At 33.5% G+C, this 282292-nt stretch overlaps 25 protein-coding genes, 1 long non-coding RNA gene, 8 other non-coding genes and 10 pseudogenes across 39 annotated transcripts; 25 read left to right on the forward strand and 19 right to left on the reverse strand.

The window, feature by feature from the left end:
• Nucleotides 1–449: 449 nt before the first annotated feature.
• LOC120218364 lies at nucleotides 450–1473 on the forward strand. Of its 2 annotated transcripts, XM_039215320.1 has the most exons (3): nucleotides 450–629; nucleotides 681–889; nucleotides 995–1473. In XM_039215320.1, the coding sequence occupies exons 1-3, from the start codon at nucleotides 459–461 to the stop codon at nucleotides 1329–1331; spliced, it is 717 nt and encodes a 238-aa protein (XP_039071251.1). In that variant the 5' UTR covers nucleotides 450–458; the 3' UTR covers nucleotides 1332–1473. The 2 variants fall into 2 exon arrangements, with proteins under 2 accessions (XP_039071251.1, XP_039071250.1); XM_039215319.1 differs by having other exon boundaries at nucleotides 681–1473.
• A 16884-nt stretch (nucleotides 1474–18357) lies between these two features.
• On the reverse strand, nucleotides 18358–27729 carry LOC120218621 (dof zinc finger protein DOF1.6-like). Its single transcript, XM_039215553.1, has 2 exons — nucleotides 27723–27729; nucleotides 18358–19266 (listed from the first exon to the last, which is right to left on the reverse strand). Exon 2 carries the CDS (start codon nucleotides 19253–19255, stop codon nucleotides 18533–18535), a length of 723 nt encoding a protein of 240 aa, XP_039071484.1. The 5' UTR covers nucleotides 19256–19266; nucleotides 27723–27729; the 3' UTR covers nucleotides 18358–18532.
• LOC120218424 (B3 domain-containing protein Os03g0619600-like) lies at nucleotides 22946–29451 on the forward strand. The gene is made up of 9 exons (XM_039215360.1): nucleotides 22946–23078; nucleotides 23549–23663; nucleotides 26197–26338; nucleotides 26454–26714; nucleotides 26761–26932; nucleotides 27312–27484; nucleotides 27949–28435; nucleotides 28709–28839; nucleotides 29167–29451. The coding sequence occupies exons 1-9, from the start codon at nucleotides 22946–22948 to the stop codon at nucleotides 29425–29427; spliced, it is 1875 nt and encodes a 624-aa protein (XP_039071291.1). The 3' UTR covers nucleotides 29428–29451.
• Nucleotides 29452–32813: 3362 nt separating this feature from the next.
• On the forward strand, nucleotides 32814–41874 carry LOC120218437 (annotated as a pseudogene).
• Nucleotides 41875–43443: 1569 nt separating this feature from the next.
• On the reverse strand, nucleotides 43444–44890 carry LOC120218643 (protein JINGUBANG-like). Its single transcript, XM_039215572.1, has one exon. It carries the CDS (start codon nucleotides 44650–44652, stop codon nucleotides 43453–43455), a length of 1200 nt encoding a protein of 399 aa, XP_039071503.1. The 5' UTR covers nucleotides 44653–44890; the 3' UTR covers nucleotides 43444–43452.
• Nucleotides 44891–62447: 17557 nt separating this feature from the next.
• Nucleotides 62448–64243, reverse strand: LOC120218622 (allene oxide synthase 1, chloroplastic-like). The gene has a single exon (XM_039215554.1). It carries the CDS (start codon nucleotides 64151–64153, stop codon nucleotides 62579–62581), a length of 1575 nt encoding a protein of 524 aa, XP_039071485.1. The 5' UTR covers nucleotides 64154–64243; the 3' UTR covers nucleotides 62448–62578.
• A 3508-nt stretch (nucleotides 64244–67751) lies between these two features.
• Nucleotides 67752–68454, reverse strand: LOC120218349 (probable calcium-binding protein CML41). Its single transcript, XM_039215312.1, has one exon. It carries the CDS (start codon nucleotides 68407–68409, stop codon nucleotides 67843–67845), a length of 567 nt encoding a protein of 188 aa, XP_039071243.1. The 5' UTR covers nucleotides 68410–68454; the 3' UTR covers nucleotides 67752–67842.
• A 3182-nt stretch (nucleotides 68455–71636) lies between these two features.
• On the forward strand, nucleotides 71637–72607 carry LOC120218655 (elongation of fatty acids protein 3-like). Its single transcript, XM_039215580.1, has one exon. The coding sequence runs from the start codon at nucleotides 71693–71695 to the stop codon at nucleotides 72605–72607; it is 915 nt and encodes a 304-aa protein (XP_039071511.1). The 5' UTR covers nucleotides 71637–71692.
• A 4176-nt stretch (nucleotides 72608–76783) lies between these two features.
• Nucleotides 76784–79467, reverse strand: LOC120218623. 2 transcript variants are annotated; one of them, XM_039215556.1, is made up of 7 exons: nucleotides 79338–79467; nucleotides 79033–79242; nucleotides 78082–78208; nucleotides 77517–77656; nucleotides 77326–77385; nucleotides 77175–77243; nucleotides 76784–77090 (listed from the first exon to the last, which is right to left on the reverse strand). In XM_039215556.1, exons 1-7 carry the CDS (start codon nucleotides 79353–79355, stop codon nucleotides 77019–77021), a joined length of 696 nt encoding a protein of 231 aa, XP_039071487.1. In that variant the 5' UTR covers nucleotides 79356–79467; the 3' UTR covers nucleotides 76784–77018. The 2 variants fall into 2 exon arrangements, with proteins under 2 accessions (XP_039071487.1, XP_039071486.1); XM_039215555.1 differs by having other exon boundaries at nucleotides 76785–77090; nucleotides 77326–77388; nucleotides 79338–79466.
• Nucleotides 79468–83350: 3883 nt separating this feature from the next.
• On the reverse strand, nucleotides 83351–85549 carry LOC120218624. 2 transcript variants are annotated; one of them, XR_005525248.1, is made up of 4 exons: nucleotides 85449–85549; nucleotides 84793–84912; nucleotides 84285–84357; nucleotides 83351–83555 (listed from the first exon to the last, which is right to left on the reverse strand). XR_005525248.1 is itself a non-coding variant. In XM_039215557.1 (3 exons), exons 2-3 carry the CDS (start codon nucleotides 84875–84877, stop codon nucleotides 84281–84283), a joined length of 162 nt encoding a protein of 53 aa, XP_039071488.1. In that variant the 5' UTR covers nucleotides 84878–84919; nucleotides 85487–85540. The 2 variants fall into 2 exon arrangements, 1 of the variants encoding a protein (XP_039071488.1); XM_039215557.1 differs by lacking the exon at nucleotides 83351–83555 and having other exon boundaries at nucleotides 84281–84357; nucleotides 84793–84919; nucleotides 85487–85540.
• Nucleotides 85550–86528: 979 nt separating this feature from the next.
• On the forward strand, nucleotides 86529–89536 carry LOC120218627 (COP9 signalosome complex subunit 4). The gene is made up of 14 exons (XM_039215558.1): nucleotides 86529–86658; nucleotides 86728–86879; nucleotides 87253–87356; nucleotides 87456–87516; nucleotides 87668–87760; nucleotides 87848–87948; nucleotides 88217–88325; nucleotides 88408–88452; nucleotides 88589–88657; nucleotides 88746–88837; nucleotides 88926–88968; nucleotides 89095–89154; nucleotides 89310–89369; nucleotides 89462–89536. Exons 1-14 carry the CDS (start codon nucleotides 86529–86531, stop codon nucleotides 89534–89536), a joined length of 1194 nt encoding a protein of 397 aa, XP_039071489.1.
• A 1876-nt stretch (nucleotides 89537–91412) lies between these two features.
• LOC120218430 (outer envelope pore protein 24B, chloroplastic-like) lies at nucleotides 91413–92987 on the reverse strand. Its single transcript, XM_039215363.1, has 4 exons — nucleotides 92697–92987; nucleotides 92457–92624; nucleotides 92197–92385; nucleotides 91413–91508 (listed from the first exon to the last, which is right to left on the reverse strand). Exons 1-4 carry the CDS (start codon nucleotides 92982–92984, stop codon nucleotides 91428–91430), a joined length of 726 nt encoding a protein of 241 aa, XP_039071294.1. The 5' UTR covers nucleotides 92985–92987; the 3' UTR covers nucleotides 91413–91427.
• A 5598-nt stretch (nucleotides 92988–98585) lies between these two features.
• LOC120218370 lies at nucleotides 98586–101285 on the forward strand. The gene is made up of 3 exons (XR_005525236.1): nucleotides 98586–98767; nucleotides 100867–100945; nucleotides 101034–101285. It is a non-coding gene; the product is annotated as an uncharacterized LOC120218370 (long non-coding RNA).
• LOC120218660 lies at nucleotides 98885–98971 on the forward strand. Its single transcript, XR_005525254.1, has one exon. It is a non-coding gene; the product is annotated as a small nucleolar RNA R16 (small nucleolar RNA).
• Nucleotides 99017–99101, forward strand: LOC120218667. Its single transcript, XR_005525260.1, has one exon. It is a non-coding gene; the product is annotated as a small nucleolar RNA R16 (small nucleolar RNA).
• Nucleotides 101286–103401: 2116 nt separating the features above from the next.
• Nucleotides 103402–103473, reverse strand: TRNAE-UUC. Its single transcript has one exon. It is a non-coding gene; the product is annotated as a tRNA-Glu (tRNA).
• Nucleotides 103474–107095: 3622 nt separating this feature from the next.
• Nucleotides 107096–108617, forward strand: LOC120218628 (putative S-adenosyl-L-methionine-dependent methyltransferase MSMEG_0095/MSMEI_0092). Its single transcript, XM_039215559.1, has 2 exons — nucleotides 107096–107507; nucleotides 107816–108617. The coding sequence occupies exons 1-2, from the start codon at nucleotides 107126–107128 to the stop codon at nucleotides 108460–108462; spliced, it is 1029 nt and encodes a 342-aa protein (XP_039071490.1). The 5' UTR covers nucleotides 107096–107125; the 3' UTR covers nucleotides 108463–108617.
• A 2073-nt stretch (nucleotides 108618–110690) lies between these two features.
• Nucleotides 110691–114350, forward strand: LOC120218631 (7-methyl-GTP pyrophosphatase-like). Its single transcript, XM_039215562.1, has 9 exons — nucleotides 110691–110800; nucleotides 110927–110998; nucleotides 111089–111163; nucleotides 111769–111849; nucleotides 112404–112473; nucleotides 112548–112639; nucleotides 113500–113541; nucleotides 113627–113707; nucleotides 114141–114350. The coding sequence occupies exons 1-9, from the start codon at nucleotides 110774–110776 to the stop codon at nucleotides 114210–114212; spliced, it is 612 nt and encodes a 203-aa protein (XP_039071493.1). The 5' UTR covers nucleotides 110691–110773; the 3' UTR covers nucleotides 114213–114350.
• A 654-nt stretch (nucleotides 114351–115004) lies between these two features.
• On the forward strand, nucleotides 115005–116984 carry LOC120218629 (3-ketoacyl-CoA synthase 4-like). The gene has a single exon (XM_039215560.1). The coding sequence runs from the start codon at nucleotides 115205–115207 to the stop codon at nucleotides 116750–116752; it is 1548 nt and encodes a 515-aa protein (XP_039071491.1). The 5' UTR covers nucleotides 115005–115204; the 3' UTR covers nucleotides 116753–116984.
• Nucleotides 116985–117240: 256 nt separating this feature from the next.
• On the reverse strand, nucleotides 117241–120528 carry LOC120218630 (sugar transporter ERD6-like 6). The gene is made up of 18 exons (XM_039215561.1): nucleotides 120297–120528; nucleotides 120148–120210; nucleotides 119989–120078; nucleotides 119827–119886; nucleotides 119687–119752; nucleotides 119535–119600; nucleotides 119365–119440; nucleotides 119194–119258; nucleotides 119003–119095; nucleotides 118817–118897; nucleotides 118652–118736; nucleotides 118498–118544; nucleotides 118318–118380; nucleotides 118151–118210; nucleotides 117943–118008; nucleotides 117803–117862; nucleotides 117563–117677; nucleotides 117241–117389 (listed from the first exon to the last, which is right to left on the reverse strand). Exons 1-18 carry the CDS (start codon nucleotides 120489–120491, stop codon nucleotides 117277–117279), a joined length of 1464 nt encoding a protein of 487 aa, XP_039071492.1. The 5' UTR covers nucleotides 120492–120528; the 3' UTR covers nucleotides 117241–117276.
• Nucleotides 120529–125108: 4580 nt separating this feature from the next.
• Nucleotides 125109–129772, reverse strand: LOC120218633 (annotated as a pseudogene).
• A 2426-nt stretch (nucleotides 129773–132198) lies between these two features.
• On the forward strand, nucleotides 132199–135075 carry LOC120218632 (mitogen-activated protein kinase homolog NTF3). Of its 3 annotated transcripts, none has more exons than XM_039215564.1 (3): nucleotides 132199–132541; nucleotides 132719–133172; nucleotides 134022–135075. In XM_039215564.1, exons 2-3 carry the CDS (start codon nucleotides 132750–132752, stop codon nucleotides 134715–134717), a joined length of 1119 nt encoding a protein of 372 aa, XP_039071495.1. In that variant the 5' UTR covers nucleotides 132199–132541; nucleotides 132719–132749; the 3' UTR covers nucleotides 134718–135075. The 3 variants fall into 3 exon arrangements, with proteins under 3 accessions (XP_039071495.1, XP_039071496.1, XP_039071494.1); XM_039215565.1 differs by having other exon boundaries at nucleotides 132747–133172; XM_039215563.1 differs by having other exon boundaries at nucleotides 132200–132541; nucleotides 132743–133172.
• A 1024-nt stretch (nucleotides 135076–136099) lies between these two features.
• Nucleotides 136100–139585, reverse strand: LOC120218425 (annotated as a pseudogene).
• LOC120218634 lies at nucleotides 139399–142807 on the forward strand (annotated as a pseudogene).
• A 4366-nt stretch (nucleotides 142808–147173) lies between these two features.
• LOC120218438 (dehydration-responsive element-binding protein 2D-like) lies at nucleotides 147174–147840 on the forward strand. The gene has a single exon (XM_039215367.1). The coding sequence runs from the start codon at nucleotides 147178–147180 to the stop codon at nucleotides 147826–147828; it is 651 nt and encodes a 216-aa protein (XP_039071298.1). The 5' UTR covers nucleotides 147174–147177; the 3' UTR covers nucleotides 147829–147840.
• Nucleotides 147841–152187: 4347 nt separating this feature from the next.
• Nucleotides 152188–153828, forward strand: LOC120218636 (cysteine protease RD19A-like). The gene is made up of 4 exons (XM_039215566.1): nucleotides 152188–152728; nucleotides 152818–152937; nucleotides 153174–153420; nucleotides 153504–153828. Exons 1-4 carry the CDS (start codon nucleotides 152237–152239, stop codon nucleotides 153779–153781), a joined length of 1137 nt encoding a protein of 378 aa, XP_039071497.1. The 5' UTR covers nucleotides 152188–152236; the 3' UTR covers nucleotides 153782–153828.
• Nucleotides 153829–168791: 14963 nt separating this feature from the next.
• Nucleotides 168792–169667, reverse strand: LOC120218439 (annotated as a pseudogene).
• Nucleotides 169668–171787: 2120 nt separating this feature from the next.
• LOC120218426 (uncharacterized membrane protein C6F6.13c-like) lies at nucleotides 171788–181363 on the reverse strand. The gene is made up of 7 exons (XM_039215362.1): nucleotides 180971–181363; nucleotides 178437–179649; nucleotides 178153–178305; nucleotides 173210–173307; nucleotides 172979–173070; nucleotides 172469–172562; nucleotides 171788–171823 (listed from the first exon to the last, which is right to left on the reverse strand). The coding sequence occupies exons 2-7, from the start codon at nucleotides 178582–178584 to the stop codon at nucleotides 171788–171790; spliced, it is 621 nt and encodes a 206-aa protein (XP_039071293.1). The 5' UTR covers nucleotides 178585–179649; nucleotides 180971–181363.
• Nucleotides 181364–181481: 118 nt separating this feature from the next.
• Nucleotides 181482–189461, reverse strand: LOC120218427 (annotated as a pseudogene).
• A 3216-nt stretch (nucleotides 189462–192677) lies between these two features.
• Nucleotides 192678–196344, forward strand: LOC120218639 (annotated as a pseudogene).
• A 327-nt stretch (nucleotides 196345–196671) lies between these two features.
• Nucleotides 196672–197519, forward strand: LOC120218638. Its single transcript, XM_039215568.1, has 2 exons — nucleotides 196672–197098; nucleotides 197426–197519. Exons 1-2 carry the CDS (start codon nucleotides 196811–196813, stop codon nucleotides 197468–197470), a joined length of 333 nt encoding a protein of 110 aa, XP_039071499.1. The 5' UTR covers nucleotides 196672–196810; the 3' UTR covers nucleotides 197471–197519.
• A 2224-nt stretch (nucleotides 197520–199743) lies between these two features.
• On the forward strand, nucleotides 199744–202236 carry LOC120218637. Its single transcript, XM_039215567.1, has 5 exons — nucleotides 199744–199939; nucleotides 200399–200549; nucleotides 200679–200787; nucleotides 200894–200975; nucleotides 201457–202236. Exons 1-4 carry the CDS (start codon nucleotides 199829–199831, stop codon nucleotides 200940–200942), a joined length of 420 nt encoding a protein of 139 aa, XP_039071498.1. The 5' UTR covers nucleotides 199744–199828; the 3' UTR covers nucleotides 200943–200975; nucleotides 201457–202236.
• Nucleotides 202237–203488: 1252 nt separating this feature from the next.
• On the forward strand, nucleotides 203489–203591 carry LOC120218662. Its single transcript, XR_005525256.1, has one exon. It is a non-coding gene; the product is annotated as a small nucleolar RNA Z161/Z228 (small nucleolar RNA).
• A 2480-nt stretch (nucleotides 203592–206071) lies between these two features.
• Nucleotides 206072–206144, forward strand: TRNAE-CUC. Its single transcript has one exon. It is a non-coding gene; the product is annotated as a tRNA-Glu (tRNA).
• Nucleotides 206145–211095: 4951 nt separating this feature from the next.
• On the forward strand, nucleotides 211096–213466 carry LOC120218428 (annotated as a pseudogene).
• Nucleotides 213467–218360: 4894 nt separating this feature from the next.
• On the forward strand, nucleotides 218361–219542 carry LOC120218429 (annotated as a pseudogene).
• A 1638-nt stretch (nucleotides 219543–221180) lies between these two features.
• LOC120218640 (receptor protein kinase CLAVATA1-like) lies at nucleotides 221181–224332 on the reverse strand. The gene is made up of 2 exons (XM_039215569.1): nucleotides 221676–224332; nucleotides 221181–221582 (listed from the first exon to the last, which is right to left on the reverse strand). The coding sequence occupies exons 1-2, from the start codon at nucleotides 224266–224268 to the stop codon at nucleotides 221236–221238; spliced, it is 2940 nt and encodes a 979-aa protein (XP_039071500.1). The 5' UTR covers nucleotides 224269–224332; the 3' UTR covers nucleotides 221181–221235.
• A 10047-nt stretch (nucleotides 224333–234379) lies between these two features.
• On the reverse strand, nucleotides 234380–239506 carry LOC120218641 (synaptotagmin-2-like). The gene is made up of 12 exons (XM_039215570.1): nucleotides 239346–239506; nucleotides 238616–238714; nucleotides 238475–238525; nucleotides 238247–238370; nucleotides 237752–237870; nucleotides 237457–237558; nucleotides 236365–236439; nucleotides 236145–236221; nucleotides 235817–236063; nucleotides 235286–235636; nucleotides 234814–234945; nucleotides 234380–234679 (listed from the first exon to the last, which is right to left on the reverse strand). Exons 1-12 carry the CDS (start codon nucleotides 239454–239456, stop codon nucleotides 234551–234553), a joined length of 1617 nt encoding a protein of 538 aa, XP_039071501.1. The 5' UTR covers nucleotides 239457–239506; the 3' UTR covers nucleotides 234380–234550.
• A 12624-nt stretch (nucleotides 239507–252130) lies between these two features.
• LOC120218360 lies at nucleotides 252131–253006 on the forward strand. Its single transcript, XM_039215317.1, has one exon. It carries the CDS (start codon nucleotides 252179–252181, stop codon nucleotides 252851–252853), a length of 675 nt encoding a protein of 224 aa, XP_039071248.1. The 5' UTR covers nucleotides 252131–252178; the 3' UTR covers nucleotides 252854–253006.
• An 8472-nt stretch (nucleotides 253007–261478) lies between these two features.
• Nucleotides 261479–261900, forward strand: LOC120218356 (annotated as a pseudogene).
• Nucleotides 261901–268519: 6619 nt separating this feature from the next.
• On the forward strand, nucleotides 268520–269567 carry LOC120218642 (glutathione S-transferase F8, chloroplastic-like). Its single transcript, XM_039215571.1, has 3 exons — nucleotides 268520–268733; nucleotides 268815–268863; nucleotides 268936–269567. Exons 1-3 carry the CDS (start codon nucleotides 268581–268583, stop codon nucleotides 269391–269393), a joined length of 660 nt encoding a protein of 219 aa, XP_039071502.1. The 5' UTR covers nucleotides 268520–268580; the 3' UTR covers nucleotides 269394–269567.
• Nucleotides 269568–269977: 410 nt separating this feature from the next.
• LOC120218665 lies at nucleotides 269978–270128 on the reverse strand. The gene has a single exon (XR_005525258.1). It is a non-coding gene; the product is annotated as a U4 spliceosomal RNA (small nuclear RNA).
• Nucleotides 270129–275302: 5174 nt separating this feature from the next.
• On the reverse strand, nucleotides 275303–275451 carry LOC120218666. The gene has a single exon (XR_005525259.1). It is a non-coding gene; the product is annotated as a U4 spliceosomal RNA (small nuclear RNA).
• A 5492-nt stretch (nucleotides 275452–280943) lies between these two features.
• On the reverse strand, nucleotides 280944–281093 carry LOC120218664. Its single transcript, XR_005525257.1, has one exon. It is a non-coding gene; the product is annotated as a U4 spliceosomal RNA (small nuclear RNA).
• Nucleotides 281094–282292: the final 1199 nt, after the last annotated feature.

The following is a 282292-nucleotide window of genomic DNA, read 5'->3' on the forward strand; positions in this document are numbered from 1 at the left end:
ATTATTTAAAAACTGGTACGAAAAAATGACATTTTAGGTAGCGTCTAATATTAACATTTCCGGTAAAAAAATAATGTTTTAGGTAATGCTTTATCGGAAATGTTAAAAAATAATAATATTTATGGTAGCACATCCGTATATTAAAGTTGTTGCACCTGATAGATCCAAAACTCCATGAATCAGTTAATTTGTAGTTTGTAAGCACATGTTTGTTACTTACAATACTATAATTCAGAAAGGAGGAAAATAATTTACAAATTCAATCTTAAAAAACATAAAGCAATTTCCTTGGCTTCCACATCTTGTTGTATAGCTGAATCTTGTTCACACCATTGTTCTACTGCCCCAGCTGTCTCTCTTTGGTTCTTTTTCTTTCTCATTCTCAGCTCTTCTTTTATATTTTAAAGCCCTTCAATCTGCTTCGTAATCATATAGAGCTACCGATTGTGAAGTGAAAGATGGCAATGGGGATATCAAGCTCGCCTGTTACGGATTTTGATTTCAGCAGTGCTCCATCATCTCCTGTGTGGACTTCTCCTTGTACGCCAAGACGATTGGGCGATTGTTTCATCAGTGCCCCGTCGAGTCCCACGCAGTTGTTCAATCAATATGATGGGGAGAGCAGCATGAGAAGCAATCGTTTGGCGATTCCTTTCGATTGGGAAGAGAAACCAGGTACACCAAAGTCACCAAGAACAACGACGAGAAACCATGGTGATGATGAAGGAGATGGTTTCACTTTTGATTTCAGTGTTGACTTGGAGAAAACATCTCGGCCAGCTGAAGAACTCTTCGATGGTGGTAAAATCAAGCCATTGAAGCCTCCACCTCGGTTAAAGGTCGATGATTTTAACCAGAAAAGCCCGCGTTTCTTGTCGCCGAAATCGCCATTTTCTCAAGGCAAAAAACTCATCCGTGAAGCTTTTTCACCCAGAAAACAAAAGGTTGATCTTGACCGAGACCCTTTCGCAACTGCCATAGAAACCAGTCGAAACAATCGAGAGCATGGAAGAGGTAGAGAAAAGGTTCAAGATTTCACATTAAGGAATTCAAGCCGTCGAGCTACAAGATCGCTTTCTCCTTACAGAGTCTCCGAGTATCGATGGGAAGAAGAAGAGAGAAAAAAGAAACATGAACCCACAACTTCCTCAAAAGGGTCTTCCAGAAAATGGAGATTAAGAGATTTGCTGTTGTTTCGAAACGCTTCCGAGGGACGTGCAAGTGATAAGGATCCATTAAGGAAGTATTCAGCGAGTTTTTTCAAGAAACCTGAAGAGAACAAGAATTCAGGTGCATGTAGAAGAAAAGTGTCGGTTCATGAGCTACATTAAACAACGAAAATAGCAGTATCTGAGAACATGAAGAAGAAGAAAACTTTCTTTCCATACAAACAGGGTATTCTGGGAAGACTAGTAGCGTTCAATCCCCTTTCCAACGAATTCGGAAAATAATCTGTCAATCATCTCAAAATTAAGTCATTTCATATTTTTTTGCTGTAAAGATTATCCGTTTTGTTGTTCCCGTAAAGGTGCAGAATTCATACGAGGAATTAGATTGTTCATGTTAGTTTAAAACTGTGCTGGTATTCATCACTAGTGCGAAATTATTTATGTATTGATATTTCTGTTTAATTTTAAAAATGTATCTGTGTCTATATTTATGAAGATTATGAAAGATTACCTGACACTATGAAAAAAATAATATAATTCTTGAAATATAATATTTTCAGAGATTTTTAGAGATATCAATCATCTTTTTATCATTGAGATAGGTTGGTTCGTATTATTTTAAGATTCCTTCTAAAAATATAATTCTTGAAATATAATGTTATCTTATACATTGTTTAAATATATTAAATATTAAAACATATTTAAATTATATATATATAACTCTATTTAATTATTAAACTAATATATTAAAATAAAATTATTTAATAAATTTACCTTAATTTATCAGCTATATAGTCAGAAAATGTACAACAAATTGACTAATACGAAGAAAACTATCATTTCAATGATAAGTTTGTCCAAAATAACATAAATTGTCGAATACATAAGAAATAAGTAACACTAAAATTTTCGGAATCTATTATTTGGTTTTCATATACAATATTTTCCTTAATTTTCAAAATGTACTATTTAAAGGATATAAAACAATTACTATATTTTATATTACATTAGAAAATTATATTAGAGATTACAAGTCTATTCCGTGTATAATTCTCGTATCTTTCTTTATTTGGTATAAGACGCTTAACCGTCCCTGAATGACGACCATTAGTCCCAAGTCCCAACTACCAATAAGTTATTATTAAATTTTTTTTAAATAATTACAAGATAATATATATTTATAATTTTTTCAATCGTTAATAAAACGTCTTATATACATAACTGTTTAAACTTAAAATTTCAATAAAAATAACACTCGTCATCCATCGTGACTTAGATGACAATGAAAATGTCAAGTTCCAGAAGTGGGAAATCATTGCATCGACGGTAGACAGATGTCTTAATGCTAACCCACTGACCAAAATTAATATATCAATCGGAAAGAAGAAATAAAATAGGCAGAAAATTAGCCATGAGTTCCTCGCTTAATAAAAGGTGGCAATGTACAATCGATGTGTCGATCCGATACAACATAGAGGACACGCGATGCATGTTGATGATGAGGAGATGATGCATGCAATATGAAAGCATTAAGCAAGCTTCACTTCAATCAGATTCGTGTCGGCAAGGGTTGTTGATTTAGGTAGTTTACATAAATACGAGCAGCACCGGCATCTATTTTTGGAATTTGACTTCTGCCCAATATCACTGCATTCATGCCTAGAGGACCCGAACCCCTGGCATGTGTCACGCGAACGATTGATAGCCAACAAAAATATATCTGAATGAATGCCTTTCTATGAAATTGAAAACAAGTATCCCCTTATTAGCAGTCGTATTAGAGATCAGTGTTCGATTGAGTCGAGTAAAACAAATTTAAGTTATTCAAGTCAGTGAATCTTATTTTATAATTCCAAATTGAAAATTTTAAATCGAGTAAGTTTATAAAATTTCAACTCGAAGTCAATCTGAGTTGAGTTTTTTCAAGTCAAGTCAAATAAAAAAAATCAATTTTTTAAGTCGAGGAGAATTTTTTACAGAATAAATGATTTATCATAGTTATTGATAGTCCTTCAAATTTAGATAGAGAATAACAGCAAATTAAAAAACAGTCATTGAATGATATTAAAATTGTTTGTCTAAGAAGATAAAAGAAAAAACGAGTGAGTTCAATTCTTTTTTTCAATCTTGATCAACAAATATTATAATGGCTCTTGGAGTTACAATAAGCGTAATATTATTATGATTATCTGTAGATTAGCAAGTTAAGTAGATATGATAAGTTGACAATAAATTTGATTATGTTAGATTATGTGCATCTTTCAAAGGTCATTTTAATGAGTCATGGCTTATCGAGAGATGTTGGACATTTGAGGTCCTTCTTTTAGAGACGTACTCTTCACGTCTTTAGAGTTCTCAAGGCATAGAAAGGGTGGAGATTTAGAGATATTTCTTGATTGAGGAAGGATTTTTCGGAATAGGGGTGTTTATTGTTCGATTTTAATAGAATTATTTAGTCAAATTGAAGTTTAGTTTAGTTAATCGGTTGGGGTAATTAGATATTAGATCAATTAACAGTTAATTTTTTAAAATTTTTAATTTTTTTATTAATTCGATTAGAAATTGTTTAATTAATCAAAAAATTAAATATTTAATATTAACTAAATATTTCGGATAATTAGATGTTAAGCAAACACAACATATCAGTTATGATGGAACGCGAACGTTTAGATCAGTTTTTGAGGAGAGTAACTAAAACCACACCCTCCGAAACTGCTTGAGCATTTGTGCAGAAGAATGAGAGATGTTCAATTGTTTCTTCTGCCCCCCGTACAAAAGTGGTGAAGTTCCGCCTTATCTTTGTTAAGCCATACCGATCTTCAACTTTCCAATAGGCCAAAGACAGGTTTCAAAACCATTGACCACACACACACACAAATGAAATTATTCAAAACCCGTAAGCCATAATATCAAACCTAAGATTGTTTTTCTGCTCAAAGTCTATAAATCGTTGTAATCTACAAAGGTCCAAATGTTGACAAGGTCTTGAAAGGATTTAGTTGAGAGTTTGACAGAGAATGAGAAGAGAGCATTTCAATTATGTGCAAGGTTTTCTTTTATTTTTGAGTTGTTATGTATCTTAAATCGACTTTGGATCATTAACAACGTTGTTAATTGGAAAAGTGAAATTTTAACAACTGTAGACGGTTCATTTTTTCTTATTTGGGTGGAGAGCTGTAATTAGTGATTACCCTAAAGAAAAAAAGAGAAAAACAGTGGTGAATTAAGGAAGATGATGAATAGTGATAAACTCAGGGAGAGAGCTCGACTAACTTCTTAATCTTGCATGAGAGTTTATATATTGATCTTTTAGGGTCAAACTTGGAGTTATAACAGAATAAATAAATATAACATGTTTATCGTTAGATTTAACTTTGAAAGATTTAGTGGACTTGTCAGTAAAAACATCAAAAGATTATAAAGAACTTGAAACTATAGATCTCTGAAAACTACAGTCATCGGAAGAGTGATCATAGAATTGTGCACTCTCACAAGTCTCTAATAAGATACAGCAACTCTTAAAAGGGGTTGAGGCCTTGTAAAGGATGAATGGGCTCGAATGATGTGGAGCTTCAAAGGTTTTAATATTCTATGTGGGTCTGTCTCCCTCTTAATAGGGAAGGAACTCGTATTCTTTCCCAAGTCTTTCTGGACTGGACTCCCTCTTCCGGCTAATTTTGCTTATCCATGTATCATGTGGGTTCTACTAATAAGACCTGGTACAATTTAACTCCAATTGGGTTCTTCTAAATACTAATAGACCCGACAAGAAGCTAAGTAGTTTAAATTTTTAACCTCTCTAATTACGTTGAAAAAAATATAAATTAGGTTCTACTTTTTTCTTTTTATAAATTATATATATTAAATCATGTAATCGACTTTGATCAATAATTTTAAAATTTTAATCATTTTTTTATCATGTGATACATTCAAGTTTTGTCGCATGACATTTGTATTATTTTAAGTATTATTTTATAAAAGATCATTAAATTTTTTAAAAATTATAACAAAATATTTTATAAATTATAAAATATTTACGACATAAACCCTAAATCTTACCATAAACCATAAATAATTAAACCCTAAATCATACAACACTAAAATCATAAACCTTAAATTCTAAACTTTAAATCTCAAGATACTAACCGCTAAACCTTAAAACCTAGACCCTAGACCCTAGACCCTAACATCTTAAACACTACACCATAAAACTTACACTCTAAAATCATGAACCCTAAACTCTATATCTTAGGCCCTAAAACCCTAATCAACGACCCTAAAAATATAAACCATAAGACTCTAACCCTAAAACCTTGAACCCTTAAATTTCAAATCATAAACCCTAAAACCATTCCCCTTCTATTGTCTCGATTGAGCCTCGACTCGATAAAGTATAAAGAGGTTTTTAATGAGGTTCTATTTACCTTTCAAAAAACTAAAAACACTAAGCCATAAAATCTAAAACACTAAATCTTAAACCTTAGACCCTAAATATTAAAATATGAACATTAAAACCTTAAACCCTAAAACATAAACCATAAACCATAAAACTTTAAATCCTAAATTATAAACCCTAAACCTCAAACTTGAATAACTCAAATTTTTTAATAGTTAGTGGATTGATTTTTCGAATTCCAGTCGAGTTCTTCAATTATGCATGATATATGTATATCACATATGCAAAAATATGAAGAAATATATATGTATGTCGTATATTATTATAAAAAAATATTTAAATTGGAAGCAAATAGTATCATAATATTATAAGAATTTATAATAAATTTAAACATAAAATCAAACAACTCGACTCGAATTTCATAAACTCGACTTAACTAAAAAATAAAGTTTAAGTTATAAAATAAGACTTTTCAACTCAAATAACTTAAATTTTTTTAACTTGACTCGACTTGACTCAATTAAATAGTCACTCTTAAATACAATAACATATATTAAACCAAACGATTTATGATTTTAATATTTTGTCCATATTTCTACATCCTTGAAAGATGTAAATGTGAATTTACCCATAACAATCCTGGCTGGATATGTACATATTTTAAAATTTAAAATTTTAATTAATTAATTATTTTATTTATATTATTCATTTTAATTAATTACATAACTAAATCGATCAAAACTATAATTTATATTTCTTTTTAATGAAATAGTAAGTATACAAGCATTTGTAGGTATATGCAGTTTTGCAAGTATGATGGCTTTGATATCAATCAGTCGTATCAATGTACAACTTAAAGGCTGCTTAAACACCCTCTCATTCTTCACGGCTTTTCACCCGTATAAACGCCCTTAGTGATGGCATTTCATTCTCCAGTCCACCTCAAATGTCTTCTCGATGGAGCTATATTTCTGCAAGTCCAAATGACAGCGAAAGCAGAGGGTGCCCCATGGATTCATAATTGTGGGGTTATTATTACTAGCAGTGTCCCTAACGTGGACTGCTCAAACATTTATTTTGTCAAGCATATTGATGGAAATGAAAGGACTGTAATTATCATGTTCACATCATCATTATGAATGAAAACCAAAATTGACTGCAATCAAAACACTGTGTTTATCATCATGTAAGGTGCCCCATCAATTACGGGACAACATGTTCGGAACTCGCGTGCAGGCATAGTGACTTAAGTTTTCATTGTCACTGTCCTTCCTCTGCAGGATGTATAAGAAAGATAATCTAATATAAAGTTGAGAAAATATGTAATTAAAAATATTAATTTTATTTTAATATTTTGGTGAAGTATAACTTAAATATTAATTTCGTTATTTAAAATAATAATTTTTAATGTTTTCGGATGCAACCAAAAATATTATGCCTCTCTGTACATTGGGATGTTTAAGGTAAGATAACATAATATAAAGTTAAAGAAATATGCAACTAAAAATATTAATTTTATTTTAACATTTTTGGTGGAACTCAATCTAAAATATTAATTTCGTTACGTAAAATATTAATCTTTTTGATGTTTCTGATTATAACCGGAAATGGTATTTCCCCATAACATTTCCGGTTACATCCGAAAACATTAAAAAATTAATATATTAGGTAACGAAATTAACATTTTAAGTAATATTCTACCAAAAATATTAAAAAAATATTAATATTTTCGATTACACTTTTCCTTAGTCTTATATTAAACCTCCGTACAACGTAACTATCCTTTGCAGTGAAGCTTTACTTAACATGAATAAACAAATTAGAAGGGAACAGAAATCACTATGTTAATTGGTGGCCTAATGACTTAGATGATTAATAAATATATAAAGGAATCAATTATTTTATTCATTCAAAATACTATAAAAATATATCAAAACTTAAACTAATAACCTTATGCATCAACTAAAACAGAAATACTGTCAAAATCTATCTTAATATTCGTCTAAATAGTCATTTTTATTTTTAATACTTTAATTTTTAATTTTTAATTTTTAATTAAAAATTCGACCAACTCTTATTAATTTGAATCTACTATTATTTATTAAACATATTTTTAATTGAAAATATAATAATATTTTTATATTTTAAGTTATCTGAAACTTATATAGACACAATGGCAATATAATTTTTCATATCATTTAAGTTATAAGACAAGACAAGTATATTCAAATTTTTTTATAACCAAATTATTTTAAAGTTGTTCATATTTATGATTTAATGCTATCCTATCTATTTAGGGATATAAACATGTCAAACATAATATATAGTCACTTTAATATGTAATTCACATTTTAATCAAATAATATAGGCATAGAAGCATGCTTTCACAACGGAAGTGTTTGAAACGTTCCATTTAGCTCAAGCATCATATGGTAACACTATCAACCTATCATATATTGTACATAATGTATACATGTAATATATGGACACAATGACAAATTAAGCATATTCATATAGTCAAGTATATTATAAAAAATCATAATTTATTTCGAAATTATAAAAATATTTTTTAAATTATAGTTTTAATCAAATATAGTATAAATAATAAAATTCTAAGTAATTTGGTTCATAATTTTATTTTATTTTTTAAAATTTTTTTATTTGTTTTAAGTATATTTTTGATCAAATTTAAATAAATATGATCCTCAATCACTTTTCTTTGATAAATCTGGGGTAAATACAAGGTAGTATTTGTTCAAATACTTTTAATCATTAAACAATGAACGCTCATACTTTTGACATTTCAGTGCTCAAACCCGAAACCTCAAATGATAACAATAAATCTCTTAACCATTGAGGTCGCTTGATTCGTGCATCCTCAATTATTTTAGAATTCATGTGCAACTTCAATTTCTTTTTTGACCAAAGTATTCCCTAATTTTCATGTCATATTTTGATTTTACCATTTCATAGTTAAGTGTACCTTAAAAAGAGGAAAAAAAACTTTTTTCATTTTTAAATTAAATATTATAGATTACAAATAAATATTTATATTACCAGATATATGATTTTTAAAATCAATTTTATTAACTAAGTTACATAATAAATCATGGTTAATCGTATGCAATTTACAAAATTAATTTACTATATTTTAAATATTTCGACTAAATTAATGTATGATTCTATAATTATTTATAAGTTTATTTTCAAAGATAAATATTTTTATAAAATATATACTTTAATTATTATATTTATTTATAATTTTCAATTTTTTAAATTTAAATATTACAATATATTAATGATTGCTTGTTCATTTATAAATTTGAGTTCCATTTTTCAAATTTTGAATTGAATCTAGCTTAGGTTCGGACCGAATTAGTTTTAGATTCGAATAAAATTTGTAAACTCTAATTTTTTCAGACTCGAAAGCTTTTGAGCTCAAATTTTGTAAATTCAAATTTCTTTTCATTTAACTCAAACTCAAATTAACATAGACTTTGGACAGTTGCCCGATTTGCTAGCTCTAATGGTGGGGGTTAGCAACAATCCCTGCATAGACATGAACAGAAAATGATGGATCCAGCTTCAGAAAGTTGCATCATTTTTCCCATTTCAGGAGTGCACGAATTAACTGCATTTCAGTCCGGCGAAATGATTCGGCGATTTGACTAAAATGACATATATTTAATGAATATTTATCTTTTTAGTACATTTTAATATATATTTCTCAAAGTAGCACCCTTTCGGTTGAGCTGGCGAAAGGCGCGTCCCCGGGGACGCGCTTTACCTGTGTTTTCGCTGAGTTGGATGCCACATGTGGAAGGCGCATCCCCGGGGACGCGCCTTTCGCCAGCTCGACTGCCACGTATTTGTTTAATAATAAATATTTTATTTTATTATTATAAAATTAGTAATATGTTATGTAAAGTGTTTCGATTATAATGTAAGAATTATCAAATGTATTTTGTTAATGTGTGTTAAAGGTGGAGTGAATTATCTACATTAATATGATAGAACAATATATGAAAACCACTTTTGATTTTATTGTAGTTATAGGAAAATGTATGAAATTATAATATAACCATATGATTATATTATTATTTTTGATTTTGATTATCGATCTATTAATTTTATCAGTTAATTATTTAAATGTTATCAATCTAGTCATCTCTTATCAATATTTTCGATCAATATTTAACGAAAATATTGATGCATAAGTTAATAAATTAGTATAATTACATATTTAATCTTCAAGACTTACATATTTTATGAAATTAGTCTTATAGAAAATTTAATTTAATAAATTTAATCCTCCAATCAGAACATAAAATGTGTCATCGTATACATAATTTTTTTAATAACTTTTAACTTGTTTAATTTAATATTTTTCTCTACTTAGAAGGTGGAATTATTATTATATTTTAAAAAAATTTATAACTAATAATATTAATCATTATATTAAATAAATATATTAAAATATTTATGTATTTAAAAGTTAAAAAAATTATTTTAGGTATACATACATTGACAAATTATATAATGCAATAACATTAAATTATTAGAAACAAAAACATTCATTTAAATACAATATTAATTACATAAGAGTTAACGGTTATATGATGATAATAGAGCTGGACATTTTTTTCTATTGTGCCCAATGTTTTTACAATCCCCACATCGTTTTTGTTCTGTTGACTTCTCTCGAATATCCATATCACAATGTATTCTAGTAGATTTTAGACGACCTGAGTCCCTCAGTAGCAATGGATCTGGTACAATTGTAAGCCAAGTTTGAATCTCATTTTGGTCTCTTTCGTTTCCTATGGGCGGAAACTCAAATTCATATACCTTGAATACTTGTGAAAGTTGGTATACGGGATCAACATAATTTTTGTAGTCCAAATGCGAATGTGAGCAAGCTGCAATGACATGAGAGCATATATATTTGAGTGCTTGAAAGAAACCACAATCGCACCACCTCTCTTGAAGATTAACTCTGAAAGAGTTAGCTCCAATCCCTTGCAGCGGACGTGGCATTTCGGTTACACGAAACAATTCACGGGTGCGAGAAAAATTTGTAACTAACATCCCATTTGATGCAGCCACTTTTTTCTGTAAATCAACTACTAGTCTTGGGTGGTAAATATGGCCGTTTTGCATCCAAGTAAGAGCTTGTCCACCGAGCTTTGCAAAGAGTTGACCCAAACGAAAAATAATCGTTTTAACCAACGCCGTGACTGGTAAATGACGCGCCCCCTTTAAGGTTGAATTTATTGCTTCAGCCAAGTTTGTTGTCATATGACCATAGCGATACCCCCTGTCATATGCATTTGTCCACATTTCTTTGCTGATGTCCATAATGTACTCGTACCCCTTCTTATTTTTGCCAAACAGCTCTTTTAGCATCGACTCAAACCTTTGAGGTAAGAGTTCGTAACATAAGCCGTTAGGAATATGTAATAATTAATATGAGGTATAAATAAGTAATAAGAAATTGATAGAAAAATTGAGAAAAAGTAACATACCCATCCGCACGACTAACTGACGTTCATCGTTCTTCTTGTATTTTCCGTAATAGTTTGCAGCAATATGACGGACACAATAACGATGTTGAACATGTGGAGGTATATACATTGTACCCAAAGAGTCCATTGCTGCTTTTATCCCGACTCCTCGGTCTGAAATAATGCATACTCGTTCCCTGGTGACAACATGTAAACGTAAATTTTTAAGGAAAAAAGCCCAAGACTCAGTGTCTTATCCTTGAACGAGGGCAAACGCAACAGGAATAATATTGTGGTTTCCATCTTGGACCACAGCCAATAATAAAACTTGCTTTGTATTTCCCATACAAGAAAGTACCATCAATTTGGACAACTGGTTTACAGTACTTGACTGCATTAATACACTGAGGGTAAGTCCAAAAGACACGGTAAAATTAGTAGCGATCGCGAACCATTCGATCATTCACGTAATGATGTTGAGTTTCGAACTCAATAATTGTCCCGGGATTAAGTCTTTGCACAACATGAAACCAATTGTGCAGCTCGTTGTAAGAGGAATCCCATTCGCCATGAAGTTTGCAAATGGCATTCTGTTTTGCCAACCACGCTTTTTTATATGAGACAGTGTACCCATATTGTGACTATATAGCAGAAATCAACACTGCAACAGCTATATGAGAGCTTTGCTTCAAAATGGGCATGATTGCTTGGCAAATAATGTTGGAGTCCAAGTTGGGATGATCCTGGTTTATACCTGTTGCACAACATGTATGAGGACCGTTGTATCTGGTTAGTTCCCATAAGTTGTTCTTCCTCTTCCTCTTTGATACACGGACCATCCATTGACATCCGTTGTCACGTTGGACGCAGTAGCATACATATTTCTCCGTGTTAGATCGATCAACTCGGGACTTAACTGAGTTACGAATATTGTAACTCTTTATTGCCATCATTGCTTCCTCCTTCAATGCGAACTCCATTCCAATATGTAAATTACCGTCATTGACTAATGATTGAAGTCCATAGTTGCCAACATCATGAAGATCTGGAAATTCAGGCTCATACATTTCATCATAATCAGCCTCATACATATGTGCAGGAAGTTCGGCTGGTGTTGTATTTATCGGAACGTCATCATCGTCATCATCAGAATGTACGTTAAACTGTGGTGAGTCAGGGTCAACGAATAATCCCGTTTCAACACCATCTGCACCTGGCTCCCGAAGAGGTTCTTCTGGTGGAGATGAGGGTTCCTCCGATAATCCAATGTTGAGGTCAAATAAGTTCCCACTTGCGTGCCATCCCCTTGAACTTGAGGCCATTGTATCATGTGGGATATGAATAGACTGCCGTCTCGTTGGCATTTCCATATGTAAGTCGAAAACATTGGCAGATGAATGTCTGCCCCTTGAAGTAGAAGAGATGTTGCCATATGGATTATTAGTGAAGCCACATGGGTTGAGATCATAAGCAGTTGCAGATGAATGCCTTCCTATTGAACTTGATGGCATGGTATCTGGCGTTGGATACGCCATTAATGATGTGAAATCATTACAGATCAGTTGTATCGGGCTATCAACTTGATCAGCTTGATATGCAATGCCAAAGTGAGATGAATATGAGAGACCACGAGTTGCACGAACCTCAATAAAAGTGGCATACATTTCAATAAGAGATTGTGAACTCCCCATATGAGCATCAATCATCATAGAAACATCATCATCATTTGAAAGTTGAAATGATGTATACGTGAGCGGAAAAAGTTCAGTAGGAAATCTGTACTGAAGTGAAGATAGTCTTCTCTGGCCTGTTACACGAATCCTTAACGAAATTTTTGTGATTAACTCCTCAGTTGTGATGTTTCTCTTCAAGGTTAAGGGGATATAATGATCTGACTCAAAAACAACCCCCTCTTCAGCTTCCTTAATTTCTCCATCATACAAAACAACAGCAGAAAGACGACTCATTTTCAGAGAATTTGAGAATTTAGAGTTTGGGAATTTGAAAGCTTGTGAACTGAAGTTTGTTTTGAAAGTTTATAATACGTTGCATATAATAGTGTCTATAATCGGAGTACTATTCACATGAAGGCGCGTTCCTGGGGACGCGCCTTCCATTATTTTGTCAGAGAATATATTATCATTGCCCTATTATGTCACTCATGTCCCTCGGGGACACTATTCATATCAGTACCTATTATTTCTCAGGGGACTTGAAGGCGCATTCCCGGGGGGGGGGGCCTTCCATTATTTTGTCAGATAATATGTTATCATTGCCCTATTATGTCACTCATGTCCCTCGGGGACACTATTCATATCAGTACCTATTATTTCTCAGGGGACTTGAAGGCGCGTTCCCGGGGGTGCGCCTTCCATTATTTTGTCAGATAATATGTTATCATTGCCCTATTATGTCACTCATGTCCCTCGGGGACACTATTTATATCAGTGCATATTATTTCTAAGGGGACTTGAAGGCGCGTTCCCGGGGGCGCGCCTTCCATTATTTTTTCAGAGAATATGTTATCATTACCCTATTATGTCACTCATGTCCCTCGGGGACACTATTCATATCAGTACCTATTATTTCTCAGGGGACTTGAAGGCGCATTCCCGGGGGCGCGCCTTCCATTATTTTTTCAGAGAATATGTTATCATTGCCCTATTATGTAACTCATGTCCCTCGGGGACACCATTCATATCAGTACCTATTATTTCTCAGGGGACTTGAATGCGCGTTCCCGGGGGCGCGCCTTCCATTATTTTGTCAGATAATATGTTATCATTGCCCTATTATGTCACTCATGTCCCTCGGGGACACTAGATGGATTGTGAAATCAGGTAAATTATAACCAAAATTTAACTTCTTTTAAAAGTTCAGCAAGTTAAGAATAAATTATACATATAGATTAATTTAAGTTCATAACTTAAATTAAAACGTTATGTGAAGTTTGAATAAATTAGATAAATGTTATGGATAATTAAATAATGTGAAGTGATAAGTTGATTGTGACATTGAAATTGTATGGAATGAGCATCGAGATGTTTTTACGAATAATTGTGAAGTGATAAGTTGATTTTAATGTATACATTTTAATATATATGTTAATGATAAAATCATATGTATGAATAAATTTAATTTCAATTTAAGTATTGTGAACTATAATTGGAATATAACTTTTAATTTCGAATACAATTGGAATATTAAGTTGAAATTTAATGTTAAATTTCGAATACTATAATTTATATTTAAATTTTAAATTTCGAATAATATTATTTTTATTTTTATTTTAAATTTAAATTTAAATTTCGAATAATATAATTTGTATTTTAAAAACATTTATCAAACATTTAATGTTAAATGTGAATAAAACATAACATTAAAAATATGTATGTAACAACCATGAAACATTTAAATAACATAACCAAATTACATAAAATTATGAAATATAACTATTTAAATAACATTAAAATACAACTGGATCACCGATGTCGTCTTCTCGAATGAGTTCCACATGCGGTGGTTGTCTATTTCGTGGAGGATTTCTTCGTGGAACTTGTTCTTCAGTCTCCTCATCTTCACTATCATCATCAGCATCATTTTCTTCATTTGATGTAGATGACGCTGAAGGGGCTGAAGGGCCTGTATAAAATAACGACCCTAGAGGAGTGCTAGTAACAATCCCACCGCTCCCCTGGAACTGTGAAAAGTGTGGAAACATTGGCATCGATGTCTGTGATCCAGATGGAGATTGAGGTGTCTGCGGAGAAGCACCACCAGCCAAATAAGATGCATATGAACCATATGCTGGATCATTAAACATAGTCGTATATGCACCTCCATATGGTATAAAACCCTGCGGGCTAGGCATGTAACCTGGCGGGCTAGGAATGTAACCCTGCGGGCTCGGAATGTAACCCTGCGGAGATGTCATATGAACTGGTGGGCTTGGCATATGAAATGGAGGGCTGGGCATGTTCCCTTGCGGCATCGACGGATAAGGATGTTGTGGTGGGACTGATGTAGAACCGGTAGCGCCTTCTCTCCGTCCACGCGTCGGGGGACGATGAGATTGAGATGGTTGACGTCTTTATCGGCGCCTAGGAATGTTAACCCATCGTGCTTCCGCCGAAAGTAGAAACGGCTTCCTATTTTCATTAAACCAGTCCATATAGTTATCTGTATCCATATGACCAGTTTCAGCGTAATATTGTCGAGGGGCCAACAGTGTATTTCGGTTCTCCCAAAGCGCAATCTAATCTCTGTGTCTCACCACCCAGTTAACATCTTTCTTTCCTCGTCTATCTATGTTATGCACGTCGTCTAAATTTCTAGGTGCTCTAGGAATATATTGCGTACAACCATACTGACGGAGCACACGATCAACTCGATGCCACTCAATAATAGCATAACATATAAGAGGTATAACCGATATTCATACCTCTAATGACCCACTAAGGTGGGGTGGGATGCAAGCTTTCACTTCATCGCTCGCATAAGGTATGCACTGAAACTGAAATATAAATATACAATTCAAATAAATAAAATATTCTAATTATATCTAGCATTTTAAATTAAAATATTAATAATTAAACAAATTTAAAAACATACCTCAGACCCAGCTTTCGTATCAATAAGTATACGAATTTCCTCTAACCCAGTAGGTATACTTTTATGGTCCTTTCTTTTCATCGACCACCTATGAAATATAATATAAACTAAATATCACCCTATTTAATTAAAAATATTTAAATCAAAATTTAGTTCGAAAATTAGCTCAACAATAAGGGGAATACGTATGGTTCATTCCCGATCGGGCATAAGAAAGGCATGCGGAACCACACCCATGATTGTAGAAGCATGAGACATCCACCGATAGCATTTTTCTTATAATTCGTCGCCCGACACATTTCTCGAAAGAGAAATGCCAAAACTGCAGCGTCCCAACTATATCTTCCAGCTTCATCAAAATCTATCAGATGCCGCAACCACATACAATGCACCTGGTTGCGAGATTTTTCGGTCATCAATATTCCTCCAATTATTCGTAGAATATATGCCCGAGCACATGCCTTTGCTTGATCCTCTGAAGCATTTTCATTTAAAACCTCAAAATTAGCTTTCAACTAAGATAAAGCTATTCTACCTCCATTAAACTCTGGCGGAGCAGCTCCAAGATAATCAATGAACATTGACAGCCAATCACCATCCATCATACCACACATCATATTTCCGTCGACGGGAAGCCCCAGATGCATAGAGACATCCTCCAATGTAATTGTGGCCTCTCCACATGGAAGGTGAAAGGTGTGTACCTTGGGCCTCCACCTCTCAATCAGTGCAGAAATTAGGACAGGTTCGAGTTTGCAACCGCCAATAATTGTTGCAATATACCCGAACCCGGCAGAAGCCAAATATGACAAAATACGATCTGGTGTCGGTATACATGAATTTTTAATAAAAGTCTCTAAAATACGATCAGTATCCTAAATAATATACATTATAAAAAATAAAAATTAATATAAATTCATAATAGCTTTAAAATAAAAATAAATTTAAATATTAACATCAATTATAAAAAATATTATCATATCGCTAAAATGTCTGGAGATATGATCAATATCCAATCGCAACAGCATTTCGTTTTCCATTATAACTGTAGACAAAACAATATAATTAGCACAAAAAAATAATAATTCTAAATAAATAATAATTATATATTTTTTAATAAAAAAAATATTTACATAAATATATTAATATAAATATAATAACTATTTTAAAAAATACTAACATAAAAATAAATTTCTTACCACTAATAACAAATTTAAAACTCAAATAGTTGGAGAATTTGAGTTATATAAGAGAGGAGAATATGATTTTGGTGTGAAGAATTAGGGAGGGTTGAGGGGATTTATATAGGGGAAGAGGAGGGATAGTTAGAGAAAATGGATGGGGGTATTTATGACATTTAATGGATGGGGGTATTTATGACATTTAATGGAAGGCGCGTCCCCGGGGATGCGCATTCCACATGTGGAAGTCGAGTCAGGAAAGGCGCGTCCCCGGGGATGCGCCTTCCACACGTGGCATCCAACTCAGCGAAAACACGGGTAAAGCGCGTCCTCGGGGACGCGCGTTTCGCCAGCTCAGTCGAAAGGGTACCACTTCGAAAAATATATATTAAACAATACTAAAAAAATAAATAATCGTTAAATATGTCTCAATTTGATCAAATTGCCAAATGATTCAAGGCTATAACTCAGTAGTTGACCTCCCCCTCTTCATCGTTATTATCATTGATATATAGGTAGACTTATAATTATATGAGTACGAAGTTGGCAACACCAAATGCACCGTCTGATAATCTAAAACAGAGACATTAATCCGTAACATGTATTCATAAACTATTATCCACCGACCTAATCATGTGTCTATCCCTTCCTCATCGAGTAAACATGGTCCCACGGCTTCGTTTTTCTTGTCCTTATTTGCGAACCCTGTAGCAGTAAAACAGCTGTGCTACACTCCTCACATGCTAAGCATACTGGTTTCTTAAATCTTAAAATTACAGGGATAACTATTACAACTATGTGCTGTTCGGTTCGATATTACGTGTTTAAGAAAAAGGTATAGCTTGTCTGGATGGAATTTTGATCGAAGTCTGTCCAAGGAGAAGAAAGGTTCAAACTTTAAAAAGTAGGAAAAAACCATTGTGGGGACATGAAAGCAATTGCCTTTTCCATTAAGAACAAATACGAAAAACAAGATGTTCTAAAACGGTCCATTTGTTGGTGGAATGTCACTTAGAGGCGACAAATTCCAAGATTTTCTCTCTCTCGAGGCATCTTTCTAAATTCCAGGGGAATCCAGGTCCACCGGCTGCAATCCTTCCATTGTGAAATTTGCTATTAGATTTTACTCATGGGTACCAATAAATTGTATTGCCAATTCACTATTCATCTCTATTAACTTGAACAGAGAATTATAGTTAATATAAAGACAATCATAATTTTTTGATAATTTGAAGCAGTCGTAGAGTAGCTGGTAACTGAAACCTGGAGGCATACGTATCACTCGAGTATTCTGTTGCACAGTATTGAATGGAAACCCCAAACCCAACCTTTGTCCTTACACTGAGACAGAGAAAAACAAGAAAAAGAAATGATCTTTTACTAGGACAAAATGCATTAAAACCAATGAACATTCGTTGCTATAATAAGCTCAAGGAAAACAAACTGTCGTTTATCATTCATTTCATTCCCAATATTGATCAAAGACACCACAGGTTTACAGAGTCGTCGTCCCCAAAAAACGACACTCTTAAGAAACACTGAAACCATCTCTATTGTATTATTAATCATCTCTCTCTCTCTCTATACCCACCAAAGAAACTTCACAATAAAACGATAAACCCACTAAACAGTAACAAGCAAACTGGAAAACAAACACATGAAATGCCTTTTTCATTTCAGACCTTTCCCTCGTGCAGAAATTGCAAGGCCTGGCCAAGCGAAGCAATCCTCATCAACTAGCCCTCCGCCGCCTTCAACATTGCTTGTGGCTTGCCATGTATTACACCCGGTGGTTCCACCAACAGCATCACCTGGTTCATCGCCATCGCCGCCACTATAACCACCGAGATAACCACTATTGGTATATCCCCAAACCCCATCGAATCCATAACCAGCCCCAAGCCCGTATCCACCTAGTGTTAGGTACCCTTCTCCTTGGGAGTTCAAGAACGAAGTGAAGCCTCCATTCACGGTAAGATCCACAGTTTCATTCAAATTAACGTCGGCCAAGCCCACTTCCGGTTTAGCTCCGGCCGCCGAAACGGCGTTGTTAACAGCCATATGGACAGACTCGGCTTCGTGGTTCACGTTCGAGGAAGACGAAGTTGCGACGGAGGGAGATGGCCCGGAAGAGCTCCGGGAACGCTTGGAAGCCTTGCGGGTGCCACCACCGACGGGAACGTTACGGAGGGTGCCACCCTGAGTCCAGTAACGGCGGCACGACTTGCAGAAGTAGCGAGGCTGGGAGAGGTTGTAGTTGTTGTAGTAGCAGAACTTGGTGCTGGTCGAATCACACCTAGGGCAGGGCAGCGGGTCGGTGAGTTTGACAGCTGGGTGCGACCCCATGGTCCCCGGGATCCGAACCGAACGCCTGTCGCCGGAATCAGCAGGCATATTTTTGTCAGCTTAAGGTTTGGTGGAAGTGGAGAATGCGGGTTAAATGTGAATTTTTTTAGAGCAGGGGAAGAGACAAAGGAGAGAGAAAAGAGAAGATTTTGAAAGGAAGGAGATGTGTTTGGAAGTTGGAGAAGAGACAATATCCGAGGATTTTGTTAATGTTGGGAGAGAGAGCGATAGGCAAAGGCCTCAATAAATAAATAAATAATGCCTTTTTCACATCCAAACAAATTATAAGGCGGTGTACGATATTTATAGCCACTCTCAAAGGTAATTAAATTAGAAATTGTTCCTTCTTAATTGTTTTCCCTTTTATAGGGTAAATTTAATATTTAAATTATTTTTATTTTATTTTAATATTAAATTTTTTTTAAATTATAATTAATATTTAATTTATATTTCAATTTGGTACTCCACTGTTAAAAAATTAAAAAAATATTGATGTGATACTTTTAATTTTTTAACGATGACATGATATTATGTTATGGTTATCGCAATTAAGTTTTTAAAGACGGTGTGTCAAAATAAAACTTAAATTAAACGTTGCGTATGATATTGAAATAAAATAAAATTTAGATACCAAAATAGAATAAAAATAATAGTTTAAGTATTAAACATGTAATTTATCTATAGTTATATATTATTCATGTTTTTTATAATGTATTGATAATAATATTAATTGAATCAAATTTGATAATTTTTTTGATTTATTCTAATTAAATTTATTAGACTATGTTTAAGGATAGACATAAAATTTATATAAAATATTTAAAGTTTTATATTTAATAAAATGATAATAACATAAGTTAATATAAAATAACAATAATAGTAATTAGTAAGAAAAATATATAACAAATATATTTTACATCTACAACTAAGATAAGCCCACATTATATAAATCCCCTGATATAAGGAAACTACATTCATTCTCATTTGAGAGAGTAATACACCTACGAACATTATTATATTATCTCTTTGTCACTTTGTTTTATGTTGTTTGTTCTTTTTGCTTTGTTGCCTCTCTTGGTGACTAGAGTATTCATATTGGTGTTTAAGCTTTCATATCCATCGAAGCCTTGAGGGCTTGTTCGTGGCCTTTGGTGAGCTTAGGTTCTTACAAGACATGATTTTAGGCTAATTTAAACGCATAACCGACCAAGAAACATCCAAAAATGTTTATAAAGTCACAAGTCCCGTTAAATCAAAATTCTAAGAGCATATGATCACTCTGTGGTCGTAGTAGAAATAAGAATAGTAAAAAAGACAAACAAATCGGTTAAGAAGATAATATCTATTTGACTTTTGAGTTTTTGTTAACACTTAACAAAGTTCTAAAATTGTTGTCGTCTTTCTCAATTAAAGGCTCCATCTGTTTTAATTGAACTTTTAAGTGTCATATTTCTTATTACGTGGAATCTTCTAGGTAAATTTTATTTGCAAGCATTTATATGTCGTCAATACAAAACTAATTATAACCATCTCTCGAATTTAGATCATTACAAACCTCAAGTAACTTCATCATATCGTCATACTTATCTCATTCATTTGAGAATCAATAATAGAGATAAGTATACCAACAAAATAATGATGCTCAAATGAGATGACATATTGTTGAAACCAAGGCCTCTCTTTGTCACCTTTATATCGAACATTCATATCGACGATCTCTATATTATTTTTATTCCAAAACGATCTCATCCTTCTTTTATAAACCTTTGTATAAGTTGTTTTTTGCATTAGTATATTATTTTTATTCCAAAAGGATCTCATCCTTCTTTTATAAAGCATTTAGTATATCTTGATAATTACATTTCAAAGTTTGATTAAGATCAATAGCGATTCTAAAAAAATCTATTAAGATATGCAAGATAATACAAACTTAAAAGATGTCATCACATCATAAACATTTGTCTTCTTCGCTTCTCTGGTTCGAGTCTCCATCACTTATGATGTTCTTGAGAATAGAACAAGTGGTGTATCATCCTAAAATTCAGGTTGATATAAATGAGTAGTTGAATCAGATAATCGGATTAAGTTTCGAGAAAATAGTTTTAAAAAATTTAATTAGTATTATTACTGAGTTGAAATTACCAAATTTCTGGCTTAACTATGAAATTAAAGTAAATATAAGCCTAATGTTGAAAATCCAACTTAATTCAATTTACAATTCATCCCCAATTTTCAATTTAAAAAATCTAAGGATCATTTTGCAAGGTATCATTTACTTAAGCAACAAATGTTAAAACAACTTTACGAGTTAAAAAGACAACTTAGAACAAGTTTCCATGATTTCAACCCTAAAGGATCTATGTTTTCACAGGAGAGATTGATCTTTTAGAAAATGGATCATCGATCTTTTTCATTCAAGTTTTTAAGTGATCGATTATTTTTCCTAAGAGATCAATTTTTTTTTTGGAAAATGAAAAAAAAGTTGATTATGCATAATTGAGTTGTAAATACAACTCCTAATTGCTTATATAATATATGAACTTACTTGAAACACAAAAAAACATGCCAAATCACAACTAAATCATGTTTCATATCACCCAATTAGCAATCAAGCATGCTTTACGAACCAAAAATATATAATTGGACTTTATGGTCACTTTTAGGCATTACAAACACTTTAGGCAACTAAGGTCATTTACCAAATCAAACATACTTGACATACCATATTCCACTCAAGAAACCTATCCAAATCATCACTACACGTAGCCACAAAAATTTGACATAATTTAATCTATAACATGCTTGAAAGCACATTCTAATAATAATAAAAAATTAACACCATGCATCATCAAATCAAACTGCAAACAATCCAAACCAAAAATTTTTATCCATAAGCTATCCAAAATCCAAATTAAAAAGTCTAAAAATATATAATAAGCATTATGGTTTTTCTAAGGACGTTGGAGTAGATGAGGAAGCCTGCTTTAGAAATCTTAACTATGTGCTTTGTAAGACTGTGAGGACAATTATGAGAGCCTAGCTTACCTCGCCTGCTCCTCCTCCTTCAATTGTACTACAAGAGTCCCCAAGAGAGTGACTCCATAGGTATAAGACATTTGATTTCCATGGTGCGAGTGACAACAATTTGAAAATAACTGATTAGTGGTTGAGGGAGAATCTAAGAACCTTGAGACATTTGTATCTTACTCTCGAGGGCAATATTGAGTGCGTCACTATCTGACTTAAAGGTAATGTTATAAATTGGTAAAAGACAACAGAGATGACTCTATATGCTAAATAGTGACTTGAAAGTACTTGAGAGATTTTTATAAAAAAAAATACATTTGAGAGGATAACATGGATGATCTAAGGATGTATTTCTGGCAATTAGTCTAGAGCACCCGATCAATTTATAAGAATAAGAGAGAATTCCTGTGTTTGAGTCGTTACGCCCTAGAGTTAGTGGCGATAGAGGAGCTTAGGTGTAGGAGGTTTCAAAAGGGACTATATATCAATATAACCGCCTATGACATTCTCTGAGTTGACACGAAAAATTAAGACAGTAAAAAGAGTTTAGAGTATAAGATCGAGACTGGTAAAAGAGCTTCACCCCATAACAAGAGAGTTTCTGACACTATAAGACAATCTTTGACACTAGCATAGTCACAAATATCAATATACATATCCCGTAGAAAGCCATTGACCTCTACTTGGATGATGAACTTTGGAGGATCAACCATGGCTTCGAATTTGTCCGAGTACGAGTTTTGTGGGCAAAGACACCATAAGGAATGCCACCGTAAGATCCGAGCTTACTTTGAGTGTGGAGCTATTGGCCACATAAGAAAATCATTACCTGCACGTACGAAGGGTAAGTATTATGAGTGTTCAAAATTATTTGACCCGATTAACTTGACTTGCTGATCCGTTGATCCAGACTTTAAAAAATCAAGTAATTTTTTAAAAAATTTACTCGATCGAGCTAGATTCCCGACCAACGATTTTTCCCGAGTAGTTGGGCTGGGTCTAGGCTAAATTTTTTTATAATCGAGTGCCCGACCCGACCCAATAGTTTTAATATATATTAATTTTAAATTATATTTTTATTTTAGATTCTTTAATATTTGTACCTTTAAAGTAAATTTAAACCTCTTAGTTCTTTCTGGTTATCTGCCTACGACCCCCGCACTTAGCCTATTAGCCGGATTTATCGGTTACCGCTATCTCTCTCCTCTGATTCATCTTTGTATATTTATTTGTTTTTGTATATTTATTGTTTACTCAACTTGTATTTTCTATATTTTAAAAAAAAATCAATATGTTTATCCATATTCTTACTAGACAAGTATACATATTGGTTTGGGGGAAACAAGCATGAACTCATCTCGTTCTGCCGACCTGACATTGACCGAGTCCTTAACCCTGTCCTTGTCTCTTTGGAGAGGTACAGGTTGAGGTTTGCATATGGCGGGTGAAGAGTGGTGGTCACTGTAAATAGCCAGGCACGCGTGCGGCACCAGCGTCTACCACCAGTCATATTACTTGGCCCCCAAAGATTCTCTCTCTCCCACCTCTTGTCTCTATCAGCTGCTTCTGGATAAATACTTTTGTGTGAATGGAATTTCCCTTGGGTGTTTCAGACCTGTTTTTGACTCAGAGACTATCACCAAAACCAATGGTACAACATGTCGAAGGCTCACATTAGGAAAGACTTATAATGTAGTATATGTTAATAATTTTATTAACATAATATATAATGTATGTGTATTTTGTAAACATATAAATGTAATTATTTGAACCTATAGAATAATATTTTTTTATCACTAAAGTTAATTATTTTGAATAAGGATAAATTATGTATTTAACTTTATCGTTTATTGCAAGATGTATGTTGTAATGTTGATATCGAACTGTACTGTTGTGCTGTGAAGACGAGTATGAACTCTTTATCTAACAGAACTCTATGTAAACATATGCACTACAATACCCTCACCTTCACCCTTCAACATTGCTATCCAAGAATTTTCACCAATGGCCTATTATACTTTTTATCTAACACCACCTCCCCGACCATGGACAACACTACTATAAACTTGATAAACACTACCACAACCACTTCGAACAAAATGTTGATAGAATGACCACCACATGGTATCTAGATTATGGTATCACTCACACAAATAACTTAATAAATGTTCGATTCATCATTTCTTATCACGATTTAGGAATGATCATCTATGTTGCACTAATACAAATGCAGGGATGGATACAAGAATGTGAAGCGACAATTTTTAAAATTACAAGATACATGTGCAGTGAGATCATGATAAATATAAATAAATTATAAAATTTTAAAAATATATAAAAAAGTTATAAATATTATTGAAGTTTATAAATAAATTTTCAAAACCACCTATTAGACATATATCCAATTTTCTGCTTGTAATATTTTTGTTAAAATGAACATATTTTGAGTTTTCGACGTTCGATTGAGGTGTTTCGAGATGCACTAGAAAGGTAAGTGAAATACGGTTCATATGAAAGAAGACATCAAAATCCAAAAATGTCCAAATCTCATCTGAAAAATCATCGTAAGTCAACAGATATTCCAAATTTTAAAATCAACTTCAATTTCTTATTCAAAATCATATTTTGGGTACACGCGTGAAGAGCAAACGTTATCCCTAATACGTCCTTGGGAAATATTTTCGATGTACTAAACTAATTCTAATCGTACTCCTTCAACATGGGACATCCTCGATACATTCCTAAACTATATCCATCTCATACTCATCTCGAAGACATACTAGAGAGTTGAAACAACATTGGGTTATGGTACCCGTGCAGCATAGATGATCATTATTGATAATGATACTTCCTTGTCTAATTCACATACTGAACACTCTTTTTGTTTTTAAATCACCACATAAACTCCCATTTTTGGATCATCCATTGCATGTGTCGAATATTTCTAAAATCGTCATGTTTGTTTCTCATTTTTCCAAGGACAGTTCAGTGTATTTTGAGTAGAATGTTACATGTGTCGAATAATACTTGTTTTCTTAAGGATGTGAAGTCTGGTGACATGTTGATTTAAGGAGTAGAACAAGATGATTTATACTACTTCCTTAATTTTAACTTCAGACTATAATATATGACGTTGCCTTACAAACTAAAATCAAATTCTAAAGTAAAATTGTTTGTTCTGCCTCTTCAAACTCAATATTTTTTTATACTCAATTACATCCAAAGAATTCTCATTCGGGAAGAATAAATAGAAGAAAATAGCTTATCTCTCAAGCTTATTTTAGGAGTCGAGGATAAAATAATTCATGAAAAATTGAGTTTGAAAAAAGAAATAGTTTACCTCTAGTATAAGATGTAATTTTAAAGTCTTTTTTTTAGGTAAATGATAAATTAAAATATCTACACATATTTGATAGATTTTTTTTACAATTTTATATAGTTTTAATAAATGCTTTATATTATAGATTGTTTTTAAATGAAAGAGAAATGAGAAATTAAATATATATATATATATATATATATTTCAAAATTATATACAATATATTATATTTTCTTTATAATGAATAGTATATACTTTTAATTTTTATATAAGTTTTTAATAATTTTTTATATTTGTACGAACCAAGTAATCTTAGTAAAGAAATTATTATTATTTCTTGAGGTCCCGGATTAAGCATCAAGAGATGTGAGAGCATTCGATGTCAAATGGTTGAGAAATATATTTGAACATAATATTAATTTATATTTATCTCAAACTTATAAAAAAAATATTAATTTTTTATATTTTATTTTTTTAAAATTCTAGTTAAAAATTATTTTTTTTAAAATATTAAATCCGTATCTTGAATGTTCAAAATTCGGGTCCGAATTTAATATCCGAGTCAACATTGTTGGATTTTATTTTTATTTTGCTTTCTTCTTCAGACTGCTCAATTTTGTTGTTTTTACTCTTACGATTCCAGCCTTTCAGTGTTTTATTTTGACTTACTGAGTGAAAAGCAGTTTCAAAAAAGCAAATCAAAGGCAGCTGCAACAGCGATGTTGAAACCCAGGCGACCACATTTTCTCGACGTCTTCTCCTCTACTTCGAGTGCCAACAGCCTGGTATTTTACTCTTCATCCTCCATGCAAAAATTAGGGTTTAGTGAAAGTATTGTTATTAATCCATTTTAGATTAGCTAATTATATATTTACTTGTTTGATGGTGATATTTTAACAGAAAATTCCTGTGGGGTTTAGGAGAAACTTGGAGGGAAAATTTTCTGGGTCAGTTTTGTTAAAAGGACCAAGTGGGTATAGTTGGGTTGTTGAATTATTTCAAAAGAATGATGACTTGTTCTTTGATAAAGGGTGGGCTGATTTCGTTGGAGATCATTGCCTAGGATGTGGTGATTTTTTGGTTTTTAGGTATGATGGTGAGTTGGTTTTGATGTCAAAGTGTTCGATCAAAGCAAATGCGAGAAAGAAGTTGCTTTTCATTGTAAATGCATTCAAGGTGGTAACGAGTTTAATGGAATCGTGGGCAGAAGAGATATAGGGAGGATGGAGGCGTTTCATTGGATCAAGATTGTGAAGAATTGTTAAAGAGAATTACAGAGAGCTCGTTCCAATCCGATGGGGATAAAGAACATTGTGGAGATGAGCTGGTTCTTGCAACTAAAAGTTGTCAAGGATTAACTTCCTACGATGAAAATCATGGTAAGGAAATGAACCTCTCTCATTCTTTGGGATTTATATGTGAAACATTGTTTTATCATTGGATTGAGAGTGTTTGTATGTGTTAATGAATTTTGTTGCTTTTCATCTAGTAATTCTTTTATGAAGGAGTAGCCATGACAGTCAGTCAGCAACAAAAACTTGTTTTAGTAATCGCTACGCCACATAAAAACTCTGGTATCAATATAACTGGAGTGTTGTTGAGGTCTCATCATTTTATGTTAGTCTTGGTACCACTTATTTCATGACTTTGTAATTTTGCTTGCATGTATGGACAGTCAATCCGTTTCATGTTGGAACTTCAATGATGATTTAGATCTCATGAATCCCTCTTGATAAAGATACCCATCTCTTGAAACAGATGAAACCATCCTGAGAACTGGCAAAGAAGATGACTTGAATCTACATGGTAGTTGCTGTATTCAAATAGTAGGAGAATTTGAAGAGAGAAAGGTGGCTCAATCTTTTAATTCACGTTTCCCCTTTTTTGTTAGAATTATGAAAAGATTCAACGTCAGTGGCTCATATACATTGGTAAGTCGTTTCTTCTCACATTTTTCACTCCGGATCTTTTGCTTAGGACATTGTTCGCACATGCCTTTATATTGTGTATCCTGCTATATGGCATCAGTTTAGAGTTTTAAATCGTTCTGCATGCTAGAAACTTGTCTTAATATCAATACTTCTGAAGTTGGTGCTTTCGAACAAGTTTCTTAACCTACTGATGATCATGGTTTTACCTCTGGCTATAGTTGGAAACAACTTCCTCTACTTATAAGGGGGAAAACAAATAGATATAATAACTTCCCTCGTGTACTTGTTCCAAAATCAAGGACTGGACAACCTTTTTAATGATTACATTTTTGCTTATGTGGTGGAAATTCTTCTAGCCATTACCCAGTATCTTGAATCAACTAGTTAAGATTTTTAGATATCTTATTTAGACATAATGAAACCTGCTTATGTATTCAACTGCCTTTTTATTCTTTGTGACCCAGAATATTCCATATCAGTTTGCGATGGAACATCTCCCAAAGTGCAAGACTGAGATTGTGCTTCGGAATCTGAAAGGATCTTGTTGGACTGTGAATTCTGTGCCTACAACAAGAGTGCATACCAATCATACTTTATGTGGTGGATGGTTGAGCTTTGTCCGTAGTAATGAGATAAAGGTCGGAGACATTTGTATTTTTGAATTTGTGTGCAAATTTGAATTCCATGTGCATATTCTTCGGGTTGGAAAGGAAGACCTGGACCGGCAAAGTGGAGTAGCTGTTGCTAATGTGTTAATTGACAGTTCTGATTCTACTTTACTGAAAGATTTAGTAAAAAATGCTTCAAAGGTCCACTCAAAATTAGAAAAAGTTCAAATGTGTGATAACAAAGGGTCTAAGATACTTAACAAAAAGAAATATGGTAAGGCAGCAAAAAGATCTGCAAGTGTTGTACTCTGCTCTTTGTCAAGGTCATGCAATGAAAGGCAAGGTAACGTTTCTAATTGTTCTGAACTTGATGTATATGCAATATTATGCTTATTAATAGAGGGATAGTGCTGCTCACTGATGATGAGTGTTACTTGTATCTCATTGAGGAAAGTTTAGTGTTTCTCTAAGCTTCCAGGGATATTATCTATGTTTATTGGATCATGGCTAGCCGGTATTAATTATGTTATTGTAATCCTTGGAATAGCTGTAGAATATTGATTGACTAGACTTATTGGTAAAACTGCATTCTCACTTGGTTTGGCTTCTAAAACAAAAGCTGCAGTTGGTGGTTCGAGAACAATGTTGGCAATCGATGAAGAAAAAGCATCTAGTTCTTTTGCTTCTGGCTTTCCTAATTTTGTAAGAATTATGAAAAAGTTCAATGTCAACGGTTCATATACTCTGGTGAGCAATTTACTTCTCATTTCCCTCTCTTCAGAAATTTGACTGAAGCGTGATCTCTTCTATAACTAATTTGATGAATCCATAGGTGTGTCTTTGCTCAACAATGATAAGCCCAAATCAAGAAATAATTAAGATACATATAAAGAATTGGCAGTTTTCTATGCTGAATATTAACAACAAAGTAAAATAGTTCTTTATAACTCTTGGAAATTGTTTTAATTGTTAGTAATTACTGTCAGTTATTGTTGCAGAAATATATAGGAGGCATAGTATCTTTGGGATTCTCTATTATCAGTTTTCATTTACTACCTGGATCATATGATGCAGAAAATACCATATAAGTTTTCAAAGGCGCATCTTCCCTACTGCAAAACACAAGTAGTGCTTCGTAATTTGCAAGGCAAATGTTGGACTGTAAATTCTTTACCAGATTCAAAAGGTCGAACCGTGCATACCTTCTGTGGAGGATGGATGGCCTTTGTTCGTGATAATGACATAAAGATGGGTGACATCTGTGTATTTGAACTTGTCAACTTCTGTGAAATGCTTGTGCATATATCTGGGCCAGGAAGAAAAGTGTTAGATTAAAAGCACGCTTCTTTGTAAGGCAAAACAAAACTTTAACCTCCAGGTGACAATATATATTGAAGCACCCTTTTATCCTTTGCTTCTCTCTCTATCATTTGTCACTTTTGTCATGTGATTCTGAGTATGTGAAAGGAAAGGGTTTTAAAGAGTCTGGTTGCTTTAGGAACACTTTCTAAGAATTGGAATCTGTTATCAATATTACCTGCCGGTAAGTCTAAAATTAATCAGATAGTAGATACTTGATCTAATTGTTCTTATTATTACAGACCTGCGGTAATTCTCTTTTGCCTACTTTGAGATGCAATTTCTGTGGACCTTTAGCAATCTAGCGTCGTTTACCAATGTCGTTCGGAGGGGAAAATCATTTTTGAAACTCATTAACAGGATTTATAGAATGTGCTTGTCTAATTTGGATGGAGTGAGAGGAATAATAGTGTATGCTATGGCTGCTGAATCTCATCCATTGATAGTGAAGAAAATTGCAGCAGTCATTCAGGATTTGATTATATGATGTCCTGAGATGCATTTTCTGCTTGAGGAAACGAGTCATCCCGCAGTTAACTCATTTTCTGAATTTTGTGGCCATTGTTTCTTGGTCTAACTTTTTGTGGAGCTTGTACGGCCCTTACACTTAACCTTTCGTACGGCTTGTACGGCCTTTTCTTTTGTTGCGTCCTTTCTGTCTCATTGATTCCTCTCCTCTTTTCGTTTTCACTCCTTAGGCTCAATTCCAAACTGCATTAAACTCATCATATCCTTCCTATACACAGAGAGGTGGGACGGCAGCTCTTATTATTTTCCCTCTTAGATGCCCACTATTTTTTAAAATATTACACCGTACTCGATTGAATTTTGGATACCTTTATGTGTTAATTATTGTGACATATTCGAAGGTTAAAGATGATATTATTAAAGAAATACATGCAGTTGTTCTCGTTGGATAATCCTATGTAATATGGAATAAAACCTAAAGCATGTGATAACATAAAGACAGGTTGACCAGATATTATTACTCCATTGCAAACTTACTAATTCATTAATCCAAGAAGGAATCAACAAAACATAAATATTTCATAATGAAATAAAATCAAATAAACAGAAAATGCCAAAATGTTTCTCATTTCCCACACCTTAGAGACTTAGTATCTGTTTAATATCAACATAATTTTTGAGAAATCTTCGACCACTAGAATTAAAATAATATTTAATTTAATTATCAATTAGAATTTGATTCAATATCTAATGATATTTTTAGAAGATAACGATAAATATATTAATCGCACAATAAAATAAACATTAAGATTTTACGTGAAAAATCTTTTAAGAAAAAAAAACAGCAAAAGAGAATTTTTTTTATTAATGTCGAAAGTAGTTGAATACAAGATGATTTGAAAAAAAAACTTGACTTTTAACCCTAACTCATAATATCTATCTATAGGGATATATATTTGATTACAAAGAAAACTTATTTAGTAGAAATCTAATCGAAGTATGTTTTCTACATAAAACAAAGAGAAACTTCCAACTTCCAATCAAACTAGGTTTTTGACTTTTTACAATTATCTCTTAATTAATACATTCATTAATGTGAGTCAAATCAAGTTTGGGTCAAATTCTAACAATCACCACCCTGACACGAATTTGTTGCAACACCTAAACTCAATAAAATATCAATTCTTCACATCAACGAACAAGTTCTACATCTCGAGAACATATTCTCAGCATCTTCCATGAAGCCCCTCAAAAAGGTATTCTTCAACAATGATTGTTAACTGAATCCAGTCCTATCCAAAGCTTGGATGTATGAAGTAAATTAGTCTTCACATCGATAAGGTCATCATCAATGCCAACTTTTTCGACAATTATATCATCACGAGTAATATCATGCACAACACGATTCTAATCTTCAATGAAATTCTATTATTAACCACCTATAATGTTTTAGTCTCATTAATCTCTACAAATATCTATTTTTTACTATGTCTATTCCAAATAGTAGAACATTATGAAGAAACAATCCATTATGCTCACGAAATTAAATTTTCTGCTCCTCAAATCCATTATGTCCATAAAATTTAACTCTCTTCTACTCCTTAAAATTGTTATGCCTATAGTTATTTTATTCAACAAAAATTCTTCTTTTTCTTGATTTATTCAAGATATTTTTACATGTAACAACGTCATTTGACATAAAAGAGAAAATATCAACTACATTATCCAAAACTATTAAACACTATAGAACATAAAACATGACAGGTTTTCTATGGCCTTTCATCAAAACAAGAGATTTATTAAATTTTTATAACTTCACATATATTAGAGAAGTTATACCCTTTTGAATATAGGGTTCTCAGCAAATCAGATTTCGTCTCAAATTTAGAACATGACTTACATTACTAAATGTTCAAACAATCTTATCAAACATTTTAATTTTGATTGTGTTAATATATACGACCTTACAAGAGACATTATCTCTCCAAAATATATCATCTATAGACACGATTTTATATGTCACAAACCAATCCCAATTGGGACTCATATGAAAATTGCTACTAAAGTCAAGTATCCATTACAATCTTCACCAGAAGTAACTAGAAGTTCACCATCATCGTAATCTTCAACTGCATCAGCTTCTTTAGATTTCTCTAATTATTATCCCTTGTGATATGTACCATCCCTTTGGTACCTATTTTGCAACCTATAATATTCGGCTTTGATGTACCCTTTTTCTTGCAAGAATAACATAAATGTTTTTCCTGTGTTATTAGATTTTGACCTAGTCTTGGCATTATTACCAGAATTCTTTCTTCAGTTTTCTCACGAACAATAAGACCCTCTTTATTCAGATGCAAGCACAAGATGCTTCATCTTATCATATGAAGATAAGGAATCATAAACCTCATCAATTGTGAAAGATTCATGACTATATAAAATTATATCTCTAAAATTATATGATTATAAGTATTTTTTTAACGACAACTGAGATAGTGATCAGAATGAAAATAAATTAAAAATTCAGTGTGAGTAACAAAAACGAATTAAAAATTATTTGATCATATTATAAATTTTAAAATCAATAACTAAAAAGTTGGTGACCGTTATATATATATCACAAAAGACCAGTCCCATTTTTTACAATTTCATGTTATAAATGTGCAAGAGAGAAAACACTATTTCTCTCTCCCTTTCTTATTCTTTGTCTTTCTCCAAGGGAAAATGTGTCTGATCCTTCCATGCACCCGCAAGTTGCCCTTTTTCCTAACTGTTTCCTTCACCACAAAAGGAAAAGAAAAGAAAATCTCAGGGACGTTCTCTTTTCCTGCAACTCTTTCTTGTTGGTTTGGCAATGATCTTTTTAACCTTCGATATTTAAACCTACATTCTACTAAAAAGCCTTATTTACTCATTCGCTCCTTCTCCCACAACAGCCATGCAAATCATGAGGCACTCATGATTTAATCACACAATTCACAGCATTCAAATCCTTTCGTTTACCTTCCTTTCTATTAAGACCTTTACCTTTTGGTAATGTTCACTAGTTCAAAAGCTATAATGAGGACCACACCTTTGCCTGGTTTATCCTTGCAGATTTTCCCACCCTCCGTTTCGGATCGTACGGCTAAAGGAATAGCCTACGATGGGTTATCAACAAAATCGATCAGTAGTGATAGGAGCTCCACGACTGATTCTTCTAGTTGCAGTGCTAGCAATCTCAGCCATGAAAATGGGTACACCAGTCCAGGCCCAACGTTGAGCTTAGGGTTCCAGACGGCAGTTTTAGGTCTTAATCATCACCATCATCAACCTCTTATCAATGGCCGTGATTTCAAGAGAAATGCAAGAGTGATCAATGGAGCGGTGTAAAGAAGCACCAGAGCTCCGAGAATGAGGTAGACGACCACCCTCCATGCTCACTTTGTTCATGCAGTCCAGCTTCTCGGAGGCCATGAAAGTAATACCACTAAACAACCTAAGATATAGAAATTTTTTGTGGAAAAAATCATAAAAAGCTTCTACATCTTTGTATTGGAAATTATTGTTACAGGAGCAACACCCAAGTCTGTGTTAGAGTTGATGAATGTCAAGGATCTAACCCTAGCTCACGTGAAGACTCACTTGTTGGATCATAAACTTGATCCATTATGGGAGCCTAAACCCAAACCCAAACTAAATTGATGTCATTACTTACATCATTTAATTAAAGATGTCATTGCTTACATCATTTAATTAATGATGTCATTGCTTACATCAATTTAGTTAGGTGAGAGTTAGATATTTGTTGAATTTGTAATGGTTTAAATTAGTTTATTTGTGTGGTGTAGGATTGTTCTTGAGTAGTATAAATACCCCTTCCCATTTTAGTTTTAAGCATCAAGAAAAATTAAGAGCTTCTAAGTGAGTGAAGAAGCAAAGTCTTATAAGAGTGAGTTGTAGTTCTTGTTTTTGAGTGAGAGTACTCTTGTAATATTTGTTTGAGTTTCAATAAAAGTTGTTTGTGTGAGTGTTTTATTTCCAACAAAGTGGCATCAGAGAGAGTTGGAAAGATCGAAGGTCTCGACGAGAGGAATACGACGCCGCCAGAATTTTCTCAATCTGAGTTCTGACGCACCGCCACGCACCGCCGGAAGACTGCTGCCAGAAAATCGAGTTGACTCACCGAGTTGAGCCGAGTCAGCCGAGTTGGAGCCCTTGATCGAGTTGTCCAAGTCCCTCCAAAGTTTTTTTTTCATCGTTCCGGATTCATCCGTGCAATCGGATTTTACAAAATCTCATTATATTGAGAGATATGGCAAATGGTATGGCACCATTCCAAGTTCCGACACTCAACAACAACAACTACGACAATTGGAGTATCAAAATGAAGGCACTTCTTGGATCACAAGATGTGTGGGATATCATAGAGAAAGGCTATAACGAGCCTGCGGATGATGATGTTTTTGCTACTCTTACACCAGATCAAAAGATAACTTTGAAGGATTCAAGAAAGAGAGACAAGAAGGCTCTCTACCTCATCTATCAAGCATTAGATGATGATGGTTTTGAAAAGATTTCAAGTGCAAGCTCTAGCAAGGAAGCGTGGGAGAAGCTGCAAACCTCTTATAAAGGATCCGAGCAAGTGAAGAAGGTTCGTCTCCAAACATTAAGAGGTGAATTCGAATCCTTAAACATGAAAGCATCTGAGTCTATTTCAGATTATTTCTCAAGAGTAGTAGCTGTTTCTAATCAATTAAAAAGAAATGGTGAAAAGTTAGACGATGTGAGGATAATAGAGAAGATACTCCGTTCGTTGGATCCCAAATTTGAGCACATCGTCGTGACGATTGAAGAAACTAAAGACTTGGAAGAAATGAAGATCGAACAGCTCCAAGGATCATTGCAAGCATACGAAGAGAAGCATAAAAAGAAGCATGAGTTTACTGAGCAACTCCTCAAGCTGCAACTCAAGGATATGCATGAGAGCCAACGCAATGATAGAAACCAACGTGGCCAAGGCAGAGGTAGAGGCCATGGACGAGGTGGAAGTCGAGGTCGTGGACGAGGCTGGAATTACAACAATAACAATTCCAACAACAACTATGAGAAAGGAGAAAGCTCAACACGAGGCCATGGAAGATTTAATCCAAACTCAAAGTATGACAAATCTCAAATTCGATGTTATAATTGTCAAAAATTTGGGCATTATGCTTCAGAATGTAGAGCTCCCAACAACAAATTTGAGGAGAAGGCCAATTACGTGGAGGAAAAGACAGATGGCAAATAAACTCTTCTTCTAGCACGAAAGGAAACTGATGGTGGCCAAGCAAATTCCTGGTATCTTGACAGTGGTGCAAGCAATCACATGTGTGGAAGGAAAGACATGTTTGTGGAGCTAGACGAGTCAGTAAGTGGAAATGTTTCGTTTGGAGATGATTCCACAATAGCAGTGAAAGGGAGAGGTAACATTCTTATCCGTTTGAAAGATGGGAGACATCAATTTATTTCAAATGTCTACTATGTGCCCAATATGAAAAGTAACATTTTAAGTTTAGGGCAACTGGTAGAGAAAGGTTATGATATTCATATGAATAATTATAATCTTTCTATAAAAGATGATAAGAATAACTTCATTGCTAAAGTGCCGATGTCAAAGAATAGAATGTTCTTGATCAACATACAAAATGATGTTGCAAAGTGCCTGAAAACTTGCTACAAAGATGCATCATGGCTTTGGCATCTTCGATTTGGGCATCTCAATTTTGGAGGTCTAGAGCTATTATCTAAGAAGGAGATGGTGAAAGGACTACCTCACATCAACCATCCTGACCAACTCTGTGAAGGGTGTCTAGTCGGGAAACAATTCAGGAAAAGCTTTCCAAAGGAGTCAGAGACAAGAGCTAAGAAGCCACTTGAGCTCATCCATACCGATGTGTGTGGACCGATCAAGCCAAGCTCTCTCGGTAACAATAACTATTTTCTTCTCTTTATTGATGATTTTTCAAGAAAAACCTGGGTATATTTCTTGAAACAGAAGTCAGAAGTTTTTGAAGTCTTCAAGAAGTTCAAAGCAGCAGTGGAGAGAGAAAGCGGTAGAAAGATCAAAGCCATGAGATCCGATCGAGGTGGAGAATTTACTTCCAGGGAGTTTCAAGAGTTCTGTGAAGCAAATGGAATTCGTCGACCAATGACAGTTCCTAGATCCCCCCAGCAAAATGGTGTGGCAGAAAGAAAGAATAGAACAATCCTCGACATGGCACGAAGCATGCTCAAAAGCAAGAAACTACCCAAAGAATTTTGGGCGGAAGCAATATCGTGTGCAGTCTACTTGTCAAATCGATCTCCAACAAGAAGTGTATGGGGAAAGACACCGCAAGAGGCATGGAGTGGAAGAAAGCCTGGCATTTCCCACTTGAGAACCTTTGGAAGTATAGCCCATGTTCACGTACCAGACGAGAGAAGAACGAAGCTTGATGATAAAAGCGAGAGTTTTATCTTCATCGGCTATGATGCTAATTCGAAGGGCTACAAGTTGTACAATCCAGACAATAAGAAGTTTGTGATTAGTCGAGATGTGGTCTTCAACGAAGAAGGAGAATGGGATTTTAACTCTCATACAGATGACTTCAATTTCTTTCCTCAGTTTGAAGAAGATGAGCAGACAATGAGGGAGCAACTAGATGAATCTCAACAAGAGCTTGCAACTCCACCCACTTCACCAACATCAACCACTCAAGGAGACTCATCACCTTCATCATTGTCAAGTGGGAGTCAAAGTGAAAGAGTTGTGCAACGCACAAGAAGCCTTAGAGATCTCTATGAGGTAACTGAACGACAAGATAATCTTACATTATTTTGTCTTTTTGCCGATTGTGAACCAGTGAGCTTTCAAGAAGCGGTACAAGAAAAGAAATGGAGAGATGCGATGGACGAAGAAATCAAGGCCATCGAGAAGAATGACACATGGGAACTTACCTCACTTCCCAAGGGACATAAGGCGATAGGTGTCAAATGGGTGTACAAAACAAAGCAAAATGCCAAAGGAGAGATTGAAAGGCACAAGGCGAGGCTAGTTGCTAAAGGCTATAGTCAAAAGGCTGGAATTGACTATGATGAGGTATTTGCTCCTGTTGCTCGATTGGAGACTATCAGACTAATCATTTCTTTGGCAGCTCAAAACAAGTGGAAGATACAACAGATGGATGTAAAGTCCGCCTTCCTAAATGGAGTTCTTGAAGAGGAACTTTACATTCAGCAACCATCAGGCTATGAAGTCAAAGGGCATGAAGACAAGGTGTTGAAGTTGAAGAAGGCTCTTTACGGGCTAAAACAAGCACCAAGGGCATGGAATAGCCGAATCAACAAGTACTTCCAAGAGAATGGTTTCAACAAATGTCCCTACGAGCATGCTCTATATATCAAGATCAAAGATGAAGATATTTTGATCGTGTGCCTCTACGTGGACGATTTGATCTTCACTGGAAGCAACCCAAGCATGTTTAATGAATTCAAGGATGTGATGATGAAAGAATTCGAGATGACAGACATGGGGCTCATGGCGTACTACCTTGGCATTGAAGTTAAGCAACAAAATGATGGAATTTTCATTTCACAGGAAAGCTATGCAAAGGAGATACTGAAGAAGTTCAAGATGGAGAACTGTAAGCCAATAAGCACACCGGCAGAATACGGGATCAAGATGACCAAAAATGAAGAAGGTGAAAGTGTAGATCCAACATTCTTCAAAAGTTTGGTAGGAAGTCTACGCTATCTAACTTGCACGAGACCCGATATTCTTCACGCAGTTGGATTGGTTAGTCGCTACATGGAATCCCCAACAACCATCCATTTTAAAGCTGCAAAGAGAATTCTTCGCTATCTGAAAGGTACAATTGACTTTGGCTTGTTCTATTCAGTTTCTAATGATTACAAGCTTGTTGGATATAGCGATAGTGATTGGGGTGGAGACATAGATAATCGAAGGAGCACTACTGGATTCGTATTTTTCATGGGAGATATTGCATTCACATGGATGTCAAAGAAACAACCGATTGTCACATTGTCCACTTGTGAAGCGGAATATGTTGCTGCTACTTCATGTGTTTGTCATGCAATTGGCTTAGAAATCTATTGAAGGAGATTGGTTTGATACAAGAAGAGCCTACCAAGGTTTGTGTCGACAACAAGTCAGCCATTGCCTTAGCGAAGAATCCAGTATTCCATGATCGAAGCAAGCACATTGATATTCGCTACCACTATATAAGGGAGTGTGTTGCAAGAAAAGATGTGGAAGTTGAATATGTGAAGTCACAAGATCAAGTTGCTGATATTTTTACCAAGCCACTGACCATCGAAGACTTCTTAAGATTAAGGAACCTACTAGGGGTCACGAGATCAAGTTTAAGGGAGGGTGTTGGATCATAAACTTGATCCATTATGGGAGCCTAAACCCAAACCCAAACTAAATTGATGTCATTACTTACATCATTTAATTAAAGATGTCATTGCTTACATCATTTAATTAATGATGTCATTGCTTACATCAATTTAGTTAGGTGAGAGTTAGATATTTGTTGAATTTGTAATGGTTTAAATTAGTTTATTTGTGTGGTGTAGGATTGTTCTTGAGTAGTATAAATACCCCTTCCCATTTTAGTTTTAAGCATCAAGAAAAATTAAGAGCTTCTAAGTGAGTGAAGAAGCAAAGTCTTATAAGAGTGAGTTGTAGTTCTTGTTTTTGAGTGAGAGTACTCTTGTAATATTTGTTTGAGTTTCAATAAAAGTTGTTTGTGTGAGTGTTTTATTTCCAACATCACTTGCAGGTAGGTATACTCTGTGGGCAATCTTCATTTTTTTTAATAATACGGGTGATTAAAAATAGTATCTGTTCAGTATATTTCTTAATCATTGACACAACTGCTTGAATCTTTGAACTTTTTCCTTGTCATTATTGTTCTGTGTTCATGCAGATGTATAGAACAATTAAGTGCACTGACAAGCGAACAGACATGGGATTGACGGCCCAAAGCACAGAGATTGTTGATCTGGATGAAAGAGTATCATGCGGAATAGCTGATGATACCAACCCTTGTTATTCTCTCAAACCATTAACAACCTCACCGCCCGCCGAGGAACCAACGGTGAGGACAGTCTGTAAACTGCAATATCCCCTTCTCCTCTCTCGATCTGTTTCCCTTAATTTGTTTTGATCACAGAAGCTGACCATTTTGTCTTCTCTATCTTCACCAAGTTGAAAAATTAAATAATACTTTGTCTAATTTACATTAATTCGATAGGATCGTACATGACACGTATCCTTGGCCGTAGACTGTTTCAGTCCAACATGTTGTCTGTCGTTGTTTGTGGTTCATTAGAGTACATAGATTTTGATGAAGATGGCTGATCGAAGGCTTTTATATCTAAATCGGATGTAGTAATCCTAATTATACCTGTCCAAGATTCAGTAATATTTTATGAAATTTTCAATTATTTGGCCACATTGTTTAGCAATTAAAAATACTTTTATTTAAATTTTATCATAAAAATATTAATATTAATATAAAAACAAAATATAAATACAATTGTTAGTTTATGAGAATAATCACACACTTGAATATTAATATGTTGTGCATTAACAATTAATGGTTAAAGTTCAGCGCATGTCTTTGTACTTATAATCTCTGTTACAAAAATAACTATTTTTTTAATAATACTAATAAGTTAATAATATTTTTTCAGAATCATTCTCAGCAATTGATCATTTACACACCCAGTAACTACTTGAGCTCAAAACCTCTAAAAATAATAAAACTTCTTTTAACTGTTGGAGTTATTTGATATATTTTTAAAAAGTAAACATTTTGATTTAAATTTAAAGTTATAGTTAATTGGCTTAAATATTTTGGTTTAAACATCCTTTAGGTCTTTACCAATTTAAAATTGAACAAATAAATTTCTCTTGAAAATAATAATAATTTAGTTCATTTATATTTTGATATTGAGTAGATGAGAATAATATGCAACAGTTTTAACTTTTTTATTAATACATAACATATGTCCAAGTCCAACTATGATTTGATAAATTTTTAAATAATTTTTTTTATATATTTTCATGATTTTGGTTTTTTTATAATTTTTATCATCATTTTCAATTAAAATATTTCTCTCACTCCAAATCTAGAAGTCCCACTTAAATTCTTATTCATTTTTCATTAATGATTTATTATTTTTTAATTATTTTTTACATGAAATCTTTTAAACACTTATGAAATTTAAAGATAACATATTAGTCCAAAGTTCTTAATACTATTTTCTGTTTTATTTTTATTTTTGTATCTTTGATTATGGCTTGAAATATCCACTATAACATTGTAGATATGTCCGGTTCACATCTTCTATGTTAAATTGTATGACTAGTTTTAAATAAAGTCACTTTAAAAAAAATGATATTCTAAACTAAGGTTTCATTGTCTTATCTGCAATAATAATACAAACTAGAGTCTAGAAGGTGATATTAAATGTATGTTTTATGTGTTATTTTTGGTGTGATTGTACAAACTAATATATGTTGATGTTTTAAATTGTAATTGCAATATTATTATAAGCGAATATAATAAAATTTAAAGTTAAAATATGAATTAATTCAGATTTTATAAGTGTTTAAAACTATTATATAAATTTTTTTAAAAATAACGTCTTACAAGTTTTACATTAATGAATGGAAACCCTCTTTCTTTCTTTCTTTTAGTTAAAATTGGAACCCTTACGGTTTAATAATGGTTTTAACCTAATATAATTGATTATGCCGTGGCTTTTTTATATTCGTCAATGGTCAAATTCAAAGAAGGTTGCCAAGGTTCTTGTTTCGTTACTTAAGAAAACTCTTTCAATAGAAAACTTTAGGGTAATTATGCCATTAGTCACTAAACTTTGGGTTAGTTTTTTTCACCATTAAAGTTTAAAAAGTTATAAAATAATCACTAATGTTATCGATTTATAATAAAATGAACGTTGATCCATTAACCTTCATTATTTGGGTAAGAAAATGTTATCAGTTTGCAATAAAACAATCACTCAATCAGTGGTGGTATCATGTAATGCCATGTAGGATTGTCGTTACCCGAGTAATAAGTGTTAACGATTGAGTCATCGTTTTATTATAAATCAATCTTGTTAATGATCATTTATAACTTTTTAAACTTTAGTAGTGAAAAGATAAATTAAACTGAACTTTAGTGACCAATGGTGTAGTTTATCTAAAATTTTATCCTATTTTCAGTATAAAATTTTTGCCTTCGATCCTCTATTCTTTCCTTCTCTTTATAGATCTCCTCTTCATCATAGCTGGGACTGTGATACTTCATCTTGCTGTTTTTCCTCCCATGATTGCAGATATTCATGGTTATCCTCAATGGATAGAAATAATCTGAGCAAATCAAGCCATGAAAATGGCTCAACATTTTAAGTTGAATGATGCAAAGGTACGATTGCAAAGTTTTCTTTATCTATTCATAATCTTTATTAATTATTGACAATACACACACCTTCTAGACACACTGTTCGAACCTAGAATCTGTATGAAGAACAACTCTCTTAAACCAATGAGACCACTAGATGGGTTCACGATTGCAAAGTTGAATTTACTATCAGTATGTATTAGATAGCGATGGAATGATTAATTTAGGTTTTTGCTATAGGTGGACGTAGAAAAGGCAGAGCTTCTTCAAGTGTCGGATAATATGCTGAAGGAAAAATTAGATCCCAGCTCTTTGTCACATTCAGACATGTTACTTAACCTGGAGTTAACCCTCTGAAGGCCGAGCTGGAAATTAGATTATGCTGAATCTTCAATGACTTGACTCTTCTCAACTGTTAGAGACACCACAAAAACCAGATAATAGTTTGTCTTTCCTGTTGGGAAATATCTAACGTGCATGAAGTTTGCTTGTTCCATGTTCTTTTTAAAAGAAATAGGTCCCAAAAATATTATTTGAATTGGATAAAATTTCAATTTTTAGATCTCAAAAATATTATTTTTAATATTTAGAAATCGACCCATGTTTTCATGCTCCAAATAGTCTAAAGATTAGCAAGATTTGAAGTGTATTGAAATGAATGCATAGCTGGGATCCTTCTGTTATAAATAAGCCATCTTAAGCTTAGTAGCATTTGATGAGAATATTTAACTCATCCAAAATTATGATAACTAGCGTATGATATTTTCGGCTAATTTACAATGCTATTATCGTATATAAAGGGAACCTTTTATTATATATAAATGGACCCTTTGTCGAACGGGGAATTGGACGTAATCAAGATAGGATTACAAGATAAGAGCATAAAAATCCTGAAAGTTAGGGCTTTGCCCGCCTTTTGTTAGAAGACCTGTGCTATATTCATGATTTAAAATGTTTCAATGTTCACAGCATGAAATATATATGCTTGATATGTAAATAATGCTATTTTCGGCCAACGTGATTGATTAAGATTGTCTTTTTTTTCAATAATCTCTATAGTAAATGGTTAAAAAATTTCGGTTGATACTTTCCTTTCTTTAATAATATGATTTAATATTCATTAGGAACAAAACTACTTATTAAGGACCATATATGATATGATGGAAATGGTTCATAGAATAATTTTTCCAAAATTCCTCTCTTTATTTTCTTTTTCTTATTTTTGAGTTTTTTTTTAATTTTGATTAATTTAGATAAATATATTCATGTCTCTTGATATTTATAATGCTCAAACTCGATATTTCAAATAATAACAATAATTCATTTACCAACGAAATCGTATGTTTGGTGCTATTTTTTAAGTCTTAATTACTCCCTTATTCTTCATTTTTTATTTTGGATATTTTAAAGACCCTCGGGGCTGGGGTCTCAACCAATCCAGAGGCTCCTCGTGCAGTAGGGAAGGGAGCAGATCTTCTCTCGTCATCCTCTGTTCCTTAATTAATCTTTACTAGAAATGCTATGGACACTGATGGGACCAGTGAAGGTGGCTAGCGGTGGCGGTTGATGAGGGATAGATTAGGTTAGGATTTCTAATTTAGAGTTGGGGTAAACGGGTTATGGGTCGATTTCTCATATTGGTTCATAAGATAATTGGGTCAGTTTAAACGGGAAAAAAAACCGTGAATGTAAAGATGAAGAATATAATAGTATAAAGATAGAAAAATAATCTCTTAAAAAATTTAAATTTATAATAGATATTTTTAATAATTTATTTTCATCTTCTAAGATTTATTTCTTTTAAAATATTATACATACGTCATGTATAAAATCTTGTCTTCCTCCATGGTTCCTGATATTCATAGTTGAAGTTAGCATTGTCTTGGGACTTGTTTGTTGGGTAGGAGATTGGTTCATCCATTTGTCTTGGCCTAACCAGACCAGTAAGATTGTGTAAATCAAAATTTATTATTAGTAATTAATTCACCAAATCAATAACAATCTTTACAATATATAGCCAAAGAAAATTTCTCAAAATAAATTTAATCCCTCTCTGTTTTAAGCAAACCCCGAAAGAGAAAACTTGTATTCAATATCAGTACGTCCCACTCCTGCTGTGTATGCTGGTGGACTTGGTCCTCCCATCCTTTGCGAAAGACTCTGCGTCATAACTCGCCTGGTGCTGATGTTTAGGCTGCATCGGCATCACCTGCGGAAACTCCGAAACTCTCCATACCTTCACCGACTTATCGAGGCTCCCGCTGTACACGATCCACCGCTGCTCCTTTTTCGATTCATTGTCCTTTTCCACTGCTAAGCACTTCACAGGCCCTGTATGCCCTGTTAGCACCGAAAGGCTCGTGTGTACCTTACCATCCCTACGCCAAATACATATAGTCTTATCGGCTGAACCACTAATCAACAAGTTCCCGGCTGCTTCGAGACATAGAACCGCCAGCTTGTGCCCTTTAAGTTCTCCTCCCTGGGAGAATTCCTTCACATTATCCCGGTATGTGATCACGCCATCGCTGGAGCCACAATACAATGCTGGACCTGCAGAGGTAATGATTGCTAATGCTGTTACCGCACATTCTTGTTGTATAATCGTTTGAGACAAGGTATGCTTCGTTCCTTTCCGAAGCAGTTCCCTTTTCCACAATTTAACTGTTCCGTCTGCCGAACCAGTGAAAACCATTTCACCCGAGCTCGCAATTACCGAGTTAACGGCGTCGTTGTGTGCATTAACCGATTCAAGGCATTTAGAATCCGAAATTCTCCAAACCTTAAAGGTCCGGTCCCATGAGGCTGAATAAAGAAGACCTTGTTCCTCGTTTAAGCTCAAACAAGACACCGCATCCGAGTGTTTGATCCATAGTGAACGTTTGCGTCTCACTTCAATGTAATTGCTCGGTTTAAAAGAACTTTTGAGGATATCTTTAAGTGTTGGCAATGTTCCAGCTCGTTTATGAAAGGAAGGGTTCTTAATCGAGACCTTCCAAACACGAATCTTCCCATCTTGATGGCCAGTGAAAATTTTTTCACCTGATATCACAATGGCCTTAACCAATCCACTGTTCGATTTGAAGCCAGAGAATTCTTTGAGATTCTTCCACACACGAATGTTCTTGCTATCGGAGCCGGTGTAAAGGAGCTCATCTCTGGCTGCCAAGGAATAAATATGTCCCTCTTCACGCGTAAGCGAGCCGATGAGACTATTAGCTGGAACCTGGCCATTGCCGTCGAAAGGGTCCCATGAAGGTTTGTCCGTAGGTGCGGTGTGGTTCCATGGTGACATGGTTAAGGGTGAAGCATCACAACTCAATCTGTTGGCTTCGATAAATGGAGGACAATTAGATGATGTGTGTTGCTGTAAGCAAGCAACAAATCATCTGATGCAGTCATAGGAGCATTGACGGCCATGACAGGGTCCGAATCCTTCATGTCCCCGAACTGGGATTTACCACCAATACTATCGGACTCTTCGAACATTGTGTTGGTGTCTCCCATCTTCCGTCTCTCCATCCCCGTCCCGAAATATGAATACACTAAATCAAGCTGACAAAAGAGCCAAAAAGCTAAAACAAAATCCCAAGTGTATATAAAAAAACAGCAGAGATTTGAGAGAAAATATCAGAAAAGAAGTGAAGGGCTCGGAGACGAGACGCAAATGGTTGGATTTGCATTGAATTCATACACTCAAATTGTTGGAGCAAGGGACGAACGCCAACTCCAAAGCCCTTTGATCTTATCTTTGCTTTTCTTAACCATCAATTATTACTAAATGATGGACGATAAATTTAGGGGGTACATGACAACTATAGAAATGGCGATTTTGTTGGGAACAAAAATGGTTTAGGTCCAGGGGATTCCGAGTCAATCGCCTGCCAATAACGTGAATTTGGGGGGTTGGGGGGCTTATTATTCGTAAAGTGGTTGGTTCAACTTTAATTTCTATTTTAGAATCAAATTTGACGATTTTTTATAAATAAAATAAAACGTAAAAATTGGAAAATCGTTTGCAAAATAAGTTCATGGCTATGTCTTATATCTCACATGTTTAAAAAATATATTAAAATTGTTAAAGATTTTACAAAGAAAACGTGTGCCAAATCAAATTTATTAAGGAAATTATCACATGCATTTATCTGAAAATTCAACTCTGTTAAATTATATCTGAATGTAGAATATTAACCACAAAGTTAAGAGACAAACCTTCTCATGCACGGAGCAGTATGCACGTAGATCATTGGGGTGGCACAAGACGCATTGTGGTTTCTATTGTTTATATTGGTGGACAGGAAGCTCCGGTGCAGAATGATTTGTTGATTTGAGGCCAACATTCTTCTGGCACGTACTCGACAGGATCGGGCTATCGCTGGTTGATGGAGGTGAAAGAGTAGTGCACCGGGTAATTCATAGTTGTAGATAGTCTTGTCCTCGATGGCAACTTTACCTAAAATAAAGCTACTTTGGATGCTTGGGCATGAAGCTCTTCCTACTAGTAGTCCGTTGCTTGTTGCAGGATTAGAGGATGGCATACTCAATAGGATTTAAAATATTCATACAACCCTCAATTTACTAAGGTAATGCCCAAATCACATTTCTTCACCAAAACTTCATATATGTGACTTGATTCGAACAGTACATCCTCCAAAATTGTTTGGATATTTTAAAAAAGTCAAAGATAATTGAATCAATTAATACATTAAAAAAAGAGTTAGAATCGAGTATTTTAGCAAACAGGTCAAAGTTGAAGTCAATAATTAATTGTCAATTATAAAAATCAATGGTCAATGGTTAGAACGATCAACAATCAAAATGGTTCATGTCAATGGATATGGATCAATGGGTTCAGGTCAAGGATGAATTCATGAGGTTATACATTGACTACCGGCGATTGAATAAAGTAATTGTGAATAATGAATAAACGCTTTAGAAAATTGATGACTTGTTCTATCGAGTTAAGAGAGCTTGAGTGCTTTCCAAGATTAACTTAAAGTCAGTCAATGAAGTTAAAACAGAACTGGATATTACGTGTTTGATGATATCATTTAGGCCCACCAATACTCTGAAGATATGTATAGACTTGATAAACTGCAATTTTTAATCCTAATTAGATCAGTTTATGGATTTATATAAATTAAAGTTTACGCAACCCATGTTTTTCTAATTTAAATGTTTATTTTTTTATTTAATATAGCCAAAATTGTATGGATTAAAAATTTTAAATCTTGGACTCTTTTCCAAAGCAGTTGAGATTTCACTTTCAGTCATTACGTGAATCAAATTTCTCATGTTAATTAAACCTCATGATTATATTTACATTAATATTGAATAGAGTCACTCTGAATCATATTACTTTTTAAAAGTAAAGTAATATGTATTTGTTTTTAAAACAATTTAATGAAATAACATTGTTTTTAAGAATGGTTCGATTTATTTTATATTATATTAAATAAATTATTATAAATAAGAATTTAAGGCTAAATGAATCAAACTTGAAGAGGGTAAACGAATTGCAAGAGTTCAATGATTTTTTTTTAGTGTTTAACAAAAATTAAAGGAAACTAACTTTCAACGGATCATAGTGGTAAACAAAATCTCCAAAAAGGTTTAAAATATAATTTTAAAAAAGAGTTTATTGCATCGTATGTCCCCAAACTATGATCCTCATTTTAAATTAGATCTTAAACTTTTGAATATTCTAATTTCATCTCCAAACTATGATTTTTATTTTAAATCAGTCCTTCAAATTTTTAACATTCCAATTTCATCCCCAAACTATGATCCTCATTCTGAATTGGTCCCCAAACTTTTGAATCTTTCAATTTTATCCCCAAAGCCATCCAAATATGCAATTAGTTTCAAGCATAGTTTAACCTAAATTTTATTTTTTTTCAAACATATAATAATATAACTTGACCTAGCAATTTTATTAACGGGGGATGTGATTAGTATATATGTATAGTTTGGGATGAAATTGAAATGTTTAAAAAGTTTGAGGACTAATTTAAAATAAAGATCATAGTTTGAGAATGAAAATAAAATGTTCAAAAGTTTGTTTGAGGACTAATTTAGAATGATAATCATAGTTTAGAGATGAAATTGAAACTTTAAAAGTTTAGGGGCTAATTTAGAATAAGAGTCATACTTTGAGGATGTGTGATGCAATTAACTCTTTTAAAAATAATACTTACATTTAAGTCTTAAAATATTTTTAAAGATATTTAAAAAAAACATATTTAACATACTTTTAACGTTAAAAATAATTTTCTAACATTATTCTAAATTTGCCATAGAATATCCGCAAAAGCAAAACTACTTTTCTCGGCCAAACATTGCAGTTTTTCACTAAAACTGCACATAAGAGATGGTTGTCCCTTGTTCCCATATGTAATGGGATAAGGGGGAGGTAAGATAGTAGGCTGTCCCAACACTAGTGTCATAACCATTTTTAGGTGGAACAATTAAATATTATTTTAAAAAACGATTATGACTCTAATTTGGAAAAATTGGGGAATTTGGAATTAATTTGGAATAAATTGAATAGAGTCGCCATCGACCTTTGGGTTAGGTAGGTCGAATACCTAAAAACGTCTTTTAAAACAATTTTAAGAAAAAATCATTTTTTAGACAAAATTCGGTATGCGTTACCAAAGATTCATTTAAATGGATTCGGAAGTCGGTTACGCGTGGGGAAGGATTAGCACCTCACAGCGCCCAAAATTGGTACTGTGTCGCTTACACATTGTCATAATGGTGGAAATTACAAATCGAATATAAAGTTAATTTATGATCCATTTATCGAACATTAATTAATTTGCTTCGAATTATTTAATTAGAGAAAATTCTTTAACTCGAAAGGAAATCTTGAAATTAGCAACCCTCCATCGGGACAACTAACTCGAACTATTTCTCATTCGTAAAAGAATATTCTACCATTGATTATGTTAAAAATACAAATCGAATATAATTAAAAACAATGTTTACATACGAATAAATTGATTAACTGAAAACGTGAATTGAATACAAATTAAAAATTTTGAAATTTACATTCACATAAAATAAAGTAAATTGTCATTTAAAATAACACACATTGCATTGTTTGAATAAATTAATTAGTAAAATATACTCGACTTATTGCAAGTTCCTATGTCGTTAAAATGCCGTATCGGATCGTACCACTTCGACCAAATGGTACTTTCCACGCCCATTCTACGCATACGTGTTCTTGAAAATATAATCGAATATTTCTTACATAGATAAAGATATAATGAAAATAAATGTAATTGGAAATACAAAATAAAATATTTACATTAAATGAAATTGAAAACATTATTTACATAATCAAAATAATTAACTAATGAGTAAAATACACATCCATACATAAATGTCTAAAAATAAATTAGTAAATATTACAAACCAAAATAAATATAAAACATTTAAGGGGCTAAAATAATAGAAACAGAAACTTAGGGGGCTAAACAGCAAAAAAACAGAAAATTAATGGACCAAAATAGCACTAACCGAAATTTAAAGGACTAAATATAAAATAAAAATAATTTAGAGCCCATATCACAAACATTAAACAGTCAAATACTAGAAGTGAAAATAACCCAAAAGTAAAGCTTATGACTAAATTGAAATTTCACAGAAACATGGAGGATCAAAAAGTAATTAAATAAAATGTCAGACAGTGACCAAAATAGAACATTTGCAAATATGATGGCTGAATTCAAACATCCACAAAATATCACAACACAAGAACTTAGGACTAGAATGAAACTATTACAAACATAATGTCCAAAAGTCAAATATTCACAAAAAATGACATAACATACATTAATAGGACTAAAATAAAGTATTTTAAAAAATGGGGTGGCCAGATTCGAATATCAAAGAAACACACATGAAATATTAAATCAGTGGCTAAGATGTAACATTTATAAATATTGAAACCAGAACCAAATATAAACCAAAAAATGTTATAATACCTAGGATAGTGACTAAAATGAACCTAAAAGAAAATTTAAGCCTAAATCAAATATTAATCCCAATCGAACCCACAAGCCAACATAAAGGACCGAAATAAAAAGGATGCAAAACAGATGATCAAAATCATAAACCTCATCGAAAATAAAAACTAAGAACAAAGATGGACTAAAATAGAAGGCAACCCAGTTTAAAGACTAAAACATAAATGTTAATAAATTCCATTAATATACATACGATGATCAAAATAAAATTAATCACAAATCAATAAACCTGAATAGGCATAAAACCAAACTAACATTACAGAAAATTTAAGGACTGAAATAAACATTTCACAAATTCCAGGCTTGATATATAAAAATTGTCATAAACATCAACACATATGTTAGGACGAAAATATAACAAGAAATAAAAAGGAGACTCAAATAGGAAAACTGAAACCTAAAAGACTAAATAGGAATTAAACCATACACAAGCCAATGGCTAAAATAATATTCACAAATATAGTGACCAATGTAAATATTAACAAAAATAACTTAACAAATAATAAAAGGACTAAAATATAAATAAGGAAACATCAGAATCTGAAATCAAATAAATGAAACTTCATTTAATGGCTAAATAATACGGTTACAAAGCATCAGGGACCAAAAGAGTAGTTTACCCCTTAATATGAAAACACGGAAACCTCTAAACGGCGTCGTTTTTGAAACTGGGATATAATCCCATTTTAAGGTTATTAACCGAACCCTAAATCATTTTCACCCCTCTCTCAGCCTCCTTCCTTTCCCTCTCTCTACTCTCCTTTCTCCCTCGCCGCAACAGCCAAACAGAGCACTCAACCCCAGCCACCGTAGAACGGTGGCCACGGGGTCTCACAAACTACACAGTTTCCCCTTAAAATTGACCTGAAACTAAACCCCCACTCACAACCAAACCCGAAACCCCCAAATCCGAAAGGTAAAAAAAAAATATACCTCTAAAGATAGAGCCTAATCACCCCGATGAAGCAATGGTGGTCGGTTATGGGTAAGCTTCGGTTCCTCTCTTTTTCCTTTCTGATTTTTTTCTAAACCCGAATGGTCTCTCCCTTTTTTTTGTTATCACCCCCCTTGCTCTCTGTTCTCTTTGCTCTTTCCTTTTATCTTGCTTTGCATGCTGATTTTTTTTTACTTCGTTTGGTGAGATGATGAGGTCTATGAATAGGGTTTGATTTCTCTGATTTGGGTGAATAAAGTCCAGATTTTTCGGGATTTTTGGGTGTTATTTTAATGGGTTTTCAGATTTAGGCCACTGTATTTGATAAGTTGATATTGATTTGGTTTCTGTTGATTGTTTTTTTTCACTGTTTCTATCACTGTTCGGCCTCTGTTAATGATGACGGCGACGATGAGATGGACCGGCAGCAGTGACGACGGCGGTGGGAAGTGCAACTTGCTGCTGGCGGTGGCGGCGGCTGGATAGGGGATTTAGGGTTTGAAACCCTAATTTGTTTTAGGGTTTGAAACCCTAATCTGATTTGGTTGTTGGGCTCTGGGATTGGGCCAATTGGGCTTCGGGTTGTTGGGCCTCTGTTGGGCCTTGGTTGGGCCTTGTTGTATTGGGCTTTGGCCTGCAAAATATGTAAAATGTAATATTAATAATAAATAATAATAATAATAATAAAAATAACGATAATAATAATATACAAAAAAGACCCGGACAAAAACGGGTGTCTACAGCTGCCCCTCTTTGCACATTCTTGTGTTAACAAGAATAGGGCAAAGACGACAATACAACACGTTTTTGTCTGGTTCTCTTTCTTTTTCCTATAAATTGGATAATGTTGATTGTTGGGGACGCCACTGCTCATACGTGATGAAGAGTTTGGTTATCTATGGTTGACACGGCTCCTACGTGATGAAGAGATCTGGTCGGGGAATGACACGGCTCATACGTGATGAAGAGTTCTGGCCATCTAAAGGTGATAACACGGTTCCTACGTGATGAGGACGGCTGGTTATCTAGGGTGACACGGCTCATACGTGATGAAGAGATCTGGTCGGGGTATGACACGGCTCATACGTGATGAAGAGTTCTGGCCATCTAAAGGTGATAACACGGTTCCTACGTGATGAGGACGGCTAGTTATCTAGGGTGACACGGCTCATACGTGATGAAGAGATCTGGTCGGGGAATGACACGGCTCATACGTGATGAAGAGTTCTGGCCATCTAAAGGTGATAACACGGTTCCTACGTGATGAGGACGGCTGGCCATCTAAAAGTTATGGTTTCAAGAGAAACCAAATTAAAGATTTGTTTCAGAAGAAACAAACCCAAAAGATGATATGTTTCAAAAGCAACTGTCTCTTAAAAGAGACAAAATTTTGTTTCAAAGGAAATGACTCAAAGATTGTTTAAAGGAAAACTGTCTCAAATGAGACAAAATTCGTTTAAAGGGAAATGATCTCAAAGATGTTTGTTTTGTTTCAAAGGAAACAGACTCAAAGATTTTTCACGAAATTGTCTCAAGAGAGACAAAACTTTGTTTCAAAATAAATAGACTCAAAGATATTTTTCAAAAGAAACAACTCAAAGATTTTTATTCAAAAGGAACAAACTCCAAGATTTTTATTCAAAAGGAGCAAACTCAAAGATTTTTTCAAGAGGAACAAACTCAAAGATTTTTTTTTCAAGAGAAACAAACCCAAAGATTTTTTTCAAAAGAAATTGTCTTTAAGAGATAAAAAATCGTTTTAAAAGATTCAAATATTGTCGATTTTGTTTATATGGAAATAATCTCAAAGGTGTTTTCCAAAGCGTTTATTTTGTTTCAAATGAAACAATTTCAGGATTTGTTAAGAGGGGAAATGTCTCGTGCGAGACAAATCAGCTTTGAGAATATCAAGTGATATTAATTTTGCTTTAAGTACAACAACCTTGAAATTTGTATTATGAGAGAAAATGATGTCTCAAGCGAGACGAAATTTGCTTTAAGATATAGTCTCAAATGAGACAAAATTTGTTTTTAGAGAAGTTGTCTCAAGCGAGACAAAGTTTGTTTTTGAGAAACGATTTCAAGTGAGATCAACTTTGTTTAATGTGAAACAAATCCGAAATTTGGATCTCAAAGGGAAAAGGTCTCAAGCGAGACAAAATTTGTTTTGAAAGAAACAACAATCTAAGGTGAGATTAATTTTGTTTTTAGTGAATCAAATTCAAAATTTGTATCTCAAAGGAAAAATGTCTCAAGCGAAACACAATTTGTTTTAAAATTCTCAAAATTTGGGGAAAAGTGTCTCAAGCGAGATGAAATTTGTTTTAAAGAGAAAGTTGTCTCAAGCGAGACAAAATAAAATTTGTTTTTAAGAAAACTATCTCAAGTGATACGACACTTTATTTTTTTAAAAGAAAATAATCTCAATAGCTCAAAGTTTATCTATTGATTCCTGCATGTTGAGGAAACATCTTCAGAAGATCTGATTGTTGACTTCAGGAAGCCAAATATGTGGATTGCATTGTTCTTTCAGGTTGAAAACACCTGGTTATTTCCGAGCTCTAATTTCCTGAAAAGATCAGAATGATGCAATTTTGACTAACTATTTTGGAAGTTATGATAGATGTCAAGATGAAATTTATTTGATCTTCTTTTATTGAATTTGTCCTCAAGTGAGGAGAAAAATGTCTTTAATACACATGATGATAAATGTTTGATGCAAATTTTATGTATCATGGATGTATGTATGTATGTATGTATGTGTATGTATGTATATACTTTTCTCGATCTAGAAGGAGAATGATCGCGAGAGCAGTCTATCATTGATTCAACTTGTCCGTATTTCCACCATGGTGTACTCTTGCAAACCTTTACCTGAGACCATTTGTTTGTCCCATCAAATTTTGCCCCAAAATAGCTTCTTTGATTCAACTTTGATTCTGAGCTTCGGAGATATATTTGTTGAATTCCAAGATATTTCCGCCGGAGATATTATCTTGTTTGAAAATGTTTTTCTTCTTCTTGAATTTTCAAAATTTTGAAAAATATTACCTCCTTCTAAGTTTCACAATTGAAGCCAATCATAAAACATGAATTCATTGGATATCAAAAGAATTAAATGCTCTTTTAATCATTGATAGTTACAAATCTTTGACAAATATCAAGATCGACAGGTGGGTTTAGAGGTTGGCTACCTAAATTCTAAGGTGTGTTTCATCCATTGGTCCTCGTGAAGGTAATGACATACCCCTCTTTCTTGATTTGGCATTTTAATCGGAGGCGAACAAAATGGCACAACTAGCATAGTCACTTGCTAAACTCTTTAGAACACTTTTGTTTCAGTTCTCTGAAATCTTCAATTTGTTTAAGCTTCGTAGACTTACCTAGTCAAGGTAGTGCAGAAATATCGGTCTAAAAACGAGAATTCTAAGTGCTCGTGTGAAGTCGACTATAACAGGTGTTCCTCAACTCCCTTAGTCCATATTCGCCGAAACTCCTTATTTAGTAAATTTGATTTAATTTGCCATTGTTTGGCTAGCTGAATTCAGCTTTATTGTACATATATTTTATAATTGCCTTTATCAAGCTAGCTGAAGGATTCATGTCATCCCAAAGTCTTCGACTTGACAACCACAGTGGAGCATACACCGGATTGCCAAGTACCCGATCAATGTCATGGTTTGAATGTAATCTATTCATAAAGCCAGGGCTTTCGAATTTCCTCTATTACCAATTGCTTTAGCGGAATAGCTCAGCTTTATTGTATACATATATGTTTTTGTTTGTTTGTTTACGGATTCCATTTCTTAAGCTCGCTGAGGACAACCTGTTATAGTCTCAGTGTTTGTTGAAGGTCAGAAAATCTCATCGTTAGAGTTCAATTCCCAAGCAACTGACCTAAACTAGATTCATCTACTTGACCATTCAATCTGAGAAGATTATGATCATCATTGAACGTCATGAACAGAAATAATAACCAATTAGTTTTGCAATCTCATGTGCTAGTTGCCCCATTTTATTCGCTCCTAACACATACCTGAATGCCAAAACCCTTTGATTGACTCTTTATGTGAACAGAAAACTAGCTCGGTCCCTGCAAGAAAATGGTATGTATTATGGTGTACCTCTGGATCAGGATCAAGGGGTCATTATTTTGCAGGGTTCAATCTTGTCATTTGTCAAAGATTTACAACCTCAATTATTAAAATGCTTTTAATTAAAATGATATTCAAAGAATTCAAGATTAAAATTTGCTCATTGTTATTTTTTCAAAAGGAAGTATTTTATTTACAATGTTCGAACGTCAAGTGACTTACAAAAATTTAAACATAAGAAGAACAAAGAAAAACAAATTCAAACAAGATGTCATGCATGAGAATGCAACAAAATCTCCTGATGGATGCCCCGACCGACTTCCGATCAGAATGCCCCATTACACATTGAACGTTAATGTCCCTGAATCGATCAGATCTTGGACCTTGCACTTTAATGCCCTACAATTCTCAGTGGTATGCCCTGAGATCCCAATGTGATAGCTGCATATGGCATTAATATCATGGCCTTCAGGATATGGGTCAGTTCTTGGTTTGGATTGAACTGGAATCACCAGGTTGTTCTCAATTAGAGCTGGGAGCAATTCCTCATATGTCATCGGAATTGGATTGATGCATGTCTTTTTACGAAAAATATTATGAGACACGGTCCCCAGATTAGTTAAATCCACTAGACTGACCTCAGCTCTTTCCTCAATGTCAGTATGGCTAGTACCACATATCTGGCCATTATTAATAGCTCTTTCAATCATTTCTCCACACATGACAATGTCAGAGAAACTCTTAGTGGCAACCCCTATCATGTAGTCGATATAAGGAGACTGTAATGTATCTATGAATAGAGTGATGAACTCTCTTTCAGTCATTGGTGGATGCACTTGAGATGCAATATCCCTCCATCGTTGTGCGTACTGTCGAAAACTCTCATAATTCTTCATCCCCATATTCTGAAGCATTGTTCGATCGGGGGCCATATCAATCATGTGCTTGTATTGGCCCAGAAAAGCACTAGCCAAATCCCTCCAGGAGCGGACTTGAGAACGACTCAGTTGGTGGTACCACCTTGAAGCGGGTCCAATCAAACTGTCTTGAAAGCAGTGGATCAACATCTGATCATTGTTAGTATATCCAGTCATTCTTCGAATAAACATCGTGAGGTGGGCATTGGGGCAACTGGTTCCCCTGTACTTTTCAAACTCGGGCATCTTGAATTTGGGCGGGAGCACCAAGTTAGGAACTAGTACTAGTTCTGTTGCATCCATCCCGTTGTGAGAGTTTTGTCCTCTCATTCCATGGAATGTCTCTCTGCACCACTGTTTCAAATTATCTGGGATCTCGTTCTTGGCTCTTCTCGTCGCTAGGTGACTGGGAATCCTGTTGGGCGAGATAATTGGTTGCGAACTAGCCTGTGCTTTCACACATTTAACTGTTTCACGGGTCAATGAAATCTTTTCTTTGCTTTTTTCTTGGTTGAGCTCAGCCATCTTTGCTACCATTTGGTCAACTAGGTCTTTTTGGTTTTGCAAGATACGATCCACGGTGGTCTTTTGCATCTGCTCCATTTTAACCCCCCACTCAACTTGCATCTTTTGCAAACTCTCGTTCAGCTCTTTCTTTAATTCCTCAAATTTTGCATCCATTCTCAGTACTGTGTGAATGCAATTGCACAGTTAGAAGTGCTTCCTCCAAGTTTCCAGCAAGGTATGATTAATGCATGTAAACATGCTTAAATGGATATTGTGCAAAATGCAATGATGCAAATGCAAATGCAGAAATGTTAATCCCAACGATGAATATTTTAGAACAATTTTCACCAGAGATAAAAGCCTTCGCCTCACAAGACAATCCACTTTACAGACATGCATTCGCTTAGATGCTAAGTCTGAAATAGATCGCTGCTTCGTCTCAGATCTTCGTCCTCAATAATGCCCCTCAATGATCTGTAATCTGACACCATTAGTGCCCCGGCGGTGCTGAAGTCAGTGCGTCGCTCCTTGATGGATAGCGATGAAATAATTGTAGATGAGAATCTACTGTTGGATTACTCTTTGGCTCAATGGATCATTGTTTTAGTCTCAAATGTTGCACAATCTTTGAGCTCACTGCTTCGTTTCGTCTCTTCGTATTTGAAACTGATGCCCCTAAAGCGTTCCGTAATCTGACACCATTAATGCCTCTACAGTGCTGAAGTCTGTATGCCACTCCTTGATTGTTAGTGATAGAATGCTTGTAGATGAAAATATACTGCTGGATCACTCCTCGGATCAATGGATTATCATATCAATCTCGAATGATGCACGATCTTTGAGCAAGTCTCATTCTTGTACTCTGGACTTCTTTTTAGCCCTCAATGCATGTCTGTGTATGCGATCGCTTGATTGAAAACTTTTATCTCTTCTTGTGAAAATTTTCTCTCGAATATCCCCTTGCTGATCAACATTTTCGCATTATGTTATGATGATGCAATGTAAAGAAGAATGAAAAAAAACAAAAACAACAGAAAATAAATAAGTTAGTGCACACAAAGAAAATAAAAGAAATTAGTTAGTATAGGTAAGACAATCGATATAGATAAAAGTGTTATTAATATAACACCTACCCATCATGATATCTACCCGAGCATGCTTTAAATAGATAATAGTCCTACCCGTACATGTTATCTACCCAAAATGAATAATTTCAAAAAATTGGTCCTAACCGCATGGTATCTAGTTCGCATGCTTTTATTCGGAAAAAAAAAAAAAACATTCTACAAATTTAAAAGGTTAAGGTTTAGAATCGTTCCTCCTTCGTGTACACCTATTTTGGGTACCTACTGACGGACAAAGGTTCAGTATGATTATACCTAGGGTGATCGTTCGACGGTTCACTATATGCTTGGTTTCGGCTCTAATGGGGAAAAGGGTACTCGAATTGTCCTTGATGTCGGTGCCCCCTTGGGCTACCAGACCCTCGATCCTCACCCATTACAGGTTTCGAGCGGAACGAGTTCAATTCGAGGGGATTCACTGCCTTATACCCATACGAGGAATAAATCCCTACGAAGGTATAAGGTATGTATCCCACGAGTTATTTGCTAAAACTCATACGAAGAATAAATTCTTACGAGAGTAAAGCATTCACCCCAACTAATTTGGATCGAAGCTCGTGTCTGGAGCTTATGTTATGCACATGTATGTGATGTGTGTGAGGAGGAACATACCTACCTTTGACTCAAAATGAAAAAGAAAAAACTCGACAAAAACTTGGACAGAGCTGAAAGCAAAAAGATAAAATGTTAGTATGATAATTAAAAATGAAGCAATTAAAAACTTCAATAAGCGGATCATAAATTAACTAAAACTAGAAATCATCATTTCCACCAAGATGACAATATGTAAACGACATACAGCCTGACTCTCTAAAAAAAGTCCCCAGCAGAGTCGCCAAGCTGTCATAACCATTTTTAGGTGGAACAATTAAATATTATTTTAAAAAACGATTATGACTCTAATTTGGAAAAATTGGGGAATTTGGAATTAATTTGGAATAAATTGAATAGAGTCGCCATCGACCTTTGGGTTAGGTAGGTCGAATACCTAAAAACGTCTTTTAAAACAATTTTAAGAAAAAATCATTTTTTAGACAAAATTCGGTATGCGTTACCAAAGATTCATTTAAATGGATTCGGAAGTCGGTTACGCGTGGGGAAGGATTAGCACCTCACAGCGCCCAAAATTGGTACTGTGTCGCTTACACATTGTCAAAATGGTGGAAATTACAAATCGAATATAAAGTTAATTTATGATCCATTTATCGAACATTAATTAATTTGCTTCGAATTATTTAATTAGAGAAAATTCTTTAACTCGAAAGGAAATCTTGAAATTAGCAACCCTCCATCGGGACAACTAACTCGAACTATTCTCATTCGTAAAGAATATTCTACCATTGATTATGTTAAAAATACAAATCGAATATAATTAAAAACAATGTTTACATACGAATAAATTGATTAACTGAAAACGTGAATTGAATACAAATTAAAAATTTTGAAATTTACATTCACATAAAATAAAGTAAATTGTCATTTAAAATAACACACATTGCATTGTTTGAATAAATTAATTAGTAAAATATACTCGACTTATTGCAAGTTCCTATGTCGTTAAAATGCCGTATCGGATCGTACCACTTCGACCAAATGGTACTTTCCACGCCCATTCTACGCATACGTGTTCTTGAAAATATAATCGAATATTTCTTACATAGATAAAGATATAATGAAAATAAATGTAATTGGAAATACAAAATAAAATATTTACATTAAATGAAATTGAAAACATTATTTACATAATCAAAATAATTAACTAATGAGTAAAACACATCCATACATAAATGTCTAAAAATAAATTAGTAAATATTACAAACCAAAATAAATATAAAACATTTAAGGGGCTAAAATAATAGAAACAGAAACTTAGGGGGCTAAACAGCAAAAAACAGAAAATTAATGGACCAAAATAGCACTAACCGAAATTTAAAGGACTAAATATAAAATAAAAATAATTTAGAGCCCATATCACAAACATTAAACAGTCAAATACTAGAAGTGAAAATAACCCAAAAGTAAAGCTTATGACTAAATTGAAATTTCACAGAAACATGGAGGATCAAAAAGTAATTAAATAAAATGTCAGACAGTGACCAAAATAGAACATTTGCAAATATGATGGCTGAATTCAAACATCCACAAAATATCACAACACAAGAACTTAGGACTAGAATGAAACTATTACAAACATAATGTCCAAAAGTCAAATATTCACAAAAATGACATAACATACATTAATAGGACTAAAATAAAGTATTTAAAAATGGGGTGGCCAGATTCGAATATCAAAGAAACACACATGAAATATTAAATCAGTGGCTAAGATGTAACATTTATAAATATTGAAACCAGAACCAAATATAAACCAAAAAATGTTATAATACCTAGGATAGTGACTAAAATGAACCTAAAAGAAATTTAAGCCTAAATCAAATATTAATCCCAATCGAACCCACAAGCCAACATAAAGGACCGAAATAAAAAGGATGCAAAACAGATGATCAAAATCATAAACCTCATCGAAAATAAAAACTAAGAACAAAGATGGACTAAAATAGAAGGCAACCCAGTTTAAAGACTAAAACATAAATGTTAATAAATTCCATTAATATACATACGATGATCAAAATAAAATTAATCACAAATCAATAAACATGAATAGGCATAAAACCAAACTAACATTACAGAAAATTTAAGGACTGAAATAAACATTTCACAAATTCCAGGCTTGATATATAAAATTGTCATAAACATCAACACATATGTTAGGACGAAAATATAACAAGAAATAAAAAGGAGACTCAAATAGGAAAACTGAAACCTAAAAGACTAAATAGGAATTAAACCATACACAAGCCAATGGCTAAAATAATATATTCACAAATATAGTGACCAATGTAAAATATTAACAAAAATAACTTAACAAATAATAAAAGGACTAAAATATAAATAAGGAAACATCAGAATCTGAAATCAAATAAATGAAACTTCATTTAATGGCTAAATAATACGGTTACAAAGCATCAGGGACCAAAAGAGTAGTTTACCCCTTAATATGAAAACACGGAAACCTCTAAACGGCGTCGTTTTTGAAACTGGGATATAATCCCATTTTAAGGTTATTAACCGAACCCTAAATCATTTTCACCCCTCTCTCAGCCTCCTTCCTTTCCCTCTCTCTACTCTCCTTTCTCCCTCGCCGCAACAGCCAAACAGAGCACTCAACCCCGGCCACCGTAGAACGGTGGCCACGGGGTCTCACAAACTACACAGTTTCCCCTTAAAATCGACCTGAAACTAAACCCCCACTCACAACCAAACCCGAAACCCCCAAATCCGAAAGGTAAAAAAAAAATATACCTCCAAAGATAGAGCCTAATCACCCCGATGAAGCAATGGTGGTCGGTTATGGTAAGCTTCGGTTCCTCTCTTTTTCCTTTCTGATTTTTTTCTAAACCCGAATGGTCTCTCCCTTTTTTTTGTTATCACCCCCCTTGCTCTCTGTTCTCTTTGCTCTTTCCTTTTATCTTGCTTTGCATGCTGATTTTTTTTTACTTCGTTTGGTGAGATGATGAGGTCTATGAATAGGGTTTGATTTCTCTGATTTGGGTGAATAAAGTCCAGATTTTTCGGGATTTTTGGGTGTTATTTTAATGGGTTTTCAGATTTAGGCCACTGTATTTGATAAGTTGATATTGATTTGGTTTCTGTTGATTGTTTTTTTTCACTGTTTCTATCACTGTTCGGCCTCTGTTAATGATGACGGCGACGATGAGATGGACCGGCAGCAGTGACGACGGCGGTGGGAAGTGCAACTTGCTGCTGGCGGTGGCGGCGGCTGGATAGGGGATTTAGGGTTTGAAACCCTAATTTGTTTTAGGGTTTGAAACCCTAATCTGATTTGGTTGTTGGGCTCTGGGATTGGGCCAATTGGGCTTCGGGTTGTTGGGCCTCTGTTGGGCCTTGGTTGGGCCTTGTTGTATTGGGCTTTGGCCTGCAAAATATGTAAAATGTAATATTAATAATAAATAATAATAATAATAATAATAAAAATAACGATAATAATAATATACAAAAAAGACCCGGACAAAAACGGGTGTCTACAACTAGGTTGAGAGCAACTTCCGTAAGAGACCTCCGAATTATGAAATGCCCTCCACATAAGAGAGCCATATGATATTCTCGAGAAATTAAGATACCTTCTAACTACAAAGGGATAGTTCTAGGTTAAAAAAAATTTAATTGTAAAATTATCTTGATAATTATTAATGTAATTTTGAGTTTAGAAAACTTCCATGAATGATATTTATATTATTTTCATCTCTTGTACGTTTTTATTTTTGGGTAAAGTACGCAAATAGTCCCTCGGCTATATGGTAATGTTTTGTTGAATCTCTCGACTATTAAAAATTACAAAATGATCATTCGACTATAGGGTGTTGCTTTGTTGAGTCCCACAACTATTAAAAGTTATAAAATGATCACCCAACTATTTAATATGTTCCAAACTCATCTTTTTTCGTTAAAAATTTAACAATAATTTGAGTTGGATGTTAACTTGTTGACTGAGATATGACAGTTTTTAAGATTGTAAAATCAAATTTTATCATATCTCATTTGTCAGGTTAACATCTAGCTCAGAGCACTGTCAAATTTTTAAAGGATGAGTTTGGAACATATTAAATAATCAGGTGATCATTTTGCAACTTTTAATAGTCAGTGAGTCAACAAAGCAACGCCCTATAATTGAAGGGTCATTTTGTAACTTTTAATAGTCGAGAGACTCAATAAAGCATCACCTTATAGTTGGGGACCATTTGTATGCTTTACACTTTATTTTTTTAGACTCAACTTAATGTAGATTATTTTTAACAAAACATCACCTTATAATAAATGACCATTTGTTGACTATGATACGATAAAATATGATCCTAAAATCTCAAACGACTATCATATCTTAGTCAGCATGTTAACATTCAGCTCAGACGATCATCAATTTTTTAATAAAAAAATGACGAGTTTTAAAAATATGAATAAACATGTGACTATTTTATAACTTTTAATAATTGAAGACTTAACAAATCAACATATTATAATCGGATACCATTTGCATACTTTATGCTTATAAAAAATACTATTTAGTTACAAAAGAAGAAAACATTACTCAAGTACATAAATTATTCCAATTCCCCTAATGTTCTTGTAATTAGACAACGTTATCCGAGGTAATAAAACAATTAGGCTAATCGATCAGATAATTTTTATTTATAAATTTTTAACTTACGACAATATACAATGTATATATATTTTATAAATATAAATATTTAAATTTAAATCTTCTAAAATTGACAATATTTTTACCACTAAAATTATTTAATGAATTATTGAATTTTCTTTAACTTGATCCATCATCGAATAAAATAGTCGAATTAACCAGCTATCATAATCATTATTTACATAACATCGGTTGATAGGTCGATTAACTGACTTATGCCGTCCATGACAGTGTGTTTATATTCTTAAAATTTGATGAGATGGCATAATTTTATTAGTGTCTAAACAATTAAGGATTCTAGGATCCACAGATCTAAGAATTCAATGCAACTCTAAAAGGTTGACCTCTTCAATGCTGTTACCGTCACGGCAGCTCCCAACGGCGACTTACCGACTTCGATCTCGAACGAATCGTATCGCCTGAACAGTTCCACCACGAAAAGCCGCGACACCAGCACCACGAAATCCTTGCCGGCGCACTGTTTGTTCTCCAACGTCGGGTTCTCAGTCTCCGGTCCATTCGACCAAAGCACGTGCTTTAACAGCCTTTCACCATCGTCCCCCATGAATCTGTCCGGTACAAACTCCTCGCCATCCTCGAATATTTTCGGGTCTTTAGTTGCAAAAGGTTGGTACCCATACAACATCTCGCCTTCTTTCACTTGGTAAACGGCGTCGTGGCTCTCGATCAACAGATCTTTCTTCGCTCTCCCGTACTGTGAAGCAACCGGAGGTTCGATCCGGAGACCTTCGTATACGACGGATTTCGTCAACGGCATCTGTTCCACCGTGGCCATCGTGAGTTTCCCGCCGTGGGATTTGATAACCGACCTGATCTCTTTTGCTAATTCAGTATGTAATTTGATTCCACCTCTGCCGATCCACTTTAGCATGTTGGGGAAGAAGAACTTCATGCCACCGAAGGTATTAAAGCACGTGGCGAATAACATGTTATGGCAAGCTTCTTCTCGTGAGATACCCAGCTTCTCAGCTTCTTCTTGAACGAAACCAGAGGATTTGTAGAAAAAATCGTAAAGTCTCTGGTAATCCTTTTTGACAAGAAATGGAGGAAGAGGAAAAGAACGGATTGCAAGTTCTTCGATCAATCCCGGTAGACCAAGAGAAAGAATCGGACCCAGTTGAAGCAATACCCATTTACTAATCAAGCTTGGACCGTCATCTCCTAGCTTAGTATCAGCCGGGTTCGAATCGAAGAAAGCTCTACACAAGAAATTAAACCCAGCTTGATCATTAACTGACTGAAAACTGCTTTTTCCTTTCTGGGAAAGTTCTTCCTCTAATGTTTCGTATAATTTGGAGTAACAAGCTTCAAACTCAGGGATCACTTTGTTTGCTCTAGACTTCAAGAGAAAAAACACCAGTTGTTTGAGCTTGGCGTGTTTTGGCTCGGAAGGGTCGAGATAGGAGAGGACACGGTAGCCGCCCGTGAGGTCGGTTGACGGCATGTAAGTTCCGGTGAAAAGGTTTTTTTTCTCAACTTTGGACACATCGAAAAGAACAGGGAAACTCTTACCGTCGAGTAAAGCGACAACCTTTGGGTTTGAAGAGATGAAAGGACCAGGTGGCATGTTGGTTCGAAATACTGTTGACTGGTATTTCTGGATTTTGGATTTAAAGAATTCATCCCGGCCTTTGTTGTAGAAATAGTCAAGCCGGTCTTTGATCGGACCGACGAAAGGAAGACCATAATCCCCCGGGATTTCCTTCAACGGAAGCTTGGTTTCTCCAGTCTTGGAAACTGACGCCTGTGCAGGTGGTTTATCTGACACTGAACCTCTAATTGGCCGGACGATCGCCTGACGTTGAAACAAGCTAGTTATTGTTGTGGATGGTGAATTGAATTGCAGATGAAGGGGTGTGAAAGGCAAAGAAACAACAGATGCCATTAGGATATGAAAATTGGTCTAAGACATGTGTGGATCGATGAGGGAAGACGATTAGGTAAAGTGGACAAGTGGAGGGCAGAGTCGAGTCTCTGTTTATAAAATTGGCCGACCAACGACATCATGGAACAAAAAGGTAAGGAGCCGGTCTTACTGCTGACTTGAATATTGCGCCCAATGACTTCAACCCACTTGTTAAAGCAGTGCATTATTTTTGTTTAATCATTGATTTTTAACTGGATATTTTAAATACATGCTAATCAGGTAAAACTCACGTAATAATGCATTGGGAATTTAAGAGTTAAGTATACGTTTATTTAATTATTAAAAGTTATAAAATAACCTTTTAGTTATAGGATATTATTTTATTGAGTCTTTCAACTATTAATAGTTACAAAATAGTTATATGACTATCCATATATTTCAAACTCGTCATTTTTCATTAAAAATTTGACGACAATTTGAGCTGGATGTTAACATGCTAGTTGAAATATGTTAAAATCCGATCTCAGAATCTCAAACGACTATCATATCTTAATCGACATGTTAACGTCCAACTCATACGACTATCATATCTATTTATTAAGAACTAGAGGTATTTTGGTTAGTATATACTTATCCTCCAAAAACTGTGACGTGCAAAACATGCTAGTTGAATGCTTAATTAAAGCCAAAATCATAATTTATACATTTTTACACATTGTAATTACACAAACAAAAACACTATGCATGTAAATATAAATACAGACTTGATTTAGATTACATACACATTATTTAAACTTATGTTATTATTTAAATTGACGAATTACTTAATTAGCTTGAATTTTCTCTTTCCTTTGAGATTTCAACCGCACTTTGCTCTTCCAAATATATGAACACAATCAAAGACATTACAAAACATAAAAAAACAAAATCAAAGCTTATAGAATGATAATTACCAAGCCTTGAATTTAAGGATGAATGGAGGAGTTTAAGAAAAAATGTTGACATGATAATTAGCTATGTTAATGTGATGGCCCAAATGTAATAGTCTCAATTTTCGATGATGATTATAGTACTTGTAATATTTTTTTCGAATTAGATTTTTTTTTCAAATCTAATGATTAAAAAATCTAGGCATAATAAAAAAATCTAAATTATATATATTTTTTATTTAGGTGTCTAAACTTTTTTTTTCGCTCAATGTATGTGTTTTAACGTTACTAATATTATCATTTTGAGTGCCTCAACCATTCAAAATACAACGTGCAGTACTTTTATAAATTTTATAAAAAATTATTTTAAAAAAACTTAAAATTATTATTATTATTAGTGTTTAGTTAAGGCATTTCTAAAAATTTATTTTTAAAAAAATTTAAAAACTTGAAATTTATTTAAAAAATGATTCTCTCCCTTACTACAAACCAATTTCGGGGGAAATTAAAGGATTTGTTTTAGTGTTTTCACCCAAAAGCACTTATTTTCCAAAATTTCATAAATACCAAAATTTAGTCTTGGTAATTTCTATATTACAACATTTCAAACTTAATTTATCAATTTCCATAATATTCTATTATATTATGCTTTGAGATAATAGCCATGTAATTCCTCTCATTTTGCTTCCTTTACAATTTGATCTTTAAATTTTTCATTTTACTTTTTGATTTTTAATTTAGTCCTGAATCAGACCATCATCTAATCAAATGAATTTAACCGAATCTAACATAATTATAATAATAATAATAAAAAATATTTTAATTATAGCTCAAAACAAGGACTGAAGTAGTCAAAGAAGAAATTGTCAGGATGTTCACGGAAAATTATAAAGGATAATAAAGGTCCTTGAAAACTTGAAGGGGCGTTTTGTTCATGCAAAAGATCGTTATCGGATAATCGATTTATCAATTATTTTGTATGAATTTTTTTAAATAGTATAAGATTATTATAAAATAATATTTATTTAAGATTTTTTTAGTCAAACAACACATATACATTTTACAGATATAATTATTTAAATTAAAATCCTCTAAAAAAATATTTACTATTAATAGTATAAGCCCTAGCTCGATGGTATGGCAAGGTTAGCTTGGAGTCTCCCCTTTGGTTTTCGAACTTTCAGATCTCCCCCAACACAGCACAGCTTATATCAGTATATCAAGTTAAAGCAGACACTGCAACAAGCAAAGCTGGAATTTTAAATTAGACTTAGTTTGCTTTCTTTATTCATTGAAAAAAAAAAGACACAACAAATCATTTAATTTTTCCAAACCGTTACAAAATAATAATTAAACTTTATCAAACTATAACAAAACAGTAGTTAAACATGTCGAATTATTAAAATGATCCTTGAACTTGTTACTACTATTTTCAGAGTCAACTCTTGGGAAGAGCACTATGAGAAATTGCTCAGGGCCCTGCTCCTTTAATATTTACATTTAGGGCTCCATTATTTTAATATTTACAATTAGGACTCCCACTCTTTTAATCTTTACAGCTATGGCCCCTTATTTTTTTATGTAGCATTTTAGCCCTCAACGTTTCATTTTAGGTTAAAATGTTTATATTTTGGAGCGTTAATCTTGTGTTAATTAATTATTTTCATCTATAGATGGAGCTTTTCCCCCAAAGTGAAATATTGAGGGGTTAAAATGCTTCAAAAAAAAGAGTAGAACCCAACATAATTATTTTAATAAACACCAGGGGTTATTTTTGACATTATGCCATAAATTTATTCATAAATGATAAATCAAATTAGATTGCAATTCAAATATTTTTTAAAGGTCTTTCTTAACCTATTTTGTCCCGTCAGGCGAAATTAAAAACACATTTCATCTGTAAAAGTTACAAATCTACTTTTATAATTAAATTTAAATAATATATAATAATTTAGGTGAAACCTCTCCAAAACAAAATAAATTCTTGAGTTGTTCGACCTTTGGATAGATATAAGATAATGAAGAATAAATAAATCTTATTTTGCTATTGGTATATTTGGATGAATTCACCAGTTTTGATCAAATCTGTTTAAACTTTGCATTGAGATGAAAAATCTGATGAAATTTTATATAGGAGCATTTCTCGATTTTTTTTAAATAAAGTAATTTTTACGATTATTAATATTTAATTTATAGGCTATAATGATTTGAAGATAATATTTGTTTAGATTTACTTAATTTATTGATAACAAATACAACTTGCAGATATATTTGTTCGAATTCAAGTCCTTAAAGAAAAACATTATTTTTTTTATAATTGAAATCAATCAATGAGGTCCGAAGAATCTAGCTTCTTATCTAACTAAATTAATTAGCACTTGATTAAGATATTAGTTTTCTGGATAAACTATATGTTTGGTACTTAAAATTTATTGTTTTTCAAAATCATACTTCACTTTTAATTTATATCTCAATTTGGTACTCAACTTTAAAAAATTAACAAAAACAGATGACGTGTCACTTTTTTAAAAAAAATTCAATAATGACATGGAATTACATTACGGTTACACGTCAATGTCACCGTTAAGTTTTTAATGATTGGATGCCAAAATAAAACATGAACTAAACGCGGTATACGATTTACCCTTTTTTAATATACAATACTCATTATTCACACGGCTCGAACACACAAAATACATAATATAATTAACCATAATCAGGTTCTCGGGCCTAGTACATTGACATACATATGCATGTAATTTACATACCCCTTGGAATCTAGACTATTTTACATGGTTCACCTTTCATCATTTCTTGAAATTCATGGAAGTCGAGCACTCCATTGCCATCGAGATCAAACACTCGAATCATACCAACGCACTCCTCGTACGACTTCACGTCCCCTAAACGATTAAGCGTCTGCTGCAACCCCGCTGGCGTGATGCACCCGCAGCCTTTGTTGACTTCGAACATCTCGAACGCTTCTCTAATATCATCACCTTCATTATCCCCATCCATCAACTTCACGAAGTCCATGAACTCCATTGAGTCGTCCCCATTGTTGTCAAAATCTTCGATAACCCTTTGAGCCTCCTCGGTTGATATCTTGTCACCTATGGATGCGAAGTATGCGGTGAGTTCCTCGCTCGAAATCTTGCCGTCTCCGTCGCTATCGAACCGACGAAATACCGCTAGAAGCGCTTCTTCTTTAGTGTTGTAAGCTAGTGTTGGTGCAGTGGTAGCCCTTGAGAATTTGGGTTTTGAACGAAGGCGAGGGAGGCTTAACCTTAAACCCTTGTTGGAGAACCATTTGGAAGATGGCTTAGAGATGCAAACGGTTTCCATGAAAACTGGTTGAAAGAATAGTTTGGGGGTCAGAATTTAAACAAGGAATCTCACATTTTCTATGCTATCTGTGAACAATAAAAGCCAAAATGTGAAACATAGAGTCTTGCGTAGAAGTTGCTTGATTGGGAAATCATTGAGGTCTGAAGTTGCTATGTAGCTTCTTGGCTTCTTGGGCGGGACCAAGTCATTTGGCTTTTCAACAACATGACATTAATTTCTGTCTGGAAAGTGACAGGAAATTTTGGAAAGAAGGAAACTTTTTTGTAATCCTTTTGGCTATATAATTAGAAGGAAACAAAACAGTAATATATATAAAAAGTTTTTTTATTATAGATTTGAGTTAAATACAATATAATATCCGTTAAAAAATATAACAATCCGAGATAATAATCGTACCGAGATAATAAAACAAAAGAAAATTATACTTTTTAAATAATATAAGTCATCATCTAACATCATAGTATCCTTCTAAGACAACAAGATCTCTTGAATAATACAAATCATAGTCTCTAGTATATATGAAATATCTCAATATCATTGTTATTGTTTTCCAGTGATTTTTTCTTGGATTACTCGTGAATCTACTTAGATTGCTCACGGAAACTCATTAAATACATTAGGCTATGAACCTTGTATATTCCACTTGGTGAACACTTTCACCAGAGATTTTCTTATCAAAAGATGTTATGATAAGCATGAATCTAAATTAAAATCGTTCGACTACTTCTTCATCGACACTGATTTCTCGTAGTTAGACCGACTTGAATATGAAGTAAGTCGCTCCCCACATTGAGAGGAGTTTCCCCACTTCCTCAATAGTCGGTGATGAACTTCGGCATTGAGTTAGGGTTTCGTCATTATAGTTCACCTTTTTCTTCTCCTCTCTTATTGTTTTTATAGGATGTTGTCTACCGGTAGATGGGGATAAGGAAGATGATGAAGGGATATAGTTGGATTTGAGGTAATAAGGATTTATGAGATTTTTGACGACCGAAGAGGAGTTATGGGGGTTTGAGTTGAGATTGATTATCGGGTCAATATTGGGCAAGCTGGGTCACAGGTTTTGGGGGCCTGATGGGTTAACCCCGATTTGGTTCTGGACTGAGTCCTAGAGTTGAACTGGCTCGGACAGAATCAATGCTTACAATAGTGAGAGATTGGAACGAAGACATTTTCTCCTTGTAAGTTTGTAATGGGTCAAATTTGTTATGCATTTAACTTGACCCAAATCTTTTCTTATTTTAAACATGATATTCTAGATACTTTGATGTCAGATTTATATTTATTTCTCAATTAACTTTTTATTTAAGTCTAACATTCTAGACATATTGATATGATTATGTATTTAATTTCTCAATTAAATACATTTGGTAGGGTAATCATCTTTTTTAAAAGAACCTAGACACGTAATTAATAAATACTGGAAAGCTGCCGCAGACTTGTGAATTGAACAGGAATATCTGCTCAAATGACATCTTGTTCCAACATAATATACTAGTTTTTTCATTTATTGAAAGTTATTATTATTAATCTCGTGATTTTCTTCACCTTTTATCCCTTTCTTATGTCATAATAGTTTTAGTCTAATAATTATATTATTATTTAATAAATTGACATATAAATAAATTTATGGTTTATTTTTTCAGAAAAAATCGATAGATCTCAACTTAGAATAATATATATGGGTTTTTTATATGCTTCCAGATAAGTTTAACGTCTGCACTTAATTTATTTTACACGATTAATACATCAAATAATTTTTTATTTAATTAAATTGATTAAAAGGAAACATATTTTACCCGATAAGAGTTAGTTTACTTTACTAACAAATTTATTAAACAATCTTAGTAGTTAAAGAGAATATTATTTTTCTCTAGAAATGTTGTATTCAAATAGTTATATATGCCTGATGTGTGTACGTTTCCAAAAAGAAATTAGTTTATTAAGACATTGAAAATAAAAAATTAATATTTACTCTTATAAAAAGTAATTATATTATTTATTTACGTAATACAGAGACTTCAAAAACAAATTGGACGCATTTTCCACGAGCTGCTGGACAATGGGCTTATTAATTTTATCTTGAACTTTTCGGCTACTTGTATTTACTTTTAAAAAGGGTAAAGTACACAAGTGGATCTACTACTATAGGGTCATTCTTTTTTTAGTCCATCAACTATTAAAAGTTACAAAATATTTTTTATGTTACTTTGTTGAGTCCTAACATTCATAGTTTGTGAACATTCATAGAAACCAAACATTGATACTCAAACATTCATAGAAACCAAAACATGAACAATAAATTTTCATCAAATCCAAACAAAAACAAAATGGAACATAGTTTGTATAGTCTTGTGCACTATGTTTGTGATACATTTTTCAAGCGAATAGATGCATCATGTATAGTCTTGTAAACCAAATATAATCTTCGAATCTTCATCAACAAACCATCACTTCTCAAAAGTCCTCTCCATCCTAGTATCAATAGGGATAAACCAATATTAAAAAATTAGACATATTTTCAATGGGATAAAAGTCAGAATTAAGAGAATAAGAATATTTACAATCATCCGTTTATTTTTTTAATATATATATATATATGGATGGATGGATATATTAATGGGTGGATGGATGCCGCGGGTGATGGGTAAAAAAAAAATTCATCCATATCCGACCCGACCCATCACCCGATCCATCCATCACCCGCCAATCATCCGTTTCACAACGGGTTTTCATCCATTTATTCGGGGCGGGTGGGTGGATAATCCACTCACCCATGGATAATTGCCAGCCTAATTTTATCATATCTTAGTCAACAAATTACTATCCAACTTAGACTGCCGCCAATTTTTTAACTGAAAATGACGAGTTTGGAACATATGAATATTCAGATGACCATTTTGTAATTTTTAATAGTCAGAAGACTCAACAAAGTAACATCCTATAGTCAAGAGACTATTTTGTAACTTTTTAATGATTGATGAACTCAAAAAAGTAATGTCCTGTAGTTGGGGGATCATTTGTCTACTTTACCCTTAATTTTAAAAAATACACGTCGGAACATGGAAGCTTCCATAAGATATTCAAAATCTGGATCTCCCAAGCAGTGTCTGTCTAACTCAAATGTTGAAATAGGCGGAGCCGTCCTTCAATTTTTAACTCCTAATTCAAACTTCCAACTTTCGTTCCCATTCAAAATATAAGTAAAACAAAAACACCTTCAAATTACCACTATAAATATATATATCATTTTTCAGTTTGATTCTGATGTAACATAGGAATGATCATAATGCAATCCGTGAAATACTACCTATCAGAGCATCCGTCCGTCGTCAACTTCCGGTGGAGCAACACCCAAACGTTTGGCTCCACCTGGTCCTTCCTCTTCTCCTCCATCTCCATCTACGTCGTCGCCGCCACCACCCTCCATACCTTCCTCTCTCTCATCCTCCCCAAACGTCGACGTGTTCCGCTCGGCCCAATCCCAGCCATCCACAGCCTCTGTATCTCGTTAATCTCCGCAGTCATCTTTGTCGGCATCCTCCTATCTTCCGCGGCCGACATCCGCGACACCCGATGGTTCTGGCGTCGTACCAGAACCATAACCACCCCATTCCAATGGTTCCTCTGCTTCCCACTCGGAACGCGCCCTTCTGGTCGCGTCTTCTTCTGGTCCTACGTATTTTACCTCTCCCGTTTCCTCCACCTCCTCCGAACATTCTTCACCATCCTCTGTCGCCGTAAATTAACTTTCTTCCATCTTTTCAACCAATCAATTCTCTTATTCATGTCTTTTCTATGGCTGGAATTCTCTCAGTCGTTTCAAGTCTTGGCTATCTTATTGGCCACTTTGTTGTACTCGGTGGTGTATGGGTTCCGATTCTGGACGGCGATCGGGCTCCCGAGCAGCGCCTGCTTCTCTTTCGTTCTGAATTTCCAGGTGGTGCTTTTGGGGCTCAATTTAATCTGCCATTTCGGAGTAATTTTTCTGCATTTTGTGAAAGGTGGGTGCAATGGAATGGGAGCTTGGTGTTTCAACTCTGTTCTCAATGGCGTAATTCTTTGTCTCTTCCTCGATTTCTACTTCAAGAGGCATTTGAGGAAGAGAACCCTTAGTGACATTAGTGGACACGGTAGTAGTTCAACTTCCGCTCGTTACCGCCGTCGCTCGGCGTCAGCAATGAAAAGTGATTGAATTTTGGGTAAACTACCTATTTGGTTACTCATCTATTACTTGGTTTCTGTTTTGGTCACTCAACTATTATTTTATCTCAAAATCATACTTAACATTACATTTTAATTTTGTTTTAGTCATCCGTCGTTGAAAAATTAACGGTGATAATGGTGTTTCACCATAAGGTAATGAGAAGTTAGTATTGAAAAATAATTAAAAAGTATCACATCAGCATAACCATTTAATGGTAGATGATCAAAACAGAACCAAAACGTAACGTTAAATATTATTTTTAAAAAATACCAGTTGGATGACCAAAACAAAAACTTAATAATAGCTCGATGACCAAATAGATAGTCTACCCTTGATTTCTTTTAACCATTTTTTTTCTTCGATAGAATATATTTTTGGGGGAAGGGAATCAATGTGTAAACATTTTGTTCAAATTGTAAATACGAATGGTCACATTGCAAATAGTATAAAGGAATCGTAACGTAAGGTGATGGTTAGTGTTTTGTTAATTTGTTTTTATTAATATCTATAACCATTAATTGTTTGCAATCAATGAAAATTAAATTCACGAACCTGAATTACATGTTTATAAATGGCATAATGAAACAAACTGGACCATTCTTTTTGGACGATAACATGGTCTTTATGGGTGAAACGGAATTAAAAACATAATTTATCCAGTAAAGGATCCAGAAATTTAAAAATAAGATCCAAAATTTTAATATTCCTTTTCTTTAAGAAAACCAGTATGAAATTTTGCTTCCTTTTTTCTCTCATTCCCTTAACATATGAAACTAAATTTAATAATTTATCTAAAATAATAGGTATGCATTTAGTCTCACAAGGGTCAAGTGTATCCACCTCTGATTTGATCCCAATAACATCGAAAGATACGATCTTGGAAAAATGAAAAAAGATATCTAATGAAAAACTAGTAACAATTAAAATATATAATAGTGAAACAATCAAACTACATATTCATCCTACTATAACATATTGATAAATTGTTAGCTCGGGATTAGAGAGTCTCAACTAAGCATATACCAAGAGAAGGAAATAGGATGGCAGATACGCTAGCCAAACTCAAGTGAGACTACATAATTTCACACAGCCACCTAGCATAGATTACTCTCATATTTAGTTTCTTCTCTTATTCCAACAAAAAACAATGCATTTCAAAATTCTAGTAATGTAAAAAAAAAATTCATCCTAAGACACCTTAATAAAGTTAATAAAATTTTTGAAATCCGATTCAATTGATTGAATAATTGTTTTTTATTATTATTTTAAGAATTCTTAATGAATCCGTATGTCAAAAAAACAATGAATTCTTAATAAATCACATAATTTTAAATTTCATCTCATAATTTCAACCAATCATAACATGAATCTTTAATTTAACGAATTAATTTGATGGAATTCTGACGAGTAATTTGAATTGGATGGAATGTGAGAAGCGGTAGTTGTGGTGGCGCACAATGAATCCATCCTATAATAGTTGAAAGTGAATGCAGTGTTTCAACTTTAAACTACAAATTTAAGATAATGTGGGACTATATATAGCTGCGCACCTCCTCCATTGCATGTACTGCCAAGGACTACGGCTAATTTAATACTAATTTATAAGGTTTATAAACGAACCGAATGTTCATCAAATCATTTGTGAATAGTTTGGTTGAAAGTTCGTTTATTTATTAAACGAAATAATTTGAACATGATTTTTCGTTTGTTTAATTAAATGAACAAACACAAATAAAATGTTCGTTCGTTCATTAAATTAAATTTATATTTATGCTTGATTATTTATATTCTTTTAAGAACTTTTCCTTGATTTAAAAGAAAATTATATTTTATGTTCGTTTGTATTAGTTTATCCATGGACGGATCTGTATACCAAAATTTTTGGTTTAATAGCATTTTAGGTCCTTATCAATTTAAATTTAAGAAAAATTAAACTTTTTCCTTTAATTTTTTAGATTAAATGCATAATAAATCTTTATTATTTTCAACTTAATTACTTTGTCCCTCCCAAGATTTGATCCTGACTTTGTCTCTATATTTATCATTTAAAAAACAAACATAAACGAATACAAATAAATTATATTATTTAATAAATAAATACAAATAATAAATGTATACGTATTTATTCATTTATTTAATTAAAAACAAATAACGAATATGAACATACCCCAGTTGATTTTCGTTCCGTTTTTGTTCCGTTTGTTTACATGTAGGTAATTTATGAAAAGTATGCACAAATTCAGCAACCGACTTTATTAGAATGGCTAAATTTCTTTACCATGAAAAGCTCTGGTGGGGCACACAAATTCAACTGCATACTTACTGCTTACCCTTTGATAGGCCTTGTGTTGGTTTAGTTTCAAAAAACAACTGCCTCCTTTATTACTAACATTGGGTTTTTATTAAGTAGGGATTCTTTTAAAATTGAAAATTAAAACAAAAAGGTTCCATTTGAGTAAAATTTACTGTAATCCTAGCTGTAATGACAAAAAATAAGCTTATAATTGAGGATTATCAATACCCAAAACTTTGTATCCTATAATCCAATTATATCATCTATTTTCACTTACTTAATAATCTCAAATCCATGTAAAATTAAACAAGTTTTACACTGTATAAGTAGATTCTAACTCTATATATATTGTTATATGTATTAATCTCATCTAGTAAATTTTAATAGTTTGAGATGATTATAAAATAATATTTTTTAAAAAATCTATTAATCTATTGATAGTGTACACACATCTTATAAATATAACCGTCTAATTATCTAAATTTCGAAAAAAGAATGAATTTTATTTTTACCGCTAACACCCTTAATAAATTTCTTATAATAAAGTTTGAATATACAAGAATCTAAAAAGGATCTCGTTCTAGGTAGGGTTAATGTTAAACATAGCAAGTCGATGATAATTAGATGATATACTTCTAACAATTGTATGCTTAACATATAGAGCGTTGTCGAGTCACATCAGATTCCATAACATGACAGAAGTCATCTCATCACAATGAAATACATGAGCACGAGACGTATCATTATACAACTATCAGCTGCCTGTGCAAGACATTTTCCGAGGGGGCTATATTAAGTTGTTTTAATTTTTTTTAATTTTGATTTATTCGAATTGAGATGATTAAAATATTTGAGTCAATACAAAATTTGAATTTAAATTTATAAAATTTAAATTTTAAATATTTTAAAATAATATTTTGAGATGATTTTAAGGTTACTTTTTTCAAATTTTTTCATTTTAAGTTTACTTTGACCACATTTAAATTAATTTTTTTCTATTGATTTTTTTTTCAATTTAGTCCATTAACTTTGCATGATTTTTTCTTTTCTTCAATTCATTTTTTGTTTCAAGTAATTTTTGATCAAATTTGAACCATATGTTTCTCTCTTCTATCACATTGCTATGCAACTCCAATCCAAAATATTGGGGGGGGGGGAATTCCCCAATTGCAAATTTTGCAAATACTTCCTTATTATAAAAACAATTTATTTTTTTCAAATTTAGGCTCTTACTTTTATATTTTACTTATTTTGGTCCCTCAATTGCAAATTTTGCAAATACTTTCTTCCGGTTAATATTCATCGACACATTTATACTCACATCAATATTGTCCTCAAAATCCTTTCTTTAAAAAAACATTATAAATATACTATAATTTTATATGGTATCTAATTTATTACATAACATTATAATTTTTTTATAAAATAACATCACAAGTTTTACTTACACGTGTAAAGAAGAATATGAAGAAACATATATATATTATAACTTGAGAAAGTTGTTTGAATTTGAACCAATCTGTATCATAATATTATAAACAACGACAATTCAATTTGAACGAAAACTTGAATTCCAAATAAATTTTGAATGAAAAAATAAAACTCATCAACTCGGTTAATCCAAAATTACTTTACTCCACTCGACATAATTGAATATTCACCCTAATCAAAATTCTCTGTTCCTGTTTTATCCATTCTCTCATATATAGACTCATGTTTAGCAGATATCTATCAGCTTAATCCCCAACTCAAAAGAAATATGAAGGAAAACCAATAAAGTAGACAAGGGAAGAATACATACATTTTAAGAAATCCACTTCACCAAGTACAGTGAACCAAGCATAAGAAAGGATTTCTTGAGAGGTCTCTTAACCAAGTTTTTACATCATATCTACATATAACTACCCTACCAAAAAGGAAGAAATGACCTCTATCGCTTCAATTAGATCTTAACCTACTAAACAGCTCGAGTACTGGAAAGATAAACAAGCCACGAATACATACATATTATCGATATCGCTAACAAGTGAAGAGGATATTAGGATAACGACTTTCTGTTAGCACTGACAACCGAGCTCGAAACCCATCAGAACATTCTTATCCTGGTCATTTGCAAACCGTCTTCAATCTCTTTGCAGCCTGAACAAATCCCACAATGACCTGCAGCTCATCCATTTGCTACAACAACAGACGCCAAATTATATCATGTATTTAGAATCTGGCCAGAAACCGTCGAATGTCATTCTTGTTCGAAAGGTTTACCTGTGACACGAAATGCCTTTGAACAACGTCGACTAGTTGCTCTTTCGATGGATTGGGGATGGCATCCACCTAGCATTAGCATAAACAATGACATTTAAACAACTTTTTTCTTTTGTTATAAATGTGCCTATTTCTTGTGCCAAGAACTTACAAGATTGAAGTGTCTCCAATATCTCCATAAAGCAGATATCTCGAGTTTGCTGAGGTCGACCTTCTACAGGGGAGATTAATGGAAAAACACAACCCCAATTATTCCAATAATAGATAGCTAACGTAATTGCACAATAAGACAAAAGAACTTACGTAAAAACCGAATACAAGTTCGATAAAATCATTATTTACCGTGGATCCGATAGTAGTGGAAACAGACCCCTTAGACTGCGAGTCACAAGAAAGTGACCTGCTCATATTCTTGTGAGAAGAACCAGTCGGTTTATGTGTTCTATGCCTCGATCTGTGGCACTTGTGAGTGTCATCAGATACTGGAAATTGAGACATAAAACATTCAGGATTAAAGAGAAAAAAAAAAGCACGGTGGGACCGATATAAAGATAAAGCAATGAAACATTGAAGCTTTTAGGAATAGCAAAAGTTAAAGTGAAGACACAAAGGATCCTATGTTCCAAGCTCAAGTACATTTCACTAAAAAGAAATTATCATACACCAGATGGTTAATCACAAAGTTAAGTATCATTAGAGATCAAAAGTCACTGAGAATGATAAGCATAACACTTCCTCCCAAGACAAAGAGGTCTTAGACACAACACAGCAAATGAGATTATCAGAAGTGCATACGAAAAAGACAATCAAGACTATTGTTGTTGGTTTGACATGGGCACATGGCTTTGCAGTTCGACAGTATAGACAACTAAATTAGGAGGCTGATGCATTTTCTGAAGGAACTCACCCATGTCGGATCCATTACACTGCATGTTTTCGAATTCAAGATCCCCGTCGTCTTCATTGCCAGTAGGTGCTTCAATTACGCTGAGTGCATTTCTCTGTAGCTTTACTTCTATGCCATTAGTAAGAACCTGTGGTTTTTATTAATTAGATAAACAAATATCACTATCAGCTACACAGTAAACAAATGCCTATCTACCATAATATGCTAAATAAAATAAAATCTGGTCTTGAATACATATAATTCAAAGGTAAATCTATGAATTTGTCAAAAGAAATCAGAAATAATAAGAAAAGATAGGAAATTACTGGAGAGAAAAATCAACATCAAAATATGATCATTTCCAGCAAACTATGAATTAATGGCATAGTAAATCATCCGAAACACAAACGAAAGTTACAAAAATGGGGAAAGAAAGAAGAAAAAAAGCAGGGATTTTCTTAAAAACCAAGGAAGCAAAAGCATAACTCAATTCCAAAAGCAGCATCAAAACAATTTACAGTAGATTAGAAACAATTTTTTTTTAAAAAAATACCAAAATTCCTGAAAAATCAAAATTTATTGTGAAAATCCAGAATAGCAATCATACATTTACTAAACCAATTGGAAATTCAAGATCCATAGTGTAAAACTTACATGCAATCAAAACCCACTTCCAAGACCTCAAATTTGCAACTTGAGGCCAGTAAAAAAACCCATTGTTTTTAATTGATAGAAATATAGGAATTAAATTTGCAGTTTTAGTATAAAAAATTTGTTAAAAACAGGACAGCAGTTTAGTAATTGAAAATCTCAAATTGAATCCACATTAAATTAAAAAAAAAATAATTTGAATTTACTTAATCTTGAAAATATAAACATTATAAACCAGGAAATTAAGAGCAGCCAGTTTCCAGATCAAACCGCAAAACCCTTTTTTATACCAAAACTGAAAAAAAAATTCCAAAGAATTACCAGCCAATGCCACCCTCCAAGCCCAACAGCCTTCTTGACCACGCCTTGAAGACCAACAAGAACCGATTTAGTACGGTTATTCCCGGTTACAACCACTTTAGTATGACGTGGCAGCACCGAGAGCTCTTCTTCGCTACTGTCTCCGCAACTCTGTAACTGCGAGAAACCACAGCCATTGGCGGAACTCTCCATTGCCTCCAACATTAGTTTCTCCAGCAACAGCAACAACAACAAAGCCCCAACTCAGTGAGTCAACCAGGTGGGTCAAACTCAGTAAAAATTCCAAAGCCAAGGATCAAAATTACATCGGATCGGAAGATCATGCATTGGTGAATACGTATAATCGGTTTTCGTAAGCAGGGGAGAGAAATTAAGGCGAAATTTGGGAATTTAGTGGAAGAGAAAACACAGGTTAGAGAGAGAGAGAAAAAAAAACAAAAATCAGAGCAGTTGTTTTTCTAGGGAGAGAAAGACTGTTTTTTTTTATTGGCTGGTGTCGCTAGGAATCCCGACAAAACGAATGGACGAATCAGATGATCCCACGTAGGGATGTGAGAGCTTTCTCATCAATCATGCGTTACAGACAGAGGAGAGAGTCGAATTCTCTGATATAGCAGTAGCACCAGATTCTACCTTTTGGCTTTACGTTATTTCTTAATACTAGTAAAAGTATTTAAGAATTTCTTTGAAAATTTAACTAGTTCAATTATGATTGCAAATGTACCAAGTACTCACTTTTAATTATTTTAGGATAAACCAAACGTTTAGTATTTAAAATATTATTTTTATTCTATTTTGGTACCCAAACTTTATTTTTTTTCAAAATCATATTTAATATTTAGTTTAAGTTTCAATTTAGTATCCGCCATTAAAAATTTAATAATGATATTGACTTGTCACCATAAAGTAATGTCACGTCATCAGTAAATAAATGCCATGTTAGTTCCTCCTCATGCATATGTTATATCAACTTCATTTATGATTTTGTTTGCATTGTATATTTGATTTTATAAAAAAAATTAAGGTAATTTTATTTTATTAGAAGATTAACAATATAGTCTCTTAAATATGAAAGTACATTCTTCGTTAGTTTTTTGAATTAGGATGTCTTTTTTTAAAAAAAATAGATGGAATAAATTATACCGTTTAATTTTAAAAGCACTCAACAAATTTTTATATTTAAATAAAATTTACTCTTTTAAAAGTTTCATTCGTAATGGATCGTAAATTAAATTTAAACTCAAATTTGTAAAATTAACGATTAAGACAACATGTAATCAACTAGATATTCCTTTTTAATTTTACATTGTACTAATTCTTCTACACACGTAACTGACTCTTAAATTCGTTTTGTTTTTGTTATTTGATTTTTAAGTGTATATTTTAAAAATTTATCATTTAAAAGAGTTTTCAAAAATATTCTTTTTAAAACGTGATTTTATAAATATTCGATCATATTTAATGTCAAATGATTTATGATGATTGATTTTTTATTTTTTCGAGTTTTAAAATAAATATATGAATGTGCGCATTTTCAAAAAAAAAATCGTCAAACTTAAAAACCATTTGGACGTATAAACTACAATTTCTAGTAGTCTAAACCCGTGTTAAGATAAATTGAACATAAATAAACACGTAAACAGAATTCAATCTTTGGTAAAAGTAAAGTTTATATATGTTAAATATTTTTATTTGGATAAACTACAAATATGATCACTCATGTTTGAGTAAATTTTTATCTTTTCCACTTGAATTTCAAAAGTAACAAATTGATCACTAACATTATCGATTTGTAATAAAATTATCACTCCACTGTTATCCTCGTTAAATTGATGATATGGCAACGTTAACAAAAAGTTTAATATTTAGTTTTACTCATTAACTACTACTAAAATATCAAATAAGTCCTTATTTAATGATTTTATATATAATTTACCCCAAAAACTTTCTAATTTTTAATATTTTTCAAACACCCCACCACCTTTGATATTCTCTCATATCACTTTATTTTGTCATCTCAAAAAAATATAAAAGCAAAAACCACCTTGAATCTTGAAGAATATGATACAATATCTATACGTACATGTATGCAAATGCAAACAACGTAGAGTTGCATATAGAACAAATTAATATGGTGAGATTGTTTAAGGGTATTCATCATTAGTAGTATCATTTGTCATTTTGGTAAAAGAAACCATAGTTTTTTTTTACTTATTAATGCATGCATGCATGTATGCATGTATGCATGTATGCATGTATGCATGTATAAAACTTAAAGGATTAGACTTTGGTGTTTCAAAGTTCTAAAAATCATGAAAAATACTATAAAACTTAGAATTAATAATATTTTAATTTAGGGTTTCTAATTACTCCCCTCAAAATTAAAGTTTATGGACTAAGAACACATGCGTTTAAAACTCAATGAAATTAATATTAAAAGAGATCTAGAATCATGAGGTTACCAAATATGTAATTGGATTTAAAAATCAATAGATAGATTTCAAGTAATTTAACTCGGAATGCTATGGAGGCTTTATGAAGGTTTATCAATGGTGTAAATGATAAAGGTAGAAGATCAACAAATGACTCTCTTTCTTCCCTAAAAGTTGGCGTGAAACCCCTATCAAATGTACCAAATTATTCTTTTAATTTAGTAAAGAAATTAGCTTAAAAATCTATTATAGAGATACTTGGATGATGAATCATCCTTTTTGAATTTGGGTAAATTATAGTTTTTATCCGTATACTTATACATGCACATCGGCTTCAAAGCTTTACTTGCGTTTCAAGCTACTAAATTCATAATTCTTGCATTTTCATTCTTAATAAAAAAAACTTCAAATTTAGACTTTAATAATTCAAAACTATTTTAAACTTAATTTGAATACTGAAAAGTAAATATTGAACATCGGGAATCGAAAAATTTACTAGACTGATTTTAAAAGTGTAATAACTCAAATGCTTCGCGTTCTTTCACTGGTTTATTATTTTCTTGGGATGCCTCTACTCCTTCAGCCACGATGGCTTTCCCCTTCATATCTGAATTGGCTCTCTCAATTGTTTTACTAGTCTTAGGAGAATTACATCTCCCACTTCGTGTTATAAGCCCAATTTCATGTTACCCAGTTGTTACAGGGGGAGTGGTTACATTACAAGCATAGTTTCATGGTACATGCTTGTTATCCTTACTGTCATTACTATATTTAGTGTTAATCTTTCGACTGCCCTGGATTTGGGAATAATCACCAAGGGACAACTTATGCTACATCTATTCTTAAGTCTCCTAAAAAAATTGTATTATTTGAACAAAAATGGAATTGGATTAGTATTGAAATATAATATTTATTTGATACGAATATATTGTAACATTTTAATTTTTTTTATATACTTGTTCATGGGGTAACTGAAATATGGTAGATTGTGACAGTTCACCCTAACTAAATTGGACAAAGATCACAGTGCAAGGCATTTTGAGGTCATAGAGGTGAATTAACAGAGGATGGATGATAAGTGGTTTGGTTTTCTGTTTTGCATACCCCTTGCATGAAGCCTTTTTCTTTTATACTTTGGGTATGTTGCTCCTTCCTATGTGTCGTCCTAGACAAATGGGTCAAAGATTAGTAGTTGAAGTGAGTTTAAATCGCTTCAATGGCCTTGGTGCACTTGCCCTAAAACCAAGTATCTAAATAGTGGTTGAGGTCGCGTTTATCGCAATTGCGAACAAAGCAGATGCTAATGTGGGTATCACAGTCGTACAATAACGATCTCAGACGACACCTTTACCGCTATATAACGCTCTCTATTCCAAAGTAGACCACTATTTAAATTCCTGCCTGGAACCGAGCTCGTTAGTGAAGGTCGCATCTATGAGTCACCAGACACAAGTTATGTGGAAAACAAACCCTGTGCGGTCTAGGACGGAGGAGTTGAGATATATTACAGAGGCATATATCAGAGGAATCCTCTGGAGGTATATTTCATAGACATATGGTGGAGGGTATAACAACACTTACAGAGTATTATACTCCTAGTTCTACAATCATTTGGATATGGCTCAAAAGTAATATAGGTATTAGATACAGAAACTTTAAGCAAAATGAAAAACCCAAAAGTAACATATGCTATGATATAAACATTTCATCTTTTAGCCACTAAGTCTTACATTGTCAAAGGCAAAAATAATTAAAACTACTGATGAAAGCGCTCATAGAAGGAGAACCTTAAACTATTTCTACCTAATTTAAGAGGAAAAAGAGATTTTTTTTTCTTTCAATGTTATAACTTATAACAGTTTCAACAATAGTTACAACAACGCCAATGTTCTAAAATTTCTGAAAGTAATGGCTTTGAAAATGGTCTAACAATACATGTGAGACATGCACCAGTTTACTCCATACTAAAAAGTTGTATGTAAATCCACATATAAGAAAGGTTTTCAACTGAATAATTCAAAAGTATTTCACAATACCATCATCATTGCAATCTGTCAGGCCAATGCCACCTCCCAACCCTAGTATAAATGCCTGAAATTTACAGAAAAGAAACAAGTATCAAGTGTAGTTGTAGTTGTAGCAGTCCAGGCCAAACTACCCTTAAGAGTAACTGCAGCACTAGATGTCAAGGAAGGGCATAATTGTCATTTTATTTTTGTTCCAACACTTTACACCGTCAATAACTTGAAAAGCATCCATCAAATTTTAGTTACATCATAAAATTAACAGAACATTAGTGTCCCATTTCAAAAGGTCATTTGCAATATTCACAAGACGATCAGCAAGTATGACATTAGTGTCCCATTTCAATATAAGTGTGCAAAAGCCCTAGAGAGGAAAGAGTGAAGAACAGAACATTTAGCCAGAACATTTAGCGATATCTAACTTTATCTACCATCTTGACCATCTATCAGCTTCAATAGTCTAACAAGTTCATAAAACGACTTTTTTTCATCTCCAATTTCCTCCTTTCCCTTCTAAATTATTTCTAGAAGAGCAAGAATAAAACCAAGTAAAGTTTAGCCTTATATTCACAAGGAAGATCTAAACAAGAACTGAATTCTCAAACATAAAAAGAACTTAAATATTTTCTGTGACGTGTAGACATGTCAACCAAAGGCACAAGAAGGTCAATACTTAATTATAAAAAACTTAACTATAAAAGAAAATTAGAATGATGACCCAAGTTTTAGACAATAAAATTTATCCCACCAAAATTATTTCAATGAAATGGAACCAGAGGACAAGGAAAGGATCTACCTTTTGCAGAACTCAGTTACATATCGTGAGCTATTGTAGAAGACGAACCACATCAACACAATCACCAATGTATCTTCCATGGTTTAGGAACTACCAATTGAGACATTACAATGCTACACAGACTTAAAAAACTGTTGTGATGAACAAAGAAGCCAATAGGACCCTTTGACTGTTCTAAATTCACAGATAAGATAACCGATTTTCTCAATTGCAAAAATCAAACATTGTAAAATATGACAACAGACCAAATTCTAAAACTGATAACATCATAGAATACAAGAAAACGGAAAACAACTCCTTATATAACAATATCAGCATAATTTTGCCATTCGAGAGGCTTCCACAAAATAACCGTTTTCATCATTTTTTTAGGTAAAAGATGAATAATGATTAAGTCATCAAAACAAAATATTAGAAGCCCTGAGTGAACAAACCCCGAAAATTCTAAACAAGAACTTATACATATTAGGTATCTATCTTTACATAAAAATGAAGTGGAAAAGGATACTGAAAAGGCAACGTTCCCACCAATCCAACATGTAGAGTCCGAAGGTGACATTGTAGAGATAGATCTTACGTTGAACCCAGTTCATATCTCTAAACCCTATAAACAAATGTAAATAGATGCCTGGAAAATTTATTGCAGACACAAACAATGATCAATAATCCAATAGAATAAAATAATACAAACTTACGCAGAAAGAAATTACGATTACGAAATCAGTTAAAAGATGTTGCTCAAATAATCTTAACTTATAATTCAATTTCTATCAGATGTAAATTATTTTTTCTCAATACAACGCCATGAAGCAAACATGATTATAATAAAGATGCGAGGAAAACTCGATAGTTCAATTTCCGAACATAATTGATATTGTTTACTTGACGATGCTATAAACCAATCAAGAGACATAATAATTATTCAAGGAAACAAAGACTGAAATTATGCCGAACCACAACAAAGTAAAATCATGAGCAGTAAAAATGAATATTGAACGATATTTCAGATGCATCCACGGATAAGGAGCTTAGGTAAAAAAAATAAAAAGCAGGGATTGAAGGAATTCTAAGCTAATTTCAATAAAAAAATAGCTTCAGATTTCTTGAACAACTAGACAAAAAAATAGAACAAAATATTGAGGATGAAAGGAATCAAAAGATAACCTCAACGATGCAGAAGGCGTCGAAGGCAACGCTAACGACGGTTCCGGTGGTCGGATCGAGAGAGTGGAGCCCCTATGAGATTTGCTAAGCCGAGGAGAGAAAAGGAAGAGAGAATTTTGGCCTTCAAGTCTTTTATGGTCGAAGAAGGCAGCGGATACTTTTCTTTTGGGCAAACTTCATCCGAGGTTACTCAATCATATATTAATAAAAAATAGGTAACTTGTTTTCTAAACATTATTATTTAATCACTTAATTAAAATATTATTACAAATAAATCACTGGTAATGAAATATTACAATATTAGACATAAAAGTGGTGTTTTCAGATATAATAATAATTATAGTATCTAAAATTTAAACACTTTATTAATTTTTTTCTGATTTAAAACAATTGAATAAATTTAATCATTCATATTTTAGATAATCTATTATTGTTCTTCTCTCATAAATATTATTATATTACTATCATGATACTTTTATAGTATAATAAAAATTTAATAATTTTTTTATTATTTTATAATATAATATTTTTATTCAATTATTACTTTTAACCGACATACATTTTTCATTTGACAATAAAATAATTAAATTAATTTAAAAAAATTAAATAAAAATAGTTAAATTTAAATTAAAAGTAAATTGATAGGATGCATAAATTTTGACTATTAAAATTATTATTATAAGAAAGCACATTATATATTTGTTTAAATCTTAGCGCAAATGATTTATTTGTAATAATTTTTTAATTGAGTGATTAAATTGAACTTTTAGAAAAAATGGCCCATTTGTTACTAAATACAAAATTGAGTGACTTGGTATTAATTTACCCTTTTATTTTTATAAAATGACGGTTTTTCCATTTATTGTGTAACGTGTCAGTTACCAATTTGTTATAACGGTAAACCTTGAATAAAAATTTTATTCTCTCGGTAATCTTACATACCCCGAATCAAACAGCCCACTTCCCCTCCCCCCTTCTCTAAGCAGTAACAGTTAACCTTCGACATTTCGTTAAATCTATCATCTCTCTGTTGGGAAAAAATTAGGGTTTCAAAAATTTTGAAGCAGAGATCGAAAGCCAATGGAGAGTGCATTAGCAAACGCCTCGGCGATTGTAGATCAGAGGCAGAAAATCGAGCAATACAAGCACATTTTGTCAACCGTTTTCTCATCGAACGATATCGTTCAAGCCAAGAAATTCATCGATCATAGTAATCGTTTTACCTTTTCTTGCCTTAAAGGTTGTTTAGAGTCTTTTAAGGTTTAATATTTTTTTTCAGTGTTGTCGGACGATGTTCCACTGGTGGTATCAAGGCAGCTCTTACAGACTTTCGCACAAGAGTTAGGAAGATTGGAGCCAGAGGCACAAAAGGAAGTTGCGCATTATACCCTTGCTCAGATTCAGCCTCGTGTCGTTTCATTCGAAGAACAGGTTCCTTTTATTTGATTGCTTACCCTTTTAATGAAAGTTACTTGAAAATTTGTTCTATAATTCAAAATAAAGCGTTTTTGAAGATTTAAATATCAGATTGTTGAACCTTTTTCCGTTGACGAGATGATTTGATTGAAAGATGAATTCGTTAATTTATATTTTTTTCAAACAGTTATTGTTCTTCTTCTTTTCCTCTTATGGTAAAGTTTTTCTCATGTCGTGGCTTCTAGTTTGCTTGGAATTCGTTTTGCAAAACAAGGAATAGTTTTTTTTTTGTGTGTGTGTTTTAGTTTTCTGTGGATAAGCTACAAATCAGCTTACGAAATCTGGATGGTTGTTAAAAAAAGCTGTGTACTTTGCATGAGTTCTGTAGGTGCTTATTATTAGAGAGAAACTTGCTGAGTTGTATGAGTCAGAGCAGCAGTGGTCAAAAGCAGCTCAGATGCTGAGTGGGATTGATTTAGACTCTGGAATGAGGTCTGATAGTAAGTTCCTTTTAATTTTACGGTGAAGGGTGTAGAACATGTTCTTTTGTTCATATTGATGATGCTTATCTGTTTTTGATATTACTATCAGGGTTATTGATGATACCTTCAGATTGTCAAAGTGTGTCCAAATTGCCCGTCTCTATCTTGAGGTATTGGATATTTTTAATTGAATGCCAGAATTATATAGGCAAGTTTGGATGTGTTAGAACGGCAAGAAGTAATTCGGTTACTTATTCAATTTCTGACATGTAAAATCAATGTTGAAAGGTGACCCAAAACAATTGCTTGAGTATTTTACAGGATGATGATTCCGTTAATGCAGAAGCTTTTATTAATAAAGCTTCATTCTTGGTTAGCAACTGTCAGAATGAAGTACTGATTTTACAATACAAGGTTTGGCATAGTTTTAGGTCAATTACTGTAACCTAGAGCTGGAAGTCAAGTCATTCTTTAGTTTAGTTTCTTTTCCCTGGTTTTCAGGTCTGTTATGCAAGGATTTTGGATTTAAAGAGGAAGTTCTTGGAAGCAGCATTGCGATACTACAACATATCTCAAATTGAGAAGCGACAAATAGGAGATGAGTATGTAATTAGGCCCTAATTGTTTTTGTAAACATTTCACTTAAAGCAGTTATTAGCTGACATATAAGGAAGCAAATTGACTCTCTGTACTTGTTCTACATCACTATATACATGGGGTTTGCATTGCTGATCATCATGTTTTGCATATCATGTACAGCTTTCATTTTGCTTGTATCTTGTTTTCTCTTTCTCTTTTCTTTTCTGAATACTACAATATGTTTGAGGGATTATGTTATGATACAAAATTTTCAATGTTCCGCTATTACAGAACAATTGATGAGGATGCACTGGAGCAAGCTCTATCTGCTGCTGTAACATGTACAATATTAGCTGCTGCAGGTCCTCAACGCTCTCGTGTTCTTGCTACCCTTTACAAAGTAAAAACTTTCTCTTGAATGTAATAGTTTTTTTTTTGTTTTTTTTATTCTAATAATGTCAATGACTTGTGGCATGTTTCAGGATGAACGATGTTCCAAGCTGAAGATTTATCCAATATTACAAAAGGTTTACTGTCTTGCATCTAGGTGCACACACACACACACACAGGCATTCCGTCATGCACTTGTTTTGCACATTGTTGTCTATATCTATCACATAACCTTAAAGTCCACCCTGATGGGAATTTTATGGAGATCAACAGGTTTACTTTGAGAGAATCTTAAGAAAACCTGAAATTGATGCATTTGCTGAAGAACTGAAACCGCATCAGGTTATAAAATGTTTGAACTAGCCTACATATTACGTTTACAGTAAAAGCAAATTCTACTTTCTTTAACTAACCTTTTCTTTCCCAACAGAAAGCATTACTTCCTGACAATTTCACCGTGCTGGACCGTGCCATGATAGAGCATAATCTTCTGAGTGCAAGTAAACTTTATACAAATATAAGGTTAGAAACATAACACTACCAGTTTTTCTTCTTGTCTTATTTCTAGGTTTGAAAATTTCTAACAAAGCTTTTGCCATCTTTGACATAGTTTTGATGAGCTTGGTACTTTGTTGGGCATTCCTCCTAATAAGGTACAATTCTTATGTTACAGTCTTTTAAGCTACTTGTGTAGCTTTTGGTTATCTGCTCTTTCTATGAGGAAAAACTTTCATATTTATAGTTAAACAAAGAAGATGATTGGCTGGTTTTCCTTACAGGCTGAGAAGATAGCTTCAAGAATGATTTGTGAGGATAGAATGAGGGGATCGATTGATCAGGTTTCTAAGTTTTTGCCTCGTGATTTTTTGCTACTTAAATGGATTCAATGATCAATTGATTTTAGGATTCTCTTCTCTAAGTAGAACCTGAGTTTACAAATGTCTTTATTCAGAACCATCATGCTGTTTAAATAATTAGTACGTGTATGCATCAGGTGGAAGCGGTTATACATTTTGAAGATGACACTGAAGAGCTGCAACAATGGGACCAGCAGGTAATGCGCTTTTGACCTTGGACTTAATTACAGATAAAATGGCAACCTCGCTTTGTGACTTCACAGATTTATATTGGCATATGATTATGCAGATTGCTGGTTTGTGTCAAGCTCTGAATGACATACTGGATAGCATGGCAAAGAAAGGCATGGCAGTTCCTGTGTGATCCGATGCACCAACCAGGAACAAAGAAACTTACATAAAGGATAGCATAAAGGAACGGTTGGTTACCTCTGGATTTTGCCCAATTTTGGTTTTTGGGATTTAGTTTTATAATTCCCATTTCGTCTATTAGGCATCATGGGGTTTTGGATGATCAGTTGAAGTGTCCAGTTATTATTGTTATTTTTGCTTTTCCTTTTTTGTCAGTTTGTTAAGTTTGCCTTATTGGCCTGTTAATGATACTCAAGTTAATAAAATTGCCAGAAATGTGCTTAATATTGGGTAGCTTTTCATGCACATTGAGTACTTCCTCAAAAACTACTACTTTCATCATACAAAATTATAATTATTTTATTAAAAATATGAAAATAAACCTAATAATATAAGTTGTATATATACAATATATTTAATTAAAATTTAGGAAAAGCGCGCAATTTTTTTGAGGTTTATTAGAAATTCAATTTAGTCTTACAGTTTGAAAAAAGGTTTAATATATAAAAAATTGTTCAAATTAGATCGATTTTTTCATTCAAGTGTTTAATTTTTATTTTGTTCAATCTAGGTGTTTAACGTTATAATGTTCGACCGTAACGGTTATTAAAAAATTTCGTTAAAATTTCATGAGGTAACACACGTCAAGGTAATGATAATTTTAAAAATTGTAATTTTTAAAATAAAATACAAAGTATTATTATTTTCAATAAAAAAACATTTGAAAAACAAATTCCACACGCCCCGTCATTCTCTACCTCCAGCCCCTCTCTCTCCAATTCCCCACCCCACACCCAACTTCCCTCCATCACGTCTCCACTGAACCGGCAAGCTGTCGGCCACCATCACCGTCGAACCACACACCCGCCGACCACTATCACCCACCCAACTAATGGCCATCATCCACACTTTCATGGATTACAAATTGCATGGCTCAAAAAAAAAAAAGGATTACAAATTGTTCCATCGTCATTCATATACGCCGTCGATATTTTGTACAAAGTTTATCTTGTTTGAACCATTTTTGTTCTTTGGCTGTTGGACCATCTGTTAATAATACAAATTCTTCAGTTAAGTTGTAACATTTTAGTTCTGCTCTTGCTTGTCCAAGACATCGTTGAAGACGGAACGGGAGAAGAGGAGGTAGGGAGGCTGGGTGTGGGGTGGGGTGGGAAACTGCAGTGGGAGGGGATTTTTTTTTTCCTGAAAAAAATATTTTACATTTTTAAAAATAAAAATTTTAAATTTATCAATGACATGTATTACTTAATGAAATTTTTTAACCGTCATTACAGTCAGAGCATTTAAAATTATAATGTTTGTAACGTTAGACCGAAAAAAAATTTAGACACCTACATAAAAAAGAGTATAGTTTGAATATTTAGTTTTATATTAAGTTATATAAAATATGTGTCATAACTATATCATTTTTTTCATTTAGATGCCTAATTTATTTTTTGATCAATTTAGATGTCTATTGTTACAACATTATCAGTTTAAGTGTTTCAACCGTAATGTCTGTCAAAAAATTTCGTTAAATGACATGTATACTTGTATGATGATAATTTTTAAGATTTTTTAAAAAATAAATTATTATGTTTAAAAAATATTTTTTTAAAAACTAGCCCCCTCCCACTCGCGGCCCCGCTCCCCCCAACCCCCTCCCGTCCGGCCGTCCCCTCCCCCTCAGGCATATTTACGTCAATTTCTCCCTGACATCCCACATTTTGTGATTAATCATGATTTGAATATGTTTTGTTGAATAATCTAGAGAGTCTCGTTACAAATATACTGGCTAAGCTTTTTATTTCCTTTTGATTTGATCTCAAACATGAAAGCAGTTTGTTCAAAATGTATATAATTCAAAACATGCAAATGGATAAATATTGATGAAAAAGAACGAATCACATGTCCAAATCCCAAGTACTCTCTGCAAATATTTTAGGCACCTTAGATTCTCCAGCCAGATTGACGGTTGCTGAGATCTGAAGACAACCAGACAAGGATTAAAGTAGACAAAATAGTACCTTCATAATCAACATTAAAAATAAATGTCTCTCCCTTGTTCCCATATGTAGCGGGATAAAGGGGAGGTAAGATAGTAGGCTGCCCCCCAACACCAGGTTGAGAGCAGCTTCCGTAGAATACCTCCGAATTATGAAATACCCTCCGTGATACACGATCCCACGACCTCAAGATTAAAAACCTTGTGCTCTACCAACTGAGCTGGATAGTCATATTATTGTGTAAATAAATAAACATCGTAGATTTTTTGTTATTATTCAATCTTAATTTATAATTTTATCTCGTTTTTCAGTAAAATAATTAAGGATTTTCACTTAATCATCAAACATAAAATTAATAGATTTACCTACAAAATCTCTTATTGTGTTGTAATTATATTGATTATATTATTGTGTTGTAATTAGTCTTCCAATGTACTTGCACTTTTCCATTCTCGTATATATGACATTATAATTTATACCAAATTTGTGCAGAAATAATGACCTATAGCTATAAGCTACACGGCTAATAACAAATATCCTATGGAACCTTATATCTGGCTTTAGAATTTTTCAATTAATTTTAAGAAATCATTTCAGAAAAACAATGGCAGATTCAAATATTATACTAAAAAGAGCATCAAAAAGGAAGAAACGTGGATGTGATTACCTTAAATTTCCCATTGAACTTGGAATTTCTGGACCACTCCAATGCAAAATCCCGAGTCCATGACTGATACGTCCCCTTAAAAACGTCGTCACATAATCTTTTCGAAACAGAGAAATCCCACACATTGTTTCCCAGATCATAACATGGCTCGTAAGTAGAATCCCCGCCATGCACGTAACTATATTTGACCTTCACGAGACATGAACGCAAAAATTTATAAAGAAAATATTTAGAATATACAAAATTTGGCTATCACTAACCTTCACGTTCCTCGTGCCGAAAATGTAACTAGCCGACACTTTGTTTGCAGGATCTAAAACCAATGCGCCGTCCATTACTGTCCGGTGACCTCCATGGTCGTGATTGTAGGTCAGCTTCAACGGTTTCTCCCCGACCCTGATCGAGTTCATAAACTGAAACCGAAAATCCTATCTCCCCCAAAAGAGAAAACGTAATTAAGATTCATCAAGAGAAAATGGGATTTCAAGTGAAAAGAGCACCTTATTGGGGACATCATAGTCGATAATGAAGGAGCCAGGTTTTTCAATGGTGAAAGTTAAATTGTTGAGCCTGGGACCTCTGATGATGTTGGCATCACTCATGGAGGCGAGTAGCTTGACGTCGCCGGCGTTGACGGCAACGGTAATGAAGGCGGTGCTCTCATCATTTTTGTATCTGCCTTTCAAAGACGTCTTCATTTCTTTCGGAAGATACAAGGAACTGAGATAAAGAGGGAGACGTTGGCGTAACCGTTCGATTTTTTTGTTTTTATAATTTTCAGTTTGCATCTCCACGACAAGCTATCAGTTCTTTAATTGAAACTTGGGTTTTTGCCACTATGGGCCTTGATATGGGCTTTTGCAAAGATTTGAGGCTTGGGATAAGAACAACTTTTAGCCTCTAATCTTGGCAACTTTTCTCAATTTTATCCTTATGTTTTTCACATTAGTCCCTGAATTTGGAAATCTTTCTCATTTTGTAATTCTTTTGATGATTATGCCACATCATTAAAATGATAAACTATAAGTTTGGGGTCTATTGTGAAAATAAATTCAGGAACTAAATGAAGACAAATGTCAAATTCAAGGACTAAAATTTACTTTATCGTTTTATTATTTACTATAACTTCAAGATTTAATCGAAAAACTTTTTATATTGAAGCGTAGGGGTCAACATCTTATCAAATCAAGTGAATATGTCGAGTTAGTCGAATTGATAAATTTTTGATTTGTCATCTTAACTCAATTTAAATAAGATACTTTAGGTTGAAAACTTAATTTTATAATCTACTAAATTATAAAATAATTAAATGACTTAAAAAAATAATTAGATGACTAAATACATAATTCATCCTATTTTTTATTAGAGACGGATTCGCATCTCTTTGGGGTTCCCGCCACAACTACTTTCAATTCATTTCATCAGCAAAACCCTATCACCATTTCCCCTTCTCCACCAGATCCAGTACGAAACTAAATTTTACGTTCCTCTCCTCGTTTTCTCCCCTTAACTGTCTCTGTCGCCGAAAACTCTTCTTTCTTTCAGTTCAGGTCAGTTGACGCACAATATTTTTTTATAAAATTTTCCCGCTTAATTTGACTAATTGTTATCCTTCAGTGTAACGCCTTCAATATTTTTTCCCCTTTTTATTTCTGGATTGGATTGAAGAAATGGGAATTTCTATTTTCAGGGAGAAAAGTTAGATTAAGCTAGTTATTGCGAAGTTAGTGGTTTTCCATAATAATGAATAGTTTACTCAAGCAATGGAAAATTGAACCTAGTTTGAACTTAGGTCAGTAACAACGATACTATCTAACGGAGGCAAAGAAGCTTGACCCATTAAACGTGGTTCAATTGCGAAGTCATGGAATGTGGATACTTGTGGGCGACCAGAGCTCAGGTTCAGGGTAATCATGGATGTAAACAATTTAAGGGAGATGGTCCATCATAATCAGGTTCCAGAATTTTTTCCGAGGGATGACTTGAAGAACCCGCCTACCAAATGTCATGTGGTCGGGGTAGAGACCTCAGGGTCTTTCATGAGAGGAATGAAAATCAAGGGTGAACCTGAAGATTTTGACTGCAACATTGATGAAGATGATTTTAGCTTGGACAATACGATGTTGAAACGGATTTCGGGTCAACGCAAAACAAAGAAAAGGAAACGCTTGGATTTTGTTGGTTTGGGTAAAGAAACTGTGGAAATCTACTCCAGTGTGAAACAAAAGTTCCCTAATTTTCAGAACATAGATAACAAATATGATTTTCAAGAGCCTCTCTTCAGTTCGAAATCTAAAATCTTAAAGAATATTAAGAGCTGCAATGATGATTTGCCACAACTAAATCAGGATTGGCCTGCACCTATTGATGTCAAAGTTGAGATTCCTGAAACTAAGGTGAATATTTTGAAGACCGGTGTGCCTTATCCTATGAGGGAACCTCAATACTGTTCTCTTAACAAAGTATCCTACGAGTATATGGAAAATTCTGAGAACAAGCTTGACGTGGGGGTTTCTGGTTGTGAAACCTTACTGGCAGACAATTCACAAACAGTAAAGGAACCTCAATATTGTTCTCTTAATGAAGTGTCCTATGAATATAGGGAAAATTTTGAGGCCAAGTTTGATGTGGGGGTTTCTAGTTGGGATACTGTTGTGGTACAGAGTCCAGAAATAATAAAGGAACCTCAGTTCTGTTCTTTTAACGAAGCCTCCTACGAATTTATGGAAAATTTTGAAACCAAGTTTGATGCGGGTGTTTCTACGTGGGAGATTGTACAGGTACACAGTCCAGAAACATTAAGTAATGAATTTTCTAACTTTTCAAGATATACGAAAGAAGATCATGATGTCTCCTCAGAACTAACGTCCCAAACAAATGATTATAGAGGTGATGTTCATGATAGTTACCAAAACGAGTCTCACAAGCGAGAGATGCCATGGCAGACAAGCTGCTACAATTTGATTCAAGTTCCTGAGACAACCATTGCTTCTGGTATGGAAACACGGGTTACATTTCCCCCCATAAAGTGCAGTGTTTCAGATGAGGTATCTTATGAATATACTGAAGATTATCCTAAATTTGGTGCTGGGTTTTCTGGTTGTGAGACTGTAAAGGTAGACAGTTCGGAAATGATCAGCTATTATTTTTCAGACTTACAAGAATTTGGAAAAGAAAGTTATACAGTAGACCCGCTAGCCTTTGCTGTTCCCTCAGAGTCAGTATCACCAACCAAGGATCATTGTACTGATTTCCATGATAGCCTTAAAGGTAATTCTTCGGAGCACAAGATGACTTCACAAACCTGCAATTATGGCCGAGCTGAAGTGCCTGGGCTGGACAGTGATAATTGCTCCCAATGCTTGGAACATAACAATAAAGATAGTGCATGCTTCTTAGAGAGCAGTACACATGACTGGTCTTCTAATATCAGAAACGTTGCCATCAGTCCTACCAGTGACAATAGCTTGTATCAGAGTTCATCATGCTTGAATCCTGAAAAACATTCAGGCCTTGATTCTGGTTATTCTTCTTCATTAAAAAAGCAACCCTCGGCACCAGCCCTTATAACAAGTAATTACTTTGATGCTTCTGGTAAGCCATTAGCATCACCAGGACCTCAAGATTATCATCAAATTAAGCATCAGCATCGTGCTCAAAGGCTTCACTTAAGAAGAAAGGTGTTCAAAATATGTTGGATTTTGATTAAGTGACTACTTTTGTTCTTTTTAAGCGTTCTCTAACTAAATTCTTTGACTTTCAGGTCATTTCTCCAACTTCTCGAGAGAGGCTTTGTCGGGCTATGGGGTTAACTGGGTTGGACGAAAACGAATGTCATCGTAAGTTAACAAAAGTTATTAAATTGGGATGTTAACTTTCTTTATGCAGTGCCTTTTAAATTGGTTTTCATGATATTGAAACTCTTATTAATATTATTTGATTGCTTCACCATAATATATGGAACAAATAAGTGGTAGCCTGGTAGAATTCCTATGCTTGAGTAAAACTGAGCTGGGGAGAAGAATTATCAGAATGAAATTGGTCTATGAAAATCGTTGTTATTACTCTCTTTCATGGTTTATTCAAGCAACTTAAGCTTTTGTAGCAAAAACTTTACCGTGTCTAATGTATAGAATGAGATTTTCTTGATATTATGTTCAATTTGTTCTTTCCACATTGTTTATGTTCATTCTCAAACAGCTTACATCTTTTGGCTTTAAAATTATGAGTGCAAGAGTAATCTAAAGCCAAACCATGATTTTTGTATTCAAATGCTATAAAATATTATGAATCACCAATTTTGGTAATGGAGCCTAGTTAACTTTTCCCTTTGCATTCCATATCTACTTGATGCTCAGTGGGATTTTATTCTATCAGAATGTAGGGGTAAGCTTTGTTTTGGGAAGTATGCCAATCAAAGGATTTTAAGAGTTCAAGGGCTTGATGGGTTCTGGAGGGATGGAGTAACTATCAAACCAAAATCAACCATGAGTAAAGAAAAACAAGATGAGAAAGGGTCCCCAACAAAAGGCATTCTCAAGGTTAATCATCCTTCTCAATGCCGTACACAAAACGTGATAGCATTCACACAGGGGCAAATGCAGGATTTCAAATCTTTAGCAACGAAACTCACAACAGAGTTAAAGTCGATGAAAGACTTTGTTAAGGGAAAGTTTCGCTTACAGTCGGAGGCCTCTGCAGCCGTATCTGCAAAACAAAATGCTGAAGAAGTGTGTACTGTTCACCCTTCTTGGTTATCGCTGAACTAGATTTAACGCATAAAATTGTGACAATTAGATGCTAGGAATTTACATATCTAATATCACTCTACTATCTTGGCAGGCCAGGGTGGCCATCGAAAACGCGACAAGAGCTGAAGAAACTGCAAGAAGATGGCTGTCTATGATGGCAAGAGATTGCAATCGTTTTTGTAAAATCATGGTATATTTAAGAAGGAAGGTTATATTTAGAAGCAAGAAAACGATATGGCTTATGTTTTTTGGTGATTTACCTTACCTTCATGGTGTAATTGCAGAAATTGACTGAAGATAACACTGCTGCTCCTGAACATGAAATTCAGAAAGGAAGGAAGGTTTCTTTTGCCGATGAAGCTGGTGGAAAGCTTTGGCATGTCAAAGGTATTTAAGAACGACATACACAGGATTTTTGCTAAGAGTATGGGAGTTCAAAATGTAGATTGCGGGTTGAGTAATTTTTAGTCATGTTTTGCTTGTATATGTATTTTGAGTGGTTTTGCTTGTATATGTATTTTGGTATCTAAGTCATTTGTCATGTCCCGTGACAAGTTTTATAAAATATGATAAATAATTAGAATTCATCATATTCACAGTTTTATACAATTTTTATTACGTTCTCGTAACAAGTTAATTTTTTAAATATATTTTATAAAAATTGTCAAGAGAACATAACGAGTATTGTAACAAATGATTTAGATCTCAAAATAAATTTTTTACATTTATATTTTTAAAATTTTTGTTTCTCTCACGATGTTTCTAAAATTTAAGCAAGTGCGGTAGTTATGATAAATGCCTACTTCATCTGATTCTATTGTTAAAATTGAATAAAATAATTGTATAAATTTAGGCTTGAATTTAAAATAAATCTTTAAATTATGTTTTTAAGTAAATAAATTATTTTTTTACCAAATTGGATCTTTAAATTATTATATGTAACAATTTTAAGTATCTAGATTATTTTTGTCAAAATTAGGCTCTAAACTATGTTCCTTTTTTGCTTTAAATCTCTAAATTATTATTTTTTTGGTCAAAACAGTTATATAATTTTATATAACATGTGAACATTACATTAATAAAAAAATCTAACTAAAAATGACGAGGCTTAAAATGATTACATATAATAGTTTAATGATTAATTTTGATCAAAAATAGTTTAGGGAGTCAAAATAAAAATATATATATAATTTAATGACTTTTTTTTACTTTAAGTCATAAATTTATCAATTGAATTTGATAAGTTAGTTTTAAAATTAAACGAATTGGAATTTAAGAAATATACAATTAGGGTTGAGATAGATTCAAATTTTAGGTAAAAATTCTTTAACACAATAAAATATTTTCAATTATACTATATATGATAATATTTACAAAATATTATTATATGTATATAATTTTATTTCTTTTCCGTTCAAAATTTATTTCTTTTTATTTTCTCTCTCAATTGTGAAAGCCCTCGAAAGGCCCAAATTAAAGGCGCCGCTCCATATAACTCAAACAGTAAGAAATAAAATACCCAAACTACAAAACCCTAAATCCTGCAATCCCTATTTAAATGACTCAACCCGTCTCATCTCTCTTAACATTACGCCTCCGAAGATCTCATTACCATCTCTCTCAGTTTGTAAGTGAAAATCTTTTTTAATTCGCTTCGTCCATTCAATTGATTTTCGTCAGCCATAAATCGCTTCTGCAAATTTCCATCTTATGTTTTATTAATTTTTTTTGTTTTGGGTTTTTGGCTGCATCTGTTTACCCTCTCCTTTTTGTAGTAAAATCAATGTTAAAGGAGATATAACGGATGCGAACAATGAAAGGTTAGCTTACCAGCCCATTGCATATCTTTTGCTTTGCCTTGGTGTCAAATGGACTTACCGATATTGTTTTTCGTTTCATAGAAACAAAAATCGTTGCTTTCAATGAAGGCTTTTTATGGTGGCAAAGGATGAATGTTTATCTTATCCTACACTCTGAAAAACCGTGTGGATCTTAATTTCTCTTATTGATATTCTGATGCCATTTATTTTTATATTTTTCTGAATTTTTTGTTGTTGGAATTTTCAAGTGAAGTCATATGATGTAAAATTTCTTATGCTAAACACTGAATTCTAAGTGTAGACTAATTAACTCTGCTTATTATCTGATGCCTTTGCTTTTGTTCTTTTCAACTTTAAAATAAATGGGATTGACTGGTATTTTCGATGATGAGAAGTAGCTGACGGGCGGTCTGAACTGATGCCATGTTGTATGTCTGCAATTATCCACTTACGGATTTTCTCTGAGCTCTAATTGATACACACTTTGTTTGTTTTCTGATTTTCATGTTTTTGGAATATGGTTTGGAGCTGGGGTAAAACATCTAATCTTTTTAATGCAATGATGAACTTGCTTTAACTATGTCTGGACATATGAACTTAGCTTACGATTACTTATGCATCTTCTGAGCATTGCTGGGTTTCTATGATGGAATTTAACTCTTGCAAAAATGTTTTATTTGCATTTTACAAATTGTTTTGTCTATAATATATTTGTTATTGAGTGTAAGTATTCTTGGTTTTAGATTTGTTCCATGTAGTTATTTGATGGGTTTTTTCAGTAAGATATAAATGACAGACGAGAGAAAAGTAGAAGGTGATGGATCATGGGTCTCATTAAAAGTCTTCAAATTTCTACTCTAATCAAATCTAAAACCAAAAATACTTGCTCAATTAACAAAAATATTATTGACACAACAATTTGATGAGCATAGTTAACGAATACTAGACTTGAAACAACAGCTCATGTTGTAACTCCTTTGAGATACCTTAGAATTTGTCAGGCAGCCTTCTAATGTTTGTCTAATGGTTTATGCATAAACTGAGTAACCTTATTAGCAGCAAAATGAATATCAGATCTTGTGTTCCAAATATGTTTAAGTGTGCCTACAACTTGTCTGTACAAAGAAATGTCAGAAAAGGGATCGCTATCGCTAGCTGTGAGGTTTAGAGTAGTTATACCATCGGTGTTGGTGTTGCGTCTAAAATGTTCGTATTTTCTAAAAGATCTATTATGTTTTTCCTTTGACGAAGAGTAATCACCTTTGTTTTGTGATGAACATGGGGAAAAAAAGAGTTTTCAAATCTTTTAAAGAAAAGAATGAATTGATCTCCTTGATAACATTGTTAATGCATTTGATCCAAATATCGCAACTTCATTGACTTGTGCTATTACGTAGACTTTATTTCCATTAATCTCACGAAAATGGAGCGAGACATCAGCTTGTGATGCTGTTTACTTTAGCTCTTCTAATAGACATGTCTTGAACTTGTTGAACCAGGCTAGGGAAGCCTGTTTAAGGTCTTACAAAGATTTCCTTTGTTGACACTGATATTTTTCATTCTAATGTGATTGTTCAAACCTAGGTGGCTGCTGCACGCATTCTTCTTCAGTTAAATCCACTTTAAAAAAGGCATTGTCAGTCCTATCTGGATTACGCTTAATCTTAAAAAGCCACTTACACCTTATTGGAACACGATCACTTTGAAGTGAAACTAGATCCCAAGGGTCCTTTTTTATTAGAGCATTTAGCTCGCTATTTACTGCTTCTCGCCATCCAGTTGAATTCATAGCTTGATAAACATCTGAAGGCTGAGTTGGACACATCTTTAACTAATGGTTGAGGACATATTAGAGGAACTAATGATTGATCTTTAACTATGCGATGAAGATCTGTTGTCGGTTTGATCTTGGTCTCAACATATGTTCAGTGTCGGATTAGACATTGTGTTGGATTACACTTGAACCTCTGATTGTGGTATGAGCTCATCACGTGAACAGGACTGATCTGAATTGAGCTGCTCAGAATGATATATGGGTTCAATTTTGGGGTTAGGCTGTTCTGAATAAGGCTAATTTTTTGGTTGAATAACTTTTACAGGTTGAAAGACTATCGTTGTACTGAGAAACAGGTTGTAGACTACTACTGGACCAAGAAGACATCACAAGCTTCGGTATTGGTAATGAAGGCTGACTCTAATGTCTGCATCTAAAACTTCCTTTTCAAATGAAAACTCTTTTTCATTAAATTGAATGTCTTGAACATAGATTCTCCCATTACTGCTAAGACATTTGTAATCATGCTGGAGTGGACTGGATTTAAGCTGGCTATAGGTCTAACTAGAGGAAAGCACTGACGTCCGAACACTTGAAGAAATGAATAATCTGCTTGTTTTTTTGCATTTTTTTCGAATGGTATTAGCCCTTCACAAGCTGTTTGTCGGTAACCTGTTAATGAGAAACACCGTAGTACAAAAAGCATCAGTCCAAAACTTAAAAGGTGAAGAAGCTTGTGCCATAATGGTTAACCCCAGTTCAACAATTTGTCTGTGTTTACATCTGATCAAGCGAAACAAAAATAATTAGAACATCGGTTCACACTTTGATTATTTGAAGCAAAACAATTGACAGAATCAGAAAGAAAAAAAGAATCTTTAGAATTTGTATTTTGTACTCTTAATTGCATCAGTAGACTTTAGCTTATACAAACCATCACTTTCCAATCCTTCAAGTATCGTATGCAGCGGTGGTAAATCCTTCACAAGACAACAAGTAGGATAAAACTTTATTTATTAAGCTTAGAAACTGATAATAAAATTTTCTTGATATTTGGAACATGCAGCAATTAATTTAAAAGCAAAGGTCTAGCATGTGTTACCAACGGTGCTTGTCAAATTCTAGATATTCGATCATTAGAACCATTAGCCACAGAAACCTTACATGTTCCTTGATATGGAGCAGAATTAACAAATGTATTGACATCCGATGTGAGATGGATTGTTGCCCCAAAATGGGTCCGCATCGCCAAAATCAAAATTGGAACAATCAAACTCGTATATACTGCATCAACAGATTCATTGACAACTGGCTGTCGCACCCGTGACCTATATTTCCAAATTCTTGAGCGATCTGTCCATTATTCTCAGAATCTTGACTGAGTGAACCATTACACACAGTGAAATTAAAACAGTGATTGACTGACATAATTGACCCACTTTTACTGCTATCCATCCCTTCAAATGAATGATCATATCGATAATAGCATCTGTTAGCAAGATGTCCTATCTTTAAGCAAATCTGACTTTGAGGACGTGACTTTCCTCCATAACTTCGACCACCACGCCCCCTGTAGGGCATTCGAACCTGCCCTTGGAAAGACCCTTGAGGAGATACAACAGATCTATAAGCAGTGGTATTCTGTAATCCATTCTGAGAAGGCATCACATTGTTGAAACTAGGATACATACCTTGATTGGGAAGACTTGAAAAACCCGGGCTTTGAACTGAGGTTGATGAATCTTGCCTTCGAACACTTAATAAATTACCATGATGATTAAGATAAGTATGTCTTTGACCTAGGTCATTTGAGTGTGGACCTTGTACCATGTTGATCGCAAGATTTTGAGTTATCTTGTTGTCGTGCTTCAGTGCCAAGAAGTATACTGCATACTTCATCAATCTTAAACGGTTGTTGGCTGGAGGTAATAACTGCAACAACTGGTTCATATTCTGGTGGAAGATCTGAAAGTATAGCTGATATATGCATTGTCTTTTCAGCTATAAGATTGAAAGTACAGAGACAATGCATATCTCCAGCCAACAACTGCAACAACTGTAAGATTGTCACAAGTTGTTTGGATTTGTGCAAGGTACTCCCTCATGGTTTGATCTCTCTTTCCTAGTCTTTTCAGCGAGCAATACAAATGCATAATCCTTGTGGTGGATGAGATTGAAAAGATATGTTGAACTTTTTCCCAAATTGCAGACAAGGGCTGGCAAGATTGAAGGACTGATAAAGGCAAGAAGCCAAGAACACAAGGCACTGTCTCGTTGTTTAAATGACAAATTCTGTATCGAGAACTCTAACACCATTATTAATAACATATTGAGATGGTATTGACACAGTCCCATCAATATGTCCAAGTAAAGCAAGACTTTCAATGGCAAATAGAATTTGATTTCTCTACAACAAGTAATTTATATCAACAAGTCAATTGTAACAGTTTTATTAGTGAAAGGCTTTACCATACTCACGTTGGAATCACTTGCAGCCATTATCTTTCTGACTATAGCTGAAAACCATTTGCAGGATTTGCCAAACCTCTGATATCATGTAAACTGTAAAGAACAAACTATGAACCAAGACACTATTATACATGGTATTGAGCAACAGAAGATGGTGTCTTGTATAAACAAATGGGTGATCTGCAACAGAAACTGTGTTTAACAAGTTTGGGTAATGGTATTTGTTTTATGGGCAAAATGGATTCATAAAAGTGATTTTTGTTCCAAATCAAAGTAAGACACTATTATAGCATGTTAACAATCTCATTTCAGTTTGTGAATAAGCTTTTACTGGAGCGGATAATGATGAAGAACGCAAGTATTGCAGCACAAAAAATAAGTGAAAAAAAAATTCCATTGCAGGGAATTGAACCCGGGTCTCCTGGGTGAAAGCCAGATATCCTAACCACTGGACGACAATGGAATACATCTCTTAAATATCCAATTCTATATATATTTAAAATGTTTTTTTAAAAGATTAAGTGTAGGACACATTTTACGCCTATAACTTGTCAAGTTTTCTGACATTGCTATCTGAATTTATCAAAATAATAATAAGAAGAAGAAGAAGAATAATAAACATTCTTAAAATATCATGAATTCCTAAGACAATAAAAATGAGATTTTTTTATATATTCTAAAATAATAAGTTTTATTTATATATTCTTCAAATTCAATGATGCTTCCTGTTCAAAGAACTATTGCGTTAAAATTACATTTTTTTTATGTATTTATAACTTATTAATGTTTACAATTTTTATTTAGAAATTATTTGATTGAAAATAATAATTTAATAGATGTTATTCATTGGATTAAATCTTAAGTTTAATTTGTACATGCCATTAATATCTTAAGTGATAATTAATATATAACTAGGATTATAATTTATTATTGACATGCTTTTATCAATATTATAATAACTTTAATTATTAATTCTTATGTGTTATAAAAGTTTTATTTATGTGTATACAGCTCTAATTATTATTAGATTTTGTCATACTTACATTGTGGGTGAAGGAATATATATATATATATTTTTATTTATTTAAAATTTATATATGAATTTTCGTGTTATTAAATGATTTTTAATATATACACTTTTGTACACCTGATTAAAATAATAAATTTATCTAAAGATATATTATTTTCGTTTTGAAGCATTCCATTGACCTGGGTGTTGTAGAAATCAAGGCCTGATTACATGTGATCCTCTTGTACTGGTTATTATATTCTATCATTTGGATGTTGAATTTCAAGTGAAAGTTAAGTTTGTGAGATAATTCAGCAGTACAAGATCATAAAACCTCGTATTACTGATTAAATATATATTTTACAAATGTAATTGTTTAAACTCGAAATTAAAAAAAATAATATTAACTTTTATTATTGAGAACATATCCATATAATATTTTTACTTTGAATAGATATATGAAGTTCTATAGTACATTTGTTAAAGGTATATGATAAATTAGTTTTCTAACATTTATATAAATAGTTACTTTGGTTCATATTTTTTATTTTTAAGTATTTTAACTCTCAACACTTTAATTTTTTGTCAAAATAATATCCGTTGAATGAAAAATGTTAGTTAATTACAATCAATAAATGTTGCTAAGGTATCATTTCAACATGTGTTTAATTACTAAGGTGATATGTATCATATTTTAAGGTAATGATTCGACACACATCACGTCATCAAAGAGACGACGTGATATGTATCAAATCATCACTACAACCTACATCATATCAACAGTTAGACATATGTGAAAATAACATACTAATAACATACATTGATCATTAGACAATTAACGATTTCATCTAACATGAATCGTTTTGACAAAAAATTAAAACGTTGAAAATTAAAATATTCAAAAAATGAATAAGGGTTGAAGTGATTATTTGTGCAAATATTAAATGTTAATTTTGTTATTATGCCATTTGTCAATAAAATATACATGTTGAAGAACTGGAATTATATCCACTTGTATGGATTTTCATACAATTTCTTGGGGTTTGAAAGGGGAACGGCATGTTGGGCAGGTGGGTTTCCTTGCAAACCAAAGATCAATACATTGTGCATGGAACATATGGTTACAAACTGGGAAAACCCTGCATCGTTCGCCACCCTCAAAACCATCCTGGCAAACCGCACACTTCATAGACGACGTCGTATCTACCCCAAACTAAAACCAAGGGAGCTGCTGTATCTCTTCCATGGCCAAACCCTAACCATCCTCTTCTTTGCTTCTTCCATCGTCTCCATGGATGAGTAGGTAAAATATTACAAGATAAACTAAAACAAGGACGCTAATGCCCAGAAATGGAAAAGGAGGCGATGGTGGGGGGCAAAGGAAGCACTGATTCTTGGAGAGGATTAAGTCCTGAAATGCCTATAAATATCTGGTTTTTTTATTCTTGTAATATTTGATTGGGAACTCGAATACGAATCATCACGTGTCTTTGCCTTGAAAGAGTGAAGCTGGAAAGTGAGAATTCAATAATCTTCTATGGATTAATTTCCAAAGGACAATTAGAAGCAAACCAGCAGGTCAACAGCTTCGTCATTGCTTCCATAAAACAACTTCACATGCATTTTTTGTTTGTTTGTGTTAATACAAAAATAATCGCCTAAACAATTTTTCAGTGAATCCAGGTGTCTATTGTTACAAACGTTACCATTTTAAGTGTGCCGACCTTAACGACCTTTAAAAAGTCTGTTAAGTGACACATGTCGCATTCATGTAATTAAATTAAAATTAGGACTAAATTAATTGAATGTACAAGAATTGAGGATCAAATATCCGATTATACCAATTTTGTTAACTGTCACGTAAGCACTTCTTTTAAATGTTAACGATAGGTGGCTATATCGAAACCAATTAAATAGTTAAGTGGTCATATCGACTCAAACCTCATAATTAGATGGTCATTCAAGTAATTTACCCAAAAAATAAACTTATTTAATTATTGATAAAATTTTGAAATTTTATTTTAAGAGTTAGGATCTGCTTACACAAAACTCATTTAGTTTTACACATAATTAGGATCGTTGGATGAGTGAAAATCATACATAACATTACATTTTGGTTACCCTCTGTTAAAAAATTAACATAACTGCTAATGTGGTATTTTTATTTATTTTTCAATGATAACATGACATTATCTTATGGTGACACATCATCATCGTCGTTAATTTTTTAATGTTAGGTGACCAAAATAAAATCAAAACTAAACATTTGGTATGATTTAAAAAAATAGTTGGATGGTCGAAACAGAATAAAAGTGATAAATGTGTACTAAACATGTAGTTTACCCTTAATTTTATGGGTTTGTAATGAGTTTGTTTTATAGTTGGGTCAGGCTTAAACTTGAAAAGGTATCCCAAAATTTTCTTTTCCTAGGCCCAACGGTCCCAAGTCTCATGGTTTTCCGATTGAATGGTGTTTTTTTTATAACCACTATTATTTTATTAATCGATTAATTTGGATTAGTTATTGCAAAGATGATGATCATTTCAACCTAATTTACTCAATTCGTAAACTTTTTGAACTCTTGACGGTTTCACCTATAAGTTATCTCGGCCCAACCGGCCAATCCTATCGGGTTTTAACCACCGTGCTTTGGTTTTGAGAACAAAGCAAGAAGAGTGTTTTGGAGTGAAGACAAGCGCTTACCTGATCTGAAAATGAACATCTATTTTTGGGAAGGCATCATCTATCTTTATTTTTACTCAATTTGGGGACTAGGCTTGGGAGCCACCACCTCACATCTAATTCCTGGCCGATATGGGACTGTGGGAGCCATTCATTGCTGGCCTTTCGTACCAATAAGGACACACATCAAAAAGCCACCAAAAAAAAAAACACTAAGGTAAAAGAAATGGCTGACAGTAGTGGTCGTGGACTACTTCCCTTCCCTTCCTTTTCATCAAGCTCCGGATATGACTATGATTTCAACAGTTCTCTTAGACGTTGGTTTCTATGTGTGGCTCTCTTTTCTTATCCCCCTGCGCAACACTTTTTGGTTTGTATTATATAATGCACGCATTATCTCTTCTAGTCTTAATTTTCAGTGGCATGGATCGTTCCAAACAAGGAAATGCTTCCCCGGAAGACCATGAACTCGAGCTAAACCTTCCAAACTTGTTGCTTACGAAAACGGTTCGAGAACTCTATGCTAAGATTGTGAAAGAGTGGGATTTCCTCAAAAAATCGGCGTGCCAGACGGCAGCCGGAAGAGCCCTGTGGAAACATGTTATTCATGACCCTCTTGCAGATGTCCTTGCAGGAGAAACATATCTAAGAAACCTTCATGAGAAGATTATGAAAGATCGCCACAACAATGCTCGAGAAATTTCGGGAGTCATCCTGGCTGTTCGAACCCTTTGGTTCGATTCGAAGATTGAAGCTGTTGTTGATTCCTTGGGTGGTGCAGCTCAAGTTGTTCTCCTTGGTGCAGGTTAGCAATCACTCAGACTCCACACCAAATTTACCGTGTAATACTTACAGCATTAATGTTAGAAGCAATGAAGATATGCACATCCTGCTTTCACATTGATATTTATTGAACTAGATTGCTCAACAATCAAGACTAATGACTAAAAATTTAACAAATGCTACAAGATCATCAGTGTAATTTTATAGCCTATGAAAAATTGGAAATATGTGCCTCAGTGTAGGCTTGCATCCAGAGCAGATAAGTTTTTCCCCAATTCCGAAGAACACCGGACATATTTCATAATGAAAATGCATGATCATCATTTGCAGGAATGGACTCAAGGGCATACCGCTTAAGCTGCTTGAAAGAAAGTGATGTCTTTGAAGTAGACTTCCCTGAAGTCCTGCAAGTGAAAGCTGCTCTTCTTGAGGAGGCTCTCGAGTCCACGGAACATCTTCGGTTGATGGCAAAGTCCTTAACAAGAGTAGCAGCTGATATTAGAGACAACGACTGGCTTGAAAAGCTACAGATCTCCGGGTTTGTACCGGAAAAGAATACTGTATGGGTTCTCGAAGGCATCATCTACTACCTCTTGAATTCTCAAGCCATGCAAGTGCTGAAGATCGTAGGTGAAAAGTGTACTCTCACACACACAGTTCTCTTAGCAGATTTCATGAACAAAGCATCAACAACGCTCTCGAGTGCTACCTTCCATTTCTACAGTGATTGGCCTGATCATCTACTACCATCTCTAGGATTTTCTCATGTTAAGCTTTCACAAATAGGTGACCCAGATGCGCATTTCGGCCTCATGCATGATCCATTGAATTTGTTCAATAAGCTCCGAAACTTGCCAAGGTCAGTAGAAACGCACCCGGACGACGGAACGCCATGCTGTCGCTTATATTTGGTGCAGGCTTCTGGTTCACCTAATCAAACAGTATCCTTGAAAGCATCATCCCAACGTAGCATATAGAGATCGTAACCGCAAACATACATAGTGGTTATGATATAGATGCATGAATGATTGTTTGCAGCGTTGTTCATTGAATATAAAAATTCAACTGAACACAAGCAGCAACATGATTATCAAGCTGTATAACGAATCTTTAAATTATATAAGAATATACTATCACATAGTACTGAAATTCTGGGCAGTTTCTTTGTTAAAAATTAGTCCATATTCTAGTATAATTAAGCATATTTAGGACTCCAATTCAAAACAGGGCAGCCTACTCCTTGTATTTACCAAGCACCCTACTGCATTTTTACACATTTCAAGACTCAAAACGGCCTACAACAAGACACTAGACAGCAGTAAATTCGAAAATAGACACCAATTCATTACAAAAACAGCACACGCACTTAGAAAATTATGCAACTTATTTAGCTGCTGTTTCGGTCACCATTTAACTCTGTTTAAATGCTGAAATTCCAGGTTTTCAAGAGCCTGCAGGACAGCAAACAGGCTGCTGATTTTAAACACTAAAAGCTAGTGATTTACCAACCAAATTCGCACAACACTAAATCTAAGACAGTTTGCAAATTTTCAGCAATGATCTAAACCTATTCTATTACATGCACAAGACTCAATTCTCAAAGAAAACTCAACCGCGAAGTAGCATCTACATTACATAAACAATCAACACATCATAAGTTCAGTCAAACACAGGACATCAAGCGCAAAGAATTATAGTTACAACTTACAAGCTCAAGTGTCAAATACCAAGTAGATATAATCCTTAATACATGACCTAGTTCGAAGTTCAAACAAACATTACACTACCAATGACCCTATCACTAGACCTAATACTAAGGCCGACCATAATCAGCACATGCCACCTTCTCTAGGAGCCAATAACTAAATGTATACATATGTTAAGCGAAACCGTGACTTGTGCAACGATGCGATCCTCGTATTAATGGCGTACCTATACTTTATCGTCTGCAAGGTTAACAAAGAAATGAAATGAACTTTAGAAAGCTCAATGAGGTAGTGGTGATAAACAAACACATAAACATAGATCAGAACATCAAGAAACATAGTACTTTAGGCATGTTAAAGCATATTTTAGTCAAGTTTATTACCAGGATCATAATGCATCTTATCACCATTATCAATAATCAAATGCATATCAAATTCATAGTGCGGAGCATGTTTGGACAATCTTTATTATAACTTAAGAACAATTTAGCCTAATGGTTACTTGGTATCTACAAATATGCAGATCAAACACCTCCTCGCCAAGTAATATAATATTAATTACATCCCTCCTCCTCACCAAGGCTAGAAGCCTTTAAAATCAACAACATCCCTCCTCGCCAATGAATAACAATCTCGTACACAAACGCTAAAGATCCTAACAAGTCAACTATATCAGAAACTATACTAATAACCAAGGACACCATTTCAAAACATAATATACATACCATATCAAAATTCATCGGAGATAATCAATTCACTTATTCACAAGTTCACATAATGGAGTGATATGGAGCATATCATATCAATTTTGATATCGAAATCAAAACACATACCTGAGTTTGGTACGGTAATAGCTTGAACGCTGAATACAGAACCGAACAACAATATACATAAAATTTTTCACACATTTGAACATATGATCCTACATATACACAGATACACAACAATTTTGAGTCAGAATGACACTCAAGTAATTTTAAAATATATTTTTCTTTCTCTCGAAACATGATGAACTTGTAAAACCAATTTGTAAAATGAGATTATGTCTCTCACTCCAAACTTACAACTGAAATATTTTATAAACACGAGCTCATTAGATGTTTAGCAAATCAATTATTCTTTTAATATCACTAAATTATTTTGTAAAAATATTTTTTTTATTTTTAAGTTCATAAATTTATTTGGAAAACTTACCCTTGTATATCAAGTTTCAAGTATCACGAGTGTCAAAATTGTGCTGTCTGCAATATTAGGGTTTGAAGTGAACAAAATACTATTAATATTCGATTCAGTTTTAGAAAAATTGAATTAATTTAATTTGAATCATAACTTTATAAATTAAAATTATAAAATTTTAAATTTGAATCAAATAATAAAATAAAAAATTTAATAACTCAAAATTTAAATCGATTAATTTTAAATTTTATAACAAAATACTATTTGAAAAGAACACGACTAGGCTTTATTGGTCCATAGCGGACGATTAGGGCTTGGGACCAGGGTCACGATTTCAGGTCTCTTTTCTTCCTTCTTTGCCGTTTCTCCATTCTCCACTTTTGCAAAGACCAAACTCAAAGTCATAATGGAACACAAAACTTCTCAGGTCAAGGTACGCTCAAAATCCTCGCTTACTTGAAAATATCTCTGTTTTAGTTGCTTGACTTAAAAATAATTTATACCAATAACTCAAGAAGAAAAAGAACATTTCGATTGATTGATAGTTGTTTTAATGCAGATAATATTGGGGTCATCTTCCATACCCCGTCGTACAGTATTAGCTGAAATGGGATATGAATTCACACTCATGGTAAATTTCATTATTACTAGGAAATTTTAATTCAAATGTTGATATTTTAAGGAAAAAAGTTTCAGTTTTGTTGGTTTTTTTTTTTGGCAGAGTGCAGATATTGACGAGAAGACTATCAGAAAGGAGAAGCCGGAGGAGTTGGTCATGGCTCTGGCTGAAGCAAAGGTTCTCTTCTTACTTAATTTTGCGCTGCTTATTTGGAATGATTGCTTGAAATCACGGGACAAGATTTAGAGTCTATAACCGATTTTGTATTTATTGCTTTCAGCAATGTTTAATATTGTTTTTTTCTTCTCTTTATTGTGCTTTCTTAGTGTTAATATTGTAAAATTGAAGGGGATTTTTCACGTTTCTTTTATCGATTCCATTGTATCAGAACTACAAGCTTGCAGTGATCAAGTTCAATAGAGCTGGTAAATCTGTTTCATTATCTGTGGCATAAGTGCCAATGACGGCTCCGATCAAGTTTTTATTGCAACTTAAGTCTAATGGGCTAGTTTGAATCACATTTCTCTCAGTAAAATCCTGGTTTTGATCCATGGTAGATCTATTACAAAAGAATAAAAAGGAAGTACGCCTAATCAAGAGACCTAGATGGATCAAGTTTCCCACAACTTAAGCTTTCAGACTGCAGCCTTTGTGTATTCCCTCTTTGGAGCATTTATATGCAGTCTTTCTTATTCATTGTTTCCACTGCTTCTGTTGCCTGCTGCATGGTACTGTGTTCATATATTCCGTTGCTTAGGCTTAACTGGATTGAAAATTTTCAGGCAGATGCTATCTTACAGAGGCTACCCATTGGTGATTATGTAAAGGAAGCCGAGCCAACATTACTGATTACTTGTGATCAAGTAAAAATCTATTCCTTGGTTATGCTTTATCCCGGAATGTTTAATTATGCATATAGCCTTTGTTGCACGTGCTAACCTTCTCTTATAAATGTTATTTGGCTGTTTGGAAGAAAGTTGATGCTTAAACCATATATTTGTGAATCAGTTTCCTTCTTCAACCTTTAACGAGGTTCTTTTAATTTAATGCTTCCTTAAGTAGATGCTGCAATGGATTTGCTCCGTTTTCATAATTAGTGTGAAGTCTTTTGGCTTTAATTTTTCAATACTTTTAATGGGCCAAAGTCTCACAATTATCCGGATTTGCCATCTCTTCCATGTAGAAGTGCTTTCTCTGTTTAGGAACCAAATACTCGTAAGATATGCATGACTGCTGAGCCGGCTTATCTTCCGCTGATTTTTTTTGTGCCTTGATGCATTTTTTGTTTGCCTGAATGATACATGGCAATTGGTGATAATTCATGCTCGTAAGTGTTGGCACATTTAACATTTTCATATTTTAGGAAACATAATTCTTCTACTTCTATACCTCACTGTTATTGTTAAATGATCTGGAGGTGGTGGTCTATGAAGGTGTTATAAGGGAAAAACCAGCCAATGCGGATGAAGCACGTGAATTTTTAAAAGGTTTGCCTTAATATTCTCGATCCAGTTCCTACTGTTCTACTCTTTTAGAACTTTACTGTTTAACCATTCTGCAGGCTATTCGGGTGGCCATGCTGCAACTGTGGGATCTGTTCTAGTTACAAACCTTAAAACTGGATTCAGAAAAGGCGAATGGGATAGAGTGGAGGTATTGATTACTTTCATTTTTTATTTGGATTTGCTAAACAAGAAATCTTAGCACTTGCTTGAATTAACAGACTTTTATGATGTTAATGAATCGGGAGTACCACTGCATCATAAACTTATGATTTGGTGTCATGCAATTTAATTAATTATTTATGTTCTTTCCTAGCTGTGTCAAGTACCTAGTGAAGACATTTATACTAGAAAAACCATCCGAGGACTGACAAAAATGCTGACTTCTTAAAACCCAGAGTCAATGAATTTAAAGAACTATTCTCCTAAATTACTCAACCAAATGAAACTGCCGCATAGACTGTTAGATCTCGACGAACTTGTTCTATAGGCAACCACAATTTTACTGGAAAGTCACTGAAATTCATCAGAGTTCTGTGTTCGGTGTCTTTTAAGAACCCTAGAACATACTGTAACACTGATTTCAAGTATAAAAGTTACAATGCATAGAACAATAGATGAAAATGTTTTGGTTTGGACCCCACTCATTCAAATTTCCTTTCATTCCTTTTGGGTGGGGGGGTTGTGGTGACTATACTTCAGCTTTCTTCAAATTATTCGTACATGAAGCAACCTATAGTAACCCAAAAATATGAAATAGTAAGGAAGGACATGTTTTACTCAACCTACTTTATGCATGTTTCTGTCACCATGTTCATCGTGTTCCCTAAGGGGTAAAAATACAGTCGTTATCGAGATCTGCGCTGTGCATGCATGGGAAGCTGCCTGGAAGTATGCTAATTCAATTGTCGTCACTTGAGCATGACAGTACTTAAACAGTGATAAAAGCATGTTGATGATGTGGATTAACACTGTTTTATTGTTATAATTTTTCATTTTAATGTCGTGCAGATATATTTCAATCAAATACCAGAGGAAATCATTGAGAAATTGGTAAGTTCTTTTTTTTTCTTTTGAAAAATTTCCCCTCCTTTTTCTAACGGCCAGGGCGATGTCATTGTTTCTTTACTTGATCCAGATTGAGGAAGGGAATGTACTACATGTTGCTGGAGGACTTTTGATTGAAAATCCTTTGATAAGGCCATACGTTAAACAAGTGGTTAGTTTTATTATTTATGTGAATCTAAAGTTTACATTGGTCTAAGATGTTCTGCTTCGTAAAATTTGCGGCAAAAATTTGTGTTCTTGCTCCATATTTTATAGGCAAATTTGGACACATGATCATAACTAATGCATGAATACTGCCGAAAAGCCTTGACATTACCGATAAACAGTTTTCAAAAGATATGTTTCTCGGCTTAGGTACAAGGGTATGCTCTTCCTAGATTTTCATGCATTTGAAGGGTTTGTTGGAGCATTATATATCCCCATGTTCATATTCGGATATGTACCGAACGCGGATGTTCATGAATCCAATGTGAAGAGCATCTTTTAGTGTGGCAACTTTTGAATTTTCACTATGCTAAAAGCATTTTATTTTCTCTGGACATGAGAGGTAGATAAGATGTGGTTTTGGTATCTTTGGTTTGCAGGTAGGGACGATAGACAGTGTGATGGGATTGCCGAAACCTCTGACGGGTACACTTATAAAGGACGCTCTCTAGGTTCCGCACCATTTGATTCCATTGTTGCAACTTCATTCACATGTATTGTCTTAAAATTACTTTTTAAGTGATCACACTTCCCTTTTATGCTAAATATTTGACTGGTTCATAGTGCCTGTCGAAGTCGTCCATAGCCAAAATCATCGTCAAAAGCTAGTTATTAGTAGAGTTGTAAATGAGACATACATATTGCAAATTTGACTCTGTTGAAATTTGGTCTGCACTCAAATTGAATAGACTCAACTTGAGTTCTTAACGAGTCGAAACGAATTGTTTGACATTTAATTCAAAAAGTTCTCAAACCAGTAGTTTTAAGATGTTAAACTCGATTTTAAGTTTAAACTTTTTAAAATGAATAAAAGTCAGTAGTATTCTAAATTCTAATTCGGCTAACTCATCTACCACCGTAGTTATCGGGCGACTTTTGCAAATTCAAGAGAAATGATTCATGGAGCGTGGTCAATGGCCGGCTAGATTTTCTCAAACCAAATGATCTCATCTTGAAAGAATTTATTATTTTTTTATCTAACCATTGAATTTGAACTTTCGAAAATTTCAGGAATGAATTGGATTCAATAATTGTAGCCAAAGGAAAGTAGTAAAAAACAAAAAACATCCGAAGCCACGAAAATTCACATTGATTTTAACACTAAATTCTGAAGAAAAATCATTTTATTTTCAGCAGGAAGAAAACAAAAACTTCAATAATAGCAACCACACGAGTCTTAACAATGACGAGAGCTGAAAACTTTCTCCTTCAAGGATCACTCTTTAGTCTTTAGATTAGATTCCCATTTCCCACCTCAATTTTTTTTTCTCGAGAAAGTAAAAAGTTTGAAACTTTCCAGAACACTATTAGCATTGTTCTGTTATTTAAAGTTTAATCCTTTGGGGTCTGTTGTCAGTCAGTCCCAAAAACACACCTACTACCCACTCTCCCGTGACTACCATATCCCGGTTCATTTCTGTTAAACGATCCGGCCGGCAGCACCATGAACCGAGGGATTGTAGCCACCGCCAACGGTGGCTCGGGAACGGGCTCAGTCGGTGTTCAGATCCAACAATCTCGAAGGCTCCCGGATTTCCTTCAAAGCGTTAATCTCAAGTACGTAAAACTTGGCTACCACTACCTGATTTCCAATCTTTTGACCCTCTGTTTTATCCCTCTGATCGCTGCGATATCGATCCAAGTTTCTCAAATGGATCTTGATGATTTACGCCAGTTATGGCATCACCTTCAATACAATCTAGTCAGCATCATCACCTGCTCTGCTATTCTAGTCTTCGGGTTAACTGTCTTCATCATGACCCGACCCCGACCCGTCTACCTCGTCGATTATTCTTGTTACCGTCCTCCCGACCATCTTAAAGCCCCATACGGTAGTTTCTTGGAGCACTCGAGGTTGACCGGTGATTTCAATGAATCCTCCCTCGAGTTCCAGCGCAAGATTTTGGAACGCTCGGGGCTGGGGGAAGAGACTTATGTGCCTCAAGCAATGCATAATATTCCCCCAACGCCGTCTATGGCGGCTGCGAGGGAAGAAGCCGAGGAGGTTATGTATGGGGCTTTAGATATTCTTTTCCAGAACACGAATGTCAACCCCAAGGATATCGGTATTCTTGTCGTGAATTGTAGTTTGTTTAATCCGACGCCGTCTTTGTCGGCTATGATTGTAAACAAGTATAAGCTAAGGGGAAATATTAGGAGTTTTAATCTAGGTGGGATGGGGTGTAGTGCTGGTGTCATTGCCGTTGATCTTGCTAAAGATTTGCTGCAGGTGCATAGGAATACTTATGCTGTTGTTGTGAGTACTGAGAATATTACTCAGAATTGGTATTTTGGGAATAAGAAGTCCATGTTGATACCCAATTGTTTGTTTCGAGTAGGGGGATCCGCAGTTTTGCTTTCGAACAAGTCGAACGATAGGAGGCGAGCTAAGTATAAGCTTATTCATGTGGTGAGGACTCATAAAGGAGCAGAAGATAAGGCATTTAGGTGCGTGTATCAGGAACAGGATGATGCGGGGAAGACCGGTGTTTCGCTGTCTAAAGATTTGATGGCAATTGCCGGAGGTGCACTTAAGACGAATATCACAACCTTGGGTCCTCTTGTGTTACCGATCAGCGAGCAGCTTTTGTTTTTCGCAACGTTGTTGGTGAAGAAGTTGTTCAATGCGAGTGTCAAACCTTATATTCCAGATTTCAAGTTGGCATTTGATCATTTCTGTATACATGCTGGTGGGAGGGCTGTGATTGATGAGCTGGAGAAGAATCTGCAGCTGCTACCGATACATGTGGAGGCTTCTAGAATGACTCTCCATCGTTTCGGAAACACTTCTTCGAGTTCCATTTGGTATGAATTGGCGTACATCGAGGCTAAGGGGAGGATTCGGAATCGCAACCGTGTGTGGCAAATTGCATTTGGAAGTGGCTTCAAATGTAATAGTGCAGTCTGGCAAGCACTTTGGAATGTGAAGCCGTCGAGTAATGGTCCCTGGGAAGATTGCATCGATAAGTACCCTGTGAAATTAAGCACCTAGCCAGTACCATTTCGAGTTCGATTCTACATTTACACGTAGTATTTCCTTGATATGTACTTTTTAGTTGGTCATTTTTCTCAGCATGTTGTCAAATTTGGGATACCATTGTGTTTCATCTTTTGCAGTTCCTGCATGTCTGGACTTGCTCATTTTGTACTATAATTCTCTATGTATTTCCTTGTTACAGATATCATTGATGTATAATACATTTATGGTGTGGGAAAGGACCACAATGGCAATAATTGATTAGTGATGCTTTACTTTCCTGCTACTCGAAACACCTATTCGTTACGTAGCAATGAAGAGTGAGGTACCCATTTAGTTGAACCAATGTTATTCGAATTTCGAACTTGATGTAATGTCTAGCAATAACAAGGCAGGAACAATAGATGCTGCTGGCCAGAAATGCTTTCAAGGCCAAAGAAAGATGATTATAAACAAAAAAATTACAGCTAATGAACTCTGATTGAGATCATTTCAAGGCCAGGAATTGGATTCTTCTAAGGAAAAGGAAGAAGAAAAGCTTATCCGAAAGACTGTTGGATTTCTTCGAGTGTTTTGCCTTTTGTCTCGGGGACCCAAAGAGACACAAATACGATACTGAACGCGCTTACAAGCATGTACATCGTAAAGGTTCCTGTTGAAGGTGAAGAGAGCTTCAGTTAATTCCTACTCAGTACTAGTAGCTTAGCTCCCACCGGGGTCTCCGCGGAAGTTTAACAATATTCATACCGTGTTTGTGTTCATGTCATTGTTGATAATATTCGTATCGTGTTTGTGTTGGTATCATTTAGTGGCACAAATACATACCTCCACTGCTCCAGCCCAAAAGCAGGTTGGCAGTCATTGTAACTAGCCACGCAGAGAGCCAGTTGGAAAATGTGGCTATGCTTCCTCCAAGACCCTTTATATTTACTGGAAGAATCTGCAGTGAGCAAATGAGCATATTAAAAGATGCAAAGGTTTAAAGTGAGATCATGGTGGACAAGTCATTTTGTTAAGATGAAGCTTATTTTGTACTAGAATCGAATGAAGTCGAGGGATTGGTACCTCCGACATTATCACCCAAGGAATAGGCCCCATTCCTAGAGAGAAAGTAATCACCAGTGCCTGGAAAAAATGGACCAGTTAGACAAATTGCCTCTTAACAACAGCAGTATCAGGGAAAAAAAAAAGGAAAAGTAACATACCACAACTCCAACTACTGACAAGATGCCCATAATGTTATAAAGGCTAGAATCACTTGCTACTACATCCTGGATCAATCATCAAAATGGTCACAATTTAGGTCCTCTAGTCTAATACCCGCACTCGAGTTTGAGTAACATAGATTGAATCCTGTACGGATTTCGGTTTGTGTTGGGGTATTTTCCACATAAGGATCCACATTATTATTACCTTTAAAAAGAATGAGACAGCAACAACTAGGAGGCTGAGAGTTGTTCCAAAAGTGGAGACCTGGAATAAGTTAAAGGGAAACCATAATCTCTTTTGATGTTAGTAAACTAAGGGGCGAGTGACATTGACGGTTATGCACTTTATGAGTAAAATTAGAGTAAACTTACAATAAGCAGAAGCCGACGCCCTGTTTTGTCCACCAACCATGTGGTTACAGCAGTAGCAATGACCTAACCGCAACATAATTTCAACATTCACAATATTTCCAATTCAAAGTTTGTCGTTGTGAACCAAAATTCCGATGAAAAGAAGAAAAAAAAGGCTGGTGGTACTTTTTCAAGCTATACCTGAATGACACCAACTGCAAAAGTAGCTATATTGCTAGATCTAACTCCTGCTCAAAGGTTCACATCATCAGGTTAATGACATACTGTGTAACAGGCTTCAGCTTACCAACACTAATGATTAAATACCATAATGTGTAAACAAGCTTAAGCTTACCAGCAGCTTCGAAAATGGTACTGGAATAGAATAGAACACCATTAATGCCTAATAGTTGTTGCAGCATAAGTAGTCCGATTCCGACCTGAAAGATATTGGTCCATCAGAACTCGAAATAGTGTGGTTGTTACCTAGACCAATTCATGTTATTGCAATTGAAATTACCATCAATGGAAACCAATATCTCCGCTTTTTGAGTTCTGTGAACCGAATTGTACTTCTTTTAGTTGTTGAAGCTACAGATCTCTGTTAATTTAAAACAGAACAATGCATACAAATGAATCATAGTTTTGAAACCAAGTTGAAAGACGTGCAACTGAAGAACAAGCTGTTTAACTGCTTACTATTTACCTTGATTTCATTCACTTCGATAGAAATATCAGTATCGAAACCTCTGAGAACTTGCAAAGAAGCTTCGAAATCTTCCATCATTCCCATTTTCGCCTAAAAATCAGGGAAGGGGATTAGAATCAGATGACCATAACTATCTATGTGAGCATGCTTGAGGAATTAAAACCTGGTAACCTACTTCTCAAGCTTACCAGCCATCGCGGAGATTCCGGAATGAAAAATAGACCTGGTATCAAAACCGTACAAGGAATAATTCCTGCCAAAGAAGAGAATTAGCAATTTCATTCCTACCAAAGAATCCTGCAAATGTTTTCAACAAATGATGATTGCGGTCATGAGAATGACAGCGTTCCGATGATTACCTACAACTGCAAGTATCCTCCATTCTACAAAAAGTCCCAACAAATACGCCAACATTGTTCCAATGGTGACAGACAACTACATAATATAATATGCATATCTTCAGTAGTGCAACAAGTGAATATTCAATTATTCATCAACAACACTCATGGTGAACAGATCCAGTGCCAACCTGATTCACTGAACCCAAGCCTCCCCTCAAGTTTTCAGGTGCAATCTCAGCTATATACACAGGCACCTGTACATGCAAACACAATCAATACACTCAGCAATGCTATGCTACAGAATTCGAATCCTAATTATTCGAGCATAGTTCGCCGTTACCGTATATGAGATTATTCCCACACCGAAACCCTCCAATAATCTTCCCATGTAAAGAAAAGATGCATCCTGGAAAATGCAGCAAGCTTTATTGTATAGGCTTAAACAATCAGGTTTGGATAAGATAATCATTAGGAACTCACTCTTGCAAATGATATAGCAAGCCATCCAATTATATTAGGAATTGCAGCAATCATCAAAGACTGAAATGAAAAATTAAGAAACTGAACTTAGTAAATCCAAATTCAAATCAAAATTTAAAACAAAACTGTGATTCAGTGAAGATAAATCAGTGATTGGATTACCCCTTTTCTCCCTATATGCTCTGCTATCTGACCACTGGCTATTGCTCCAACCATGGCACCCACATTTGATAAAGAACCAAATACAGAATACTGCCCTCAAAATAAGACTTATTAGCTGAGTCAACTCACCAAACCAAAAAAAAAAGTTATAATTTGTACCTCTGAGACTGTTAATCCAAGGTCCTTGACGATTGCAGATTGTGTAGGAGAAGAGTATCCACACTACAAACCAACGAAAACCCAGTTGTCATTTCAAATGATAGTAAAACTCAAAATCAAAATCAGTGAAAATGAAAATTTTAACTTACAGTGAAACCGAATTGGATAGGACCCAAAGCCACAATCAAAACGCAGGCTACAACAGAGATGGAGCTATCACGAATAGCTTGAGATGAACCCAGCATACTTGAGCCCATCCTTGAACCCATTCGATACCAGCTTCCGGTATGCAGAAATGGCTTCCGTAGATCCCTCCCGTCTTCACAATCATCCCTGAAACTCATATTTTTCCCCTCTTTTTCTCTTATACCAATTTTCTTTTTTTCTCTCAATGAACAAAAGCTCTTTGATCACCCAGAGAAAGATAAGCAAAGTTTTATAAAAGCTGATATTACAAAAGTTTTTTGCTTTATAAAATAGAACACTTTATGTATTTTTTTCTAGAAAAGAAATCATCATGCAGAAGGAAGAAATGTTTTTTTTTCTCTACGGGAATCGCATGCAGACATTGATTGCCTGAGGAGCTGTTTGATTGGAACAGCAACTACCAGTCCTCGCTGTTAACCCGACCAACAGGAGCTTGGCAGTTGGCATTGTGTGAGGTAATCTTGTATGATTTTGTAATCTTTGGTCGTAAAAATATGGAAAGGTCTTGACGTGACGAAACAAAACTATGAAAATAATTAGGGTAAACCATGTATTTAGTCACCCAACTATCACTTTGGTTCCGTTTTTGTCATCCAATATTTTGTTTCAAAACCATCACTAATGTTACGTGTTGATTTCATTTTGGTCATCTACTATTAAAAAATAAATGGTGATACTGATGTATCTCCATAAGGTAATTCCTCGCCATCATTGAAAAATAAAAAAGATCACATCAATAGTTCTATTAATTCTTTAAGTACGAGACCAAAATGAAATCAAAATAATTGGTGATCAAAATAAAATTAAAGTGATAGTTAAATAACTAAATACATAGTTTACCCAAATAATTGTTAGGAGATGATTTTTTTTTTTGGGAAATTAGGAAATAATTTATGTTGTTCATAGAATCTAAAGTATTTGACAAAACTGGTCCACCTATGAATTTCAAATCAAAGCGCTACAAATGGAATACTTTTAGTGTATACAAGGCAGGGTGGGATTATTTATTTGGAAGGTAGGTATATGATAGATATTTGTTAGCTTAATATAAAAAATATTTAAATTACATTTTTTTATTTAGGGGTTTAGAATTTTTTCGATTAATTTAGATGTCTAATATTACTAATGTTATTATTTATGTACTTTTTCCGTCACGGCTATTAAAAAGTATGTTATATAATACATATCGCGTTTATAAAATTTTGAAATTTTTATTTAAAATAAAAAATATTTATTATATTTCTAAAAGGCTCACTTTTTCTCAAGTCTAAATAAAATCTCAAAACTTTGAAAACTCTAATTCTAGGATTTACCCACGTCATTCACTGCCATTGTCGTCGACGAACAACCATCCAATTCGACCCCAATGTTATTATCGTTGCCACCATCGAACCTCCATTTATGACAAAGGAAAAAAATTAAATTTTAAATTTCTAACTTTTAATCTTAAATCTCATAAATTCCTAAAATCCACCATCATCCTAGTGACCGACGATAACAATGATGATAGAAGCCATTGTTGACAAGGGAGACGACAAAGGCGGTGGCGACCAATAAGAATAAGGGGAATGAAATTAGGGAAAGGAATTTGCCTACGATGTTTTATAAAATATTTAGAAAATGACAATTTTTTTAAATTTATGAAAACGAAAACAAATTTTCTAAATATATAGAAAAAATATGTAATATATAATAATTTTAATTTTTTTTAAGGAGCGACTGTCCTCATTCACCCCCTCAAACCATACCCTATAACACCGTAAACTACAACTGGTTTATTTGTAGTCTCAATCGAGAACCTATAGAGTCTATCTTTGATGCATGCCTAGGAAGGCAAAATCAATCAATTTCAATATTTGAAAGATATCATTTTATAAGTTTGAAGGGAATGATATTCTAATTATTATTGTTGCTAATAATCACAAGTTGATTAGAGGGGAATCTTGGACCATCATACTGATTTGCATATTGTGTACTATTGTTAAACCTTTTTTTCTATTAGTTATCATCCTACTAATGGTGATTGTGAGTACAAATATGTATGGTCCAAATTTGGTGGACGAGAGAACTGAAAATACAAAGATACTCCATAACATACAATAGTAATATGCATTTGCTAATTTTCCGGCGTTGACCCACCTTCTTCTTCCGGCATATCTGCCACTGATCCAACTTCGCTACTGGGCATTTCTGCCTCTGACCCACCCTCTCCACTGGGCGTATCTGCCATTATCCCACCTTCGTCAATGGGCAATCCTGGTGCAAGATCTGCATCTTGTGCCATTATCCCACCCTTGTCAGTGGAAACTCCGGGTGCGAGATCTTCATGTTGTGCCATTGTCCCACCCTTGTCGGTGGACACTCCTGCTTCGAGATCTTGTGGAATCAGTCCACCTACGTTAATCGGCAGTTCTGGTGCGATATCTTGTGGAATCAGCCCACCTCCATCGATGGGCATTTCTGGTGCGATATCTTGTGGAATCAACCCACTATCGTCAATGGTGGTTTCTGGTGCGAGATTTTCCGGGATTAGCCCACCGCTGTCGATTTGGTCAAGTGTTCCGGGTCCAAAAGGCCTTGAATTTGATGTGGGTGGTAGTAACCCTCCTTCGTCAATGGTAGTTTCTGATCCTTCACTTTCTTGATCCGCCGCACCGTCGTCAATCGGCACAAGTCTCGAGGATCCAAAAGACCGAGGAAATGACGGTCCTTGTGAGCTTTTCCTCAGCCACACAGCCAATAACGAGGCCTTATCCTTCACTTTTTCGGACGCAGTTTGTAAAGAATTTGCTAGGCGTTCTCCGGTGGCGTCTGAAAACTCTGAAGTATTCTGGTCCCCTTCTTCGTCATCTCCTACGGTGGATTGGATTGATAGAACCAGAATCAACGAGAATAGAAGAAGTAAAGCACTCTTCGCTATATTTTGCTTGAAAAGAAAAGAATACGGATGAATTTCGATACATAAAAAGCTAAAACAAATGTGAAATTGAGATTGATAATTCTGGGTAGATTTATAGCTTTCGTGGCTGACAACACACACGGAACGGGCACTATTCTCTCAATCATCTTCAAAGCTGTCGATCTATCTCACTTAATTTGTGATCTTCATTTTATTTAGCTCATGGCAGTCTTTTTTTTTTACATTAATCTTGTTCCAACAATAATATCAATCGAATCAAACTCTTTTATTTAAATAATTTACGGTGATTATAAGATTGTATATGTTTCAAATTTTTCTTAATCTATTAACAATTTACACATCCTCTATTCGAATCTAGATCTTTTAAGTAGGATAATTTTCACTTTTATCATCGAGACCAACCAACGAGTTCATCAAATCAAACTCTGTTGGCCTAATATCATGTATTTCTTTATTTATCTTATCAAGATCATGCGATCGTTCTACCATAAATAAACTTGATTAAAGCAGTTTTTATTTGTTGCTCAAAAGTAATGTTTAACCATGAATCCATTATGTCCTTTCGGTGGTAAAATAAAAGATTATTTACATTGTGAATGTGGACCTAATCCTATATATATATATATATATATAGTTATAGTTATAGAAAACTGTTTAAATTAGAATCAAGGTCGTAGTTTTATATAGTTGTATCTGTAGAATGTGTATATTATCAAAACATATATTACCTTATAATCATTTCGTATTATTTTAAAAAATTAAAAATAGGGTTTAACAACCATTTTCGAGTAGAGTTATTTGAGTTATTTAAATTTAAATATTTATAACATTACGGTATTATTTGATTCTAATTTAATTGGTTTCTATAACTATATATATAGGGTTAGGATCCACATTCACAATGTAAATAATCTTCTTACATAATGTTTATTTTCATATGTGATATATATATATATATATAATAAACGTGATATACATATATCATAAAAATTTGAGAAACTTCATTCAACCTCCGTCAATGAGATGGAGTGGGATTATGTATCCCTTGAAGATCTTGCTCTCTTAATGGAAGGTTTGAGAATTCAATCGTGAATGTCAGATGAGGAGGCACCTTCAAACATCAGTGCATAGTCGCCCTTCAAGATAAGGGGTTTGGTATTAATGGATCCCATGGTCTGGAGGGAGCTCATCAGTTGCAATTGTTGGATATAAAAGACACTGCTGATAATGTTGATGGATTCATGGCTGTCACTAACTCTTTATAATGGATGAGACTAGATGAAGATCAAATAAGCTAACCAACTTCTAAAATCCTTGCTGCTACGTCATTCGACTCAATTCACACAAAAACCAACACGATCATGTCCCAAATAATCACCCAGTATCCTGATCTTTAATATAATAAGAAAAACAAAATATGTAAAAACTGATCATTTGAACATATCCAAAAAGACGATTACAATATAATGTTTTAAAATATCATAAACAACAGGCTGAAAATAATTATTTTTACACACACAAAAACATACATATACCACCAAAACACAATTATGTAAATAGTTATTCAGTCCACAATAAGTAGCCCAAGCCCAATGATCAATTGATTAAGCATAGACCAACATACTTATATTCCATCACCAAGGTAAACTACATCTGTACCGTACATATTATGAATATTCACACACATCGGTTATACATATATAGACGATTGTTGTTACTGTATGTATGTAGTCTCCCATTGTCCAGTTTATCAGCTTCCAACAATAATTCCTATTTACAATTGAAGCCACTGAAACCAAAATAAAAATATAAACGTGTTTACTGTCTGCACTGATGCTCCAAATGAAATCAGACAAAAAATAGCTAGCCTGAGACCACTACGGATCCCAATTGCACCTTCAGGATTCACCTGATTTAGGGTTCAGTGTATTACCTGTTATGTATATTTCCTCAGCTTCCTATGAGCCCGGAATTTACGAAGTTTGTCTCTCAAGTCGGCTGTCAGGAGGCATTAGGTTAAAATCATTAAGATATTAACAAGAAAAACAAATCATACACGCCAAAGATGAGCAGTGATGCTACAATTATAGTTCACTACACATTGCTTCAGACAAATCCAATGATCTTAAGATCTTGCCCTCGACATGATTAAACTCCAGCCAACTAATAAAATTTACTTCATCTTGGATCAAAATTAAAATATATAGACTTGCTCTTAGGATAAAAGGCAAATGCTATGCTGCCTGTATCAGTTAGCAAATCATCAAATAATCTCAGGTAGCACGGATACTGTCAGTGTGACAATCAACCTAAAAAAAACTTCTAGGTCAGGAACTAATGGATGATGAGAAAAAAGGGAAGAGTACCAGCGTCCTTGTAGCGTTCCAGATTGATAGCCTCATTTAAGTTGCAGACCATATTAAATTCCTCTGTATCAAGACAATGCTGACCATTTGGCCTGAAACCATAAATTATCCAGCATATGGCATTCCATATTCTCACATATTTAAGACAATAATATCCAGCAAGTGTAAACATGTCCAATTCTCTCACGAAAGCAAAAATTATCTTCAAAGAGGTTTCAAGACTAACCGGTCTTGTTCAATTAACAATAACCCATCTGAAGCTGGAGACGCTTTGACAGCTTCCCTGATTCAATCACTCTCATCCCATCACTGTATGCCAAGTACTTGTTCACTTGTATAGAGGCCTGCATAGCACATCGGGTAGGTTTCCAATGTCATATTTTCTGAAAATTTGCAAATTTTGGTAGGAATTAAATCAGCTCAGAAAGTAAAACACTAAAATAGGTATATGAAAATTATATTTAGACCATATCTTAATTAATCATGCAGAATATAAAAACAAAAATAGGTAAACCAAAGCTCACAAAACCAATCTAGTTTAGGTGGCCGAAAAACCAAAATGAAATAGAGAACCAATGTAAGGTCATAGCAACAACGTAGACAGCCGCAGAATCCTTCTCCATAAAGGATACAGATTTATGCCATCATATCGATCAACAATAAGTCAATTTTCCAGGATGACTACCACTTTTCAAGGTTATATAGAACTCAGAAGGAGAAGGAAATATTAACAATGTCCAAACCTATTCCAAGATATCCTTAGACCTTTCATTAAACAGGCAGACATTCAAGACAATCAAAACCATATCTCAGATCAGTATTCTTTCTCCTCAACCCCAAGTATTTGAAATTATCAATCAGCATTATGAACCATTTAAATATTTTAGTTGTTAGATGATACTATCTAGCAAGAATTTAAAGGCTCGTGTCAAAACAATCATTTGTTAAATATGTTAACCTGCTCATCAAGGACACCTGAAGCATCCATCTAAGACCTCACGATAGATGCAGAACTTGACAAACCCAGCAAATATAATTGTGAATTTTTTTCGTCATGATCTCATAGTGCTGCGTCCTTTTAGTCCTTGAACTTGATATTTCACCCCAATTTGGCCCCTAAACTTTTTAGTCAACACTAGTCCTTGAAATTTGATTTTGGTCATTTTGATGATGTGACGCTCTAAAATTGTGATATGCATTACAAAATATACATATAAATTATGGCATAAATCACAATTTCGAAGTGTCACGGCATCAAATTGACTGAACATGGAAAAGTTGCAAAATTTGTGGAATAATATTAGATTAAAAGAATAGTTTATGGATCAAGTTGGGAAAAGTTATCATACTCGGATATTAAAAGTTGTTTTATCCTGCACCCAACCCCACCCAAAAAAAAAGGAAAAAAACTAGAGAATGCATGAAGGGTACCTTGCATCTCACAGCAATGTTGATGGCATCAGAAGGCCTAAGGTCAAAAATGACAGGCTCTGACTCATCACCCACCTGTTACAACATCCACATGTCAGCAAAGACAACATTACACAAATATATAGAAACAAATGCACTTGTGGAGGGGGGGGAAGTGAAAGAGATGAAGTTCCATGCTGAAGTAGATATAAACCTTTGTGAGGTACAACTGTGCAAAGTACGCCTCATGCACTCTTTTAGTAACTCTGACAAGCTTTACCTGAGAATAACAAGATAGACATTACCAATTCAGAAGCTAGTTTTCGCAAGCTATGCGTATTCAATTAAAAAAACTCGAGTTCAATAAGGTAATTATCGAGCAGCTCGAGCTCTTGGTCGAGTCGAAATAGAGCACCATAACACTTGGCATGAACAACTAGACAGCCTAATCGAGCTTTTATTTTTAATATATTTTTATACTATTAAATTACATTTTTACACTCAATATGTATATATCATTAGTAACCCTATTCTAGATTCATAAAATTTTCCTCTCTTTCGTTACCTTAGCAGCGCCACATACACATCAAGAAGAAACACAGATTCCTTGGTGGTTCCTTCTTAATTTCTTCCTTCGCATTTTATTAATTATTACTTTCTAATTACTCTTGCTCGTTATAGCTTCCTTAAGCTATTAGTTATGACATTAAACAAAAAAGGGGATTAACAAAGGAAGAAGATTAGCAGAGTTGGAAAGTGGGTTTTCTTCCAAGTATCCAAGGAAGCTTAGCAAGTTGCAACTCTCGTCTTGTAATTATTTTTGTTCTTTATTTCAGTAATGTCTATCAAATCTAAAAATGACCCTTTTTTCAGCAAGAAAACAATTTCCTTTTCTTCTTATGAGCTCATTTTGTTTAAAATTGTAGGAATTTTCTTACAGTTTAATTTGATGGGTTTAGTTTTTAATAATAGATAACTAGAACTAAAACAGATTTGTATTTTTTTCCATTTTTTAATTGTAATTTAGTTTCGGTTTTTTAACAGAAGTCTCCTTTGGATTCTTAGTCCCTACAGGTTTTGAAACAATAATTTAGTCAAAAAAATAGAAAACGGGGGGAAATTTGCAATGCTTCATTGAACTTAACCAATGGTCCTGAGCTCAAGCTTAATCGAGCTAAATCTGCTCTATGATTTTTGAGCTTAAAAAATAATATTTGATCAAGTTCAAGTTTGAGTATCGAGCTCTGAACATAGAGTCAAGCTCGATACAATTCAAGCTCGACTCAATTACACCCTCTAGCGACAATACAAAAATAAGATGTTGAGAGATAGGAACTGGAGCAGGAAAGGAATCATACTTGGTATTCCATCTTGTCAATCATGTCCTTCACTACTTGATACATAGTAGGTCTAGCCTGGAGTCAATGAAAAAAATCATATATAATTCATATTTGGTACAATAACATACAATTTGGAAAAAAAAAAAAAAGAAGGAAAAGAACCCGACTCAATGGGAATATAAAACAATAACATACAATTTGGACATTGCGCACAGCTGCCATGAGCAACACACTTGGCATCTCCACTGGAAAAAAAAACACAATCCAAGTAAAACATGAATAGAAAAATTACAAATAGGGTCAGATTCATATATCATGTAAGATCACATACAAACAATGATTGGGAGAAGAAGACCAGTCCCATCGTCCATCTTCAGAACGATGGCAGGGTGTGGTGCATATTCCGGCAAATGCCCGCCTTGAGGATTGTTATGGACGCATCTTAAATGCCTACCGTCCCTCATTTTGACCATAAATCCATCAGATCCACTCCTCACCTCAACTATATCAAACAATTATGAAAATACACCAATTAATAGCGCACATATTAACAAATCTATATAAATAGACTCCAGCTTTATATATAAATAAAAGGCAACAACACAAAAGAAACAATAGTGAAGTAGTCACTGACAGCAGCCACATACCAGCTTCAAGCACACTGGCATCAACATAATCTTCATCATTTTCTTTGAAATTCTCGGCCGTGCTTCCATTCTCATCCGAAGATGAACTGAAAGTGCATTGCACCGTGGTCCTGCACTTACGTAATTTGAGTTGACTAAATAAAGCACGCGACTTATTCTTTCCATCAATTATCACTCTACATCCCCATATATCACTTCTATGCAATCTTTCCCTCGGAAAAAGGTCATTCGCCGGCGGTGTATAAACCCCAAATTGCTTGCTCCGAACAGCAGGGCAAATCACCGATCCTTGCAAAGAAACCATCTTCCCTTTGTCACAACCTACCCCGCAATAAAGACAAATAAATCTCATAAATTGTAATATCCTCAGGAGAAAATATTAAGTTTATTTCAATTTAACTCCCAATTTAGAAACTAAAAAAAAAGAAAAAAAATATAATTTTTATATTGAAGAAGATGGATGAACCTATGATCCAAAAACAAGTTAAAGAATCAATTAAAGTAAAACCGATAGATTAAAGATCCACACCAGAATCAAAGATATCCGAAGCAGGCACAACAACTACACAGATCAAGATTCAAGAATCGACGATCGGTTTCGATCAGCGGTCACAGCGAATTTGAGGAGAATCTTAGAAATCTGAAGAGGTCTTTTTTATTTTTTATTTTTTAAAGATCTAAATCAGAAATTTAAAAGAAAAAGGAAAGATCGAAGGAAATGAGGAATCACATGAAAGAAATGAGAGATGGCGGAGATAAGAGATTCCTTTTTCTTTTTTGGATAATTGTAATATGTATGTCTCCCCTGGACCCGACCGCATTGAATGTACCCATTTTTATCAATAATTGAAACTCTTTCTAAATTACGGATCTAGCCCTGCTTGTTACCCATTTTCTTCTCAGCCGCTCGCCCTTAGAGGGGTTTAATTATGAATTTAATTAAGGTATTTTTAAGTTTTATTTGAATAATTATTTTTATATAAAAATTAGGTGAATAAAAGTAATATTTATTTAAATATTTTAGGGCTTTGATAAAATTGTTCATACCTTTATATAGGTTTTTCAACTTGAGATTTAAAAAAAAATAATAAATTTTTGATTATAATAATATTTGTACTTTAAATAATTAATTAAGTTATATAATTCAAATAAATTGTATAACTCAAACTACTTGTTAATGGTGTTTATTTTTTATCCCCTTTCCTTGCTTCCATTTCTAATATTTATCAGGGTCGGATTAGGACGTTGGAGTCCCTATGTAAATTCTTAAAAATAGTGTGGTTGTTGGAAAATTGAGATTAATGGAACTAATTAATTAAAGGAAATTATGACTATGATGAGAATGAGAATTAATGAGAGAAGATAAATAATTGAAGTTTGGTAAAGTGAATTGAAGAAGATGAACTATTTTCTTGTAAAGTGGATTTAGACCTAAAAAATGAGATAAGTTTTACAGCTGTAGCACAATACTAATTATTGGTATTTTCCATATGACTTCAACAAGATTCGACAGTAGATTATGTGGTTTTGAGTCAAAAAAATTATCACTGATCTATAATACTTTGTTTACTTTTTTATTGTAATAATAATAATAAATCTAGTTTTTTGGGGCCCTTACTATTCTGGGACCCTATTCCGTCGCGCACATTGTATTGTCCTAGCCCCGCCCCTATATTTATATACAAAATGTTGATGGTGTTTACATTATCATTAATATAATGTTTATTTATACCTATTATTTTTTAAATTTTTATTATATTTTTAAATTTTGTATAACTTTATTTTATAATAATTAATTTGTGGATTCTAATAAATTTGAAAATTTTGATTCATGTAATTATTTTATTATAATTTTTATTTTTTAATCTCCTTTTACAATTTTATTATAGTTTCTCTTTATCTGACAATGCTTATAGTTAATTATGATTTTTATTATGAGTAAATTATGATCATATAAATGTCATCCAATAATGCTTATAGTTAAAACTATCTTACTAGATTATGTGTAAATTTATATTATATTTTTATTGGTTCTTATGAATTGATCATTGTTTCTTGGTGTAGAATTGTATTTAGTGATTATAAATAATGTAAGAGCTTTTGGCAGTGCAATGATCTTTTTTATTAAATCCCTAATATATTAACTATGTATATAATTTCGTAATATGTATTTAAATGATGTTTTGATTGTTTTGTATAATCCGTGTTATGAACTATGAAGTTTAAGTATACTATGAGAGTAATAATGTGACCTAGTAGCAATTCCTAGTATCGATGCCTTGAGCCAAAAGTTCGATTTTAATATATCAATTTGATATTGATATTAAGATAGAATATCACAAATGATTTAATAATATCGATATCCAATTTTTGATATCGAAACTTAACAGAAAGATCAAGAATCCTAAACCTCGAATAAGTATCGATACTTTTCACACAATATATATATATATATATGTCTTATATGATAAAAATCTTGTGGAATAAACTTTCAAATTGATACATTATGAAATGTAATAAATATTTCATCATATGTCAGTGGACGGTTTTGGAGATATTTTAAAGGGTAAACTATATGTTAGTATCTCATCGTATATATATCTAACATTTAGTTTAAGTTTCAATTTGATACTCAATGTTAAAAAATTAACATAACCATCAACGTGATTATTTTTATTTTTTAACAATGATGTGACATTATCTTATACTGAAATATTAACGGAGGGTACCAAATTGAAACTTAAACTAAATGCTAAATATGATTTTGAAAAAAATAAAGTTTAGTATCAAAACAGAATAAAAGTAATAATTTAGATACTAAACATGTAGTTTACCCTATTTTAAAGATATGATTTTGGAATTTAGAAAGAAAGGAAAAGGAAAACTTTTTGAGCAATTAGTGTATGATAAAAGAGGAAGACAAAGATAAAAGCAAAAGCTAAATACTTTCTGATTGAATTATGGATAAGATTCCATCCAGAAAATTGTATTGTATCTGATCCAAACGACGTCGTATATCGAGCTTCTAATAAACGGTTGCCGCCGCTGCTACAGTGGGCCCCTACATGAATGGACAAACTTTTTTTATAAAAAGAGCCAGTAGCTGTCGTCACCGGAGCAAAACCCGGTGCAGGTTAAATCCACCCAAAAGAAAATCCTAATAATAATTTGCTTGGTATTGTCGTTACTCTAATGGCGTCCAGGTAACCAAGTTTCCTCTCCTTCAGATCTCATCTGTCACAACTAATAATTACACTCAGAATCACAAGTATTTCCCCCCCACCCAGTGTGGAGTTTTAGTTTTTTTTCTTTTCGTGGAATCGTGATCGGTCTGCTCTAGCTCAAACTTTAACCGTGACCTTGTTTCAATTAGGGTTTCCCTATTGTTTCTGACGATTTTTGAAATGAATTCCGACGTTGATTAGCCGACAGAATTCGCCGAAATTCTCCAAGTTCAGTTATTTTGGTATTAAAGAAGAATCGCAGAGAAAATTTTCGAAACAGGTAAAAGCTTAGTAATCTTACTTCTTTCGCCTTTTTTTCCTTCTTTTAATTCATTTAATTGTGTTGTGAAGTGGATGCCTTTCACTAATTAACTGAAAATAATTAGTACAGTAATTACTAAAATCAATTCCACCCAAAATAGAAACTTTCCCCCCCTTATTAAGCCTGGTTATTCAGGTGATTGTTCTTTTTGGGTCAAAGGCAGGAGATGGCAACGCCAGTTGAGCCTCCGAATGGTATTCATTACCCAGGTAAACATTACTATTCCATGTGGAAAACGTTGTTCGAGATTGACACCAAATATGTGCCCATCAAGCCAATTGGGAAAGGAGCATATGGTATCGTTTGCTCTTCGGTGAATCGCGAAACCGACGACAAAGTCGCCATTAAAAAGATAAACAATGCCTTTGACAACCGGGTTGACGCACTGAGGACTTTGCGTGAACTGAAGCTTCTCAGACATCTTAGACATGAAAATGTGATTGCCTTGAAAGATGTCATGATGCCCATACATAGGAGCAGTTTCAAGGATGTTTATCTAGTTTATGAACTTATGGATACGGATTTGCATCAAATTATTAAGTCTTCCCAAGCGCTTTCAAATGATCACTGTCAGTATTTCCTCTTCCAGGTATCTACCAATCCCTTTGCAAAGACATTGTATTGGGTTAGTTTTGATAGATTATTTGCTTAACATGGATAAACTGTAATTTCTAGGCAGTATTACATTTCAGTTATACAAAGTTAATAAATGGAGCACGGGCTTACAATTGATACATTTTGTGTGTGCATGTTTTAACACGAAAAATGCTAAATTTAAATGTGTTTTACATGGATGCTATGTTGCATAACTTCACGTTACTACTACTAGTATACTAATTTATGATAATTATCATGTAATCTATATTTTTATTTCTTGTGCATTCCCTTTTGGCAGTTCTCCATTGTTGAATAGTACTATTGTCTGCTCGTTACATTCCTTCTTAGCACTGTATTAAATTATTGGTGGATCAAAATGATTGTTCCTGCTAATTGATCTCCAATGTTTTAACATGACTAGGCAACAGTTAGGGACTGACCTGATTGGAGCTATTTCATGATAGCATTTTCTAGAGAAACATGTTCTAGGCATTCTAGCTTTCGACCATAAGATACTGGCCTGATATAGCAAGCATTGTTATTACTTTCATCTCTAATGTATCTGGTATGATTATGCATCACAAGCTTTTATGCAAAGGCCTACTATTATAAAAATTGTTTTCATAAAGAAGCATATTTTGGAGTAGCTGCATCAGCCATGACTGCCACTTTCTCTCAGTTGGTTTGGGCGTAAAGAGACTTCTAGCATTTATGTGCATGACTTTTTTTAGTAATTGAGAAAATTATGCAGGGGTAATGTTCTTGAATTTTGCATGAAAGTTTCTATTGTGATAATGATCTAATATTTTAAAAAAAATTGTACCCAATCTCCTTCTTGCAGTTACTTCGAGGCTTGAAGTATCTTCACTCTGCAAATATTCTCCACCGTGACCTGAAGCCTGGAAACCTTCTTATAAATGCAAATTGTGACCTTAAAATTTGTGACTTTGGACTGGCTCGCACGAGCAATGCCAAGGGTCAATTCATGACAGAGTATGTTGTCACTCGCTGGTACAGGGCCCCTGAGCTTCTCCTCTGCTGCGACAACTATGGAACATCCATCGATGTGTGGTCTGTTGGATGCATCTTTGCTGAGCTTCTTGGCCGAAAACCCATCTTCCCTGGCACAGAGTGTCTCAACCAACTTAAGCTGATCATCAACACTCTTGGCAGCCAGAAGGAAGAGGATCTTGAATTCATAGATAACCCCAAGGCAAGGAACTACATTAAATCACTCCCATATTCCCGGGGAATCCCCTTTTCCCGTCTTTATCCAAATGCCCATCCTTTGGCAATCGATTTACTGCAAAAAATGCTTGTTTTTGATCCTTCGAAAAGGATTGGTGTAACTGAAGCACTCCAACACCCTTACATGGCACCCTTGTATGATCCCAACAGCAATCCTCCAGCCCAAGTGCCAATCGATCTTGACATAGACGAGGATCTGGGGGAAGAGATGATCAGGGAGATGATGTGGAAGGAAATGCTTTATTACCACCCCGAAGCTGCCAATGCCAACGGTGAGGTGTGCGCCTAATCTTTTCCACATCTTCCTTAATCACTCTGCAGTCAAGCCTACCGCCTACGAGGCTGTTTTACTACTGACGAGCAGGGTTTTGTCTTGGTGGTAATAGATGCTATATTTATGTCTTTGCTAATCCTTTATGGTTTGAATAATGTTGGAGAAACACAGGCAATATGTATGGTTGTCTGCTGTGATGCATGATATAACTAAAATTTTGTACCAATTACTTGTTTAGGAGTTCGAGCTCTTTCTGTAGATGCCTTGAAAAACCGAACTTGTATATAAGTGTGTTATTTTATGTGTCAAACTCGAGCCTTTGGACCAACTTTTTTAATTACATGTTATGTACATTAAGTTTAGACATTGGGAAAGTTAGCTTGTGGTGAAAATGATTGTAATTGAAGTCTGGCTCCCTATTTGTGGTGTAGGTTAGGGATGTAGAATGCGGTTGATCCAGTTAAGTTATAAAAACATTAGTAGTTAACCGAACCGGAGTAAATCAAACCGGAATAATTTTGATTCATTCACACACTTTTCTTTTGACCTAAGAAAATCAGATCTTTCGAAGCCCGAAGTTTAGGAGTCAACGGAAGAGATGTTTCGAAGCGAAGGTATTCTCGTATTCTGGAGTGTTTAATCATCGGAGGAATTGTTTGTACAAGAAGTCCGGAGGAGATATAACCATTATGATTTTGTTTAATATATTCATAGTGCATAAATTTTCTTTATATATGCATGGTATATTAGTATTTCTCCCAAAAATGTTAAAAAATTACTTTAATAGTTATTAAAGTTTTTGAAACTTTTTATAATTTTATAGTTGATTTTTTTCAAAAGTTAATGTCAAGATACAAGGATGGAAGTATAATTAATCATAAAAAATGAGGAAAACAAAATTAAGGTAAACTAAAATTAGGAAGTCAAATTTAATATTTACAATATAATTTTTTTAATAATATGCTTCGTCCCTGTCAAGATATATCATCTAATTTTATATATAATTAATGAATTAGATAACACAATATAATTATAGAAGTTCAAAATTAAATTTATTCTTAATAACCATCATCTGGTTTCTGATATTATATAAAAAAAATCATATTTTTGTTATTACATCGAATATATTAAAAGTAAAGAAATTTATATTTAATATATTAATTATACATAATACACTATTAATGAGTTATATGACTAAAAGAAATCATTATTTTATATTTAATTCTCCTGGATGCCAGCTTTCGGTTCTACCTCAATTTTGTCATCAAATTCATTACATACGAGTTTTAATGCTTGAAAAACTTCAGCTATGAATGGACGATGAGGTACTTCTAGCTGCACGCATATTGATGCAGTCGTCGCTACCTTGGCAATGCTATTTAACAAGATATCAGATTTTATGACACCTCTTCTAGCTGCACGCATATTGATGCAGTCGTCGCTACCTTGGCAATGCTATTTAACAAGATATCAGATTTTATGACTGTGTCGGTGATGGTTTCTAAACCTTCCTTGTCTGTTAGGAGTACAGTGGACGAGCCCATGTAATGGGATTTTCTTGACCTGGGGGCTGCAACAAGTCCACAAGTTTCCAGCTCCTTGTTAAGAGATCAAGTAGGACCACTCCATAACAAGAAAACATACCTTTTTGCGTACAAAGCAAATCCAACGTGCTTCAAGGATGTCATCAGCAATCGACACAGTATATTCCCCATCAGATTCGATATTCGTGGCCTTCACCTTGAGGTCCTCGACCAGGAATGCAATCCTCCTAGTCTAGAACGAGTGACGAGCCCTTTCTCACCAAGGTCAAGCTCAAGACTTAGGGGCATGGGTGTATGGTTGCTGAACCATCAGCCAGAAACTTGACATCTTTGTTCTCAGGCTAGGTTTGGGCCCATGCCTTCATTACGAAGGGTTCATTCACGCTTATGCAAAGAATTTCATCAACGCCCCTGGATTTAAGTTCCCCTGCTTTCTCGATGAACCCAAGCACATGCTTTAAGCTGCAAGTAGGGGTAAAACCACCAGGAACGCCAATAATAATGACCTTTTTACTGGCAGCGACAGAATGTACAGACGCTGGAACTTATCCTCGGCGTCGAAGTAGCAAAGAGTACCGTCCGGGAGAACATCGCTGACAACAATCTGGGGGGTTGATGATATTTGCGGTTTGGGCAGTGGAAGGGGCAGAGGGTATTTATTTATAGGGTTTAACTTTCAATATAATGTTTTTTTCTTTCTTTCCAGGATGTGTGTCGGGCACTCCAGTTAAGTGGATTGGTTTCCTTCTCAGCTCCCAGAAGAACACAGAGAATTAAACAATCTCTAATGTAATATATAACAGCCTAATCACTATCGAATGAAAAATGTTATTTATTAAATTACTTCAAATTATGATAATTTGATACAATATGTAAATTGAGGATTAAAAATATTATCGTATCATGACATATCATCATTCCGAGATTTTTCTGCTCCTTGATATCTCTTTTAGTGCCCACCAATTATTTTTGGCCAATGATGTCATGATTCGTGATGATATTTTTGTTTAGTTCGTTAATAATCTTTTTGATGATTTATTTATATATTTATTTTTAGAGATTTATATAAAATGAGGCTCGAACTTAAGTATTTAATTGTCAAAGATATTAGTCTTGGTCAATTATATAGAGACCTAAATTAGTAATTGACGACATATTTTAGTTTTTATAAAATAGAAAAACTAAATTTATGATAAACCTACTACGTGAAAGTATAATAATAAAAATACAAATATTAAAACAACAAATGCTCTTTTTCATTGGATTTTGTGTGTTTTTATATTCATTATTTCTCTCTTTCTCTTCAGAAGTTTTCAGTCTTATGATTTTTTCATTGTCTTTCACTGTTGACGATCAAAATGCAATCAAAAGAGAGATGTTGATTCTACTATAGATAACCTGCAACATCGGTCCTTACACTGTCTTCATCATCTTTCTTTCCACCTTTTCTCCCGTTGAACTCTTCCCCTATTTTGCTTTTGTTGTGAACCTTCCTTTCAACGATTTAATCGCTTTGGAACGTAGTCTCAACGATTTGGCATACGAATGAATCTCAAACTGGAATGAACAAATTCAAATAAAATCCGTAGGGATAAGAGGCGAATTAGGTAACAATATAAGGAACAATGGAAATATGAAATCCATCCCAGTCTAATGTGAACACCTAATGAAAATGTGGGTTGTCTTCTCCAAAAATAAGGGTGCATCCTCGTTCCTTCTTAAATTTGAAATGGCAGCAAATATACGACCAAAATTGGCATCTCAACCGACGAAACCCGACTTCTTCACGTGAATAACAGTCAAAGTGGATATCAACGTGGTCAAACAGTGCAAACTCAATCGTTTAAACATGCCACCGCATCATTCTGATGTTAACGGTTGAGTAATAGATTTAGGGTACTACTAAACCTACCGAAAAAATAATAAAAAATTTAGTCATGTTGAAAACAACAATTAGTGGACTAACCCTTTTTCAGTTTTATTTTCTCAGGCCCTACTAGACTACACGTGGCGTTTTGTTGCTGACTTTGTTTATCATTTTACTATCATTTCACTATCATTTTACTAAAAAAATATAATAATAAAAATCAAATATTCATTGATTTAATTTAATTACCAGATTAAAACTAGATTGATGTTTGATTCAAATCATATTTGGACAAATTTAATTCAAACTATCGGGTCGGGCTTTTTTAAAAAAAATTGGGTTCGGATCGTGTCAGATTTTTTAAGGACAAAGTTCAGGTTTGGTTGGACCACCCTATCCGACCCATGTCCATCCCGACCGCTGATATCAATCGCTCGATAAATCGTAGCCGACAAAGAAGTCTGCTTACGACCTACCAAGGGAGTCGTGGGCAATTACGTAAATAATTTACAATATAAATATAAAACTATTCAAACATCGAAACTTTTAAAATAATTTGATATTTATTAATTAATGTTTTAATATTTATTTTTTATACATGTATGTATAATTAAATAATAGCGTTATACTACACGTATAATTTATTATTTACTTAATAAGAACATTTTAGTTAATAATATATTTTAATATGTCGCTTTAATAATATATAGTGGTATACAACGTACAACTTATCCTAATTTAAATTATCAGTGTTATAAATAATATTGATTTCTTTAATTGAAATTAAAGATTGAAATCCGATATAATGAATAAAAAATAGAGCTAAAAATTATCTGTAATAATGTTTTATAATATTTAATTTATGAAAATATATACTGTGCAAGATCCGGTTGGAATGAATGGGAGGCGGTTGGGTACGTTGAGTTCAGCGCACATGAAACATAGAAAAAGGTGGGTTGTTGTCCAAATGCTGACAAAGCATTCCTTTTTTATTATTTTATTAAAAGAATTGGTATGTTTAGTAAAACACTTGGTACATTTAGACTATCCCATAGATTTATTACAAAATATAATGTTAGTGATCATTTTATTATTTTTAAAACTTTAATACTGAAAATAAAAACTTACTCATAATTTAGTTACCATTTATGTAGTTTATTCCATTTTAAAAGTCATTTTTAGAAAGTTGAAAGTTAAAGGACCAAGTTGCTGGTTAAGCTGTTCAAGTATATGAATATATAAATACAAACACATAAAATGATAAAATAGCTGAGATGCGTTTTTCTTTAGTAAAACTAAAAAGCAGAAGAAAAAGCAGCAGAAATTGCACCAGAAGAGACGTGGCACAGTTCCCCCTTACGTGCCCTTTCACTCTCTCTCTCTTTCTGTCGTGAACATCGCCGTTCCTCTCTGACCGCAGCCGGAATTTTCGACGCCGTTCCAATCTTTCTTCCTCTCTTCTTCACCTCCATGACTTCCTAACCGTTGAATCTGTAAGTTTCTTTTTTTAACTATTTTTTGTTGTTTTATGGATGCTATCTTTCGGCAGGTGAAAAGCTTGAAATCAGATCAGAGTATGGAATACCAAACGCTGTTTTTTTAGTCCTAATCGAAACTTTATATATATGTATGTATTTCGTTTAACTTTTGAGTTATATTTTTGGTAGAGCTAGTAAATGTTCGAACCGATGATCCTTTGCTTCTTTCAAATTTTTTTATTTGTAAAAGTCAAACAAAAAAATGCTCTCAAGTAGTTGAAGACGTTAATTATGTGAATATTCTCGTCTTAAATGCTTTACTTTGCATTATTTTTATTCCAAATTTGGAGTTTGCCAGGTATATGGATGATTAATTGAGGAAGATGGTCTCAACTAGCTGGGGTTTTTTTATCCATTATTGTTATACCTCAGCTTAACCGTTTTATTTTCTACTAATTATTTTTCTGGTTTACTACGTTTTTTGGGGGTCTAAAAGCATAAGACTTTCTGCATATTAATTTTTAATACTAATCTTTTTCTTGTTTTTAGCTTTGATCTTGGAATAATGAGGGAAAGGAAAAAAAATTGTTAAAATTCTTTTTTCAAAAAATGGAACTTAGCCGGTCTAGTGTGGTTTGCTTGATGTGGTTGTGTGTTGAGTTTGTTTTGCTGCTTCCACTTGTTTTATCTTTTCAAATTATGAATTCCAAATTTTGTGCTGCTTTTCTAACTAAAAAATATTTTGTTTTACAGGAAATACTTGCTGCTTATCCTCTATGCAGTACTTCAGCTTGTGTTTTGAATCAGTAGTGTGAATTTGTAATACTATTATTTTTTGAGGTATATGAGTGATCATGGGGTCAGCTTGTTGTGTAGCTGCAAGGGAAAGAACTCTTCCAAAGAGAACTGGAGGTGAGACTTTGCATGGGAATCTGACATGTTCGCCATCATGGAGTTTCCGCTGGGAGAATCGAAGATGTGTGGCTGATGAATCTGAAGAGCCTTCTTATCAAATGTCTAATAGCGTTAGCAGAAGTGTTAGCATGGAGAGGAGAGGGACATTAGGTTCAGGTAGGCGTAAAGTTTCTGATCAAAGAAGTGCACTTGAGATTGAGAACTATGAAACACCCACTTCTCAAAAAATTTCAATCTGTGAAGATACAGAAGGGAATTTGATGATCCCCTCTTCTGGTAAATTTATTTGCTAATATTCGAGTAACTTATCAAGATGCCCTTTTCCTGTAAGCATCTTGAGTGTACATGAGATTTCAGGAAACTTTTGCTTAGAACTTTTGTTCTATGCTAATTTTTTGGAAATTATGTCATGCATAATTTCTCTTAACTTATAAGCAGAAGGCTCGAGCCTCTAATAGTCATCTAATCCCGACTACTGCACCATTAGTCTGCAGGATTGCATGATATTGAGTAGTTCAATTCGGCATCATAATAATGAACATAGAACATTATGTATATTTGTTTACTAGTTATATGCTTTGTGTTATTGCCTACTCTTATTCTTTGTTCTTCCAATGCAGTTTTCAGTAATAGGGCTTGTTGTCAGTTCCCACTTTTCTATTACTTGTTCGTTTCGTGTTTGATATTGGTTTGTGTTGTTGCTGCAGACATATCAAGGGCAAGCAATTACTCCGCGGAGGTAAGTTTGAATAGTTGAAAAAGCCTTTTTGCTTGTGTGTACTGTCTATTTATCTTTTGGATTCTCTAGCCTGATCTACTTCTTTTGATGGTCTTTAACTTGCCCTTCTGATCATTCTCAGGCAAAGAATTTGGCAGAATCACCAGATATTGTGGATTCACCTGCACCAAAGCTATCATTTTGTATATCTTCACCATTCTCACCACCAACTACAAAAACTTTGTCTGGCCGTGGTCATTTACTTCCTCCCAATTCCACCCCATCTAGACGGGCTCGCCGTTCACCTGGGCACCGACTATTGAGGCAGGTCTCTGATAGTCGAATCCTTGGACTGAAATCACCAAATAATTATTCAATGTCTGAAGGAAGGTCATCTTTTGTACTGTCCACATGTAGCAATGACTTGACAGCTGGATCTTATGGTGGCTCTTCTGATGGATGGTCCATGCGCACTTTTTCTGAGCTTGTGGCCTCTTCTCAAAGAGAAAGATGGTCTTTTGATAGTGAACACTTTGGTTCTGGTGATGGCAAGATAAGTCGATGTAGCAGCAGGTTCTCATATTCTCCATCCATAGATACTCGAACTTGTGGGGCTTGCTCGAAGCTTTTGGTGGAGAGATCGTCGTGGAGCGGCAATGAATTTCAGTGGTAGCCGTACTTGTCTGTGGACATGTTTATCACGCTGAATGCTTGGAGACAATGGCACCGGAGACTGACAGATATGACCCAGCTTGCCCAATTTGTATGGTTGGAGAAAAGCAGGTCTCAAAGATGTCCAGAAAAGCTTTGAAAGCTGAAGCTGAGTTGATGGCAAAACATCTTAAGTTATTCAAGAATAGAGTTAAAGATAGCTTTGTTGAAGTTGGTGGTAATGATTTTAACCATCAACAAAGTGCCAAGCGAGAAGGAAAAGCTCCAAAGTTAGAACCCAGTTCAAGCCGGAGAAGCTCCTTGGCAAAGCCTTTCTTGAAACGCTACTTGCGAGAAGGAAAACTCCAAAGTTAGAACCCAGTTCAAGCCGGAGAAGCTCCTTGGCAAAGCCTTTCTTGAACGCTACTTCTCAATTGAATCTAAGTGGGGAAGATACACTATCAGGAAATGATTCTGCCAGGAAGAAGGGGTTTTGGGTAAGATATAGAAAAGATTGAGTAGCCTGTCCGTATTATCATAAAAGTTTATCACAGTCAGAAAATATTGTACTTCTTTCCTTTACTCCAAAGGGCTTAAGAGAGAAGCTCGGAGTCTTCCCATGAGTCAGGTTGCCAATCCCCCAATCGAATCTCAGCTTCTTATGTTTGAGATTCTCCACCCTTTTTCTAAAGTAATACTGTGAAAAGGTTGCCATTGTCCATGGAAATTTTCCAACACTGACCCAACATGCTCCTTTGTTGCCGATAACCTGGTGCTGGGTAGGACACGAGTTTTGTGGATGACCAACTTCAAATTAGAGGTAATATGGTATCTAATGGCTGTACTTTTTTTAAAGTTCAAGGTAGTAGGTAATGGAGTTATTTTCATGATTTTTAGATATCAAGTTTTCTGTTTTGGTAGATGTAAGCAATTGTTAATGGTTTGTTTTATTTTAAGTTAAAACACGTTCGCTATTTGTGTTTTGATGATATATGTAATTCTGAATTTCTTGGAACAGTTGGCTAAATAAAGGCCGGCATTTTGAAAATAGAATGCACTCCATGGCATCGAAACAAGAATAGAAAGCTGATGCTCTACTCTTTCCCAAAATCCGTACTGTAGTGTGCACGATTCTAGTTTCTCGGCCTCTTTTAATTTTCTTACTGCCTGCAATCGCATCACCATTGACACGTTGTCCTCTGCTGTCCAACATTTTATGCCCCAAAATAGAAAGTTAACAGTGCATATACATATCAGAGTATTTCAAGGTCTTACCTTCATGAAATCCTCCTGGTCGTCAGGTTCCGCACGAATTGATCAGCACTGTTAAAACCCTAAACCGATGATGATTCAAACTATATGTCAGTAGGAATGAAATGAGAATGCCTCCTTTTAACTAACCTCGGCAAGCTTAACAACAGCCTCATAGTCAATTTCACCATGCTTGGCAATCCCAGCAGAATGATGAAGTGCAGGGTCAATAACATCAGGTCGGTTTGTAGCCATGAATGATCATTTTAACGTACGCACCAGCAAAACAATCCAAACATAAAAGCAAAATCTGCATACATCAGCAATGTAGGATGCACTGAGAGAAATTTGAGTTCTAGACGATTAAAATGCAACAACACAAATACTTAGAGCCACAAGCCGTACACTTCCGGATATTAACAGCTAGGCCTCTCATCAAGGCCCACAACACGGTGATGTTATGTTACCGCAGTAGTCAAATGGAATTTGCACCTTACTAGATGAACCAGTGATTTTGGGAGGGGGACAGGTTTTGCACCTTTTTCCAATGTAGGATCAAATATTATGAGATGGAATTTTATACTTTCTAATATCAGGAGGTCTGTAAAGCGTGACACTTAAAAGACAAGATTTTGTGTTAGAAGCGCGAACTTATAAAAATTTAAGGGACGGAGACAAATTATAAAAAATTACAGGGATAAACTCATGTTATAAGTGGGACAGTTGTCCCCCAACTTTGATGTTCTAATTACATTTAAATCATTGGTAGGTTTGAAACCATTGCAATTATATCCTTGGCCTCTCAAATTTTTTTGGTATAATTGTTTTTAGGACACTGCCAGTTTTCTAAAAAAAATGGATTTAAGCCTTGACCCCAAATTTGTTTGGCTTAATTGCTTTTTAAGACCTTTGAGTTTGAAAATTAGTAAAATTAAATCCTTAATTTCTTAATTTTTATAGTTTAATTACTTTTTAGGACCCCTCATAGTTCAATCCTAACTATATCTCTACTAAAATATATGGAAATTTTAAATTTTTAAAAGAACCGCCACCATTGCCAACCCCTTTCTATCCATCACTGAGGCACCTTACAATAAAAATAAGAAATTTAAAATGATTCTCAAACAAACATCAGTTAACCAGTGTGCTTCATCCAACAATATGCACATAAGCAAACTGTTTGAATCTCCATAACTGGGAGACAGGTGGGATAAGAAGCAAGAATCACCTTAGGATGTTTAATCCCAAGTCTAAAGAAAAGTTTAGGATTCATTAGAGGGAGCTCAATGGACTCCCTCAGTTCTCGAATTTGATCAGATAAAACCACCAACAGCAGAGTAGCTAACATTACTAGGACCTTCAAGCAACATGTTATACAGATAGTATTAAATACGATCACAACGTAATATAACGACTGTATAGTAATAATTTTTAAAGTCACCCTGACATATCAACCATAAATGTAATATAAATCATAGTTAATTTTAATAAATAAATCACGTGGTAATATTCGTAACACTACAACTGCAACTATAATCTAATACTATTTGTATACAGCTGGATCAACCTATCATCCAAAGATGTACAATGATAATATCATACATTAGCGTATAAAACTTCCTTTTATATTATACCATAAAAGACCGCTGAACCAAATAGAAAGCAAATAACTTCACGTGTAAGAGCCCGCATGCTTATGGGTATTACATCACCCAATCATTTTAAAAATATATTTTTATTTTATTATAATTCATATAAGTGATTATTATTTATAATCCATCAACTGGCATTAATAATAAAAGAAAAAATTATTCTTTTTAAAGATTTTGAATTCGAATAGTTGTGTTTGTGAGTGTCTACATTGTTAATTGTTAATAGGTTAAATTATTTATTAAAGATGAATATAAAATCTATTTAAAATTATATCGAACTTAATTGATTCAAAATTTATATTTTATTGTAATATAATAAAAATAATAATAGTTTAATTATGTTTTCTTGAACTAATTGCATCATACGTCCTCAAATTTTCTTATTTTAAATTAATTTCTAAATTTTAAATATTTTAATTTCATCCCTAGACTATGATTATTATTCTAAATTAATCCTCAAATATATATGATTTTATTAGGGTTAAATTAACCCTCCGGTTTTTTACAATTAATTAACTAATTAATTATATTTAAATTAAATTAAATACCAATTCAATTATTACTTATCTTAAACTTCTTTTTAAAACAGATAACAATTTAAATTGTATAGAAATTCAAAATCAATCAAATCTTAATTAAATCTTATTTATTTAATATTATTTCTAAATCAAATAAATAAATAATAATATATAAAATATCCTATTAAAAGATTATGAATTTAACTTCTTTGAGTTAAATTCGAATAAATAATGAATAATCTTTTATAATATAATTTAAAAGAATCTCAGATATATAATAAATAATCTTTTACAATATAATTTAAAATAATCTCATTATCTTAAATTATTATTGAAAGTAATAACTATAACCATTCTTATTTGCGACCCTGTAGATTCAATGCAGTAAATAAAATCACATTTGATCATATAAGTTATAAGTGACCTCTAGCAAGACATTATTACTACCAAGTTAAATGAAAAGCTCACGATCCTAGACAATCTTAACGCAACTTGTGTCACAATTCTTTTATCTCACGATATCTTGATAGAATATAAGGCATGGAAAATGTCAACCTTATGTAGCTCCATCTTCAATTTCTCGATGTCTAATTGAATTGGTTAAACAAATGACATTGATCTCTATCAACTCATTTGAGCACTACCATGTATTTGTCAGTCTCAATCATCGAGGGGCTAAAGATATCTCTCTTATGATAAGAGTGATAAATTTCATCTTAGTCACTCACATCTCACTACATGATTCTTGCATATTCAAGCACAACCTTTATAATTGTCCGATTAAAGACAACATTTGACTATGTCAAAACATAATAATCATCATGTTGAGAATCATAATAATCGATTAGGGATATTTAGAATAATTAAAAATAATATTCAAGGATATTAATATACAAAAACATGCAAATTATTATAAAAATAAATCCAATAACCAAAATATCATGTTCATATAATAGGCCTAGGGCACTAATGCTAACACTGTGGACTAAGATTGTAAATGAGACAAGATATATCGTAAGTTACTCGCATACAACTCGATCAACACTTGAATCAAATGGATTCGACTCGAGTTTTTAACGAGCTGAAGCAAACTATCTGATACCCTACCGAAAAAACTCATAAGCAACTAAAAAAATAATAATTTATTTTTTATTTTTAAATTAAATTATTAATAATATTAATATTTATACGTTTTATATAAAATGTGCAAAATAATGTTTTTATGTATTTCAAGTTCAGGTTGAGGTTTAAGTTTATGTTTTAATCGAATTAAGTTTGAGTATGTTTCAAGTTCAATTTTTTTTGACATTGAATTGAATTTTAAATTTTAATTTCAAATTTAAGTCAAATTTAATAATTTTAAATTCTCGAATATTCGAGTGGAGACGAGTTGGGACCGGGATAGATTCAGTGCACGGAAGGATTTATTTTTGGCACTGAAGTGGGCCCCATTGAGTTTCTCATTTGACCTTGCAAATCACATTCAGTGTACGAAGTCAGATTGTCCCTTTGAATAGAAATGAGAAGCCTCTAATGTTCTTATCTTCAACCGATTCCTCCATTGTTTAATCTCAACATTTATCTCCAGAATTCCTCAAAATCCATCTACTTTTCCCATTTCTTTTTTTCCTTGGATGTTTGCCACATGAGCTTGTGTACAGACAAACAGCCTCAGCCAAGTGTATCTTCCAGAAATGAAACCAAGCTTTGCTGTCGACACGAGCAAGCTACTACTCCATGCCATGTATCATCCCAAACCCTGCTCAAGACACGTTTCAATGTGCTCTTATCTCCATTTTCCCCTTACTATAAATACCACTTCACCCAATGTACTTATCAGTTATCAATCACCTTTCTTTACCCCTCCATTGGTCGGAAACAATGTCAATGATGGGTGGTTTTGGACCAGAGAGCAAACAAGTGAGGAAGCCTGCACAAGCTAGCTCGAGAAAAGGTTGCATGAGAGGCAAAGGTGGTCCAGAGAACGCTTTCTGTACTTATAAAGGTGTCAGGCAGCGAACTTGGGGTAAATGGGTGGCTGAAATCCGTGAACCCAATCGTGGTGCTCGTCTTTGGCTTGGGACTTTCGACACTTCCCATGAAGCCGCTATGGCTTACGATGCCGCCGCACGTAAACTCTACGGCCCCGATGCCAAGCTCAATTTGTCTCAGTCTCAACCTAGTCAGGTACCCCAAAACCTGAACAATTCATCAGGTATGAGCTCATCTAATATCCCATCTATTAGGGTCAATGAAATGGCACTTCCAGTGTACAACAGCAACGACCACTCGGTCATGGCTTTCCCCAACGAGAAGGAAGCGAAGTTTGGGCAGGTTAATGAAGATGGAACCGATAGGTTCTGGGAGAATATGAGTGTGAACTTGCCTGTTTTAAACGACAATATTTGGGCTGAAACTGCTATGTCTTTAGATTTCCCGATGATGGTTGATGATGATCCAGGCAGCTTCGGTAGCAATAACCTTATGGAAGCCACTGGCTGGGACGCCTTGCAATCGCCATGGTGCATGTAAAACGCTAAGCTAAGCAAGATAGCATGTTTAGATAAATAGTACGTGAATGAAAGTCATGAAGAATAGTGTGCATATAGGTGTAAATATATAATAACATATGTGTAAATATAAATAGAATATATGAAGTGTCCTGCAATATATATAGTAATATCCATGAAAACTATATGAAGTGTTTGTTTTTATTTAGGTTTCTCTAAATATATCAGTCACGTGTTGTTTCCAGGCCCGGCCAACCAGCTTCGATGCCGGCGTAAAAGGTTTCTTAAAATGATATTGACTAATGAAAATGAATGATATAATTAGAATGATACTTTAATTTGAAGGATCACTTTAATTTTTTTATCAATCAATTTAAATTTTAAATCAGTAATTGGGATGACAATGTTAATTACCCAAAAGTATACACACCAGCACACATGTTTTTCCGTCCAACATGTAAAATTAAGGAAGAAATGGATGTTGGAAAAATATAATTCTTTTTACAATGATTAATAAAATCATTAACGGGGATGATTTTGGAAAAAATGCTAGCAAAACATATACAGTAAAATTTATAAATTAATAATTTTAGAATCACATAAAAAAGTTAATTAATTAATAAATTAATAATTTAAAGATATTCTTTCCGATTCAATGAACTTACATTACTCTAAGGAAATTAGAGATGGAATAGAGTTGAATTTAAATTTTAACAAGAAGCAAACAACTATTTATATTTGTAATTTTATAAAAAAAATTAATTTATAATATTAAAGGAATCATAAATTTATATAAGAGCCTTTAAAAAGTATTATTTATTTATTTAGACTTTGGAGAAATTATTATTTATTTGTTTAGACTTTGGATTCTAGACTTTGGAGAAATTATTATTTATTTGTTTAGACTTTGGATTCTAGTTGGGATTGAGAAATATTTTAGAGAAATGATTAATTTATCGAGTATTAATTTATACATGTTTACTGAATAATGATTAGTTAAGCAAGATGCAGCACTACGCCGCCGGTTCTGCCGCTGCCGGCTCCCGTGAGATTTGATCTCTCTAGATCGGTAATCTTCAACCATGGATGGATGAAAACTACCTCATCTGTATCTTTGCTCAAACAGGTAATTATTTCATTCCACAGCTCAACTTCAGCCGATGGATGGCTTCACTGAATTTTTCCCTTAAAGTAAACCAACACCACATCTGAATATTCAGGATTTAGGGACGAAAGTAAGGGATGATTGATAATGGAGGTTCAAAAATCGGTGGATGGACGGCCGACTATAGTGGTGATAGCCGATGACGGAGTTGATTTGTGTTTAAAGATTTTAGGGAGCTTTTTGATATTTTAGAAATTTTGATTTTTTTTAAAAACAATAATAATTTTCAGTTTTTCTAAATAAAATTTATAAATACGTTACATGTCGTAATTGATAGATTTTTTAAACAGTCATGACAGACTAAACATTAAAATGATAACAGAGAAAACATAAATAGATACGCTGATAAAAAAACACTTTAATTTCTAAAATTAACAATAAATATAATTTGAACACTTTTTTTAATTAAGTCAAATTGTAATTCCTTTTGTGGTAAGCTGTAGATAAAATTAACAATAGATATATAATTAAGCGCTGTAACAGTTCTTAAAGTTTATAATCTCGGTTCTAATTCAGAGTGCACATTGTTTACAATGAATTAAATGTAAACTTGTGTAGGGTACTAAATGAGTCGAGTCAAGTTCAAGTATTATTAAACTTGATTCGACCCAAAAAGATTAAAATTGAGTTCGACTCAACTCCGTAAGCTCACAGGTTTAAAACTATCAACTCGTAAGCTCAACTCAGTTTGAAAGCTCACGAGCTTATATTATTAAAAAAAACTCACAAGCTAATTAATATCTGACTAGAAAGATCACGAGCTTACAATTGTTAAGCTCGACTCAAACTGAAAGTAAAAAATTGAAGCTCAACTCGAGCTTAAAAAAATTGAACTTGAAACGTTCCCATATTTAGCTCAATTGAAGCTCGAACTCGAGCTTGAACCTTAAGTACATGAAAACCTTATATTATATTTTAAAAAATAATAACCTAAATTTTAATATTATTAATAATTTAATATATTATTTTTTTCGAGTTGCTCGTGAGCTTTTTGAGTCGGATATTAAGTATGTCGTTTAGACTCGTTAAGAACTCGAGTTAAGTTTTAAATCGGTGTTATTTTGAATTTTCATTTAACATCGAAAACCTTTCACTTTTTCTTGCAGGAATAATTGTACTACCCTCACCCATTGCTGCAGGATATTCTTTGGATATCACTTCACAGGATCGATGAACCTATCCTAATGTGTTGGCCCGAAAAGAAGTTGAGAGAAGAGGCTCTCCAAACTGCAATTGAGCATATACTCTATGAAGACGAGAATACTCGTTACATCATTGGACCACATCTTTTAAATGGGAAGTCATAATATGAATTACAATATTTTGATACGAACATGTGTTTATTTATAATAATTTTTTAATCTATCCAATGAATATATATGTGAATTTTGAAACCATTAACTCTTTTTTGTTACATAAACCAAATAACTTTGACACGTACACTTAAAAGATTCTGTGATATATTGTACCTGCATGCATATCAAATTGTGAAAAAAAATACTATCAGCATAAAGTATAAAATATTCTCTAAATTAATAAACAATTTATTAATTTATCACTATATTAATAAAATGTTTATTTATTGATACGATAATAATTTTTCGAATCCTAACAATATTATTTTATAGAGATTTTATTATAGATGATCAAATAAGTAATTTAGCCTTTTCTTTTGTCATTTTAGATGAATTGTAGGTTCAGCTTAGTTGGTAGAGCGCAAGGCTCTTAACCTTGTGGTCGTGGGATTGAGTCTCATGATGGGCAATTCATAATCTAATTGCCGGAGGTCTCCCACGGAAGCTGTTCTCAACTTGACGTTGAGGACAACCTACTATCGTACCTCCTCTTACCTCATTACATATGAGAATATGATGAGTTAATTTTTTTTATCATTTTAGATAAAATAATTATAATAAAACTCCATACCTGTCTTTTCCTTTTTGGTCCAAATCCACCCACTTGTTAACTGTGAGGGGGACGCTGGTTGTGGGTCAGCCTGTTAACTTTTCCTCCATGGCTTGCGTGTAAAACTAGGGTTCATCTTAATTGGTAAAATCGGTGGAATAATGCAACGAAAAAATAAAAAAATCATGAAATAATGAAGTCCATGAATTATTTTTTCATACAGTGATTCAATAGGTCGCCGCTGCTCCGACAACGTAAGTCATCATATGCTCCGAATGACCGATATAGGTTATCGACTTAGAAAAAAGATAATCATCGCTCAAATATATAATTATTAATTTAGGTCGTTTGAAAGACATAACGACTTATAAAAAATTGTAATATTCACCTCATTTTATCATCTTAATTTAAAGAAATAATTAAAAATGTTTGGATTTTCTTTTGGGATAAAAAGACAACAAAACAATATGATTGCTCCGAGAAAACACAAAGCGTATATATTTTTATTTTTTTATTAAATTTTATTTGTGATTAATGAGATTTAAACCTTTAAACTTCTAATTTTGTATTGACACTTTTAGTAATTATTAATTATTGTATATTAAATGATAACTTAATAATTTATATGTTTGATTTTTATATTTTAATTTGATGAAATTTAATTTAAAATTTTGATCATAACTCGAATTATACAATGTGATATTATTAAACTAAAAAAACTTGAAATTAAAATGATTGAAATACAAAAAAATAGAAAATAAAATCATGAATTAAATCTATAAATTTTGTATAATAAATATATTAGTAACGTAATTTAATAAATTAAACAATTATAACTTGGATAAATTTCTAAATTTAAAATTTTTTAAATATAAGAATATAAAATAATCAAATTAAAATATAAGGATCAAACATATAATTTTAGGTATAGTAAATGGATTAATAAAAGAATTTAACTTGGATGTTTAATTTTTTTATTTGGAAAACATGAATAGATAGCTTAAAATTGTATTTAAAATATAATGTCAGTCTAAATTAAAATAATATTACTCAATCTATTAACTTAATTGAAATTCAAAACAACATCTCTCATGTGAAATTAAATCTCAAACTTTATAAAAATCTCAAACAACTAGAAGCAAAAATAATTGTGAAAATAAAAGGATTGTAGGAAAAGTTTATATTTTTAAAAAATATAAATCAAATGTTAAACCAGATATTTTCATTTTAGCGAATGAAAGAAGAACACGTGTCAGGGCAGGTACCACCAACTACCAATAGTTTGGAAACAACAGGTATAAATTTCTCGTGTCTACGACTTCACTTCACAAAGCTTCTTCCTTTATCCCTATCCAAACAGATGGACCGCTTCTCTCTTCTCTTCCTCCTCCTCTCCACCTTCGTTGCTTCCGCCGTCGCTACCTATGTTGTCTCCGCCGTCGTATACGACTTTAATAGCGACGAAGATCCCCTCATCCGTCAAGTAGTTCCCGATGGTGGCGTTGAGCAAGAGACAGATAACCACCTCTTGAACGCCGAGCACCACTTCACGCTGTTCAAGTCCAAGTACGGGAAAACCTACGCCACCCAGGAGGAACACGATTACCGAATGGGAGTCTTCAAGGCTAATCTGCTACGGGCCAAGCGTAATGCGCTCCTGGACCCCAGTGCCGTCCACGGCGTCACTAAGTTCTCTGATTTGACTCCATCGGAGTTCCGCCAACAGTTCCTTGGCTTGAAACCGCTCAAGCTCCCAGCCGATGCTCAAAAGGCTCCCATCCTTCCGACTGACAACCTACCGGAGGACTTTGACTGGCGCGACCACGGCGCCGTCACCGGCGTTAAAGACCAGGTAATGATAAAACATGAATTGTCCGATCAGACGGATCCACCTTTCTATATAGATTCGTTAAAATTCCTCTGTGTTACGGTGATATTTAGGGCTCGTGTGGATCGTGCTGGTCGTTTAGCGCGGTAGGTGCTTTGGAGGGAGCCAATTATTTGTCGACAGGGGAGCTTGTAAGCTTGAGTGAGCAGCAGCTTGTTGACTGTGATCACGAGGTTTCGATCTTTCTTACTTCAGTTTACGGCTTTTTGATTGTTTAATAAGTCTTGAGATTGTTGCTTTAGAAGAGTGAAAGCTTTTTGTTAAAGATACTAATTGACCTGATAAAACTTAATTTGATGCTAAAAGATCAATTATTGTTGTGTAATTTCAAAATTTCAGAAGATTTTTACATGGTTTTTGGCTGCAATTCCGGTGCTTAAACTAATTATAAGAAAGGGGTATTTTGCAGTGTGATCCAGAGCAATATGGGGCGTGTGACTCGGGGTGTAATGGTGGGCTGATGACCTCGGCCTTTGAGTACACTCTTAAGGCTGGTGGACTTGAGAGAGAGGAGGATTATCCTTACACCGGGAACGACCGTGGTCCCTGCAAATTTGACAAGACCAAAATTGCCGCTTCTGTTTCCAACTTCAGTGTCGTTTCCGTCGACGAGGATCAAATCGCTGCCAATTTGGTGAAGCACGGTCCACTTGCAGGTAAATTCCATGCCTTTTCGAGTATAGGGTATAATCATTGAGTTTCTGTAGGTGGAATGTGAACATGTTATGGTTTGTTGCAGTGGGTATCAATGCAGCTTTCATGCAGACATACATGGGAGGAGTTTCTTGCCCGTACATTTGTTTCAGAAGTTTGGATCACGGAGTTCTTCTGGTAGGGTATGGAGCTGAAGGTTATGCACCGATCCGGTTCAAGAACAAGCCGTATTGGATCATAAAGAATTCATGGGGAGCAAACTGGGGAGAGGACGGGTATTACAGGATCTGCAGAGGTCGCAATGTTTGTGGAGTGGACTCCATGGTCTCAACTGTGGCCGCCTTGCATACAAAGTCACAGTAGTGCATTTGCCTTGTAAATGAATGAAGTCACGGTAATATCAGTATGCCCTTAGTCTTATCTATTCTTCAATGATTGTATGCTACCTTTAAATGCTTGCATCAAGTAGTTTTAGGATTCTATTGTATTGAAAAAATGGGTGTATGCTAGAGATCGTGATTTACTTGTTTATCTTATAATTAAGAATTGTGATGTATATCAATCTAGTATCTATGTATAAACTTTGGAATTTGGTAATGTGCATTGAATTCTGACAAGCACGTGATCTACTAAAATTCAAACTTATCGTCATTTAGAATTGTCTCGAATATTTTCATAATCTTGAACGAAAATTCAAAAATAAATCCATATATAATTTGAGTCAAATAATTTTAAAAATTAATTTTTTTCTCAATTCTTTGGTACCGTCTTCTTCTTGAAATTAACAAATCTGAAAGCTCAAAAATATCCAATTTTCTTATTCTTCTAGAATTTGAAAAAAAATAAATTATTTATGATATGGAGCCTGATCTTGAACAATAAATAGGAAAATTGTGTAGATTGTTGTATTATTTTACCATTAGATTGAGATTAGAGAATATCAAGAGTTAAATGATATTTGATAAATTAAAGATAGGATTTGGGAAATAGAGAGTTATGGTTGGATTTAATTTGTACCTAAATGAACTAATGAGAGAAATAGAGATAAAAGATAAGAAATTAAGAATTTTATGGGATTGAGAAAAAAATATGGGCCTTTAAATATAAAGATAGAAGGTGGGGCTATGAGGAAAAGCTCATGGTGCTCCTTCTATATTCGGTAATGTCGTAAATTGATCGTATTCATTTAGTCAATTAGTCTACAAGTAGTTATTATGATTCTACGATTAACAACTGCACTAAAAGTCTTTATAAAATCTTCTGAACATAATTGATAGACGGGATGCGACCTCAATGAAACCACTTCACCATAATTATCTTATGTTCTACCTCCTTTTGAAGACATCATTTTGACACCGATTAACAGTCTATTTTTCACCGGACAAATTAGAAATACATCACCAATAATTGTCGCAACCTATTTAATCCAATCCACAAAGATCCATCACAATTCACAACTTTAGCATCAAGCTCAATGATAAGATGGTCAATATTTATAAGTTTTGCCAGATACAAGTCATCACAAGTTCATCACTCATGTTAGATAGATGCATGACCAAGACATTTACGAGAGCCAATGAGCCAGTTGCCGTGATAGTCTCTGATGATATCCCCAGCACCGGCTCTAGCAGGATTGTTGTTCAACACTTTCTTTCACGTTACAAATAATAAATTGAAAATAAAGGCCTCAATGCATTGCTTGTAAGAGTGCACTGAGTTTCCGAATACAATTATACACCAAATTAGTTAGCTGTGGAAAGCAAGAAAGCGTGTCATATTTGATTCCTCTCCGACACAAAAGTTCTTGTCATTTATGACTTGTTTGCTTTTTGGTTAGTTGGAATGATTAAGGCAGATACTCGCTGAATCCTTCTTGCCTACTAATTATGCCAATTACGATACGTTTAAGATTGATTTGATTTAGAATCTGTCACTACTTAGTATCAATGAAGAAAGGATGATGTTGCTACGATAGCATGATTAACACCATTTACGATAAATATTATTAAATTAATTTATAAAATATTAAATTATAAAATATTAAATATATAATTAAAAATTTAAACGTTATTTAATTAAAATATAATATTTATAAAACAAAGGGATGAACACATATCAGATCGGATTGGGTTTTTAGTCACCCAAACCCCAATCAGAAAACATATTTCTTTTATCGGGCCCTGCCCTGACCCAAACCCGCCTGATTTTTAGACTAAAACTCGACCCCGATCTGAGCTGATATAAATATATTAATATTTTAAAATAATTAAAATAATATATTTTATAATATTATATTTATAATAATTTATTGAATTTTAAAAGGTTAAAATAATATATTTTATAATATTTTTTATATTTTTAATAATTAAATAACATTTTTAATAATATAAAATTAGAATTCCTAAAATATTAAATATATTTTATTTAAAAATTATAAATTAACCAAGTTGGGTCGTGATTTTCACCTTAAACTCGGCCCCGCCCTACGTTGAACTTATATACTACATAACCCGCCCCGCCCAGCCCCAAGCCCCGAAATTTCCCTATAGGGTAAGGTCAGGTTGGGATTCGTCGAGTTCGGGTATTTTGACCATTCCTAATAAAAATTAATTCTATAATTTTATTTTAATTATAATTAGATCAAATATTAATTTGGGAAATTTATTAACCCTAACTTATTTTCATATTTTTAAAGCTCATGCCACCATCGCCACCACCGATATCATTTTTCACCGTCGACGAACGAAAAAGACAAAATCGCCAACGAGAGATGACCCGATGGCGATGACAGTGGTGGCAATGAAGGCGGCAGTGGATGCTTCAAAACTATGAAAATAAATTAGGGTTTACAAATTTCCCAAATTAATATTTGATAATTATAATTAAAATAAGATTATAAAAACTAATGTTTTATAAATATTATATTTTAATTAAATTACATTTAGATTTTTAACTAATTTATAATTATACATTTAGTATTTTATACTTTTAACGTTTTATAAATTAATTTAATGATGCTCATCGTTAACGATGTTCATCCACACTCGACGAGCATTCTTGAATTTTTATAAAAAAATATATTGTTTTACTAGAGGTATAAGTATCTACAGGATGTATATTGTCAATTGATTAAGAAAATTTTGAACATATACTACCTTTTAATTACTTCATACTATTAAAAAAATTGATTTGATTTATAAAATGTAAAATTATTTAAATTCTTTAAGATATAATATTATATGATATATTTTTAAAAAATATTTTATTTTATTTATTTGATAAAAATGATAAATTTTTAATATTATCTGACGTATTATTACAAATGTTACAATATCTTTAAAGGTTCCAGGTGTAACACCCCTAACTCATATTCGATCCGAATACAAGTCTGAGATGTCACATTTACTTTTCAAAGTTTGATTCTTAAAGAAAAGTCCCGGGAATTTAAAACTTTGTTTAAATCAAAATACTTTAATTTACATAAAAGAGACCACTTAATACAAAATCGATCAGAGCATTCGTAATTAACCACTTATTACATACCAACACTCTATACACAACAAAATACATACTTTGTCAATTACTTCTGATATGATTTCTTAGTAATGTTGTTGTCTGTTCCACTTCTATTCTGAATCTTCTTATTTCTTGGTACCTACGTGTAAATCACTTACACGCTAAGTCATAGACTTAGTGAGGAAATAAATGAATATACAACAATATATTCATGAATATGCATTCTTACCATTTCCTTCATGACATTTCAATATGTATGTATTTATTACACAATAACATATATAATCATATCGTGTATGTACGAAACTTACCTAATTGTACCACTTTACTTTGTATTTTAATTGCCCATGTATATTATTGAGAATAGAGGTATGTGAGTACATAGAGGTTGTGCACTAATGCTGTCACCACAGCTCGTATCAATTCCCTCATGGGGCACCGAACCTTAGTTCAGTATTCGTCCCGAAAGACTGTCATATATGTCCCATAGGACCACTACATCCCGAAGGACTACGTCCCGATGGACTATTATACCCTCGACTCTGGGCATGCCAATTACGCCTATAGCTCTCATATTATATACTATGGGCATTATTCTTATATTTCATATGTTCATGTACTCATGTCATTTCTCTTGTGATCATGTAGCTCATGTCACTTACTTCATGTCATGTTCTCATATCACATATCATATCACATGTGTATTTGAATCTATTCATATATATACATCATTTATCCAATCACATGAACATATGTATGCCTTATGCATGTATTACAATAATTATCATGTATGCATGTTCACAACTACTGTACTATGAAAATCAATATAGAGATTAGACTTATCACAAGTCTTATTCCATTATACTATACATATAGTATGCACTCACCTTAGCTTTGCTTTGATTCGATTCTAATCCTTTGATCGTTCCGGAATAAGCTTACTTTTAGTATCTACATAATTACACATGGATCTATATCAGTATTATAGCTAATATACTATAATGGTTCACTCTTTAGATTAAGATAAATGCCAATTTCCTCTTTTAATGAAGGTATGCACCGATGCACTACTTGTACATCGGTGCATAAAATGCATTCGATGTTTTATTATTAATGGAATGCATCGATGCACTAATTGCATTCGATCTTTTTATTTTAAAAGAGTGTATCGATGCACTACCTGTGCATCGATACACCTTCAAACAATTTATGGGTTTTAACCTTGATGAATCGATGCACTATGAATATGCATCGATGCACTATGCCCAGAATCCTCTTTTTGAACCCGAAAATTCATTCATTTTGGATTAAATCCTTCATGTTTAATCCCCTTTTAATTCTTAACTCTAGTACACATCCTTAAACCAATTTATACTCATTTATTTCATCTTAAACCTTCAAATCCTATCATTCATATGTAATTCAAGAATTACATCAATAATTCAACATGTTTGAATTCCACTTTTAACACTTCGTATATCTTAACTAGATTGATGACAAGTCAAATTTTACTTTCAATTCTAGTTTTGAACTCTATTCCAAGATTTCATTTAAGAACTTCAAATCTTAAATCTCTCCTAACTCCATCATCCTTTGATGTTAAGATAACTTAAGCTTTCCTTAAGCTTAGTTATCATCTGATAATAAAAAACCAATCCTAAATTTAACAAGAAACTCAATAATCAGAAATCTTACCTTTGCTTTGGTTCACACGCACAAGGAAGAAAGAAGAATAAGAGAACTCTGGAAGCCTTGGGTGTTTTCTCCCCTTCCACCCACGTGTATCCTTATATATAAATACTTATCCTTTCTTTAATTATTTTTCCTTGTAATTACTCTATTGTCCTTCCATTCCTTATTCATTTCAATTCCATCCTACACAATGATTTACATATAAATCTTTATACTATTCATTCATTTTATTTTAACCACCAAATTCTGAGACTTTACAATTTAGTCACTAACCCGGTATTGAGGATGTTACAACTCTCCCCCTTAAGAAAATTCATCCTCGAATTTTCATTATACAAAGAGGTAGGGGTACTTAATCCTCATGTCCTCTTCACGTTCCCATGTTGCATCCTCTACTTTGTGATTCCTCCACAAGACTTTAACCAATAGAATAGTCTTGTTCCTTAGTTGCTTGACTTCGTGAGCTAATATTTGAACAGGTTCTTCCTCATAAGTTAAATCTGCTCGAACTTCAATTTCTTCAGTAGTCACAATGTGGGATGGATCAGATCGATATTTCCTAAGCATTGAGACATGAAAGACATTGTGTATCTCTTCCATTTCAGGTGGCAAAATTAGCTGATATGCTACTAGTCCTACTCTCTTAGTAATCTCGTAAGGTCTAATGAATCGAGGACTCAACTTTCCTTTTCGTCTAAACCTCAATACTTTCTTCCACGGAGACACTTTCAAGATGACTTTATCTCCGACTTGAAATTCAATCTCTTTCCTTTTTAAATCAGCATACGATTTCTGTCTATCAGCTGCAACTTTCAGATTATTCTGAATTACTTGAACTTTTTCTTCCGTATTCTGAATCAACTCAGGACCAATAACTTCTCGATCCTTAAGTTCACACCAGTTCAAGGGCGTACGACATCTTCTTCCGTATAGAGCTTCATAGGGAGCCATTTTGATGGTTGACTGATAACAATTATTGTACGCAAATTCAGTAAGTGGTAAATACCTTTCCCACGATCCTTTGAATTCAATGACACAAGCTCTTAGCATATCATCCAGAATTTGAATAGTTCGCTCGGATTGACCATCGGTTTGAGGATGAAACGTTGTATTGAAGTTCAATCGAGTTCCCAATGCTCCATGTAATGGCTTTTAAAACCGTGATGTGAATCTGGGATCTCGATCAGAAACTATGGAAATAGGTACACCATACAAACATATAATCTATCTAATATACAGTTCCACATACTTATCCATGGAGAAATCAGTCCGTACCAGAATAAAATGGGCTGACTTAGTCAATCTATCTACGATCACCCAGATTGAATCCTTTTTGTTCGAAGTTAAAGGCAACCTCGTCACAAAATCCATCGTTATGTTTTCCAATTTCCATTGAGGAATTGAAATTGGTTGTAACAATACTTACGGAACCTGATGCTCAGCTTTGACTTGTTGACAAGTCAAACACTTTGATACAAATTTCGTAATGTCTTTCTTCATTCCCGACCACCAATATTGACTCTTGAGATCCATATACATTTTGTTCCCTCCCGGATGCATTGTCAATGGACTACAATAAGCTTCCGTTAACAAATCATTCTTTAATTCATCATCATCCAGAATTACCAATCTTTCTCGATAATACAAGTTCTCATCAGACTTAATCTCATAATCTGTACCCTCTCCATTCTTTATCTGTTGTATATTCCTTAAACACTTTCCATCTTTAGCTTACAATTCTTTAATTCGATCTAGCCATGCTGGCCTGACAGTCATTTCTGCACAGATTGCACCATCTTCTCTTAACGATAATATAGCATCAAGAGCTCGCGAACCTGCAAACGTCTTTCTACTAAAGGCATCAGCTACCACATTTGCCTTTCTGGGATGGAAATCAATCACAACATCATAATCCTTGAGAAATTCCACCCATCTTCTTTGTCTTAAATTCAACTATTTCTGAGTCATCAAGTATTTTAAGCTCTTGTGACCTGTATACAAGTAGCATTTTTCACCATACAAGTAGTGACGCCAGATCTTTAAAGAAAACACTACTGCCGCCATCTCTAGGTCGTGTGTTGGATAATTCTTCTCGTGTGGTTTTAGTTATCTCGAAGCATAGGCCACCACCTTGCCTTCTTGCATTAATACGCATCCCAAACCACTATGGGATACATCACTATACACTATAAGGTTCTTTCCAGACTCAGGTTGAACTAACACTGGAACTTTTCTTTAAATTTTCAAAACTCTCTTGACATTCTTGAGTCCAAACAAATTTTACTTCCTTTTTCAACAGTTTAGTTAGGGGTAATGCTATGATCGAAAAGTTTTTAACGAACCTTCGATAATAACCAGCTAACCCCAGAAAACTTCTAACTTTTGATACATTCTTTGGAACTTCCTACTCCAGAATAGCTTTAATCTTTTGGGGATCCACTCGAACTCTTTCTACAGAAATTACATGTCCAAGGAATGTCACTTCATTCAACCAAAATTCACACTTAGAAAATTTAGCATAAAGTTTCTTGTCTCGTAAAATCTGTAACTGTGCACTATGCTCTTCTTATGACTTTGAATATATTAAAATATCATCAAAAAACACCACAACAAACTGATCCAAATAAGGTTGGAATATCATGTTCATTGGATCCATAAAAGTAGCTGGTGCATTTGTAACTCCAAACGGCATCACGATAAACTCATAGTGACCATATCTTGTTCTAAACGCCGTTTTTGAAATATCTTTCTCTTGAATCTTTAATTGATGATAACCCGAACGTAGATCAACTTTTGAGAACACTGAAGCTTCCTTTAATTGATCAAATAAATCGTCAATTCGGGGAAGTGGATATTTGTTCTTAATAGTCACTTTATTGAGCTGTCTGTAATCGATACAAAGACACATTGATCCATCTTTCTTTATAACAAATAGAACTGGAGCTCCTCAAGGTGATGCACTTGGTGTAATAAATCCTTTGTCCAGTAACTCATGTAATTGAATCTTTAATTCTTGCAACTCTTTTGGAGCCATTCTGTATGGTGTCATTGCAATGGGCGTTGTTCCTGGCATTATCTCAATCTGAAATTCTACCTCTCTGTCCGGAGGTAAACCTGGCAACTCTGCAGGAAATACATCGGGAAATTCTCTGACAATAGGAATTCCTTCAATCTCTTTCTCCTTGGTTCTAACATCTATCACATTAGCAATGAACCCTTGACATCCTTGTAGCAATAACTTCTTCGCCAACATTAGTGAAATTACATTTGCCAATGGATTCCATCCTTCACTAAATACCACCACATCTACCCCTTATGGACTTCTCAGCGTTACTCTTTTTAATCTACAATCGACATTAGCGTAATAACGATAAAACCAATCCATTCCCAGTATCACTTGAAATTCGTTGAAATGTAATTCTATCAGATTAGCAGGGAATTCAATTCCTTGAATTTGTATGGACATCCTCGACTCACCATATTTACCCGAGAACTGTGTCCTAAATGATTCATCACTATCACCTCATTGCTAGTAATTTCTAACGGAATGTTCAATTGTCCCACTAACTTACTTGTAATATATGAATATGTAGACCCCGTATCAATCAATACAATAACACCTTTGTCAAACAATAGAAAGGTACCTGTTATAATATATGGGTCATCACAATCCTCATTGGTCTTGAGGTTGTACACTCGAGCAGTGGAGTGTATCTCATGTTGAGCAGAGGATTCCGATTGGCTTCTTCCTCTGCCTCTACCTCTACCTCTTCCTCTCTGGCCTGCAGAAATAGATCTCTCTGGCTGTGTAGATTCACTGGTTATCATTGGACAATCCCGAACAAAATGCCCAGCGTCCCCACATCTAAAGCAGACTCCAAAAATCATCTGGCATATCCCTGAATGATTCTTTCCACAATATGGGCATTGTCTGGCTTGACTCTGATTAGATCTTCCAGCTCCAGATCCCACTGACTGAGTTTGTCTACGTCTCATCTGATTTGATCCTCTAGCAGAGGATGCCACTGACTCTGATCTAACTTGAGGTCGAAAACCAGCATCTCTGTCCCTTTTTGATGGTGCGAAACTCGAAGAAGCACCCGTTCTTTTGATTGTCTGAGCTCTCAAATTTTCAAACCTCTCATTCTGAGCTCTTTCCAGAGCCTTGGCACGGTTGACTACCTCTTGAAACGAGGATAAATTCAAGACAAATAATATTTCCTTCAACCAATGACGTAACCCCTCTACAAACCACTCACAAGTACCCTTCTCCGTGGGAACTAGCTCGGCAGCAAAGCGGCTCAACTTATTGAATTCACACTCGTACTCATATACAGTTTGATTCAATTGCTTCAAATTCATGAACTCTTACTTTATTTGACGAACAAATTGATCTCCGATGTACTTATATTTGAATTCTTCTAAAAATAATGACCAAGTTACTTGGGCGTTAGACATCCTCAATGTAACATTGGTCCACCAGATCCTTGCTTGTCCTCTCAACAAGGAAATTACTCCATCCAGCTTCTCAGCATCGGAACAATGAAGTCCCGTAAGCATGACCTTCACGTCATTAGGCCAAAGGTCCGCAGTAACAGGACCTTCATCGGTTTCCCCTCTAAACTCTGGAGCTCCTAATCCCTTCAACTCTTTCGCAACATTCATTTTTGGAGTTGAAGTAACAGGAGGTTGGAAACGCGTCAATACCGCGTCTAACGTTCTAAAGAATATATCTTGATCATTTACAGGCATTCCAGAGGATGTCTGTTCTTCACTCTGCCTGGACAAGGTAGGTGAATTACTGTTTTCAGCGGGTCTATCATCTCCCGCTTCATTCCTAGAACTACCTCGTCCGGACATCTATAAAAATACAACCATATAGTTCTATTAGCAAAACAACATACTTACTATTCCATTATATCAGAAGTTTCCACTATTTTGTTGGTATGTATACATTATCAGACACTTTAGACTCCGATTTATGCCGAGAATCGACTAAACCGTAGCTCTAATACCATTAAATGTAACACCCCTAACTTATATTCGACCCGAATACAAGTCCGAGATGTCACATTGACTTTTCAAAGTTTGATTCTTAAAGAAAAGTCCCGGGAATTTAAAACTTTGTTTAAATCAAAATACTTTAATTTACATAAAAGAGACCACTTAATACAAAATCGATCAGAGCATTCATAATTAACCACTTATTACATACCAACACTCTATACACAACAAAATACCTACTTTGTCAATTACTTCTGATCTGATTTCTTAGTAATGTTACTGTTCGTGCCACTTCTATTATGAATCTTCTTATTTCTTGGTACCTATGTGTAAATCACTTACACGCTAAGTCATAGACTTTGTGAGGCAATAAATGAATATGCAACAATATCTTCATGAATATGCATTCTTACCATTTCCTTCATGACATTTCAATATGCATGTATCTATTACACAATAACATATATAATCATATCGTGCATGTACGAAACTTACATTCTTGTACCACTTTCAATTTACTTTGTATTTCAATTGCCCATGTATATTATTGAGAATAGAGGTATGTGAGTACATAGAGGTTGTGCACTAATGTTGTCACCACAGCTCGTATCAATTCCCTCATGGGGCACCGAACCTTAGTTCAGTATTCGTCCCGAAGGACTGTCATATATGTCCCGTAGGACCACTACATCCCGAAGGACTACATCCCGAAAGACTATTATACCCTCGACTCTTGGCATGCCAATTACACCTATAGCTCTCATATTGTATACTATGGGCATTATTCTTATATTTCATATGTTCATGTACTCATGTCATTTCTCTTGTGATCATGTAGCTCATGTCACTTACTTCATGTCATGTTCTCATATGACATATCATATCACATGTGTATTTGAATCAATTCATATATATACATCATTTATCCAATCACATGAACATATGTATGCCTTATGCATGTATTACAATAATTATCATGTATGCATGTTCACAACTATTGTACTATGAAAATCAATATAGGGATTAGACTTATCACAAGTCTTATTCCATTATATTATACATATAGTATGCACTCACCTTAGCTTTGCTTTGATTCGATTCTAATCCTTTGATCGTTCCGGAATAAGCTTACTTTTAGTATATACATAATCACACATGGATCTATATCAGTATTATAGCTAATATACTATAATGGTTCACTCTTTAGATTAAGATAAATGTCAATTTCCTCTTTTAATGAAGGTATGCATCGATGCACTACTTGTGCATCGGTGCATAAAATGCATTCGATGTTTTATTATTAATGGAATACATCGATGCATGCCTTATGTATCGATGCACTAATTGCATTCTATCTTTTTATTTTAAAAGAGTGCATCGATGCACTACCTATGCATCGATACACCTTCAAACAATTTCTGGGTTTTAACCTTGATGAATCGATGCACTATGAATATGCATCGATGCACTCTGCACATAATCCTCTTTTTGAACCCGAAAATTCATTCATTTTGGATTAAATCCTTCATGTTTAATCCCCTTTTTCATTCTTAACTCTAGTACACATCCTTAAACCAATTTATACTCATTTATTTCATCTTAAACCTTTAAATCTTATCCTTCATATGTACTTCAAGAATTACATCAATAATTCAACATGTTTGAATTCCACTTTTAACACTTCGTATATCTTAACTAGATTGATGACAAGTCAAATTTAACTTTCAATTCTAGTTATGAACTCTATTCGAAGATTTCATTTAAGAACTTTAAATCTTAAATCTCTCCTAACTCCATCATCCTTTGATGTTAAGATAGCTTAAGCTTTCCTTAAGCTTAGTTATCATCTAATAATCAAAAACCAATCTTAAATTTAACAAGAAACTCAATAATCAGAAATCTTACCTTTGCTTTGGTTCACACGCACAAGGAAGAAAAAAGAAGAAGAGAACTCTGGAAGCCTTGGGTGTTTTCTCCCCTTCCACCTACGTGTATCCTTATATATAAATACTTATCCTTTCTTAATTATTTTTCCTTGCAATTACTCTATTATCCTTCCATTCCATATTCCTTTCAATTCCATCCTACACAATAATTTACATGTAAATCTTTATACTATTCATTCATTTTATTTTAACCACCAAATTCTGAGACTTTACAATTTAGTCACTAACCCGGTATTGAGGATGTTACACCAGGTTTGAGCACTAGAGACTGCAAAAGTGTTTGAGTTTTCATTGTCAAATGATTGAGAATCTTTATATAGATACTATCTTATAATCTCCCTAGATTAATTTTAAAAAAATGTTACATTAGTTTATTTTATTTATATGATAGAGATATAAGATTATAACTTTTGATTGAGAAAATATAAGATCATATATAAATAAATTTTATCAAATTTCCATTATGATATATTTTACTTTAAACATATTAAACTTTCAATATATAAATAAAAGAATGTGACTCGAAAATGCGGCCCGATTCATATATTTTTTATTTTTTTTAATTTTTATTAAAAAATCACATAAAAAATACATATACTTTAAAAGTTCATAATACATAAAATTCATACACAAAAATTAGTGATTTGAAGTTAGTTTTAAGGATAAATATTTGAAATATATATATATATATATATATATTTCCAAAAGGAAACATTAAAAATATTAATATCCATTGGGATTTTTTTTCCTGATCTCATATTGAAAAATTAATAAAAACTTATTTTAAAAAATTAAAAATTGAAAGTATATAATACAAACCTTGAAAGATTTTAGAGATTTAAATTTTGTTTTAAGGTAAAAATATTAAGGAATCTAAAATAAAAATATAATTTAAATTAATATATATATATATGGTTGCCCTCCCGATTCCAAGACTTCGCCTTGACTAATTCAGACCGACCCTCGTCACACACTTGGCTTTGATGGGTGAGTCTCCCAGACCCGACCCAACTACCCAAGAAAAATCACGGGTCGGGTACCCAGCTCAGTCGAGTAGTTTTTTTTTAAAGAATTACCCGATTTTTTAGGTTTAGGTTAGGTCGATCGGATCGGATATTTTTAACACACCTTTTAGATTTCTTAGAAAATGAATCGAATAGTTACAATCATCAAATAATCATTTAATATGGATTAAAATAATAATTTAATTAAGAAAAATCATAATTGATTAATCTAATATAGAATTTGAGAAAATCAAGGTGTTATGGTTATTTTTTCTTAAGATCTTAGATTCGAACAATTACTTACATTATTAATAATTAAGAAAAATTATAAGTAAATATTATCTTATAATCACTCTAAACTATTCGATTAGTTATAGATCAATGTTAAAAAAATAATCGATAATAATAATTTTTATAATTTTCAATTTTATTCTATGAGTTCAATTAAATAATTTTTAAAATTTTTACGACCATAAATGCATCTCACTTAATAGCTAGTCGAGGAAGCCAATTCCAAGTCGTCCTCGTTTCATAACCAAGGAATGCATGCGGTTTGTGGTAGCCCACGTGCGCGGATAATCTCTGGTGTCCTTTTGAATCAATTTTATAGGAAAATCCTCAACTGGCTAAAAACTAAATTAAAATTTTTCTTATTCAATTAGGTTATAGTACACCACCTAGACCTTAAACCCTAAATTCTAAATCACAATAATAATTACATTTGAATCTCAAACTCCCTAATCAAAGACTTCCATCATCACAAAACATAAATATACTAAAGTTCCGGTTTGTCTAAATTATGCATTGCATAAGTTATGATGGTGGATCTAAAAATAAAAAAATTCGATCCAAAATTTTAATACCCCTCTTTAAAAATTATTAGGTATGAAAATTGCCTTATTTTGTTATCCTTCCCCTAATACATTAAACTCATGAGTTAATTGTATCACATGTCCTCAAACTATAACCCTAATTTTAAATTGGTCCCTAAACTTTTAAACATTTCAATTTCATCTAAACCATGACTATCAAATTAATTAATCCTCAAACTTTTTAACATTTCAATTTCATCCCCAAACTATGGTCTTTATTCTAAACTGATCCCCGAACTTTTTGAACATTCCAATTTCATTCCAAACTATAGTATACACTAATCACATCTCTTGTTAACAAAATCGTTAGGCCAAGTTATATTATTATATGTTTGAAAGAAAAAAAAATTTAGGTTAAATTATGGTCGAAACTAATTACATATTTAAATGAATTTAAGGATGAAATCGGAATATTAAAAAATTTAAGGACCAATTTAGAAAGAGTTATAGTTTAGGGATGAAATCAAAATAATCAAAAATTTAAGGACTAATTTATAATTAGAATCATAGTTTAGAAATGAAATTTAAATATTCTAAACTGTATTTTATAATTTTTTGAAAATAATAGGAATACACTTGCTCTCCGAACTTAGTACATCCACCATTGAAAGTAGTGAAAACAACATAAAATTAAAATTGTCTCATCAGAGCTAAGTAGTGAGATAGTTACTTTACAAATTCATTCAAATTGTATATCCCTTTCACTAAAATAATTTGAATTTGATCTAAAAGGAAAAACTTCCTAAGTTTGATTCATCCAAAATATTACATGTTTATATTATATTATTTTTTACAAGATTAAATAAAATATATATTATAAAAGTACAAACCTTGGGGAGTTTTCATAATCTTAGTTTATGTTTCTTCCCCATGTGATATAATCTATAAGACTATTAAAAAGAAGCATCTCTCTAGATATCTAGAATCTCATTCATACGTAGGTTTGTATAGATCGTTATATAAATATATATGCAGAGAAGCATTGAATTTATTAGCTAAATAGCAATGGTTTCCACTCTAGGAGCTGGAGAAGGTCACATCCATGCACGTCACTTCAAATGACTGAATTTGATTTTCTTTGCAGCTGATATAATAAATGCCTAACAAAACTGAGCTGCCTACGTATAAAATAGGTTGTGAATATACGAAAAAGTAAAAGGAGATTACTTACTGCTCATCAATCGTATCAATAACAACCATACTTAGTTTCTATTCTCATTTTGTTAACATCAAACAAACTGCAAACTCGTAGTAAAAAGTAGCAGAGATAATTAAGATAAAAATGAGGTAAATGAAAGTTTTGGTTTAAAGGGTTGTCCTCCAACTGGATAGAGTGGAACATTGGAGACATACATGGCTTTAAATCAAGGGCTTGCTGGTGGTGGGAAGAACTGCGTGCCAGCATTGAAAGGGTCAAGCGTACTTGCGTCAGGATTGACTTGCTGAGAGCTTTCACCACCACGGGTTTCGGGGCCTTGATCGTAAAGAATTCCCTTGAATACATGCCCGGCGATGTTCACAGCCGTTTGATAAGCGTACTGATTCTCATCTACACCGTCCACAGCGTTTACTTTTACACAGCGGAAGTCTGCTGGAGAGCTCACTTGTGGAGGGAATTGAAACAGTTCCAACCCTAATTTTCAAAGCTCCAACGACATTAGAAACAACAACTAAAGAATAAAGTACAGAAAAGGTAAAGGAGCTAGCACCTTGATTATCTCCTTGAAACTGTTGTTGATGTTCATTTCGCCGCTGTTGTTGTTGCTTCTCTCGCCTTGTACCAGCAGGAATCCAAGTACTCTTAACGTGAGTTTGGCACTGAAACCCTCGGCTTCTGCAACAAGTCCTGCATCTCAAATGGGGACAGTCTTTCTTGGCTTGGTTTCCACAATCTTGGCAGCTGATGACTCCTTGTCTCATATCAGTAAACCCTACTGCTGCTCTTGAAGACGCCTCGTCGGAGAGGTTAAAGCCGCTAGGTCTTCGACTCACGTCTTGGTGTTGGTAAGAGGCATACTGTGGCCATATCTCAAACCCTTTGTTGCACATCTCCTCGCTTCTGTACAGATTCAGGTTCTCCTCTTTGTCTTCTCCTTCTCGTCCACCTAGATAGAAGAAGCCTGCCATTTGACACACTCAGACCCACCTCAATTTGAACCAAAATTCCATAACAGAAATACCTATTTGGCAGTGAGGGATTTAAATAGCGGTCAGATCAAGGGATAGCGGTAGGTAATGTTTGAAATCCTTGTTGTTGAAAATAGTGGAATAAAGTATAATCACATCAATAACAGTGGATTGAAGTAATAATAAGCTGTTATTGTTCAATTACAGTAAAATTAAAAAAAATCCAACAGTTATTACGTCAATTAAAATTATTATGTTTTACCTTAAGTTGTATAATTTTTTTTAAATCACAACCCTAAACCATACAATAACTACACTAATATCTGATATATCCATAATCACGTACGATCACATCCGCATTTTAAATCCGTGTCAACACCCCTACCACACAATGGGTATAACACTATAGCTCAAAAGGTGAAAAGGAAAGGCCCAGATTTGAAAGGGGAGGAGGAAAGGAAAAGCAACGGGTAAAGTTCCAAAGAATAAACATTTTATTAAACATGCCATTAAAATTAGTTATTTCATTCTTAGTTCAACTCCAAACAAAATATTCAATTTGTGAAACCGTAAAAGCTATAAATATATTAGTTTTATTAAATAATAACTGATATTCTCTTAACAGAAATATTAAACTTTATTAAAAATTTGGCCTTATTTATTTTCTTTCACTAGTACATGAACTGAATTGGTCCAATTAATAATAGACAAATTAGTTTGAACCAGCTTCTATAACAAAGGAACTAATTTCAACAAATTTCTATAATAAAGAGATTAAATTGATTTATTTATAAAAAAAGGATTAAATTGATATATTTGTTTATAATATGGGGACTTGGTATGTATTTCCGCCGTAAAGAGACTTTGGTAGCAGAGGATTGATTTCTTTTAAATGAAGCTTTGAGTAAAAATAACTCCATTTGATGAGGGAAACAATATTCAATCTGAGGGTAGATGAAGGAGATCAAAAACAAAGAAGATGAATAGTTTTAGTTATATTCATGGGCGTCGAGACATCATTCTCTAGTGAAACATACACCAAATTTAAAATCAGGAGACCTGAATAGTGTTGTTGAAAAATTTTAAAGTTCAACGACAATTGACGACAACGGTAAATGCAATTATCCATAATACTTTCTGGGATTTAGAAATTTGAGAATAGATAAAAATGAAAAATTTCGTATAAGAAGAGAGAGTAGAAAGAAAAATGAGAATTAAAAAAATAATATGGTCTTTTAGATTAAAATATTTCTATTTTGGTCGAATTAATTTTATCCTAAATTTGACCTTAATCTAAATTCAAATATTACTCCCTTAAAATTTATACAACACTAAATCAAATTAAATTAAAATCTATTAAATCTGAATCTTATATTAATCCCTATATATTACCGATAAAAATAAAGCCGAAACAGTTTTTCTAGGCATTGATGCGTGACTGGAATCTTGATTAATTGGAATATAAATATGGCTTTTGAATGTACGACCTTAAGGGAAAAGAAGGTTAATGTCTAAAGAACGATAATCTAATTTAATTTAAGGTTAAAAAAATGTAATAAAAAAATATTAAAAATAAAATTTAATATTTTCAGTTAAACGTAATATAAAGTGTTAATTTTTTTAATGTTTGTATAACTTAAAATGTTAATTTTTAATATTTTTGATTGACAACCGAAAATGTTAACTTCTTCGTAAATTTTCAACTCAACCAAAAATATTAACTAATTAACATTTTAAATTATGCTCAACCGAAAATATTAAATTTTTTTAATCATATTTTTATTAATTTTAAATTAAACGGTTGTGCAACATATCTATCAGAAAGAATTTTTAAATTGAGTGACAATAAGTATGTCGCTGTCATTGGCTTTGGCTCTCGAGCCCTGCGCTTGCTTTCTACTGTCCAGGTTGACTCTCTATCAACACACATTATGAAGCCAATGGTTGATGGAGCTCTCCAACAGTCATCAAGACTGTAGAATTATGCATTCAAACCGGTATTTTCAGATTGGCAAAAAAGCCTTTCATCACTGAAATTTCGTAAACCTTAGCCGTCCATTTAGCAAAAGATTCCATAACTGATCTCTCATTGCTCATCAATTAACTTTCCGCCCAATCTTTATTGCACAAAACATTGAACCAAATGACCTAGGGACACCTATATACCTCGCACATGGTATAGAATGTTATAATAGTTTCACCACATCTCTATGGGTTTTCAACCATTGTTTGACCAATTTCTTTCTAAAGGGAACCAATGCAAATTTAGGATAATATTACACTTAGAAACAAAAAATAGAGTGAAAGGAGGTCGGTTCAAGTTTATTTAACTAAATTGTATCCTAAAGTCGTCGTTTAGTTACGACGGTTAACCTTAGAGTTATTGTTCTTTTAGATCGATTTTGATCTTCTTTTAGTTATAGAGAACTCTAGACTAAAATAAAAAGAAATGAAAAAATGGATTAAAATATTACAAATTTGTTACGAATTTTATTCAAAAGGAAGAAAATACACGTGATACCAGCCAGGTTGAGTGACGATATACGTGTTAGTGCTTTGTCTTCAATAACTTATTGAATGCATGTTCAAAAAGGTATATTTAAACATTTATAAAAATCAATATCTAAACAATATAACATTCAAGGAATCTCAACCAAAGTTATTGATTTTGAGCTATCAAAAACAAATCATGAACTTTAATAAGACCCGTGTCAATACAATAGTTAAAAGAACTTTTTAATACTCAAATCTTGAGTATTTCGTAAGGCAACAACTAATAGAGAAATATGGTATCCAATATTTCTTTTAACTATCGTAACAATGTAAGTCTAAATTAAGTTCGTTACTTATCTTTAATTGCTCAAAATCAATAATTTTATTGAATCTCACATTGGCTAATGTTAAAATAGTACTTGAAGTAAGCCACTCCCGTATCTGAGTGCTCAGCGCAATCATATTCTTGGGCTCCCACTTTAGCACATACTTGCATATTTGGAACAGTACTAATAAGACTAATTTGCTATCAAGTGAGGGGGGAGTAAGCTTCAAGAAAATTGAAGGCTACATAGCATGGTAGGCTAGAAAATTATCAACAAATGAAAAAGAAAAAAGTCTAATATGGAACAAATTTAAATTCCATGAACGTAACAAAATTCATTTCCATTGCCCTTATGGATAAAACTTTTACATCTCAGGGAAGAAAACAGAAGTACCCGATTAAGTTCGAAAAGAAAAGGATTACACCACCAAAATGTAGAAAGTTTGAAAGCCGAAAAAGTTGTTGATTACAATGAAACTCGAAACAAGCTGAACGTTGAAGCTTGAGGGCAGAAAGGAAAGGAAATTAAACACAAAAGTGCAGGAAAGCAATAGTCAACCTTTGTTTAATTAGCCTCTTACCTCTCCAAGTTATCATTATAATTTTCCCTAGGTCTAAAGAAATCTTCTTCCTCAAATAAAATTCCAGAAACCAATATTCCAACTGCCAGCCGCTGAAAAATTACAGTTGTTTAAAACCATCAAGTAAATCTTGAAATGAACCATGAAGAACCAACAATCAGTAATTCATAATGTAGCCTATTCTAGACAACTAGAAAACCAAAAGATTTAAATAAATTAATGAAAACTCACGCCTTGGTTATGACTTTTCCCAGTTTGTATGAATTCAAATTCATCAAGTCCTTCAGTTCCTTTAGGCATTGCACTGGCTGTAAGACCAACTCCAGCAGCTGGAATGCATAGACAACAAGGTAGTGATGTTGAAATTTTGTGAATTTTGTGTAATAATTTTGGATAATTAATGTAATTGATTTAAATTGATCCGTTTAAATAATTTTTTTTTGTAAGTTATTCATTTATATATTATGCATATTATGTCTTCGAACTTAGAATTACATGTAAAACAATAAGTGAGTAGATATCGACTCATTAATTATCTAACAGTTAAGTTGAACTAATTATAAATTACATTATGAATTACATTATAAAACAACTTATATTAATCGGTAAACTACACAAGCTTGTAGTTCATAGAATTATTTCAAGCAAGTAATTTATGTTAGGACCATTATGTTGTCTAAAACTCGAAAAGGAGATAGTTTATCTTACCTATTAGAGAAGGTTGACTCCCAAGTATAAATACTGGCAACATATTTGAAGAGTAAAAGATATCATCCATGACATTGAATGATTAATGAAAACAGAACAGGTTATAGGTCATTCATCAAGGATAAATGATTATTTTGTGTAATAATCTTTTTCATCATATGATTTACAATGAAACATTTAGATAAAAGTGACCAAATCCAGTGAACGAATAAAATCCAAAGTGATCGGAGATATCCTATGAGGAATAATATATTTATGATAAGGTTGTTAGACGAAAACTACAAGTGAAACTTTCAGTAGTTTAATACGTGGGAGTTAAATCATGGTACTTTAGTGGAATAACTTAATGACTTAAATAATCATACAATTAATATACGAAAAGTTAAAATTTAATTACATAATATTTTAGCATACGCCCATTCGCTAGCTCAATATAACTTGTAGACCGTATATATGTTAAATTATGAATAGTTGGATAAAATGTGAAAGACAACTACATTACAGAAAATTACTTGAGTAATATTATTTTCTTAGTAGCGAAATAAATGATTTGAAAATTAATTTAATAACTTTGATTTATTTTTTTCCCCTTTTGGTTCCCCAAGACTTTGCCAAAAATAATCCAGATCAACCCGTGTCACACACCTGGTTTTGATGGATGAGTCTCCCAACGGGGATTTTCTACATACACAAAGCCTCGAGTTTGAAACATACTTAAGTAATATCAAGCTACTTACCACTTAAATCAATCCATTATCTTTTGGTTTAGTCTAAACTAGAATATTAAATTAATAAATTATTGCTTAATTTAAGGAGTTAAAAATTAAAACAGAAATTAAATAAATAGTATACATATGTAAAAGTATTTTATACATAAAATCATCATAACTTTAACAAAATTAAATTAGATTATGTAAAAGTATTTAATGATAAAAAATATTTTTATCATAATTGATTTATTTTAACTTTGGATTAAAATTAATTTAAATCTATTTTAATTATTGAGTATTTAATCTGAGCGTTTAAAGTTTGAGCTTAAAATTGTATCGAACAAGTAAAAAAACCCCCCAAAATATTGACCCAATACTAAAGCCACACGTGTTATCCTTAGTCCAAGTAACAGATGTTTGTGTTTTGATTGAATTATTACTCTAAGATTAAATCCAAATTCGTTATGTTTCTCTCTATAAATAAATATGGGATAAGATCTTATTACACAATGCAAAACTCTTTTAAGTTTATAGATTTAGGACCGTTTGATTAGTGAATGCCTTAAATTGATAGTAGAAAATGAAAAGATATTCACTGGAAAAAAGAAAAAAAAAGAGTCAATCTCAATCATCTATTTTTACTAATCCAACAATCCTGACTCTATGTATAACTAAAGAATTTTACATTATGTAAATGAACCCTAACCCAATAAATATATTTGATTATTTGTTATTCACACTATAAAACCTCACAAGAATCTGACAAATATATATGGTAAAATTAGATAGAAGTCAAAAATTCCTAAAGAATTATTCACCTTTTTTGTGCTCGTGATTTTTTGTTATGAGGTCACACTCCTACCATTTTTGGATTTGAGAATAACAGACAAGATCATTAAGTTGAAAACGTAACACTTAAAGAAATAATTCAAAGTCAATCAAAATATTATAAGGTCTCTTCAAGGATAGTTCTACGTCAACTTCGCATCTACGTTAATAATATTCTTTTGAATAATTCCTACTTAGGGGAGGGGAAGGAGAATTTTAGTCCTAATGCATATTAATCCCACAACTTATGAGAGAGGAGAAATGTCAACTGAAATCTTTTAATCACATGCTCTAGAGATTGTTGACTCTACGTCAATAAATTTAAAATACCGTAGCATCTCGAGCTAGTTTTAACACAACCACATCCTAAGATATTTAAGGGAGAACGAATACATGTACAAGTTGTTTGGGTTACCACAATGTAATTCAAGTGGCTTATTGAATGTTGGCCTTATTGTGTTAATTGTTATACATTTAAGATTGACTTAATTAGTAACTCATCATAGAACTCTACTAAGTTAAATTAATGGTCAAAAAGAAATAATTTTTACTTGCGCATAAAAAGAGATGTTCGAAAGCCAAGCTATCTTGACTCGACATTCTGCTATATCCAATTTGATGAATTGCAAGCAAAAATTTGAGATCCAAATAAAGACCATATGCTTATGAAATTTTTCGTTGATACTAGAGAAAATAGAATTGAGGTAAACCACAACACTCAGATCAAGATGATCTTTAAATCTTTACCTAAAGAGTTTGTGAGCTTTAGGGCAGCATGCAAATTAGGAAAAAGGAGTTAAATCTTACACAACTTAAGAAGGAACTACAATCTTATGAGTTGATGTTGAATGATGGACATTCTATTCAGAGAAAAAAGTAACCTAATTTGTCAGTTGCTTCATCTTTTAGAAAGAAAAAGAAACAAGACACAGGAAAAAAGGTTACCCTGACTTTTGTTCAACCCAAAGTGAACAAAAAGATAGCGAAGAAATCCAATAACACATTAACGAACAAAGGTAATGAGATCTTTACCTTTGGCATCTTAGACTTGAACATATGACCGATAAAGAATCAATAGGCTTGTGAAAGATGGACCTTTAATTCACTTAATGAGATTAATCTTCCACAATATGAATCTCGCTTGAAAGATAACATGACCAAGCGATCTTTTAAATACCAAAAGCACAGATAATTCATGGAACTTATACACTGACGTATGTAGTCCTACGAGCGTCATTGCAGAGGAGATTATGAATACTAAATAATTTTCACAGATTATTATTCTAGATATGAATAATGTAAACCTAATGCACCCCGTAAGAAATGAAGCTTTTGATAAATCTCAAGAGTTTGTACGAAAATGAAGAATCAATTGAGTTTATCTATTAAAACACTTCACTCGGATCGATATGAGAAATATTTATCGAATGAGTTTCGATGATACCTCATAGAGAAAAAAGATCCTATCCAGCTAACTGCACCAGAAAATCTACAACAAAACGATGCAGCAGAGAAGAAATTTAACTGGTTCGACCAATGATAAATTATTCAAAATTGTCGTATTTTGGATCATTTGGTACAAACAGTTAGTTGCATTTGAATGACGTACCAACTAAGTTTGTATATAGAACTCAATTTGAGATGTGAGATGCCATAAACCCCAACCCAATTCATCTTAGGATATGAGAATGTCCGGCATACATAATGGACAAAGATGCTAAGAAATGGACTTAGGACAAAAGTGTGCACGTTCGTAGACACCGTAAAGGAACGAAAGGGGGATTATTTTATAACTCTCCTACTTATACAGCATTTTTGGTGGGAAGCTACATGAATAACTTCAAACCTCGAAATAAAGTATTACTAAAGGAGTTAATAAGAAATTAAACAATTCCACGAGTTTCTATCTTGGATGTCACTCCAAGTGAAACACCTACAAACAATCAACTATGGAACCTTAACGTAATGGGAGAGTTTTCAGGAAACCGAATTTCATGTATGATGGTAAGGTTCACCAAACTGAAATGTTGTACAGAAAGAGGGTGATTCACCCACATACAAAGATGTTATACAACATGTTGATTCCAAGCTCTAGAACAAAGCTATGGATGCTAAAATGAAAGAAAACTATGAGATTATTCGAGTTTTCTTGTATTTATGATTTTTAATTAGGAACTCACGCTCCTAACATCCTTGAGTCGTAAAATAACAGAGAAGATCATTATGTTGAAAGCACAACATTTCAAGCGGTAATTTGAATCAACCAAAGCATCCGAAACACTCCCTAAGTATAGCCCTACATTAATTTTGCATCTCCTTGGAGTATCAGATATCAAATTACTGTTTACATGATTAAGGTAGACTTTATTGTATTAGATATCACAACTGATCCGATTTCTAAAAACAAATAAACTTCTGTTGCACTATTTTTTTCAGTTAAACCTTCTGAACCAACTAGTGGCTCCAACAAAGTCATTACTTCAGTTAAAAAGAAAGAAGAAGGACCAAATGGGAAACATTGAAGTTGGATAAGAATCATCATAACTAAATTTGCACTCTTTGCAGCAAGCATGTCTTACTCCACATCCTTTAATTGTCAAGTTCCTATATTTTGCACTTAAAAGTTCTTTAAACTGCAAAATGACGATTGATAGTTTTTAGTTGTTTACTCTGCTTATTATCGTGGTAAGTGAAGTTTCCTATGATATATAGGTTTGGGTTATTAACAATTCTATTAGAATGTTAAGAACATTTTGTTTTACAATTGTACTTCAGTACTGTTGAAGGCTTAGAGCACAATCTAGTGCTTATAGATAACCTAATAGCCAGCATATGTGATTCAGTTAAACCATGATCCGGTAGATCTATAAAACTCAAGAAATAGCACCAAACTTAAAAGATCAAGTATAATGCCCCATTGATTAATACCTCCAAATGATGCAGCAACAGCAACCGAAGCGGCAATTGATCCCGTAGCAGTAGCGGCTACAGCAATTCCACCTACTCCAACTGCAGGAACAAGGCTGCCTATTGTAGGAGCAAGGGCACCTAATTCATGTCCAATAGCTGGTGCAACTAGGCCTGTTATGAGATTATTCAACGTTCAATACATAACTTTGCTTATGCCTTTTGAGAAAGAAAGAAAAAAAAAAGCACTTGAGGGCAATATATATATATATCTGCTGCTACGTACAAAGTGATGAATTTCATACCACCGGTAAGGGCTATCAAGGATCCTCCTGTTATAGCAGTAGCACTAATCATGCCTGCCAGTTTCAAATTATCGTTCTTACTCTTTCCAACTTCCTCTGCATGTTCCTTATTCAAACCCATGAAAGAGCAAACAACCATTATCCCCATAGCTTCCTAGAAAATAAAATTTCCTTAAAAATGGACAGAAAGGTTCAATTGTAGCAAACTAGTTATACTGCTAACATGATTTGTGCTGTTAAAAACCAAATGGCATTCACAATTGATAGCTAAAACCCAAAAGGGTATTTACAAAATAATGAGTAGTTTCAGCACACAAATCATTTTTATCCATTTGACATTGAGCCAAGTAGCTAGTAAACGCAGTGCCACATGGTGCCGAGCATCATAGCCCTTTGGTCCGTCATTGCTAACATCATCAGCAACACAAGATGAAAGAAGCTCATAAAGAGCAGCTAACTTCCTCTCCTCTGAAAGAAAATTTCCCTCTTCAATTGGTTTCTGAGAGAATCTGCTTCCCGATCCATCCACATCTTCATTATTGGATATATTGAGAGAAGTTGTAGCAGCTGTGTCGAGATAACCGCACCTCTCACGGCACTTAGTTCATAATCACAACTCCTATCACTATCCTCGGAAACAACGAGACAACTTTCTATCCCAAGAATTGTAGCATCCACAACCTTAAGTAAAGCAAGTTCCTTTTCTTGGACTTCTGAAGAAACCCCATCATTTTTCTCTGACAGTAATGTCAAAAACTGTGTCATAATCAAAACCATGTGCATCGAAAAAGGAAACACAAAGATCATCAAGGAAATCAAAAGGGAACATACTGATCCAACGTGGTGCCTAGCTTGAGTAGACACTCCAGCAGTTTCTTTGACCCTCCACTCCCATGTACCTAGGCCGTTCAAAATTTGTTCCAAACAAAGAAAATATAGAAAGACAAAAACCATGGACCCAAAGCTGGGGATTATACATATACATACCTGAAAACAGGCAAAAGTCAACCGGACTTCTTATGGACCCAAAGCTGTGGGAAATCGGAGACGGAAACGGTGTCATTTTTTCTTGCACCTTCGCCAATGGGCTCTTCATTCAGAGAGAGGAGAGGATTGATCGATTGATTTTGATGAATCTGAGAATGGTGAAGAGCCAAAGCGAACAGAGCAGAGGCAGCGTATTTCTTTGTTGGTGAGAGTATCGAATCCGTCTCTATAAATATCGTTGATAAATTAGCATTACAGTTATAGAATAGAGAAAAGGGACAATGACGAAGATCAACGAAATTTGGTAAAAAAAAAACAATCACAAAAGTCGAAGGTATTGCCTGACTTTTTCAAAAGCGCGCAACGATTTCCCGGGGACAAATGAAACGGCTAATGCTTGTTTAGGTCAATAATAATGGACCGGGCCAATATTAATTATTGACTCGAGGCGGCCCATTTCAACTCTGTTAGCCGAGACATACGTTTCTTTCTTACATTGGCCTGTTTAAGAATAACCATGGATTCGATTGCATTCATATAATTTTACAATCACAGAGACCGAATTCGCATTTACTTTTGGATTTAGATTAAGATATTGAAATCCATTATCTGTTTTACTTTTTATGTATTTTTATGTTAAACCTTTTTAAACTTACTAACATATTACTCAAAGTCTAACCATTGTTAATCTAAAAAAATCAATTAAATAGAACATATTGAATGACATCCGCGGCTAAAAGGAGTGTTGTTCTTTTTTTGAAATCCTGAATTCGAACAATTACGTATACAAAATATATATGTATTATCAATGGTTAAGAAAGATTATGAACATATATTACTTCCGTTCAAGAAAAATAAATTAAATAAATAACAGATTGACCGATTTGTCTGAAAGAAAAGGTGCTAAATGCAAACGCAATTTATATTTTAATCCAATTTTCTGCATAGGTATAAGTAAGACATTTCCATCTGAAAAATAACAAAGATGCCCCACATTTGCTTTCCTCAATGGAGGCTTTACTCTTCAAGACCCACATTTTCAAACAGCATGGATCATCTTCCACAGACGTAAGCTATCTACAAAGAATAAAAGATTAAAAAAAAAATTAAACCCAACACTTAGTTTGGTTGATGCACGTAGTAATCTCGAAGACGAACCATTCAACTCTTCCCCTATCTGTATGCCGTGTGACCTCTTTTGTACCGTGCAAAACAAGTCTTCAACTAGATATGACCAATTTGTAACCGAATGAATCCTAAAAATCATTGGTCAGTAAACTACATGGTAATAACGGCCTGAATCTTCAGAAACACCAAGTTCCATAGAGAAGAGTACCAGTGTAAATCTCTATTCTACCTTTATGTTTGATGGGGACCAAAAACCATCATTTTACATCTCTATTGCTTATAAAACCTTCAAAAGTCATGGAAGGGAAAAGTAGCATGTAATGTATCCGAGCTTCAGCTATATCATCCAACCCGCTGTGGTCACACAATAATTTCTAGGGACTAAACATTTAACAGGCGTAAGAGACAATTACACGTACCTCCCATCATCCATTGGGCAGCCGCAACACTTTGCCAATCTGGAATTCCAAAACGAGGTGTTAGCAATGAATCAATAACTGAGAAATGAAAAGTATACTCCAGTGGTTTCCTGGTAAATAGAATGAAACAGCCAGCTAGTAGTATTGCATAATGCATAGTGCATCCCTCGTAGCTTACCCAGCAGATGATATACAGTATTAACAATGCCAGTGCTCTCTTCAAAACCATCTATACTACCCATACCGACAGACAAGAAACTCACCTAATAATTTCAATGTAAATTTCAGTAGGAAATAGCTCAAAGTCTTCCACCTTTGGAATGAAGATATGTCATGTATACTGATGCCATGCAGTTCAACCCCAACCCCCAACAAAAACAAATATACAGACGCACACTAAAACCACTACAAATATGTAGATATTGCCCGAGGTCCATTCCATGCAAGTAAATCAATCATTCCTTCAATAAAGATTTGAAGAAAGAAATTGAAGTTAGAAATTGATGCTCAATTAAAAAAATCAGGATAATGTTGCAGTATTTCCAGGTAGACAATTTCTGTATGCTTGTCATCACTAAAAGAATACTAAGCTGTACACATCAAAAACAAGAAAAGACAAGGCGTATCTCATCTGAGTGGGAATCCAAGAATAAAATTTTGGATCTTGACTACCACCCTTTTAAGTGTGCCTTTGTGCCAATAATACAAGGATCTAGATGTCATCTTCAATGCTAACCACTTGCCCAATCCAAACGAGATGGATAGCCATGACACTTTAATTGATATCATTCATAATAACAAAACCAATTCAACCTCCAAAAAGCTTCTACCATATTCCAGAACTGTTCTGATAAACTTTGCAATGATGATCCAACTTGGGCAACCTTTGATTTGTTGAGGGTCAATCAAGATTATAAAGCAGTAAACCATGTTCTTTTGTTCCATGAACACCTTCCAGTCGTGAACTGCAGATTGTATAACTCTTCCAGCATCACCATATTTTAAGGCAGTCAACTCGAGCAGCGAGAGGCTTTTAGGTCTTGCAGACAAAGCCAATAAAGCATAACAGTCAATCCTTAGCACCATCATGGCTTCATGATGGGCTTCGTTGCCATGTGCCTCTCAATTAATTTGTCTACAAAGGGACGAATCTGCATGTCAAAGGCATCCAGATTAAGCTTGATTGAGACACTAAATCAGTATACTATCATTAAGTATCCATTTTCAAAAGCTGCAGTAGTCCTTTTCAGAGTAAAAGGGAAAGCAAGAACTATTCAGTTAGTGATTTCGTAAAGAAGATTGTTAAAATGATTGTGACAAATAAAACTAATAATAAGAATCATAAATCAAGTAATGTACAAATGAAACCTAACAAGAACAATAATACCCTAGCCATATCATCTCATTAGCAATTACGAAGCCAATAGTGTGCATCAGAGAATCTTTAAAATTGAGGAGAAAAAAATGAAGATAAACAAAGTCTATATGTGGAATGGGTAAATAATATATCCTAATACAGGACATAATGCATATGCATACTTTATTTTTGCGCTTGAAATCAAGAAATTTAGGAACAGCCATGTTTTTCTCTGCATCTGTCGCCTGCTCCATTACCTGGTAAGATAACAGAAGCCTAAGATCAGACTGGAAGTAGAGGCAGAAAAGAAGTCGAGACCTAATGAGTGAAAAAAAAGAAATGGAACAGAGGAGAAGAGAAGAGGGACCTTTGTTGCAGTTTTCTTCATTATTGATTTGTACCCCTCCTTATCAATTTTTCTTGCCTTATAAAGGGGCATTAACAATGATGCAACATAATCAACAACAGCCTGTTTAATACGATCAGCTCCACGGGAATGATTTTCGAATCGTTCCTTGTTTACAGATACTTGGGAGATGGAGCTCTCATTAGCTCGTCCATCATGCTTCCAGGTTGGTTGCCTTGAACTAGTATTTGAATCTTCCTCATCCTTGAAATTTGTAGGGTCGAAGAAATCTGGATCAGCAGCTGCTGCTTGAGACTGCCATCTCTCAATGGCATGATAATCCTTAATCCCCCCACTACCAGCAGAATCAACCCATGCTTTTGTGAAGATACTACTGTCTGCAGCCAAACTTTCTCCATAATGCTCTCTGAGTTCCAAGTGGCTCTTCAGAGAAAGGCTATCTGCTGACATTCCAGAACTGTCAAGGTTAACACAAGCCACAGAGAAATCAACAGACCAGTCCCTAACTCTGCAGTTCCTAGAGTCTATTTCTGATATACAATCTTGTCTTCCTAAAACACCCCCAGGCCATTTTCCTTCATCCATTTGTGCATATTGCTCCCTTCTGGCAAATTTGTGAAAAGAAGGAATCTTAGGAAGCTGCAGCAACTTGTTGCAGTTGGCTTCTGTGGATGCAAGAGCCTGAGGGTACAATTGTTAATCTCCTTATGAACACAACTCCATGACAATAGTAGAAATGAAAGAAGGATTTTTTTTACTGAAGAAAAAACAATACATGAATGATATGATTGTAATGAAATGTTTGGCAACTCTTTGCATTTTCAAACTAATGCTCATTATTATCACAGGTTATCCAAATTGAGCAATCTAATGATAGCAACTGATCAAAAGTTAAAAAGAAGCATTCATTCCATTCTTTCACAAAGCAAAACCTTCACAAAACATTCTTAAAAGAGTATATGAGAAGGGATAAGCTCTATAAATATTTGGGTGATGAAGGGAAACAAGATAAAGGCAAACATCAAAAGGCACAAATAATGCCTTCTGCAATGTGGCATCCAAGTAACAGTTGTTTAAGGACAATGAGCAAATATAGATACGCCACTAGATATGGTAAAAGAAAACATACTTCTGCAGCTGCTTTTGCTGCTCGGGCAGCTGCTTCAGCAGCAAAGGCAGCTTGCTCTTCCTCTGACATCCCTGGTTGACAGCTTCCACCTCCATATCAATGATTTGCCATTTTCATTCATACTGAAAGGATACTGGTTTCCAGCAGAGAAAGTGTCCTGCAAGACTGCTTTATTCTCGGAAGCACCGTGTCGCGAGTGTAGAGGTGGCTTTCCTGAAGCTGGATTTTTAAGGGACTTTCTCTTTGAAGAAGCTTTTGCCTTACGGAAGACTTCAAGCCAAACATTAACCAGTGGCTTGCTATAGCACGAATGTCACGACTTGTATGCACACAAATCTTTTCCTTGACAGTTTTCCCTATACCTAAAAACAATTATTAATAAAAATGTCATCTTAGCCAATTTCATTCAACATACTACTTCATGGAAAAGCCAACATAGATTCACATACAAAACACTTCACATGTACCACGCAAGCACATTGCGGATGAAAATATACATGAGAGCACAACATAAACAAGTACCTGAGGAACGAACTGCCAGTAGATCAGTTGAAACGAGCACAAGAAGACGAACACAATGGCGCAACAATTGAGTCCCATCTTTCCCATTGAATCCTGTAAATTTCAATATGAACACAATAAACATCAAAGCCATTATTTAATGCCACTAAATCTAGGCATTACTAGAATAAATCCATAAGGACACAAGGATAGATAATAAATCGTGAAAAGAAATGATACCAGCATCCATGAGTTCAATGCAGTAAGCCTTCCTTTGTCCCAGCAAAGGATTTCAAGGATTCAACTGGAAGACCCAACAACTTTTTGGCCAGATGCAATCGTCCTGCAGTGGTTTTCACATTAAAGAACATGTCCCGTAGTAAGGCTTCCCTGCTCAAAACCCGAGCTCGATCCAAAGAGTTTTGTACAACACAATGGAAAGTTCAACCGCTTCAAGTCTTAATTATGTCCCTAACTTCATCCCTTCTGATTCTGATTGTCTCAGTGCAGCCTCCATTGCCTCTACTTCGGCGGTATAATCATTTCCAGTGGTAAATATGTCAATTAATCGCACGGCTTCCCTAAGTCCACTCAACATTGCACCACCAACTGTGTCAGGATGCTCCTTACAGGTAGCTTCTCCAGCAAAAAACAAGCAGTTCTCAACAGGCCTGCCAACTATCATAGTCCTCCAGATGCTCCAATGGCAACATAGGAGTAAGCACCATAGCTGAAAGGATCCCTGCCCCAATCAGTCACAACTGAGGCAATGGGATCAGGAACTGAAACCTCTCCAAAAGTTTACGGAGAATAATTACAGCATGGTTAACATGATCTGATGAGCTCATACTTTGACCATCAATAGCTGCCTTACCAGCCACTAAGGCTATAAGAACAGGAGCCCCAACAGTTTTCTGTACATTCCAAAACATAAAGCAACGGCCTCTACTATCTGTTTCCTCAGCAGTCACTCCAAAGTAATCCACAGAATCATCCCAAAACACTTCTGGGAATTCCAAAACAACTTTATTAAGTACTCCAAAACCAAGCCGTTGTATGGAAGATTGTTTCCATTGGGGCAATGGAGGAGAAAATTTTATGGCCCCTGCTTTCAAGCAACCAAGTGGCACGGTGATGAGCACAGCATCCCTGAAAACTCACTGCCATTTGATGTGGAAATTTTTACCTGCCTATGATAACTACTATCCATCCCAGTGTCCTCTGTGTTGAACGAAATTTGTAACTACATGGTTCAAGTGGACTAAAGCCTTCTCCAAGAGACTCAACCGCCTTACTGTAACCCCTTTAATCATACAATGGGCTCCTCCAAATCCACCATAAGCATCATCTTGATTCCAGTTGGGAAGAGACACTTCTTTAAGCGAAGCAGCACAGCCATACTCCAAGTGGGCATAGTGCCAATTCATAACCCTTCTCTCAAGGGGACTCAAAAGCTCCTCTTCAGAACATTTTTTTTCAAAAACGTTTCCAGAGACATTGTTTGCTTTGGAATTATAGAAAGAATTCTCTGAAGAACGTGATTCTTCTTCTTCAATATCTGCTCCTATTTCTTCCATACGATGCCTTTTAGGGCATATTCTAAACCATCCTCAAGAGACATAGTCATTGCTTTTTGACCTTTTGACCAACAAGAAACACCATGTCGTCAAGAAGACTATTGTATTCAGCTTCCAAAGCATCATCCAGATCAGCAGGAACCTTTGACCAGATACAATGTCATAAAGAGGACATGAACTATTCAACACAGTCATCTCTAACCCCAACTGTGCACAAATCAATGAGGAAGGATCTGGTCTTCTATTAGTTGATACAGCCTCAACTCCAGTAATAATGCTAGCCCCAAGATCCACAGGCACGGAAAGAGAGGAGCAATCAGTATAAACACGACCTCCTATCCTATCCCTAGCTCAAGTACAACCACAGAAAATCCCTGACGTTTTAAGTGGCGTGCAGCAGTCAATCCAGCAGGACCAGCTCCAACAACTATGATGTTCTTTCTGGCCTCAGAACCACCCTGCAGGTTATGATTCCCATCGGGATTATCATAAGTTGCAGGATGAACGTACTGTGAGTCATTCCTTTCTTCTGAAGTTACTACAGGGGCTATTCCCAGGCCAATTGCATCACAAGATTGATCAGCACTTGGAACCTCCGAACTAATTAATCCAGGGTGTGTTTTTCACTGATGCTGCCATTTTGCTGGGAACTATCACTTGGCCATTCCTCTTGTTCTTTTATAAAGTAATTCTGGTGTTATTAAGGCTTCAGATGCCTGGTTTTGATCATCAACTATAGCACCACTCTTTGCATCCATAGAAGCCTCAGAATTATTGACCTGACCAAGGATAAAGGCAACACCATCCTCTGATTCGGAATTAAAGGCCATAGAATTACTGTCATCTTTTCTTTCCTTGAGAAGTTTGTAGTTGGCCTTAACACTACATTCAACCTTCTCTTTCTTTGAAGCAATTCCAAAGTTTATGTAACCCTGCAAAGAGGAGGTCATCCAATTTTCAAGATCAATATGTATCAAGTACTAGAAATTCAGGGGAAAAATTATCCAACAACATAAATGAAATTTTTTATTCATTCGAGAGCAAAACACTTACACCCTGATCAAGAAATGTATATATCTCCTAAGTAGGGAAGCTCGAGGTGGTTCACCCTCTAAAGGAGTGTCACTAACACCACAGTCAACAAGAGCCAAAATGTGGTTAACATCTTTACTCCAAAGACCTAAGATGATTCCTGCAGCAGCATGTGATTAAATTCCATGAGAAGAACAGAACTTACTGAAATAGAAAATTTTGAAGGCAGCAAATTGGAAACTGGCAATCCTATCAACTCCTATCAAAGAAAGTAACCAAATACAAATTCTTAAATGTAATGACTAATTATTTGTTGAGATGCCAAACCAGATCATAAAAATTAATTCAAAAGATGCTACATGGCAGGCTGGCACACAAGGCCACAAGGAATTTAATCACTGTAGTTTATAGTTTAAATAGTAAATAAATCATATGCATATTCACAAACCTGCATTCCAAGTATTCCTGTACCCACCTCTACACTTCAAGACCTCCTTAAATTTGATCTTCTCAACAGGTCCCACGGCACGAGCTTTCAGTCCAGATGATATGCTGCCTCGTTAAACTTCTCTCTTGCTCTAAAGGAACGATCACTGTCTGCAAACTGTTGATTTTCAAAAAGACCTGCTCACTCAGCAAATTCTCCCAGACAGCATCTTCTTCATAAGCCATATCTCCATGTCTACGCTTTTAATATTGCGGCCACCTCGCTGGATGACTGGTGATTTACTGTCTTTGATATCAGAACTAGGAAGAGAGACTGCATCTTCATGGAAACTTCCACTTTCATCAGGCGTAGATGTGGGAGAATCAACATTAGCCCCATGGCATGCATCTTCAGATGATGATGCAAACCAGAGTTGCACCTCTGAATGGAGGCCACAAGGTTGGATGAACAGAGGTTTCTAAACAGTTTCCCTCGGCAAAAGTATTTGGAATGTGTCTGCAAGTCTCTTCCATCTTCAGGGATCAACAACAGACAGAGAAGCACATTGAGTTTGTTGTGAACCTTCACGTTCTAGCTTACTCTGGTCAACTGCTGGACAATTGTCCCTGAGCTCAATGTTGGAATACAGATATCTGCCCTGTCACAAACTTTAGGTGACATACATGGATCTTCTGTAGGACCCTTGTGAACATTAAGTCACCTGGTTCCAATATGCTCTCTTGTTGAGCACAACATGGTCAAGTCTTTGTTCTCAGCCGTGCTGCATTCTTTGGAGGATGAATGCGAGAAACTTGAAGTAGAAACTGAATGAGAATTATCAACAGAATTCTGATAGGATTCTTAGAAGTAGAAGCATGATGAGCAACCTTGTAGTTCTGTTTCAAACTCAATTTGGGCGAGATTTCTTTATTGAACTAGGTGTGCCTCGCGAGAAACCTCTGCCAATTGTTCTTTCAACTTCTCATCCAAATGCTGAATCAAGCCAACCCCAGGCCACAAGCCTTCCTCATTATGATCTTCCTCAAACTTAGCTCTGGATTCATGATCAACCTCAATGGACTTTGCTTTTGAATAAATCTTGGATCTCCTTACTTTCCCTGTATGCTTTCTTTTGCCACCTTTATCAGTAGCCGCATCAGACTTGTCTTCACCAATACCCAAATCTATCACACCAGTTTTGACACAGATTTCCCATCCATAACTCCATCACCCTCCACAGATTCATTCAAAGAATAACTCCTAACCTCATTGCTTCCGGATCAATATCTTTCTTAGGATCCTTTAATTCTTTCTAAAGCTCGCCAATGTATCATTCTTCCCCCAAATCCTCCTCATCCTTACCCACAGTTTTAACTGCCTTAACTTCATCCTTATGGCACTTCCCGGAACTTCCTTCCAGTCCAGCCTTAACCTTTTTAGGATTCTTATGTTTTCTCAACTTCAACAAAGACAAAATGGGCTCATCGTCATCTGAATCAACACCAACTGTGCTCTGTGCTCTTTAATCTTTTCTTAGAGCCACCACCACCATTCATTTCTTGTTCCTAAGTTTCAATGAAATTGGTAATGAAACCTTTTCTAACCCTAGTTCAACATCATTTCCCAAACCAAATTGCAGTTCTTCACCTGCCTTCGAGTTTAAACAATCATCAGTTTCCATCTTTCAATAACCAAAAATCCGAAGCTCATAATTTCGAATAAAGTTATTCATACGTACAGGCAACTAAAGCCACAAGACAAAACCTAAATTCCAAGCCTCATCAAATCTTTAAATATTCGCCAAAAAAAATTCTATTCGCAGCTAAAATTGATGGAGTGTCTTCCAATAAATGAGTTTTAGACAAGGTATCGTCAATGCCTTGGTCTACTCTCTCTCTCTCTCTACTGCACGGAATCCACTTAGGGAATAAGATTCGAAGAGACTGAAAAAAAGGAAATGAAAAAAATCTAGGGTTTGAAAATAAACATTAAGGCCTGAAGAAGGAAGGTAAAGATGGAGAGATAGGGAATAAAGCACACCTGAGAGGAGGGAAAGCAGTGAAACGGTGGCGTTAATGGAATCGTCGTGGAGAGTGAGAGGCGCACGTCAGCGTCGTGTTGCTGAAATTAGAAATTAGAGGGCCATTGCCTTATATTACCGCCGCGACCACTGTTGTAGTGCCAAAATTCTAATATTCTAATGATCGTGGTTTTTAAAATAATATTATAATAATATAAAACATAGTCATGAGGACGTTAATCTTTTAACTTTTATTAATTTGATTTGCTTTTAATTAAATTAGTTTTAATTTTTAGTCAATCTCTTTGCTCAACGTAAAGGTTTTTCTTAATAATCTACGATAATATATAGTAAATTTATATATATATATATATATATATATTGTAGAAGTAATTGTTTAAACATCAATATTAAAATATTTATTTTAAAATATAACAATTTGATATTTATTTTAAATGTAAAAAATTTTTAAACATCAATATTGAATAATATTTCATATCTAAAGGATCGAAATTGAAGACTTTAAGAATATTCTATTAATGTATTCACATTTTTTATATTTAGTGGTCTAATTCTTTTGTTGAATGTTTAATAGTTTGATTGTTCGATTTAATTTATATTTCGATTTTGTCTAAAGTTTCATTTATCAATGTGACATTTTAGTCCAATTTATGACTAAATCGAATAAAAGATATTTTAGTAATATGAAATGATATTATATTATATAAATATGTAATTTTGATAGTTTTTAATCGATCAATAGAAAAAATTGCAATCAATAATCTATTGTATTATTAAAGGTCGACATATAAAATTGCAATCAAAATCTAACATGTAATCAAACTAAAATAAACATATGACCGATATTTAGACAAAGATATATGATACGTGTGGTATATATATACTTATGGGTAAATTATACGTTTAGTACCTGAATATTTTTGATCCGTTTTAATATTTAAATTTTATTTTTCTAAAAATATATATTTAGTTTTGTTTTATTTATACCTCGCTATTAAAAACTTAACAGGGCTGATGTGGCATAGTTTCTGTAGACGGACGAAAAATATGAACAGTGGACCACGAGAGAATGATGAGTCGACCAACATAATTAATTTAGGTCCATCAAACGATGGGCCATGGAGATCAGAGGATTAAGAAATCAAATAAGCATCATCGATTTTGGGAGATTAAATCGTTTTTAGATGAAACGGAAATCAAAAATCGCGTTTAGAGGTCAAAAAATTGCAGATTGGAAAGTTTGTGCTTAAATCTTAATCGGCCGAAATACAGCAGGTGATATACACAAAACAACTTAGATATACCCACTTTCAATGCATCACAAATGGTTTCTCCATTTTATATGCGTTTGAGTCCAGGGATTATGGGAATAACAGTCACAAAAGACCCGAGATACCTCATTTGCATCCCAACAACCTTGCTGCTTCATTGCCTTATTCGCAACAGACGGTCGGTTCTCGTCCCAATGCTCAACTAGGGGAACCAGGTCATTCAAGGTCTTTATCTCAACTTGCATTCTTTTCCCTTGATGATTGCCCCGTGGTGACCCCTTTATCATGATTCTTCTATCTCGTCTCTCTCTGATCTTGCTTCTAATGATGTTTCTATGGAAGAAAAGGTTGTCAACTCTAATGTTAGGTCCCCACTTCCTTCACTTGTTGCCAGAGGAAGTAATGAGTTTCGCGTCAGCGATAATTCAAGCCTACCTCCGCGTAAAGGACATAGACGGTCTAGTAGCGATGTTCCATTAGCAGCGATGTTGGATAGGTCAGTTTCAGGGATTGAGGGTTCTTTTGGGGCAGTGGAATCAATTCAGTCGGTGAAACGAGAATTAGAATGGAAAAAGGATTGTGGTGTCGGTGATAATGTATACGTGACGGGTGAGAAGAGATCCGAGGGGGATGTTGCGGGTGACTTGTTTAATGTGTACATGAATTTGGAAAATCTATAGACATGGAACTCTTCCGGTACTGAGGTTAAGGATTTGGATAGCAAGGCTAATGGAACAAAGACATATGACGATGAAAGTAGTGACAATGAGGTTGATAGTAGAGTAAATAAACATCCAATCAGTGTACATGGGATGAGTGTGGTTTCAAATGAGAAGAGGGGAGGAGTCAACAAGAGGATGGCTGCTGGAGATATTACTCCTACTGTTCGGCATTACATAAGTGTTTCAATGGACGATTACATTGGAAGTATGCAATTTGATGAGGATGATTCCTCTTTTGACAAATCATGGCAATCATCACTCCTGGTAGTTCGATTTATGCAAATTAAAGTAAATTTATCTTTAAGATTAGAAGTAGTGAATTCAATGAATTTAATCTTAAAAGATTAAGGAAAATAAGAATCTTGTTGAGACGACATTTGTAGATCCAAAATATGTCAAAAAGGTTTTATACGCTGTTTTTTCTCCTTCTTGCATTTCTAGTATGTTTTGTTTTTGTTGTTGCATATAATTGGGCATGGTTGATGTTCTGATTTATCATGATATAATTTTGACTAATCATCAGTTCCTTACGTTCCAAACAAAAAAATTCAATACATTATCAAAATTCCTAATCATACAATTTGTTTTTTTTTACTTGAAGTGATGGATTCAACCTATTGAATAACCAAAAGAGAAAAGTGATACTTTTATTCTCTAAATGATATCATAGGTCCATTTAATGGAAGAGGCTGAAAAGAAAGAATAACATAAGGTAAATTAAGTGGGAAAAGAAGGAAACTAAGTAAACTTGTAACGTAGGGAACAATCTATGGGAATCAAACAATTGATTTTGTGTGTCAAGTCACTTAGTTAACGCGACACATCAGTATTCTGTCATCTTAGTTAACAACTAATTATGTATAATTTTTTATTAAAATTTTATAATATTATAATTAAATTATTAATTTTAAAATATCAATAAAAATAAAATTTACTCAAATATAAGTGATTGTGTATATAATTACTCTAATAATTATTTATATTTTTTAAAGAATAATTATATCCATTATAAGTTCGAATTTTACGTGTTACGAGCTAAATCGTTAGTCCAAAATCATCGTGTGTGATGAAAAATAGGAAAGAAATGAAGCAATGGTCAGAATATGGTCTTGTGAATCCAAAAATCCAGTCTGTTTTTAAACGCACTTGCATTTAGTGCGCGTGTACATACACCACGAGCAATCTCAACACCCCTCCACTTCGACGCGTCAATAGATTGCGCGCGTCATCCCTTTTACAAACAGAAGCCCAGAAAGAAAGAAAAATACACATATTTAAAAAAGAAGATTTCGGGAAATAAATCAGACAGAAAAACGGCAAGCCATGAGAAACCGTTCTAGGGTTACCGTGGATTTCTCCCTCTCGAAACATTAGGTAATCGGAAATACATATGTGAGGTTTTTGAATCGATTGCCTTTTTCTTTCTTTCTTACACTTGTGGTTTTCAAAACGGGTATGCTGATTTAACGGCTGAGGCTCTTTTCTTCTTTCTTTGGGAGTTTGGGTTTTAATGACCCAACCCTAACTGGAGAATCGGGGCCGGAAAATGATCGTTTTAGGGTCGCTCTCTCTTTGGATAGTATATTGTATTTTTTGCGATCTGTAAATATGCGAGGATGCACAAGACAAAAAGGGTTACTTGGGCATCAGACGTTAATCTTTGTCAGGTAAAATTGCAATTTTTCTTTGGAAGTTCTCTAGTTTTGAGGTCCATTTCAGGTTAAATAGAGAAGTGGAACGGAGTGTACAAAATTTTAAGTTGAAGTGAACCAGAATTTTGGAGAATGAAGCTGTGTGAACCCTTTTGTTTGTTTTGTTTCTGGTGTGATTTTTTCAATAACTTTTATCCATTGCTCCCTCTCTCTCTCTTGAATTGCATTTGAACCTTTTTGGTGGTCAATTTTAGTTCCTTTTTTGTGTTCTGGAAATGCATGATTTCGAATGAGTTTTCATTTTGGTGTTGCCATTGTTGTATTATGTCTAATTCGCACCTTTATGTTTTATGAGAACAAAGCAGTTAATATAGTTCGGATTTGTCATGCTAGTTAGACACAGGAACGAGGGACTGAAATGGTGAAAGACTTTCATTGTCACATATTAAAAAAGGCCAGTAATGCTAAAAATGCCATTGATTAGCTTCCCTAGCATGTCAATTCATAAAATGTTCATCTTTGCAGAGCTCGATAACATAACCAGAATACAACTGTAAAATCTCCATGGAACTGGATTAGGTTGCATGTTAAGTTAATGAATTCTTCTATATTGCTTTACTTCTGAAGTCTCGACTTATATCAGTGCTTGTAGTTATAAGAAAAGCCTCCCATATGTTTTTTTTACATGTAGGATGGTTAACTGTTTTTCACAGTGTCTGAAGTAATTGACTTTTTCCCAGAGTCCTAAACTATTTGAAAGTACCATTAGTTTCACGTGGAGAGTTCTAGTTTTAGAATCTCTATTCTTAGGTGCATGATGTTCTTATAAATTGAAAGGGCATGTAGTCTAAACTAATTAGAATTGATTTTTTTACTGTTGTTTGATGTGAGATTTCAGAAATGCTGTCTGCCAAAGGTTTTGAGACCAAAAAAGGGCAATCTATGCTGTTAAGGTAGTATAGAGTAGGTCCAACTGTCTCTCTAACGAGTCAAGTTATGAGAGTGAAGAAAGCAGTTTTGCTCAATATTTCGGATGATAAACTTATCTGTTGATTGGTAATCTTCATCTAAATCTACTAGGCTGATTAGATGTATGGTTTCATAGTATCTCATTCGTGACAAAATGCATTGTTGCTGCCATCTTAGTCATCTAATTGTCTAGTGGCAAATACTTCTCTGTCTACTAAGTTTATAGGCTGCTTATAGAATTGGCCCTAGCATTTCCAACTATAGGAATTTACTAAACTAGAGTAGTAGATAATACTAGATTTTATTCTGCTTCCAATTGTACAGTATAGGTGAAGTTTTCGAAGGTAAGCAATTGAAATTCACTGTGAGATTTATTAATCTCAGACGATGCTTAGTGAGAGTTCAAAGATTGTAGCTATCAGTGAGAAATGACGAAATCGCTGCCACATATCAGCATCATAGATGCTGTAGTTAATTCTGCTTGCATTTTGATTTATTTTTGCAAAAAAGTTTTTGTATATATAAATATTATTAAAAACCATCTCTGTTTATGCAACCTCTCTTCAGTTTAGTTGCCAGAGGGTGTTTGTACAATAAAATGATGTTTGAACATTTGACAATCCTATCTTATCGGAGATGACGAGCAGAATATATAAATGCTTCTCTAACAGATAAGACTGTTTCTGTCGGAGGATTCACCGTCACAAGTTGGGCGGGTGGTCAAGATCACCTCCAAGCAAAAAACCTCTTTGGTATCACATTCAAATGGGCAGCCTGGATTTGAAGGAGCTCATTCTACAAATCATCTGCAGATTAACTTGTTGGAAATTCCTGTCATTAAATGGAGATGTCCTCTCGGAGTAACTGTTCTAAATCTTAATCTGCATTTTAGGTTGATTTTTTATTATTGCTCCCATACATTTACTTAAAAGCTTAATCTGCATTTCACAGTTTGTTTGGACTTGAATTGGCAAGTGGTTGCTGGAGAGGAAAGTAAAGAGGTGGAGATTCAAAATCAGAGAGAAGTGAGAGTGCTTGAAGCTGTTTATCCACGCCCATCTGCAATTCCTACAAAGTTTGATACTTTTCTTTTTTCTCTTTTTGACGGGTTGTTGGGTGGGTTTTTCTATAACCTACTTCTCTTGGTTTTACTTTTCCATGAGACTAAATTTTCTCCTTGTGCAGCCCTTCTGTTTCAGCAGACATAGGAAATTGCTACTATGACGATCAGCTAACTCCTCAAATACCCGTCACTCCTATCGAAGATGAGGATGCAGCAATTGAAACTCTCCTTAACTCACAGCCCCAGATGTTGCCTCCTGGTATTTTACATAATCTTCATTGCAGTATGCCGAGTGTTTCAAGTGCTTCGGCTGAAAAACCAGATGCTGGAATGGTTGTTAATGTTGAACCTGGTGTAGCAGCAGCTGCCTTTGCAGTGATTAACCAAAGCAATGAACCCGGGAACATGATTGATCCTGACTTGCTCGTTAAAATTCTCAGCAACCCAAGATTGATTGAGAAATTAGTTACTGATCATGGAGCAGCTTCAGGTGCTCAAAGCTTAACTGAAATGCCATCCCCTTTGGTACCTTCTCTTGACCCACCCCACCTGTAAATCACTCCAACCCATCACTCCACCCATTTCCTGCCCACATCAATAGAACAGAAAATGGTATTGCCCCTTATCAGCTACATCTGGCGGAGCATTTTATCCTCAGTCAAACGGGTTGGAGTTGGACCTTTAAATAAACAAAGCCCCATTCCCAGTGTCCATCCAGTTACAGCTTCACCTGCTGCTGGACTCCCCAGAAGAAGGATGTAAACTATTACAAAAACTTGATTCTGCAGCATGAGGAGAAAGACAAGAACCGGCCAAGTTCACAGCCGTACAATCAGCACGTAAGACTGAACCAAGACTAATAGACAATACCAACCGAGAGATTCAGGCCAAAGATAATGAGCCTTGCATGTACTTTAACACGCCAGGGGATGCAGGAACGGAGCCAATTGCGCATACCACATGATTCGTCAGCCCTCCAGAACAGTGGCAATATGTCCCAGAGGCACCGAATGCAAAGAGAATGAAAATGGATGGAGAAATAAGCAGTTAGAAATGGTAGAGCACGAACGCCTTTTTCACATGCAAAAAGCATACTGCAGCTCTACATTTATTCCTTCACTTGCTTTTTATTTTTAGCATATATTCGCTAGCTTCTTTTTGCAAATATTATAATTCTACTACTCACTTTTTGTTTGTTCTTCCTTTGCATCAAGCATTAAGATATTCATACTTAAACGTGTGTATCTTTGCTTTGGATCGAGTGAAAACGTTACATAAATGCATATTACGGTACAACATGGATCCTGACTCGTGATTTACGAATTTAGAAAATTATATTATAAATTTAAATGTGTGAATAGTTCATTAACAGTTAAAACTTTGACCCTTGCCTGAGGCTGACCAAAGGAATTAAGAAATTGAAAATCGTGGTTTATGGTTTATATCTTTGTAATTATTTTTAAATATATTTATGATTTTGTCATGGTCCCTTCAATCGCTTAAACTAAAACAAGAAGGCCAGAAAGAACCCAAAGACTAACTATATATGAATCGAATACAGTAGAGCTTACCCCATTTCCCTTGGAACTGGGTTAGTGCTTTGAAAAAGCAGAGCTAGCATAACAATCCAGCTCTGGAATCTCTACTAAGAAAGACGAAAGGAGAAGATGTTGAATTTCTCTCGAAAGTAAAGATCGAGTTCAATGCACTGACCCCACGCATAGCTTCATGCATGGAGTTCTTAGCCCAGTGCAACGCCCGCCAAGCCAAAGAGTCGAACCCTCCTGCCACTCCAGGTCAAGCGCCGTACGGACGATCACCCTCCCCAAATCACAGTTACTTTCGTCAACGGAGTGAGGAAGTTTTCGATGCCAACATCGACTCCTGCTCAAACCGTACGGAACATGATCCTCGAAAAAGGCAGTTCCTTGAGACCGAGCAAATGTTCCGTGATGCAGGCGAGAAGTGGCCCGTTATTATACCCGAGGAGGAGCTTCACCAATCGTTTCCTGGATCCAAGGTCTGGGCATTTTCTCTTCTGGTTGCTTCATTTGTTGGTAGAGGCATTTTGTCGAATAACTGGTATGTCTTGGTAGGATATATGGAATTATCACGTAACGAGGTTGAGTTTGATCATCATCTGCTCTATAACATCGTGTTTGCTTAAATGACAAGCTTAAGCATATCAACCCTGTTTGATTAATAGTTTTTTCCTAGCATTTGTCTTTTGTTTATATTTTCTAACAAAAACGGTTGCTAAAATGCTGTTATTTTGTTAATCTCTCCAAATACATATACTACCGTTTTATATATACGTTTTTGTTTGTTTTTTTTTTTTTTTTTTCAGCCAGGAAAGCAGAAGAGAAGAAACAGTAACTCAACTCTGTCTTGACCTCAGCCCATCTTACTGGATGTCACTTTGGAAGAAATAATGTGCCATTTTTTTTTTTTTTGATAGGAATAAGTCCCTGTTAAAAGCCCCTCTTCTTAATTTAAAGACCTTGAAGAAAGGTCGTTAATCATAGGAAGGAGTTAATCATAGGAAGGAGGAAAAGAGTGCCTTAGAACTTTTATTAATATTGAAAGTTACATAAAAGTTAAAAATAACACTAAATTGCTTGACATAAGACTTTAACACTCCTCCCAACATAAAAACCTACATACTTAGTCAAGAAAACCACAAATAGACCCTTACAATCAATCTATCCCTTTCTTTGCTAAGCTATCTGCCTCTCCGTTACACTCCCTTGGAATTCAATTCACTGGTTGGAGGAAATTAAAATTTGACCATACTATCCTCATCAATCTTTTGGTAACTTATTCATATATTGAATAAAAATATTTTTTTATTATTTCGGGTCGGGTTTCTAATTCATATATTCAGGTCGGGTCGGGTGAAACTTTATTTTGGTCAGGTCGGGTCGATTTTTTTAAGTGTGATATTCGAGTCAGGTCGAGTTCGGGTTTAGGGTGAAAAATACCCGATCCGAAAATATATATAATTTTACCTTATATATTTAGGAATAATTATAATAATATCCCTCTATATAATTTTTTTTCAATTAAGTCACTGTTTTTATTGAATAAAAATATTTTTTTATTATTTCGGTCGGTTGAATTTCTAATTCATATTTCGGTCGTCGGGTGAAACTTTATTTTGGTCGGGTCGGATGAAACATTATTTTGTGGTCGGGTCATTTTTTTAAGTGTAATTCCGGTCGGGTTTAGGTGAAAAATACCCGATCCGACCCAAAAAATATATATTTACCTTATATTTAGTAATATTACAATAAACCTCTATATATATATATATATTTCCAATTAGTCATTGTTTTTATTGAATAAAAATAATTTTTTATTATTTCGGTCGGGTTCTATTCATATATTCAGGTTGGTAGGGTGAAATTTTATTTGGTCGGGTCAGGTCTCGTATGGAGGTTCCCTTGTTCTCGGTCGGGTGGACCAAAAACCCGACCCAATCCGACCTATGTCCATCTCTAATTGGGATGATTTTAACTTATGATGTTTATTAGCATGATTTTTATAATTTATTGAAATAAATAATCAATCAATAAATTAAAATTTAATTTTTTTTAAATTTTTATAATTTATTGCTACATATAATTTATAACTAAAATTAAGAAAAAAAAAACAAGAAGGGCAATTATGTCATTTTACATTATTGAAATCAAATTCATCTGATATGTCTGTGAACCAAACAAAATATGAAATTGAATTCCAATTCAATTTCTTGTCAACCAAACAGAATATGAAATTGGATTCCAATTTCTGACAGATTCTAATTCCCTCAGAAACATTCCAGCGAATCAAACGTCACTTAACAATATTAGATTAAATTATATAGTATTAAACAAATATGTGAATTAATTTTTATTTAAATAGGGGTCAATTTAGGAATAAATGACATGTTTCAGGACTAAACGTAGAATGAATAAAATGTTAGACATTTAAAATGTAATTATCCAATTTATTATAGTTATAAAAAACCTCACCTAATCATTTTTTAAAAGTCTAAAATCGTGCACAGTTAAATCCAAAATTATGGGTGGTTTTAGTAGAACGTGCGGTGTGCTGGATTACTTAGATTAAAATTATTTTTGGATAAGACGTCATTGATAAGATAATATTATCTGACAACAAATATTAAATTTATCCAATTTAAGTCTACGTGGTCGAAATAAGTCATTCTTAGAATAGATACATATTATTTTTTAGTTTAATAAAACTTAAAATATGTATTATTCTCAACAATTGTTCAAATTATAATAATATTAATGAATCTTAATTTACCAATTATTATTTTAGCATACAAGAAATATGTTTTAAACGTGTTTAAATGTACAATATGTGTAGAAAGTACTTATCAAATGATTAAAAAGAGAGTTGTTTTTTTTTAAATATTTTACATTCGAACATTTATATTTATTTGTAAAATATATATAATTATTAATGATTAAATTTTATTTTAAATAAATATTAATTTATAATCAGAATAACAACCCCAATATTTTGTAATGTATTTAAAATGTAATGCCTAAATATATATTTCTGATATGGATGTCATGGTTTTTAGGCCCAAAGTAAAGCTGTTCAAACTTCAAATACCGGTGAGTTGTAATTATGGCTGTCAGTTAGGGTTTTTCATGTTCAGGGTTTTCTCTGTGCCTCCTTTGAAGAAAATCCAGACGAAATCCTCATTTTCAGTTTTGGGCATTGATTGCAGTTTGAAATGGAAGGAGTAAGCGTAGCAGATGCTAATTTGGTGGTCTACTTACACCCTCACAAGTGTAGGAATGTTTCCCAGGCGATCCTCCGTGACCTTGGCTCTTGGCTCTTCAAGTTCGTTCTTTTATTACTTGAATGCCTTAATGTTTCTTTATTGTTTTCCCATTTACCAAAAGCCGTCAATTTGTGTTGATATTGCTTGCGATTTAATTAAACTACACCCTTAGTTTGACTAATGTAGAACTCAGTTTTCTATTCTAGCGGAAATTTAACTTCTTAGGATGAAGCGTATGATTTATAACATCTTATGGGATCTAAATCCAAATGATACTGGGGTCCTTATAAACAAATGGAGAAGCTTATTACTGTTAATTATAAGCTTGTAGACAGGGGAAATTTAACTGCTATTAACAGTAATAAACTTTTCCATAGTTACATTGGTTATGTCATAATGAACTTCACTTGCAATGGTGTTGATGATGACGGTGATGATAATAGTAAATTAGTAATTAAATGATATTTTAATATTTTCTTCCTTGTCCCGTTACAAAGTGTTTCTGCCTTTTTCTTGTAGTTCAATGAAATATTTGATGGTGTTTTATTGGCTTATGATGTTCATATTCCTGATAAGAAGGCAAAAATTCTTTCCGGTGTTCATCCATACTTTGATCTTAAACTTAAAGCAAATCTCCTACTATTTTCACCAAAGCCAGATATGATCATAGGTAATTTATCATGATATTTCAAGTTATTTATTTACTTTTTCTGGTAGCGGATATCACACTGCTTGTATGCATTAATGAATCTGCAGGGTCTATGGTACTGTCTAAACTTATTTTCTTTTCCATGTTCAGAGGGGAAGGTAGTGAAGCTTTGTCAAGAATCTATTCATGCCATTGTTCTTGGTTTTTCATCTGCTATCATAACAGCCGAAAACATGGGTGGAGAATTTAAAATAGAAATGTAACACTTCTCTACCTTGTTCTTTTTCTTTTTTGGGGTTGCATGTTTATATGGCAAGATACTTCGTTTATTACTCTAATAACTTTAGTTTCTTATTGTATCATAGAAAGACGAGGATGAACTATTTGTCAAATCTCACAAGTGGCATGTCATAAAGGTTGGAACCATGATCCGTTTTTATTCAAGAGGTGACAATTTCCTTTCAAAAGAAAACTATCCCTTTTAATTTTAAGAATGGCGTATGTTTTTTCATAGTTGTACTGTTTGGTGACCATCAATGTTTTATTGTAAGCTGGAGATAAATAGTATTCTTTATAGTTACTTGGCTTATTTTATTCTACTATCTAGATTGTAGTAGTAGCTTATTTGTTCTGTTCATTGATCAAATATCTATGTTTGTAATTAAGGCCAAGTCTAAATAATAGGTAATTTAGATTTTCAGTACGTGTATTGATATCTTGCCTCCTTGCTTTGTGATTTCATCTGTCACTCTTTCATTTTATTTCATTACAAGCCATTGGATCTTATAATCTTATTTATTCTTTATGTCTCGGTTCTACTTGCTTTTCTAATCAATAACGTTTCATTGTAGTTCATCAAGTCAAGTTGATATTTACTGGAGATTTACAACACATTGATCACGTGATTTTTTATGCTGATTCTTTGCAGTTTCGACGAGGAAATACTTGAATCACTGGATCTCTGATGCCAGCTCACACGGAAGCATATGTTGGTGGATAGAAATTTGGAGGAGATTTCTGATAGACTTTAAATAACTCGAGCGTTCTTTTATAGCAACCTTTCTGCAATCAACTTGCAAAGGTTTTAATGTAAATGTTGTAGAATTCTGTAGGAGTGCTATGAAGAGTAGAGATAGAGAATCGTTGGCGGACAAACTGTTGATGAGGGAGCAACAACTCCCTTGAGCTACAATAATCAGATTAAAAGGTCAAAAAACAAAGAATCGCAGAATGATAATGACGTTGCTGCCAATGTCTAATTGTATAAGGAGATATATTGCTCTCAGGTAACACATTAACCCATTCATGTGCTCACTATGAGTATTTGCTAATAATCTTTTATCACTGCTGAATATTCTTCTGCCTAGTAATTTTTACATTCATCTATTTTAAAAGTTGTGTCCACCCTGAAATATACATGTGTGTCCATCTTCAAAAACATTTCTGAATCTGTCACTGACGAAAGTGCCCGTAATTGACATGTTTTCCAATGCAGTAGTTAAGTCCATGTATTTTTGAAACTTTGGTTTGACTAAAAAGTTCACAATTTTTGTGCTACGGTGACGGGGAATGTTGTGGCTGAAGGTCCCATGTAGATGAAAGTGCATTGCTTCTGGATGATTACTTTGGTAAGAAGTGCTTTTCTGCTGAAGCTTGTTGGCATCTGAAATCTTCCTGGTTTGTCTTGCATGTTCTCCAAAATTGAAAATTGAAAATTCCCAAGATGAGACTAAGATTGCAGAGAAATGGTTGATTTTTGTTTATTAATGCTGTATTTTGATCGACATTTTTGTACGTTGTACTAATATAGACTTGGTCTTACCTATACATATGTCAACATTTATTATTCATGAAATGTAATATTATCTTTTTGAGAATAAGATTATTGTAACATTATTGTTTGGTTTATTAACAGAAATATAAAATTACTGTTCAGTTGGGAAATATAAAATTACTTGAAAGTAAATTTTATCAATTTATTAATAGCATGGAAATGCTAAATATCCCGTGGCAAGATAATTTCTACATGCACTTGTGCACTACTACAAATAAACACAGCTCTTCAAATGTCACATGTTGGCCTCTAGTCACTAAATAGTCACTGGAGAAGCTGCTTCTCTTCGTCTTCTCCGTCATCCTTCACCTCCTCAACAACATCGGCAGAATCGGACCCTTTCTTGCCGGCTTTCTTCTTGAAACATTTTGATTCTTTGGGTTGTTCTTGTCTGGATACACTAAGATGTTTCGTTAAAGAAGCGGCCTTAACGGGAGTCAAACAGTCATTCAACATGGCTGGTCTAATATATCACATCAATATTTTATTATTTCAGTCACGACCTTTAAAGGTGAGAGATCGATATTTTATAAATCGATAATGTTAATATTAAATCTTTTCTTTTTAAATATTAGTGAATAAAAGAGAAATTTATTCAAATATTAATGATCATTTATATAATCTATCGTATATTATATATTGATAGCTTCTGATTGAGGATCTCAGATATCATCAAACACAAAATCTATAATATATTCATATATTAGTAGTGCATCATATTAAAAATATTTGTATTATATTATATTATATTTTTCAGAATGAATAAAAAATATTATTTTAAAAAGTATTTATTAATATTCATTAAATAAATAATTAGAGGCGAGATTTGTATTCGTATTTATAGCCTCATGTTTGAATATAAAAATATTTTTAATTAATTTATTTAAAAATGATATAAAAAGATGCCGACCCAGACCATAAAGGGGTAGAATCGTCAGTTAATAAACATTGAGAACCCTAATTCGCTCATTAAATAGCCCTCCAAAACAAGCCGAAGGTATTCACGGCTGCTACGATTTCCGAACAAATGATTTATGCTATTTTATTGTTTCTCTATTAGCTTATCTTCTTTTCCTATGCGGTTTTGATATTTTATTGGTTAGAATAATAGTGGAAAGTGAAATGAAAATCAGATGATGAGATTGGATAAATTTTCTCACGACGGTCGTCTGAGATACCTCTAAGTGCGGTGTCTGTCTGATGCATTCATCCAATGTTCTCTGATGATTTTTTTATTCATTTCACTTACTTTTTTTATTCTCCCCTCTAAAACCTAGAGATTTCGCTGTTTTGTCATTTTTACATGCTTTATTTATTTATTATTATTGGGCACGATGATGAATTTTTTGAGTAATATAGAGATTGAGATCGGTAGATCTTTGAAATTCTAAATTTATAAAGTCCTTTTCATTCTGAGTGCTTTGTTCAAATTTTAATTTCAAGTTTCGGTAAACATCGACCTCTATTTTTAGTTGAATTTTTTTCTTTCTTTTTTTTACAAGATTTAAACAATTTTGTTATATTGATTATATTTATGAATATGTTTATGTGTATCACATCTTTTGGGTATGTAGCTGACCATGTTTCTTGAAAATTTGTGAAACAACAAATTATATTCTGGTTATAGGCTGAAGCAGTGCAGAGTACGAACATCATCTAAATTTGACCCATTGAGAGTTTAGGAGATATTACTTTCTATTCACCACATATTTATCGATAATCTATTGATAATGTAGAATCTTATTTTTGTTTATACTACTATGAATTTTTGTAGTAAGTAATTTTTTTTTGCATTACACGCAGTAGCATTGTAGTTAGTTCCTAAGGAGTTATGTCCCTATAGGCTTAGAACTGAAGGCATGAAGTAACATCCATTAGTATTGTGCTAAGAATAATGTCTTTCTAGGGAGTATCATACAAAAGCTATCCTCCCGAGTGCTTAAGCATCACTCACCAGATCTCCATGTCTGAATATTGATTTAGGCACAAATGGAATGAAACATAATCACAAGCTTAAAATTTAATTCATAATTGCAATAATATCCAAACATCCTCATCAATTGCAACAAAAAATGTATGATAACATATCATCCTCAATTAAACAACATAAAATCAAGAATTTGTGAGAGTTTAAAAGAAAGAAAAAGAGCAGTCTTGGTATCTCCAATCAGCCTCGATGAAGGAATACACATAATCGATCTGCCCTCGTGTAGCCTTCACAGCTCTCCCTTCTCCTGCAGAGGTGGCCTGAAGCTCAAGAATCCAATGATTGGTCCTCCCTTTTTGCACACAGGATCTCATCTCGTCCTACTCAATATGACGAATTTGTTATTACCACCTTGTTGACATGGACTATACGTATTTTGGCTGGCTTTGATTTCTTCTGTCGCAACATTGCTCTTTCTCCTTATTTCTTTCCTTTCTTCAACACTAATCTCTTACGGATGCTTCGACCTTTCAGCTTATCCTGTTATCACAGCTCAACCAATATATGCACAAAATTAGCCTGTTCAAGCAATTAAGCACACTTACTAAAAACCTAACCTATAATGCAAAAGTAACATAAATTATGCTTAAGAACGTACAACCTAAGAATAAGATGTGAATGATCTCTTTAAGAGCTTTATCACACCCCCAAACTGAACCCATTGTTTGTTCTTCAAGCACTGCAACTAAATGATCTTAACATACAATGCAAATGCAAATGCAATAATGCAATCCTACTGCTAGAGCAATACAATGACTCAAAATCCTGCTTATGCATTTCAATAATCATGCTCAAGTATATTTCTTCTTCTCAACAACCTCTTGACGCATCCAAAATAATTTCAAGCCATCTATATATTATTAGCAAGAATATGTATTTAGTTTTCATTCCAAAAATAAGAGTTCACAAGTGCATTAACACCCGGTTTCAAGAACTTACTCTCCACTATGTAGCTTCCTGCTTAGAGATGTCCCAGCTAGGACTAGTACCCTTAACAGTCAAGTCCTTCAAAATCCCATTGAACTTCTCACCGGGAATAAAATTGACGAATTCAAAGTTCTCATCAACAACCTCCAACAGCCTGTATTTAGCGATGATTGTTGCAGCAGTTAAAGGGATTAGGTTTCCTCGCATGAAGAAAAAGGTTTGTACATCAATCATTGTATGAGCATAGAGTTCCTTGACGAATGGGATAATAACATCACAGAGGTGAGAGCAAAAATGCTTACACTCGTACTTTAGTATTACAAGGTGTCGAATCCGTCAAGTGAAAGTTCCTAATATCTAATAAAATTAAATTTTAGTATAGAGAAATAAGATCGATCGACATGGACTTGAGAGGTTTAGTAAGTCATCTCCTTGTTTATATCATTTGGCTTAACTGCAAAAGTAAATAAAAAGTGGTTTTAGAAACAGTGTGAATGACAAAATGACAGTGATAAAGAAAATGGTGAAATAAATAATGAAAGAATTCAAATGTGGGATTTCTTAGCCTTAATTTAGATTGTTCATTAAAATTAATTTTCTCTTTTCGAAAGTACGCTAGTTACAGTCTTGTGTGTCTTGGTTCATGAAGATGTAATCGGGATTTATTTATATATATATATATATATATGCTGTAAGCATAGATTAGGGAAGTGATGCAACGAATGGGGAAGCTCGCCGGAAACTGACAAATAAATATATTGAATACTATTTATAACTATACAAATAGGTCAACAATCCGTTGTAGTCTAGTTGGTTAGGATACTCGGCTCTCACCCGAGAGACCCGGGTTCAAGTCCCGGCAACGGAATACACTAATTTTTATTTACTTCTCCATTTTGGTAAACACTAACATGAAAAGCCACAGATTGCCTTTATGGCTTCCCTGTATCAGTTGAAAACTTGAATTTTGTCCTTGTATTATCCTTGTCCTTTTTTGGCTTATATTTGCCTTGTCAAGAATACAACTTTGCTTCCATATACATCAAGATACCAAACAATTATGTCTTACACTAAAACAGCAAAAGTTGTTTTAAAGTTGTAGATCATGAAAATATTCTTTCTATTAATGGTAGCTGGACTACAGTTTGTGACAAAGCCAAAGGTGGTAGTATAGCATTAAATGCAAGTTATCCATTGTATAGAGACCTTGCAAGGGAACTTCCTGATAGTTACTTGAATTTGAGTTCCCCAACATTAAACGACTCATCATCCTCTATGATCTCATGCCAGTTTTATATCTATGGCATTGGTATTCACTTGATTGACAATCCACTGATCGATGATTTCGACACGATCGTCGAACCACAACTGATCAATCCCCAAGGATAATTCAGAAAACCCATCCTGCAACTCTACTTTGTATCATTGATTACAAAAATGTTTATGTTGAAACTGTTCGTGGTGCAATTGTGTAGGGACGTAGGGCTCTTGAAGAGGAGGCTCGAAGACATGTACGTGACGTAGGTGGTTGAAGATGAAGGGAATAGGGTTGATCAAGTGTTCTTCCATGATCTGGACGGATACATGGTTTAGCTCTGCAACCATGAGAACATCTCGATCCTTCCACTCTCGTCTTGCTCATTCGAGAGCCGAGGCTCAGCAGTTTCAACTATTGTGGATTCATGGAAAATGCCATGATGGAGAGCTTGAGCATGATGTTGGATATTTCATTCTGACATGGAAAAAGAAAACACACACAGAATGTGAACAATTCCTCTTTCTTTTGTGCCATTGTTTGCTGCAATTGTTTTTACAGGTCTTATAATGGTCTGGTGTATCATGAAGAAGTTGTAATATGAATTTATATATAAACGTATACGCTGTAGGCATAGATAAGGTTCCTGAGTTGTGAAGAGTAATTTTTACAGCTTTTGTTGCTTCTACATTCTCAAAGAATCATGTGAATTTATATATGAAAGAGTGTGTTTTGCTTCAAAAAGACCTAGTAAACATAGCCCTTAAAAACATTTTCTTTTCTTCCAATCTATAACTTTGACCAGTTATTAATCACAAAAAAAAAAAAAAAAAGCCTAGTTCCAATGCCTGAGTAGGAACTATAATATAACATGATCGATAAGCCACTACCAGAAAAATTGTGTTATCTATTACCTCAAAATACATTATACAACCAAACTCGAAGTTTTCTAGTTCATATTCCAGAAATATTACCTACCAAAATGGGGTAACCCGTTTTATTCCATTACCATTTAAAGGCTTAATGTAAGAATAAGTACCCAAATTATACTCTAAGTTAATTTTAGGTATCTAAGTAATTTTTCGTTAAAAATAAATGTCTAACGTTTTCTCTTTTACACTTTTAGGTGTCTCATGTTTTCTCCGTTACACTTTTAGGTGCCTACACAATAATAGATGCTAAAAAAAGGTTAAGGGACGCATGTCATTTTTAAAAAAGTTAAAATATTATTTTAAAATTTAGGAAAAAGTTCTACCCACCCGCCTGCGCAAAAATTTACCCCCTCCCCAATTGTTTTCAAAAACCCTTCCACCGTCTCCATAAATCCTTAAAGTTAACTTAAGGATAGAATGATAAATTTAGGATTAGAGTTATAGATTTAGGTATTAGGTTTAGGAATTTAAGTTTGGATTTATGGATTTAAGGGGGTTGAGAGGACAACAAAATAAATGGTCGATAATAGAGGTCCGATGACAGGTGAGTGATAGTTTGACGATGACGAAAGCTATCGGTGATGGATGACGACAACTAGTAATCGAGTTAAAATGAGAGATTTTAGGGTTGTAGATATTTTTGTAATTTTAGAAAGAAAAAAACATTTTTTAATTAATAATATTAATAAGTTTTTTAATAAAAAAATATAAACTTAATGGTTTTTTAACAGCCATTACTCTTAAACACATATTTTTAACGAATTTTTTATGCACTTAAAGTTAACTTAGAGTATAGTTTGAGCATTTATTTTGTATTAAGCCAAAATATAAATATGAAACGTGTTACTTAACATTTTTTTAAGGTCGTTACTGTGTAGGCACTTAAAAGTGTAACGTCGAAAATAATAAATACTTAAAAAAATAGAGACTAAATTCTTTTTTTATGGTATAATTTAAATTCTTATTTTTAAATTAAGACCCAATTAAATAATAATCAATCATTAATAACTTTGTAGAGAAAATCCCAATAAAATGCATATTCAAGAACCACATGAATAATTAGCGAAAAGATATAAGATTTAGAGTTTAAGGTTTAAGGTTTAGAGACGATTTGCATCAACACCCTTTCGAACCAGAACCTTAATCTGAAGCCTTACACCAACTCGGCCACCTCAAGCTCAACCTGATAATGGGTTTCTTCATTTTTAGTTTTATTAAACAAGAGTCGTTCGATCAATTTGGGCAAATATTATTAGGTTGTATTTCACTTGAAATTTAAGTCCCATTCCAAGTGGGGAGCTTGCTCTTCAATCCCAATTGCTGTTTTTTAATAGAGAATATAAATTGTATAAAAAAAACTCAATTCTCCGTTATTAATATTAACATAAAAATATATTTTTACTTAATATTATAATAAGAAATTAAACATTTGGAGGCTACAGATTTGGAATAAAAAGTTTAGGAGATGAATAGTTCATTAAATCTTAAAAAGGTAAGATACATAATTTGGATGGAAATATAGTTTTCCATTATTAATACGTGTCACGGTGTTAGATGTGCTGATAAAATATATTATATCTTTTAAGGTCAAGACTAGAGACGAAGTCAAGTCGGGTTCCACTAGTGGTAAGCTCGATTCAACTTGAAAATTCATCAGTTTAAAATTGTTAAGTTCGACTCGAATTTAAAATAAAAATAGAAACTCAACTCGATTTAAAAACTCACGAGCTTAAAATTTTCATTTTCAACTCGAAATAAAAAAAATTGGAGCTCTACTTGAGCTCGAAAAAACTTAAACTTGAAATATTCTTGGATTTAGCTCAATTGAAGCTTAAACTCGAGCTCAAACTTAAATCTTAAGCACATGAAAGACTTACATTGTATTTAAAAAAAATAACATATAAATGTTAACATTAATAAGAATTTAATTTAAAAAGTTAAAAAAAAATTAATATATTATTTTCTTGATTTTCTCGCGAGTTTTTCGAGTCATGTATTAAGTAGTTCGTTTTGGTTAATTAAAAATTCGAGTCAAGTCTATTTGATCCAAAAATTGATCGAACTTTGACCTGATCTAACTCGAATAGCTCGCGATCTGTCTCATTTTATTTACAATCCTAATCAAAACATAGAATTAAACTTTAAAGATGGCATTATCAGAAAGAACAATTATAAACCTTGAACATAGATTATAAAATAAATATAAATATTTTTTTAATTCTTTAATAATCGTGTTAAAACAAAAAAAATGTCAGTTTACTTTTTATCATCTGTGATTAGGAAGTGACATTTTTTCTTTATTGTGGAAAATATATATTTCTTAAGTATTAAAATGTCGGCTGTTTATAGGAAATGATCACGTGCGGTAACTTTAATATACGATTAAAAAAAATGTTATCAATTTTGTTATTATTTAAATAATAAAATAGTTAAAAAGTTATCGGAAACATTATTATTTATACCGATTTTGTTATTTTTTCAACCGATTTTATTATTATTGGACATTTTACCGATAATTGTACTATCCAATATTTTAAAAATTATTTTTTAGAATAATACTCCATTTCTATATTTTAATATTAAAAATATTCAATTAGTAAAATACTATTTTATATTAACTGTCTGTGATTGATTTTGGCTGGGAATTGAGGGTTGGTACCACACATTTTGCATTTACTTGCTAAAAATTGAACTTTATAGTTTTCGTTTGCTCATTGTGAGAATAATAGCATGGTGGACGCGAATGGCTTATACTTGCTCTTTTTACTTACAAACTTTCCAAACGATATTAGTGCTGCATTTTTTAGGGATGCCCGCTGTGTTTTTGATGCAGAACGATGGAGCTCTACCTTAGCTTCTTATGTTATCTTTTCTTATTTAAAAAAAATATCAAATTAACCTAAGATTAGTTCAACCGTCACCCATAAAAAGCAATCCAATGAATAAAAAACAATTGAGGGTCAAACTAAAAAGGAGCAATAGATAAGTGGTTATACATATATAGTTTAGCCTTCAGTTTAAACTCTTATAAGTAAGTGGTTTTATAAGTAAGTTGGTAGAGCGCAAAACTCTTAATCTTGTGATCGTGAGATCGAGTCTCATGGTTGACAATTCATAATTAGAGGTCTTCTACGGAAACTACTCTAAACCTGACGTTGGGGGCAACTTACTACCCTACCTCCCCCTTACCCCATTATATATGGGAATAGGGTTAGCTAATTTTTTTTATTTAGTAATATGTTTTCGTACGTTGCTTTAGCAATGTTTTTTGGTGTACGGCGTTGACCTAAAATTTTTCAAAATTGAATCATATATTTTAATGAATAAAAATAAGTTTACTTTTAATGAAATATCTATCAAACATTTTAACATAACACTTGAACTGAGTTAAACTTTTAAATCAAATAATTATATATAATTTTCTTATTAATATAGGGTGATTGTAAGATAACATATGTTTTAAATATTTAGAATCATTTGATAATGAAAATTTAAATACCCTTGAAATAATCTGAAGCTTCTAGGGTTAACAATTATTTAATTAACGGTAACATAATTTGGTTCATGTAATAATTGTATGTAAGTAATTATATTCAAATTAATTTACATAAATATTATTAAAAAATAACATTAATGTCAAACAATTGTTCATCTCAGGTACTCAAGCAACAACCTTTACCATAGTAAACAATTGCAATTACGTTGTATGGCCTGGAATTCTCTCAAACGCCGGTGTTCCTGCGCTTCCTACAACAGGTTTCACGCTCCGAAGACGCGAAACCAAGACCATTACCGCACCGCCATCATGGGGTGGTCGCTTTTGGGGTAGAACCCATTGCTCACAAGACTCCACCGGAAAGTTTTCATGTCTGACCGGTGACTGTGGTTCCGGGAAGCTCGAATGTTCCGGGAACGGGGCTGCGCCGCCTGCCACTTTGGCTGAGTTTACTCTAGATGGTGCCTGTGGGTTTGATTTTTTCGACGTCAGTTTGGTGGACGGTTACAACAGCCCTATGCTGGTGGTTCCTGAGGGTGGCAAAGGTCAAAATTGTAGCAGCACCGGCTGCGTTGTGGATCTCAATGGTTCGTGTCCTTCAGAGCTCAGGGTGACGAGCACCAGCGACGGAAGGGGTGGCCTCGCATGCAGGAGTGCTTGCGAGGCCTTCCGTCAGCCTCAGTACTGTTGCAGCGGGGCGTATGCCACACCCGATACTTGCAAGCCTTCCTTCTTCCTACTCAAAAGTGTTTAAGACGGCTTGCCCACGCGCCTACAGCTATGCGTATGATGATAAAACCAGCACCTTCACATGTGCCAATGCCGATTACACCGTTACTTTCTGTTCGCCCAACACCAGGTAAATCTCGTTTATTGACACTGCTAATATTAGAACAGTAGATTAATCTAGTTTTAATTAGGGTAAAGTACACAAATGGTGCCTAGCTATATGATACTACTTTGTTGAGTACATCGATTATTAAAAGTTATAAAATGGTCCCTCAATTATAGGATGTTGTTTTGATGAGTTCCTCGTCTATTAAAATTTAAAATGGTCACCCAACTATTTATATACTCCAAACTCGTCATGTACCGTTAAAGGTTTGACAGTCGTCTCAGTTACACGTTAATATGTTGATTGATATATACTAAAATCTAACCCTAAAACTGTTTAAATTATATTATATAGATCAAATCTCTGTTTATATTATGTTATTGAGCAAATGATTGAAAATTATGTTGTCGAGCAAATATTTAAAAGTAACAATAATACCACTAGACATCATTAAGATGCGATTTTATCATATTTTAGTTAGCAAGTTAATGTCTACTTCAAGTGATTGTAATTTTTTACGGAAGAGATTGAATTTAGAATACATAAATAGTCGGATTACTATTTTATATCTTTTAATAGTCTAAGAACTCAACAAAAAAATATTATATAATCAATAAATCATTTTATAACTTCTAATACTCAAATGACTCAAAAGGTGACATTATATATTATTTGTGTATTTTACCATTTTAATTAATAAAAACGTGGGCGTGAACGGTCTTGTCAGTTCAGCAGCACTTTTCACGTGGCTCGGGGAGAAAGAATAATCAGCACATCTGACCGTTGAGGGTAGTGTCAAAGCTCAAAGAAAATGTCTTATCTTAAACCAACGAGTAAACTACATATATAGTCAAGTATCTATTTTTGTAATTTCATTTAAGTCACTTAATTATTTATTTTTCTTTAAATCTTACCTAATGTTCTAGATTGAATATCCATCATTAAAAATATAAATAAAATTATTGATATGATATTTTTTTTATTTTTCAATGATTATGTGATATTATTTATAGTGATACATAAATACTACTGTTAATTTTTTAACGATGGGTGATTAAAACAAAATCAAAATATAACGTTAGACACATTTTTAAAATAATAGTTAGATGATCAAACAAAACTGAAAAAATAAATGGATGATTAAATATGTAATTTATCTTTAAATAGTTAGACATATTTATCGTTAATTTTTTAACGATGGGTGATTAAAGCACGTCACTTGAAGATCAGCTGAATTTTGGTGCATCAATCTCTAGTCTGAACAGTGGAGTTAATATCTAGTCTGTCCCACTAATAAGGTAAGTTCTACTGTACAATCGTCTAATTTAAGTTTAAAAACAATAACAAATAAGTGCAACTTACTAATAGTATTATTTTAACGGTTAGTTTTGGTGGTATGTAAATTGCAGCCAGAAATCACCGCAAGAACCGACAACTCAAGGAGGAGACACGGAAACAACGGCAACTCAAGGAGGAGACACGGAAACAACGGCAACTCAAGGAGGCTACACGGGAACAACAACGACGACGCCATCATCACCTCTTAGCAACCGCACAATGGTGTACGAAGGCTTCTTCGACGAAATTGGGGCATCACACCCGATTGCGGGAACCATCGGCATGACAGTTGCAATTTTGTGGTCATGGCAACTCTTCTAATTTGTATAGGCAAAACCCTATCAGACTTGCATGCTGGGTCTAGTGGTGACATGGAAATCCAGTCATGACACAGAAAGCTCACCTGTATATTGAATTGAACAATTTCCTCTATTTAACAATTCACTCGCCCTTTTGTTCGGACGTGACATGCAAAATGTTAGGTTTAAGGAATATTTTTCTACTTTTTAGGATTACTTTTTTATATTATGAGGGATGGTATTCATTTTGATAGTTTGTTTTCACGAACCTATCAATATATTCATCATTTTTATAATCTCCCATTTTTTTTTGGCTTGACTAGGGATGGTATTTTTATTTGGATCCGAAAAATTTTGATTCGATTCGATCCGGTCTCATCAATTTTTTCTAAAAAAAATCGAATTCAGAATAATTTAGGTTTTTAAAAATAGTTGGGGCGGTTAGAATCGAGTTTAGGATGAAAAAAATTGATCCGACTAAACATAATATTATAATTATCTCTTATATATTTAAGGATAATTACAAAAACGCCATTTCATGTATATTTTTCAATTAGATCATTATTTTATTTAATAAAAATAATTTTGTATATATATAAGTCAAATTGGGTTGGGTGTGAATTTTGATTTAAAAATCGGGTCAAATTTCAGGTCAGATCGATCCCTCTTAAACTCAAATCAAATCAGATATGAATGGAGGACTTCAATTTTCAAATCAAAGTTAAGTAGACTAAAAATTTGACCCGACCTAATCCGTTGTCATTCCAATATTTAATATTGTATGATCTAATTATTATATTTTGGTGTTAAAATGTAATACATAATAATTAATTTGATAAATTTGAGAAGTTTAAAATATATACTAATTTATTTACCATATTAAAATATAAAATACTCGGTTAACTAAAGCTTTTAATTAATTAAGCTCCCGTTTAGCTAGCATGCATCTTTAGGTAGTGGGCAGCTTTAACCACCTCTTATATAGGCAAAGTTCCTGTCACTATGGATAGTGATAGCATAACCGATCATATTGTGGCCATAATTTTCGATAATATCCACCAGTTGCTATTATTATTATTATTATTATTATTATTATTATTATTATTATTATTATTATTATTATTATTATTATTATTATTATTATTATTATTATTATTAGAGTAAATGACTTATTTCTTCACTCACACATTCTCATGTTTTTATTTTTGGTAATCCAATTATATATTTTTTTAAGTTACATCTAATGTTACATTTTGTTGTTATTTTAGTAATTATCTGTTATATTAAATCATTGTTTGAGATGTTTTTTTAATAATCTAGGATGCTTAGAATGTAATATATATGCTAAAAATTCTTAACTATTTGACAATAAAGCTCCAACGCCCTTACAGCCTTTGATATTCGAATTTAAAATCTCTAGAGATAAAAATCATCCCTTTAATTGTATCATGCCATTGTCTAAGATGCTAAAACGACAAAATATGCGTTCTATTAATCTATAAACGAAATTAATGTTATTTCAATTTAAATCCAATAATATATACTACTAACGCTGGACAATACATATATATATTAGTGGAATAATTATTTTAAGGTTCCTATTAGTTTAAAATTAGTTAAATTAAGCTTTAGTCTCATTTTCTTGTTTTAATTATTTTTAGTTTTCTATTAATTTTGAGACTAATCAATTAAGCATCGTCCCCTAACTTTATTTATTTATTAATTATTTGGTTTTTAGGTCCCTATAGTGTTGAGATTAGTTGAATTAAGTCTTGATCTCCATTTTTTGTTTAAATACCTTTTAGATTCATGTCCTTTTTGAAGCAAGTTGACCGCATAATATTATCCTAATTCCTGCTCGTTATAGATAACTTTCTATTGGTTCAACTTATATAATCAATAAATCAGATTTATTTACATTTGATTTAACATGCAAAACAAATCAAACAACTATAGCATAGAGTTGTGAACACCCATACATTTGTTTAAACTACAATAGAACATCAAGATGCATCACTAGATTGTGGCACAATTCCTAAGCGGGTGCATATGTAGTTGTGATCTTCTTTATATAAAAATTATAGTCAAATCATTCATCATTTTAAATGATCTTATTCTTTTAAATTCAATTAGCGATCTCAATAATTAAAAAAATAACGTTATTTTCTTTGTAGGCATCGAATTTGAATAATTGTATTTGAAAGATTTGTATGGATACATATTTACAAGATTTATATGCAACTACGTTTGTAGAATGCATAATACATATGAACAATAATAACAATTATACGAATAGGAGCTTTACACGTTAGATATCATGTCAAAGGATACCCCAAAAGTTGAACTTGGAAGAACTGTGATGATAGGATAGTTAATAATTTATCTGTAAACAAGTCGACTCAGCATGGATTCCACATAAAATTGGATTTTCTTTATAGGTAAATTACACTTTTAATCACTCAAATTTATTTTACTCATGTCTTAGTTATGAGATTTTGAAAAAAATAATTTAATAATTAAACTTTTAAATTACTCATATTTTGATTATTTAAGTATTAAATCGAATATAGCAAGGTGACATGACATGTTTATAGTTTCAAACTCGTCTCACATTGGCGCCAAAACCATTATTCTTCAATGTTTTCTTCGATCACTAAACATCAAAGAATTTGCATCATCATCTCTTACCACTCTATCAATTCGAATTTTCTTAAAATCTCTTTAAAACTCATAAAATCTAACCCCAAACTTATGAAATATCAATCCACTATGATCTACAATCTCCATCGACCAGTCAATATGGAATTAGGATATATAGTTCATCTTCTCTCCACTTCTTTAGTTGAAATTTGGAAGAAGATGCTCTACCATCATAAAATCAAAGGAAATTCAAAACTAAATTATTTTTTTTTACAAAAAATAGAAAATTTTTGGGGTCATTTATTAATTTTTAAAAAAAATACATATCTTGTCATAATGTGGTTAAAGTAACTAAAAATGGAACAATTTGAAATTTCAATGATCAAATTTAATTTTTTAAGTTCAGTAACCAAAACATGAGTGAAGTTAAAGTTGAAGTGATGGAATTTGAAATTTACAGTTTCTTTATACCTATGAAAAGCTCAAACCTTTCCCCTTGCTAACGTAGGAATTTTCACTTTAATTAGTAATACATTGGCATGTGCTTTAAGAGAAACCATTTTCCAAAGCCGCCTCCTTGCAATTGCCATGCACATATGGCTCTCGTCTGCCCTTATTTTCGCATTTTTGGTCTCCGCAGTGGACTCGACGTGCTAAATTTGTCGGTTAACACTAGAAATCCACTACTTAGCGCGCGCCTTAGACCAGCATCATGCAAATTAAAATGTGCAATTTGATGACAAGGTCCCACAGCCAAATGCATTCCACGGTAGCACGTTTACGATTACGTGGATCAGCGTAAGCACTAGCATCTCCTTTGCGGTTTCTCACCAAAAAGCAATGTCGGTTCCCACTTTTCATTATTTCTTTTTAATGGCTTCAATCCCCATACACCATGCAGGATAAATTGAGGGAAGACAAGTCCGTTTTAGATATTTTTTTATATATTATATTCATAATATGTTTTTCGTCTCTTAAAATTTTAGAAGTCCGTCATCCCTAACATAAAATCTTACTTTCGTCCCTACCTCATACATCCTCGACACGTCTGAATTTAGCAGCACAAGTAATGTCTTTTATATGAACTCGCAATTGTTTACCTCCTTATTGTCACTGTGATTTACTCACATTTGTTTGTGTTCATTTGCATTCATTCGAACACCGGAAAGCATGCTGTATTTTTTTCTTTTAATAAAAGAGGCAACGAGGGCAACACTAACAGTGTTAACTTGACAAGGTTTTTCTTTAATTTCTCTTTGACAAGTCAATCCTGGAAAGCCTGCGGCCATTTTTTAAATAAAAAGATTGCAATTAAACAATAAGAACTTGTTGAATGATATAACTTTGAAGTGACATAAACACTTGGCTTGATTTCAACTTTAGCACGATCATTTGAAAGTTAATTGATAGTTTTGCAAGATTTGAGGAAGACAATTTAAACCAGCATTTTGACTGTTAGCAACACACTTTGTTAGTTAAACGGCCTATCCATCTCATTCTAAGTATAAATTGTAGGAAATATGGAAGGGTTGAATTTGTAAGAAGATTAGGATTATGATTTATTTGAGGTGTGCATTAGATATTGTTTTTAATTATAGTTCTTAAATGAATATATACTTCGTGATTTAACAAATACTTGTGTAAAAACAAGGATTGGAATTGAGGAAGGACCCAAACGAATACCTAACTCAAGGAGGGAGATGTAGTTGAGAGAGTGACCGTCAAAGATGGACGCGGAGATTTAAATTATAATTGTAGTCGTATTTTCAAATGTGTTGCATTTATTGCAATCGAGATAATAGTAAATGTTATTGTAATCATTAATCATACAATAATAATTTTGGAAGACATCTTTAATGTTATATAACGGCTATTAATTTAGTAGGGGACCGTTATTTAAATTCAATAAAGGTTGCATAATATTTATAACATTATGCATGTCTAAAATTAGTAAATAATGATGTGGGCTAGGGGTTGGTAAAATTTAATTCGACTCAAATTTCGAGTCGTAATTTTATAAAGTCAACTCGATTTGAATTTTTTTTAAATCGAGTCAAGTTATAAAATAAAACTTGAAAAACACAAAATTTTTAATAATTAGTACATTGATTTTGAAGTTTAAGCGAGTCTCTCAAATAATTCACAACTTCTCAATTCAGCTCGATCGGACCCTCGTATATTTACCCGAAATAATATTTCTAAATCGGCCATTATCATCAAATCGCTTTTTCTTCATTTCCGTTCCCATAAATGAATTATATTATACCACAAAATTTCATTGCAGATCATATGGATCTCAGTCTGATCTTTTCCACTTGTTTATTCACTCTGCTCTCCATCCTCCAAGGTAAGATATTCAAGAATTCTTCCAACGTTTTTAATGTTGATCTGTACTATACACCGTCAACGTTAACGAGATTGCGTTTATATGTATATGTATATATATATATATATACACACAGAAATTTCTGGGACTACGTTTACAGTTACTAATGCATGTGACTACACAGTTTGGCCTGGTATTCTAGGCAACTCTCACTTGGATAGCAACGGATTTGAGCTACAATCGGGTGAGTCCCGGTCCTTCCAGGCACCACCCTCTTGGTCGGGTAGATTCTGGGGCAGAAGCGGATGCACATCAGACCAAAACACAGGCCAATTTGTCTGCCAAACTGGTGATTGTGGCTCTAAGTGCCTCTAACCAAATTGAATGCAATGGCAAAGGTGCAAGCCCCCCAGCTACCTTAGCTGAGTTCACGATTGGGTCAGGCACCCAAGATTTCTACGACGTTAGTCTAGTCGACGGTTACAACTTGCCGATGATGGTGGAACCAAGAGGTGGGTTAGGCACATGCTTGTCAACAGGGTGTGCTAATGATTTGAACAGGAGGTGCCCGATTGAGTTACGAGTAGTGTCCGGTGACGCCTGCAAGAGTGCGTGCGAGGCTTTTGGGACTCCAGAGTTTTGCTGCAGCGAGGCGTACGGCACTTCAGCCTCATGTAGACCATCTGTTTATTCGGAGATGTTCAAAGCCGCATGCCCGAAATCATATAGCTACGCTTTCGATGATGCTACGAGTACGTTTACATGTACGGGAGCTGATTATACGATCACATTCTGCCCTTCGTCTACAATGTAAGCACTGAGAATAGGAATACTCCATTAGTTCTCGTTCTTTTTCTTTATGCTTCTTTTAGTTATCATGTTTATGTTTCATCTACAATTAAATTTTATACAGTAAAAAATCAGCGACCCTAACAAGACCAGGCACAACAGAAACGACGGCAGGTGCAGCATATGGATCATCCGTTACAGCGCCAGGAGAGGTCCCATCGGACGACAATAATAGTTCATGGTTACTAGATTTTCTTGCGGGACACTCTTCTAGGACTCTTTCTCCTGCTGTCTTCAACACGACGTGGTTGGCTTCAGCCATTACTTCTCTCATCCTCACTATATTTTATTCATAAAGCTTTGTGGAACTTAATCTGGATTCTTCTTCAGCTGGTTGTAAAGTTGTTTTTTTCTAGGCAATGTGTATACGACACTAAATCTATTATTAATTTTTCTTTAGAAAAGAAGAAGAAGAAAGTGTTAACTTTACTGAGAATCTGAGTGATCCAGTTGGTGTTTCTTGGAGGATAGCTGATAAAGAAACGCCCCACTTCGCTGGAATCGCAAGCTTGGTTTAATCTTTCACTTCAATTCTTCCTTCATCTCTTGAATTTTCCCATGTTTTTAAAATTTTCAAAATAAAAATGTTCTTTTTTTTACTTTGAATTAATTTTAACGTTTTTTAAGCTTTTGGATAAATCATTAGACTTTATTAAAGTAAAAGTTATAAAATCAATTGTGTTACGAATAATTGTGGGAAAAAATAGAATTTTTCGTTTGAATATTTTTAATGTGTCTAAATAAACGGTTGTGTGCAAATTATCACGTTGTTAGTTACATATATCTTAGGTGTATAAAAATTATAGACTTGTCACAAAAGATATTTAGTAATAAAACTATAGAAATTCATATCTAGTGATAGGGACAAAGTCATGATTACGATTCTAATTTGAGGGGGTAAACTATTATTAATAATAAAAAATAGGAGGAACAAAATCACAATAAATCAAAACTTGAAGGTCTAAACAGGTATTTATCCCTATATATTTTTTGATAATAAAAAAATTGGGAGCCCCGGGACTATACATAACTTTGTCCCTCTCTAGTGATCTAAATAATTTTATTTAATTAGATAATTAACCACAATAATTTTAATAATGGTCTAAGTGTCACATTTTTGTAACTTTTCCTAATTATACATTTTTCTTAATATGAATTATTATCATATGAGTTTTAGCATTGTTCTAATATGATTATACCTCTAAATTACACGCTATGTTAGAAGAATGAGAGATGGAATATTACTTCTTCTTCTTTTGCTTTATCACCATTGTTAACCCTAAAGAGCTTTAAAGAGAGAAACATCTAATAACCCCTAAATTAGTGGTCTAAACCTTCAAATTCATATTTGGATAGCCCAAGCTTAGCCTTATCTTTTGGTGATATTTATTTCATCAAGCAAGTTCAAGTTAAATTCTAAACTCTAAACTCATTTAGGGATTTATTGTAATTTAGGGTTTTGTATAAAAATGATTTTGATGATGAATATCTCTTGAATTTGTGTTTTGTTTTTGATAGAGAGAGAATATTTTTTGAAAACCCAAGAATACAAAGAAAAAACTAAAAACATTGATGAATATATTGATCTAAGGCGTTTTAAGCTTAGGTGAAATAAGTGGTCATAATGGAGTCTATGTGCTTGTGGCTACATATTCAGTTTTGATTGTACAGCCACAGCCCACAGGTTACAAGATGTAAATGTGGTAACTATGTATCTTGGCCTCAATTAGAAAACTTTAGATGCAAATTGTGATAATTCAGTAAACTTCGATAAGCTATTCTGAAGTTGTCAAACAGAAACTCAAAGCCTTGAAGAAATTGAATCTAAGTGAGATTCTTGTATATACAGCCTTGGAAGTGTTTAAATCCAATTCAGGTTCTTGGTATATAAGATAAATGGCACAAGATAATTCTAATACGAATATTATGCGCTAGAATCAAGCCCATGAACTTGGTTGATAAGCCACTGAAAATCAGTAGGTGAGGAGGCTAGGTGTCGAAATAGGGGCAGACTGGTGGATTGGTGAGCATGTGAACAACTTCTCTCATGGCTGGCCTCGCAGAACTCTCGTCCTCGACGCACATCATGGCTACCTTGAACAGATGGGTGACCGCCGCAAGTGGATATTCACTTAGCCTGGGATCAACAATTGCCAACACCGGAACAGGATTGGATGTTTCTGGTTGTTCCGATGTTATCTTCCTCACCCACCTCACAATGTCCACCCCATCCCCAAATTCCCCTACAGGTTTCCTCCCGGCAATCAGCTCCAACAGCACAACACCGAAGCTGTACACGTCGCTTTTCTCGTCGACCTTCAGTGTGTAGGCGTACTCTGTTGCATACATCACAATAACCAGGTCAGTGCCAGTTAGTTCATAATACAATACTCTTCATCTCAATTATTACACTGGCTCAAAATACAAACCTGGGGCGATGTAACCATAGGAACCAGCGATGGAGGACATGCACTCGGAAGCACCGGCATCTTGCAAGAACTTAGCCAACCCAAAATCAGCTACATGAGCTTCATAGTCTTCATCAAGCAATATGTTGTTTGACTTCACATCCCGGTGTACAATCAATGGCAAGCAATCATGGTGAAGATAACAAAGTCCCTTGGCAGCTTCTACGGCAATCGTATACCTTCTTTCCCATTGCAAATGTACACCCTTTGTCCCATGCAACATTTCTCCTAAGTTCCCATTAGGCATGTATTCATACAACAACAGATTCGTGTCTTTGTTCGAAACATAACCCAACAGTCTCACGATGTTTCGATGCCTAATTCGACCCAGAGTTTGAATCTCCGCCGAGAATCCATGATCGTTTCTTCCGGTTCCACGACCCACCAATCTTTTAATTGCCACATCAAGACCATCCGGCATGGAACCCCGGTAGACAATCCCAGCTCCACCTTTCCCTATAACATTCTCGTTCTTCAGGCACTCCAGCACATCCTCAGCTCCGAAATCGAGCTTTTGGAATGCAGTGAGCTTCCAGGCTCGGGATTTTTTGAGCCTCTTCGTTCTAATTCTATAAACCGTGACAACTATAAAAAACAAAGCAGTGATTAAAGTAATGATTGTGATTATGAGCTTTGAAGCAGTGAAGTACACTGCATGGCCATGACTCGAACCTCCAGCTTTATTCATCAATCCCGGGCAAGAAAAGTGGCGCTGTGGGCAGAGGTCAGGGTTACCGGCAAATGAACTGTCGTTGAACACTAAAAATTGACCACCAACGGGGATTCTGCCAATGAAATCGTTGAACGAGAGATCAAGAGTTGTAAGGCTTATCATGTTGTGGATTTCACCAGGAATTTCACCAGTTAGCTGGTTTCTCGAGAAATTGAGAATGCTTAAATCTTTAAGCTTGTCGATTCCGTTTGGGATTTCACCGGTGAGACTGTTCCGACTGAAATCAATCGATGTAAGCGAAGTACATTGAGAGACCGAAGGTGGTATTTCACCAGTAAGATTGTTGTCACTGATGTTAATCTTCGAAAGCAACTTGATACTAAAGATCTCTTCCGGGATTTCACCGGAAAACTTGTTCATTTCAAGAGACAAAACCTGCAAACTGTGCAAATTGCCGATTGAAACAGGAATTTTACCAGTAATCCAATTGTTTGAAACTTTCAACTGACCAAGCGAAGCACCAGACATATGGGACGGCAGCTCACCGGAGAAGAAATTATCACCCAACTCGATCATGCTTAACAATGGCAAGTTGAAAATCCCAGCCGGGATTGTTCCATTGAGAAGGTTTTTCATTATACGAATCTTCATAAGAGACGTACAGCCGCCGAGTTCTTCAGGGAGTGGACCAAAGAAAAAATTTTCCATCATAATTAAAGTCTCCAACTTTCCTCCCTTGCATAAATCCCTTGGAATCAACCCAGTGAGATGATTCGAAGCAACATCAAGCTTATAAAGCTTTTCGTTGCGGCCTAGATTCTCAGGCAACTCAAAGGTGAAGTTGTTTCCCCACACTTGAAACACTTCAAGATGAGGATAATCGCCTACGAATGATGGAATTGAACCGTAGAGATTGTTCTTGAACAGATTTATAAGTGTAATGTTCTGCAAATCAGAAAAAGTGTCTGGTATCTCGCCTGTAAGTTCGTTTATGGAAAGATCAAGCGATTTCAAGCTGACTAAACCAGAGAGTTGAGGAGGTATACGGCCATTGAGTCGGTTCAATTGAATGAACAATGAGTGCAAGCGTTTCAAATTTCCCAGACTCGAAGGAATCTCGCCGGTAAGATTACAGCTTGCCATGTCGAGAAGTTCGAGTTGACTCAATGAACCATACTCTGGTGGGATCCCTCCATCATAGGCGTTAAAGTATCCAATTACCAAGTACTTCAGATTTCTTAAACGAGCCAAAAAAGCTGGACTCTTCCCTGTTAAACCGATGCCATTAAGACCCAAATACTCCAAACTCTGAATCTCAGAGTACTTCTCTGGTATCTCCCCCATGAAAAAGTTGCCTCCTAAAGATAAATGCTTGAGGTTCTTGAGATTGACGACCTCCATGGGAAGAACTCCCGTGAAGTTATTATTATAAGCGTCGAGAATCTCAAGCTGAGTCATTGTCGTAAGTAATTCTCCCGGGAAACTGCCTTGGAAGATATTGTTGGAGATGTTGAATATCTCAAGAGAGGTTAAATTCGCCATCTCCACCGGAATCTTCCCTGTAAGACTATCGGACGAAATAGTGAGGTTGACGAGCTTGTTGAGAAGCCCTATTTCAGAAGGAATGGTGCCAAAGAGAGGAGCAAACGACACATTCAAAGCAACAACATTGAAATCCTCGTCGCATTCAACACCGGAGAAAAAACAATGCGCTGAAGGAGATGAAGAGAATTCCCAGTCGTCGAATCCCGAACCTTTGGGTCCAATCATCGAAGACTTAAGCTTCAACAGAACTTCAACATCAGTGTAACCATTGCCGGTGACCGAGAATAGTACATGAATCGAGAAAACAAAAAGAAGATAACAGCAAAAGCTTCTCATTTCTCGGGTTTCTTCGATTGTTCAGAGAGAGAGAGGGAGAGAGAAACAAAACCAATGTTGAAGATTGAGATGCAGTGCAAGTGGCTACGTTAAGTAGAGTTTTACTGCAGACAGTGCCTTCCATAAGAGAATCGCAGCGATTTTAACCAAAAAAAAAAATCACAATAATATTTTTTAAGGCAATTTTCCCAATAATAAGTGATCGGTATATTTATCGATTTAATACCGATTATATTATATTTCTCGATCTAAAATCCGTAGTAATAAATCGTGTCCTTGAACTGCGTTATATGCTGATTTGGCGTCACGTAGGTATAGCGTGCCCCTTATCCCGCGACATACGATGAGCATTGTGTTTATTCTTTGATTGACCCTTCCTCTTCAATTGTGGGCAATCATATTTGACATACCCTGACTTTTTGCATTCATAGCAAATGATCGGGTCCTTCTCTTTTGGTTTATTTTTGAGGTCTTCATTTCATTTGAATTTTCTTCCTCGGTAAGCTCTCATCATTTTTCTGAACCGTTTGGCAAACAATGACATTTCCTCGTCATCGTCATCTTCATCCGAATCACTCTCATCTTTTGTGGATTTGAGAGCAACTCCAATATTTTTCTTTTTCTCCTTCTCTTTCTCCTTTGGTGTCTCTTCAATTTTATCAAGCTCCACCTCATCTTCAAGCATCATTTCATGAGTGAGGAGTGAACCGATTAGCTCTTCAAGGGTTAAGGACGTTAGGTCCTTAGACTCGATGATTGTCGTCTTCTTTGATTTCCATGATTTTGGGAGGGAGTAGACTAACTTCCTCACAAACTTTTCATTTGAAATGATATCTCCATATGATTTGAGACCATTGACAATCGTTTAAAATCTATCCGTCATAGCTTTGATATCTTCATTTGGTTTCATCATGAAATTTTCATAGCTATGCTTTAGAATACTAATTTTAGATTTCTTTACTTCATCGGTACCTTCATGAGTGAATTGAAGTTTGTCCCATATTTCTTTGGCGGTTGTACATGATGAAACTCTTCCGTATTCATATGGTCCAAGAGCACAAAAAATGATATGGATGGCTTTGAAGTTGAGCTGGAAGATTTTTGTCTCTCCTTCACTCCACAATCTTGGATAAGTGAGAGACTTGATGTATCCTTCTACTACGACATTCCATGCTCCCATGTCACTTGCTTGAATGAAGTACATCATCTTATTATTCCAATAGGCATAATTAGCTCCATTGAAGAAATGAGGCTTGTTGACGGGCATCGAATCGATATTGGAGTTGAAATTTGAAGCGGAGGCCATTGATGACTTTGATTATCGATATAACTATTCCCGAATCGACTCAAGAGGTGATTAAACCTTCAAATGAGTTAGGCTATGATACCAATTGTTGAGTTAATCGATCGACGGAATCGGCCAAGAGGGGGGTGAATTGGCAATAAAAATTTCGGTGGAAGCTTTTGCAGAAAATTGAAAAGATTTGCACAGCGATTTAGAGTGGTTCGACTTTCTCAACCAAAGTCTACGTCCACTACCTTAGCTATCTACACTAAGGATTTTCCACAAATTCACTAATTTGTCTTTCTTTTGAGGACAAAGAGTAACCTTACAAACCCTCAAGAATTATACCCCAAATTATTGAGAAAACTCTCTCCCAAAGAGAACAATACAAATTTGCAAACTTACAAGGAAATCCTCATAACGTAGATTGTTTGCACAATTCTAGAACAAAGAAAAGAACACTCAAGAATGAATACAATTGAGTACAATAGTGTTCTTGAAAGCAAAATGAATATTGAATGAAAAATAGGCTTGAAATGCTCAAACTTGAGGTTTGATGTTTTCTTTTTGATTATCTTTTGATTCTAGTTGCTTGATGTTTATTGTTATTGATCAATGGCTTCTAAGCTTGTTTAAATACACCTTGAATCACTTCTGAACGTTGGGGATGATTAGAGGAGTCAATAGAGTCGTTTAAGTGTGAAAACAATTAATTAATACAGTTGGGAGCGTCAGTGCATCGATGCATACCAATGGTGCATCGGTGCACTAAGAGTGCAGCGATGCATCAAGTGCATTCGATGTTTTAAAATAGGCCGAGTGCATCGATGCATGGCTGGTGTATCGATGCATCAAATGCATTCGATGTTCTTATATAATCCTCAGTGCATCGGTGCATGATGTGCATCGATGCATGGAATGCATTCGATATTCAATTTAATTCATGGTACATCGATGCATGGATTGGTGCATCAGTGCATCACTCTGAAAAATTGATTTTAGGCTTGATTTTGGTTCAAAATACTTTATGAAAATTGTTTCAAAAATAGTTTAAGTATAAATCACAATTTTACACATTTAGTAAGGATTAAAATTGTTTTTGAAAGACTTGGAATAATAGTTTGACATTCGATTAATTTGAATCGAATATACTTAGAAAATCATTTGTAAAATCTTAAAATTCATTTAAACTTAATTTGTTATATCGAAATATCAAAATGTTTTCAACAAACCCAAAGACTCCATTGCTGTTTTGATCCCAACTCCGCGATCTGAAATGACACAAATTTTTTCCCTCGTGATAACATGTGCACGTAAATTTCAGAGGAAAAAAGCCCAAAAATCTTATCTTCTCATTCGACAAGAGCAAAAGTAACTGGAAGAATGTTGGGATTGTCATATTGCGATTGCCATATTGGACAACTGCCAATAATAAAACTTGATTGTATTTTCCATACAAGAAAGTCCCGTCGATCTGGACCACAAGCTTGCAGTATTTGGCAGCATTAACGCACTGTGGGTAACTCTAAAAAACCCGGTAGAATTTGCATCGATCGCGAAGAACTCGATCATTATGGTATGCATAGGAGGTTTCGAAGTCCACAATTCTCCCAGGATTCAACGTCTGCACCAGCCTAAACCAACCTGGAAGTTCATTGTAAGATGCATCCCATTCGCCATGAAGTTTGACAATGGCATTTTGTTTTGCCAACCAAGCTTTTTTATAGGAGACAGTGTACCCATACTGCAATTGTATAGCTGAAATCAACACTGCAACAGCTATATGAGAGCTTGCTTTTACCATGAGCATGATGGCTTGGCATATCACTTCAGAGTCCAATTGGGATGATCTTGGTTAACCCCTCCAGCACAACATGTGTGAGGACCGTTGTATACTGTTAGTTCCCATATGTTGTTTTTCCTCTTCATTTTCGATACGCGAACCATCCAATTGTATCCGTTCTCGCGTCAGGCACAATAGCGTACATATTTTTTGGTCGTCGATCGATTGACTCTGGACTGAACAGAATTACGAATATTGTAATTTTTGATAGCCATCATCGCTTCTTCTTTGCTTGAAAACTCTATGCCTAAAGATAACTCACCATTATTTATTGATGAGTAATATCCATAGTCACCGAGATGAGGCATATCCGCAAATTCTGTCCAGTACATTGCACCATAATCAGCTTCATACATGTGTACAGGAGGGTCAGTTTGTGCCACATTTCATAGAAATTCATCATCATCGGAGTTGAATTGCGGTGATTCTAGGTGAATGAATAGTACAGTCTCAGCACCATCCACACCAGGCTCACGAAACGGTTCTTGTGGTGGAGATGATGGTTCCTCCATGCTCTCCACATTTAGGTCGAAGAACCTACTACTTGTACGCCTTCCCCTTGAACTGGAAGGCATATCGACATTGAGATCGAAAAAGCTCGCATTCGAATGCCTCCCCTGGAGCTTGAGGCCATCGTGTCAAATGGAAACTTCACAGATGGTTGCATCGATGGCATCTCCATATGGTCAAAGAAATTTGCAGATGAATGCCTTCCCCTTGAACTGGACGCGGTGTTGCCATACGGATTGTTCGTGGACCCACCTCGGTACATATCGTAAGGAGTTGCGGATGAATGTCTCCCCATTATGGCATTAAAATCATTACACATTACTGTAGTTGGACTGTCAACTTGATCAACTTGTTCAACCAGCCCATAGTATGAGCTTAAAGATTGACCCCGAATAGCACGCACTTAAACAAAATATGCATACATCTCAATAGCGGCGTCTGAATTATTACTTTGAGCTTCACCCATCATTTGAGCGTCATCATTATTCGAAAGTTCGAAAGTTGTATAAGTTAATGACAACAATGATGTTGGAAATATGTACTGCAACGACGACATTCTTCTATTACTTCCAACATGAATCTTCCTCGAAATTTTCGTTATTAGCTCATCAAGAGTTATGTTTCTGTTGAATGATATTTTAACACGCTCATTTGATACGAAAATAACGCCGATTTCATCTTCTCGAATTTCACCATCATAATAAACAATAGCTGAAAGTCGCACTATTCTTTGAGTTTAAAAGTGCGGCAATATTATATCTGCAAAATTAAATAACTTAAACAAATATGATTAAATAAATTATATATAAACGAAAATATAACACAATTTTTTTTACACATCAACATAAATAATTTAAATAATATAATTTTATATTATTATCTGCACTGCAAAATTATTTCGACGTATGCACCCGCTTTTCAATTTTACAAACATAAAAATTAATTGAAAATAATTAGTATAATATTTTTTCAAATAATGGTAATAAACAATAAGTATAATTAAAAAATTATAACAAAATTACCTTATAACGAAAAATCGCACGAACTTCTAAATCAAATATGAGAAGATTGCCAGAATTATTACTCGTTGACAGAATTGTTGTATTAATTTATAAGAGAGGAGAGATGCAGGAGATGTGAGGAGAGTTGCGGTTTTTATAAACATATAAGGCGCGGTACCGACACCGCGTTATATGTAATTATTATATAGCGTGGATCAGGGACCGCGTTAAATATAATTTTGGTACTACATATAGCGCGACCCTTGATCTGCGCTATACCCATACGTGGCGTATAGCGCGGAGCAGGGGGCGCGCTATACCCCACGTGTAACCCAGTCAGCGTATAGCGCGGTACATGAGGCGTTATACTCCACATGGCGCCAAATCAGCATATAGCGCGGTTCAAGGGGCGCGCTTTACTGCTACGGGTGTTAGATCGAGAAATATAATCTGACCGGTGTTAGATCGGTAAATATACCGATCACCGATGATTTTTGGGGAAAATCGCCATTTTTAAAGACCGAAATATTACTCCTTCACCAGTATTTATTGAAATATTATATTTTTAAATAAATTACTTTGTATAAGATGCGTCTTGAATATTCGTGACAAAAACGCATTCTATAAAATTTGTCTTATATTAATTTAACAGCACACGTAAAAAACACAATCAGTAAAATCAGTGACGGATTCAAAAATTTAATAATGAATGTCTAAAATTTTAATTTTCTTTTTTTAAAAATAATGGGTATGTAAAAATTGTAATTTTTTTCTTTTTTTAACACATTAAATTAAATTTAACCAATTTTTTAAAATAATATGGTTGCATTTGACCCGTATAAAGGGCTGAGTGCATCCGCCACTAGGTAAAACACGTCTTTGCCACTTTTATAACGTTTATACCATCTCCGATTTTAGAGTTACGTTAACGATCTATGTCTTTCTCAACAAAAATTCTCTTTTTATATTAACAAATTTTTAAGATAAATACGATTTATTGTAACTTTTGAACTATTAAGGATCTTTGGTCTAGTGGTTGGGGTACTCACCCTTTCCCCCTATTAATAATGGTTCAATTCCTCTCATACATAAATATGTGTAATTTATATTCTGATTAAATAATTAATTTATTAAATTAAATTAAAATTAGGATTAAGTTTAAGATTAAACTAATATAATATTTAAGTATTAATGATTAAATGTAAAATTTTATCTATTTTATTATTTATCAATTTTATATATAAGTATATAAAATTAAAAAATAAATAATTAAATTGTCAATAATATAGTATACCTGAGGGAATGTTTGGATAAAAGAGAATAATATTCTCTGGAATTACATATCCAAGTTGGTTTAAGAGCATTTCCTCTGGGTTTAATAAAACATTACCTACAATAGTTTTTTTTTTGCTTGAATTTCTAAGAATATCATTATATCTGTTTATTTATGTATCAGACAATTCTTTCCGTTTAAGACAAAAGTACCCTTGAAATGATATGGTTATTTCAAAATAATTATTTCTTTTGTGTATAATTACATTGGTATAAATCTATTTTATTTGTTTTATTTTTATCGTGATTCTAAAATTTTCAATAATTATTATAAAAAATCTGATGAATATAATAAAAATTAAAATTTTATTTTATTTTGAGTATTTACATATATGTGATTGGTTCAAGTTTATTTTTTATATGAATTTTATTGCATTTACTTCTATGATTAATTTTCATAAAATGTTTTCTTTATTATATTTTTATATTTTCTATTAAATTTGTCAAATAATTTTATATGATATTTCGTCATACAAAACATATATCTAGAATGAATAGAATTTTTAAAAAACAACAATTAACATATACTTATACAGATGTAAATATGTATATCACTCAATATCTTACTATCTAAAAGTAAACACATAATTATACTAATATAAATATGATTTTGTATTTATATATATATATATATTAAATTATTTGTGTACAAATTTTATGAAAAATATATAAATTAAAAGTAATAAAAAATTATATTTTTAATCAACTTTCATGTAAATATTTTCATTTTAATATTGAGAAATACTCTTGTTAAATAAAAATATATATCTCAAATTTTTTTATAAAATATACATTTTTATTATCTTATATTCATTCAATTAAATATTATTATTTTATATATTTTTTAAACATTTAAAATAAAATAATATTTTAAATTATATATATTATAATAATTTTATTGTCGAAAGATAATCTTATATCTCATCGATCAAATGTTACCTCGAATCGTAGTTGCCAATGCATAAGCTTGGATATGGAAATGAACAAATATAAAATCTGAAAAGCCAGTGGCCCCATGGTTTCCATCGTACATTACATGCAATTGAAAATGGAAGAAGACAGAGAGATTTAACCTTGAATTTACAAGTTTTTAAAGCTCTGTCAGCTCTGTTATTTTCTGCGAGTCAAAAGTGAGGGGTCCGCCATGGCAGAGACTGAAACGTTAACTCTGAACGGAGGGCTTACAAACTGTTTACTGGTAAGGTACTACTCATCTGATGAGTGTGGTTTGACGGCGTGATCTGCCGGTTCCCTGAACTTTGGCCCAGTAATAAATGCAGACTGCAATACTGTCAGCCATGGAAACCAGTTGTTTATCATTTTCTGTTCTTTTTTTTTAAAGCAATCAGAGTTTGAGGGTTTAGTAGTGTGGGATTGATGAAAGATGAATGTGTTGAGAAGACAGAAGATGGGGTATTATTAAAGGCTGTGAATGTCATTTCCCGAAGAAAGGACCTTTTTGGGCTCTGACTCCGGTTTGGATGTGAGCTAAAAGTCTACTCTTTTTGTTATTTTCTCCGATCGGCTCCGTCCACAAAATAAGGGGACCATTGCTCCCATTGCACAAACTTTCTCCTTTTCGCTTACCTGTGTTTTTTATTGGATAAAATACACAAATAAATCTTTACGTTATATTTTCTTTTTGCTTATTAAATTTTTTTAAATATTAATTAGATTTATAGAATACTTTGGCCTCGATGGAGCCCAAATTATTGCGTTTGACAGTGAAAGTGTTTTAAAAGTTAGAGGGTGATGGCTTAAACATCATTTTCTTGTCCTATAATGTTGCATGTCTCAAACGCTCAAACATTGTAACCTTTCACTATCGAGCTTTGCCTTACAGCTGCAAATGAAATCTACGGTTCTGTCCAGCCCAGCCATCGTTGGCATGGTTACATAATATGGTAGCAAACTGGACATACCATTGGCACTGCCCATCCCACGGTCTCAATAATGAATACGAAGGAAACAAAACCAACCTACCATTAGCAAGAGATATAGGTAGGTACGAAGAATCTTTGGGCAAAGGAACTCGGGCTATAAAGATACGTCATTATCCCTACTTTTACTAGTTTTAGCAAAGGGTAATGGATTTGAGAAGTTTGGGAGTTGAGCGGCGATTGATAGACTAGACGATATCAATGCGTAAGGCACTCATTTCAACAGAATACACTTCTAAATTGTTCAACGAGATCTGAGCCGGCAATGATGATGTGAAGAATATTTTTGCGGCAGCGTTTCATCAATCAAAGATGGAGTGTAGTGTTGGGGAAAGGTCACTTCCACAGGGTTTTAATTGTTTCATCAAATAACCGAATTAATTAAAGTAATAACTAATTTAATATAACTTTAAATATATCACGAATTTAAAGTTATATATATATATATATATATATATATATATATAAATTCTTTTATTTACCAGAATTAAGTATACAAAATGGATTTATTTGTATAAGTCAAGACAAAATCTTAAAAAAATTGAGAGAACAAAAATATATATATAATATAATATTTTTGGTTATAAGTTTTAAACCACTTGTAATATAATTTTTTATTACAATTTAAAATATTACAAATTTAATTTAAAAATGGATATCTAATAAAAACTTAGTTGTAAATCGAATTAGGACTTTAAAAGATATATAAAAGCATAAGGGGTACAACAACCGGCACTCGTAAAATTCTCTAAAATGTTTAGAAAATCAAATTTGTTCGCTGCAATTAGGTGAAATAAGTAGAGTTCGTGATACTATTGTTGTGATTTGGTAATCAACATAGTTCAAAGTCGATTAGATTTACAACAATATTTCTATATATTTTTTAAAATTTTAAAATATAATGTTTTTTTTTATTCTGATTCATTTCTTGTATTTGGATCTCTGGTGATCGTCGAATTATTTTTTCTGCTATGCCACAGATTGTGTCGACAATTTTAAAATAATAATGAATGGTGATTTATAAATAAAAACGAATGTGAATACGTTCAATCAATCATGTCACTACCTAATGAAATCGACAAAAATCCAAAGAATATAAAAATAGTTAATTAAGGTATGAGTAAATTACAAGATTAATCATTTTTATTTAAGTTTTATACAATTTTCTTCATTAAATTTTAAAAAAAATATAATATTTGATTATTTTTATTTTGTTTGATTAAGATGTGATAATTGAGGGTTAATTGTCGTGAGACATTAAACGGATTACTATCTGGCACAATGTCGATATAAAATTAAAAAGGGTAAATTATACACATGATCACTAATGTTTAAGTAAGTTTTCGTTTTACCCACTAAAATTTCAAGAGTAACAAATTGATCTCTAAAACATCAAAAATTTTATTCACCAACCCAAGACGGCTTGTTGGTCTTATTCACCAAAACTTGATTAATGTAACAAGGTATTCCTGAAATGGCTTCGCTGGATTTTTTTAGTATTGCTTGCGATGCGGCTTATAGGAAGTTTAAAGTGCCTTGCATCCCTTGCTGTATTCCTCCGTGGATTCTCCTAATGTCTTGTTGTTTAGTGGTTGTTATAAACGTTTCCAATTTTCTTTTGGGTTCCATCTATGGTTAATTTGCTAAACATGGTTCGCTTCATTTGACAGTCATGCAGGCTTGTAATTCTGGTCTCATTATCTGCATTTTTGTTTATTTTTCTCCGAATGTTTAAGCACTATAAATTATTTTTTCTTTATTTTTTTTAAGTAAGTCTGCTAGAGAATTTGATTTCCTCTTTCATAGTTGTATTATTGTTTAAATTCGAAGTGTGATGGCAGCCATAATTCTTTTTAGTACAAGACAATTGTAAACTAAATTTCTTCGATAAACTGAAAGATGTATCATGTCTTTGTTTCATAGTTGTTTTCTCTATCATTTTACATGGCAATGTTCATAAGATAAGTTTTACATGCCTAACAACAGTTATGAGTTAATCTCCACATCTTCATTAAATAAAAATTTTCTTTAATTAAATAAAATCGAAAGTGACAAAATATTATATCTTTTTAATTCAGTTAGAAAAATATACAAAATTTAAACGAAAATGATCAATTCTATAATTTACCCTTAAGATATTTCATGCATGCTTACAGGACATGGGGGGGGGGATTTCTTTGGTTCCAACAGGAAGGCGAGATTTGCTAGGAAATTGATAGTTATTGACATTAACAACATATTAAAGAGGAGTCGAGAAGCTTGATAAACAGAAGGGGAGTGAAGAAAGAAACAATGCGACAGCTGTAGTTGCTATTAACAGAAAACACTACTAATTCTTTACAAACTTTCCCAAACCCAAATAGCTGAATATCTAAGAAGTTCTCCACTGCATCTCAATTTGAATCCGACCGTTCCTCGAGTCGATAAGATGATATTTTTCATTGATTCTTCTGTTATTCACAACATCAGCTAGGCTTATAGTAACATAACCCAAAGATTCCTGGTAAAAACATGTAAAGCATTATTATACATAAAGATCTAGTTAATCATCCATTGGGTCAAAAGGATGACCAATGGTTGTTATAATGACATGAGAGAGGACGAAAACGAGAGCAAAAGAAATGCAATGTGCACCTTGGGATGCAGTAGCCCTATCCTGGACGACGTACTGAATACTTCGATGTGAATTTTATCGTTTATGGGTGGTTCATCCACCATAAACTGAAATTCCTCTTCCCATCTTGGATCTCTGCTTTTCTTTATACGCTGTATTGACAAATTTCGGACGAGGAATCAAAATGTATGGTAACTAACAAGAACACAATGCTCAGACAAAAATTACAATAGAGATTTGATCATGCAGGGAAAAATAACAGGTCTAATAGCTTATCTATTCATACTCAATAATGCATCCTGAAACTGCGGACTTATGCTGATTTATCAACTGCGAATTGTTGGTTCCAACTCGTGGATGTTCCTCAGCATGATTTATCGAAAATTTCCAAGATTTTAAATGGTGAAATCAACAGTTGCAGCTGTAAGAATATGGAATGCAATAAAAAAGAAAGATGCATTGGAAGTTTGGAAACAAATTTTTATGGCATACCTTAGTTTTTTTCTCCTCCCCTCTGAATAAAAGTTGCACATGTGGGTTTGTGTGGTTCTTTCCTTCTATATCTTCAGCTTCATGCACAATAACTACAAGTAAACCTCCACTTGCAGGTGTTCCTTCTGGAGCTTTTTGTACCGTAGTTGATTCGTCAATGTCATCTGGTATTTCGTCCTCCTTGAAAGGTTTGTACAAGGCTTCCAAGACAACCTGCCCACGCGACTTCTCGTTTTGTTGATCGTTCGGGTCCATATTTTTCAGCAGATCGAGAGTCAAAACTTTTGGTTCATCGGGTGTAAGATCTTTCAGAGGAACAACATTCATGCCCATCTTGTCGTGTTTGCCAACCTGAATTGAAGTTAACATACAGCTTGAGGAATACATGTGGAATATACAGGGCATGCATATACACGATAATGCAAAACATAGAGAAATCTAGCATTGGTTTAAGGAAAGTCTTCCAACGAGGACACACGGAACAGGGTAATACCATGTATCAATCTACAAAATACATCAAAAGTTTCATACCTGCTCCCAGTCATACATAATTATCTCCAACGCTTGAGTGTTTGGATCTTTAACAACAAAATTAAATTCCTCATTCCACTCAGGGTTCAGGTTGCTTTGTTTCACAGTAGTCTTCTTTGAGGTCAGCTTTTCTTCTGTTAATTTTAGTTTCACGTAAGGATCGGATTTTCCCAGGAGATCTTTCTTTTTAAGCTTCATTGCCCTCACAACTTTCACATCAAGAATTCCAACAGGTTTCTTCATGGCTCTATCAAATTGAGGAAATATTAGAAGATAATACATAAAGTCTCATCTGTAATTTGCAGAAAGCTGGAATATGCACACTTACTGAGTAGGATCCAATATTGGCACTTGTAAGGCTTTAGGCCATAGGTACATATTTGCAACTTGATCCTTTATGAGCTCCTGGAGAAATAGAGTATCCTTGCTAAGCACAATGAAGAAAATTGATTTGTGATAGGATGACCATTGGCTATGAGGTTAATAATAGCGTTCTCCATCACAATATTGGATTGATTTGAAGAAGAAAAAATAAATAGAAGTATTACCTGGACAAACCTATATAATCCAGGAATGGCCATAACATCTGCCCCCAGTAACTTAAGCCCAAAGTCAACGTGTGGCTGCACATTAAACTGGAAGATTAGGGAAACAGGGAATAGAAAGAATGAGGCTAGAAACTGAGATCTCTATGAATAATATTACTACAACCGGCACCGGCCTGGACGATGCTTTCTCCTAAACACATAATGCTGAAACTGAATCATGAAGCAGTCGGAAAATAAACACATTAGAAAAAAGAAAAAAAAAATCCTTGTGAGAATGATGTTTAGAGAAGTATCATGCAAGAAATTTATAACATGGCCTGTAGGGACTTGTAATGAAGCAAAAAAATTTATCAGAGTAAATAACGATGAGCGCCTTTGTAATGTAGTAAAAACTTTAGGGTAAACTACACATTTAGTTTTTAAATTATCAGTTTTCTTTCATTTTAGTACCTAAACTTTCATTTTTTTCAAAACCACACCTAAAGTTTACTTTTTGTTTCGTTTTAATACCCTACAATCAAAAACTTTAAGGAACTGCTTCACGTGACATTTTTTATAGGTAAATTACATCATTCATCACTTAACTATATTTTAACTCTTATTTTGGTCACCAAAGTTAAAAAAAAATCAATTTCAACTATCAAATTACTCATATTTTAATCACTCTAATTTATTTCATTAATGATTTTTGTGACATGATATTTTTTATTATTATATTATTAATATATAATTAAAATAAAAAAAAATAAATTTAAAAGTAAAGTGATTAAATTAGAAATAATTTGAAAGTTGAGTAATTAAATTAAAAAAAATTAAACTTCAATGACCAAAATAAAAGTGAGAAGATAATTGAGTGATGAATGATGTAATTTATCCATGAAAAAGTACCATGTTGTAAAAATTCGTTAACTTTGTAACGGCGAGGTATCAAAACGAAACAAAAAATAAACGTTAGATATGATTTTGACACAAATGAAAGTTTAGGTTTTTAAAACGAAATAAATTTGATAGTTTAAGTACTAAACGTATATTTTACCAAAACTTTATTATAAAGTAAACTAAATGTGTTTACGTTGTTGAATAACAACACACCTTGTCCATTAGGGAGACATATATGTTGGCAAAACAAGGGAAAACGCTGAGCAAAGGCTTCAGAGTGATTCGAGGAACAGCAAAAACTTGCAAATCAACAACCTGAAAGATAAGGAGGAAAATAAAAGGTAAATGCTCCTCACTTGAATTAGCAATTTTCATCTACATCTCGTTGAACCACTTTGTTATGGGTGCACATATGTTTGTTAACTCGAGAGTTGAGAATGTGTACAGATTTTCTCATGTTTTGGCATGCATATTTCATCTTTTAATCAATCAGTGTACTAGCAAATACCTGAACGGTGGCTTTTAATCCAAAAGCTTTAACAGCGATAATGATGTTAGGATTCCCTGCCCACTTTAAGGATGGTTCCATAATAAGTTCCTTCTCATCAGTGACATAGACTTTCATTCCTGGCGTATGATAAAATCAACAATGAGAATAACTATTAAATTTGTGCTGGAATTGCGGGGGTGAAGCAAACGAATAAAACACATTGCGTGCAAATAAGCTAAAAACTCGTAGCCACCATAATGCTTGCACCTAGGCCATTTTTTCTGACATCTAGTATGCACTCTTTTCAGTACAATCAAGTTTCACAGTTATAACAAAAAGATTATTTTTATTTTAGAATTGCAATGCTTCTATCATGAATGCGGTGGTATTCGGATTCTCATTGGGATGCAAAGAATAAATTAGATTAATCAATGATACAATGTGACCGCATTTCGTATGTCATAAGCAGTTGTGATCATGTGTGTAGAATGTATTTGAGAAAGAGAAGTCAACCTTGAAACGTTGGTGGTAGGGTTCCTAAAGTAAGCGTTTCAAATTCAACCGACCGAATTTTGTATTTTGGAATCTGCTCAGAAATGATAGGCTTTGCTATATTCTTGGCAGTTGCACAAATTGCCTTGAAAAAGGAGTATCGACACTTGTTAAGGTATTCCATAAAACACGGCCAAACAAATATAAGAGAGGCCATAATAGGTCAAAGATCACTGCAGTTGCACATACCGTGTCTAGATAAGGCCACATGTTCTCGATAAATTTGTTAAGCCAATCAACCTTCAGAGAAACAGACAGTTATTACTTGGCGCATAACTTATTGCACTTAGAACCCGACATACAGAAACAACATAGCATAGAAGAACATACACGGTCGAAATCCGGATTTTTGACCCACAAGGGAATCTCTGGAAGCATCCGCTGCAAAGTTTTAGAGTCTTCCTCAACCAAAGGACGAATTTTAGGATCCTGAACACAGGGAATGTTAAAAACGAAAAGAAACAACATGACCATCTTATCAATGGTTCAAAGGTTGAATTATGACAATGGAGACAATTCGTGTTACTAATGTTGTTCAGCTATTAACTTTAAATACTTAGTGAGATACGGTCTCGCCATTTACAGACATCAACACGGCCCAAATTGTTTGGTAAATGGTGATCTAGTACAATATGCAAAATCCGAGAAAAAGTGGGGTGGGAAAGGAGCAATAACAAAGAATTAACTCTGTTAAATGTTAGAAAAGTTCCTCAATCCTAAAACTTAAAACTTTCTTAGAAAAGCATAAGCTCTCAATTTGATCACTTCAAAACTATGGATATACATCTTTCAACACTACAAAATACAAATCCAAGTAAAACTGTAGATAGAATCCATAAACTTAAATTATATTAAGATAACAACTTGAGTTGACCATAAATACAAGTAAAAACGAAATATTTGATCAGCTTAGTGTAAAGTTAACATTTTTATAGTAAATATCCATTCTTTAAACTAATAGATCGGCTTGTAGAAGAACAAGAACAGCCACCTAGAGAGTAAGCATAAGAAGAAGAAAAAAGCAAAACATATGGAAAATTCAAAGGAGAAAGAAGCAAACCTTAACATCAGTGGGAAGGAAGTAGATGAACATGTAATACCCAATGACGATCCCGACAGAAGTTCCAATTCCGAAGGCAAAAACACCCAATATAGAGCTCAATATGCCCATCCTTCTTCTGGGAAGATATCTCAGAATGTTAAATCAAGATGCATAAAAAATATTTGTTCTGTTGAGTTCAAGGAGAAGAAAAAAAACTCAGAAATGGAATCTGAATAAGATTCTTGTCTGAAGCAAAATTGAAAGAAAGAAAGAAAGAAAGAAAGAAAGAAAGAAAGACAGAGATATTAGAGTTCTAAAAATATTTAAGAAGAGTGGAAGCATAAAAGGAGCATTTACTACTTGTGGTCAGTCTTTTACGTTCAATGGAGCCTCTCCTGTTTGTCGGCAACCTTCAATTGGCTGGCTATGGATTAGATTTTTTTTCCTGGACTTCCTAGCTTAAAGATGATAATATAACATATTAATAAGGGAAAAGGCTACTTTTAGTCCTTGAGTTTACAATTTTTTAATTTCATCCCTTAATTGTATTTGCCATATTAGTCCTTAAACATGGATATTTATATTATACGAATTTTTATTGTAAAAAATGCTGGTGTATGCTTGAAAATGGTGATAATTGTTGTTTCAGTTGAACGATTAATAAGATCAATCAAATTTGAAGAAAATGGAGGGAGGTAGATAGTTAACGATTAATGGGGACCATATCATTGTAACTGATACAGGGGCTTTAACTTTTTTATAGGGGAGCTGAAAAGCATGGTAAGAGAATGAATTAAGGATAACGTTTTATTATCGAATGGAGTTGAGTTTAATTAAATTAAGAAATTTCGAGTTATTTAAATTTACGAGTCTTATTTTATAACTTAAATTTAAATTGAGATTTTTTCAAATCAATTTGAATTTTTGAGTTTCTGTTTAAATTTAATTATAAATATTTATAATATTATTTGATTTCAATTTAAATATTTTTTATAACCATATACAATATATTTCTTCATATGTGATATACATGTATCATATAGAGCTGAGGGACTCGATTCGGTTTGAACTTGAAATCTTTTTTAATCGAGTTGAGTTTAAAAAAGTACAACTCAAAGTCAATTCGGATCGAATTTTTTCAAGTTGAGTACAGTCGAAAAAATCAGCTTTTCGAGTCGAGTTTTGTCTACCCTAAAATAATTATACTATTATTTTATTTGTGTTTTTTATTTTGTGAGTTTTAATAATATAGAATAATAATTAATATTGTTTGATGAGTGTTTTAAAAATATATTTAAACTTATTATATGTGATAATAAATTGATCCATTTTGAAAATGATAAAATATAATAGTTCTGCCCAATAACAATAATGTATTAGTTGTAGTATTAAGTCATCTCAGTGATTAAATGGATGATTATTATTTTTACAGATCTCAAATTTAAGCACGTCCTTTGTAAGAGTAGTTATGCGTTCATTGTTAAATGATTGAGAGTTTTTCAAATAAATACTATCTTCTAATTACTTCATACAGTACTCAAATCTAATTTTTTTAGTTCAAACCAAATAAAAATTAATAAGTATCAAATTGGAGGAAAAAAACAAGTATCAATTTAAATTTAAAAAATCAATTTTAAATATTTAACAGAAGAAAAAGTAGATACAAAATTAAATGTTACAACCAAATTCGGATACCTAATTAAATAAAAAGGTTAAATATCAAATAAAATATTGAAGTTAAATTCAAGTACTGAAACGAATATTTACCCATAATATTCAATTACGCGTTAGATTCCAAATGGAGTAACTGATTATTAGCTAAATCTCGTTATAAAATTAATGCAATCGTCTCAAATTAAGAAAGTATTTTTGCCTATTGAATTGAATTAATTATGAAAATTTCACTATTAGTACGACTTTCGTCACCTAAATTTCTAAATACCTTTTTTTTTTTTAAATCCCTTAGCTTTTTTATTAGAAAGATAAAATATGCAAAATTACAATGAATATTTATAACTATAAATATAAATTAAATATATAATTAAGATATTTTTTATAATAATTAACACAAAAATTAGTTACTTAAGATCATACAAGGTTCATACAAAAAAAATATTAAAAACCTAACTAAAAACTTGAATAAAAGATAGATACTAACAAATATGACTGCATCGACAAGTGAACCACAAAAAAATAAAACTACTAAAAATCTACTGACAAACCGTAAATCACGGTCGAACGACATGAAAAAAACTATTTGTGAATGTAAATCATGTATCCGAATCCAATTTGAGGATCCAAAACATGAAATATAAGCATGACAACAAAATAAATGTCATCTTGATCAATTGTGACGGTATCAAATCTAACTTTGAGAAAAATGATAAACTAAAATAACAATCAAATAACCGAAAACATGTCATAAAATTAGAAGAAAAAAAAGTGTCTTAATAAAATGTATCATAAACACAAAATTATTAAAATCTAAAAATACAAAAGATGTGATATAAAAATTAAAGAAAAATAAAAATATTAGCAACAATAAGCGGCACAAAAATTGATGTCGCCACCTGTCGACCTAAAATAAAAAAGATAAAGATAACATAGTTAAAAGGTTTTTTGTTTTTTGGAAAATAAGTGGCTAGGGTTTAAATTTCTAAATACCTTTTAAATATAGAGAATGAACTAATGAGTTATAATTGCAATTGAGATCAAAGTTAATTTTTTTTCATCATCTTCTTCACCAGTTATATCTATTAGAATTTTATTTTATCCGAAAAGCATTTGATGTTTGGTGGCTACATGCTGTTAATTATATTTAGAATTAAATCGAATCAATTTTTAAATGAATATTAAAAAATATTTTAAAAAAAGTGTCATCTAATTCAATAATAATACTTTTAACAAATGAAGCCTCACATAGCATAATAATCACGGATGGATAAAAAATGGGTAAACTACATATTTAGTCATTTAACTATTTATTTTATTTTATTTTAGTCACTTAATGATTCTTTTCCAAAATCATCACTAACATTATGTTTTAATTTTATTTTGATCATCTGCCGTTAAAAAAATAACATAATTGTTGATGTGATATTATGTTATGATGATATATTAGTATCACCGTTAAATTTTTAACGATAGATGACCAAAATAAAATTAAAATATAACATTAGTGATATTTAAAAAAAATAGTCAGATAACCAAATGAAAATATGCGAATAATTAAGTGACTAAATAAAATATATTATTTTAACCGTTTAAAATATAATAAATGATATAAATATATTATTTTAACTATTTTAAAATATCAAAATCAGGTCGAATCAAAATTTTAATCTAAAAAAGGGACGGATTTAAGGCAAGAACAAAATTGAAATTTCTCAAAACAAAATAAGATCGAATATAAACAATATATTTTCAGATCATAATGGAGGCGTCCAAAAGACGGTCCGTCCCATCGCGTGTCCATCCCTAAGTTTGCCCTATAAAAATTGTGAACAAAAATACAAATGATGAATAAAATCAAAATTTTCCCAAGTGGACAATTTCAAAGTGTCCCCCACTCTAAACCCTTTATCGTTGTCGACATATGGACCCACTACGTGTCAAACCCAAAATTATTCTTTATTTTCTCTGTCATGTTACCTACGGCAGCTGCTAGCAGCCCATTATATCTCCATCCACGCCAATTCTATATTTCTTTACTTGTTTTATTTGTTGTTTAATTTTAAGTAGCCGAATTTGAAAATTTGAAAATTTTAAATTACACTCAACAATATTTAAATTCGATTCGATTAGTTTATAATACTACTTATATTTGGAAACCATTTACAAGTGTCGTAGGATTGGGTGTGAGACATGAACTAGAAGGGTTTTGACCCGATCTGATCTTATTGGGTTGTTTAAAAAAATAGATACGGGTCGGATCAAGTTTTTTAGAGGAGATGTTTGAGTTAGGTCGGGTTCAAATTTAAGGTAAAAAATTTATGACTGGACCTGAAAAATAATGTAATTCTACCATATATATTTAGATATAATTGTAATAATACTCATATCTATATTATTATTTTTGAATTAGATCCATATTTTTATTAAATAAAATTAATAATTTTTTTATAAATATATTTATTTCAAGTAAAATCGAAATTTAATTTTATCTCAAAAAGATGGGTCAAATTCGGATATAGTAAAATCACTCTAAAATCAGGTCAGATAGAGCTTTAAGCGTATGATATATATTTTCATGTTGAATCGGGTTGGCCGGAAATCTCATCATGTCCATCACTACACATGTGCCATCCTGCACCATCAGCCGAGTGTGTTGGAGAAGGATTGTGCCCTCTCTCGATTATTAGCTATTGGTTGAACCATTTGGGCCATAACTTTTTAAAACCATCATTGGATTCATTTCTTCATTCACAAGCTGAGCAAAAAAGTCTCACTGATTTGTCTCTTACTGGAAACTAGAGGTAGGTGAATGACAACTACCTATGCAAATGCAAGAACCCTGCCAAAAACAAAACAACTTGAAAAGCTCTTCAACAACTTTAAACAAGGATCATATTTTCACTTGAAAATCCAAATACGGCCAGGCAAATAGGATATCATAAGAAAAGGACTTGTTAAAATGTTAGGCCCAACGCCTTGAACCCACAAATGTGTAAAATCCACATCAACGAAACAGGAGCAAACGTAGACCAACGAGATCCTATATCGTGCCCATTAAAAATTGCTGTCCGGACTCAAGCCCTTTGCTCTTTTCTATTCCTTTAAAAAAATGCGATACTCTTTCTGTAGATGAAGTGTTTGGTTCTTTTGGAATAGTTTAAGGTGATTATAAGATAAAATATATTTATAACTTTTTTAGTCATTAACGATGTACACATCCTATAAATATAATTGCTTGAACCTAAGACCTAAAGGGAGAACAACATTCTTTTTAACCATTAAAAAATACTCAATAAATTCGTGATTCTTGAATTAGAGGGTTAAAGATATTGGACTAATGATTGACATTCATATCATAGTTGTAAGTGAACTATCATACTAATTTATTTAAATAGTCTGGGTGTTTATAAGATAATATATTTTTTTAATCTATTGAAAACACACACATACTCTACGTATGCAGTTACTCGAATCCTATAAAAGTGTTTAGGAAAGCAATAACTGAGATGATTTTTGAAAGTTGAAGTCTCACTTGAGGTCGTTGGTTCTGCTGGTCTGGTTGTTCACTTGTTGTCTTAATGGCTCTTCTTGCCTACAATGGAGAAAAACAACAATATTTAGTACGTGGCAGTGTCACAAGGAAAGAAATAAATGTCTAATTTAAAGCTTATCTTAGAAATAAACTTACATGTTGGTTTAGCTTACTATTTCCACCAATTTCCTTCTTTTTATTTGGTTTTTCCAGTGATCTTCTTAAAGGTGAAGGCATCATAGGGTCCATGTCATTAAGTGGAGTCAATTGTTTAGAACTTGCAAACCAAACAACAAACTGTCAATCAATATAAAAAATGGAATAAATATTGAGTTGGGTTAATGAATGTAATAGAAAAGTGCCTTAAACAGATTAACCTTTTATTATTTTTAACCAAATCATCGATTTTTCCCATTTAGAAACCCTTCCGTAATTTCCCCAAAGAGATCAAATTAACTGTCTAACCCTTGATGAGTGTTATTTGTTACAAACATAACTATCTTAGATGGTAAAAAAAATCTTAAATAATCGAAAAATAGTATTTAAAAAATTCAATCCCTGAGAGATTAAATGTTTGGAAACTAGTTGAGAGATTATGTTTAATCTAGAACGTATTAATTCATTCCTAAACCCCCGAAAGGTTCGACCAGTCTAGACATTTATATCGCCCAAATTGTATGGGTGCACCCTCAACCTCAATGCTTGATGAATTTAATATCTTGATTTGGCTCCATTTCTCCCACGCAAAAGGTACAATCTCAGCCTAAGTTATTCAATAATTAGTGTGTGAGTTGGTGTATGTAAACATTTTTCATGCTTATTATCCTATATCAACGTGAGATATAATTTTTTTTAATTTTACAAGTATCATACTTTGAGTATCAATTTATCCTTCATCATTCATATGTTTCGAGCATATGAGATACCGTTGTAAATGTCTCATGAAGTAAAATATGAGTTAATAAATTTATCATTTGGATCTCCACATTTACCCATAAAAAATATGACTCAAAATTTCCAACTTATTATATTTTCCCAACATTATCTTCCCTATGGGGTTCGAGTAGTTATATTTATAAAATATATATTGTTAATAATTAAAAAAATTATAAATACATACTATTTTTGTAATTATATGATATTATTAAAAAAAACATATCCCCTGGTGTAGTTTATACTGTTTTTTTTAATACCCTCTTGCCGTTTATTTACTCCCGACATTTCACGTCGAGAAAATTATTTGATGGAGGAAACCCTAACAATTAAAGGCCGCCTGTAATAAATGATCATAAAAGATGAACGAAGACGCCATCAAACCCATTACTTGAATAATTTGGTCGGTGTACCTAACTTGATTTTTTTTTATGTCCCTATTGATTTCCTGGTAAACCCAGATTAATTTAGACAGGAAAAAAACCTACATTAATTTCAACCTATTTAAATTATTATTTTTATATAATCTATTTTTTAAGTATATCTATTATATTTAAAATTTAAGAGTTTAGAGTTTGAGATTTTAAAATTTAGGGGTAAGTTTTAAGTTTTAAATTACAATATTTAGATTTTAAAATTTAATATTAAAAAAGATAAATTAAATTTTACATGATTTAATTATTAAATAATAAACTTTAAATCAAATATTAGAAAATTAGAAAAAGGTAAAGTTTTAAGTGTAAAAGAAGGGAGAGAGAAGAAAATGTAATAAAGAATGGGATGAAGTAGGTGGTGTATTTTTTTGTTTGTTTAATTCTCACTTTTTTAAGATTTTAATCGAGCACATTTAATTTTAGTAGTTGAATTTTTTAGTGAGGATTTTTTACATATATAAAGCATCGAATTCGATATTTGTTTAAATGATATAAAATTAATTAATATTTGAACTAACTCAGTAATAAAGTAGGTGGCATATTAGTTGTATGTGAAAGAAGGAAATGTAAAACCTGAGATCCAAGATAGCATGAGAGGAGAGAGGAAGGAGAACCATAAGTTTATTAGCATAATAATATTTTTAATATGATCAACCGTCAAATATATGCTAGGACGGTTTGGCTTGCAATGGCGCAGAAACTTTTGAAACTGCCCGTTTTGGCAATTGCTGTATACAGCTAGCTAGCTGGCTAGCTTTACACGGCCACTCTTTAATTTGGTTTCCCATGTTAGGCAGCCTCCCTTTGAAACGAAGGTATGCCACGAATCAATTAATTTAGCTTTATATTTTAGTATTGAATTTTTTGGGGTTCACAGATGAAACAATGATGAAATATTATGGTTGAATAGAATCTATTGAGTCACCTTATAAGTAAAATGAATATTTATTCCTTTTAAAAGTATTGAATTCTAATAATTATGTCTGTAAAATGTGTATTATCAATCATTAAAAAAAATATAAATAGATACTACCTTATAATCACTCAAAACTATTTAAAAAAAAATATTATAATCGAATAAAAATGATAAAATAAAATGATATGTCTTAATTATGAAGCCCGTAGTTTAAAATGTAAAGGGTTAAAGTAGTTTTATATATTTTCAAAATTAACAAGTTAAAAGTACTTGTAACATCTTGACCTAGACTAAGCGTTACGGCCAAATATAGGATGTTACACAATTTAAAATTAAATTATGTTTGTCAATAATTTTTAGAGCAAGTGGTTAAAAGTTTCTAATTGACATATTTTTTTACTCTTAGATTACGAGTTCAATACACATTAAGAGCAAAATTTTGTTTCCCCTCCCTAAGTAAGAATTGTTTAATAAAAATCAAATTATTTTCTAAGAATAAAACTAGTAAGTCTAATAACATAATTGCAAGTCCATAAACTAAAAAATAGTTTAAACATGAGAACCTGTGGCTAATGTTAAGTCTGAGAATAGGGAGCAATTTCAATCCGAAAGAGGAAGAAAATGAAGAATGAGCTATGAAAAATCAGTACAGTATCTATGTGTATAAAGTAACCAGAGATCATGCTTATAACATAAATTAATCAGAGAACATAATACATACAAATATTAACTCATAAAAGGGTAGTAAGTCCCTAACTATCCATCCATCCGCTAATCTTTACAGAAAATTTTCTTTAAACTCGATATCATCTTATTTTTTCAGTATACGTAATATGTGATCGTATTACAGAATCAAATAGTAACATATACAACTATACGAACCGAACTAATATTTTGATCAAAATTACATATTACACATATATATCTTATTACTCATACAAATTATACATATAGGCTCATCATTTATGTTGTACAAATATACTGGTCATGCTATCGAATAATTTGTGAAAAAATATTTTATATGGCTAAAGTACAATTTCATAAAATTATTTGATTGAATTTACATTTAATTATATTTTGCTAAATAAATTTTATTTTAGTATTTACATTTATGATACGTATTAATCTGTCATTAGATTGCCTCAATATTTTTTTGTTCGTATGATTCTTTTAATGAATTCGTCTTTGATCATACATAGTTTTGTTTTCGTAAATATCAAGGAGATATTCTTTTATTAGAAAATTTGATGATATAAACTTCTAAATATATATAGGATGTGCAAATCTCGTTTGTTTTCCCTAAGGAAACGACATCATTTTCAAATTCGAGTGAAATATTTTAAAAAATGGTGTGATAAAGGATCGTATTTTAAATATAGATTCAAATTCGTAAATTTCTACTATTATGAAAACATATGAACATTTAGGAATCAATTTTAGACGTTGTACGGTGCTAATAATTCATCACGCGTAATCAACTCTCGAATCCTTAAAATAAATTTATGGTAATACACATGTCAATATTTATATTTTAAAGGGATTTTTCTAAAAGTTCATTAAAAATATATTTTTAGGTATTCAACCTATATTACCCAAAGGTCGATGGCGATTATTAATCAAATTAATCCAAAAATCCAAAATTTTCTAAAATAAGTGGTAATCTTAGATTTTTCTTTCAAAAGAAACCTTAAAGAACATTATGACAATTAATAATAGAGCAAAGAGCAAGAGCAGAGTATGCATTTACGAATTTTATACTAATATCGTAATAAATACAACTTATTTTATTAGTTTATGTATACTAATAAAATCTTTTTTTTTGGTAGTTTGAGTGGATACCATATTATAATCAAGAATGTATGACATGCACCTTACCAATTTTTTTTGGCTACATCATACGTAATGACATCCGATTGATTGTATGTTGCATTAGTTTAGATACGTGCAATATGTTCCAGAACTATCTACATATGCATGAAGTCAATAAACGAGGTAAACCAAGCATGGATTGGGGCTGAAAGCATGCATAATGGTTAGCTACGTAGGAATGATGAGATACCCTTATACCTGATCGACAAGTAATTCAAAGGCTTGCCATTAGGGGTGGGAATAGGCCAGGCCGGCCTACAGGAGCCTACGGCCTGGCCTATTTAATAAAAAGGTCAGGCTCATGCATTTTTAAAAGCCTATTTAATTAAACAGATCAAGCTTAGGCCTATTAAAAAGTCTTATAAGCCTGATAGACCGGCCTATTTAGAGTGACTACTTTGTAAAATGCACTAAGTTAGAGTGACTTAATAGGGATTTTACTCTAAAATTAATAATTAAACTGAAAATATTAAATGTTTATTGTTAAACAGGCTAGGTCATGCCTAAATAAAAGCATTTGACAGGCCACAGGCCAGACTTAGACCTACAAAAATCATTGTAGGCCAGGCCCAAGCCTATTAAAACTTGGCCTGGCCTGGCCTATTCCCACCCCTACTTGCCATGACAGGTTTCGAAGATTATATGTCATATTTTATAAGTAATGGCGAAGGGTGTTTATTGTCTGAGTCAAATTGAGCCCGAGACATTAATTAGCAAAAGGAAACATCCACGGACACAATATCATTATCTCCCAATTAATTGAGGAAGAGAGAATCAGAGAAAAGAGAAACGTTTTAGCTTGTCCTCTTCAGTACCGCTCGAACCCCTATAGTCTACACAGTCATTGTTATCGGTCTCGTTTATGCAGAATGTTTCAGCCTCGTGGAGTCCAATACAAGAGTTTTATACACCAGTACTATCAAATTTGATATATGATGTATATGCGTCGATATTGACTGAGACTGCTCCTCCACCACATCTATTCCAGTTATCGACCTCCTATTCATTCATCTCATCCTTTAATCATTTTTTGGACGTTGACAGTCAGACCTTAAAGAGATAATAAAATTAAATTCTAAAAATTTATTTTGACAAAAAAATATATTAGATTTATTTTTAATTAAGACTAAGAAGACTAACTATTTATGTAAGTATTTAATCCATAAGAAATGAAGAATACAAAGCTAAAATATAGGAAGTATGATGAATTGATGGCCCAATATCTTTCGGTGTCGTACGACTTGAATTTGTCCCATTTTAAAAAAATATCACAAGTCTTTCTCAGCATTTTCCCAACGGTGAGCAAATATCCCATGCCCTCACACTAGGCTTTTTGCCCATTACACTAAAGTGCAGATCAAGTTTATGTTTTCTTTTTGTTTATTAATAATTGCATATGATTGATCATTAGATGGCGTTTGGTTCGTTGGAATCCCTTGGAATTAGAGGGAGTTGAAATCCAATTCCACCACTTTCTCATGTTTGATATAAGTTTTCAAAGGGGGAATTGGAATTTAATTCCATCAAAGGAGGTAAAGTAAATTTCATCCATAACATGATGTAATTGAAATATTTTGGAGGAGGGATGTGAAATTTGACCATACTACCCTCATCAATCTTTTTGTATTTGGGTCGGATTTTTTTTAAAAAATTTCGGGATCAGGTCGGATATTTTTAAAAAATCAGGTTCGGATCAGGCTTTTTTAGGTTTGATATTCGGTTCGGATTTTTTAAAGTGTGATATTCAGGGTCGGGTCGGATTTTTTTTAAATATGTTCCCCTTCCTTAATGTTCCCCTTCAATAATTAAAGGTTACATAATTAAGGGCATAAAGTATAAAATATAAAAGTATATGAGTTTTTATTATTAAATGATAAAGAATTTTCAGAATAAATATTATCATATAATTACTTTAGATTAATCAAGAAAAATATTTTGATTTAAAAGTGTATGAAATATTTAAATTTTCAAAACAAATTAATTAAAATTTTAAATTAAATTATGAAATCAAAAAAAATTGAATCAAATAATATTTTTAACAATCTTGATATTTTTTGAGATATTATTACCATATAGTGTAATCTTTTTATACAAAACTTCTAATTATTTTCAAATTTTAAAAAAAATTATTAAAACTAAGAAAATTTTAACAATATTATTTAAAAATATTATGATATGATATATAATATCAATCAATCTAAAAACATTAAACTTATCGGTCAAGAAGATTTTTGACATTCTTAAATTAAAAGTTTTTAATTATTCTTAAATAATAATCATAATAAATTACGAATAGAATAAAATAAATTAAAAAATCATTTTTGTAATAAATTTATAAAAAATCGATTTGAACTAATGAATTGATGAATTAAATAATAGATTGTAGGGTAATTAATTAAAAAAAATCATAATAGTACTAAGTTCACTTCCTATATGTTACATCAAAGGGACATAGGCCTTTTATAATTTAGGAAACTTGAAAGAAGATCACGTGCATGGCACTGACCAATCATGGACCGGAAAAATAAATTATCAACAAGGAATTTTCAAGAGTGGCTGGTATGCAGCCACGTGGAAACCCCTTTAAGGCTATGTACTGTATTATTGCAGGAGCATTTTCCCAATTTGCCCAAAAATATAAAAATATAAATTTAATATTCTTTCCCTTTACTATTTATCATTTTATAATGTGAAGTGGTCATAAAATAATCGTGGCCCCACCGATTGGGTTACGTGTATGGCTAGGATTTCTTCCTTGTCCCTTTCAAACCAAGATCCCGAGGGAGTGATCAACGGCTGGAATCCCCTCGATCCAACGGTGGACATGGAATTGGCGGCTGCCGCCCAGCAACGTTTCCCCAGTCTTCGACTGTCGGTAAATTTGGAAATATGGTTGAAAATTTTTTAGCCAAAATTATACAAATATTTTTTTTTAAATATCACATATCATGTATTTTAAAAAATTATTTTCTTATACAGTATAAATGTAATAGTATACATTAAAAGATGTACTAAAGATAAAAAAATTAAAAAAAAAATGTTTGAATGACACTATAATTTTTTAAAATTATATATATTGATAAATTGATGTTATAAATTTATCAAAGTCGTTAAATGATTCGCTTATCTTTTAAAAATTATCGTATCATTATAACGTTTTTCAACATGCCTGATAACATTTATACTAGATGGAAAATATGTGAATGGATTTTTTCACTGTATTATCTAATCAATTTTACTCAACTTTTTATTACAAAACAAATTAGAAAAATAAAGTAGAAGTTGAATACTGTGAGGTGATTACTCCTATAAAAATAGGCACAGACTTGGACAAACATGAAAGTTTGGAAGAAGAATATATATATATTTTCTTCTTTTCTTTTCTTTTCTTTTTCATCGAGAAAATCTGTAAAGATTTCCTATAGATCCTCAAAGTTTTTGTTGCAGGCTTTTGATCATAATATTTCATCCCGGGAATCTGTTTTCCGATATCATGGATGTGATTTTTATGCCATCTACAGCTGAGAAATCCGTTTCTCCAAACAAACAATTCAAGAATAATATTCTAAGGAGATACAGCAGTGGAGCTGCTTTCGTTTCGAAACAAAATGAAAATCTATCTTACAACACAAGCATCATCCATGGCGGAGGAGGAGAAAGTCTTTTGTTTGCTCCTCCGCCGTCTCTTTCCTTCTCTTACAACCCTTCAGCTCCGCTTCTGAATCCATTATTCTATCAAAACTATCAGAAGCAACTGCAACCACCTCTCCTTCCACTCCCTAACAAGCCTCTCCATAGTTCCCTCCCTTCTCGAACTCGAAGCCTTTCATCGTCTCCTTCTAACGTGAAAAATAACAAAAAAAGAGACCCAAAGAGATCAAAATCAAAACAACTCACTCCTAAACCAGTAGAAGAGCCAAAGAAACTTCAACTCAAGTCACCAGCAGAGGCAACAAAAACAAAAGCTGTAAACAAGCCCTTTCTCATGGCGTCAGCTAAAGATTTGGAATGGGCTTCAAGTTCTATCTTTAAGCTCTCTCCACCACCTAGCAGCTTGCCTTTGCCTAGCTTTTCTCTTAGACCAAAGCTTAGTTGCAACGCTGAAGCTGCTTCAGCGGATGATGATGGAGTCACCAACAATCGTCGACGAATCCTTCGTCTCCCTTGAGAGTCCGGTTTGGTTTTTGGTTCGCCGGTGCTTCAAAGGCCTTAATAATAAAGGACACGTTTCCTTTTCTCACTTTGCGCCTCAGAGTTTTTTTAAAGTTGAGGGTCATAAACTGGAAAGACAAAAGATGGAGCAAAGAGAGAGTTTGCTTGCTCCTAAGGTTTGTTGAGCTTTCTTCTTCTCTCTTTTCTTCCGATCATAGTATTGTATTGTAATGTAGATCATATTGTGATCACCGCCTTGTTTTTTTGAATTGGGGTGAACATAATATATGTAAGGCTTTGCCATTTTAGTTGGTTGGTTTGGAACACAAGATTTCCATCGTGTGTTTGATAAATCTATATAAAATGTTCTATGTATTTCACCGTCCATACAAGGATGAAGAAGAGACATCTGTCATCGTCTGTGCGAAGTAACAGGAGAACAAAAGACAGGAAATAAACAAAACAAGACAAAAACATCCCAGTTTGTGTTAAGTAGACAGATTAGATTTTGTATGGTTAAGACTTTTAACTCTTAAACACTCTCAAAAAACTTTCTACCATAGTAAATTAGCTGTTAAGCTTTCAAGTTTTATGTCAAACCTTGGAGAAGAAATGACAGACAATGAAGAAACAAACTCTCAATAACTAAGCAACGCAATATTATAGTAACAGTTTCCCGCATTCAACATCAAATTACAATTTACTCGTTCCTAACTTCCAGTAACAAGCCACTAACAATGCAAGTGAACCACAATTCCATAATATTTATCAGTAACTTAAAGATCAACCAACTAAATCAGTGCCAATAACAACCTAAACTATCACAAAATGTTAAAACATTGATGTAATTATATTAACTCTTTGAAATACGTCAAGAGGAGTAAACTATCCTTTTAAAAATTTGTGTGGAAGCAACCAAAATATAAAAAATATGACATAATGATTTAAAGTAGTTCAATTTCTAAATTAATCTGCATTGACTACCTTAACATCTATACTAAGAATTTCTGAAATCCACTAGATTTGCTTATATTATTCTAGGACAATGTATAATCTTACAATCACTTCAAGGTTTTTATCCAAAACCTTAAATACACACTTTCCCAAATAGTAAATACAAAAGAAGTAAATAAAATAAAAAAATTTCACAAAGAAAGTGTGTTTGCACAAATTTAGCTCTCACCTAAATCACAATTGAACAAAATAAGCAATACAACTCGAAAGTGTGTTACAATCAAAATATGACAAATTAAGCACAATAGAACTCTTTAATGTTGGTAGACTAATTCAATACGATTCTTGTTGTCCTTGAGATGCCTTGACCTTGATTTTATGAATTCTATAAGAATTCTAGTCATTTAGAGCCGTTGGAGATCATTATAGTTGTTACCTACAACCAAAAATCATATTTAATGCACAAGGGATCAATCTTTTGGTGAAAGAGATCGTTCATTTTTCAAATAATTCGATTGTTGCCAAAAAGGGATCGATCCTTTAGGGAATAGATCATCCTTTTCATTGAAGGAACGATCATTTTGGTGAAGGGATCGATCCTTGAGGTGAAGGGATTAATCAATGGCTACCAGAATCTAAGGAATCGATCTTTGCTCAAGGGGATTGATCATTTTGCTAGAAGATCGAACCTTTGAGCAAAAAAAAAACTCTTGGAAACTCAACTTTAAAGCATAAAAACGGTCGAGTATATTTTTGAAAAATGTTCGACTAAGTTGGAAAACATTTAAAACATATTTTCAAGTTAATTTGAACTTTGAATTATTTTTGAACAATTTTTAACAAATTTGATTAAGTCTAAAATTAATTTTTACAGTTATTTGTTATATCAAAATATTAATCATACAATCTCCCTTTTCTGATATAATAAAAAATTTCAAAAATTATTTTTGAAAAATGATCCCTTTAAAAAATAATAAAAGAAATTATGAATTTATTAAAAATTTAAGCTATAATTTTAGGATTTGAAAAATATGTTCTCATTTGAGTTACTTCTTCCCCTTTTGTTATATGTTAGTATAATATAACATAGTAGAGAAAGTAATAACAATATATATATATATATATATAGAAATAAGAATATAACATAGTAGAAACACTTTAAAAATATCTTTTTAAATTTATTCATTCAATTTTGATTCATTTATTTATGGTTCATTTGGTCAATTGAATCATTATTTAATAAAATATATTATGTATTTAATGTGAATTAGTAAATTGAAATTTCTTTATTATTAATCGTAAAATGGATTTGCAGATTCAAACATAATCTGGGTTACTATGAATTATTAAAACAAAATTCTGGATTTCCATAAAAAAAATTAAGCTTACTACGTAAGAACAAAAAACATATTGGTCAACAAAACAAAACAATCTTGCGTTTGCCAGGAGTCAAACCCAGGTCTATTGCTTGGAGGGCACTTATCCTAACTGTTGGACTACAAACACTAATTATTACACACACGTGAAATGTTGTTTATCATGTTTGATTATATTTAACAGCAGACTAGACACTTCAGAGGGTAACAACGAGGTATTATATATAAGATTCGTCAGGCTTTTCATTCATCACAGCATGTACTATTGCTAAAAAGACTGGAATGAAGTCCATGGGATAATATCTAAAGCAAAATTTAGTTGAAGCTTTTAGGTAATAATGACCCGATTGCGGTCGATCAGTGATTGAGGAGGTGTTGTCTTTTGCATAAACAAAGATTTAGGACACGTTATGAAAATGATGACCCAATTGTTGCTTGGGTTTGAAATTGTTGCCTTGGAACAGGTCAGAAAGATTACAACAGATTAAGACCATTGAGCTATCGTGGGGCTGATATGTTTATCTTTGCATTTTCTCTCATCAGCAAGGCCAGTTATGAAAATGTTGCCAAGAAGGTTTAAACCCTGAATATCTTCTGCATTTAGAATATAATTTTGTTGTGCAGTGTGAGATTTCTCTGTAGTGGCATGTGAATGCTATTTGTTACTTTTTGTTTCAGTGGTTTCCTGAATTGAAGCATTATGCACCTGGTGTTCCAATAGTTCTGGTCGAAACTAAGCTTGGTATGATTTTTACTCTTTTGATAATGGCATCCTTGAATATGTTTGCTATGGTCGTGTTTATTAATCGCAACAGGCTTGATTCCCTAAGTGATAAAGTTTTTCCTATAATTACAGATATCCGAGATGATGAGCAATACTTTATACACCATCCTGCTTCAACACCCATTTCTACAATTCAAGTGCTTGTTTTAACATCAGCATCAACACCATTGCTAGTACTATTACTATTATTCAATGAGACTCTGTTACCCTTGTTTTAAATATTGATCATGCATCACTTCTTCATGAAGGGAGAGGAGTTGAATAAACAGATAGGAGTTCCTGCCTACGTCGAGTGTAGTTAAAAAACACAGCAGGTTAAATATTCTTCGTAATTTTTAATCGAAAAATTATGATGAAGCCCTTTATTTCTGATGGAATCTTGTTGCTACAGAATGTGAAGGCGGTCTTTGATTCAGCCATTAAGGTAGTACTCTAGCCTCCAAAGGAAAACAAGAACAAATCAAATGGTATTTGCTCGATGTTATGATCAATGGAAGATTGGAGTCTGACAAAGCTCCAAAGGAAAACAATAACAAATCAAACTGTCAGCTCCTTGTTGCATGATTCTCTATCGCCGTCACCTTTTCGAAGCAGTAGAAGGCATCCTGTATAGTCCCGCGTCTTAAACGGTATTCTGGGAATTTCTGTGATATAATTGCTTTCTGTTTTACTTGTTGTCATGATCTAAAAGTGATGACAAAATGACAAGCATTTCATGTTAACATCCATGCCTCTTATGATTTTCATCTTTAACCTTCCACTTATGTATAAACCAGATGCTAAGAAATAATCATTTTCTTGCATGATGTTTAATTCTAAGTAATTTGATTAAAATGATATGTATCGTCGAATATTGAGGCACTGAGTTAAAGAATTTGATTAAGTTAATGTGTTATGTGATTTCTGATAAAGATAATTAGCCTTACAAGTTATATCTGATATTATCACCTAGTTTCCTTCGGTAAGAAGGATGAAAAATATTAATGTTAAAACCAATTATTCAAATTATGATTGTGATATTTTCAGTTTGTGTTGTGTTTATTATTACTGTGGACATAACAAATGCTATTATGATATACTATAAATATGATAATCATACGCTAACAATTTTAAATGACATTGTTATCACTATATAGTGGCTATCATTATGGTAGTAGACCGCTATTTAAATCGTTAAAACAATGGAAGGAGATAATTCTAAATTTGAGCCTTTCATGAATTCATTAGTTTTTTTTTTCTTTTGGCTCTTTAAGGTTTTGCTTTAACTAATCCGAACCGACCCGTATCACAAATCTAATTTTGCTGGGTGAATCTCTTAACGAGAGTTTTTTTACGTATATAAGGATTCAAACTCAAAACTTACTTAAGCGATATTAAACTGCTTACCACTTAAAACAACTCCGTTAGTAATAAAAACATTAGTTAATTGTAAATAAACACTCAACAGAGTTAATGTTAGAGTCAATGAAATTTCAAGTTTCAGCATTAAGCATTTAAGTTTGGTAGTTACTTGAGGAATTGCTCGACACCCTCCCGATTGGAATAATGTGGTGGTCCCTCACTATAGTCTATATCAACTTATTTTGGGTTCTTAAATGCTTCCTTCATTTTCATTTAAGCATTTGATTATTACAAAATTCAACGATCTATTTTGTTTTTAAAATATAAAAATTAAAGAAAATAAAATTGAACTTATTAGTTATGTGAATTGAAAGGATGTTCTTGAATTGAGTCGAATCATATTTTTTATCGATTCAAATCTAATTTGAGTATTCTATCTCTCATCTGACACCCAACCTAGGTTTCGAGAGATTTTACCTGATCCAAATTCTAAGATAAAAATCCACACTCTATTCGGTACAAATATTAAAATAATAATATTATTTTAATACAAATTATATATATTTTTAAATTATTCATAAAATTCTATTATATATTTTATTTTTATTGTTTTTATTCAATATCTAAGTGTAAATTATATCAATGATCACCTATATTTGGACTAGTTTCTTTTTTCACAATTAAAATTCAAAAAAATTATATTATTACTAAAATTTATGATTTATAAAATAATAATAATGTTATTGTGAGCTCATATTAAGTTGACGATGTGACATATTAACTAAAAGGTTAATATTTAATTTAATTTCTAAATTATTTACCAAAGTTCAATTTAATTTTTTTAACGTTTTTAACTTTTTTTTAAAAAATATCTAAAATACTTCCATAATTTTGTTATCTCCACTCAGTCTAAAACACAAGCCGACACCAATTCATCCGTCGGTAATATAGGATATTATGAGTAACATTATATTATAAATATTTTTATTATTGAATCTTATGAGTATAAATGAAAATACAGATGTTTGACATTTCCATCTTTTAAATAAACGTATATTTTTTTAGTATTTTACAATTATCAAATTATGATTTGAAATTTTTTTTATTCTTATGATATTTTACATATATAAATATTATAGTTTTTGTATTAATTTTCAATTATTAATCATTGATATTAACGAGAAATAGAGATTGATATTATATAACTGTCTAAATTTTAAATATTAAAATCATACAAATATTCAAATTATGATTATTTTTTTTTAAATTTTCGTAATAAAAACAAAGCATATACTCATACAACACATATATCGAAACAAGAATAGTATTTTTTTCAAAAATAATTATATTTAAACATATTTAAATTTAAATTTAAATTTTTTAAAAAGTATTAACCAAACTATATACATTGGGTATAATTTTTTTATAATACACATTAATTGTGGTTCATGAACATAAGAAATGCATATATGTTCATGGACCTCAATTTTCCAAAGCCTTGGTTGCCTTTACTTTACGGCTTTCGAGGACGGCACAATCATTATGGGATATCAACCTTTTTTTATTAATTAACCATGGTTTAATGCATTGCACTTTAACACAAATTTAACCATCACTAATTGGCTTTAATTTTTAGGGTAAAGTACACAAATGTCCCCCGATTATAGAGCATTATTTTGTTGAGTCTCATTATTATTAAAAGTTACAAAATGATCTCCCGACTATAGAGCGTTGCTTTGTTGAGTCTCTCGACTATTAAAAGTTAAAAAATGATCACTCGATTATTTATATTTTCCAAACTCGTAATTTTTCTTTAAAAAATTGACAGTTGTCTTAGCTGAACATTAACATACTGACTGAGATATCATAAAATCTGATCTCATAACCGTTTGAGGTGTATAGTCGTTTGAGATTCTGGGATCAAATTTTATCATATCACAGTCAACATGTTAACGTCCATCTAAAGGATCACCATTTTTTTAATAAAAAGGATGAGTTTAAAATATATGAATAGTCGGTGATCATTTTATAACTTTTAATAGTTGAGGGACTTAACAAAGTAGCATTCTATGATCTAGGGACCATTTCTCTACTTTACCCTAATTTTTATTATTAAAAAAAGGTAAATATATTTTGGTATATGAATTGTGCTTCAAGTTTAATTTGGTATTTGAAAATTTTATTTATATAATTAAGTATTTGAATTTGACATTTTAATTTAAATTGGTATTTGAATTTGACTTATTGGTTCACTTTGACACTTATGTTGTTTTTCTATCCATTTAAATATTTTTTTATGAATAAGTTGGGATGATTATCATTTACTATTTGTTCAAAACGTTCTTAGTCTATTATAACACATATATATACCATGTAAATCCAATTGCTCAAATCTAAATCATCTATAAATAACAATTTTCTATTTACCTACTACGACCGCTCAATAAATTATATCCATTTAAATATTTAAATATCTATATTAAAATATAATAAATATTCTTATAAGAGTATTTTTTGTGCTTTTATATAATAATACTTTTTAAAATAAAACAAATAAAAATATTTATTGGGATTCAAATACATGAATAATGAATTTATATATAAATCATTTATCACTTAATTTTAGATATTTTCTCATTTTGATTATTGTGTTGTAATCAATTATATCATTGAACTTTTTGGATTCTTTTTTCTGGACATCAGATCGTAAATCATTAATTTTTTGATGACATGGTTATTTCTTTCCCCATTTTGTTTCTGCAAAAACCCTAAATTCCTTCGATCGTTGCTATTTTTCAATTTCATCTATTGTTGTTCGTACAAAATTGATATCAAAATATTCATATTTATCTTATTTTTCTTCGTCCTTGATTCGATTTTTCATGAAAACTACTCAAGATCAATAAGGATCTATCCAAATCTTCTATATTCTAATACTCTAATCTACACCAAAGACTGTTCGGTAAGACTAATTTCAAGATACATTATTTGTGTTCTTGGAAGAATGCTTCTTATTGTTGAATTTTTAGACTAGCATTCCAAACCTTTCAATTTGGTCAAATCCCCAACTTAAAAAAATGATGTATATTTTGTGTTTAATGTCATGAATATTTAAAAGATTTTGAGAATATCTAAGTCGATGATGCAAATTCGTCGTGTCTAAAATGATCATAAAATACGTCAAAGAATGATAGTTCCCTTGTAAAATCTAAAAATAGATAAGAAAAAAAAGCTCTAAATTCATTGAAAATAAAACGAGGAAAAAATAAAGAAATTATAATATCAAATAAAATTAAATAAAAAGTTTTATCTTTGACATAGTACAAAAATGTAACGTTATTCACATGTTAATAATTTAAAGGTTCAATGAAAAAAAATTGGAATGTTGTGTGCTAGAAGTAAAACTTTTGATAATTCAATTACTAAAATAAGACAACATTTAAAAGTTTGGTGAAAAATTGTATAATTTATCTATTAATAAAATTATATAAACATGATATTGGTAAAATAAAATGTCTCCCGCAACAATGATGGACCAACTTGAAAAACTAAATAGTCCCCCCATCCCCACAGCTAATTAAATAGAAACTTCAAGCAAAAACACAAACATTTCCTTAGCTTTGAGATTCGGTCGTCCCTCAAATTCAATCAAAGTTACCTAATAATATATAAAAACGTGAGATAAATAAGTTTTATTAGTTAAAATCATAAATAACATGATATATATATATATATATATATATATATATATATATATATTTTGCTTTAACTAATCTAATCATACATGTGTCGTACATATAATTTTGTGATTTAATCTACTACCAAAAATTTTCTACATACATATACATAAAGACTCAAACTAAAAACATTATTTAAACGATATTAAAATATTTACTAGTTGAACTAATATAATAATTTTTTTAATATCACAATTCGCAAGAACAAATAAGAGAAACGTGGCGTAGCATTATTGGAAGAAAGAATCGGGTGGTGTGACAAAAACTTGATACCATCTTCCACTTTCGCTCTCCCAAAGAAAACGAGACATTGAAAAAGATAAGCTCTAAATTCTATTTTCATATATTTTTTAGTCATTATTTATTGCTAAAGAAAGGTTGAACCCGAACCCGAATCCCTACCCGACTCATTCAACTCCTTTAAATCCTCTCTCATTCCACCCTATTCATTTTCTTTTATCTTCACCAGCCCCACGCCTCCCCCTCCTCCAGTGAGCTGTTTCAGCTATTGCACCGAGTTACATGGCGATATCGGATGCCGTGATTGGGAATTTAATGATGATCTACGTGGCGGTGATAGTGGGGATAAAGGCGTATGGTTTAGTATGCGGGGGAGCTTCGGCGGTGGGTTTGTGTTGATTGTGTCGAGCGCGGTGGTGGGTTTGATCTTAGTCGGCACCCTCACGTGGGACGTCACTCGTAAAGTCACCTACGCCATTTCCCGTGATCAATCCCCTTCCGTCCACGTTCACGAGATGTGCAAGGGTGGGATTTGCTGGCACGGTGTGGCGGTTCGTTCGCCGGCTTCTCAGGTCCGGTTCAGGCTACCTCACAAATTCCATACGGTTCTCTGTAAGTAAAAAAGGGGAGATTTTGAGTTTTTGGAGCTGTAAGATAAAAGGTTGTGTTTGGATTTTGCTTTTTTAATTTTCTTGAATTCTGATTGTGAGGAATAAAGTTGTAGTAGTGTGTATAAGTTATAAAAATAACAAAACAAATGGAAGATGCTTTGTGAATAAAACCATTTCCATTGCTTTTTCTTTTCACCAACCCAAAGTTTGCTTTTTTCCTAAACGGAAACAGTGGTGGAGGCGAGTTTCCATGGCTTTTTGCTCCGTCTACCGACATGGAACATAGCATTTTTCTACAAAGGAGGAAGATTCTGAGAAGGGGTATTGAACTTATAACAGGGTCGATATTAGAAGATGAAGGGTTGGAGTTGGAGTGACATTATCACAGATTTTCCCGGAAAATAAGAATATTCTGGGGGGAAAACTGATGCACTGATACAGCTGTTGTAGTTGTTCGTACAAAACAGTTAGAATCTAAGTCATGTTTCTTTGGCTTTCCTTTTTCTCTTTTTGGTGTGTTTTCTTTTACATAGCAGCAAGTGCAGTAGTACCAAATTTGCAACTATGTCCACTTTCCAGAGGTCAAGTATGACCACGGTTTTAGCTTACTTTGTTCTGCTCGGGTCAGGGATGTACCGAGATGGTTAACAGAGGATATTAATTTATTTTTTAAATTATTATATAATTAAATACTTTTATAAATTTTATATTAACAACCTGTTTTTTTCTTTCTCTAAAATTTTATAGATTCATTCTTAATATAAAATCTTAATTCTAATGTTTGTTTTATGTTTAGGTAATAAGTAGGTTTGCTGATCTTAACCCAGTAGAGAAGGAATCTATTCTTTTTTTACAAAAAAAAAAGTAAAAGGTAGTTATTTTGTTTAGGGTCATGGCATAACTAAGACTTGATTGAAATTTATATAAGAATTACAGATTACTCAAATTCTTAAATCTCAAACACTTTTATCAACATTTATCGGTAGCGATACAGTCTGTTAGTTGTACCTTAAACATCTTACAAGCAAATCTAATATTTCTTAAATAAAATAATGGTTAATAAATTAACTAGGGTGATATTTCTCTATATAATTTTTAAAAGGTACCAATTTAAGTAAAAAAGCACCGGCAGTTCAGATTCCAAATGAAATAAGCAATTTTTCTTGGATGGGTGACTACTCGGCATTAGCTGACTGACCCTGACCTGGTCCAATTGGATTGGGTCATGGCTCGTGGTTGTACTTTACTTTCATTTTTCTATTTCAAACCACTATGTGTAATTTGATTAAGTACAACTTTCTTGACACTCCTAAACCTAATTCTGGTGCAAGTCCCAGTCAAAATACATCAATTAGTAATTATTTAGCATGAAAGGAAGATGGTTACGTCGGTTTCTATTTTAAAAAATGGTAAATAAATCTTGATGGTTGGACTTGGAGAAATTGAAAAAGGTTTGAATCAAACAATTGTTACAAATCTATATATATCATTTGTATTTAATTCATATCATTTAATCAAATTTTTATATATAAAAAAATAGTCATGGTCGTTGTGTGCAGATATTTTTTTTATTCCATTATTTCGTATCTTTATTTATTTTTATAATAATTCATTTTTTATGAAATATTTTTCGATGTTTTTATTACACGTTTTTATTTGTCTTTTGGTATGTTTTTTGTTTTCTTTATTGTTTGATTGTATGTACTTGTCATTTATTTTTCTTATATTTGATTTAACATCATCACGATCGATAGGATGACATTTGTTATTTTGTTGATTTTCTGGCTTTGAATTTTCGGATTGGATTTTGATACATAATCTGCATTCGTATATAGTTTTATCACGAGGCTTCATTTTGACTAGCATTTGTCAATGATCATTCAATAGTTTGATCATCCGTTTCGGTTCGTTTACCGATGCAATCAGATTTGTTTGTATCTACTTTTTGTTTGAGTTTTTTTATATGGATTCTTTATATTTTTCTTGTATGGTTCTTATTATATAATCTCAAGTAACTAGTTTATTGTATTAATAATTATTGGAGAATGTTCTACTTATATGTTTAATTTACGATTTTTTTTGTAAACCTTCGTTATAATTTTGAATATTTAATATTCTTTAATAAATTAATTGATTCCATTTCAGTAAAAAAATCAAGTTTTTAAAAAACTCAACCGTTCATTAATACAATCATTCATAAATTGTTGAATTATATTTTGTCATTAATACAATGCTTTATAAAGTTGACTTATTTTATAAATTTAATTAGATGATATAATTTAAAATAAAATGACATATGTTAATCCGATGTAAGCTTTTCATACAATCATTTGTTTAAAATATTAGTGTTATTAGATTTAGTAATAGTTATATGTTGGTCATACCCAAGTGATTCAATAGATTTTGACTCTCCAGATCTACATACAACAACAAGGAATGCGTTGTGAATAGGGATGGCAACGAGCCGGGTTCGGGCCGGGTATTGGTCTCCGTCCCCGTCCCCATTTAAAAAACTTATATATCCCGTTTAAAAAACCGCGAGAATTTAAACGGGGATTTCCATCGGGTAATCGGGAAAAGCGCGGGGAAACGAGTATATCGTTTAGCATAAACGGTTATTTAAACGGGTATCGGGCCGGTATATATATTTAAATTAAATATATAAATATTATATATATATATATATATAAATTAAATTAAATTAATTAATATTATATATATATAATAATTATTTTTAATATTTATCGGGCCGGGTATCAGGCCGGGTAATCGGGGCGGGATTACTAAACCCGTCCCCGTCCCCGTTTAACATAAACAGTTTTTCCCCGTCCCCGTCCCCGTTTAGCATAAACGATTTTTCCCATTCCGTTTAATTCGTTTTCGGTTTTCCCGTCGGGTTCGAGTTTTTTTACCATTGTGAATCGCAATTCTAACTTGGGGTAAAATCATGAGGTTTAGTTACCGCAGTAAATAGTATGATCAGTTTTTATTTGTATGAAGATCGAAGATCTGAGTATGGCAAAATAACCTTTGGCCTGCAGTGTAAAGCATTCAGACAATTAATTCAAATTAACAATTTTTAAACTAATTTATTTTATTAAATAAAATACCCCAGATTATAGCGAGAGTCTATAAAATAAAGATGAACTGATTACATCAATCAAATGTTATTTTCTAGAAAAATTGCATGTAAACGAGTGAGTTCAGAATAAATAAGGTTATACACAGAAAAGTTTGAAAACTCAACCAAATATTCCCACAAATGATAGTTATAAAGAAAATAAATTATATTATTTATCATTTAATTATCTTTTTACTCTTATTTTGGTCACTAAAATTAAAATTTTTCAATTTAATCATTCAACTTTTGAGTTGTTCTTGTTTTGGCCACTCTCAATTATTTTATTAATTTTTTCATATGAGGTTTCATATTATATTAATATCTTTTACTACATAAAATTAAAACTGATTTCCTAGTTAGTGGAGCTTGTACTACATGAGTAGAAAGCCAAAATTTTCTCCTGCACAAAGGGCAAGAAGATTTATGGGCTCTCACCCACTTTTGAAGACACGAAACGTGGAACATATGGTGACATTGTGGCAACCTATGAACTGTTTCTCACTGTAAAAACTCCTGCAATATTTGAAATCATCAATGGAAAACCAATCATTGATGAACTTCAAAACAAAAGTGGGGAAAAGGAAAACCTCAAGGCAAATCGAACATGGGTTTCTGCTCCTCAATGAATCCCATAAGTTGTCTTCTGTGATTCTCATTTTTTGAATTTTTTTTCCATGGAATCCTTTGGCAACCCTTCGTCCAAGGAGACTTGGATGAATGCAGTAGATTCATATAAGTTTATCTACACCCAAAACCAACAAGTGATATACTTTTGAGACATGGATTTCCAAATAGGATAAAAGTACATAAATAGTTGTCTAAATATATGTTATTATTTTGTTGAGTTGTTCGATTATTAAAAATTACAAAATAATTTTTTAATTATGTGAGTTATTTTGTTGAGTCTAATAGTCACTCGACTATTAGTATGTTTTAGACTCATACTTTTTCGTTAAAAATTAATGTTAATTTTGAGCTAAACATTAATTTATTAATTAGGATATGATAAAATCATATTTTAATGATGCTTATTGACATTGCCTTTTTTCAATCACTAATTTAACAACATAATGTTTCAAGCACTGACTCGTCGACATAATGTAAATGAAGAGTCAATCCACAAAATACAATTCAAGTGGTTCATATCCATCATATCTTAGTCAATAAGTTAATATTCAACTAATACCACAACTAATATTTTTTTTTTTTAAAATGACAAGTTTGAAATACATGAATATCGAGTAATCATATAGTAACTTTTAATAGTCATAACTTAACAAAACAATACCCTATAATCAAAATATTATTTTATAATTTTTAATAATCGAGATGATTTCTTATAGGACAATTCTTATAATGTAGAAGTTCAATTTAGGACAATTCTTTCAACTTAATTTACATCATCTACAATTTTAAAATTCAAATATATGATTTTACTTAACGAACTAATTGAATGATTATTTGTTAGATTACTATTCTTTTACTTAAATTAAAACATTAAGCTTTTAATAATATAAACATGATAATTTATATGTTATTGCACATTTACCACATCGTTAATAATTTTTTTTTGAATATTATTATATTTTTAAATTATTTATTTACAGAATATATATAATAATTAGTGTTTAAAATAGTTATCACAATATTTTTCTTATGGTACATGTAGGTATCACAATATTAAAATTAGAAAATAACATTATAGAAATAAACTAAATTAACGGAAAATGTAAATATTAAAGAATAGACCTATCATTATATCTTAAAATAAAAAAGGAAATAGTGATGTGAAGGGACATGCTATTGAATAAAGAAATAAAAAGGTAGACATGATTGGGTCAAAATCGTCGTCTATGATACAATCGTAACCCAATAGTTTACTAAGCACACACAAAGAAGATGACAAATATTTTAATATATGAATTTCTCTCAGTTATTTTTAAACTACAAAATTTCAAAGAAAAATAATGCCAATAATACTATATTCTATCCCTCCATTAAGAAGATGACATAATACTCTGCGTCCAATGACAATAAGATATACAATAAGGGATAATACGAATCAAATCTAAATTAAAAAAATATTATCTCATATATTCAAACCGAATTAAAATCTATTAAATTCAGATCTCGTATTCATCTCTATATACAAAACATACTACTTAAATTAATTTAAAACTATTTTTTCTATATTCAAACTTACGAGTCATGACTACTCTTGTTTCATCATATTTCTTTAAATCATGTGATCTAGATCTACTAGGAGCATCACTCTTCCTTCCTTTAGAGTTTTCCTTCTCCCTCCCCTCTAGGTAGGATTAGAATTATATATGTAGCTTACGAGTCCTAGTATGAAACATCAACAAAACTCATGGTTTAAAACATAAGTATAATATAAGTTTATAAAATGGGGAGCTCCTAATAATACATCTCAAAATACAAGAGTTTATCAAAATAGAGTTACGACTCAATTACACCTAAGGTCTATGAAAATACATGTTCACTAAATACTCGAGATGTGCTCTGATAACTTGATCAGTCTGGAATTTACAGTATGGTGATGAACTCCTCAAAGTGGCACCTAAGAACTTGCATACGAAAACTAATTTCGAATATTGAGGTCACAACCTTAATGTCACATAAACAACTATACATACTACATGCATTCACCATTTGAGCATGCTAGCAGGTATAGTCCCGAACAAAAGATGCATCGAGAATACAAATAAAAATAAATATCATAGTGTAATTCATGGTCACATTAGCATTATGAAACTCATACCCCTACTTACTTACGAAGAGGTACTTTAAATGAGATTTGAGTCATTTAACGTCATCGTTTACATCTAGAATGCAGTAAATGAGGTTAGAGAAAGTTTAGGGTTGTTTAATAACTTGGGGAAATTATTAATTATTAACCAATGTATAGAGTATGCGGATCTAAAAATATTTGTGATTAGTTATCTTGGTGGGATCAGCAAATTTACCACGGTAATAAGCTAATTAATTATTCGGTTAATAATATACTATTTTTACCACGGTAATAAGTAAATTTATCATAATTTTTTGAAACATTTTGACCATTAACGTTTTATTTTGAGGTAAAAAAAATCTTTCGATAGATGAAAATTGTTAACTAATAAACTGTAATGCTCCAAAAATAGACTTATTTATCCTAAAATAAAATGTTGGGAGTCTAAATACTCTAAAAACAGAATAAAAACTAAAATAACTAATTAATTGCATTTAAAAATTATTTTATCTTAAAATAAAAATTAAAGTGTCAAAATACTAAAAATTAAAATTAAAACAATTATTAATCAAACGTTTTAAGATTTCTTTAAACATTATGTTAAAAAAAACAACAAACGTAGCCCAACATAGCCCATAACCCTGTCGGTACATATCACCCATTTACCTTCTCTTTTATGACTTTGCTCTACCCTACAAGGAGTCAAGGACCCACTTAACTGAACACATTAAGCAAGGGATAAAGTGAAAAAGGATGAGGTGAAAACTCTTTTATATGGTGGAGACTGGACCAACGCACACAAGCACTAGAGTCGACGGCATTTCCTAATGGCAACTCCGGTGAAAGTGCACGGCCCCCCATTGTCCACCGCAGTATCTAGAGTCTTAGCTTGTCTCATCGAGAAAGATGTTCCATTCCAGCTTATCCCCGTTAACATGGCCAAAGGCGAGCACAAGAGCCCCGATTTTCTCAAGATACAGGTCCATTCTTTCATTTTGCGCTTCCTTTTATTTTACTAAACTCATTTAAGCTCACTGAATTTTGGGTTTTTCTTTAAACAGCCCTTTGGTCAAGTGCCGGCTTTCCAAGACGAAGCCATCTCTCTCTTTGGTAATCATTCTCAGCTTGCCTTTCTGTTTACTGTAATTCCGCCCGGCTAAAATCTGGGTTTGTGGATTGTAGAGTCCAGGGCAATTTGCAGGTACGTATGTGAAAAGTATGCAGAGAAGGGGAACAAAGGGCTTTACGGAACAAACCCATTGGCTAAAGCTTCCATAGATCAATGGGTGGAGGCTGAAGGGCAGAGCTTTAACCCCCCGAGCTCAGTTCTGGTGTTCCAACTAGCGTTTGCGCCCCGGATGAAGCTTAAGCAAGACGAATCCCTAATCAGCCAAAATGAGACGAAGCTGGAAAAAGTGCTGGAGGTGTACGAGAAGAGGCTGGGAGAAAGTCGGTTCTTGGCGGGGGATGAGTTCTCTTTAGCCGATCTTTCGCACTTGCCCAACGCTCATTATTTGGTGACTGCTACTGACAGGGGAGAGATGTTCACTTCCAAGAAGAATGTGGGGAGGTGGTGGGGTGAGATTTCGAGCCGTGATTCGTGGAAGAAGGTAGTTGATATGCAGAAGCAGAGCACTTAGAACCATGGTTTCCTTTGCTTTTCTTACATGGTTGCCTTGTTGAATTTCAATTACGCTAGCAGAGGGATTTGCAATATTTGGGTCTTGTCGTTTACTCTTTGGATTTCCATGTCGTCGGTTTTGAGAGTTAAACATATAATTAATAATCCGTCACTAGAGATTGTTTCTTCCTTTTATCATCTCCTGTCATTATTTTCATTTCAAATTGAGCTGAAGTGGACCCCAAGAGAATTAAGGGTGTAAGTTTCCTAAATTCAAACCACCAATTTTTATGAGATTGGATCACCAAATGTCAAAACACAATTCATCTGAAAGATATTGAATTTTTCACCTGTAAAAACTGAAACAATTAAAGGTATAGTGTAATAGAGAAATGGAGCTAGGGGCGAAGGAGGAAGAGAACCACAGCAACACCGCGGAGAAAGCTATATCCTCAAATTTGATGGAAACTGCTACTGTGTTCAAAGTGGCCAAGCATCTCTCTTTCAGCTAGGCATTTAGACAAACATCTAACTAGGCATACAAATCGTTAAGACACTGTCCATGAACGAAACGGCATGTAGAACTTAAAACTAAGATTGCGGGGCTTTACCCCGAAGGGAGCCCTTCCAGAAATTCTCTAAGGCCCAGGACAAGCCAAGGCCTAAGAGGGGGTTTGGAAATAGTTTTCAACCAGCAATAGACGCGCCTCGGTTAGAACCTCATGAGCTGCGTCAGTGCCCCCAGCGCAAAGATACTTTGAAATATCCTCCCCATCTTCTTTTATATAAGTTACCAACTGTTGTGAAATTCGGGTTAATTTCCACCAATAACAGATTTACTTTGAAAACTATTATCTAGGTGACTAGTGTGAAAACGATTGTACTAAAAATCACTCCAAGGTAGATTCCCAGGAAAGAGGAGGGGTCACAATGGTCCCTCTTAAAACCCACTTTCCTTAGACAGAACTACCAAGACAAGTAATTTTAATAGGACAATAATTGACAACAACTATACCCGACAATAGCTATTAAATAGACATAAAAGAGAACACCAAAATATTTCACTAATAGAGGAAATATTACAAAGAGAGAAAGAATACAAATAGCCTTTAAAATAGAAGAAGGCTTATATTTGTGGGATAATTAACTAAGGAGGAGGAGGGCTTTATTTTATAACAAAAGAATTTCCCCTCCTCCTTATACACAACCAATGTGGGACTTTTGCCAAAAACCAACAAATCTCCACCTTGGCAAATTCCACACACATCTCTAAAAAAAACAATCTTTTAATTTGTAACAATATTGACCAAATCTAAACAATGTTTAAACTTGACCGCAGTTACCACTTTTGTCAACATATCAGCAGGATTCTCAGTGGTCCGAATCTTCTGGATTATGACTCCACCTTCTTCTAGAATCTCTCGTACAAAGTGATATCGAACATCGATGTGCTTCGTCCTTGCATGGTAAACCTGGTTCTTTGCTAAATGAATAGCACTCTGACTGTCACAGTGCACTTTGATGTGCTTTTTGTTCCATTCCCAATTCACCAAGCAACCCTTGAAGCCAAATTGCCTCCTTCACAGCCTCTGTAACTGCCATATATTCTGCCTCTGTAGTAGACAAAGCCACTGTTGACTGTAAGGTGGACTTCCAACTGACTGGTGCCTTTGCAAATGTAAACACATAACCAGTAGTTGATCGACGCTTGTCCAAATCACCTGCATAGTCTAAATCACAATACCCAACTACACACTGACCATCTTGTTTGTCCTGCTGAAAGACCAAACCAACATCTACGGTGTTCAGAATATACCGCAGAATCCATTTCACAGCTTGCCAATGCTCCTTTCCAGGATCATGCATATACCCGCTCACAACCCCAATTGCCTGTGAAATATCGGGTCTCGTACACACCATTGCATACATCAAGCTACCAACAGCACTTGCATACGGAACCTTTGACATGTATTCCCGTTCTGCATCATCCTTAGGTGACATGGATGTACCGAGCTTGAAATGAGGAGCAAGAGGTGTACTAACTGGTTTTGACATCTCATTTATGCCAAAACGTTTTAGTACCTTCCTCAGATATTCTTTCTGAGACAAACAAAGCCTCCCCAATTTCTTATCCCTTGATATCTCCATGCCTAGAATCTTCTTTGCTTCACCAAGATCCTTCATCTCAAACTCCCTGTTCAATTGAGTCTTTAGTTTCGCAATTTCTGTCTGACTCCTGGAAGCTATCAGTATATCGTCAACATAAAGAAGAAGATATATATAGTATCCGTCTTCTAGCTCGCGTAAATACACACAATGATCATATTTGCTTCTTGTGTACTTCTGCCCTATCATAAACTTGTCAAATCGCTTGTACCACTGCCTTGGAGATTGCTTCAATCCGTACAGCGCTTTTTCTAATTTGCACACCATCTCTTCTTTTTCAGCAACTTTGAATCCATCTGGCTGAGTCATGTAGATTTCCTCATCCAAGTCTCCATGTAAAAATGCAGTTTTTACATCCATCTGAACTAGTTCCAAATCCAACTGCGCTACCAAAGCCAACAAAATTCTGATGGAGGAATGTTTTACAACTGGAGAAAATACTTCATTATAATCAACTCCCTCCGTTTGAGCGTAGCCTTTAGCCACCAATCTTGCTTTGTAGCGGATGTTATTCTTGTCAGGAAATCCATATTTCTTTGCATATACCCACTTGCACCCAATTGCCTTCTTTCCCTTCGGAAGACTAGCTAGTTTCCACGTCTGATTCTTTTGAAGGGATTGCATTTCTTCATTCATGGCAATCCTCCACTTTTTATGTTATGAACTTTGAACTGCTTCATTAAAAGTGGCAGGAACGTCATCTATTGCAATTGGTGATGCAAAAGAGACCATATCAGCATAACGAGCAGGTTGTCTAATGGTCCTCTTTCCCTTTCTGAGTGCAATTGATTCATGTTGCTGTAGAGGTTCTTGGGTCTGAACCTCTTCTTCATCTGACTCTTCTTCTACCATAGGAGAGTCAACATCATTTTCTTTACTGGTTGGGACAAATTTGCTTCCTTCAAACTCCAACTTTTTGGGAGTTCCATCTTTCTGCTCCAATTTTTCTGAAGTCACCTTTCTCAACATGGTAGATTCATCAAAGGTAACATCCCTGCTGAAGATTATTTTCTTTGTTTCTGGACACCAAAGACGATAGCCTTTCACACCAGAGGTGATCCCCATAAAAATCGCCTTCTTTGCTCTTGGATCCAGCTTTGACTCCTTAACATGGTAGTATGCAGTGGAACCAAACACATGTAAGGAATCATAATCTGTAGCAGGTGCTCCAAACCATTTCTCTAATGGTGTTTTACCACCAATAGCAGTCGATGGTAAGCGGTTGACAAGGTGACAAGCATAGACCAAAGCCTCAGCCCAAAATTCTTTGCCTAACCCAGCATTAGACAACATACACCGAACCTTCTCCACTAATGTCCGGTTCATACGCTCTGCCACTCCATTCTGTTGTGGTGTACCTCTGACAGTGAAGTGCCTAACAATACCTTCCTCTTCACAGACTTTCAGAAATGGATCATTTTTGTACTCTCCACCATTGTCTGTACGGAGACGTTGATTTTTCTGCCTTTTGAGTCTCCATCATCTTTTTCCATTTAAGGAAAAATCCTAGCACCTCATCCTTTGTCTTCATTGGATACACCCAAACTCTCCGGGAAAAATCATCAACAAAGGTGACATAATAATGTGTTCCTCCCAATGAAGTTGTCTTGGAAGGCCCCATACATCTGAATGAACATAATCCAAATACCTTTAGTATCATGGATTGCTGTTCCAAATTTCACCCTCGTCTTCTTCCCTTTGATGCAATGCTCACAAAAAGCTAATTTGCAAGCCCGAGCACCCTTCAATAATCCTTGATCTATCAGTAATTTCAAGGATTTTTCACCAACATGCCCCAAGCGATATGCCATAACCTGGTTGCTTCTGACTCCTGTTCATCAGTAGAAGCTGCCACTGCTGCTGTCCCAACAATTGTACTACCCAGAAAGTAATACACATTGTTTCTTTTTCGGATTCCCTTCATTATCACCAGTGCACAAGAGATAATCCTCATAATCCCATCTTTTGCCCTCACTTCTAAACCTTTTGACTCTAAGTTTCCCACAGAGATGAGATTTCTCATTAAATCTGGTACATAATGGACACCTGTTAAGGTTCTGATTGATCCATCCTGATTCCTCAAGCGAATTGAACCAATCCCAAGTGTGTCAAGAGGGGAATTATTTGATGTGTAGACAATTTCACCTTTTAGTTCTTTAAAATCAAAGAACCATTCTCTATTGGGGGTCATATGGTGGCTACAAGCTGAATCTAACAGCCATGAACTGGAACAGCTGGTTGATGGCGTAGCAGCGAATGCGAAATCTGAATCTCCATCATCATACTCGACCACATTTGATTCTGAGACAGCCTTCCCCCTTTCAGGTTTGCCTTTATTCTTTAGCCTGGGACATTCTTTCTTCCAGTGCCCTTTTTCTCGACAAAAGGCACATTCATCTTTGCTCAATCTGGACTTTGACTTCGATCTCCTCTGCTTCCTTTATTCTGACTCTTGGAACGGCCTCTAACAACAAGAGCTTCTGCTTCGACACTTGTGTTTTCTTGTTTGTCTTTCTTTCTCAATTCATAACTATACAAGGCAGCAATTACTTCACTGAGAGACACATCAACCTTCCCATGAAGTAGAGTAGTTTCAAGATACTCAAACTCATCAGGAAGTGATCCCATCAACATCAGAGCCAGATCTTCGTCTTCAAAAGTCACGTCCATATTCATCAGATCAGTCACCAGCTGATTCAAGCTAGTAATGTGATCATTCATAGTGGTACCTGGTACATAGTTGAAGCGGAACAGTCTCTTTTTCATGTAGAGTTTGTTCTGACCGCTTTTCTTCAAAAATTTCTCCTCCAGTGCCTTCCACAATTTACTTGCAGAAGTTTCCTTAGAAAATGCATACTTCTGCTCTCTAGAAAGACACGATCGAATAGTACCACATGCCATTCTATTGATCCTCTTCCATTCTTTCTCCTCAACATCATCTGGTTTCTCTCCTTCAATAGCAATGTCTAGACCCTACTGAAATAGGGCATCTAGAACCTCGCTTTGCCACATGCCGAAATGACCGGTGCCATCAAAAATCTCCACTGCAAATCTAACATTTGTCACAGCATTTCTTGCCAAAATTGAAGATAAAGAAGCGTCTGACATTTCTGCTACAAATTCTATTTAATAGCTGCCAATGCAGAATGTCAATTATCCCAAGGAAATTTTTCTGATGTGGAAGATCAGCCTAAGCCGCAACCACAGAGCATACTAAAATAAACCAAGAGCGCTGATACTAATTGTTGTGAAATTCGGGTTAATTTCCACCAATAACAGATTCACCTTGAAAACTATATCTAGGTGACTAGTGTGAAAACGATTGTACTAAAAATCACCAATGTAGATTCCCAGGAAAGGGGAGGGGTCACAATGGTCCCTCTTAAACCTTTCCTTAGACAGAACTACCAAGACAAGTAATTTTAATAGGACAATAATTGACAACAACTATACCCGACAATAGCTATTAAATAGACATAAAAGAGAACACCAAAATATTTCACTAATAGAGGAATATTACAAAGAGAGAAAGAAAAATAGCCTTTAAAATAGAAGAAGGCTTAATTTGTGGGATAATTAACTAAGAGGAGAAGGGCTTTATTTAAAAAAAATTTCCCCTCCTCCTTATACACAACCAATGTGGGACTTTTGCCAAAAACCAACTCAACTAGGCATTTAGACAAACATCTAACTAGGCATACAAATCGTTAAGACACTGTCCTGAACGAAAACGGCATGTAGAACTTAAAACTAAGATTGCGGGGCTTTACCCCGAAGGGAGCCCTTCCAGAAATTCTCTAAGGCCAGGACAAGCCAAGGCCTAAAGGGGGTTTGGAAATAGTTTTCAACCAGCAATAGACGCGCCTCGGTTAGAACCTCATGAGCTGCGTCAGTGCCCCCAGCGCAAAGATACTTTGAAATATCCTCCCCTCTTCTTTTATAAAGTTACCAACCCCCAGCTTGTTGTTTGCTACGGATGTGAGATTGCATAACGTTCATCCACTTTCTTCTTCATCTCTCCAACAACAGTCGAGATGAACACAGATTGTGTTTCATGTGATTGCCGACCTTAATCTTTGGGGATCAAACAAACATGTCCTTAGCTTCAATGCTATGTAGAAGTGAAAATTGGGAGATGAGAGAAATAGGTTGGTTATTATTCACACCACTCATACATCAAAAACAATTCCTTCTCGGCCCCAAAAGGTTTATTCTCGTTTTATGTTAGTCAATTGGTCTTTAAAACTAATTGTGTGTGTCAACAACTATTGGTCTCGTGTCTTCACTGGCTAAACTTTCATATCCGGATGGCGCACAAAGTTCGTTTGATGAAATGCGTTAAAAAACTTCACAACCTATGGAATAAGACCTCACCATTATTGGGTTCTTGAGTTTAAAGTAAGCTGACTTGAGTTGCTGGTTGATCACTATATACTTGTAAATTCGAATACTCCATTATATATGAAAGAAAAGAAGATTATTTGAGTAGAGGAATGGTGCTTAATACTTAACATCCCTTCCGGAATCCATCACCTTTGGACTTGGTTTCGACAGCACTCGGTTTCTGGGACTCCTCTTGCTCATCAGATAACCAGCTTGTGGCGCAGTCACATAGGGTTCCAGCGCAATGGATGTTGACGGTGCTGTATATAGCTTATGGATAGTTCAAAAAGAACTAAACCTGTTAATATTGTTTGGGTTTTCCATAATTGAGAAACCATAATCTATAACTTTGGATTGAAGAGAACAAACATGCTGATGACTGGTTTGATTCATCCTTCAAATTTGATTATGAAAAAAATAGATTTTTTTATATAGATTTTATAGATCTCGATATAGATTTATTTGTTTGGTGTCATTGTATTTTTTTAAGAAATATTAAAGATAGGTTTATCAAGTTCGATATAATTTCTAATAAAATGGATATTGCATTCGTATTCGTATTCGTATTTATATTCGTATTCGTATTCGTATTCGTATTCATGAGGGAAAAAGACGTTAATAAAAATTTTTGGATTCCAGCAATCGTTAACAGCAGTGAGCAATATTGATGGGTGATGGTTGAATGACAATGACTAGTAACGGTGAGAAACTTTGGTTGAGTTCAGGAGTCAAGATATATTTTATTTTATTATTAATTATTAATTGTAAATACATAATCTAATCGCTCTGTAATTTATTTTTGAGAAAATCGCCTCAGTGACCAAAAATGTCTTATAATATACGATTTTAATCAACTTTTTTTGGATTTGCCAAAATGACCAACAAAATCGCAACGCGATATCAAAATCGCAACGCGATTTAGAAAATCGCAACGTTGAAAAGAAAATCGCAACGGTCAAAAGAAAATCGCAACGCGATCTTCCAAGAATCGCAATGCGATCCAAAGAATCGCAATGCGATTCCAAGAATCGCAATGCGAGCCAAAGAATCGCAATGCGATCTTCGAAGAATCGCAACGCGATTCAAAGAATCGCAACGCGATTGAGAAAATCGCAACGCGATTGAGAAAATCGCAACGCGATTCCAAGAATCGCAACGCGATTGAGAAAATCGCAATGCGATTCCAAGAATCGCAAAACGGCAAAAGAAAATCTCAAAAGCAGTAGAGTTGTTCGTATTGCATTTGTTTCTTAAAAAATTTCTCTAAAAAGATAGTATCCGCGCGGACGTGTCGAAGACACGTATTACCACGACCACGACCACGACCACGACCACGACCCGACCCGAGACGGCGGCGGCGGCGGCGCGCGAGAGTCCCCCTTGTTCTCTTTCACTCAACAAGGAAATGAGAAATCCAAGCCTTAAATACACTTCCCAATAGTGTTTCCAATACTATGTGGGATTGAACATTACCAACAACCTTCACATGTCAACCTATTTTGTGTGCTTAATTTGACTGTGCCATTCACTAAAATTGTTGTAGATTAGTTCATTTGAAGAAGTGTAACTAATAAACCATAAGCCAAGTAAATTGCTTTTATTTGTCGTGAAATGATGTCCCTGCAACCTTTGTGGAACTTTGGACCTTGTAATAAACTTGAACTATGCTTCCAGTTCCATCCAGTAGAGAATTTAAAATCATAACTTGTAACTTTATCTCCAATATCACAAAGCAACAAAAAATCTACAAGAAATTGATCAGCTATGAGGAGAGTCTTGAATGTAGAATTGTTGTGTATAAATCCACATGTATGCATAACCGGGTAGAAATTATATTTGTATACGGCAACCCACCCTTTTTCACTAAACAAAACAATTTGGCATACCAAATGAACTAATCTCTTATAGTCACACTCAAGCTCTTAGCAAAATAGGTTGACATGTGAAGATTGTTGGTAATGTTCAATCCACATAGTATTGGAAACACTATTGAGAAGTGTATTTAAGGTTTGAATTTCTCATTTCCTTGTTGAGTGAAAGAGAACAAGGGGGACTCTCGCGCTCCGCCGTCGCCGCCGTCTCGTCTCGGGTCGTGGTCGTGGTCGTGGTCGTGGTCGTGGTCGTGGTAATACGTGTCTTCGACACGTCCGCGCGGATACTATCTTTTTAGAGAAAATTCTTAAGAAACAAATGCAATACGAACAGCTCTACTGCTTTTGAGATTTTCTTTTGCCGTTTTGCGATTCTTGGAATCGCGTTGCGATTTTCTCAATCGCATTGCGATTCCTGGAATCGCGTTGCGATTTTCTCAATCGCGTTGCGATTCTTTGAATCGCATTGCGATTCTTGGAAGATTGCGTTGCGATTTTCTTTTGACCGTTGCGATTTTCTTTTCAACATTGCGATTTTCTAAATCGCGTTGCGATTTTTGTTTCGCATTGCGATTTTGTTGGTCATTTTGGCAAATCCAAAAAAAGTTGATTAAAATCGTATATTATAAGGCATTTTTGGTCTGAGGCGATTTTCTCTTTATTTTTTTATTATTTTCATTGAAATTTTTATATGTAATTGTAAGTAGATTTTAATACATGTAGTAAAATGACCTAAAAACAAACTATGAAAATGCATGAGTCAGTTAACTAAAGGTTAGGTTTCTTTCATTCATAAAGATGTTAAATATATTAAATCTTACGGACGTCTTTATAGGATTGTCTAATTAACAAGAGAATCATTGAGTGTCTTTGATTAACGATAAACTAAGAAAAGATTAAGGTGTCCTGAGTAATTATAAGTAACATTAGGGGTAAGCGTTTCGATCAAATTGAGTAAAAAAATCGAGTTAACGAGTCTTATTTATAACTTAAACTAACTTGAAATTTTTTCGTCGAGTCGAGTTTTTGAGTTCTGTTTAATTTAATTGTAAATATTTATAATATTATAATATTATTTTTTCAATTTAATTGATTTTTTATAACCATATACAATATATATATATATATATATATTCATTTTTTATGTATGATATATATTATATCATACAAAATATAGAGACACGACTCAAACTTGAAATCAATCGACTAATTATAAAAGAGAAAATAACCTCAGTGACCAAAAATTCGTTGCGATAGTCCAAGTTCACGTTGCGATTTATTACAAATTCGTTGCCATAGTCCAATTTATTCCAAATTCGTTGCGATAGTCCAAAATCGTGTTGCGATAGTCGAAGTTCGCGTTGCGATTTTCCAAATTCGCAACGACTGGTGGTATTGCATTTGTTTCTTAAGAATTTTCTCTAAACATAATATTCGCGCGGACTTGTCGAAGACACGTACCACGACCACGACCACGACCACGAGACGACGAGATGGCGGCGCGCGAGAGTCCCCCTTGTTCTCTATCACTCAACAAGGAAGTGGGAAAGCCAAGCCTTAATACTATTCCCAATAGTGTTTGCAATACTATGTGGGATTGAGCATTACCAACACTTGTTTCCAATACTATGTGATTATCAGGAAACAATTAACAATCATGCACCTTAAAACCAACTAAATTAACAACCAATTGCATTAGTATATACGATTAAATATGTCATAATTAAAAGTCAATCTACAATCAATCACGATTATTGCAATTTTAAGCAAAACATTCAAAAAAAATTGCTCACTTGCGAAAATAAAAAAAAAATTGTTATCTTGCAATTACAATCAATTGAAAATAAATTAGAATTGCATGAAAACTAAACGAACCACAAATACTTTTCATACAAAATAAAGTCATTAATATAATTCACAAATAATATCACTATTTAAGGCTCAATCCCACATAATATTGGGAACAAGTGTTGGTAATGCCCAATCCCACATAGTATTGGAAACACTATTGGGAATGGTATTTAAGGCTTGGCTTTCCCACTTCCTTGTTGAGTGATAGAGAACAAGGGGGACTCTCGCACGCCGCCGCCGTCGTCTCGTCGTGGTCGTGGTAATAGTGTCTTCGACACGTCCGCGCGAATACTATCTTTAGAGAAATTCTTAAGAAACAAATGCAATACCACCAGTCGTTGCGAATTTGGAATAAATCGCAACGCGAACTTGGACTATCGTAACGAATTTGGAATAAATCGCAACGCGAACTTCGACTATCGCAACGAATTTGGAATAAATTGCAACGCGAACTTGGACTATCGCAACGAATTTGGAAAATCACATTGCGATAGTCGAAGTTCGCGTTGCGAATCTGGAAGCTGATTTGCGATATCGGAGACCGCGTTGCGAATTATCGATCGCATTGCAATTTAGTTGGTCTTTTGACAAATCCAAAAAAAAAATGGTTAATCGTATTATAAGGCATTTTTGTCACTGAGGTATTTTCTTTTATTAAAAATTTCATTGTTAGAAGCAAACCATTAGTTGGTTTTGAGAATAATATATGATTAAAACACTCGATCAGATAAGCAAGCGAAAGGTGAGAAGTTAAAATCCTTATAAATGAAACAAATTGAATTAAGAGTGTCATCCCTATAATAAACTTCTGAAAACTTGATCTAAAATAATCCCATTAATAGATCAGAAACTGAGTAAACAAAAAAAGAAAAAAAAAACCCTTGAATAGAGATTGGTTGTTCCTTTTATCATCTCCTACCAATATTATTACCATTATTGTCAATTCAAATTGAGCCAGAAGTGGATCCTAATGTAAAAGTGTATGTTTCCTAAAATCAAACCAGCAATTTTTACGAGATGGATCACCAAATGCCAAATCACAATTCATCCGAAAGCTATTGAATTTTCACCTGTAAACGCTGAATCAATTAAGGTATAGTGTCATAGAGGAGGAGGATGGAACCACAGCAACACCGTGGATAAATCTCTATCCTCAAATTAGAGGAAAACTGCTACTGTGTTTGATTAGCAACGTATCACTTTCAGCTAGGCATTTAGACAAACATCTACTTGACATGAATCGTTAAAAAGCCGTCCTTGAACAAAATGACAAATAAAACTTAAAACTAAAATTGTAGGGCTTTACCCCAAAGGAGCCCTTCCAGAAATTCTCGAAGGCCCAGGACAAGCCAAGGCCTACGAGGGGGTTTGGAAATAGTTTTCAACCAGCAATAGACGCGCCTCGGTTAGAACCTCATGAGCTGCGTCATTGCCCCAAGCGCAAAGATACTAACCCCCCACTCCCCTTTTTGTTTTATATAAGTTACCAACCACCAGCTTGTTGTTTGCATCGGATGTGGGATAGCTTAACATCATCAAACAACATTTCTTTCACACCTACTCTTGCATCAGAAAACCATTCTTTCTCGGCCTCGAAAGGTTCTTTCCCGTTTTATTTTAGTCACTTGGTCTTTAAACTAGGGTAAACTACACGTTTGTACATCAATTATTTCTTTTGTTTCATTTTGGTACCTAATTTTATTTTTTTCAAAAGCATATTTAGTTTAAATTTCAATTTAGTATCCGGCTATTAAAATATTAACACAATTGTTAACATTTAATTCTCTATTTTGGGTAAATACACCATTGATCACTAATCACAGTCTTCTAAATTTCGAATACCTGAAATCTTAAGGTGGATATTGCCCTCAAGATTAACACAATATTCTAAATTTAGGTCACCTGAAAAGGAGGAAGTGAAACTCAATTGACGTTGCTCATTTAAAAGATAATTTATAGAATAAAAATAATAATTTTTAATATCTAATATGAGTAGGAACTATCCTTTTATAAGAGTACATATGTTTGAAATTATTAAATTAAAATAATTCTTAACCATTCCTTAATATCTTCATTCATCCTCAAAAAGAGCTCTCACTGTTGCATTACTCACACTAATCTTATGTTTGATGTTTGAACACTTAATTTATACAAAAATAAGATAAGACGCAAATAATTATTATTAATTCAATGATAAGCTTTTTTTCTTTTTTCTTGTATTAATTTAGGGTAAATGCAATGTAGTACATTTTTAAAGATGATTCTCAATCATTTGATATATCGTTGATATTCATAGTACTCAAATCCAAGACTTCAAGAAATTACCGTATACCGTCAATATCACTTGATTCGTGCAATTCAATGACAAGTTAACAAAGTAGAAGTGAGATCAAAAAATGCATTAATATCAAAATACTAAGTTGGTATTTTCAATCATTTTATATAATAATATTTAAATAGATTTATTTTCTTATTTACCAATACAATAAAATTTTAAATTAATTGAAAATGTTAAAAAAGAAATTTAAATAATTCAAAATATGTATCATAGAGGTAGAAAATCAGTTATAAATGTGTTTTTGAATAGCTGTTTTGATTCCTCATCATAATTTTGGATGTACTTCAATTTCCTAGGTAGAGGCTATAG

This window comes from Hibiscus syriacus, unplaced genomic scaffold (assembly GCF_006381635.1).
Source record: "Hibiscus syriacus cultivar Baekdansim isolate YM2019G1 unplaced genomic scaffold, ASM638163v2 tig00110198_pilon, whole genome shotgun sequence".
Lineage (NCBI taxonomy): Eukaryota > Viridiplantae > Streptophyta > Magnoliopsida > Malvales > Malvaceae > Hibiscus > Hibiscus syriacus.

What these genes read in the sequence shown, in the direction of transcription:
- LOC120218364 (XM_039215319.1), top strand. Translation starts at nt 459, where the DNA reads ATGGCAATGGGGATATCAAGCTCGCCTGTTACGGATTTTGATTTCAGC. An exon ending in ATGATGGGGAGAGCAGCATG is followed by an intron (nt 630 to 680) that starts AGAAGCAATCGT and finishes AAACCAGGTACA; the next exon opens with CCAAAGTCACCAAGAACAAC.
- LOC120218621 (XM_039215553.1), bottom strand. Translation starts at nt 19,255, where the DNA reads ATGCCTGCTGATTCCGGCGACAGGCGTTCGGTTCGGATCCCGGGGACC.
- LOC120218424 (XM_039215360.1), top strand. Translation starts at nt 22,946, where the DNA reads ATGGCTTCGAATTTGTCCGAGTACGAGTTTTGTGGGCAAAGACACCAT. An exon ending in TTGGAGAGGTACAGGTTGAG is followed by an intron (nt 23,664 to 26,196) that starts GTTTGCATATGG and finishes TTACGATTCCAG; the next exon opens with CCTTTCAGTGTTTTATTTTG. An exon ending in TCAGTGGCTCATATACATTG is followed by an intron (nt 27,485 to 27,948) that starts GTAAGTCGTTTC and finishes TTTGTGACCCAG; the next exon opens with AATATTCCATATCAGTTTGC.
- LOC120218643 (XM_039215572.1), bottom strand. Translation starts at nt 44,652, where the DNA reads ATGTCACCATGGAACCACACCGCACCTACGGACAAACCTTCATGGGAC.
- LOC120218622 (XM_039215554.1), bottom strand. Translation starts at nt 64,153, where the DNA reads ATGGCATCTGTTGTTTCTTTGCCTTTCACACCCCTTCATCTGCAATTC.
- LOC120218349 (XM_039215312.1), bottom strand. Translation starts at nt 68,409, where the DNA reads ATGGAAACCGTTTGCATCTCTAAGCCATCTTCCAAATGGTTCTCCAAC.
- LOC120218655 (XM_039215580.1), top strand. Translation starts at nt 71,693, where the DNA reads ATGATCATAATGCAATCCGTGAAATACTACCTATCAGAGCATCCGTCC.
- LOC120218623 (XM_039215555.1), bottom strand. An exon ending in TTGGAGGGTGGCATTGGCTG is followed by an intron (nt 78,209 to 79,032) that starts GTAATTCTTTGG and finishes TAAAAACCACAG; the next exon opens with GTTCTTACTAATGGCATAGA. An exon ending in ATTGGAGACACTTCAATCTT is followed by an intron (nt 77,244 to 77,325) that starts GTAAGTTCTTGG and finishes TGCTAATGCTAG; the next exon opens with GTGGATGCCATCCCCAATCC.
- LOC120218624 (XM_039215557.1), bottom strand. Translation starts at nt 84,877, where the DNA reads ATGAACTGGGTTCAACGTAAGATCTATCTCTACAATGTCACCTTCGGA. An exon ending in GTGGGAACGTTGCCTTTTCA is followed by an intron (nt 84,358 to 84,792) that starts GTATCCTTTTCC and finishes AAACCATGGAAG; the next exon opens with ATACATTGGTGATTGTGTTG.
- LOC120218627 (XM_039215558.1), top strand. Translation starts at nt 86,529, where the DNA reads ATGGAGAGTGCATTAGCAAACGCCTCGGCGATTGTAGATCAGAGGCAG. An exon ending in GATTTAGACTCTGGAATGAG is followed by an intron (nt 87,357 to 87,455) that starts GTCTGATAGTAA and finishes TATTACTATCAG; the next exon opens with GGTTATTGATGATACCTTCA. An exon ending in AAACTTTATACAAATATAAG is followed by an intron (nt 88,838 to 88,925) that starts GTTAGAAACATA and finishes TCTTTGACATAG; the next exon opens with TTTTGATGAGCTTGGTACTT.
- LOC120218430 (XM_039215363.1), bottom strand. Translation starts at nt 92,984, where the DNA reads ATGCAAACTGAAAATTATAAAAACAAAAAAATCGAACGGTTACGCCAA. An exon ending in ACTATGATGTCCCCAATAAG is followed by an intron (nt 92,625 to 92,696) that starts GTGCTCTTTTCA and finishes TGGGGGAGATAG; the next exon opens with GATTTTCGGTTTCAGTTTAT. An exon ending in AGTTCAATGGGAAATTTAAG is followed by an intron (nt 91,509 to 92,196) that starts GTAATCACATCC and finishes GGTTGTCTTCAG; the next exon opens with ATCTCAGCAACCGTCAATCT.
- LOC120218628 (XM_039215559.1), top strand. Translation starts at nt 107,126, where the DNA reads ATGGATCGTTCCAAACAAGGAAATGCTTCCCCGGAAGACCATGAACTC. An exon ending in AGTTGTTCTCCTTGGTGCAG is followed by an intron (nt 107,508 to 107,815) that starts GTTAGCAATCAC and finishes CATCATTTGCAG; the next exon opens with GAATGGACTCAAGGGCATAC.
- LOC120218631 (XM_039215562.1), top strand. Translation starts at nt 110,774, where the DNA reads ATGGAACACAAAACTTCTCAGGTCAAG. An exon ending in GATATGAATTCACACTCATG is followed by an intron (nt 110,999 to 111,088) that starts GTAAATTTCATT and finishes TTTTTTTGGCAG; the next exon opens with AGTGCAGATATTGACGAGAA. An exon ending in AGGAAATCATTGAGAAATTG is followed by an intron (nt 113,542 to 113,626) that starts GTAAGTTCTTTT and finishes TACTTGATCCAG; the next exon opens with ATTGAGGAAGGGAATGTACT.
- LOC120218629 (XM_039215560.1), top strand. Translation starts at nt 115,205, where the DNA reads ATGAACCGAGGGATTGTAGCCACCGCCAACGGTGGCTCGGGAACGGGC.
- LOC120218630 (XM_039215561.1), bottom strand. Translation starts at nt 120,491, where the DNA reads ATGAGTTTCAGGGATGATTGTGAAGACGGGAGGGATCTACGGAAGCCA. An exon ending in TTGCTATATCATTTGCAAGA is followed by an intron (nt 119,753 to 119,826) that starts GTGAGTTCCTAA and finishes TGCATTTTCCAG; the next exon opens with GATGCATCTTTTCTTTACAT. An exon ending in GGCGTCGGCTTCTGCTTATT is followed by an intron (nt 118,211 to 118,317) that starts GTAAGTTTACTC and finishes AACTTATTCCAG; the next exon opens with GTCTCCACTTTTGGAACAAC.
- LOC120218632 (XM_039215564.1), top strand. Translation starts at nt 132,750, where the DNA reads ATGGCAACGCCAGTTGAGCCTCCGAATGGTATTCATTACCCAGGTAAA. An exon ending in GTCAGTATTTCCTCTTCCAG is followed by an intron (nt 133,173 to 134,021) that starts GTATCTACCAAT and finishes TCCTTCTTGCAG; the next exon opens with TTACTTCGAGGCTTGAAGTA.
- LOC120218438 (XM_039215367.1), top strand. Translation starts at nt 147,178, where the DNA reads ATGTCAATGATGGGTGGTTTTGGACCAGAGAGCAAACAAGTGAGGAAG.
- LOC120218636 (XM_039215566.1), top strand. Translation starts at nt 152,237, where the DNA reads ATGGACCGCTTCTCTCTTCTCTTCCTCCTCCTCTCCACCTTCGTTGCT. An exon ending in TCACCGGCGTTAAAGACCAG is followed by an intron (nt 152,729 to 152,817) that starts GTAATGATAAAA and finishes GGTGATATTTAG; the next exon opens with GGCTCGTGTGGATCGTGCTG. An exon ending in GAAGCACGGTCCACTTGCAG is followed by an intron (nt 153,421 to 153,503) that starts GTAAATTCCATG and finishes GGTTTGTTGCAG; the next exon opens with TGGGTATCAATGCAGCTTTC.
- LOC120218426 (XM_039215362.1), bottom strand. Translation starts at nt 178,584, where the DNA reads ATGGGGATAATGGTTGTTTGCTCTTTCATGGGTTTGAATAAGGAACAT. An exon ending in CTTGATAGCCCTTACCGGTG is followed by an intron (nt 178,306 to 178,436) that starts GTATGAAATTCA and finishes ATCTCATAACAG; the next exon opens with GCCTAGTTGCACCAGCTATT. An exon ending in CTATTTTAACATTAGCCAAT is followed by an intron (nt 171,824 to 172,468) that starts GTGAGATTCAAT and finishes GGTTCCCTTTAG; the next exon opens with AAAGAAATTGGTCAAACAAT.
- LOC120218638 (XM_039215568.1), top strand. Translation starts at nt 196,811, where the DNA reads ATGGAGTTCTTAGCCCAGTGCAACGCCCGCCAAGCCAAAGAGTCGAAC. An exon ending in AATCGTTTCCTGGATCCAAG is followed by an intron (nt 197,099 to 197,425) that starts GTCTGGGCATTT and finishes TTTTTTTTTCAG; the next exon opens with CCAGGAAAGCAGAAGAGAAG.
- LOC120218637 (XM_039215567.1), top strand. Translation starts at nt 199,829, where the DNA reads ATGGAAGGAGTAAGCGTAGCAGATGCTAATTTGGTGGTCTACTTACAC. An exon ending in AAAGCCAGATATGATCATAG is followed by an intron (nt 200,550 to 200,678) that starts GTAATTTATCAT and finishes TTCCATGTTCAG; the next exon opens with AGGGGAAGGTAGTGAAGCTT. An exon ending in GGAGAATTTAAAATAGAAAT is followed by an intron (nt 200,788 to 200,893) that starts GTAACACTTCTC and finishes ATTGTATCATAG; the next exon opens with AAAGACGAGGATGAACTATT.
- LOC120218640 (XM_039215569.1), bottom strand. Translation starts at nt 224,268, where the DNA reads ATGAGAAGCTTTTGCTGTTATCTTCTTTTTGTTTTCTCGATTCATGTA. An exon ending in CTATGGTTACATCGCCCCAG is followed by an intron (nt 221,583 to 221,675) that starts GTTTGTATTTTG and finishes TGTATGCAACAG; the next exon opens with AGTACGCCTACACACTGAAG.
- LOC120218641 (XM_039215570.1), bottom strand. Translation starts at nt 239,456, where the DNA reads ATGGGCATATTGAGCTCTATATTGGGTGTTTTTGCCTTCGGAATTGGA. An exon ending in GATTAAAAGCCACCGTTCAG is followed by an intron (nt 237,559 to 237,751) that starts GTATTTGCTAGT and finishes CTTATCTTTCAG; the next exon opens with GTTGTTGATTTGCAAGTTTT. An exon ending in CCAATATTGGATCCTACTCA is followed by an intron (nt 236,064 to 236,144) that starts GTAAGTGTGCAT and finishes TCAATTTGATAG; the next exon opens with AGCCATGAAGAAACCTGTTG.
- LOC120218360 (XM_039215317.1), top strand. Translation starts at nt 252,179, where the DNA reads ATGGATGTGATTTTTATGCCATCTACAGCTGAGAAATCCGTTTCTCCA.
- LOC120218642 (XM_039215571.1), top strand. Translation starts at nt 268,581, where the DNA reads ATGGCAACTCCGGTGAAAGTGCACGGCCCCCCATTGTCCACCGCAGTA. An exon ending in CCGATTTTCTCAAGATACAG is followed by an intron (nt 268,734 to 268,814) that starts GTCCATTCTTTC and finishes TTCTTTAAACAG; the next exon opens with CCCTTTGGTCAAGTGCCGGC. An exon ending in CGAAGCCATCTCTCTCTTTG is followed by an intron (nt 268,864 to 268,935) that starts GTAATCATTCTC and finishes TGTGGATTGTAG; the next exon opens with AGTCCAGGGCAATTTGCAGG.